The sequence below is a fragment of the Lepisosteus platostomus genome, chromosome 3 (assembly GCF_059453375.1).
Source record: "Lepisosteus platostomus isolate fLepPlt1 chromosome 3, fLepPlt1.hap1, whole genome shotgun sequence".
Taxonomy (NCBI): domain Eukaryota; kingdom Metazoa; phylum Chordata; class Actinopteri; order Semionotiformes; family Lepisosteidae; genus Lepisosteus; species Lepisosteus platostomus.
Genome location: NC_142613.1, coordinates 15,976,963 through 16,265,320, shown reverse-complemented (window position 1 = coordinate 16,265,320; position 288,358 = coordinate 15,976,963). Strand labels below are relative to the sequence as shown.

General features: G+C 39.2%; 7 protein-coding genes and 2 long non-coding RNA genes across 19 annotated transcripts; 4 read left to right on the top strand and 5 right to left on the bottom strand.

The window, feature by feature from the left end:
* The first annotated feature begins 53,411 nt into the window (after positions 1 to 53,411).
* tet3 (tet methylcytosine dioxygenase 3) lies at positions 53,412 to 130,465 on the top strand. Of its 6 annotated transcripts, XM_088624728.1 has the most exons (12): positions 53,412 to 53,816; positions 61,225 to 61,353; positions 69,718 to 69,774; positions 101,890 to 105,241; positions 110,010 to 110,100; positions 113,590 to 113,683; positions 117,055 to 117,263; positions 118,591 to 118,741; positions 119,047 to 119,136; positions 119,993 to 120,130; positions 120,574 to 120,919; positions 121,251 to 130,465. In XM_088624728.1, exons 1-12 carry the CDS (start codon positions 53,412 to 53,414, stop codon positions 123,128 to 123,130), a joined length of 6,942 nt encoding a protein of 2,313 aa, XP_088480854.1. In that variant the 3' UTR covers positions 123,131 to 130,465. The 6 variants fall into 6 exon arrangements, with proteins under 6 accessions (XP_088480854.1, XP_088480855.1, XP_088480858.1 ...); XM_088624729.1 differs by lacking the exon at positions 69,718 to 69,774; XM_088624732.1 differs by lacking the exons at positions 53,412 to 53,816; positions 61,225 to 61,353 and adding an exon at positions 68,783 to 69,113.
* Positions 53,662 to 92,290, bottom strand: LOC148674533 (uncharacterized). The gene is made up of 3 exons (XR_015935338.1): positions 92,108 to 92,290; positions 57,028 to 57,188; positions 53,662 to 53,783 (listed from the first exon to the last, which is right to left on the bottom strand). It is a non-coding gene; the product is annotated as an uncharacterized LOC148674533 (long non-coding RNA).
* An 11,537-nt stretch (positions 130,466 to 142,002) lies between the features above and the next one.
* On the bottom strand, positions 142,003 to 153,666 carry polr3d (polymerase (RNA) III (DNA directed) polypeptide D). 2 transcript variants are annotated; one of them, XM_088624727.1, is made up of 9 exons: positions 153,553 to 153,666; positions 152,495 to 152,656; positions 151,373 to 151,416; positions 150,430 to 150,584; positions 146,675 to 146,799; positions 145,636 to 145,819; positions 144,795 to 145,048; positions 143,520 to 143,672; positions 142,003 to 142,981 (listed from the first exon to the last, which is right to left on the bottom strand). In XM_088624727.1, the coding sequence occupies exons 2-9, from the start codon at positions 152,636 to 152,638 to the stop codon at positions 142,862 to 142,864; spliced, it is 1,179 nt and encodes a 392-aa protein (XP_088480853.1). In that variant the 5' UTR covers positions 152,639 to 152,656; positions 153,553 to 153,666; the 3' UTR covers positions 142,003 to 142,861. The 2 variants fall into 2 exon arrangements, with proteins under 2 accessions (XP_088480853.1, XP_088480852.1); XM_088624726.1 differs by lacking the exon at positions 153,553 to 153,666 and adding an exon at positions 153,242 to 153,438.
* A 2,107-nt stretch (positions 153,667 to 155,773) lies between these two features.
* phyhip (phytanoyl-CoA 2-hydroxylase interacting protein) lies at positions 155,774 to 170,597 on the top strand. 3 transcript variants are annotated; one of them, XM_088624725.1, is made up of 5 exons: positions 155,774 to 156,002; positions 165,415 to 165,587; positions 168,611 to 168,788; positions 169,378 to 169,495; positions 169,772 to 170,597. In XM_088624725.1, the coding sequence occupies exons 2-5, from the start codon at positions 165,423 to 165,425 to the stop codon at positions 170,313 to 170,315; spliced, it is 1,005 nt and encodes a 334-aa protein (XP_088480851.1). In that variant the 5' UTR covers positions 155,774 to 156,002; positions 165,415 to 165,422; the 3' UTR covers positions 170,316 to 170,597. The 3 variants fall into 3 exon arrangements, with proteins under 3 accessions (XP_088480851.1, XP_088480849.1, XP_088480850.1); XM_088624723.1 differs by lacking the exon at positions 155,774 to 156,002 and adding an exon at positions 157,068 to 157,386; XM_088624724.1 differs by lacking the exon at positions 155,774 to 156,002 and adding an exon at positions 157,068 to 157,386 and having other exon boundaries at positions 165,390 to 165,587.
* A 6,222-nt stretch (positions 170,598 to 176,819) lies between these two features.
* Positions 176,820 to 181,161, bottom strand: ppp1r3c2b (protein phosphatase 1 regulatory subunit 3C2, duplicate b). The gene is made up of 3 exons (XM_088624722.1): positions 180,917 to 181,161; positions 180,425 to 180,531; positions 176,820 to 179,254 (listed from the first exon to the last, which is right to left on the bottom strand). The coding sequence occupies exons 2-3, from the start codon at positions 180,436 to 180,438 to the stop codon at positions 178,234 to 178,236; spliced, it is 1,035 nt and encodes a 344-aa protein (XP_088480848.1). The 5' UTR covers positions 180,439 to 180,531; positions 180,917 to 181,161; the 3' UTR covers positions 176,820 to 178,233.
* A 10,221-nt stretch (positions 181,162 to 191,382) lies between these two features.
* On the top strand, positions 191,383 to 191,882 carry LOC148674528 (uncharacterized). The gene is made up of 2 exons (XR_015935337.1): positions 191,383 to 191,514; positions 191,667 to 191,882. It is a non-coding gene; the product is annotated as an uncharacterized LOC148674528 (long non-coding RNA).
* A 9-nt stretch (positions 191,883 to 191,891) lies between these two features.
* Positions 191,892 to 206,351, bottom strand: gins4 (GINS complex subunit 4 (Sld5 homolog)). The gene is made up of 8 exons (XM_088624720.1): positions 205,630 to 206,351; positions 204,321 to 204,407; positions 202,144 to 202,257; positions 199,726 to 199,823; positions 198,926 to 199,014; positions 198,291 to 198,381; positions 194,461 to 194,565; positions 191,892 to 193,301 (listed from the first exon to the last, which is right to left on the bottom strand). The coding sequence occupies exons 1-7, from the start codon at positions 205,720 to 205,722 to the stop codon at positions 194,469 to 194,471; spliced, it is 669 nt and encodes a 222-aa protein (XP_088480846.1). The 5' UTR covers positions 205,723 to 206,351; the 3' UTR covers positions 191,892 to 193,301; positions 194,461 to 194,468.
* A 6,677-nt stretch (positions 206,352 to 213,028) lies between these two features.
* gatd3l (glutamine amidotransferase class 1 domain containing 3, like) lies at positions 213,029 to 219,169 on the top strand. Its single transcript, XM_088624719.1, has 7 exons — positions 213,029 to 213,260; positions 214,956 to 215,008; positions 215,789 to 215,902; positions 216,721 to 216,852; positions 217,317 to 217,409; positions 217,776 to 217,941; positions 218,920 to 219,169. Exons 1-7 carry the CDS (start codon positions 213,144 to 213,146, stop codon positions 219,052 to 219,054), a joined length of 810 nt encoding a protein of 269 aa, XP_088480845.1. The 5' UTR covers positions 213,029 to 213,143; the 3' UTR covers positions 219,055 to 219,169.
* Positions 219,170 to 221,174: 2,005 nt separating this feature from the next.
* On the bottom strand, positions 221,175 to 284,227 carry igsf9b (immunoglobulin superfamily, member 9b). 3 transcript variants are annotated; one of them, XM_088624716.1, is made up of 22 exons: positions 282,891 to 284,227; positions 268,630 to 268,751; positions 267,214 to 267,423; positions 253,351 to 253,497; positions 251,371 to 251,522; positions 247,954 to 248,071; positions 246,447 to 246,588; positions 244,990 to 245,135; positions 244,529 to 244,671; positions 243,984 to 244,124; positions 242,080 to 242,196; positions 241,121 to 241,271; positions 239,296 to 239,407; positions 238,786 to 238,961; positions 238,014 to 238,252; positions 237,281 to 237,365; positions 235,355 to 235,525; positions 234,270 to 234,306; positions 228,905 to 232,627; positions 228,071 to 228,246; positions 227,739 to 227,922; positions 221,175 to 227,372 (listed from the first exon to the last, which is right to left on the bottom strand). In XM_088624716.1, exons 2-21 carry the CDS (start codon positions 268,688 to 268,690, stop codon positions 227,753 to 227,755), a joined length of 6,417 nt encoding a protein of 2,138 aa, XP_088480842.1. In that variant the 5' UTR covers positions 268,691 to 268,751; positions 282,891 to 284,227; the 3' UTR covers positions 221,175 to 227,372; positions 227,739 to 227,752. The 3 variants fall into 3 exon arrangements, with proteins under 3 accessions (XP_088480842.1, XP_088480844.1, XP_088480843.1); XM_088624718.1 differs by having other exon boundaries at positions 228,905 to 232,561; XM_088624717.1 differs by having other exon boundaries at positions 267,214 to 267,420.
* Positions 284,228 to 288,358: the final 4,131 nt, after the last annotated feature.

The following is a 288,358-nucleotide window of genomic DNA, read 5'->3' as shown; positions in this document are numbered from 1 at the left end:
CCTTTGAGTAAGGTGGATGTGCTCTGGCTCTCTGGAAGGTCCTTCCTTTCCAATTTTTGCTCATGCTATTGATGAGCTAGACTGATGATCTGTATTTTATTGGTAAAATATTCTGTGAATGGGCATTTGGGCAACATAATAAATAAATCAGTGACAATCCAAGTATGCAGTCCTACCAGAAAAAGGTAGCTGCATACAGTATGTGTTTGATTCGTGATGGCTGGGGGCTATGTTTTATGATTGTGTTTTACACGGAGCCTGGAATAATGTTCTGTTTTTATTCTAGAAACTTGCATTGAGTATTTTATCTAAATCTGGCCATAATCCAGACTGTGTTTGATGTTTTTTAATTATGTTTATCTGAATCTTGATTACTCGTTGTACATAATTGTTGTGTTTTACACTTACTATGGCAACCATGTTGAGATGATGTTCATCATGGAAATAAGCCACAGAAAATAGATAATTATTTCAGTTCAATCAACATGTCATGGAAAGGGTCATTGTACAGTATTCATTCTCATTTAGCTCTCACCCTGCATTTGGCAGTTACAAACTTACAGCTAGCGCAATTCTGATAAAAAGTGTAAGACAGCATGAGTTTGCAATGCATAGTTTCAGCTTTATTTAAAATACTCAATTTTATATCTCAATATTGACATTCCAGGTTAGTTATGGTGTTGCAGTTACTTAGTTACCTGTTACTATAAAACATATTCCTGAACTGGAATACATAAGTAGAATCATGGGCATCTGAAAGGCAGTAAAAATAATTGTGTCTTACAGTCATACAGAGAGCAGATGCAGAGTTCACAGTTTGGGTCTAGTTTTTGGGTATAGGTAGTTTGGGTCTAGGTAGGTTAGACTGTAAGCTTTGCTATATTAAAATAAGTACCTCCCTTAAAAGGTAATAAATGACGTATAATGCTAATAGTATGCCAGCTCAGAATTTATCACAATGGATGCTGAAATTCTGATAAACATGGCTTCAGTCTGCAGAATATATTTAGAACATGAGCAATATACTGTGTCTGCAAAAAATGACTCTGTACAATGGGCTCTTTAAAATGTCTCTGTACTCTGCTATGAATTTCAAACATATTGGAAAAGCAGCTATAGAGATATTCCTCCAGGAGATGAATAGGTAAAACTGTTTTACAGTATATTTATTGAGCAATCCAATTCCAATCTAAGAACAATAAATCAAAATGTGTGCCATTTCTTAATAACAAACTAAGAAAGGGGATATGAGCTGAATGGCATTAAATCTTTCTTTGATGTCTATGGGAATTCAAACCAGAGACAGTATAATCCATCACTACAGTCTGTTTCAACCAAATTCTGGACCTCTGAAACTATTAGCATTGATCCAACAATCACTTCTGGCCTCAATTAAAAAATTTGAATACCCTAAAAGTTTAAATTGGCATTTCTGTTGATGTAAAAATAAATCAAATACAGAGAGAAAGAAAGAAATCTGTTCCGAACTGATAGGTGAACAGCCAGTTGCAGATAAAAGGCTTAACTTTTTGTGTTTATTTGGCCATTGCACACTTCAATACAACCCCTCAATTTTAATGAAAGATAAGCCAGATAGCTGCTAGGGTGAAGATGGGGTGGAGGGAGGAATGTACAAATGAAATGTGCAAACAAGTAAGAGAAAGTGTGATATTTATACACAGGTAGGCGTAAATTGGTGAGATAGGGTTTGATCTTTCAGACATTTGTTTCAACCCCATGTGTTTTTCTTGCTGACATGTATAGAATGAAAAGCAAAATACTTCAATAAAATACTTTTGACTGTCAAAAGATGCTAAAATGGAAGTCTTGCCAGTTCAAGCCTGGGTCTTGTCAATAGACAACAGCATGCAGGATTCACAGAGAAACAGGGCACAGATGACATGGAAACTGGCAGGTTAGGGTTGAGGTTAGCTGATCAGGGCTGTCTCAGCTTTCTGGCATACAGAGACTTATAACTTGTCAGGCAACAACAGGCTTGCTGTAAGGCTCACCGCTCCATCAGCTGGTACTAATTCTCCTGTCAGATGTGGAAGAACTTCCAGCATGTCACAGGAGAATATCTGCTTGTCTCATTCCCTTCCAAGCAATACAGGATTTGTTGCCGAAGAGTTGAATCAACACAACTGATGATTCCAAACTGAGTTGGTGTATAATAAAAATATTGTTCATTCAAAAATGATAAAAGTGCAATGTGAAATAGGATTTAATTATGCAAATTGAATTGTAAGGGAACAAAATATCCACTAAGACAGGTACACTTTTTATTATTTAAACACGTTTTATGATGATTTCATTCTTTTTTGTGTCTGTTACCAAGAAAGTTTTGCTTTAACATTAAGCTTTTCTATCCTTACACTCCTCTCCTGCCTATTCTTGCTTAGTAGAAGTAACATTATTATAAATGCTGTTGTTGTTGTGGTTGTTGTTGTTGTTAGTACTTCTGTTACTGCTGTTAATCAATTTTTCATAGAAAATGAATTATGTGCATTGCTGTGAGCATGTTGTAATTTCCTATCCTAAATGCATACTTAAATTTGCGAAAACCTTTGTAACACTGCTTGGTAAGAATTAATTTCACTATGAGATGACCTGATGAGGATACTGCCCTGAAAACCAGAAAGCTGCACATAAATAATTCATCAAATGTGAACAAATTACAAATTGGGTTACAAATAAGAAAATGTTGTTTGAATCATCTTTCTCACTTAACATATTAATAGTAATAGTTTCTCATAGTAACATATTAATTCAGGAATATCTTTAAGTTGTTTTTAGAGGTTACTACATATTCAGCTTCTATAGTGCTGCTGGGAAGGTTTGTTCCTGAGACTCCTTCACTCCCTGTAAAGAGGTTTCCTATTTTCTATCCTGAATGCTCCTGTACATAATCCAGTGTATATATATAATGTCAGTGTATCATCATATCATTAATGATTTTGAACATTTCCCCTATACTGACTTTATATCTACCTTTAAGGATTTTAAATCCTTAAATAGAAGATTTCTGTAAGAATTTCCCAGACATTTTTCTGTTGCCCATCTCTGAATGCAGCATTCACTCAAGTGCAGCAGGTAGTATGGTTATGTCATCTAGGGCAGTAGTATTTATCTGGTAGTGTGGTCCTCTGTGACCCTTATACCTTATACAGTAGCTCAATTCTTAATAGTTTAATTAACTGATTATTTTAATTGAACTGTCTGCTTGATTGAGACCCTTACTTTTTCTGCTCTCAGTCCTGGATTTCTCAAATACAATAGGTGTAGGTGTATTATTTTCAAGACATGCAGAAACCAAAACTCTAAGACGTGTAGCACTCTTTCAGTCTTTTTCTCAATGTGTTTAAGTGTTAAAGTCTTTGCTGCTTTACTTCTGTTTAAACAGCTAAACATATATGTTAAACACAGACTGGTAGTGTCACGAACAGTTCTTTCCGGACCCTATGCGGACAACACAATCCGAAGAAGTGAGGAAACACTGGGGAAAAGTCATGCAGGAATACGGAGATGAAAACAGGGGGGCATGTCCAAAGTGCACTGGTGCATGGGGGAGGTGTGGCCGAGGCAAACAATCCAAAGGTAATCAGTCCATAGGCGAATTCCAAAAACACAAGCAAAAGTCCATGGCCAGGTGATCCATCCAAAACTAAAGATTAAAATCAGGAACCGGGTCGGAACCGGCAAGGGGAGCAGGAACAGGCAAAGAAACTTAAAAACATAAAGGACCCAGGCACAACCAGGTCCCAGGCTCGCACGATATGGAAATCAGATGCAGAGCCCAGATTAACGTCAGCGCCTGGCTTTTAAGGGAAGCTGGAAGGAGACTAGAACAAGGAACAGGTGCGGGGAATGAGGCAAACAAGGAAGAGCCGCGGTGCCCTTAAGGAGGAGGGACTACAATCGTAACAGGTAGGAATGTCCCTGCTTCAAATCCTCCCACAATAAGCATTATTAGCTGTTCAGAAGACTACTTGCCTATGATATAGGTACACAGATGAATTTTGATCTTCATTTTGTAGTCAGAAGGTCCTATACCATGTGAAGTCCTGAAAGACTGAATTTTCAATGCCAGACAGGAACAAAAGGTTGTTTTTTCTTATTTGCTAAAATGTGTAGGACATTTTCTTTTATTTAAGAAATAAGATCAGAATATGGACAGTACCACATTTAACTTACATCTTTCAGTCTTAAAACCTATACAGTAAATCTGCTGCTGATTTGTAATTGTTTGAGTGGAAAAAATAATGAAACATTTTAAAGTAATATTAATAGATACATCTATGTATTTTCTAGCCATTTTATCCAACTCGTTGTCACTCGGGGATGCTGGAGCCTTCCCCAGCAAGTGATGGGCAAAAGGCTGAATACACGCAGAACAGGATGCCAGTCCATTGCAAGGCAAACACAGACATGCACATACTTCGGTCATGCTTTCCCAGAAACCAATTAACCTTCCAGTCTTTTTTTGGACTTTGGGAGGAAACTGGAGTACCCAGAGAAAACATACAAACTCCACACAGATAGCACTCCTGGTTCACAATTGAACCATTGCATCATTGTGCCGCCCTTGAAGTCATAATTTAATATAAAAACCTAGATGCCCACACAGTGCAATTTTGACATTGTGGCTGATGTCTGGCCCCACATTGTGAAAGAATGGTGCATACCACAATAAAGTAGAGAATATGAACTTTTAAATAAATTATGTTACTGATTTGTACAGTTGCCACATTAAGTAAACCCTGAGAACGAATCACCAATGGTAAAGTGTTCAAAGAAGCACAAAAATATATTCTAGAAATATGATTAATGCTTTATACAGTACAGGGTGAAAAGTGAAAAGCAAAACATTGTTTTCATTTACCTTGAAAGCTCACTGAAGAATGGTATATAAAGATTTCACAGGAGGGAAAGAACAAAAACTCATTGTGTTACAAATTCAAAGATTTAATAAACTGTAGATGTTGATATGGCACATAGGAAAAGTAGACCACAACATAATTCTCAACACCTCTTTTATACTCCATACAAAAGAATAATTTTCCTAGCAAATTGCAGGGCCTTCACCATCATTTGTTTCAGACAGCAACACTGCAAACAACTTTCTGTCACTCATGTTGCAACTAGTACAAGCCAGTAGCAATGTAATTGATTGCTACTTTCTGTTAAGTGATATTGAGTTTTACTTAACTCTGTGTATTGATTTTTTTAATTTATACTTCTGAAATCTGCAGATAAAAACATAGATTATATAAGAACACTTGCTGAAGAGCATACATGACACCTCTTTTTCTAACAGATTGACTGTTTTTGATCAGCTGAGAGGGTTTAATACTGTTGTTGGTTTTAATGTTTTTCCAAATTCTAGAACAGTTAACTTGAAGCTGTTGACTCGGTTATACTGAGATACATTTCTACTGCTTTGAGAATGAGTTCTTACTATACTGTAGTTATAGCTCAAATTAGTTGTTTTGCTGATTCCGCTAATGGATATGCACAGGATTCAACTGCAGAACCTTTATTCCAATCAGTGAACACTCTTGTTACTAATAAACTGTGTCATGTTTTGTACCTTGCAGATACAGACACAAATAAAACAAGATTCTTCTCATGTAGAACAGTGGTATATACAGATTTCATTCTGTACACATGGATGTGGATATAAAGATGAAACTACATCATTATTTCCTCAGCTCGATCTTTCCTCTTTTTTGAGAGAAACCGGAGACAACTGCATCTGTGTAACCTCAGACCTCAGGATGACTTCTGAACCTCTCATGGTCAAAAAGCCTTCAATGTTCCCTCTTTCTCAGCATTAACAACATATTATGTATCACTGATCTGTGGACTTTTGGAATCCTCTCTTGACAAACATGGTCTGACAATCATCACAAGATTTGAAGGATTTAACCTACTTGTCCTGCTTGAAAGTTTCAATTATGTTTCTGATTACAGGTTGAACAAGGTCTGAATACTAATTGAACTACTCCTGTAGAATAGGTGTTAGATACATGACCCTCTCAACAGGTTCCCAGAAGAGTTAAATTAAAGTCTTTTTGTGTTGGTCAGAAACACAGGAACGTGGTCTTTTGTGCTTTTCTCTTTCTGTATTGCACGGTGGGATTACCTTTTCATTCAGAGGCAGAAGATTAGCTCAGAGTGAGCAGAAATGTTAAGTGATGTGGTTTTGTGATTATTATTTATAAATTCACCCGATGCTCCAAAGTGAATAGTTATGCAGTATTTGTACTCACTTTTTACTGCTGGGAATATTACTAAAGCAGCCTGGGATTTGAGCCCACAGCTTTCCTATTAGGAATTCAAAGCCCTAACAACTACTCTACTGTTTCCACTCTATAACTCTTTAACTCCTCTGAATTTCTGCATCTCTGCTGAGAATCTCATTATCTCCTAAAAACAAACTGTACTACTGAAAGTAAAAACAGAAACAAGGATAAAACTACATAGGTGTTAGGCTGCATCCGTTCCCAATCAATGTGTATACAGTACCAAATACTAGTAAAGAAATAAAAAGGCATTCTTTTCATCCTAAAGGATCCCAGAGAGCTTTGCATATACTGTGAACGTAACGAATGCTGTCTCCATGAGGTAGAGGAAGGACAAAGTGCGTTGTTCTGAGAGTTTCAGGAGATCGTTGATTACTTTTCCAAATCGCTGGGCTGCAGTCGGAGTCAAGGGACGAAGGTAGGATGTCGAAGACCAGGGTTTCAGTCAGAGGGGATTGAAGGCTAGATATCCAAATCACAGGGCTGAAGTCGGAGTCAAGGGACGAAGGAAAAATATTCAAAGACCTGAGTATCAATCCGAAAGAGAATGTCTCGATAGCAATGGCGAGGTAGGAGCTCCAAAACTAGAGGCTAATACCGAGCGCAGACCTGAGGCTAATGAGGATTTAAATATCCCGGGAAGAGGAGGGTTTGGTAATTAGTGTGGTGTCATGATTGGATAATTCATCAGTGCGCTGGCACTTGCTGGAATTACCCATAGCTGTGGTCAGTTTAGCGATGTCAGGGAAACATCAGGTAGTTTTCCGAGGATCCTGTGCATAGCTGTGAATTCTGTGGGATGCAGAGGCAAACAATCCAAAATTGTAATCCAGAAGCAAGGTCGATAGGAGAACCTAGAAAGAGCCAAGACAAACCGAGAAGACAATCCAAAAGGCGAAATCCAAGAGACAAGATCGAAAAGGGAAAAGTTAAGTCCAAAAACTGGGAAATCCAACGAGACAAAAACGCTCACTAGAGAACTCTTAAGGACGCTTCTCAATAGCTTGGGTTGGTGCATGAGGGAACTTTAAATACTGAAGGTAGAGGGACATGGTTGGATAATTGGTCTAGGAGTGAAAATCTGTGGAATCTGGTGCCTGTGAGAATGTGATGGATTCAGTTAGGAATGAGATCGTGAAACAGTGGGTTTGGGAATGTAATGGTGTTTGCGAGGGAGAGTGCAGGGCATGACAAGCGAAAGGTCGTTTACGGTTGCTAGTGGACGTGACAGTAAAAGAGGATCCATTTCATCCACTGCTGTAGAGCTGCACCCGTCTAGGTGATGCACGGCAACCATTATGAGAGCCCTACTATGCAAAAGATCAGGAGAACTGAGAAAGGTTTATCAATTGAATTAAGTGGGAGCAAGTTCAGAGTGGAATGTAGCCAAAAGCCGATATCCTTCCACTTTCATAAAGTTCCTTCCACTTTCAAAAATATTTGATGATCAAGTAATCAGGACCTTGGTTTAGCACCTTTCTCATTTGAACAACGGGAACTTCAACAGCACAGTGTTCCTGGTCACCATACAAAGGACATGGGTCTGGCAAATCTAGTCCAAAGCAAGACGTGTCACCTACTGGCCCACCAACAGAACTTGCAGCACTGCCTTTTTTCCTTAGAGTTCTACCAGTTACAGCTTTTCTTAATATGTGAGATCTAATCAGACCTGATGGATGCAAAGTGGGAACACATTAGCTTTTACTACTACTGCTACTACTAGTTTTCATGTTCTTTTATTTTTGATTCCATGAGCAGAATTTAACTTCTTGTTAAGAACAAAAGTAAAACGACCTCATTAGGCAACTGTCCCCAATTGAGCAAGATATGAATTATCATGTCTCTAAAGTGTCTTTCACAACATTTTTGTTAAGAATAACTGAGCTGAATTTATAATAAGAAGAGAAGTGTTTTTCCTATATACTTTCCTTCTTCTCTCTGGCTTTAGCGGTTGCTAATGTACTTTATGATATTATTTTAATCAAATAATTTTAACACTTAAAAAAATATTCAATCACTTAAATTAAATAAATTGTCAAAGTAAAAGTCCTAAAGTACTGTAACTCATTCTTTTATGATGTCTGTTTGTTCAACCCAAGTCCACCAGGTGATGTTTTTCACTTCACTGCTTGCATGATTGCTAGTGTGAATAATGGCAGGTGTTGCTCAAAGCATTTAATTAAGGATTATGGTCAGACAAGGGTTCTGAGAGATGTTGCTTTAACTTTTGATTAATTCACTGCTCCTTACACTGAAAGCTGAGACCAAAATACAATGTGCTTTGACATAGCATTTTTGATGCAATAGCATGTAGTGTGTAGTCCATTTAAAGGAGGAATCTAAGATGTAATATCCCTTTTTCAAAAATAAATAACAGGGTTTAACAGTTTTCCATTCAGAGCATTCCAGACTTCTCATTAGGACTCTGATCTCACTGAATGATGGCTGGACCAAATTAAAATAATACAGTACAAACAATTTTTTCCCCTAAGAATGAACTTCTTAATGGAACTGTCAGTGTCAGTGCATCAAATGAATAAAAGATACAGTTACTTTGTGAATTGTATGTAAATAACTCTGACAAATATCTGCTTTTTGTCTATATCTCTTTTGCCACAAAGTACTGCAAGAACAAAATTTCTTCCACTTCTGTTTTGAACAAAGACCTTGCCTATGCCATAGTTTCTTGTGTGTGCTATTTCTGATCTACTGTGAATACAACCTTTTAAATTAAGGTAATAGTAGAGCAGCAGCAAGGCATATTACACTAAGAATGAAGTGTTAAGGAAAGATTTCTAATAATCTTTCTGTGGCCTTGAATGAACAATAACTCTGGCACAGCATGTCTCTGCTGATTCCAGCCCTTAGGAACATGTCTGAAATGCAGTCCCTTCTGATATGCATTATGTCCTGAGTCTATAACGCAAACCAGGACATTGTAAAATGGGTCCATTTTGATGCTTTTAGTAATAATTTCCCAGCCTCAGCAGCTCTTTGTCAGCGTACCAAGACCAGCTCATATGGATGGTGACACTAGCTGCAGATAATGAGTCAGCCTTCCAAAAGATGACCAACCAGCAAGGAACCTGCTGGGTGGAGAACGACATTATCTCTGTTGATGTCACACCTAACCACCAGCCATGATTACTGGAATTTCTTAGGTATTCTAACACTATAAACTTTGCTGCCTTTCTCCGCTCAGCTCTCTCAATCAAAACCAGACAAAAGAATCAACCATATGACTGTAGCTGCCATTGTTCAAGTCAGGAAACTGAACTTTGTTTGAAGACACCATACCAAAGAGACGTAATAGGAATTCTTCCCAATGGACCTGTTTTAGATAACCTGAATAACTTGAACTTGAACTTGAACTTGAACTTGAACTTTATTGCCATATGTAACCGGTACTGGTACAATGGAATTCTTACTTACAGAAAGTCTCTCGATTGTAAAACAAGTGTAAAAAACAAGACAAAGTGCAAACAGTGCATCAAGACAATGTACAAACAAACAATAGACAATGTGCAAGTAAACATGTAGACAGTTTGAATGTAAACAATACAGATGTGTAAACAATGACTGGAGATGTGCAATAGATAAGAAATCATAAAGAGGTAGATGGTGATGGTGTAGGTGTGGTCCGAGGGGGATGGCTAAATGTGTTCGCCAGTCTCACTGCTTGTGGATAGAAGCTATTGAAGAATCTAGTGGTAAGTGTCCGTATGCTCTTATATCTCTTGCCTGAGGGCAGTGGGGTGAAGAGCTCATGCCCGGGGTGGTGACTGTCCTCTGTGATGGCCAGAATTCTACCATGGCAGCGGTCCTCATAGAGCTGTTTAATCTCGGTGAGACCGCAGCCGATGATCTTCTGGGCCATATTGACCATTCTCTGCAGTGCCTTTATTTCTCGCGAAGAGGTGTTGCCATACCACATGGTGATCCCGTTGGTGAGGACGCTCTCGATGGTGCAGCGGTAGAAGTTCACCAACACATGTATTGGCATCCCCCATCGCTTGAGGCACCTCAAGAAATAAAGGCGCTGCTGAGCCTTCTTCATGATAGAGTCAGTGTTCACAGTCCAGGTAAGATCTTTAGAGATGTGAATTCCCAAAAACCTAAAGCTGGTGACTGTTTCCACTTCCGTTCCATCAATACTGAGTGGGCTGTGAGTGTATGGCCTGTGTCTCCGAAAGTCCACTATTATCTCTTTCGTTTTCTTTATGTTCAAGTCCAGGTTATTGCTATGACACCACCTAAGCAGCTGTACAACTTCATCCATGTAAGTGGACTCGTCATCATCACTGATCAGTCCTATTATAGTGGTGTCATCGGCAAACTTAATGATGTGGTTGTTGCTGTGTCTTGCTGTGCAGTCGTGAGTAAATAGGGGGTACAACCTTGGACTCAGACAGCAGCCTTGTGGGGTTCCAGTGCTCAGGGTGAGTGGTGTTGATGTTTTATTGCCTATCCGCACCACCTGTGGTCTCTCGATAAGAAAGTCCAGCAGCCAGTTGCAGACAGAGTTGCACAGACCTAATCCCCTGAGCTTTGTCACCAGTTGACTGGGTATGATGGAATTGAATGCTGAACTGTAGTCCACAAACAGCATTCTCACATACAAGTTCTTAGTGTCCAGGTGTTCCAAGGCTGTATGCAGAGCCAGGGAGACAGCATCATCCACTGATCTGTTGTTCTGGTAGGCGAACTGCAAAGGGTCCAGGGACTCTGTGATGGAGGAGTTGATGTGTGACAACACCAGCTTCTCCAGGCATTTCATCACCACAGATGTTAATGCTACTGGGCGGTAATCATTCAGGCATGTCACTTTTGTCTTTTTGGGGGTTGGAACAGTAGTGGTTTTTTTAAAGCAGGTGGGGACCATGGACTGTGACAGGGAGGAGTTAAAGATGTCCGTAAATACTGTGGTCAGCTGGGCTGCACATGTCCTTAGGACCTTACGGATTTTCACCCTGCTCAGAGTCTTCTGCACGTCCTGCTCTGAAAGTTTCAGAACAAACTCGCCCTGCACACTTGGGGTCTTCTCAGCATTGCTCGTGTTCAGAGCATCAAAGCGGGCATAGAAGTGGTTCAGCTCGTCAGGCAGGGATGCGTTGTTCGTGTCAATCTCCTGGCTGCAGCCCTTGTAGCCTGTGATTGACTGTAATCCCTTCCACAGCCTCCGGGTGTCAGCGCACTGCGTTTCAAGCCGCACTCTGTAGCTCTGTAGCTGAATAGCAGAATATATTCAGTAACAGAGCTATCACATTTCTCTAAACGTATCTAAATTGACTGGACCTATCCAGTCTGACTCTCCATCTGTATGGAGCCATCTTTAGTACCAAGCAAAGAAGCACTCTCTATTCTTGTGCCTTTGAACATCCTGTCACAGAGCCAGCTGTGAGAGACTGTACACAGCAGCAATTAATCCAGTGGGAGTTTCAAACTTTTCATTGAATGCATGGCCAATGTGGTCAGTTGGGTAAAAAATTAATTTTCACTTTAAACTTCCTGTGAATTAAATTATATTTTTCAGAAAACATATTCGATAAAGTTTAGTTAATGACAGAAACTCATTATTTACTTGTGTTTCAGAATATGAATTTGAATAATTATATGAGAGATGCTGTAGATGATGTATTATTACATTCTAAGATTTATTTATCTCCAAGATGGACAACATTTGACAGATTCTCTCCACTATGCATATCATTTCCATACCTCCTCCCTCCTTATCCAACTTTTCTGGTTCCCTTCTCTCCAACATCTCTCTTCTTGACTCAGCATCTCTCAATAAACTAGTTACACACATGAAACCCACCACGTCTATTTTAGGTCCCATTCCCACCACTTCATTTCAGTCCTGTTTCTCTTCTATCTGTCCCATTGTCCTCAATATTATAAACTAATCCTTGAGCACTAGTGTTGTACCAACGGTCCTCAAAACTGCTGCCATTACCCCTGTGCCAAAAGAGCATAACATGGCTCTCGACAATCTAAACAATTTTCGCCCCACTTAACCTTTCTTGCAAAAATTCTAGAACATGCTGTCACATTTCAGTTACATAACTATATCATGTCAAATAATCTTTTCTAACCCCTCCAATCTGGCTTCCGTCAACTTCACGGCACAGAAACTGCCCTGATCAAAGTCACTAACGATCTTCTAATAGCTACTGATTCTGGTTCCCTTTCTATACTCATCCTTCTTGATCTCAGTGCTGCTTTTGAGACTGTTGACCATGACATCTTACTTTCTCGTCTTGAGACTGTGTTTGGAGTTTCTGCTACTGCTCTCAAATGGTTCAAGTCTTACCTCACTGATCGCTGTCACTTTGTCTCTCTTAATGGGCATAGGTCTGAAATTGGTCTTGTTAAGTCTGGTGTTCCACAGGACTCAATACTATGTCCCTTGCTCTTCAGCATTTACATGTTTCCACTTGGTCAGCTTTTAAGATCACATGGCCTTAGCTATCATTTCTATTCTGATGATACTCAAATATACATCCTTACCACACCTGACACTAATGTGACTGTCTCTATTCTATCTAATTGAATCTCTGACATAAAAACTTGGATGACTCAAAATGTCCTTCATCTTAACTGTGACAAGACTGATGTCGTGCTAATTGGCACCTCCCATCAACTTTATAAAGACAATCCTGTAACGCTATCTGTAGATGGTTCTGTACTTGAGCTTCAGTTCAAGTTGAAAAACCTTGGGGTGATATTTGATTCTGAGTTAACTTTCATCCCACATGTGCTTAATATTGTCATCTTTTTTTCACCCCTGAAATATTGCTAGACTACTCCCTTTGTTATCACTAACTGTGGCTGAAAAGCTGATCAACACTTTTGTGTTCTCCCAAATTGACTACTGTAATGCTCTACTCACTGGGGTATCTAAATCTACATTGAACAAATTGCAGTATGTCCACAATTCAGCGGCCAGAATCCTGACCAGGTCTAGTGCAAGTGATCACATTACTCCTATCATGGGGCCCTTCCTCCAAAAGGAAAATTCCTTCAAAAAACACTCTCACAATTTACTGTTCCAATTTTTGATTTTTCTAATAAATCCACCCTTTGAACACTCCTTTCACACACACACACACACACACACACACACACACACACACAAAAGAGAGTCAATACATTGCTCATTTTTCAGAATATTCTAAACCTCTCATTTCAGTAAATTCCTTTAAAATGTAATTACAGTTGCTATGTTCTTAGCAATTGCCAGAACCATTTATCATGGTTGATATGTTTTTAGCAATGGTAATGGAAATTGTAAGAGACCTCAGCCACGCTAATCCATTCAACATTTTCTCAACTTTTGTGGAGCATGTCATACTTTGTATGAAATGTGATGGCAAGGAAATATATTTTTTTAGTTCTTTTCCTTTCTGTCATTACACATCTATATTTAACAGTGCCCACTCTGTGGTAATAACAATTGAATGTAGATATGACAGAGAGGCATTATACACTCCTGAGTGCAGATTTAACAAAGGTCAAGTCTTTAGAGAAACTTGTTGAAGCAATGTGCCTCTTGCTGAGCTCTGTCCTTTCCATCAAACAAGTTAGATGATGTCACGCTTTAGTGACCTCTTTTTAGCAATCCTCCCATTCTATATACAGTACTTCATAAAATAAAAAGTAGCCAAATATTTTGTATGAACAGTGTCTTTCAAACAATGTTTTTTTCAAATTATGATTCTTTCTGATTTTCAATAAACCTTTTTTAAATTAAAAAATCGAAATCCCATTTTTCTTCCCTCCTGGACATGACATTCACATGTTCTTGCAGGGATATACTGCTTAACCCCACTCCTAGATCTACATTAAAAAGGTTTTGAGTGTGGCAAGAGATGTGTTTGGTTCACCTTCTCTGGGAGTTGCAGTACAGGTCTCAGTGAGACTATTTAACTTTTTTTGGTTAAATTAGAGCATTTGTGTATCCTCAAGCTCAGAAATATTAATGGGACTTTCTTTTCCAGAGCTGGCATGGTGGCCCTGTAGTTAGCATTGCTGTCTTGCACTGCTGGGACCCTGGGTTAAAGTCTGGACCTTGGATGCTATCTGTGTGGAGTTTAGATCTTTTCCCTATTAGTTTCCTCTAGTTGCACTGGTTTCTTTCCACAGTTCAAAGACGTAGGTTAAATGGCTACTAGGAAAATTAGCCCTGATGTGTGTGTGTCGGTATTTGTGTTTGTGTGTGCCATGTGATGGACTGGCATCCTTGTTGGGATAGGCTCCCACTAGCCTTCAACTCTGAATTATATAAAGCAGTTAGAAAATAGATGGATGGTCTTTCTTTTCCCAATGGCAGAGATTGCTGCTGTAAGACATAAAATGAAACAAAACATCATACTGTACATACTGTAGCAACACAGGGTGTGAGCTAAATATGCTTTATTTTTAGCATCAAATTAAAGTAGAAATGTTGATTTCATAAGGAATTACATTAGGGTACCATTCAGCTGAAGAGGTATCTCTTAAATTCACATTTCTGCTTGTTTATAGAAATATATACAAACAATTCAATTAATAATACTATGTGATCTTGTTGTTGCTGTAAGGAAGCAAACTGTGATTATTTTTCACTGTGCTATGGGTTTAAGTAACTAAAGCTCACATTGTTTGCAATGAATGTTAAGATGTTACTTTCTCCATACAGTTAACCTTTGATTGTGTTCCTGGGAAATTACCTTAACAGAGTGGGAATAGTGCAAGTCCTTACGGGCTACAAATGAACTGTTTGTAATGAATGGTACCTAGGACCCACTGAGACCAACATACAGATTTATCATCCATTCAGGTTTCAAATTCTATATTTAGATATTTACACTGGTCAAACAGACAGAAGACTCACTAGAGATCTGGGAAGATTGGTAAGCTACTGTACCTCTGGAGCAAAACGCTTTGATAATCACTAATAGCCAGACCCACAAAAATTTGCTAGGGATATAAATTTGAGATACTTGAGCATGCCTCACTTCATGTCAGTTCATTCTACTTTATGTGCATTAGGACATTTCCAATTGTAAGCTAAATATAATCAATAAAATATCCAAGCTTGGAAAGGCACAGATCCTTCCAATCAGCATTATTTTGACACTAAGAGACACAGAATTTCATTTTCTTAATCACACACCAGGCATTTCTGACATATAAGGGAACCTAAGAGGTGAGAATTGTTTTATTTTGATTTTGTATCATCAGCAATCAGTGCTAAGTAGTTAGAATTCCTATTTGAAATAAATAATAACATGTTAAGACCCTCTTCGGGGCTTTGCATTACTATCTGAGGGCTTCTCAGGATAGATGATAGCCGCTTTAACCTTCAATAGATCAAATTGATATGCAGTTCTCAGATAAAGGTGTTTTTTTTTTAAATAAAGGTCACAACAAAAGCACAGGATGCTGCCCACAGGCTATTAAAGCAGAAGGAAGAAATTAATGTCTAATCTCCTGGTGTTTGCACAAGGGATTCAAACTAAGGCATTGCAGATAAGCATGGTAATGCTATACAAAACATTTCAATCCGCATTTAAGACAGTTGTTCATGCTGCCTGATAAAAAAGAGTGTCACAGGCAGCTGGATGCAGCAGCAAGACCTATTATTACACTTAGAATTAAGTGTAATTAAAGATTTCTAATAATCGTTTTGTTGCCTTTTTGTAAGTGCAGAAGAATGTGACTGACAGGGCCCTATAAGAAGAGATATCGTAAAGTTGTATGCATCAAATTATATAAAGTGCACATGGGATCCATTAAGTTTATAGTCTTTTTCTTCCCAAGACCACGGATCAAAGGTCACTGTTCATCACCCAAAGGAAGATGGATCTGCAGGGTGGGTAGCAGAACTATACCTGATAGCACCTCAACCAATCACTATCTGTGACGTTGTGCCTTAAAAGCTAGCACCACCTTATTTTGGTGGTTAAATCACTGGCTCCTCTTCTCTCTCCAATAAAACTGGCTATCAGACTTTTTAAAAAATGTGACTGCAATCAGTCAGAGTCAGGACTTAAAGATGCCAGGCCAAGAGAGGGAGTCATTAAAGTGCAGAATGCTGCCTGATATTCTTTCTGCAACAGAAGAAATCTTGTGTTCTCATTCCCACTGTTATTTTCATCTGATCAACAAAACAAGACAGTTCATCCTGAATATCCAAGAATGTTCAATACCAAGTTATGGCTGGGATGAACCGAGTTCTCCTACCTGTCTAACCTGCGGTCAGATCCAATAAGTCACAATGCTACTTCCTTGCAGGGCTGCTCAGCATTAGGCAAAGCTCTCTCTCCTCTCTGGCACTAGGACACTCCCTGCAAAAGCAAGCAGCTGCCAAGTTGCCTAGGTCTTTCTTCTCAGCGGAAAATTTGAACTCTTCAAAAATGTTTGGCCAATGGATCTTTGAGTATAAAACTTTTTTATTCACATTATAATTCTTTAGAGGTGAACTATTATTCCAAACATGTTTGATGTTTAGTTCACAATAGTAAATGAAAATTTACTTGTATCTAAGAATAAAAATGTGATTTTAATTATATGTTATATAATATAATTACATAATTGTAAATATACAAGACTGAGAACCTATAAAGACCATAACATACATAACAGTCAATGTATTTTAAATCTGAAATTATTAACTCTTCTCCTCAATAAATTGTATATTGTATACTTATAATCAGTATGTAAGACTATCAACTATTCAGTTTGATTATTTCCTAAAAGTTGTCAAGTGCTTTTGGAATTTACCTTTACAATTTCTGAATGTTGCAATAATTTGAAACCCTCACATCATTACAGCAGATCAAACGGATATGCAGTTCTCAGATAAGAAAGAGTGTTGTTTTATTTTTTTAAATAAATGTCACAACAAAAGTACAGTATGTTGTCCACATGCTATTAAAGCAGAAGTAACAAATAAATGTCTGATCTCTTGATGTCTACACTAGAGATTCAAAATCAGGCATTGCAGATAAGCATTGAAATCTTCACAAAACATTCAGACCTGCATCTCAGACAGTTGTTCATGCTTTCTAATTTTATTTTATTATATTCTGAAAACAAATAAAATAAATTCTAACACAAAAAAAAGTTTAAAAAAACTCTGACAAAGACAATGTATACAAGCAAGATCAAACACATTTTTCTAATCTTTTATGTTTGCCTTCTGACCTTTGTATAATGCTGACCTTTTGTGTATATTGGTAACCACTAAGTCAAGTAAGTAAGTCAGGTCTTTCCATACTGTATACACTTCAAGATTTATTTTTTGCTTGGGTACCTTAGATATTGTAGATTGTTTTTGGTCCCTAACACTTTCCACTCAGTAAAAACACACATTAAATCACAGACACAGGACATGGCATAACTATTTTCCATTATCATAATATCTTACAGTTAACTCTCTTTTTTCTTTTTAACAAATGTAATCTTTCCTCATTGTAGGACTTGAAACTGCAGTATGAGATTCCTGGTTCTTCTTTCTTTTAGCCTTTACATTTCTGTTATGCATACCTATAGTGTCTTCAAGAAAGTGAGGTGTTATATACTGTATAGCCAGTGACCTGTTTGATCTCTGGGGCAATAAAGAGGTTTGGCTACCTCTCTTTATATAGTTTAATTACAGGCTTCACACAAACCTATAGCAGGTATTAATATTTAGAACAAGGACTTGAATGTTGCACGTAAATCTATTTATTGTATAATATAAGATTTAGATCTTGGAATGATCCATTTAATGTTTCCTGTTCCTCTTTATCATCTATCCAGTGGGCGATAAGGGTAACATTTTATATGTTTGTGGAATGTCCTGATGTAGTTAAGGTTAAGAATTGTCCTTTCCTTGTTTTTCCTTAAATAGGAATCTTCCTTGTTCCCCCTTGGTAATCTTCATAGATGATGATTAATTTGAGACGGTGATTAAATCTACGTACAATCAGATAGGGGACATAATAAATAAATATAAAGTGCTAGATTACATTGTAAGCCTTCAAGAAGGCTATGACATATTAAATAACATATGAACATTTGTCTACAAAAATATTTACCCCCTTCCAGTGATGTCCCATTAAATTGAATTACGCGTGATCCTGCCTTGCTCTCATTGCTTGCCAGTGTATCCTGCCTTGGGCTAAAGTTTTGCCAAGTTAGGCTCCAGCTTCGCCTGTGAAAGTGGTTAGAAAATAGATAGATGGATGGATTCAACCAAGTAGACCAAGGAGCTCTCAGAACAACTCAGGAACAAAGTTATATAAAGTCAAACCTCAGGAAAAGAGTATAACAAATTTCAGAGGCCTTGAAATTTTCTTGAAATTTCCTTGACCTTTCAGGTGTATTGTACCACCTAGACACTGCCCAGACCAGTCTCTCCAAACTGAGCAGCCTATGAGCCATGAATAGCTGAGATATGAGAAAATGTTCAGTTATTCCACAAAGATGGCTGTTAATGAAGAGTGGCAAAGTATTCACTTTTACAAATGTACCATTTGTAACTCATCAAAATGCAACTTCATTGAAAAGTGATGAGTACTTTCTGAAGGCAGGTTATATCTCCATACTTTATACTCTGTAACTACACAAGCCTGAAATTAGAGCATAGTAAAGGGTCTTTGCCTTTTACATGAAGGGAAATAGGAGCTCATTTATCATCTCTGTGAAAAAAAATACTTTACAAAGACAAACTTGATTCCTCACCACCAGCACTAGTTCAGGTGCAATGTCATCATAAATGTGAAATTTCCACTTTTGCACAGATTAAGCATCTGCCTTTCTCTTCTGGAGATTGCATCTTGGATGTTTAAAGGCTTAAGCACTTTATTTCTATCACACAACTAGTCCAAAAGATTTTTTTGAGAGGCAAAAATAATTTTCATTTTAGCAGGAGGTAAGTGCCAAAGACAAAATGCAATCTGGGAATGATTTGGGAAGATTGCTGCTCAATATGAATGCTTTAGAAATGTCCACTGTATTTTTTTAAATTGTTATCTAATGCAGTGGTTACAAGCTCTTTTGGCTTTCTTTCTGACTTTATGATTTAAATTACTAGTGCTAATAGATGCCTTTAATCTGTTGCTTGTTTACTTGTTTTACCTGTTTCTGCACTCATTCCTGAGATTTAGGCAAAATCAGCTTTAAGCATATTGTTTTCAAGCAGTTTCTCCTTAACTTGCTTACCCTTATTTCTGACTAAACAGTTAATAGGTGATCAATTTATAATTGACAAACATAGGTGGAAATGAAAATGTCTCAGACCTTTTAAAATGTGTGTGTTTTCCTTCTGAAGAGGTCCATTTGGTTACATTTCAGGCAACCTGAATGATGGACGTTATAAAAATTGCACAGTGTTTGTATTATTATAAATCCATCTCAACTTGCCAAGAACTAGAGGCAAATTTAAAAATATGCCCCAATTAGAAAACTGAATTCAATTATTGTGTAAAGCTGAGATTAATTATTATATAATTAACACTTTGGCTGTAGCAAAAATCAAAAGACACAGTGCAACGTATGCGTAGACAGGTTTATAAATCTGTAAATAGGGAATGGTGGTTGTAAAACAGAATCATTTTCAATTTGGGATTAGCATACAAATGTTATATTTTATTCAATTTTGAAACTTTTATAGAAATTATGTTTCATTTTGAGCCATTTCTCCTGCAGAGAAATTTAGAGCTGGCCATTGTTACAGGTCATCTTCCAGTACCTTTGGCTTTATTATGTACAATATTGGACATTTGTGCATCTTTAAACTGAGATAAGTTTCAATTGTAATGCATGCAATATGTTTTGTACTGAAACATTAGATTTGAGCTCAAAAACTGGTCTTTGTGACCCAGTAGTCTATGTAAAAGGAGTGTCACAGGAGCTGGGTCAGACTCCCATGAAGTGTGTAATAAAGGCCCTATGCGTGACAGTATAGTCCGGAAGAGTCTGGAGAAGGACATCAGGGGAAGAAAGAGCAGGGTTAGGATGGGTTGACAAACAGGGGGCAGTGACTGAGGTGATCTGGTGCATGTGTGGAAAATGCCAAGGCAACCAAATCCAAGGAAGTCCAAAAGGGGTAGTCAGGGTGCAGTCCGTTGTCCAAAAGCCAGGAGATCCATCCAAGATGAAGACGATTAAAATCCCCAGGAAGGGGAACCAAGACCAGGAACACAGAGAGATAAAAGCATAATGGGACCAGGCGCTCCGAGCACCCGGCTCAGAGGTCAGGATGTCTGGGATGAATGCCTATGCCCTCAGGCTTCCTCCAAGCCTGGTGGTAGGCGGACCTTCAGACTTCCGTCTTCCAAAGCTGAGCCAGGAACTGCGGAGACGCCAGGCTTTTAAACCAAAATACAAAGGAGACGTACTGGGAAATAATAGAACCTAATCGATAACAGAAAAGGGTAGGAACATGACAAGGAGTTATTATCAGAAAGGTCCTGGTTCAAGTTCCAGCTCTAACAGACTTGATAAGTGTTATTCTAAACAAATAACTGAGACTTCTTTGTTATTTTTTAAGATATTGAACCAGGTAAATCCCTGCTGCTGCAGTTGTTATATGCTTTCCCCATTATTTCTGTATGTTGCTGTAGGGGTTTTGTGAATTTACTGGGACAATTTATTAATTGTAGCAGTAATCACAAGGTGATTCGTTATGGCTATTAGAAAATCAATCGATCAGCGACGCACACACACGGGTTCAATAAATGAGATACATAAATTGTGCATATTAAAAATATAACAGCCTGTCTGAATACAGTGGCAGATTTTACTGTGAGGCTTATCAAAGTGCAAGGTATATAATCATGAAGAGATGCAAAACATTAAGAGATACAAAGAGTATGCTACAGTATACTGTTTAGCTATACTATCATTAATCAGTCTACATTAGCTACTCAAAAGTAAATACATTACTCATATGAATTGAATTGATATCAACCTGTGTTGAGGTAACAATTGAATTCTCAAGATGCTGTGCAGAACATTGGGTTTATTTAGCTACATATGGGTTTGTATTTCCCTGCACAGACACCAAAGACCAGCTAGCGGCTGCGTCCTATCGCTGCGGCGTTCAATAGGCATCGTCCTGGCGTCCTCTGGCTCACAGCCAACCAGTCGGGGTGCAGCTCGGAGTCGGATGAATTAGGAGGAGAGATTTCTGCTGTGGCAACATGCCCGACAGTGTCTCTCTCAGGGACCTACAAGTAATCCAGCTGACTAGTAGACAGTCTTTATGCACAGAGGGTGGCCCCTGGTCTGAGCAAGTCACTTTTAAGGGGGAAGAAACTCTGTTTGCTTCCGGTGAAGCGCTGCTGCTGAATAAAAACTTATTCAGGTTGTCAACAGGAGTCCAAACGTATACTTCATTGATCAAGCGAAACGTCCACGTTAGCGTTGGCTAGCAATTTACGTACGGGCATTCCCCGGGCCGACACTTTGCTTAAACAAGGTCCCAGTCCCTATACAGACAACACTGGCCATCACATGATTGTCCGGAGAAGCAAAGTTTCTGAGCTGTGCAGTGTTTTTTAAACCAGGACCAAGACAGATGGTGATTGGTCGAAAGTTTAGCGGGCATTTCAGACCCAGGTGGGGTTACCATGCCCTACAGGTTCCTGATTGGTTGGTCAAGGTGAGAGATGACTAACAATGACCTCTGACATCTAGGACCGCAGTCCAGATGTTCCCAAGAATCTCACAGACAGATGGGCGCCAGGAATGGCCATTGATCACGATAGCCAGGCATGGCTGGGTGCATCCCCATTTGGGAGCTGCTCCTTATCTGAGAGAAAACACCTTAAATCAGAACTGCATGAATAGCTTCTCTGTGGCTACACCACAGAGATGAGAAAGAGAGATGAGGTCTCATTTAGGAAAGCACAGAAGCACTTAATTCTGACTTATTAATAAGCGTTGCTGCTGTATTGCTTTGGATAAAAGCCTTTACCAAATTATTTCCGTGTCACAGATTTCTTATGAGTCAGAGTCTCTCCTACATTGTTCTGTGAAAGTCATAATTGCCTACTAGTAAATTTAGTGTTTCTGCATCAAAACATTCAATACAAATAGACACCGAACACGCTGGTTCAATTTGATTTTGATACTCAAATCATTCCATACAATACCCACATGTATCCTGCCTATTTTTGTTATCTTTTACAGCAATACATGTAATGTGTAGTCATACTGAAGCCCAAATAAATGCCCCTTTGAAGCCTGTATATACTGTATATATTTTCCAAATATGTCATCTACAGTATGCTGTATTTTGTGATATTGGCAGGTGGGAATTTCTCTGTATTTAAAACGCATCTTTAATTGGAACTTCTTCAGAGTCTGCTTCCTTCTCCTTTTGCGCACAGAAGCTTTTCTGTTTGGTCTTGAAAAGATGAGCAGCATAAGGATGAGAGAGCACTTGGAACCAAGAAATTCATTATTTTTTACAGGCCATTTGAAATGGGGGGCATGGAGTTTCCTGACCAAAGGGATTTTGTACCATATCTATTCTGTCCTTACTCAAATTGACCCCTATGTTACAGTTGGCTTTTCCAGATAACAATGACCTCACACTCCCCAGGCGCTTACCCTGTGGTCTGTGTGGGTCCTAATGCTCCAGTATACTGACAGGGACAGTATACTGTAAAAAGGCACTGTCCTTTGGATGAGACGTAAAAACCTAGATCCTGACTCTCTGTGATCATTAAAAATCCCAGGGTGTTTCTATTTTTCCTATTTCCCCTTACCCTTAAATTTCCTATTGGCCCTTACCTAACATGGCCTCCTAATCCTAATCCCCCTGTATGAATTGGCTTTATTACTCTGTTCTCCTCCCCACTAATAGCTGATGTGTGGTGAGCATTCTGGTGCACTATGGCTGCTGTCGCATCATCCAGGTGGTGCTGCACACTGGTGGTGGAGGGGAGTCCCCATTACCTGTAAAGTGCTTTGAGTGGAGTGTCCAGAAAAGCGCTATATAAGTTTAAGCAATTATAATTAATTATTATTACTCACTATCCTAGTGTCTCTCCTAAACTACAGATGTAACAACCCTACTGTTTTATTCATGATGTCACATTTAAACACTGTGACACCTGTATGTGAATTAAGGATTTGCACTGTGTCACTGCTGGGTCTATTTATAGGTCAATATGCCATGCTAATTGGAAACCTTATAATCACATTTCTAATTTTTGTTTCCCTGTACCAGACAGACATCAATATGAAGTCAATCCACTTGTTATTTGTAATACATAAATTGAGGCTTATGAACTGATGATTAAATAAATGTTCTTTTGTTTTTCTCAAGTTGATGTTTTTATTCTCCACACTCAAGCTCAAGCTGGCCAAGAGAAGGCTTGTCATTTCAGCAGACAATGAAAAAAGAAAAGGTTGTGACAGAGTACTTGCAGACAACACAGGAACACAACAAAGGCAGAAGGTACTTAACCCACCTTGCTGTTGTGAGGGTTTGTTGCTCCTTTATCAGTGGATTTTATCCATATATTTATTGAAAGATCCCAGATAAAGAAGTACTTCCTTTTCTTGGCTCAAAATACAGATAACATTCATATTCGCTTAGCGTACAATATTCACTGATGAATGAAATATAATCATATTTCATTGTTAACTGTGGGGCAAGTTCAACTCAAAAGTAAGCAGCAATACCAGTGAAGACACAAGATGTCAGGGAAACCAAGCTTATTAATCTGCCACCTGGTATTCCCTGCAAGGCTTCCTTTGATAAATTTTCACATCGCCCTAGCTGGTATTACAGTGTTCCTTGAGACAGATGTGCCACGTATCCTCCTACTCAGCTCAAACATCTCAGTGGAGCAATCAGTGCTGTGAGGCAGTGAAGCCATGACAGGGCATCCACATTACTTTTTCATATTCCAGACCTGTAATCCACTGTGAACTGCAGTATCAGAAACCAATGATTCATTGGGCATTAAGTATTTTTTGTATTTCTTGCTTTTCATGTATGTAAGTGGGGCATGATCACCAAAGTGAATTCTCATCCAAGAAGATAGTACATCACAGAAGTTCTATGATGAGGAATTCCTTCTTATCCTCCACAGAATTACATTACCTACACAGTAGCCTGTTGCTTCAGGTAGAACAAGATTCTCAGATTTAGTTATAAGGATTTAAAGGGACAGCTGGAGCTTTCTTGCTTTTCTAGACTGATTTAGCAGTGGAGTTTAAAGGCTGTAGTTTATTTCCTTTTCTTTCAGTCAGTCAGTCAATATGTGGCAGAGCTCTCATTACTCTCAAAGTACTTTCTCTGTCTGAAGTCTGGTTATGAATTTCAGATCCCATAGTGAGCCTTTAAATACCTCTCTGGTGATTAGGAGTGCCTTCTTTGAAATTTTGACATGGAATTACAACTCCAAAATTATTAAGATATTGTGCCTTTCTTCAGAAATTAAAAATTTCACATTTAACTGCCTTATAATTAGAAATGATAGCTTCTTGAGGCTTTAGAAATGTTTGTAATTGTATATGATTATATCTTTGTTAGTAACACATTTTGTAAGCAGCATTTTTTTGACCATGTGATCAATTAACAGATTGTGATGTGTTAAATTAACAAATCTTTTGGTAATACTTTGGTGTAGGATCTGCACAGGTCACGGCCTGCTTAAGTAGGAAGTGAGACCTTGACATAGCTATTGGATTGAACTTTTAATCTCTTATTGAATTAGGTTAAAATTGCTCTTTCACTCTCTGTAGCTAAGATGTAGAAGAGTGCTTGTTTTTTTAAAAATTTCTGTAGCTCGCGGAACAAGTTACTGCTTAGTCTTTGAAGGTTTGCAAAACAAAAATCACTCGCAATAAATCTGAGCCTCTAATTGTTCTATCAATATCTTTTGATTTTTTTCAAGCATTTTAATTCTGTCCCGATTCTTATCCTTTTAAACCAGCTCACCCTGGATCAACGTGTGAATAGAGGTTTTGACTTCAGTCAGTATTAATTTAAAATTCAATTTCTGAAATAATACATCTGGAAGTTGCATTAAACATAATTGATGTCTCATTTCTGAAAAGTTTCATATTTATAGAATTACTCTAAAATTGGTTATTTCCCCAGGTGGGTGCTGCACTTTAATATTGTCATTACCTACCTATAAAGGGCTGTAGGGTCCGTTGGGAAGAAAATGCTATATAAACATAGGGCCATATCATTATAACTTCAAGCACAAAAAAACAGATCTTTGAAGATCTCTATAACCAGAGATCTATTTTTTATTGGAACTACTGATACTTATAACACTTTCTTCCTTTGATGTTCCTATGCCAACATGTATGATGTAATATCATAATAATTGTGGAAATTCCCCTAAAGCATTCCAGTATTTTTACTTCAATCTCTGCCTCCTGGGACCATCTTTACCAACATTATTTACTATCAGACTACCTGTAATTCCTATGTCTTCTAGAACCCCTGTACTAAAATTGCCTCTTTGCCTCCATACCGAATCCTCTAAAGCATATATAACAAAAGGCTAATTCATCCCTTTAAAATCCCCGTGAATGAATAAGAAATAACTTTTTTATTTTGTATTTACTTAGGGGTTAAAGTGTTTATTTCTCCCACCCAGTGGGCAAGGCCTATAAACTATTTTGTTATACAGTATAATATATTGCTGATTATTAGCAATTATATTCTATTCCATGTGGACATCTAATAAGGGATAGGTTGTGTTTCCATATTTCTTACTAGTGCTATTTTAGTTTACTATCTTTTAAATAACAGGTCTTCATTATTAAAAAAAGGAGAGTACACATTCTTAGACATGACCTTTACTTCTTTACAGATTTCCACTAGAATGTCTCCTAGCAACAGCAACTCCAATGCAACTTACATTTAACTACAATCCTTTTTTTAAGGTGTAGTCTATAGAAAGTTTATAATACTGTTTCAAATGTTCACCTTTTGTTGCTTTTTATCTTTTGTAGCCTGGGATGAAAATTATTAAGCATTAAAATATTGTTTTCATCCTACACATCCTACTCCACACGTTTCAAGTGAAAAAATAGTTATCTATTTTTTTAAATGTAATAACAGTGATAAATGCCCATCCCCCTTGTAATACCTATCCTAAATTAGCTCAGGTGAAACCAATCTGCTTTGTAATCACTCACCAAGTTAAGTGGTCTCCACCTGTCTTGTTAATTGCAGAAATTAACATGATTTACATGATTTCAAGAAAATCCCAGTAGTCCCTGCAAGTTCTGTCCTCTGTGTAGTGCATTTCAAAGCAAAGTTTCAGCCATGAGCACCAACAATCTTTCAAAAGCACTTGTGGAAACGAACTGATCAGGGAACGGGTCTAAAAAATTCAATGGCCTTAATAAGATTTAATAAGAAGTTGCAGGTGTATGGCACTACAAAGACCCTGCCTAGATCAGTCCCTCTAAACTGGACACCCAAGCAAGAAGAAGACCGATCACAAATGTTACTAAGAGGCCAATGGCAAATTTTAAGGAGCAACAAGCTTTTATGGCCAAGACTTGTCAAAATATGAATATGAAACTATTCCAAGCACTCCACAAATCTGGCCTGTAAGGCAGCTTAGAAAGAAGGAAGCCATTACTTGAAAAAAACAGCAAAAAGGTATTTATATGATACTGCAAACATGTGGCAAAAACGTTCTGGGGCCTTCCCAAAATAAAATAACACTTTTTTTTTCCTTAATGTAAAGCATTATGTGTGGCACAAACCCAAACCTACTGTAAAGTCTGGTGATGGCAGCATCACATTATGGGGATGTTTCTCACTAATGCAGTTACCAGGATAGCAGGACTGGAGCAAAATACAAAATAGTCCTTGAGGAAAACCTGCTCCCCTGGCAGGAAAGCTGGAACTGGAACGGAAGTTCACCTTTCTGCATGACAACAACCAGAGGAACACAGACAAACAGATTAACTGGAGTTATTAAGGAACAAAAATGTACAGTAAATATCCTTGAGTGGCCCAGTCAGAGCCCTGACCTAATACAATTAATAATTTGTAGCATGCCTTGATGAGAGTAGTCCCTAGACACTTCCAAGGAACTTGACAAAGCTTGAACAGTTTTGTAAAGAACAATGATCAAATATTGCCAATTCTGGATGCACAAAGTTGATAGAAACCTATCCCAACAGTCTCACAGGTGTAACTGCTGCAAAGTTAGTTTCCACCCAGCATTCGCTTAGAGGAGGGGAGGGGGTGGAGATCTACCTAGTTATGATCTTTCAGTTTTGTATTTTAATATATATTTATTTCCTTATAAAAACATTTTCTCCTTAAGTCCTGAGTGTTATATAAATAAATTCCTCGTTTAAATTAATGAAAATTCATGGAACCCTGAGGCACTGACAACAAAATGGGAAAAAAGTTAAAGGCATTTAGACTTTTTATAAAGGGCTGTACATTTCTTTTATGTATATGTACTTGTTTATGATAAGGATCATTTGCTTGTTTTACAAGCATTAAGCATGTTATAGGATTAAATAGTACTCAAGGATCAGTTTAGGTCTGAAACATAAAAAATAGATTTGATTAACTGTGGAAATCTATACAGTAACGTCTTTAGAGCTAAGAGCAATTTTAAAATGGGCTAAAAACTATTTGTTCAAGTTAGAGTTAATAAACTGAGATCAAGATCACAAAATGCAAGAATGCAACACCCTGCCCTTACCCCCCCCCCAAACTGACACATTTAATTACAAACTTTGCTATCTGCTTCTTTCCCTGCTTTGTGATGCTTTTTTGTTGTAGCCGACCGTATTATTTCTATAGCACGTGAGTGTATCGCAGGGATGTATTTTTACAGAAGAGAGGATGGTCTACAATTATCAGATTCACAGCACAGACTATGATCCCAGTGGGTTGAAAGAAGTTGCAGGGAATACACAAACACACCAACTTAGACAAATCGCCTCATACAACATAGATTAGATGGAGGAATCACATGTGTCGTATTGCCCATTTCTCAGACAGATGCAAGGTGGAAGATAATAAGAACAAATTACCACAGGTTGTTCAGTCTGTCTTTTGTTAAAGGGGCTCAAAAGACTGAAGAACATAATAACGAAAAAGCTCAATTCAACCTCACTTTCATGCAATTAAATGCAAATAAACTTATGCTTAAATAGGCTAATTAAAAGGGCCTAAAAACTGAATTAAATGCCCAGTAAGATAAGGGCTTTTCCCTTCTCCCTGTTTTTCTATTAAATGCATTTCTATACACAGTTCATTTTTTCCTGCACCAAATCCTAACAGGTGCAAATTCCAAAGATTGTTTAATTTATTAGTTCATTTTTCTCTGATTCCATTGAACTATTTGATTGTGTCATCATAACAACACTCCCACTCCCTCTACCCCACCCCCAAGAAAAAAAGCCATCTGGCTGCCCATATATTTGGCAATAATGATCTTTAAAAATAAGGAAGACTCGACTGCAGGGTTGTCCAACCCTGACCCTGGAGACCTGCTATATCTGCAAGTTATACAGGCCATTTTAAAGCAACAGCTCTTGAAGACTAGACTCAATTGAAGAGTGGAAGTTGATTAATTGGTCCAATTAAGCCAATAATAGGCTCACATTATTAATAGCCAAATTTAAAGGAAACTTTCAGATGCACTGGCCTTTCAGCACCTGGATTGGACAACCCTGTCTGGCTGTGAATATCTCAAAGTTCAAGCACTAGTCAATGATATAATGATATGTTTGCTGCGATATGTTGCAAATATTTTAGTGGGTTAATTACTTTGCAAGTTCATAAAACAAACAGCACCGCTATTACTACTAAACCACCATTTATTTATATTATTATTATTATTGTTAAACACACTACACAACAGGTGGTAAAACCCCACCTGTCAACCATGAGCTCCTTTTAGAAAACTACTTAGCGATGGAACCCCTGTTATATATAATATATAAAACCCCTGTTATATATAAAAGTTATATATAATACCTGTTCTTTAGGGCCACAGTATAAGAAAAAAGCATGCATCTCTTTAAATTATCTGCAAATGAGGACCTAGAGGTGGTGCAAGAAATGGCTGCATCATATTTGTCTTCTTCACAGGGTACAGTATGGGATTTATTGAGACGCAGGAAACCCGCATCACTGTGGTCCATGATAATTGTAACAGGGGCCCTGGTTTGAATATGGGGAGAATCTGAAAAAGTGACCAAGAGGGGTTCTGGGTAAATAGGGGAGATTTGACATCTTTTATGACACTGCTGACTGTGCTGCCTCTGATTTAGTTTGCTGGGTGCTACAAAGAGCACTATAAAAGATTGAATTCTGTAAGCCCCACAGAGGTCCAAATAGTGTTTATATGTTACCCAAAAATAAATTAAAATTATCCTCACAAAGACTGACTGTACACAGGAAAGCTTGTTCTGTCTATTCCATTTCAAGAATTTTGGCACAACCTGGAGTTCAATTACTTAATTAGCTGATAATTAATTCAAATATAAAGCTAAGGGCCTTATTTTGGCAATGATCTACTTCTAAAAGATTTGGAAGCAATGGATTTGGAAGCTTTGCTTTTTCCACTAATGTACTGTATTACAGAAATGTTTGTTTCCATAGTGACTTGCCTTTAACTTTAAAGCCCTGTAAGGAATGTTTACTTTAATTACGTTAATGAGTGTGTGAGGCGTGTTGATTTACTCCAGTGATAAAAAGAAAGAGATGCAGAAAGACATGAAATATTTGGAGTTGCAGTGGAGCAGCAGTACCTATGACACTGGAAGTTCTCTCTCTCTGTGAAGATTTCATTATTGCTGTAGGCTTTCTTCTGTTACTATAATAAATATTAATTCCCACAATGACTTTAATTTCTGGGAGCTGTTTGAAATACTCTGCACTGACCCTTGAGTGGTTCTTTCTGAAAAAATAATAACTTTTTAAACACAGAAATGAATATAGAAGGAGTAAATACACACCTTAATACTTCCTATTCATTACTGAAATACACCCACACTTATACGAGATTCACTGTTAGGGACATGGGATTCATGTTCAACATGGGACCTTGCTGTCAAATTAAACAGCAAAGAGTTATAAAAAATATAGCTTGTTCACATTTATCCTTCTTCCTATTATTCTTTTTATTTTCTTTCCTGTTTTTTCTTTTCCTTTTGTAGTGGTGGTGATGTGCTCTCATTGTTACTGCCACTCCAGCAACACAAGCATCAGAATTGGGCCCCATCAAAGGCTGCAGGTGGTTATTGCTTTTCATTTCAGCCTGAGGTCTTGGTGGCAGATCTATTCTCTCAATTAGAAATGCTTCAGCCTTTTTGTGAGAGATAGGCAGTGGTAAATGCTTTGAGTCTAGTAAAATCACCCAGCTGATTAAATACTTATAGCTACTAAATTGACAAAAACCAGCCTACAGTCAAAATGAGAGGCTGGTTTGTTGCAGGGAATTAAAATTTGATGTGTGGGTTAAAACAACTACTTTGTTACTATCTCTCTATAACCAATGTGGCCTGAAGTCATCCCAATGGAATACTGGCATGCGGGAAGCAGGAGGGGTGCTTTGTGTCTTTTCCTCTTTGTTTAAGCCTACTTAACTGCTTTCTTGCTTCTTACAAACTGTATAGGTTTTGACCTTGGGAATGATCCCCTTTTAGTGCCTAAATATTTAGAGACATTTGCTGCTTGACTTTAAAGATAGCTCAATGTCATAGGTGTATGAAAAGTAACAGTAATAATGACAACAGTAATATTTAGAAGATGGCATTTTTAAATTTGAGATTAATTTTGTTTTTTGTAATCAGTATGTGAACTCATCTGAATTTGACAATAATCAACAAACATTAAAACAATAGATCAATTAGGCATTTGTAACTTTGGATACTGGAAAGAGGATCCCAAAGAGAAAACTATAGCAGGTGTTGGCTATTCCACTATTGTACCACTTATAATAATAATAATAATAATAATAATAATAATAATAATAATAATAATAATAATAATAATACTAATAATTTCTTACACTTATATAGAGCTTTTCTGGACACTCCACTCAAAGCGCTTTACAGGTAATGGGGACTCCCCTCCACCACCACCAATATGCAGCATCTACCTGGATGATGCGACGGCAGCCATAGTGCGCCAGAACGCTCACATAGTCTTATAGTCTAATAAGCTTATAGTCTAATAAGCCACAAGGAAATGAAGTAAAAAATATGCTTGACTGTTTTGTAATTCTCTAAAACATTAAAACTTTTTGGTGTAGAAAAAATATTCACTTGGTTTATTTAGTGCATTAATTTTAGGCTAGCCTATTGTTTTCACTGACAAGCTCTCAATTCCTGCAGCAGATAACATTTTCCCCAATTACTGTAAAGTAATTGGACAAAATGACAGTTCCTAAGAAAGCAACGTTCAATGTTTGCTGGTTTCAACCCTTTTGGAGAGATGAATATGGATTTCATATTCAGTATAAATATCCAGTTAAGTATAAATCTCGAGGATTGTACTCTGTTGTAAGAGCGTCGTTTTCTCACATGTCAAGTGTCCCACAACATTTTCAGACAAAATACGACAAAGGATGAGGGCGGACAAGGCTGACTGTATTAAACGCACCATAGAGGGATACAGCAAACAAAGCAGATTCTTTACAAATGTATGTGTAAGTAAAGAGCAAGTCACAGGACGTTACAAAAAATCACCCAATGCGTCGCGTTACATGGAAGCCTTAGATCTTCGGAAGTTTTGTCTAATGGTTTGCCCAACAAAGGCACGATCATTTCTACATTTCTAGAATTAAGGACTTAACCTGTGTCTGCTAGAGCGTGGAGAGACACATGGCAAAGTGAAATATAGATAAGACGTTTATTAATCATTTTAAGGAAAGAGGAATTGACATCAAGAAAACATATTCTGTGATAACTGACGGTGCCACTGCTATGGTTGTAAGACAGAAATGATTCGTAACAATCATTGCATATCACGTTGGCAAAACCCCATTGCAAATTTTGTTTGTTAGCTAAGCTGTGGGAAGGTTTTGGCATTCTTTGTGGACTGCCCTGTTGCAATCAAACACTACTCCAAACTGCATGATGAAAAATGTCTCATATGAATGAACTCTACTTCCGCAGGGTGCAGCTCAAACTATTGTAGCGCCCTCGCCTGGTGGTGAGGAGGAAGCACACCTAGGCACTCGGGGGTACCACGAAGCAGGAGGCTTTGGGTAGGTAGGGAGGTGTTCAGAGTGTGGGGTATCAGACCCAAGCTGCGTGTCCCACTCTCTGACATATGCCCTGCAATTTATGGGACAGTTAAAAGTTTTCTAAGATCTCACACAATTGGCCATATTCCCCTCCGAGATGTCAGCGTCCAAAAACTGGAAGACTTCGTTGCACGTCAGAACAATAGGCAGACCCCTGTGGGCATTTTAACATCACCCCAAACAAGGAAGGTGTGGAAACACACATCCTCTAAGTTTCTGTGCAATGTTCACAGAGACTTAGCCTGGAGTGTCATCCACCAGTGCTTACCGGTGCAAACCTTCTTGTACCACAGGGGCCTCACCCCCAGTCCTTGCTGTGCTAGGGTGGGCTGTGGTGAGGAGGAGACTGTGACCCATCTCCTGTGGTCCTGCTTTTTTGCTAAGGCCTTCTGGGCCCAGTTTGAAGACTGGTTGCAAGCCCTCTCACCCCAGTTTTCTCTGACAGCTGCTTTCGTTATATACGGCATCTCTCCTGTCAAACTTTCTTCTGACGTGTTTGACAGGATCTGGGCCATGGTGAACAGTGGAAAAGACACCCTGTGGAGAGTGAGGAACATGGGGGTTTTCAAAGGCATCGAGGTCACAGTCAAGGCAGCAGGTAGCCTAGCCTGTTCATCACCCGAGAGAACTATTACCTCAGAGATCTGTGGAGAGAAGGGAGGGAGGAAGCAGAAAATCTGTGGGAAATAGACACCATAGGACACTATCTCAAGAAGCTGTGAAAAACATTATCATGTTAAAGTAAAGAATGGGATTTGCAACGGAACAAGAGAAATTGTTGCTATGTAACTGTTACCGTGTCAAAACTTAATGAGATGTGATCATATATACTGTTTTAAGTATGTATATTAATGTAAAGCTTTCTATTTTTGATTTCCTGTATTTTTTTGTGAAAAGAAAATAAAGTTCTTAAAAATCAAAATCGATGTCCTATCTCATCTCCACTTGTCCTTTGTCCTGTGTGAACCCGTAAATATTACACTATTATGAATCTTTTTGAAATGTGGAAGGCATGTCTTGCAAAACATGCAAAATGTGTCTTTTTCTCTTGGGACATTGATTGACACATTTCTGCTATTTCCAGTGTCTTAAAGAATTTTCAGAACATTGCACAACCCGTGTTGCTGAGTTTGGAGCGTACATGCGAGAATTGACATCAGCACTTTCTGTTAAATTTCAGGATTCAAAATGTTTTGGCCCGATGTTTTCTTTTCTTTTAAAACCAGACAGCTCAGATACCAGCAACGTAGATTTTTTTTTTACCGTTTCATTAGATGATTGTTGAGAATTTTTAATTGCTGCTATTTGAATTATAGTTCTCAGCCTTATGGAGCTTAAAGTTCAATGATCTGCAAAACACACTTGAGACTGTTGAAAGTGATCACAGCACCTCTGTCATTACCTGTTGGAAGGCCCTGTCAGTGAAATTTTACTGAAAAAAGTGTCATTTTCACTGGTCTCGGCATTGGAATCAACATACGATACGCCACTGTTTTAATAAAATCAGTTTAATGTCCCTCTCATAGCCAATTTACAACTTGCTTGCTGCTTAAAGTGTCAAGCTACGAGCCTGAGATTGAAGAACTCAACGAGGGCAGTAAGGGCAAGGATAACACTAAATGGTAATTGGACCCAGATATTATTATTTTAATATTAAACTTTTATTGATTGATATATAAGTAGGGCTATTATGGACATTAAAAAGTATCAATGGCACACAAAATCGCAAATCAATAAAACCGAGTACACGGACTAACTCTTTGAAAGCCCCTGCTGGGAGGTTGCTGACTCCTGATCTTTACTACTGTCTAACCTAGTAACCTAAAATAGGATATAATCAAGGTGGAGACATTAAAATCAGTAGATTCGGTTAGAGGTATACACAACTGTTAAATGGACCTTGTATCAGTATATTAAGAACATAATGAAGGTTACAAAGGAGAAGAGACCATTCAGTACATCTAGTTAATTTGGTGGTTAACAACTAATTGATCCAAATATCCAATCCAGACATTCCCAGAGAGAAGCCAGGGTTTTGGCTTCAACAACTTGGTTGGATAACCTATTATCTGAGTTTGTTATGGCCTTTGATGCTTTTGAATACTCGAAGCAGATCTTCAGTTCCTTTAGTGTGTCATTGTATGACTTTTTTTTAAGCCCGACAAAGTGTCATATTGCTCTTATCTGGACAGATTCCAGAGAAGCAACATCTTTTTTTATAAAGTGGTGATTCCAAATGAGGTCTACTTGTCACTGTACAATTTTAAAAATAATATCCCCTTGTTTTAAATCTACACTTTAATTATATGTTCTAACATTCTGCTTGGCATGGTGTCTACAGGATAGAGAGCCTGTATAACAATTTTTTTCAAGCTTGGTGTTTTTTTTCCCATGTACAGGCAAATTAGGGAGCAGAGCAATTAGGGAAATGGATGACTGTTGTAGTGCGTTGCGTTAAAAAAACTTTTATTTTGTAGGATTCACTTTATGAGATCCCTCAATCCTGAAAATCAAGAAGGTCAATAGTATACAGAACAGACAAGAAACAAATTATACGTTGTGGTAATCAGAAATAATTAACCCTGAGAAGAAACAAAAAAAGAGCCCAATTAAGCTCTTGTTAGAGGTACTTGACTGAGGGTTAATTTAGCATGTCTGTCACCGTGCACAGAAATGTAATGACACTACCTCTCGCATTCACATAGTCCTCTGTGAGCAGTGTGTTTTTCTCACCACCATGTCATTGGCAGAGCAGTGAACGTTTGAGCATTCCTGTTAATTATTTTCTTGAATTTAGGCTTTCACTTTGGTTTTATTTTTTCAGATTTGGTCACTTGAATATTCTGTCATGAGATTCTAGATTGATTAATTCAGGGTATTAATTTAATTGTTCTTGATTGTGCCTGTCCCAAAGCCTGCCTGCGTGATGAAACCCCCAGGTCTTTGTCACATTTGTAGTGTTGTACAGGTGAGACAAAAAAACTCTAACAAAGGCAGAAAAATAAAATCTTAGTGATCCTGAGGATCTGTGAGTATGCTTTTTTTATTTGCTTAGGGGTGAGTTCCTAAACTGAAGCAAATAAATTATATGATATTTAAACCTGCGTGGTTTTTTATCTTCTTTTTAAGATCAGAAATGTAATCTGTTTTTTTATTAGTATTTATTTTGCTTTACTTTTGGTCAAAGTGTCGAAAGGTGTTTGTAAAAAAGAACAGGAGATAATCAACACCTATTGAGCAATTAAGCAAAAGGCTGTGCTTACCTATTTTTCTCTCAGGTTTTACCCAGGGAAGAGATTATTTTTATATGGTATTTTGTCAGATATATTACTTCTACAGAAGGAGGATGCAGAAATTACTATCTTTACACTTTTATGACAACAACAATAGATTATTTTAAATTCACTACCTTTAGATTTACCTCCTTATTTTCTATTTTTTTCTGTTTCTACATAAAAACACTGATATACAGCAGACTAAATTCAAACAATGAACAGCTAGCTGCAGGTGCTGTATATGTTCATAGAAAGCAGAGAAAATTATGTTTAGAACTGTTAGACTTATTCAGAGCACAACAAAGGTTACTAATATGAGGACGCCATTCTTTCATATTCCTCAATCTGTTGCTTGTACATTTTTGATTCAGTTATCTCATTAAGCTTTTGAAGGACCCCAGGGATCCTGCTTTAACAATATGGTAATGTGGAGGGACAGGAGTCCTGTGATAAGACTGTGAAAAAACATGGACTTACCACTAGAGGCCGCCAAAAAGAACCTCACAGTCTTGCAAGGTACTATTGTTTACTTGGGAATGTTTTTATCAATAGTTGTGTAATGGGTTAATGTATTTATATATTCTCACATGGATTAATTTGGGAATGCACTTTCACATGAGGGATTTTCTAGGCTGTTTTATGTGTTGAGCATAATGTTTTGTCTTGTGAAATTGTTGTTACTTGGGGTTAGGTCATTGAGAAAGCAGTTTGGAGCAGTTGTTATTTAGTCTTAGTGTTACTTCATTTGTTCTTCTGCTGTATTTACGGGTTCATATTGTCTTCCACATGATATTAATGTTTTAACCCTTTTTTTCTGAATGTTTGTTTTCATGCAAAAAGGTAAGGATTGCTGAGATATTGTAGGGCACTATTCTTATTTGGCTCTGTTGGAAAAAGTGCATCCCTGGCCATCAAGTAGTATTAAATGTTAAGTGATAAATGATGTCATGAAACATTTTAAAGAAGAAATCTGGAAATATAAATATCAGTAAATTGCTAACCCAGACTGAAATCCATTCATCCAGTCCTATAGGGACCAAGTATCTTCTGTTTCTGATTAATCTTATTTCAAATTCAAGTTTATTGTCGTTATACTCATACACAGGTATATGGTATAACAAAATGGTATTTAGCTAGCTCTCAGATGGTAAGTAGTATAAAAAACAACAATACAATAGTATAAAAAAAGAAAGACAGAGACAACGGGCAATGTGCAAAAGAACAACAGGTAACAGGTAATGTGCAAAACAACATCAGTTGTGCAAAATCATACCTTCAACAGAATGAAATAAAGGATACAAAATCATGAGGAGTGACCTCCTTGACATTTCAATGTAGATTTCAATGTGTGTTTTACTTACAATGTGTTATTTACTTACATAATATAATTATTTTGATATTTTTAGGTCTTAATAAGCTTAATAAGCTGCTATTTAAAAATAACCTTCAAAACTTGCAAGACTCTGGCTTAAAGGGAAGTGGTAACTAACATCAAAATCCTCAATATGCTCCTGATTTGACTCTTGATTTTCTCCTGACAATGGTCAGAGGTTTAATATGTCTTAATTGCAAATGTTTTGGGAGTTTTGTGTTATACACCTCAAAATTGATTGTTACCGTGGACTGCAAAGCAGGGGTGTTTTTCCATTTCCAACAGTAATAGTAACATCCTCCTAAACTGGCAAGGAGGGATCTATGTGTACTTCTTTGATTTCTGTTAATTGGTGGTCACAGTGTTGGGTCCAAGGACACTCCCATCCTGGAGCCCTGATTCTGGGTGCAGAATGTTGAGTCACATAATCTTTGTCCGCTGATCTAGGTGGGATGATGAATGCTGATAGTCTCAGTGAAGGTTTGTATGTGTTCTGAACAGGGACTCGCTCCTACATTATGTTGTTGTTGAGCAATCAGAGATGAGATTTATTGGACAATCAAAGGGGGGATTTGCTGCTTGAAAATCTAGTTGTCTTTCGTGTTCGACTTCATGTGTACTCAGATGTGCATGTGAGCTTTTGCTTCAGCAAAACTGTGTGACTAACATTAACTGATGTGGGGCTGGACATTCACTTGTGGTCCTCTCACCCCTGTTCTTATAAAACCTCTCCTACTAGGGCACAGGAAGCAGGCTTAATATCCTGCCTGCATTTCAGTCAAAGCTGTACTGACAAGAGGTGGAAATACAAGTTGTTGCTGGCCATGAGGACCTGCATCGTACTGACCTTCCCCAAGGTTCCTGTTTCGGTTTTTCCTTTCATGAGGCAACAGCATGGAGGGTTACGAGCTCCAGAATAATGGAGTTGAAATTCTGCTGCTGTTGTGCCCCTCTGCAATGCTTGAGTATTCAGATTGCTCTAGTATTTCTGCTGCCTGCCTTGTAAATGGCAACTCTCCAGGTTGTCATTGTAGAGGAGAATCTGTTCCCCGCTGCCTAATCTGGTTAAATAAAATATTCCATTATTTAATGGAAGGCTACTGCCTTGTAGCTTAATTGTCTGAGGTCAAGCAATCAGACAGCCACTCAAGAAATGAGAATATTGGAGCCATATGTAAAGCATAGCTTGTGTCCCAGACACATTCAAAACACATTTTCTAGCATGCTTAAACATCCTCTGACCATTGCTTGAGGGTCACAAGTGTTCACTACACCCAGGCCCTGCACTTGTTTCTTGAACATTCCTCCTCCTCCATACTGCTACTGCTACACTGTCTGCTTCAAACACGCAGGTGTTAGATGCGCTCTTTTTGTTCAGTGGTGTTTTAATGCAAGAAAGTACTCTAAGCCCCTTGTTTGAGCTGGTATACTTGTGAGGTAGTAAAGGTTTAGTAGTAATGTTACTATGCAAAACTTTGGGAAAGAAGTACTGAATAATTATCGATAAAGAATGCAGCTGTTAGCAACAGATAGCAGCATTGACACTGGTAAAATTATAAGGGGAAAAATCTGTAAATGTTTGGAATAATAAATTCAAAATATTGCTGTTTTATCCACATGAAGTAACCATCTCTGATGCTAGTGCAATGGCAGAAAATAACACAGGAATTTGTATAAAGAATTCCAGTTCTCTCCTGAGCACACATAATGAGCCCATTTTAAAACACCACTTTAGGTTTGCTGACATGTTTTTTAAACAAAGAAAGAATACACTTTGAATGCTATAAGGAATAATTATACTGGCTAGAGTTTTAAATTCCTGAAAGATTTGTCTAATTTGCTTTGCAACCTTGTTTTCGTTGTTTTCTAAATAGAAAAAAATCAGATGTAGGTTTCAATAAAAGTTGCACGAGACTGCATTTTTAATTTGGTTGACATTTCATTTTGGTTAAAATAATAATTACTTGGCATGGTATTTCTTTTACTCACTGGTAAAACAACAATGCAGAGTTAATATTAGGAAGAGCTGGCTGCTTCTTCCCTATGGTGCTTTCTCAAAATCCCCTTCAGTGCCTCCATACTCCACAGACTCTGTTCGTGCAGTCCCTTAATTAGCTCAGATTGTAGGAGAGAAAGACAATCTTCTTTTAATAATGTGAGGTATCCAATTCTTTTTTATATGTTGATCAACAGGTGGTAATATAAAGTATTACCACAGGTAAAGTATAAAGTCTCCAAGAGTTCAGATACTGTAGAACAAGTGTGTAAAGGCATCTGTGAATCTTCCAATCCCTTTTAGTCCTCTGATGCTTTAATTCACTCTCCATTTACAGCAGGAAGTCTCCCTTGGGAATAGCAGATCTGCGGAGGCCCAGGTGGGCCTCCAGATGTGCCTCAGATACTATAGCTGCTCAACAGTGTGTTCCTGAATAAACAACTAGCACAATTAAACTTCATATCTTCATAGCTTTCAGTCTTTCACGCTGCCTTTGTTCATTCCATATGTCTTTGTGCCTTCTGTAAATGTACCAGTGTCTTTCAGTCCCCCAGTATTTTTACAGTATGTATGGTAACATACTGAACAGAACCATGTAAGTGTGTGCATTATTGAACAATGGAAATCAGATCATTAAAATAACATCAGTTAACAATCAGTAAATACAAACACATGGCTTAAATCATGCTCAGGTTCCTTTCTGCATTGTTGAAGTATTTGTGTCGATTAAAACAAAGGTGTCTGTATTTAAGTTGTCAAGATGGGGTAAAATATTGCAATAGGCTGCAAATTTATTTCCAAATTAAAAAAGAAACATGAAAAGAGCATAATAGTATATGCAGTAGTATTACTGAGACACTACTCTCTTCATTGCTTGAGTACCAGAATAATTCTCATTTAAAAGTACAATAGGATATAGAATTTAATACCTATGCTCAGAATATCTTCCAACCAAAAATATGCAACATTATTTATATATTCAATACAAGCCACTCTGTAATAGCAACAACAATTTTCTTAGAATGTATGCAAGTCAGCAAACAACCTGAAATATTAGGTGGATGCTGCACATTGGTGGTGGTGGAGGGGAGTCCCCATTACTTGTAAAGTGCTTTGAGTTGAGTGTCCAGAAAAGCGCTATATAAGTGTTAGCAATTAAATAATTAATTAAATTACCTGACCATTTCATGCACAGAAAGGACAAATATTTACATTATGAAGCTTCACATTTTCAACTTAAGTTTATAGAGTTTAATATTCATACTTGAATCTATCTTTTTTTCTTTTTTCTCCTGAGTAGTGTGCTGCCTTTATCAGGGAAATGTTAAAGTATAGTGTATAGTGCTAAAGTGTGCAAATGAGGGTTACACATAACCTCAGCCTTTGCTATGGTCTTTCCTCCTAGGCTTTGTTGCATGCCTGCCTAATCACACCTACAACATTTCAGCTGTGAGGCCTTCTTCAGCTGTGAGCTCAGCATGTAATTAACCTCTACTTGTTCCTTTGCAGCTCTCATGCTAGCTGAGCTCCCCACTCAAACCTCTTCTGTTACCATTTGTACATTGTAAAGAACTAAGTGCAACATATTGCTCTTTTTGTTTCTCAACTTAATGTGTGCCCTCCAGTTGTTCCTAAATGTGAAAAACTATGGAAATTTATTTTGAGTGACACAGCTGGTTAACTCTTTAGTAAGGAATTTCCCCCAGAAATTGCATGGAATATTACACAAAGCCTGCCGTATTGAAAATGACATAGAGATAATGCACCAGACAAAAAACAAAGTGTAGACAAATCTGTATGTACAGTATGTGTCATGCATGGTCTAATGAAGAGGGCTGATATTTTGTCCACTGAAGTGCTATAAAGAAACTGACGATTCCACTGTTTTCTGGTGAGGTCATTCTATAATGACAAATCTGAAATCAGCTGATTAGCTTGTTTCCCAACAACACATAAGTCCACATCAATCAGCCACAATCAGGCACCATTGTTCTTGTCTCAGCTTCAGAAACATGTTAACATGGAGAGCGAAACATAGCATCCCAAAGTGCTCTGTGCATATTAAATGGCATTTAGTGTTATTTTACTGATGCATGGGACACATACCAATGAATCGCTCTGATGGGTACTGGTTCCAATAACAACACATGCCTGGCAAAAGGATGATTTCAGCAACCCTGGCCAACATCAGCAAAATCCTACAGGATATTTGTAAATATCATGTATGAATTCTCCCACAATTCCACAAGGAAAATCCTACAGAATTTCTATGGTGAAACAAATAAAGGATTCTCAGATACAGGACACTTGCAGTTAATCAGTCCCTTCCTTATGTAAAATGCTCTGGAATCTGTAGGGCTTAAGAACATTATATAAATATATTTAATACTTACACTTCTTAATTATTCTGTGTATGTGTCCTGTTGGAGTCTCTCCCACAGGACTGTAAGCAGAGGCCAAAAAACAGAATGGAAAACCAATTAAGAATACCTTAAAGCAGTACCACACAGAGTTGTTGCAAAATATAATAAACAAACCATTTTACCCCCTGTCACTATGGGATTCTTTGTCGAATGTTATTGAGGTGGATGAATGATTATATTAACTTCATGCAAAAATAATCTGAGTATCTCTTTTTTAACAGTTAATTGCAAACGTGAATAGAGAAGAATGGAGAAGATGAGAGTCACTAACAATAATCCCATGGTGTGTTTTTAGGCTGACTTCAGCTTATTTAAGAAAAAGATGATGAACACTGCAATTTTCACACAGCCTTGCTGTCTGTGGTGCTAGGATTCTATGCACAAGACAAATGGGATCTACTTAAAAAGATTATTGGAAAGGTTTTAAGTGTGCATGGGGTTGTTGTGTACTAGGGGTTGACGGACTGTCTTTAGGGAAAGCCAATCCACTATCTTTTTGTACAGTATGTCACCTAGAAGTCCTTGTGGAGAAGTGGCAATTTCATTGGCCATTTAAGGGGGTAAAATAAACTGATAGAGAAATTACTCTGGAATGAGAGAATTTACACATTTCAACTTTCTAGGACCAAATCTGGGACTTGCTGCCTTCATTGAATTAGATGTGAACTTATGTTTTTTCCCTGCCTGTATAAACTAATGATAAATACTGTAGGTCTTAACTTTTGGTTTATGATAAGAAAAAGCTTCGAAGTTTTGGATAACTTACAGTAGATGTACAGTACCTGCCATTGTTTTGAGAATTGTTATCAAGCACACTGAAATTATTTTTACCTTATTTTGTCTAATTAGCTCCTTTTTTATGTCTCTAGTAATTCGTCCTTTCACAGACTACAGTATGTGTGTCTGATTAAAGGACATCAGAATAATAAAAACACAGAGGAGGAAACATTTCAGTGAGACTGGGGTCTACAGTACACTTTGATTGTTCTCCTCTTTTAATAAGCATAAGACTTTTACTTGAGTTTTAAACATGCCAGTCTGGAACAAGTAATTGTAGGTTATTAGTGTTTTGAACCATTTTATTTTGACTGCAAAGCCCAGCTGCTTAAATATATAGCAGCATGATTCACACACCTCCACCTTATCTCATTGCCAGTCCAACACACACCAGCTTTGTTTCTGCATCCTGTTCAGTGTGTAGGAGACTGAAAAAAGAAATACTCAAAATGCAACTGCAACAGTCAACACACAAAATTCACTTGAATTTGCTCCCAGGGCTCTTAAAATCATTTGGAACAGCAATCACTTCCCTTTTTTGGTTTCCCAAGATCTTCCATTTCCTTCCTTGGCTAAAGGGAAAATTGAATTAACTTACGCACTCTTATCTGTCAAAGCATTGACCTGCTCCATTCTCTGAATGGCATTTAGTATAGGAGTGAGTGAGTGACAGGCACCACATGCATGACGCACAGTAGTTTGGAGATAAGTAGCAATGTGCCCCAGGTGATCTTGCTAAAGGCAGAGAAGTATTGGCTCCCTTACCCTACCTTTACTCTGCTGCAGCATAGAATTAGCCCTGCTGCTTTCCACTAATTTGCACATGTCAAGACAGCTACTCAACACTTTCAAAAAGTAATTTAATTTTGCCGTTTCCTTCCTCTAACTGTTAAACTGTTAACTGCATCCTATTTAGTTAATAGGATTGTATGACCTTATATGACAGGAATAAAATAAATAACCTCTGATAGTTAGAGGCGCATCCTTACATAGGTGTGTATTTTCTGTTTTGTTTGCAGGTGAACTGTGCTTATTCTGAAATCGACTCAAGACATTAATCTTGAGTTTTGACAGAATTTAATATCAATGTTACTAACATGAATAACTGAATTGATAATGTTATACTGACCTTGTTTGAAGATGATATTTTATGTTTTATATGTACGATGACAGGTTTTATTAATTAAGTTTTTTTTTATTACACCCATTGCAGACATGTCTTGCCACTCCCTATCCAAAAGGATATGTGTGTGTCTTATTTGGAAACATTTGATTTAATAGGTAGGAAGAAATTAAGTTATTTTAAATCCTGATGTAAACACCTAAACCATTTTTGTTCCATCTTTAAGCAGACAACTGTTTACGACATTCAAGAACAAATTCTCAGGTAGTTCATTTGGGTTGTCTGCCCTCATGCGGATGCAATTATGCAACAGTTACAGGGAAACAGTTAGCTAAACGAGTCTCTGCTGCTCTCTAGTGGTTCAAAAAAATTATTACTTCTAAAGCTTTCGAGTTCTCGAGTATCCTTTTACACCTTGCTTTTTCTCAGAATTGCATGCCCGGACTTTTTAAAAATGTATATGTCAGTATTTTAATAAATATAAAATATCTAGGTATGTTTTTAACAACAAAAATGTTTTAGAAACATTCACTTGAGTTTTATGGATACTGTACCAAAACAAGTACACACCTGTGGGTTCAGCAGTTTACCCCCATTTGCAGAAAGCTCCTCAGCCCACCAGGGATACCCCCACAAACATCACCATGGGTGATGTTTAGGTGATACATGGCATGCCCAGCCAACCATGTATATGTAACGAATAAGGCCCTGCGTATAACAGGGATCTCAGCCGCCCGAGCTGGAGGAGGTCTCCTTTAGCTCAGCCGGCAAGTACCCTGTTGCGTGACGCCGGAGACCCAGGTTCGTGCCCAGGCAGTGAGGGATGAACTGGCAGGGCAGAAGCGGCAAAGGCAGAAACCCCAAAAAATGTTACATATAGAAAACACCGTAGCATCCTCATGCCCCAGAATGTTTGCCACTCACATCCCCCATAGTTCTGTTGCTTCCCCATACGAGGTGGCCTCCTCCTTTCTCCAGAAGCCCTGTTTGCAAACTCCTCTGTAGTGCTTGCTGCTAGTCCCCCCACTGCTTTAAAGCTAGAGCCCATGCCACTCTGGCACTGGCCACTGGACCTGTTGGCCACTATAGATGTGGCTCTCTATGCAGCTCCTGCTCCTGTTCCTCCAGTTGGCTTCAGACTTTCCAGCCATTGTGTCTACCGAGGTGCTGGTTCTCCAAATTCACCCCCAGGCCAGGGCCAGTTTTCCTGTTATGCAGTCAACACCAAGCTTCCTCTATCCAGGTTTGGACCCTGATCTCTCACACCGGTGTGAGCAGTCTTAATTCTGCCAGCTACAGTGGTAAAATACTGGAGAAACACTTAAATTGCAATGCAAGGATCAACACACAACTTTACTGGAATTTGCTCTCAAGGCTCTTAAAATCAATTGGAACAGCAATCACTTCCCTTTTTATGTTTCCATTTCATTCCCTGGCTTGAGGAAAAATTGACTTAACTTAAACACACTCTTATCAGTCAAAGAAGCATTCCACCAATCTGGTTTTGTCAATCCATTCTGACACATACCTGCCCCTCTGCCTGCTCCTGTCCCTGCTCTGTTTTCTGCTGCCACCAAGCTGTCAAGTTACTCGCACACCACACTCCCTGGGTGACCACTTCGCTGCCTGTCTGCCTCTGCTGCAGCTTAGTGCCCCTTGATGGTTTCTGATGCCCCTCTGCTTCGCCACTCTCCAGCTGGTGTCTCCCCATCCCAAAGACTACAAAAACCTACCAACATGTACACACACCTGAGTTCAACAGTTTTACTGTATAAATCGATAAACGGTCAGAAGATCCCTGCACTGCCCAAGGGCATGTAACCCACCCCAACATACCCCTTCTATCAAACGCAATAGCACCAGGGCTAGAGTGAAGACACAGAAATTGGTGCGGTGGCCCTGTGGCTAAGGTTCTGCACCTGCGGCTGGAAGGTTGCTGGTTTGTATCCCGCGGCTGGCAGAGCAAAGCCCTTAACCACAACTGCTCTAGGGGTGCCATATAAATGGCTGACCTTGTGCTCTGACCCCTGGCTTCCCCAAGGGAGCAAGTTGGGTTATGTGAAAAGACAAATTCCTAATACAATAAATTGTATATGGCCAATAAAGTGATCTTATCTTAATAGGGGAATAGCAATATGACCACTAAAAGTCTAAATAAGGCCCTGCAGAGCTTTGCAAAAGTACTCAGCCCATTCTAGTGATGTCCCATTTTGTTGAATTACAAATTGAATGAAAAATTGTAATCAGAACTTGAGTGTTCAAAATCACATTTATGGGTGAAAGAAAGTCTGATTAAAACTGCAAAAAAAATCAAAACTGAAGTATGTAGTTGGCTTACATCCCTTTGCTATGGCAAACCTTACTTAATAAGCTCAAGTGCACAAAATAATTTCAAGTCCCACAATTAATTAATGACTTCTGTCTGTGTGTAAGCCACTGTATTTATAAAGTTAAGTCTTCGACTCTTGTAACTGTTAGAAATATCAATATAAAAGGAAATAATGTTACAAACCTAAAAGGATGAATAGCCGGAAAAAAAAATAAAACAGATGAAAAGCAGTTACAATAGTTAGCAGATTATCACTTTTGGAAATAAAACACACTCATTTCAAATACAGAAAATAAAACACAAGATTTGGAGCAGTTAATGAAAGTAACCTCTTGAGTCAGGCATCTTGTACAACCCTCTTGTCAATCCTGATTTATTAAAGGATCTTGGGATTTAACTACAAGGCTGGGCCATTTGTTTCAGTCTCCGCCAAGTCCCAGTGTAAAAAACAATACTTCCTAATTACAATTAAAAACACACTTTCTCTTAATGCCCACCTGTTTTTTGGGGTCCTAGCTTCAGCATTGATCTTAAAGCTGTTTTTCAGGTTAGCTTTGTCAATATGTTTACAGATTTTAAAGACTTCTATCAAGTAACCCCATGGTCTGGGGATGCTCTTCTCTTGACTAATTACTGTATGTAGCAGCAAAACCTTTCCTTTAACAATAGTGTACTAATATTCTAAATCAAGTGTTACAAGAGCATTGTACAACATATCCTCTTTTGATTTGAATTCTGCACTACAGAAGGTTTTTAGCCTTTTCATTGTTTCCTCATTTTATCTGTATAGAAGAAGGAAATGCTGTCAACATAACTACCTAAGCCTTTTTCCACAAATAACAACACCCAAAAAATAAATGCATTGAAACTGTTTATTAGGTGCTTAGCTATAGTGATATTTAGTTTTGACCCACTTGACTGACAGCCAGCCCTCATGTGGCACAAGGACCACCATGCAGAGTGAGACATTAACCAAGGGGTGGCTGCAAAAATGGAGATAAGGTGGAGAAGGGATTTGAAAGACTAATGCAAAGGAAGAAAGGCTTATGTGTGGTATTTATTTTGGCAATGATGTCAGGAATGATTACTGGTTAGGACAGAGGATGTGAGGGTGCACTTGGCTGCTCTTATCTTTCCCAAGCCTTCATTGTAAACTCTCTTAATAAGTAGTTTCTTAACTAACTTAACGCTTCCTATTTTTGTAGTTTGTGTTTTGTTATCTACATGTTTGTTATCTACTCTGTATTCAGTATTAAAATGTCAGTTACCTGGTATGGTGCTAAGCGAATTTATCATTGAGTTTTGAAATCTGAAGGCTCACCTCTACAAAGATTGAACGGGAAGAAATCTTCAAGATTTTTATCAAGACTTGATAAATGCCATAGCCTATCTTTTAGAATTTTGTCTTGGTGGCAGATTAGTGGGCAAATACATAGTGGACAGATGGGCAAAGATCACTGATATCAACGGAGACTATGGAAAATGGTATTATGTCTAGAACCACATAAAGCACTTAATTTTCCTGCTATTCCTACTGTTGTGTTGATCAGATTAATCTTTGACTCAGTACTGAGCACCACAATGTACCAATTTGCTTTGTCCAGTTTTTGCTGGAATGTCTTTGTGCCCAGGCATGGCATGTTGCCCTATGCCAATTATTTAGTGTATAGTGGTTTCTAATGCCTTAATTCAGAATCCTCCATCATACTTGATAGGAATTGTTCTGGCAGTGCTCAGGTGTTTCTACAGTGGTTTGGGATGTAGGATAATGCATTGAGATGCATCATTCAGATATATCCATCCTGGCAACTGTTGATTGTTTATTGGAGCACATCAAAGGATCTGGACATTGACATGCCTTTTCTCATGATCTCAATGGTTGTTTTCATTTGTATCTTGTGGATACCCACATTTGTAGGCTCTAGAGTATAGTAACACATTAATATTGCCAGTATCACATCTATATTTGCATGTTTGCTAGCCATTCTACCAAATATACATCCACAAGTAACCAAGAAGAATATTTTATCCATCCATCTGTCCATTTTCTGACCACTACTTCTATCTCAGGATCTCGGGGAAACTGGAGCCCATCCCGGTAAGCAATGAGTATAAGGCGATGTACACCCTGGATGAAACACCAGTCCATCTCAGGGCAAACACACAGACACACACACAAGCCTGGGGGTCAATTTTCCCAGATGCCAATTAACTTATAATTATAATTATAATATATTTAGCCTAATCCATAGTCATATCATATATTGTGGCTGCAAAAGTGTTAGATCTTGAACACCTCCAGTTTGTCTACCATCCTGGACAAACACATGGGCCCATTGTGGACGAATTCATCAGCTGGTGTGATATTTCCTACCTTGAGATAACGTTGTCAAAAACAAAAGAAATGACTGTTGATTTTTTAAAAAAAGCAATATCATTCCCACGACGATCCATGCTGAGCCTATTGGTATAGTTCATAGTTCAAAAACCTGGGCAATGTGTTTGATAATAAGCTTAAGATCACAGAGAACACTAATGTTATTGTGAAGAAATCCCAGCAGCACTTACATGGTTTGAGTACCTGTGGAATCAAAAAAATAATTCTCTCCACATTTTATAGCTCTTGTACTGAACATATTTTCTTTTATCTATTGGTTCACATCACTCAGCCAAAAAGATAAAAAACTGCCTTCGAAATGTTGTGAACCTCAATTCTAAAATCACTGGTGAACTTTTGAGACCCCTGGCACAGCTGTATCCCCAGTATATGCTGAGGAAGGCCTGTGCCATCATTAAACATCTCATATTCTTCATCAGTCTTTTGAAGACTTTTATCTTTATGAAGATGTTTTCACTGTCCACAGTGCAAGACAAATAGAAAAAAACATTAAGCCTCCAGAAGCAATCATCTATTGGATAGAGCCCCCTATGCAAATATATATGTTCTTTAATACTTTTTAAAAATCTAATGAGCTAATTATTCTATTTTGTAGTGTGGACAGAGTCCTTACAATACACATGCACTTTGTGACTTTCATTATAATTTTTGGGATGTTCTGCTGTTTTCGTTTTTGTTTATTTTAAGTTTTTCTTCAGAAATGTTGTGTTGCCATGTTTTTTACCAGATTTATTTGGAATGTGTTGGTTGTTGCACGACTTGCTTCTTACATTGCCCCCTTGGGCAGGGATAAAGTATTTTGAATTGCAAGATTTTTGGGAGTGTGCAGGGAAAACGGAGAACCCGGAGAAAACCTCTGGGAACACAGGGAGAACACACAAACAGCTCGCAGATAGTACCACAGGCCAGAATTGAACTGAGGGTCCTAGCACTGCAAGGCAGCAATGCTGACCACTGAAGACTGTTTCATGTTTGATTTATTGGTTGTTCAAAAACTAAGCGAATGAAAATGATTTATCTTGACGCCTTGCGACTAGATATTTCTAGGCAAATACTGGAACCAAAATCACTTGTTACATTTTCAATGCCTCTCAGTATATTTTGATGCACCTTTGTAATTGATAGTTGCATCAGGCAGTGATGAGGACACACCCCCAGGACTAAGGAATGATGTTGTCAGCCTTAGCAGGGAAACTACAGGGGGTGCCAGAGGGCCTTTTGTGTGCCATGAACTGAGGTGCTGTGTAAATGGATGTTATCTTACTGTATCGATAAGAGTAGTTCAGGGAACAGCACCATAAAGGCTTAGCCTGCACACTGCAAAGTTAGGAAGAGGTCACCCGTGCTGAGCTCTACCTCTTTGTTCACTTGGCAATATCTATTCTTAGGTCTATACCTGCAAGGCAAATGGGGAACCTGTCTTGATTAAGAGCTGAGGAGACTGGACACACTAATAAAGTGGCATTTCTAACAAACATTTAAGTGGTTTGTGAATTAGTTCTGGTGCTTTTTTAATGCCAAAAAACAAACATTGTTTGGCTGTGGAAGATTTTTCCAGTCTAAAAGAGTAAGTAATGGTCTGTGGGGTTAAAAAAAATCCAGATCAGTTTTATTTTAATTTAATTCTATACAGTGTTATTTAATGTATTGTACTTAAAATAACCTATCCTGCACGTTATAACGAAGTATTGAAGTAATCAATTTATATAAATGTATATATAAAAGCATATATAGACAGAATTTACGTTATTTTTTATTCAATTTTTTTATGAGGTTAACTCACTCTTAACTTATTGGTTAATGCTCTGCTGGACAGATTGATTCTTATTTCGCTTAGTTCATGGAGCAAAAAAAAAACCACCACCTAAGTAAGATTGATGACGCAATGTTCTAGTAAAATTAACCCCCTCACTGCAGAGACTCGAGCCGAACTCCACTCCAGTTTTTACTGATCTCTTATCCTCTTTTCAGCAACGTTTTCTTTTCTTCTTTTTTCACTCAAAGAAGACCTCCAGACCTCAGGCGAGACAAGTAGCTGAACAAAAAGTGTGCTACTCCACGTATTTCATTTTCTAGTTTCGCACGTTTTCTTCTTCTGAAGAACTGCGCATAGCTAACAGTAAGTGTAAAATACCATTTTCAATTATCTTCTTCTCTACGTTTTATTTTCAGATATTTTACAATCTTAATAAGTTTTACATTTCTTTTTCTTTTTGGGATATTTAAAAGTGAAAAGGAGGTAAACTTGGTTTTGATTATTTTTTTATTTCGAAGAAACGCGTTTTTAGGACGTTGAACTTGGTACGTATGAAAACATGTGCAATTTAACTTGTTTCATTTTCTTTTTATCTGTCACACTCTGCCGAGTGGCACGTACACCACATCAGCGCTGAGTTGTGTATTGCCTTGTGAGGCTGCATAATGTTACGAGCTATTGCAATTAGCCCAATACACAACTCATAGCTTTGCAATACAAAGCAAGAGAGCCTTACAATAGGATAGCTGAGCAAGAAATGTATAGAACGTATTTGTACAAAGTTTTTTTTATTCGGTAATGTGTGACTTGATGTATTTCGTTGCTTGTATGCTATCTTAACTTTAAAGTGCATTACCGATTATTATGTAGAATATAGAGTGTTGTTTATTTCTCCCCGTGGTGGTGATCCTGCAGGGGGCTAAAGGGGGTCTTGTTGATGGTGTCGACGTGTTATTCTCGTTAAGAAGGTGTTGGGAATAAACATCTGAATTTCTAGCAGTTGGTCTCTCTGTCGCTGCTGAATAAACCACGTGCAGCGCAGTGGCTCAGTGACAGACTCCATCCAGCTCAACAGTGACTTTGTGTGCATCGTAAAAACTTAGCTACATCGGTCACATGCGTTAAAAAGCATTACTTTACGTATGTTAAGAGTGAAAAAATACAGCACGAACTCCGAATCATTTGTAAAACTAATATCGATATTTATTAGTGTTAGTAGCATTTTAAATAGGCTGAGTCATGTGGTAATCGTTACGTTAGAGGACGTAAACGCCCTTTTTCGTGTTTTAAGTCACTATTTTACGGTTTTCTAATGTACCTTGCGGTGTTTCCCGTAATTAGGGAATCCTGTATTATTTTGTAAAAAAAAGGGCAGTCGTAATTTTCATGTTGAGGTTTCCTTTAATCGCAACGGTTCGATTGCAATGACTGCTTATTTCCGACGCCGTGGGTGTTCTGTATTTTCCCTTTAAATGTTTTCTGAATTGGCAACTGTTAAATGAAAGATAATTTGGCGTGAGTTTTCGGTTCTTGTTACCGTACTGATATCAACATGTGGCAGCTTGCCGTGTTTGACCGTTCTCAGCTAGTAACCACTAAAAGTAGTTTCATTACTACAAAACGTGGTGTCATTTAAGATGTTTAACATACCTGTGTTTCGATTTAAAAAGCTATTTTTCGTTCTAATGCATGATAAACAAACTCCAAGTAACATGTAAATTAAAGGAGTGGTATTTTCTGTGTCGACTGCTGATTTACAACGTGGAAACAGTGGTTATTGAATATTTATTGGCGGCGTTAAAAATCTCCCAGTTCAACGACGGTTGACTGCAGACAGCCTCGGGCCACAGAACAAAGGGCGCAGTGGCAGGCAGTCCGCTCTGATAGACGCTCTTTTCTAATGCTAACAAGGTACAGCAAAGAAAGGACGAAGGGGGGGAAAACTCGATTATCGCCTAACACACTTTCTCACACTTAGCTTGCATTAATCTAAGGTGTTGCTATATAATTATATTTAAGTGTATGTAAACGAACTGACTATTGGGCTGGTGCTTACGTTGTCTCAATAATGTGCATTGATAATATACGTACATTCATTCATCCTTCCACTCCTAATTGGTCCGGTTTTCTTGCGGTCGCGGAACATGTATATTGTGAATGTTATAATTTTATGACGTTTTGGACTCCACCCTTTGCGAAATGCCAGGTGTGGTGTGCTGTTTTTCTACTGTTTTAACAGACGACTCTTGACAGCAGGTTAAAGTGAAATAAACAGGTAATAAACGAGGAAAGAAAACAGCCTGTACCTACTGCCATATATTTATCCCCCAACACCACCGCTTTACAGACACAGGTGGAAGCAATGTTTTAACTATTTTTATAGAAAAGTTTTTTGTAGCATCGTTGGGTGAGTTATGGTTAAGTATAGGTTAAAAATTATGAGAGAACCTCAGCTGTAATTCATATGTAAGTATAAAGAGATATCAGCAGAGGACGTAACGGCACATCCTTGGTAATTTGATCATAATGATCATATTACAAGGCATCATACCACAGTTTGACAGTTCAGTAGTAGTATACTCAGTATGGAATTCTAACGAATGTCATGGGGAAATCTTGGTATACCACTGACAGTGACTGTGCATTGTGTGTGTCTGTGGTCATCTGCAGTATTCAGAGGCCAGCTGTAGATGACAATTCAAACAGTTGTCAAGTGATTTTTTTATGTTGCTCCCACCTTTGTTCTTCCTTGGTATTCCATAGCCTAGGTAGTAAAATAAGACACTCAATACTTAGTAGTTCCATTCATGACAGATGTTACAAGGTACAAGAATTTCCACACATTTATGCAGAATAAGTCTGCTTTTCTCTGCCTATAATGTTCTTTCAACACATATAAAGGCTCTGATTTCTCTTTTCCGATTTCAGGCACGTCCTGATGGTGCTGTCCTGGTGCCCCAGCGGCCATGACACCCTCACCTATCTGCCACCAGTGCTGGGCTGCACTGCTGAGCCACGCTGCTCGTCTCAGGCCTGGTGTTCTTTGAGGTTGGAGGCTGTACCAGATCATGTGCCACAGTGTTCTTAGTGGCGCTGAGCCCCATCATACTGCCGCAGGGTCCAGCCCAGCACGAGCAGCACCCACTGACAGCAGGGTTCCCACAGGGCATGCATCATCAGGTGAAAAGGAGAGGTATGGTGTGGAGAGTACCAGCTTCTTGCTAAAGGTCATCAGAACACACAAGTAGCACTCAGGGTTTCCTGTCAGGAGAGCGGAGAAGACTCTCATAATCGGACAGCTTTTTCCACTGGACTTTATTTACCTTGTTTATCAGAGACAATAGACTGATACAACTACTCAGACGTTCGTCCATCATTGTTTGCTTCTTCTCCAAGGTGAAGAAAGTGGTCATGAGGAAATCAAAGGGAAACATCCCGGAGGAGGGACCCCCACACTCACAGGACATTTACGACTTCTCCCTGGAGGGAGACGAGCCCAAAATTTTCTTGCGGGGAGGCGGTGGGACGGTCTCTCCCCTGGTGGAGTACATCCGAGCTGAACACCAGCACTATGCTGCCTTCCCTGCCCTCACAGCTGGGCTGGGGCTGTTCGCCGGTACCCCCGAGTCCCCTGGGACGGCCGACTCCTCTTCACAGAAGAAGAAGCGCAAAAGGTGTGGGGTGTGCATCCCGTGCCTCCGCCGAGAAAACTGTGGTAGCTGTACCAACTGCTTCAATCGCAAGACCGGCCACCAGATCTGCAAGCTGCGCAAGTGCATCGAGCTGAAGAAGAAGAAAGGCAATTGGTCATCATTGGTGAGTGTACGAACATTGTCAATCTTGTTTCTCCTGCTGGTACATTTTCTTTATCGGCAAGGGGATGCCTTCAAGAGCCCTTATTCTGTCTGGATGTACTTGGGAATTGATTTAATTTCTTTGCCTTTGGTCATTCTTTGCACTTAACACTGCCACATTTTCAGTTGTACTTATTGCGTATGTTTGTGCTTTTGTTGCTCCTGACTCTACTTCCATGATGGACTATATTTACACTCTGTTGATTTCTACTCGTTGCCACTATGACTGTTCTAGGTTTTCTGTACTTTACTTTCTTCTCTACTCTTACCCTGCCCCACTCCCCCACTCCTGGGTGACTCCTTTTTCTAGCTGGGGGAAGTGGCCTCTCAATATTTATAGCTGGGTCCTCTGCAGCTTCCTGAGGCTGTTAATGAAGTGTGTTGGGCAACAGAAGATCTATGTTCAGGAGAGAACAGCCCAAGCCATTTTGAATACCCCGAGCTATTTGGGGTCTAAAAAGTCAAAGGTCATGCGTGCCAAAAACCTGTTCAGATTATCTGATTTTCCTGGGTAGACAAATGGCTCAATGCTAGGAGTACATGCACTTTGTCATAAGGTGTAGATACATGCTAGAAATGCACAATGCTAATGTATTTCTGGTAATAATTTAGAAGGATTGGCCAAAGAATATGTGTGTATACTTTCCTCTTTTTTAGTGATCTGGGATTTCCAATTTACAACAATCTAGGTTATCTAGGTTATTTAAGATTTCCACATGATTAAAGAAAAACTTGAAACTTGGTACTCTCCCTGGTTCTGGTCTGGATCTTTGCACTAACACAAGTTGGATGTTTGTCCCTGACAGCTCCCCATTCCTACAGCTGAAAGCTGAAAATGGGTGTAATGGTGAGAACCACATATGTTTGTCTTTACCTTCCTTTTGTTTTTCCAAGGGGGAAGGGTAGTAGGTCAGCCAGTCTAAAAACATCACAAATCGTACTGCCTGTTTCTTTCTCCTGTCAGTCATGGCTAGGTGAACCAATGGATAATTTGCCTTGCCATTGATGGAACTCCTACACAATTTGGTCCCTCCCTTCCCCCCATAAATGCTTCTACTTGTTGGAAGACAGAGTTATGGAGTGACCAGCACATGGCGTAGGGGGTGGGAAACCTTTGCAGTTGAGGGCACTTAAGCTCACAGAGAGGTTGTGAAGGGAATCCTGTTGGGATTTGTCAGATGTAGTTTCCAGGATGCAAGGAAATGAATCTCTAAAGTGCAGGAATTTGTAATGGGGTCAGGAAAGAGAAGGAGCAATGGCAACAGAATAAAGAGAAATGCCTGCCAGAAATAACCAGACCAAAGAATGAGAAAGATGACACAATAGAGAGAACGTAACAATCAAGAGAGCAGCATGAAAAGTCGATGAACTAACATCTTGACAAAGTATCCTACTTCATAATAAAGTTATAATAGTTGTGTAGGCAGTTTCCTTCTTGATCACAAAGTTGATATTTCATAACCATGTGCATTACCGCAACAAGACTTTTTTACTCAGCCTTTAATGTAGTTACTAGATAGCACTTGTATGCTTCTCTACATTTTTGTAGCTGATCTGATGTCTGTGTGACCCAAACCTTTCAAGAATATAGAACACCTGCTTCTTAAGTTCATCAGACAAACAGACACAGTAAAGCGGTTGCTTCACCCTGGAAAAGTTTAAAAGAATTCTATAAAACATCAATGAGAAGGACACAAGGAGGCACAACAGACTGATAAACAATCATTAATCAAGCACATTTATTTATAGGGTCTTATACAGACTAAAGGTAAGACCCAAGCAATAACATCAAGTGTTTAATGAAGCTGTAGTATACACTTGAAACTGAAAGAATTAAAAAAATAAAACTGAAAGATTAAAGCATTTTTATTGTGCTTTAATGCACACACAAACATCATCATCTCTTCCAAGACAAATATTGAAAGTAATTCAATATTGCTTATGATTGCTTATGAGAAAAGCTTTGTCCTATATTCTAAATTAGACAACATTTTGAGAATGTATCAGAAGTTTTTTATCCTTATTATCTCTGATAAGCCATAATGAAGAGGTGATGCAGAAAGCTTGTCTCGTTACCGTGATCAAACCAAAACCACCAGACAATGGGAATTTTAAAGTGTAACAAATTCCTGAAAACATTTCCGTTTTGATAATAAAGTTTGTTTATACACAGTACCTCTCAAGTTTTCTCAGTACTTAAAAGCTGAATGTGTTCTGTCTTGTGTATCTGCCTGTCTCTATAGTGAAGATCTTGCCATCCATTTGCAGTTTGTGCCTTTAATAGGACATGGTTTCTCTTATAGTATTAGAGTTTCTAGTATCGTTATGAAATTAATAACTAACCAATTATATTCTGTTATGGAATGAAATAGTTGGTTACATCAGAATTCCTCAATGGGATAAACTGGAATACAATGTTTGTATTGAGTTAATCTATTTATCTCTTATTATTTTACCAAGCTAGATACTGTGCAGCTCATTGACAGTCATGCTTCATTGTGTGTGTTTATCATTCTTCAGAGATGGATTTGAAATGAAGGCTGATTGTCAGTAATGAAGGAAACAGAAAAACAATATTTAAAGCAGATGGTTAGTGAAAGGGTTAAGGCAGCGAGCAATGTGCGGCTTGTTTAAAACGTGTATTACGTGCTTTCAAAACCCACCCAGTGAGGAAGATGTCTCGTGTCTGTATGTGTCTGGAGGCTGGTTTTTTACTGACCTAGCTTTGGCCTTCTCTTCATGGCACCAAAATTGCCAATTAATAATGTATGAGGAGCAAGATAATGGAAAAGAGAAGGCAGATGGAATGAGGGGGAAAGAGAAATTCTGGTGGCATTAGAACCTCTTCCCCCTGGGAGCTTTAGAACCCTCGATCCCAGGAGCAGGACACTATGCAGAGGGATGGGTGCCGTGGAACCATTTATCTCCTGGGAGTTTCCATTAAAAAAAATCAAGATTAAAATGTGGTTGTGCAATTATACCATATTCCAAAACATCCGCATATTTTCAGTACTAACTTCAGTACTATCTGCTAATTTACTAGAATTCAGACAATAAAAAAGGATCCAGGTTGCCCTACCAGCTTAGGGGGATAGACAAGATTGGAAAGGATTGTTTTTGAAAATCAGTGGACAAGCATAACCTTCATGCAATATTTAAATAAACTGAATAACCTGAGCACAACATGCGTCGTGAGTTAAGCATTTCTTTTTTGCAATTTTGTGTTCAGTTTTGTTGGACAGTTTTCAGGCAGTTCATCCTGTCTGTGTTCCCTGAGTCCCAGGGGAGTGGGTCTCAGCTGCTGTCTTGGAGACCCCAGACAGCGGCACTGGACCTATTGTAGGAAACACAGTGAAAGAGAAAGAGAGAGAGAGGGAATGCCTGAGACAAAGACAGAGAGAGAAGGCAGCCAGAGCTCTTCTGTCTGTCTGTGAGAGCCTGTTCAATATTCAGCAATCATCAACCACGCTGGACTGGCAGCCGGCACTCCCTGTACTAGGGGAAATCCACGTGAGAACCAGCTGGGAGACAGTCGCCAGGCAACAGCCTCTCTAGCCCAAAGACAGGGACTTGCTCCCTGTGCCACAACGCAGATAAAATTATCTCAGTGGACCACTCAGGACCAATTCCCCTTTGCTGCTGGCAGAGTGAGTCTATGACCCTCACCCACATTTCACCCACCTCACAGACATACTCCTGTCATTTTGGTTCATCTGCTTTGAACCTCTCATACACAAGTGCCTTCATTAATTGATTCCTGGTACAGAATTTCTCCTTTAGGTGTCCATCATTATACTAATTTGACTGATCAGTAAAAGTTCCTTACATTTTTTTTGTCATTTATTATTTATAAGAAGCGTATCAACAATAGTTTGGATCACTGGTCTTTCTATAATGCAAAGTAATGGCACTAACACTGTTTTTAAAGTGATTAATTATTATTAAGTAATTATGATTCATAAATCTTAATAATGTTTTATGTAAGGCTAGAAAGAAACTATTAACTAGAATGTGATCTTTATGAAAATAATATTCTAAGGGACAGAAAAGATCTGTTACTTTGAACAGGCAACAAAAGCAATGGATACAAATAGAGAATAAGATATGGTATATTTAGATTTTCATAAGGATTTTGATGATATTCCTCATGATTAATGAATCAATGTCCTTAGACTAGGAATTGGTTAATAGAAAACAGAGGGTACAGGTGATGGGTAGGGTCTCAATTTGTTTTGATGTAGTTAGTGGAGTACCCCAGGGATCTGTATTAGGATCACTGCTCTTCCTAACTTATATAAAAAGCCTTGATTCTGGTATAGTTAGAAAACTAGTTATGTTTGCAGATGATACCAAATTATGAAGATTAGCAAATGCTTTAGAACCTAATGAAATCAGGTATATAAAATAAAATCATATATAGACAAATTCAGGATTAGGAAACCACCCTGCAAACAACATTCAGGGTAGACAAGTTTAGGGCATTGCATACAGGTAGCAACAATATAAACTACAAATAGAAAATGCTTGAAGAGGCTACTAATGAGAAGGATGTAGTTGTTTATGTAAACACATCATATTCATCTTGCAGACAATGTGGAGTAGCAATAAAAACTGTGAACAGAATTTTAGAATATACTATTAAGTTGAAATTGTGGAATTCAAAATAAGGGATGCTATGTAAACATTTTACAATGCACTAGTAAGACCTCATTTAGAATATTGTATGTAATTTGGTCACCATATTATAAGCAACAGTTCTTGTCTTCTTAATAGACTTTACCTTCATCAGATATGTACCTGCCTGAGCAGTCATTTTGCTTCCAATTTACATTGGTGTGCATGTAATCGTTGGATACTACTAATACTGTAAATCCATCATGTAGAAATAAAAAAGTTATGTTTTTCACTGTAGTTTTCTGTGAAACTACTTAATTTGTCTGCCACAAAACTCTCCAGCACTCTCTTGTCACTGTTACACATACAGGTATAGCTTCTCCAGCTCACACCCCAAAGATTAGTGTAAGTGTAATTCACTCTGAGACCACATTATCTCTATCTCTAGTATTTCTGATCACCAATGGGGCAAGAAATGATCAGACGTTTCTAAAAATTAGAAATTAAAATTAAAGAGATCAACAGGGGGGATTCTAGGGGGTCTGGATAATGCTGGAAAACCTGTAGTGAATGGATGGGCTGTCCATAATTGTGTTTTTAAATTTAAATTTCAGTAATTTTATTTCAACTGTGTTCTCTTTATACAACCGTTGCTTTAATTGTTTCTGCACCATCCCAGTACAGTATAATGATGATGTCAGTGCGGACCAATATTCCAAGTGTGTATTATGTAATTGAATGTAGCTGATGAGCTTTTGAGAAAATCACACCCTGTTTATGAAACTATGCTTGAGTTTACCAGGTTAGAACAGCACAACATTGTTATATCTGGCTATATAACCAGTGAAGCTTATATGTCATAAACCATGAGAAACCAGGGGACACAGATTAAAAATGCAGTATAAGAAAAATAGAATGTAATGAGCAAACAGATTTAGGGGATCTTGGTATCTTATTCTACTTTTACATTGATAAGACCCATGTACCCTTCCCCCCAGCCAGGCATTACACACATTGTTGTGATAAAACTAATGGCAAGAATAGTGTTATAAAATTATTAAATTAGTATCATTACTATTTTTCTCTCCCTTTGGCATGCTGTGTAAAAAAGCAGACCTTATTTTGTTAGGAATTAAAACACAATCTTCAGGACAGAGCACCCAGGTGTGCCCCATGTAAATCTCTAAAGCTGAGGCTATGGTTTGTGTTTTTTTAAGTGAGTGTGTGTGACAGAGGTGTTAGGGGGGGTGGAGCATTATAATTAAGGCCATTAATTCTGCTGTAATTACAACCACGCTTCCCTTTCACTCCTCCATTCACACAAGTGCAAATTTTTACAACTCATTATCAATGCAGCTTTAATGACCCCCTACTCTTTCTTTTTTACACTTGAGGGAAAGGGGAGCAGAGAGGGGAGCGCTGAGGTTAGTGTTGCGAGCAGGGGTTGGGGGTTGGCAAGAGCCAGGTTTTGGGGGAGGGGGGCTTGTGTGTACACACTAATCTGTGTCTGTGTGAGTGTGAATAGGGACCAGAGAACTGAATTACTCTGTAGGGTTTAAGGGTTTGAGATTTTTTTTAAAATAGACAATCCCTTTGTGATGCCCCAGTTTGGCAGGCATGCTGGTTGCAGTGTTTGTTAACCCTTTTCAGTAAGACGCTATGGTACACACGTGCTTACAGACGTTCACGCTATTCTGAGACTGTTAGAAATGGGGTGTAGCTCTGTTTAACTCACGAGCGAGGCACTTGACATGGTTTTTGTGTCAAAAAGCAATTGCTTCATAAATTGTTGGTATTTTACTGTACACATTTTTGTAGGTGATGTTTGTGTGATGTTTGTAACCCATCCGCTAGTACATGGATTCCATATCATTGCAGATGTAGCATCATTGTATGCATATGTATATACTTGTGCTCATCCCATTTTGCAGATGAATCCTACTGGGGGATCCTTGAAACTAAGATTCATTACTGTAACAAGTCTGTATGAGTCTTAGTACACATGTTTCATGCTCATTAACAAACTTGTGTAGCGTAGCATGTTATTAACTATGCCAAATAACAATGATGTATAAATCTAATTTAAGAGGTTAGATTGAAACAGATAGAGAGAAAGGTGCCATTTAAACTGATTACCTGATTCTAATGTTTATGCTAGTTTGGAAGTGTTAGCTTGGTGGTGGAAGTTTTAGCATTGCTGGCTCACAGTGCTGGGGCCCTGGGTTCAATTCTTCGGGTGCTATCGATGTATGAGCTGGTATGTTATCCTCATATACACGTTCCTCCAGATATTCTGATTTCCTTCCACAGTTCAAACACATACTGTATGGGTATTTGAATTGGCTTCTGGGAAAAACTGGCCTTAGTGTGAGTGTGTGCATGTTTGAATCTGTGTGCATCCTAAGATGGTCTGGCATCCTGTCCAGGGTGTGTCCTGCCTTGCTAACCTGGATAGGCTCTGGCTCCCCCCACAACTCTGTATTCGATAAAGTGGTTAGAAAATGGATGAATGGGTATTAGTTTGAAAGTTTCTTTTTTAACCCAGTGTCTTTTCTGTTCTTTCATTTGTGAATGTGGCATAAGAGAATAGCACCTTATAGTGCAGTAAAGAACATCCTCACAGAGCACAGGAGAATCCAAAATACCTTCATTGAAAGAGACTGCAGACAGCCTGATAGGATAAAAAGAAGTTCTTCTGTTGTCTAAAAGAAGATTAGCTCTAACGAATGGATTTTTTTTTCTTCTCTCTGTTTCAGTCTACATTAGAGGAGGAATCTCAACAGAAATTGGAACAAACAAGACCAAAGCAGCAAATTCATGAGAGCAAACAGAGAGACCTGCAGCTGGACTGTGATTCCAACACCAATGAACTACAGCAGCTCCAGGTAATACAAACTGTACAGTGTGTGTGCTGTGGCCTATACTATTGATATTAACAATGTATTACTTTGAATGCACATTGCTAAATAGGCTGACGCTTAGGCTTAGTGGTAATACAATACATTTGCCTTATAAGGTCAGCCATTGGTCATCCAAGCACCTCCATTTTCCAAATGTAAACTTTCCAAAAATAAAGAGGCATCTCTTGGCCCACAAACATTCAGACCTCCATTTCAATGAATAAGAACATTTTATATGTTCCTTCAGTAGTTTTTACTAAGGAATGTTTGTCCTCTGGTGTATATATATGTGTCTCTGATAATTCTGCCAAGATTAATGCCTTTGAAGATTTAGAATACTTTGATGGGGTCCCCTTATATTTTTTGCTGTTCAAGACTAAAAATGATCAGGTAACAAAAATGAGAGTTTCCAATGATGTTTCGAAATAAGATCGTGGAACAAAAACTTTTCTTATTGATCCTAAATTTCTGCCATCTGACATCCAGTAATGAGCATTTTTCACAAAATTGCTGGTAAAACACACCAACTAAATGTTCTTTTGATCATAATCTCATTTTATCTGGGAGCCTCTGCCTTTAGTTAATGTTAAAACTGTATACAAGTACTGTTTCTGCTGCTCCTATGACCAAAATGCTGCAGTTGCCAGACCATCCAAAAACATAGTTACTGATACTTACAATGATATTACACATATACATAAATTATTTTGCAAGTATATGTAACTACAAACTTTGAAATAACCATGATGATTGTGTAGTTGTAGTAAAAGAAATTATATTTTAAGTTAATTTAAACTATGTACAGAACATTTTTATTATGTGTAAGTACACATGTAATTACTATGCATCTGTATAAAATGTAAATGTATAGTTAGTGTTACCACAGACTTGTTTTAGGTTTAAGGCATGCTACTAAGAACCAACAGAACAATTCCTAACTAGAGCATCCAAGCATGTAAATAAAGGTGGTTTTCTGACATTAAGTAATGAAGTAAAGTAATAACAGAGTTGCAGTTTCCATCTTTATATTTCCACATTTACATTTTTAAAAACCATTCAGGCAAAATGTAGGTTTGCTTTTTGTTTCAGTCACCAAGATTGAATGTGCAAATTTGGTTTAAATCACAGATTTGAATGGGGGAGTGACAAGAATACTTTCCTAAATCTGAGTCAGCCCCGGGATGGTTTGATAACTGTCTGATGCTTGTGAGAGCTGTGCAGAATCACAGCTCAGCTCAGCTCAGAGTTGTCTAAGAGATGAAATTTGAATTTTGATACAAACGCACATTCTACATTAGAATGAGTATACTAGAGGGAAGCTGGTGGCACATGTTAACATAAGATAAACTATGACAAAATAAATAGTCATATTGTATGGCATAGCAATGGGAAAGTTGTAAAACTATTGTGCAGTTTTACAATGGCAAACTGTATGACAGTGAAGCAGACCAGAGATTCTTCTAAAATCTAAAATCAGACTCAAAAAGCGTCTCCCATCAGCCTGAATGTAAGGGAACAGAAAACTCTCATTTCACTGGATTACAGGCTTACTGGGAGCTGTTGGGGTCTAAATGTAGAGTTAAAAGTTCCTCTTCTTACCCTGTGCTCTTCTCTCTTTAGCTTCTCCTTTACCCTTCCCCCACATCTCTGCTCCTTCTGTGTTCTCCTCTCACTAAATCTGGCCTGCTATCACTGTTTTTTTTCTTTACCAAGATTCCATCTCCTCTTGCTACACCCTCTCTGTTTCCTCTCATTGCATCCTCATGTAACAGAATGTTCTGTTTCCTCCTCTTCATCCTCCTTGGTATCTGCGTATTAATCAGCCTCTTCTTTAGGGCAGGAACACTGCTAAAACAGGCCCTTGGCAGAGCAGTAGAACATCTGACTCATCTTATAACCTGCTCTTCCTGTACAAAGTGACTGGTTAAGTTCTACATGTGGGTACCTTCTTTGAGAGCGTGATCTGGCATTCGGTTCAGAGGATTTCCTTGCTGTTCAAACCATCATTGTGAAGAGAGTCTCCAGTAAACCCATCATAACTGCTGTGTTATAAAGAGTTGGACAGGAGATTTGTAGGGATTTGTTAAAGAAAAGTTGGCTAAATGTCTTATGAATAGCTGCAGATATTGTTGATAACAATAATTACTTACAAAATATTTGTTCTGTGTCATCTTTTAGATATAAATTATTGCAGAATGAATTTCAAGGGCATTTGTGTCAATCTGCATAAAAGTTTCTGACTATATATTGACAAAGACTAAAAACCTATCCAAAAGGATTCTGTTTAAATCAGCAATGAACAAAACACTTCTTGCTTTATCAGATTATTTATGCTCTATTCACATTTTGCAGGTAATTCCAGTCTGATTTGACCTCACTGACATTTTAAACACAAGGTCATTTACATTTAAGAGTGCTGCCTTTCACGTTTCTCAGAGTTTCAGAGAATATTGTTGAGGTACTTTCTGATAGATCGATAAGAACAGGTTTGGCAGCAGAGTCCAGTTTTGTTTGTGGGCTCTTTTTTAGAGCCATTACATGCCCAATGCCCGGTTTAACTATTGCAACTAAACCTTACCCAGCCTCTAGCCCTCATTCGTATCCTAAATTGTACAATCTAAAGCCATAGAGGTTTGGAGGTGGAACCACAGTTCAGCTCTTCACTACCTAACTAATTATTTCCATAACTGGGACAAGTAACTCTTTTCCAAGATCCTAGACAAAGTGGGTAAGTAAAAGGTCCTGTGATCAGATCAGGGTCAAGCCATGACAGTCTTTGATTCACTCTGTGTTAGCTTGGGGCAAATTTAAGTCTAGCTTTAAAAGTAACAGCATCTATCATCAGGACTAGCCCTAAGCAGTGGTTCCTGTGCTGACAAGAATATGGTGAGTCCTAGTGTTTATTGGGTGGATCTGGAGATGGACAGAACACAGGCAGAGTGTATTTGCACAGACAAATTAATCTGCTGTGAGCTGTGAGCACAGGCGGAGTCTAACTGTTAGGTTGACATTCTTAGAGGAGTCTTAAGCTTGCACATTCTTCCTCACACATGGAAAAGCTAGACCGAGAATATAAGTCAATTGAGGACACACTCTCAGACAAACACACAGGCTTTGGCTTGTTGAGTTAAGATAGAAGCTTTGCAAGTGCTTTTTTCACCATTATCTTCCTTCTTGGCTAATTGAATGTGTATATAACGTAAATATAATTCATGTTGATCAGAAAACAGTGGAAAAAGGCAACCTGATAAGATAACTAAAGGGGGAAAAATGCAAAATCTTTTTAGATATGATTCTTTAATTTATTTCGAGCTGTGCATGTTTGATGGTACATTTGATCTGTAAAGGGTACATTATTACTATTCATGTTTAACTGTCCAGTGGCATTCCACTCAAATGTAAATGTGTGTGTTTGTACATCTGTCTGTTTGCCAATTTTATGTTATGTATATAAGTGTAAGCTGTGTGTATGTGCTGTTTTGCCTTGCCATGTGCCAAGATCTGTGTGATTGTTTCTAAGAACACTATAGCAGCTCTTTCCCAGATACCTCTTGCTCACAGTTGCTAAGCAGTTAGGCTTCCTTAACAACCGCCGGGTTTCACAAACAGAGCAGCCACTTTGCAGCCACACGCACTCACGTGTCGCCGTGGGATACCGCGGCGCAGACCCTTAACCCTGTCAGAGCCTCACTAATCGAGGCTGTAGGCAGCAGGCCTGCGACAATTCTACAGATAACATGCAGAAATCAACCAGGCTGTTCTAACTAATTTATAATTTTAGGGCATGTCTGAATGCAACTGTCCATACATTTAGTTACAGTTTACAGTTGAATAGTAGGCTGCCTATATGGAAATTAACTTCAATAAATACACTGCTTTTTCTGTGGATTTCCTGTACTGTTACTGCAGATTTTTGTACGCAGTAATCACAGTTCCTTTAACAACTTACATTGTTTACTACCTTTTTACTGAGAATGAATAAGCTTCGTCAAAGTTTTGCTGTGATTTACTGCATTAAACTATGATAATACTATGAATTCTGTTAATCGGCTTTTTAAAAGTAAGCTTGTAAACCTTCTGTCGCTTCCATATTGCAAAAGCATTCTAGTGTAGCTCATTTTTATTGCCTTTGAGTAGTTCACTCCTAGGTATTTCTACACATATGTAAATGAGAACCAGTACAGTAGGAGGTCAGGTGGGTAGAGGAAAGTTTGAAAGTACCCAGACACAGCTTCATTAAACATGGAGAAGCAGAACACCCACAAATTCACTGTTCAGGTCTGTGATCCAATGCTCTGCAAGAGTTCTTCTTAACCACACTGTAGAAGAAAGTGTTTGGAACAGTAAGCTCAGATATTTTCTGACCTTCCACTGACTTCTAAACCACAAATGGAATTTGTTATTTGTGTGGCTTTTCTAGAGGTTGTTTTTGGCTGTTTGTTCACAGCGATTGTGTGAGGTTTTTGGAATGCAGCTGCTTACTGTATCCAGTGTAAGTAAGGGAACTGGCCATGCCCTTTTTAGCCTCTATTGTGTACTCATCAGTCACAGACTAAATAATATTTAGCCTCTCCTCCATACCAAAGTAAAACATTTCTTTCTTTAATTCTGGCATAATTACTTTTGCCAATATCCCCACTTTATAAGTGTTTAGTGATAAATATGGTGGCTGTGTTTTGTTGCTGTCTTTTACAGCTTAGCAGTAAGATTAAGAACTCAGAAGTAAACAATTTCCATGAAAAGTGGGATAGCAGGGAGGTCACAAATGCTAAGGAAAAATCATACCCTTATTATCGGAGTATTAAAATGTCTGCTTTGTTAGCATTGCAGTTCTGCTTTGAAGAGAATCACAAAATGGTTATTGTATAGATGTGTTAGATCTCATCTCTAAGCCTGCAGAGTAGTGTTGAAGGAAGGGATTTTGAGCTCTTTTCTAAAATGCCACACGGGGGGACTGTCGGCCACTGTATCCTTGAAGCTTAGGTGAATTCTCCATTCCCACTTAATGGATAGTTAAATAATTGTAAAGCAGTGTAGTATCTTATGTTCCCTGGGTGTCAGGTGTACATTTCAGAAGCTGCTCTCTGAGTCATTCTTCCCCAGCAGGAAACATCGACAACATTTTGATTTTCATTGTGGACTAAAGACAAAGACCAGAAGTTTTGATCCTAGTTTAACAAGACAACTTCCAATGCTTTTAGCTCCAGCACAAAAACCATTCTCATGTTTTGTGTTAGTTTCTTTTAGACAGTGGACAAACGTTGATGTTGAGTAAAAGAGCTGTGAAAATTCTGTTATCCCTTTAGTTTTTCTATGGCATTCTTCTTGGTGTATTGGCTGTGAACTATATCCTACAAGTTCAAAATAAATTCTGTTTCGTGTTTTATTTTCTGACAGAGTTATATCATTTTATGACATTGAATTATGAATGTCCTGCTCTCTTTCACTTGTCAAATTCACATAGTCTCCTACAGATTGTTTTGATTTGAGTATTTGAATGTACAGATACAAGTACATTTCTGTAAGTCTCATGTCTGGCAGTTTTCAGGGAGGAGGATGAACACAAACATCTTTTTTTTTCTGCTGTCCATGCTTTAGAACAAAGTTTATATCTTCCGCCCTATTCATGAAATTTTAATTGCCGGTCTACAAATTCAATTGTAATAATGGCCGTTTTAAAGCTTATTTTCACAATTTCAAAATAAACTTTGGACAGGGTTTGAGCAGCTTTATTTGGCAATGTAAAAGAACACATCTATTCATCTTGCCCCACAGGTGTAAGAATGAGTCTTGCCATGTAATATAAAGCATTATCATGTTGTAAGGCTAGGAAATGCTGGTGTTGCGATAAAACTGCGGGAATAATGTCAAGTTTCAGATTGGTGTTAGCTGTGCGGTGAGAATTCCATTGACAGCAAGAAGCCAAGGGGGACATTAAAGCTGTCATCAATGTCCCCCTACTGCCCACCCCCACGTAGACCCAGAGTGCACCCAGTGAGACACAGGACCCATAACCTTCAGAAAATGCCACCTTCACTTAATCTATGAATAGCTGCTGTCTGTGTTCATACACAAATTACAGGTATCTAGTAACACTTGAGCCATGATATTACTATTTTAGGGGCACCTGATGAATTTAATTGGTTTTAGGGGTCTTCTGTGGCACAGTAGACAATTATGATAGCAACATTTGTCATTCCTAAGTAAAAGCAGTCCTTTTGATGATGCATCTAAATTTGATGTTTGGACCTGTGCACCACTGCATACAGTTGTGTCTGGGTTGGTCATAACTCTTTCATGTTAGTTGCAGTGCTTTTACAGTCTAATGACAGATTTGGAAGGAGCATTAATGATTTCATTAATGCCAGTTTCATTAACTGATTTCATTAATTGAATGCCAGTAATATTCTCAGAACTCATTCCTTCTTTTTCACTGACCCATGGAAGCACTGCAGTTAATTTACCACATATCACCTTTGCCCTTGAATAGCCCAAAAGCTCATGTAACAATATGGTCTCAGTACAGTCTTTTGTGTTGGTACTTATTACAACACTTTTTTGGATCTGTCTTTTTCACTATTTCATTATAGACTTAAATAAGGAATACAAACCACAGTTCAATGGGATCTCTTGATATCTATTAGCTTTAGTTAAACAGCAAGCCCTTTACTATATGCTCCAGTGTGGAGACAAATTCTAATATTGCCTTAACAAGACAACTTCCAATGCTTTTAGCTCCAGCACAAAAACCATTCTCATCTTTTGTGTTACAGTTTCTTTTAGACAGTGGACAAAGGTTGATGTTGACCTTATGAATGCTGTAGTTCATGAAAAATTAACAATGCTGTGCTATTCCCTGCATTAAATATGTAGGGATTTGGTTGCAAAATGTATCCGAAAAAATATTTAAATTTTGTCTGTGTTTACCCTGCGTAAAATGTAACTTGAATTGAGAAACATCCTTAATATTGAAAGTGAATTGGTAGTTTCCACATACATAGAAGGTAATGGTGTACATGTGTTTGTGTAATTCCAGTCCATGTTTTTCAGCCAGCCCTCTCACAGATGGCTCTTAGTGATACCACATACCAGAGATATTGTTTAGGGAAGCTAGGCTACGGAAGATAATTGTCAGGCAGAGGGAGAAAAACCCTTCCCCCTCCTCTCCCTCTCCTCTCTTTTACTCTGCCTCTCCCTCCTCTGTCTGCCTCTCTCCCTCTCTTACAGACGTACATGCACACTTGCACCCCCCCCCCCCTGCCCCCCCCCGCCATCTCCACCCCCCACTCTCAGAGTTCCTCTCCCTCTCTTTAATTTGCCTTAGCAGCAAGATGCAGCCTGACTGTCGATTGGTGGTTCAGGCCCTTTGTGCACTATCTGTAGCGTGACGCTGTAGCAAAGGCAGTTGGGGCCGTATTCACATCACGTATCCAGTTTGCTTTGCTTATAGGAAGAAAGGGGGGAGGGGTGGAGAGAAAGAAAAAGAGAGAGAGAAGTGGGAGGGCGTTCTGTAGTATGATAGCAATAGGAGAGTCTGGCATTTAAAAAAAAAAAACTGTAGTAGTCTATTAGTGTAGGAGCGAGCCCTAGTGTACTGCGAATGTAACATGGATTAAAAGACAGGCAAGATGGCTTCCTGAATGGGAAAACAGAGGCAGAGGGAGAGACGAGAGAAAGGCTCAGAGCTTGGCTTCTGATGGGGATAACAGAGCCTGACGAAGTACAGAAGAAGGAAGCTTGGCTTAGTAGGTAAATATAGATAAATGCACAGGGTTTCGGGAAAGACTTAGGCTGGCAGTGCTTTTTTAACAACAGGAGGGGGCTGGAACAAAACACACCCAGCGAACAGAACTGGGATACAGGGATATAGTTTTAAGGGCAACCCCTATAGATGACGGTGATGATGATGATGATTTCTGTTACTACCTTTAGATAAATGAACATAGTTTAGTTTCTTTGTAGATGAACAAGCACATGTGAAAATCAGCCATTTAAAAATATTCAGAGCAAGGATATAGAACACCAAATAATATTCTTTGCAAAAATATGTAATAAAACACACATAAAACACATTGAAGCAAATGGTGTACCTTGGGTACGATGCTGGTTCTGGTGACTGATGCTTAACAGAAAGACAAAAGAGAAAATCATGCAAACAGAGCAGGTTAAAAGGAACCAGACAGCTGATTTCTCTAGTGTTCCCTTCCTAGGTAATGTGAATGGATGTACTGTGCCTTCTTGAGAGGGGCTTGTCGCATTCTTCTATTGATTGTTATTCTCTCCCTCCCCCACTCTCTGTCTCTCTCTGTCTTTTTTCTTTTCCCCCTCGCTAATACACTGGCCGTGAAGGTGGGATTTAAGGACAATAATAAAGCCCAGACCAGGACCCCAGCACTGGCGGCAGAGGTAAGAGACCCCATCTGGGGTTGAAAAAGTCAGGTTGAGAGGACATAGGGGGAGAAGGGGAAAGGAAAGGGGAGGGCAGATGTGTCTTTGGTTTGGTCTGGTGGGAAATGTACTTGAGAGGAAGATCATCCCTATTCCTCTTGGTTCCCAAGTCTATATAGTAAATAACATACAGGGCAGCAGCAAAATATTGAATTTTTTTCAATTTGAATTGTTGTTTGCATAATGGAACCATTTTGTAAATACTGGCCAGAAGCGACATATATTTGTTTTTTGTGTTTGCATAGCTATGTGTTCATGTCCGAGGCTTTCTGTATGCCTTTGTTTGTATATGGTCACGTGTGGAGGTGTACAATTCACTCTCAGGTGCCATGAAGAGTGTTGATGCCTAGATACATTTTCTTACCTGGCAGTATGTATTTTAAAGCCTTTGAATCTAAAAACATGGCAGAGATAGCTTTCCTCTTCCAGAGTGGAATAAACTGAGATTTTGCGTGAACCAGTTTGGGTATATTTAGGCATGCTGTGTGCTGTGGACTCAAAAGCACTTTGCTCTACGTCTCCTTGCTATAATCCTACTGTATGTAAAACCTTAGTGATCTTTTCAGTCTAGGCAGTCGCAATGTTTTGATTTCGAGCTCTTGACCGCGGCCGCCATAGCTTTTCAACGCCAGTTTCCCAGTCTATCTGCTTTCTTTTCATGATTTTTGGGTGTACTTTTACTGTCAGCATTTTTAAACTTGCCGGGTCCGCTGTCGCACTAGCGGGTGGAGCTGCCTGGCACGTGCTTTTGGTTGAGGAGGTTTGATGAAGTTTTGATGTCACTTGAGGTAAAGAGGACAAAGTTAGTCGGCCACACGCGCATGCGTATGTCGACACGTGTGTATGTGCGCGCGCTTTTCAAGAGTTGAGGAGTGGGCGTCAAGCCTTTACTTATACAGCTGTTTTGCTGGCGTTATGGTGACACAGCACCTTCACCCATTGGATTATGTAACAAAAAATTTAGCATTTATTTTTTCATTACTGATATCTCTGGTACTGAAATGGTGAAGGTCAGGGAGATGTAGCTGTGGATTACTGTGCTATGCAGTGCAGGGCAGATAGCTCGTTGCATTTGGGCCCATTGTGAAAACCAGAATTTGAAAAAATAATTTCTTCATTCAAGGAGGACTTGTTTGGCTCAGATATTTTGTTTTAACAAGCAACGGTATTATAATCTTATGTATTTTTCTATTTTTGTGAGCTCCCGAGGTGAACCCAAGGAGAGTCCTTTGTGTAAGATCATAATGAAGGTATTTATCAAATGGTTAGTACAATGGGTGCAGTCACAGTAGATCCGAGTACCCGTTTATTATTGTGTTCATTATTTTGTTTTGTTATTTTACAGGTTACTTCTTTAATGTATTTTATTTTTTAGTTATTTGTCATTGTAGACTCTTCTAAAATGGTGATAAGACAACACCTGTCTAAATGACTTGGAAGATCCTGTTGGTGACACTATGAGATCTGTGTGCATTTTAATTTGAACTCTTGGTTAACACTTGTATAATGGAGCTACTACTTCCTTTGTACATCTGTTTGAGCCATTCTGTGATTTATTAGTGTCACGTAGTGTGTAGAACCCAGCGATAGGATAAATATTTCAGAGATGGAGTTAAAATAACATGAAAGATAATTAGCAATTTGTAAGACCACTGTATGATCAAGAAGCTTCAAAATCATGTAATGGAACTAACTACCTCTGTGCAAAGAGAGTGTGATTTCTATCCCTTAAAGGTGCTCAAAGTTTAATCTGCTTGTACTCTGCATCCAGTGGTATTATTTGCTTATGCAGTATTTTCTATCCTAAATAGACAAGCATTCCATATCAGTGCTGATATACAATTTAGCCTCCAGAAAAAAAAAATTAAACAAGGTACAAGAACAGTTTAATTTCATCTAAAGAATGCTAGACATGGAAGTAATGACTGTACAATTCGTTGGCAGGTCTTTTTAATTTTTTACAATAAATTATTCCATTTTATCAATCAACAAAGATAAAGAGAAATCATACATTTAATTTCACTCCACAGATTTTTCCTTTATCTTGCCTAATTGCAAGAAAAATAGCATAGAAGAGAGAAGCAGAGAACACAATGTGTACAGAAAAAGTACATTGCTCTTGTTGCACTATATGAGTTGAAATCACAAAGGATTTCAAAGCTCTTTAAACATAGATGACGACCCACTTCATCCACCTCTGGAATGCAGTACCCACCTTGGTGACACACAATGGCTATTATGCACCAGCAGTCCCAGCTCACAGCAGTTTAGACAGAGAAATTGGAATTGCTTCATCAGTTAAAATAAAGGAAAATGTTAGGAAAGCTAGATTGCACAAATGCAGAGTGGACTTTAGACCGAATACTAGAGTTAATATGTTTTTGAAAAAGTACTATGGATTCTCATCCAAAGGATACCACATACTACAGAATAGTATCTCCTGTCACCATGCTGGATCCTGGATTTCTTTGGAGGTTACCCATCTCAGTAAGGCCTGACCAGGCTCAAACTTCCATAGCTTCTGAGCTTTTAGGGAGTTTCTGGCTGGTAAGATGATATTCTAACCCTAAAAATAGAGAAGTTAGATAATGTTATGACTACCTTTGATATCTGTTTTCCATGGTAGAGTTGCATAGTTACTTTGGACTTTTGTAATGGTTCCATTAAGATTTCACAATGTTCCTAATATACAGTAATGCACTATATATAATACTGTCATTTAACTATAAACCTTTATAAGAATATACAGTGAGAAAAATAGATGGATGTGTTCAATTTTCTAATCATTTTGATTACACAACCTGGTCATTCACTGTGTCAACCGTACAGAGAAGAAGGGATTAAATATGACCTACTTTCCATGGGAACAGTGAGTGACAGATGACATCATTGTTGTAATCATGGCTCAGTCACACTCCTACAACAACTGAGCAGTGTACCCCTGTGACTCACTGAAAGAGTGAGGAGAGAGGGGTCAGAGGTCAGGGCATGCATGTGCGGAAGCCCAGAATGGGGGTGGGTAAACACAATTTCACACCATGTGCCCCAACAAGTATTGGGACTCCTCAACACGTGCCCAGTGAAAGAGAGCCACAGGATTCACAAACGAACTTTGAAAAATGTAAAGTAGAAGAGAATACCAGACATCTTTTGCATTGCTACTTAAAATTTTTATGTAAAAAAAAACTACGGTGAAAATGTAAAATTCCTAAGAGATTTCCTACAACTTCATTATTTAAAAATTAATTTACAATAACAATACAATATTTTACATAGTGTCCATCATCTTTTGTTACTAAGCAGTCTAGGACATCAGTATGTGTGTCATGTAGCTGCTCAGGAACAACCCAGCCTGAAATTATGGGCCACCTTCAGAGAAAAAGAAAGAGTAAAAGAGATAAAAATAAATCAATACAGAAGCAGTAGCTTGTTGTAATTGGGCTGTATGACACTGTTACTAAGAGGTAGACAGGGAGAAAGGCTATTTCAGGTGCCCACGAGCATAAACAGTTTAGCACTCTACAGTACAACAACAGTGATGACCACAGAGGAATGACGCAGCAATTGACTCATGAATTACATAGGCACTTGTCCAACAGTGTCTGACTCATCTCCTGTATTGAGCCTTAATTTAAACCTATTCAGGAATGCTAAGACAGTTCAGAACTTTTCATTTTCCCAAATTCTTAATTCATTCTTCCATTTTACAGTTTCTTTTAGTTTAGCTTCTTAAGTGTTTTTTGTTAATTTTACCATTACAAATTTGAGATCATTGGTTATTAATTTCACCCGAATTTACACTGGACATGAATGAAAAAGTAACATGACAACAGATCCCCTGCTGGTCTTTTGACTTGACCAGATCATCTTTCTCACTCTGACAAAATACAGATACAAAAGAGCGGAAATACCTGTTTCAAAGAAGTGAACAGAGGAGTGTTATCAAAAACAAACTGCCACCTTTTTAGCAAAATTTGACTTTGGATGAAGCAGGTGACAGTTTCCACCATCTGGACTTGGTCATCAACAGGTCAGTGTTACTCCATTAAGCACATCCAGCTGTCAGTACAAAGAACCCCGGTGTAGTGCATTGTGACCAAACTGAGAAGATGAAGCCCCACCTAGATTAGTCTGCTAATTGAGGTGCGGTCAATTAGAACCCAACCATTTTAAAGCACCATTTGTTCTGAGAAGGTTAATTGTAAAGAACAAAAAAAGTACTTGTAGGGCCTACAGCAAATAACATTGTGAAATAAGTGATGGATATCACTGAAATTTGTAGCGTTTACTAGAATGTTTCAAAGGTGTCTGCTAATGAATTATTGATAGTGGTTATGATAGCTATGAAACTAGTGTATGCACTTTGGTGAAAATCACCATGTTTATACTTCGCTTTGGTAGAATCGGAGTTGTATGTGGAAGATGAAAGGCACAGAGCACAAGTAGGGATGACAGTTACCAATTAATTAGTTATATAGTGCTTTTCAGACCTAAGGATCCCGACATTCTTTTTATGCAGGAGGGAACACACTTCACCTATCAATGAAGTGCAACACCCACCTGTATGGGGTTCCTTTAAAGAAGGTAGTGGAGATGAAAAAATAAAACAAAAGAAGCAGCAGTTCTGATTAAAAATTAATGGCTTTTCCTTTAAATAAAACAAGAGCTGTTCTTAGAATGGAAAGTTTAGAGTAGGGAAATACAGGCTGCCATTCAGATGGCTGTTAATTATGGAGTAGAGCACACAAACAAACCCCCTATTTTGTAATGAAATAGTACTGTCCTAGGTCCTTCCTCTTAAGCTATTGGTATCACATGATTACTAATACTTAACATCTTAAGGGACCGGAATCTGGTTTGATAACTCTGTCGATGCTTTACCTCATAGGCCTGATCAAGTTTGAGTTTGTAAGATAAGGCTCTGATACCACCATGTTTTGCATAGTATAAAAAAGAATGAACACATCTGTAGAAGCAATCATAGAATTTTCACCTTACCTTGGACAACATGCCTTAAATTATGACTAGAATAAGAATATTTCTCATGGTCTCTAATGGTTAGTATCAAGTTTCAATATTCCCATCCTTTGCTTTATCATGATTTCATAATTCATTCAGAGTGATGAATTAAATGTTGTTTGATATCTGCTTCCGTTACCTTGGATTCACTATGATATACATTACAGTGCTACAGTTTAATACCGCTTTCATGAATGTTACAATATAAAAAGGAGAAGAAAATTATATTTCTTCAATTCCAGACCTTGTTGCAGTTTGGGCAGAATTGCATCTAGGCAGCAACTGTTGGAGGAAGAGTGTGGTAGAGATTAGTGCTGTGAGCTAGGCTGCACCATGTAGCTGTAATGAAGTGTGCTGGCCCTTTAAGGCTGGCCCTTCCTTTCTGTAACATATGGGGAGCTAATCTTAGCCCAGCTCCCGGGAGAGCCCAGTGTGTCAGGGAGAGAGGAGACTGGCACGCAGCCAGCCGGCAGGGGCGGTGAGATGGAGAGCCGCACTATTCTCTCCCCTGCAATTCACTGCACATCGCCTGCAATGATCACAAAAAAATACACCGTAGAGCCCAGGGGTGGGTCAGTTCCTGTTTTCTATTCCAATGTAGTCTCTTAAGTTCCATTTTTAAAACAATTGCCACTTCCTAAAACCAGTTCAAACAACCCAAGCATTAATTCCAATTCTCTTCCAGCGTGTGCCCTTGACAAGTTGTAAATTTGTATAACAAGTGGTAAATGTGCTGTTGACAAGTTGTACATATGTTTGAAAAATGTCATGCTCTCTTAATTAATCCTGTGTTGTAAAAGGAATTGAATTTGGGATTAAAAGATGGGGTAAATAAGGCGTAGCCACAGGAGAACATGGTATATGCATGGTAAATAAGTGCTCCTTGTGTAGGAAAGCCAAAGGCAAAATACAAAATCACCCTTCAGATCAATCATAAGCTACATTTGTTTGGTCTGATCTTGTTTTCACTTACATGACATGGGGTTTAGTGTGACAAATTGAATACAATATAACTGTGTATAAGTACACTTTAATCATTGTGCTGTGTGCTGTATTGTTGTACTGTTGTACTGTTTTGTGATTGTGCTTTATTATACTGTGGTGTATCACACAGTCACTGTACTGTACTCTGATGTTACTGTACCGTCCAGTTAATGTGCCATACCACAGTCCTTGTGCTGTATCCAGAATTCACTTTACTCGTATTATTGTGGTGTATCAAATTTTCAATAATATTCGCTGCATGTAGTTGAATTAAATTGTCAGTGTGTTGTGTCTTGTCACTGAATTATACTACATGGTGACTGCACTTTAACACATTTACTGGTCTCTACCCTGACCTTATTTTCAATATTATAACCTGCTTTGATTGAGACCCCCAGCTTCTACTACCCCTAGCCTTGTGCTGTAACTCTCTCCTCTTTCATCTGACCATGTCTGCTCATTGTATTATTTCCCTCTCTCGCCCTCCCCCTTCCGTTTTCCATCTTTTCCACCACACTACAGCTGTCGCTCCTACTCCTTCACACTGCTCCCATTTCCCTCTTCACTTTTTCTTACACGCTTTTCTCATTTCAGCTTCCTAACGTTGTATTTTTTCTGTTTTCTAAGTTTCCAGCAGACGTTTTAGTAGTCTTTTCTTTTTTTTTCCTTTTTCCTCAAATACCTTCCACTCCCGGCAGCTCGGCCCAGTCGCCCCCCTCCCAACCCCCTTTTCTTTCTCTTCTTTGTGTTGAGGGGGCCTCCCACTCCCTCTCTCTCTCCTCAGCTGTGTGCTGCGTGCTGTCTTGCACGTGTCCTGTGTCAAGGAGGGCAGAGCCAGGAGTTATTAGACACTGGATACCCTACACCACAGTGCACCTAGTCTGCACTGAGTAAGAAAGAGAGGGAGGGAGCACAGGAGGCAAAGTATTCAAAATGAAGTCTGAGGGAGGACAAAGAAATTCAATGCTGTGGGATTGTGCAACATTTTAATTGTTAGGGCTGAAACCATTATCATTTAAGTATTGTTATGACTGTCCCCTGAAGGATTTGCTTTTCTACAACTTTTTTGTAATCCCCTCCCCCCATGGGTTGATGTTGTTTTCTCAAAGCTGAAGTTTAAAGACTTTGGTCTTCCAGTGTAAATGCAGTTTGGAGGCATCACCGTGTGTATCCCTACTCTAACTTCACTGTTAAAAGAAAATATTAATAATTAACTGTTGTCTTTTAAAAACTTTAGTTGTAATTTCACATATAGTATAAATGAGTACCTGCCTTAACTTAGTCCATGTTGTTATGTTATTCCTATGTTTATACTTCGCTTTTACAATATTTAATTCACTTTGCTACAACAGCACTGGTTAGATGAGATTAAAGTAGAAAAAAGCACTCAACGTGAATGGTAGAAGTGCTTTACACATAGGAGGTGACCCACTTTGTTCATCACTGAATGGCAGCGTCTACATGGGTGACACATAGCAGGCATTCTGTACCAGCAGCCCCACTACCAAGATCAGGTACAGAAGTGAGAAATTGCTTCCCTAATTGAACTAAGGGGAACTTAAGATAATCCAGAATTCAGTCCATATGGGAAGAGCACCACCTACAGGTCTACCAATGTCATTTAACTTCAGCAGCCATATCACCATGCAACTCACAACTGGCAACCCACTGAAGCTAAGCAGGTGTGACCCTGGTCAGTACCTGGATGGGAGACCTCCTGGGAAAAACTAAGGTTGCTGCTGGAAGAGGTGTTAGTGGGGCCAGCAGGGGGCGCTCACCCTCTGGTTCATGTGGGTCCTAATGCCCCAGTATAGTGACGGGGACACTATACTGTAAAAATAGGCGCCGTCCTTCGGATGAGATGTAAAACCGAGGTCCTGACTCTCTGTGGTCATTAAAAATCCCAGGACGCTTCTCGAAAAGAGTAGGGGTGTAACCCCGGTGTTCTGGCCAAATTTCCCATTGGCCCTTACCAATCATGGCCTCCTAATAATCCCCCTCTATGAATTGGCTTCATTACTCTGCTCTCCTCCCCACTGATAGCTGATGTGTGGTGAGCGTTCTGGCGCACTATGGCTGCCATCGCATCATCCAGGTGGATGCTAAACATTGGTGGTGGTGGAGGGGAGTCCCCATTACCTGTAAAGCGCTTTGAGTGGAGTGTCCAGAAAAAGCGCTATATAAGTGTAAGCAATTATTATTATTATGTACAAAATCAGCTTCCTTAGAGGTTTTCCTTGGACATCTTCCATCCCAGTACTGGCCAGTCCCAGCTTTGCTTAGCTTCTGATCTGATGAAATCAGGTAGCAAGGTGGTAACAATGTTGTCAACACACGTACTATGAAACTTCAATAGACCAATGTACAAAAATAAATTATATTTATAAAAAATATAAAACACTATTGTAACACACCCCCAGTGATTCTGCACATCAAAGTGAAGCAATAAAAGCAAAATACAAAAGAAGTGAGGTAAAATGGGAGTATGACTAAAAAGAAATCTATTAAAATAACTGTTGTAAAACTAGTAATAAAGAAGGCAACAGAACTGAGGTTTTGAGAAAGGCATCAGATTTTGTGATTGTGTGTATGTGACAAAGCGCACATATGACAGATAACAGGAGGGCAAGTCTTTGATCACATCAACCCAGACATGGAGAACAGGGGGGTGGGCGAGTGTGTGACTAGAAACACAGAAGAGGAAAGCGATGATCTGATTGAAGGGGTCTGCAGGGTAACCAAGGTGTCTCAAAAAAAAAGATCTTTACATGTGGCAGGAAGCTGTAATGGCAAATTTAGCAAACTGTTCTCAATTTGCAGTTTCCTGATGTTTGTTGGGTTTTTTTAGCTTCTGTTTTTAAGTGTTGGTTTATGATACACAGTGTTGGTAGTTTTGTTTTACAGAATTCAATAAATTAAATTAATGTGTACTTCAGGGAGATGCCAGGTGTTCAAGGAGACTTTTAACAATGCAATAATAGGTATGGAATCGTAGTACAGTAATACAGAAAGCACTGTCAAAATCAATGCAACAAAAGATTAGGCTTTGGGTGGAGACAGTAACATGGTGTCTTTTGAAGCGGTGGGTGTCGGTAGTGTTTCGCAAAAGCAATTTGCATGAAGCAAACTCCAGATACAGGAATCAGTTCGGAGTACTATACCATACACTTCTGTCACTAACAACGACTTTTGTGGCACTTACAAGAAACCGAATCGTGACTAAGATCACTACCCAAACAAAAGAGGCTGATATACAAGCATAGATCAAATCCAGTACGTGTGAACGTACCTGACTGTTTGTTCAGCCAAAATGACAGTTTAATTCAAGTCTCTCTAGTATTGATGCTTGGGACCCTAGTGACCTCTGGTTTTCATAGTAGGTCACAGTGACCTTAATGAATATTTTAATCTATTGATCACAGCATTTTAATAGTACTGTAGAGCTGAGCTGAAGGGAGGCATGGTGGTAGAGTGTTTAGTATTGCTGCCTCACAGCGCTGAGGCTGTACGTTCAATTCCTGGGGTGTTTTCTGTATGTTCTCCCTGTGTTGATGTGGGTTTCCTCCAGGTATTCCAGTTTCCTCCACGGCCCACAGATATACTTGTAGGTTTATTGCCCTTTGGGGAAAATTGGTCCTGATATGAGTATGTGTGTGTTTATTTCTGTGTGTGCCCTCAGATATTCTGGCATCCTATCCAGGGTGTATCCTGCCTTGTGCCAGTTGCTTGCTGGGATAGGCTTTGGCTCCTCCATGCCAAATAATTGGATAAAGGGGTTAGAAAATAAAGAGATGAAATGTATTAAACTGGTTTGATTGTTTAAATGAACATCTTAAAATTAAGGGTTAATTAAAATTTGTGAGAACTCAACTGGAATGAAAACAAGAGTAGGTGGACAATTTAAGAAAAAAAATATAATTGTCTGTTTTTCAAGCATTCTTCTTTTGAAAACCAAGGTTGAAAAAAGCTACAGAGAAATGATAATCTGCATAAAGTGGACACATCAAGGATTAGAACGATCTAATGGCACATTAATGGAAATGTGTTTTTTTGTCTAGTGAGAGACTGCATGAAGAGAGTGGTTCTGAGCTATTTTTCACCATTCACATTAGTGAATAGTGCCCTCCAAAAGTATTGGTACAGCAAAGTCATAATATTTGTGCCTTGCAGTCAAGCAGTTTTTATATTTTTTATCATTTTATAGGTCTTTCTTAACCATCAGTTTTTAGTGCAGGTTTTGGATCAATTTAGAAAGGAATCTTGTTCAATTGAATGGGAGTAGATCACATGAGGTTTTAAGCTAAGCTATATAATCTTCTTCAAGACCATGACTGACCTCCCCTTTTTCTATGCTTTGGCTAAGGATGAAATTCACCAAGTTGTTTATTTTAGACACACCACAACTGACTGGTAGGAGTCGCCCAGCACAATGACATGAGGTGACATGAGTTCAATAACCTGATATTAAACAGGTCCTCCAAACTGTATATGAGGAAGGTGAAGAACTGGTAATTGTGACAGTCCATATAGAGTTGTTTCAAAAAAACAGTGACCAGAGCATTTAGAACAAGCTCACAGGACCAAGTGCACAGCAGATTTAGGGTGTGAGTAATCATTGTTTTAAACTGCAACATTTTCCAAGAGATAGTCATGCCTCACCACTAAGAACCACTTATCGTTTTCCTGTAAACAGCACTAGGGGAGTCCCCCCTCTCTCTTCATTTCTACAACTCTCCTCCTTCCTCTCACTCTCTCTCCTTTTCTGTCTCCTTCTCTTCAGTTTAGTGGTACTGTAGTAGTATGAGTGAAAACAGAGTTGTTCCCAAAGCAAATGCGACGGTTAACACAAGACATATAATAACAAAATTGTATTGTGATTTCAAAGGGCTAGATGTACTGAGAGATATTCCCATTAACTAAAGGTAAATTCTTTGTTGTATTGAGAAAATAAATGCGAGAAGGATACAACCCATTGAGTTCACCAAACAGTGTCAAAATGTAATAAATTGACATGACAAGTCTTTGCAGCAGTCACAGTTCTGGCCTGTTCTTTGGGTGTTCTGACTTCAGTTTTCCTCCAGCTTGTAAAAGGCAATCTCTCTTGAATTTAAATCTGGAGATCAACTTGGGCAGTCTAAGATTTTCCATTTTTTTCTCCCGATGAACTCCTTGTTTGCATTGGCTGTATGTTTTTGGTCATTTATGTGCTATGTGGTGAAACACTAACAAAAAGTATTGAAGCATATTCTCCTAAGTGAGGAGGTAAAACATTTCTGTAAACCTCAGAAATCATTCTGTCATCTTTTTTCATGCTGTCATCTTAAGTCACTCCATAAGTGACTTAAACATAAGTGAGCCGGGTTCACAGGCGGACCAAGTCATGACATTACCTCCACCATGTTTCACAGATGAGGTTGTGACCTTTTGAGCACAACCTTTGCATATATTTTTTTCTCAACATTTTAACATTTCTGGCTCTTCAGTAAAGCTTTATCTTGAGCTCATAAAACTGTCCATAAAACTTTATTCTACATCTCTCCACATCATTGTAGTTGTGAGCAAAATATATTTTTTCTCCCTGTCTTGGTACTAATGAGAGTTGAACATCTTGCAGTGTAGCCCTTGTAGTTCTGTTTTCTCAGTCTTCTGTGAACTGAGGATTTTGAAACTCTCACCTCTTACTCTGGAGGTAGTTGGCAATTTTATCGAAAATTGTTTTCCTGGCCAGCTCTGACATTTGTTTATGTCTTCAACTACAGATGTTTTTCTTGTTCAAACAAGTTTTGGCTGATTGGTAGATTATACCAATCTTTATTCTTCTCTTTATTTAAACAAATTGCTGATTTTGGTATGCCCAATTTTTGTGCTTTCATTCTGATTTGATTTTTTCTCTCAGCTTTAAAACTGCCTGCTTTTCCTTAATAAAATGTTACTTAATTTTCATTTTGACTTTCTACTGCAGACGCCAAACACTGAAATCAAAGTGACACAGATTGATAGGAACTTTGCTGCAATGAGTCTTTTAATGAATCTAATTACCCAACAACAAACACATGGCCAGCAAGAAAGATCTGTCAGCCAATTGACCCTATACTTTTGCTCCTTCAAGATGCGGAGCTTCAACACTATCAGTTTGTTTAATTGACCCAAAAGGGCGGAACTGAATTCTCTTTGTGTAAGTTTTGTCATTAAATATCATATTGGAATACTAAACTGGATTTTTTATATCTAAAATCTTTGTTGTGTTAAGAGGCATGACAATTGGGCAGTAAAATCAGTGTGAAAAAGCCTGCAGGTTAACATTAAGTTAAAGGGTAAAGGGTAAGTGCATACAAGAAGGTTTCATCATCTGTTTTGAGCTTCACAAAACGTGGGGTTGTGGCCTCACCTTGCCATCTGATAGTTAGGCTGGCATGCGAGTAGGAGACTCTCAGATTGACAAGTAAGGTCTTTGCAGGTCAGGTGATGGTATGTTACACACTCCTTGATTAACAAGTACTTTAACAAAATACTTCCTTTCAGAAGCATGTTCTGTCCTGATCTTAAGTGTATAGGTCCTTCTGTTTCAAAATCCAGAAGGTCCTGTAATTGATAGGAGAGTTTTTAGACAGTACACATATTATAATGTGTGTTAATAATAATATGCGCACATTTGCTTTGCATGCTTTGTTCACTCTGCTTTGTGGGTGTGATGAGTCACCGATATCAAGAGCTGAGCACATGGTTGGGACTGTGTTAGTATCGGTCATCACTTCTCTGGTGGAGCCCCTTGTTGCCACCCCCCAACTTATGAGCAAGTGTGTGTGTGTCTGTAAGATGTGTGTGAGTTTGTTTTACTGTAATGAGTATACGGTTGCGTTTTTTCAATCTCTGTTTCTCTGTCGGCGATGAGAGAACGCTGCCTCAGTTAATGATGAAGTAAAGGACCTGGGAACAGAGGACAAGAGAGCTGTTCAATTGTACTCACTTTTATCCAGTCGCTTTCTGCTCCTGGGCTCATGTTATGGAATGGACAGAATTACTGTGAGATTCTGGACTCATGGTGCCTTGTTTCACATGTGGAGTGTCTAAGGAAGAGGGATTGTAGTTGTTCCTGGAATTGAGTGATCTCATCATTTATGCAGACTGTGAAGAGTTTGTTTTATGAGTTTTCTGTGCCAGAAACGCACTGAGCTTTTGAAGTTATCAATACAAGCATTTAATGACAGGACTCTGAGTGATTCGGAGTGATTTGAGGATGCTATCTTTTCTATGGGTAAGCTGTTAGAATTTGTTCCCTTTAATTCTTTTCACTAACTTTTCCTTCTAATAATTTCAGTTCTTTTTATACCTACAGTATATTGATTAATATTTTTAGATATCTGCCTATTTAATATATTTAATGATTTCTGTTCAGCATTTGTATTTCCTTTGGTCTCTGATGAAAGTAGTTATTTTTAGATCCTCTTACATTTTCACAACACAGATCACAAGTTGCTTGAAAATACACAAAAAGCTGTAAAGCTTTCAAAGAGTGAAAATACAGTACCTTTAGTGTGTGTTCCTGTTAGATTCATATTCTGTTTTTTAAGGCAATTGAATTTTATATGTACAGTATATGTGCATGTGTGCTGCCCTCCCAAGACAGGGCTCTTTAAGGTCAATGTTCAGCAATTTTCTATCTTCTGACTCATTTTAAAGCTCAAATTTAAAAGACCCATGGGTTACATTTGTATATCTTTATATTATATTTCATAAATGTGGATTTATAAAGGCAATATATTTGTGAGTTTTGGTAGAATCAAAACTGTAATATTGTGAATTAATCACATGTGTTTTAAAACAGTGATTTAAATGTTTGCATAGAAGACCATTGTGTCTTGCATTGCTATTGTTGAAGTACCAGGTATAGTAACGTGTATGTTTTTCAGTAATAGTGCTGTGATAAAGTTGTAAAATTATACAATAGAAGCAAGACTTGAAAGAGACTCAGAAAACACAGTCATATCAGTATTTGAATACTGTTTATGTTCTTCTGGTATGGTCTTTAATTTCTCACACTGTTTCAGCCCTCTGCCTGAAAAGTGTAGTGTATTATCTGTAAAGTTGTTTAGTTCACCATGATCTCCAGTTACTGATGACAGTTACAGCCAGGGTTAAATGTTGTAATACATTAGCTTGTCAATATGCCTTGAATGACTGAGACCTTGTTTAAAAGCCTTGTAAATTAATAAAATACTAGTTTATTTCAACCTTTATAACACTGACACACACAGAAATTCCCTTATAATCTCCACAGACTTGAAGGTTGGGGAGACTTGTGACAGAAAGGAAAATTAAGCAAACACGGATGGAATGAAGTGGTTAAGTTGCAATGGTGTTTCCGAGTGAGTGGTTGTGTTTGTGTGTTTCTTGTCCTTTCATGGTGGGATTTCTCGCTCACTTTGGGTGTGGGTGTGTTCACTCTCACACCATGTGTCTCCAGGGGTTCACCAGGCATTCTGTCACAGACCACTCGTCGGGCTGCTTTTCATCAGAGGAAAAAAAAACACCAGCTGGCTCTGAGACCAGCCGATGGAGATGTAGTCAGAACTGGAACGCCAAGCTATAAGCCACCTCTCTATCCAGCCGCTGTACCTCTGACTCAGAGCAAGCTTGCGAGAGTGGGTCTGTGCAAGTGTGAGTGTCAGTCTGTTGGTGTTTGTGTTTTCGGCCACTGAAAGTGGTTTTGGTGGGGTGAGAATATGAGTTAGTTTTAAAATAATGTTATGAATTCAAAAGAAGGCACCAGGTCACTATTTCATTGCCAGCCTGTAGAATAAACCTATCTTGTAAATATTGTATTTACATGATTGTAAATATCACACATCTGCCATGAGCTTTCCATTCCTCCTCCTTCCTGTTAGTATTGTCAGGATTATTAAAATGATGCTATCTTACTATTATTTATCATCCATCCATCCATTTTCTGTCAGCTTTATTCAATTCAGGGTCACAGAGGAGATGAAGCCTATCTCGGCAAGAAAGGGGTGCAAGGTGGTATACACAATTTAAGAAATTGAGATGTTTATCTGGTCATTATAATAGTAAAATACTGGGTACCATCAGAGGTGCAAAGTTGACCTGATGCAGACTGTGGGTGATGGGTTGACATACTGTTTCACCTTTCTCATATTGGACTTCACCATCACGTCTCCCTGTGTTGTGTCAGCCCTCTTGTTTCTCATTGTTTGGAAAGAATGGAGCTTCTAGCAACAGTTTACAATGCCAGCCAGGCGGGAGGGCTTTTGCACAACACCACTGTGATTCAATGTTGTGGTTAAATTTCCACAAGGATGGGCATGTAATGTGTCCACCCCAATTCTATCTTAATTATTACGTAAGATTGGATAATGAATCAGACTGGACATAAAGCTGTCTGTGTCAAGAGTTGACTATCTGACACATCTGGTGATGTCACTGTAAGCAATGACCTATCTTTTGTGTGCCATTGAAAGCAATGAGGTCAGGTACCTTACTACATTTTGAAATAGAAAATCATCAAGCTTGATGATGTGATCTCACAAAACATCTTAAAGAGATGATCTGGATAACCAGCTACTCCAAAGGAGGGTTTAAAGATGGTTTTGAATCGTTTGAAAACGGAGTGAATGTATGAAGAACAGACCTCAGTAGGGGCCAGGGCACTGTGGTGTGTATAGGACCCCAGTCTCTTTTGTTGACCTTAATCTGATCTAATCTTAATCTCACCACTGTGTCAATACTGTTGTGAGAGTTTCACCTGGCAAGTGGATAAATTGGCACCTGATGTCTTCTCCATTACTGGGCAGTGTGGGGTGGTCTCACACTTGATGTACTGTAAACGGGAGTGCAGTATAGAGTGGCCTGGTGCATTGAGTTTGACAAAGTCTTCCTCTGTGTATATCTTATGAAAAGAACCTACCTGTGTTGCAGCTGTGGACAAACATTTGCACACCCCCTAGTGGAATGCAGAATTGATTGCACATTTCTTGCAACTACTGATAACAACAGTTAGCTGATTTTACAGAATCTTTCACTGCTTTAGAGATGTCCTTCTGGTATTTATTCCCTGTGAAGATGTTTTTCCACTTTAATCAATAAATGAATGCAGAAATTAAGGTGATTCCACTCACAGTGCTAGGTTGAGTGTTTGAGTAGAGGGAAATTCAGATTGGCCACTGTTCTGCCTACTGCACTCTTTTGTTTTTGCAGATGAGGGTGTGGGTTTTGAGGATCTCAGTATTAAATCATTACTGTGTGATTGATGTTGTTGGTAAATGTGTCCTTGGAGTGGTTTAATAAAGCAGAGCAGCATGTTCAAAGGTCTGGGCATGTGGGAGTGTTTACTGTCTAAGTGCTTTATCTCATCTCTGCCTTTTAAAAACCAGTCCTTCTTGTATTGAGCCGGCCTGTGAGGGTAAAGGTGTGGTGTTGACACTACCTCCTACACCATGAAAAAAACCTGTTAAGTAAGTCTGTTTATGACTGCACTGTCATTTCTAGGTGAGTCTCCAACAGTTTGTGGGTTTACATGTGTATGTGTGTGTCTGCTGTGTGACATTCAGATTAATGATGATACAAACACCACTCCCACAGTTCACCGTGTTTTCATCAGGAATGTTTGAAAGGCTTTTACTGGTTTCTGAATTTAGGTAGATCCTTAGCTTATCTGCCTGCCATTACTGAGTAATAAAATACAGAGAAAAAAACAGAATAAAATTGCCCATTAAAAATAGAAGTGTATGAACATTTCCTTCTGATGCTCCTTCTAATTTCCTTCTAATGTGAGTCCATTTACAAGCATAAAAGAAAAGTAAAGAGAACAAAGCCAAACAAGGACACTGTCTTATAAATGTGTATGGAATCCAGGACAATCCCCTGCTACTGTCTGCTGTATGAGAAGGTATAAGAAGGAATAATTATAATAGAATTAATTATCCTTGGCTCATGTGTTTTGTCTTTAATTTTTCCATACACTAACTGTGTTTGTTTTAACATATACTTCTTCAACATTCCTCCCTGTACCATGCTGACTTGTGCTTCACACAGCACTTTTCTGTGCTTTGCCAAGTAGTTTGTGTGTCCTGTGTCTGTACCAGGGGCATACTGTGCCTGGCTGTGTCTGGTACGACATCTTTGTATACTTTTGTTTTTCCATTTACTGTTCCCTAGCTGGGAAGTTGTTCTTCCTGTGTAGCGTGGTGCGCTGGCTGTGTTAGCTTACTTACTCAGCCTGTCTACTGTGGGAAGTGCAGTATTCGGCAGGAGAGAACATCAGACAGGCGGTGTAGAGACACAAGCTTCCGGAACTCCAGGGTCTCCCATCTCATCTTCACAGAGCTCCGAATCGTGGTCTGGTTGCTAAAGACCTTAAGGGTGTGACGCACTACACTGTAGCACCATGAGTGCTACAGTGCTGTGTGCATATCTGCGGTACAGCAAGCCTCGTGCCTCCCCGTTTGTAAAGAGAAACAGACTGCATGTCCAGGAGTGACTACACAACACACAACTGGCATAGTGTGACACAGATTCGCCAGCTACCAGCTCTGCCGTCTTTCATTTTTTTTTAAAATGGATTTCGTTTTCCACATGTTCTGATGGACTCCCATTCCCGTGAGCGGTTGTATAGCAGGGGATTCTGTCGGTGAACAAGAGGTTAAGTTAAAATGCAAGCCGAAATGCTGTGTCACGAAAAGAAGGCCTTGCGTGTGTTGGGGGGAGGTGGGCACCTACGCACAGTGTCATGTGATACAGCCCACAAAAAGAGGTATGTGTATGGGTGGGTGATGAAGTAGAATGGAGTGGTGTGGTAACTGTGTTGCGTCTCTCTCTTTCTCTCGGCTTGAGCTACATCGTCCGAGTGACGCAAGAGCTCGTGCTCATTCCCTCCCTGGTTGGCGCTGTGCTGGGTTTGTGTTTTGGCTGCACGGTACTGTGTCTGTGATTAAGCCCTGAGCCCTGGCTGTCTCATTGGCAGGGCTGGGGGGGCTCGGCCCAGAGGAGCTATGCAGAGTAGATTCCCTGGCAAGCCCGTGACTATGACAGCGTGCAAAATTACATCACTGCAACCAAAGAGAGAGAGGGAGAGGGGAAGCAATAGAGAGACTTTTAAATCCGCTTCCTCCAGTCAACAAAACCACTGAAGGCAGAGTAAAAGAAAAAATTATATATAACAATAATGATCCGAAGAACAAGGCGATAAAGACCAGCTTTGCTGAGCATATTTTTTTTACAAAAAATCCTCACCAATGTTAATAATGCTTAAAAAATGAAAACAAGATCGAGAGACTCGAGCGGCGGATGGAGAACAAGAACCGGGGAAAGGGAGAAGGAGACCGGCGGGGAGAAACAGAATGAGAGGGGGTGTTAAAATTGGAAAGAGAAAGGACATTAGATGAGAGCCATAAGGCGGTTGAAGACCGATGAGGGGAGCATTTTTCTCAGAGATGTGGGGATACGGTGAGCGAAGGAGGGGAGAAAAAGAGAGGTGGGTAAGAGATGAGAAGGGAAAAAGGATTTGTTTATTTCATCTGGGCCGTTTCACAAAAACAAGACCATCCTGTAAATCTTGGTCGTGCTGTGTGGGTTTATAGTGTTCTTGTACAACTGAACAATTTCTGTTCAAACAAAACCTCAGGCATCCTCTGAAAACCTGTAGGTCCGTGGTGTTTCCCCCTTTTCCGTATCCCTCGCTTTCATCCATTCTCACTATTTCCTTGGCCCTGCTTTCTTGTCTTCAGTCAGCACATAACAGTCATTTCTCATCGCCGTGGTCTAAGCCTCTTTTCTGTCCTCCACAGTTTGCTCAGAAGCCTCAAGTGTCGCTTGTTCATTCTTTCTTGGTGTATTTTTCTTGCGCTTGGTTCGTGGAGTAAAAACAGAAGCCTGGGAAGTGAAGACCTTTATCCTTCACCATGTTGGTGTTTTCAATCTCAGACACGGTCTCTAGTGCAGGAGTAAGAGATTTGAGCCAGACGGCCGATCAGTGCATTGACTTTTCCCTTTGTATGCCTCATTCTCCAGTACACAGGGGCTCCACTTCTCTGCAGTCATGTGTGTCTGTGTCTTTCTTTCTCTTTTCTTGCGGTAAATTCTGAAATTGTGAAACTCAGCTAAAAGCCGGGTGCACCGTCTGCATTATTCCTCTCTCACACACAAACCTCACATTCTCCTTTCCTTTCTCGAGCATGGAAACATTTAAATTTACACAAAACATAAAAAGGAGGGCATTCATAGATATTAATAAGGAGAGAGAATCATACCAACTTAGGCAATCGAGATAAAGGAATGCAAAAATGAAATGAGAAAAAAAATGATAGCGACCACATCTAAGCTTTTTTTTACGTTAATATTGTTGTCTGTTCAGCCTTTAGCAGCTGTAGCAATAACAGTGTGAGCACATTTACCCAGGTGCTGCTGCTTTACTGCCATGATAAAGTATATCAAGGAATCACATTAAATAAAAAAATACCACCATGGTTTGATACTGCCTTTCTTGCTGCAGGTACCAGTGTTGGTACAGCTGCCCTTGTCCTCCATCCCCCAGCCCTCAGCCCTTTAACTCACTGCAATCCGCCATGCACAGTAATGTACGTGCACCGTGGAGCTTAGATAATGGCCTCTCTCTGTCTGCAGCAGCAGCTACCACTACAGAGGAGGAGACAGCGAGGGAGAGAGAGGAAGAGAGAGAGAGGGGGGGGTTATAGGGACAGGGAGACTGGGAGAGTGAAAAGAGAGAGAGGGAAGGGAGGGATAAGAGTAAGAATGAGAGAGGAAGAGGAAGAGAAAAATAACAGAGAGTCTGAGGGGGAAATAGAACGACAACGAGAGACAGAGAGTGGGGGAAGGGAGTCAGCGAGCTGAGCGTGTGTGTGTGTGAGAGAGAGCGCGTGTGTGTATGTCTATGACTGCCGTGCTGACTGAAAGCTAAACCAGATTACTGGCGAGTTTCCTGCTCCGCACAAACCTGTCACTGCTGCTCAGAATCTTGCGCTCCCATTCACCTCTCCCCGGCTGTGTGTGTCTGCATGAGTGTGTGTGTATGTACCCCCCTCCCCCCCACACACACCCCAAGTCCTCGCACCTCTGGCTGTTCTGAGTCGACTTGAGCAACGTAAGTAAAACCTATGGGGATCCTTTGCTTTTTTTCTTTGCTCTCTTTTTCTCTCTTCTGTCAAGGCTTAAAGGTGGGAGAGACTGAGTGTGGGGGAGGGAAAGGGGGCAGTGTGTCTGATTGTGCAGATTTCAGCTGTCTGCTCTCAGGCAATGAGATACCCCCCCTCTCCCCCAGACCCCCATTCCAGCCTCCTTACTCTGTCTCTCTCTTCTGTCTTTATATTTTCAACCTTGAGGGGAATCTTTGTGCTTTATTAAGGTTATGTTCAAGGTAATTGCATTGAAAGCAGTTCCTCTATGAGACCTGGAATGAAAGCCAGACTTCTTGTTTTAGAAAACTGTCTGATCTGCTGTTAACTAGTTAAACAGTCACCTCTAGCTATGCTCTGCTGTGAACAAGTTAAACTGTGACTTCTACTGTGGCTTGTTGGTATTGTTTCCCCAAACTGTTTTTAATATAGTTTGTGTGTTCCTGGACCTGCATTTCTGCAAATTTGTTTTTCTGATTGTTTGTGCACGTGGGTCACTTGTAGTATCCAGGCAGTGTTGGGGGTGTTTGTAAGTAGGTGAGTATATATAAGTGTTTGTGTTTTTGTCTTATCTAAGAATACAGCTTAGGATATTAGTTCTTTCTATCAAGACCTAATTCCATAGAACTATAAATTGGAAACCTAAATTACTATCTGCTAGAATGACTAGTACTTAATAGACTTAAAAGGTGTGTCAATGTCAAATCTAGTTTAACACAGAGTATTATCCTTAATACATAGGTGAATAATCTTAATTTAGGTTACAGTGTGTCAGTACTTGTAACTGCTACTGCATATCTGTTTGCTTTGTTCCTGGTAGTTCATTGAATATGTGATTTGCAATTCTCTTTTTCAGTGTGTGTCTTATCACATGCTCCTGTGAGTATGTTCTGTGTTATTGGCTCTTATTAGGTTTTATGTTTAGAAACAATGCAGGATGGTTTCCTGCAGTGTGAGTTGCTGTATGTGATTATTTGTGCCTGGGGTCTTGGATATGCTTGTGTGTTTTTACTGCATTGGTAAACTACTGCATTGGTAGTGATAATGTGTAAGTGCTTTTCATTCCTGCAATGCTTACCCTGTTGTGGTTTCTATGTCAAAAGCTCCTCTACATGTAATGAGAAAGAGGAACTGAGGCAGCATGACTACATCTTGTGAAATTGTGGCTTGCTGGCTCACTCTTTCAACACTTTTGTGTAGAGGAGTATTTTCTTTTTTTCTGTACTGGCTGTTTAGTTCTCCTTTTCATTACAAATAAAAATGGAAAGCATGCAATCAATATGTAACCAGTGGCAGTACACAGTGGCAAAGGGAAAAGGGTTGTTATTTGTAGGTTTCTGTTTCAAGCCCCTGCTCTGCTCTTGGTTATTGTGTGATATCTTGAGCAATGTCCTTGTGCTTTGTCATTTTATTAGATGTTATTCTGTAGCAGCAAATAACATAGTTTGCCACCTATTTTCTTTGAAAAGAAAAAGCTTCTAAATGATTATCAGTAATGTGATTTTTACAGTGAGACACAGGAAGTAGAATACACAAGAGATGTTGTTTCAGATAAAAATAACTACTGGTCCTTGCCCATCTCTGGCCTACTGCTGGATCGTAAAGGTGTCCCCTGTTCCTTCAGGAGCAACACCAAGGGCTCTTTTGATACCCCAAATGTTCCCTGTAGTGTCCCCACTGTCTGTAGAGATTCCCATAGTTCAGAAACCATGTCTGTTCTCTATAATAACTCTTCGGTAAAACTGAAAAATTATGATGCCGAAGCTCATCTAAAGGAACAAAAGCATTACCAAGAATAGAAAAGTGAAGGCAGGAAACATTTAGTGGCTGCGTATCTAGACTGGAGAAATAGCCCCTGTTTTTCAGGGAGACAAATGGTATCTGTCCTCAGGTGTTGTATCATTTTCCTGGATCCATTTTTGGCTTTACCATGTCTGTATACAGTACATTAATATACACACACTCACATGTAGTCATAAGAAAAAAGAGATATCACATGTGAGCATTTGTGTGTGACCACATTTAAAAACATGTGGGTGTGTAAATCACATGCATAAAAGGCTAAAAAAGTTATCTAACTCCAGACTGGCGCATCTAACTCCCACTCCTGCTAACTATAGCAACGGTCTTTGAATGCTGCCTACCTCAGCTCAGCTGGACACTTCACCTCATGGCTCTCTCTCTCTCCTTTTTGGTGTGAGTCTCTCTCTCCCACTCTCTTCCTCCTTCTCCTTCTTCTTTCTGTACCTGTGTCTCTGGCTTCTCTACCCGGTTTCTCGGGTCCAGTGGCAGGGCTATACCCTGACTTGCTGGGAGGCGTTCTAGTGGTGTGTTGCGCGGCGCACTGTGATGACGCAGTGATGAGAACGGGATGGGGGCGGCGGTGAATATGAGGGCAAGAAAGAGAGCACTGCTGTGCTGTATGTGTGTGCGCACAAGGAGGTTGGCATAGTGAACGGAAACAGAGGCGTGAGAGAACCAGAGAGAGGAGAGAGCTTCGTTCTTCTGTACTTCCTAGGCTCTTCGTCGCATTCTTTCTATCAGTCTTTTTTCTTCTGTATCTCTGCTTTGTTCTCCATGCCTCCTTATCAGTCTTAGATCTCTATGTTTATTGTGTTACAAACTCCCCTTTTTACCCTTCACTGTCTATAAAACCATATTTCCTCCATGTCCTACTCTCTTTCTCTCACCCTGTCTGTATATCTGTGTATATCTGCAACGCCAGTAGATTGGTCTGGATGGCAGTCTTCTCCAACAATTAGCAAAATGGCAGAGCGAGTCCTAAGGTCTCACATTTAGTAAGACAAGCCTTAGGAAACTTGTAGCTTACAGGTTTGTGATTTATATTCATTGCTGTATAATTCTGCAAAGCGTGGAAAAGATTAGACTTTAACTCCAGCCCTGGACTTTAACTCATTCCTGCCCTTACGTGGCAGAAAGCTTAGTAATAATTTTGATTGTAGAGCAGAGTTTTTGTCTGTTTTTTTGTCATGATGTGTGAATCTGGAAAAAAAGCTATCAACGTTTTAATTTCTACAGGAAAAATAAACTGTTTTAAATGGGAAGTTAGAAGCAGTGGATCAAATTTTTGCCCTGGAGTTTTTTTAACTCTGTCCTGTCAGTAAGGTGACACGTTCCCTGCATCTCAGTTTCTCTAGTGTTTGCAAAAAAACAATGCAGATCAATAAGTGTGCTTCCCTTTCAAGTTCCATTAAATATCGCACAGACTTTAATACTGAAATCAGTGCTCAATACCACCCATTTGAAGTTCTGGATTAGGCTATCCCTGGTTCTTGCTGGATGTTTAAAACATGGCAGAGCTGCAGCAGGTGAGGATGCCACCATGCTACAAAATGGAACTAAGGGTTGATGGCATCAAAGCACAGACTGTCATCATAACTAACATAAACTGTAGAAAAAGGTAAAGCAGACAGCTACTCCCAGATTAACAGGATGCTTTGAGACACAGAAGGTTTTCCAAGTGTCCTCTAATCTTAAATAAATGAGTTAGTTGAGCTGAATTTGCTGAATTGCAACAAGGTTCTACTACAGCTGTCTTCAGCCCTAGTTTTGGAGAGTCCCTGTCTAGCAGGTTTTATACGTAACCCTTAATTAATCTATTTGACTATAGTCCTGATTCAATTTAATTATGATCAATTAAAGAGGCGGTAATTACTATGCAGAATTTAGAAATAATTGGGGAAAAAAATCAGAATATTTTTAAGCTCTCAACAACCAGTGTTCCCTTCAGTGAAACATTACTTAACTGATCAAGTGTTTCTATTCTTTGAATAACAGGGAGCATAGGGTGACCTTTAAGAATAACTGGATTGGGAATCTCAAAAACCAGAGCTGGGGATCCTAGTTCTCCTAAAATGTAGACCAAATAACATTAATTATTTGTATTTCTTTAATTTTGCAGGTCCCGTTACAATTTTCTGTTGCCTTGTGTTAATTAGTAAGTCACCCTCATCTTGCAATGTTGTTTCCCAGAAGTAATTTATAGTGTTGATTAGTGAAAGCTTTTGTGCACTGAAAATGACCAATTTAAATTATTTGACTTCTCAATCTATCCGGGGCACGTTGAGACATTACAGGCTTCTCATGTTTCCTCTAAAATGTCCGTTCATCATAATTGAATATTTTGGTTGGTAACCTGCTGGCTAATAAAGATGTAAGTGAAGAGAACTGAATTTACTTGCAGTGCAAATGTCTTTATGTAAGAAGAAATGTCCTTAGGACAAAGACAGGTTAAAAAAGCAACAGCCAAAACAAAACCAGATGAGAGTGTTGGCAGAAGGGGAGGTTCATTGCTCCAGGAGACTGGGTTAAAGTTCAGACCAGGTTAATGTTCTGTAATTCCCAGAAAGCATTGTGTCTGCGCTGAAGACTTTACTCTGATTATGGCTCACTGGTAAAATCTTTTTTAACCTTCCTTGATCTGCCTCTGATGTTTGCTGATCATTTGGTTTAATAACTTACTAGGAGTATCCAGATGTCCTGGATTCTCTTGTCAAGTTTGTTACATTTTTTTAGGTTTTCTAAAACTCGCTATACAGTATAACACAATTCAACATGATATCCATGGGTTATAGTAACTGATGCGCAAGTGGAGCGCAGAGGTGCAGGCCAGGCAGATGCTGCTGGAGGCTTTGCGAGTGGTTGTGTGTGGCTTGTCTTCCCTTTGTGAACCGAACTGTGTGCCTATACTGCAGACACAGGAAACAGGAGGCAGTGCGCACTAGGTCAGTAGGCCATGCTGTCAGCAACAGGCTGGCCCTCTGTCATCCCATCCACAGAATCCAAGAAAAAGAAAATAAGAAACGCCTCATTTTTAATTGGGGAAGACATGATGTAAACAGAGACTGTTGCTCCAGGGTTGTGGAATGATCTCCGAGTCCATATCAGATCTTGTCAGTTAGTGCTTTCAAAGCCTGTTTTAAAACTAACTTACAGGTATATCCTTTAATTCTGTTTAACTTACTGTTTAAATTTGTGTAAGCAATTGATTTGACGAAGTCTGTACTTTGGTAAATTCTATACTGAGTTTTTTTTTTTGATAGTTTTATTGTATAGTTTTTTGAGATGATGTACTGTGATAAGGCACTACATATTAACTAAATAAAAATTATTATTATTATTATTATTATTATTATTATTATTATTAAACTAGAAACAGTAATGCATGAGAAGTGAATAACACAATAAAGAGTATGTTGAATAAAACATTTCTTGTTGTGTTGTTAATCTCCACTGCTTGGTTGTCTGTATTATACTGTCTCAGTATTTCGGTCAGTGCACACTGCAGAGTTCTGCTGGGTTTCTCACTGCATCAGAATGGGGCTTATTGTGGTCGTGCTGAATGTTCCTGATGGTCCTTTTTTTCTGCAGTGCTGCACAGCTCCACCATCTCTTTCCACAGCTCTTCACTACTTTTCCAATAAATGGAAGTACAGCTGTGATCAATATTTGTAGCACAGGGGCTCAGAACACATTGCCTTTACTGCCCTTGGAGTCCTGCCCAGAGTTTTTTTAATAATATGTATTGATCTCAACAAAAGCAGAAAGAAAGAGGGAGAGTAAACCATGAGAATGAATGGTGAACATGTTAGTGACTGGAGAAGGATATGAGATACTAACCTCACATACAGAGCAAAGAAGTTTTGAAATCCATGTACGTGTAGGTGTGTATCTATTGTATATATACACTGTATACTGTACAGTTCCATACCATAATAAAATGAGCAGCTTTGACCAAAAGACTACAATTGCAGCCCAACATCAAGAGAACAGAGCAGTCAAGAACATAGCAGTATTGAGTAGGATTGACTTCATATATCCTGCACAGCTTCAGAATACTGATAAGTATATCACAGGTGCAGTAGATCTTTTGATATATTCTTATATTTTTAATATAAAGTTTTTTCATGTTGTATTTTTATTTTTCATGTTGTATCTACAAACAGTTTACACAGTTTCACAGTGATTAGCCTTTCTGCCTTGCAGTAATGGGGCCCTGGGTTCAATTCCTGGGGAGCCATCTGTGTGGAGTTTGCATGTTCTTGTCATGTTCACATGGGCTTCTTCTAGGTGTTCCTGGTTCCTTCCATAGTCGAAATATATACTGGTAGGTTAATTGGCTTCTGGGAAAACCGTGCCTGGTGTCAGTGTGTGCTTGTTTGTGTCTGTGTGTGCACTTCCATGGGCTGGTGTCCGATCCAGGGTGTATCCTGCCTTGTGCAGTTGTTCACAACTTAGACACTTTTAAGGCCCATCGTGGTTGATTGTTGCTGAGCGGCCATACAGTGCCAGAATTTCATTTATCAGTTTGCTGAATTGTCCCAGCAGTGTCAGATTCAACATCTTGGATTGAAGGCAGCCATAATAGAGGTGCCCACTATTTCCACTCACCTTTTCTTAATTTTCTTTTCAGATTTGCATCAAGGAAAAAGACTTGCTCCTTTACAAGAAAAAAGTTAGACTTTTTAATGATTAAGGGGATTCTTCGTCATGGCCAGCCATTTTATTTGCTTTTAAAATTTTTAAACAATGCCTGTCGGTGAAAGTTAGCCAGGATTTGCATGTTGTGTACAAATGGTGTGGTAGAGATATATTCATACTGTACTTTATTTGTCCAGTGTAATCTATAAAAGCAACCTATCATAATACATAATAATAAACAAGGTTTCGAGAGTAACAGATGGTGGCAAGTCTCATTCAATTGTTAGGACAGCACAGTAGATCTTAGAGAAAACTGTACAGACCTTCTTAATTCTGTGAACAATCTGAGAGTTAAGACTGGGGTTTTCTCAGTGTGCAAGGAGGACAAAAACTAGCAGGGCTGAAAAGTAAAAAGAAGAAATAGCAATATTTCAACTGTATTAAGTTCTTCAAGTGTGTACAAGCTCATACACCTGAAGAAGTCTCCACAGAAGAAACATTTTTTTTCTTTTTTTGACATGTAATTTACATTTGCTTGGTTCATGACAATTATATTGTTTCATACATTTCAGTTTTCTAATCTATTTTGCCATTTCCTATACATCATGGTTCCCTATTTTTTTCATACACTTCTTTTTTACATCCTGGGGTTTGCAGGTTATTGCTTTAGAAACACACTACTGGGTCTTTCTCCAAATATCTTGTATGTCAAGAAATAGTGGTTTGTTACACATCTCTTCCTCTTTGGGTAGCGAGCAGTGAAAGGAGACTGTGTCATTTTCCAAACAGCTTTGTCTTTCAAACCTATATGTTGTTGAGCAGCCATAATTTAACCTTATTATTGAGGGATGTTTTACCTTTAGCCTTTTTTGATGTACTGATAAATTATATACTTACTTACTCAGAGCTTCATGATCAACCTTGTGAGGATTTGGGCAAAATTGAAGTTGGTTAGTAGACTCATTAATTAATACATTTGCATGGACTTGATTGTAATAATAATATCTTTAAAATAGACTTTTTTTAAATATGCGTATTTGCCTCAAATCCATATGGCAACCAGATTAACACACACCTCAAATTCAGCTGTATCAATCTTCAAAGGAACTAGTGCTTTTGTGCTTGAAATATTAACTACAGGATCCTGGTACCATAAAGATCTGGAAGAAAATCACAGTTGCAAGTTGCCAGGCTTGAAAGCTTCTGCTGGTTACCACAGCCTATCCCTGTCTCCACATATCTCTCTGTATCTGTGTGTGCTAATAAGAGGTGATGAATACCCTACTGTCATCCTAGCTCGGCAGCGAGAAGGCAGCATTAGCTAATAGATTCTGAATCCATGTCAGATCCCAAGGGAAACAGAGAGAGTAAAATCGTGGACTGGACTTATCAAACAGGAAAAATGGATACTATCCAGAGAGAGACAATGGTATTGCAGATAGCAACTTATTCTGGAAAAATGTAAATCCTGGACTGTAAACTTACAAGAGAATGGATACCAATCATATGGAGTGGATCAGGAGTCATGTAAAACCCTTTTTTCGATTTCAAGTTGTTAGAAGAAACACTATACAGTACATTTAAGCTGTAGGAAGAATTTAAGTGTGATAAAATTTAGTGGCAGATTTTTAAGATTCCTGTTCAGATTTATTTATGGCTGGATTTATTGATCTTTCCATCAGATGTAATATATGCATTTTTTCCTATAGTGATTTTAAGGGTTGCTGACTTCTCAAAATCACTTCAACCAAGAAAAGCATAGCCTAATTTTTTTAATGCCATGCACATAATACATGCATATTATATCCTTGTCCTTATCAATAATTCTTATCTATTCACACATCTATATATAAGTTAAAGTCAGGACAAGAGACATGCCTACGGTGAAGCTAACAATGATGGACTCCTGTTGTAACCTGCACTATTGCAATGGGATGGATGTTGCAATCATTCTTTATTAACTAAGGTTGAGTAGGGTGTACTGGAAAAGTCTAATGTTTGACTTTGGCAGTTTGTGCTTGTCTGTGTGCATGTGTGTGTTCTTCTTTAATTTTGCATACTCCTGTAAATAAGGGAGAAGGGGCAACTTATTTATCATGATACACATCTCCTACACCCACAAGCTAACCTTGCTTTAATTTTCACCTCCTACGATGTTGAAGTAAACATAAGCTGATCGAAGATAACCCTCATCCGTTCACACTGGAGCCTGTTTAGCCTGTGCAGAGTGCAAAGAATTGAACTGAAGTGGAGCAAAGTGTAATACCTTAGTAGACCAGTAGTCTGCTATTGCATACCAAACTCAAAGGCATATTAGTAGTAGGTACTACTGTTTGTAATATTAATATAACAATATCCAAAGTGACTTACAGAGACTATAACGAGTACAATATCTCAACATGTGCTGCTGGGGAATAAGAAGGTCCTCTGAGTTGCTCAGGGTGACAAACTAGAGAGTCTGAGGCATAGCTAGTTCTTGCAAGGGGCGACTCTTGTTAACAGGTCTTCTGTCTTTGAACCACAACCTTTAAAAAGCTGGTGAGCTGTGAAGGTAAAGTGACAAGGGAAGGAAATTAAAAATGGGATGTAGGGCATTGTTATAACATGTGCAATGAGGTTATGTTATTTTCAAGATCCTCTAGATCTGTGCGCGTTAGTTGTTCTTTTGCTAAGGTCCTTACCATCCATACCAGGCTCACTTCAGTGGGTATATTAGGAAAGACATTAAAAGTGTAAGCAGGCATGGTCCTTAAAGTACAAATGAAAGTTTCGATTAACAGCTTGCCATTTCCCATATATTTTAATTATTTCTCAGAGTAAACCATTCATATTCTAGAAAAGCCTCAGTTCACATTACATTTTACATTATATATTATACATTTACATTATACATTTTGACTGTAATAAACTAGTATACTAGTATAGCCCAAATGTTTTAATTTAGTATTTAGTGTTAGTATTATTTTATTCTGTATTAGTACATTTGTGGATTCATGGTTTGCAATATAAATTGATCATCAAAAAGCCATACAACATAAACTTCAGAAAATTAACAGTTTTTAGCAGGAAAATGGCAGCATGTTGTGCACAGCTGCGAGTGCACTGGCAGTCTGTTTTAACAGACATGATGTAAGTAAGTTCATTATGTCGATTAACATGAAAGTCATTGCTCATCAGGAGGAGTGGGCGTTTCACAGCCCACTCTGATATTTCACCACATTTATGACTCGTTGTTCCCTGCCTACCCAGATTCTTTTCTGCTGTTTTAGCTGACCCTTGGTTGCATTTGTTTTTGTGGCCCCGGAAAGTTCTTTTAACACTGGGAGACTGTACTTCCATCCCTAAGTTAAAAATTTGTCTCCTCCAGAACTGGACCTCAAACTTAGTGTGATACACTAAGCTTCTACAATTACTCTTGGGTTTCCCTGTGGCAGGGCTTCTCTCAGTTTCAGACTCTCTCTCACAGCAGGGTTTCCCCTTTCTCTTACCGCATTGGTTTCTTTAACCCCTCAGAGATCTTCAGTCGGGATCTCAGCCCCTGCCAGGGAACTCATCTCTCTTCTCTGGTTCATCCTGAGACAGAGCTTGCTCTCAGTGGAACACACTGAAGATTTCTCTGCCTTCCGACTCCTGTGCTATGAAGTGTGCTCTTGCTGCCGACCTCTCTTCCACTCAGCAGGGTTCTCTGGCAAAGACTGCTTTTTTGTCCACAAAAAAGCCCTGCCACGGCCCTGACAATCTCCTCCAGTGTCGTAGCTTTAATTTCATACCCTGTCAGAGAAGAGAGCTCTTCCTTTAGTCACCAATTTGTGCTGGAGCTTTGTAGGAGGGAAATACCTGTCTCTCGCTCTCTCCATCCTTTCTGGCTTTACTCTCCATCATGCCATCCCAAGCTTTCAATTCCCAGGTCTCTCTTTCTGTGTTCTTTTCCTCAGCTGTATAGTTGAATGTTCTCCTTGCGTGTGTTCCCTACTCCATGTCTATCGCCTCAGCACAGGTGTCCCTTATTTATGTCTACTCATGAGCAAGGGGAAAGGGTCTCTCTTGTATTGCTGCTTCAGCATCGGGCAGCTCCTCCCTCTCTGTCAGTACTAATACGAGGACCTTCTCTGCATGAGACTGTAAGCAGACTGTGGCTCTCTCTTTGAGTGGCTTCTTTATACTCCTACCAATTGAAAACACTCATGGTTCCATCAGTTCCATCAGAGCATTCACTAATTACTTTTCTTATTTTTTTAGTTATGTGAGCCTCTTCAGTGTAATATGATTGTATTGCCTCCCCATAGGCCCTAGTAGAATATGTTTCCAGTAATAGGAATACTTTTGCAGTACAGGTACATGCTTTGCACCAGGCTGCCGGTGCTGTTTTGAGGGATTCCCATCCCATTCCTCTCATAGAGCCTGGATAAGCATGTGTCTTTTCACTGGTCTCTGAGCCCTAGGTGCCATATATCATCCCAGTTGGTTTCACAAATGTTCAATGGTTCTTAAGTCTGGCAAGTAGGGCAACCACGTATCACTTTCTTATGTCATGAGAAAGTTGTTACTATGCATTCAGGATGTAGATGTGTATGGACTATATACACATCATGCAGTTAGGTTACCAGCAAAAACTGCACATGGAGTTCTGTAGCAGGAAGATACTCTTGATAAGACCATCTGACATGGACTTCCCTATTGAGCATAGTGAGGTGTTGTGACATGTTGTCTACCCAGTCGTGGACTGACAGTTGTTTAGTTGTCTTGCCAGGTTAGATGTTGCTGGTTTTGAACACTGCAGATGACGAGCGACAATGCACTCATTTAATCCAGTCTTAATGTGCCAATGATACAGAGGTCCTGTTTTCTTCATAAGTGAAAGATTTCTTGAATTTCACTAGGCTAGACTTTCCACAGATTAAATAATTTAATTGGTGTTCCTTAGTCAACTTCCATGCTAATGAGGTAATTTAATGCAACATTCAAATAAGCTTCATGTTCAGTCATGTAGCATCAATTAATCAAAATGATACCGAAAACAATTATGATAGTGATATATATATATTTCATTCTCAGTGTAAGAAAATACTTAAAAGGATACCCACACACTGTTCTCTTTAGTTTTTTTTAAGAAAATGAATGACGTACTATTTATCCTTTTATACACTTATGATTAGAGTAATGAATTCATCACAAGGTTGTGTGTCCTGGCTATCACAAGCCCATTCAACTTTGATGGTGTGAAGCCAGTTGTGTGGTGTGTTTTCAGAAATCATTCACAGCTACCTAATGACATAGCTCAGACTCAAATTGCAGATGTCTGATTTATAAGGTTAACTTAAATATAAGACTACAGTCCTAAAAGTTTCCTTACAGGCTGAAAAAAGAGCTTGCATCCTGTGCCTTGTGTCTTTATATACTTCTCAAAGTTCACCTGTCATGAAGGAATGAAGTCAAACTTTGCTTCTTTGATTGTGGGCCTAACTCTTTCTCTTTTTCTCTACAGACAGGTTCCAGGGTGGGTTCAGTGGATGGCCCCAGAAGAGGCCAGATGGAAGTTGGGTCAAGTGACCACGCAGAGGAAAATGGGCTGAACCTGGGCCTCGTAAATGGGGCCAGCAGGCAGCCAAGTGAGGAGGAGGAGGGCAGAGATGGACAGGAGGAGGTGAACAGTACACTTGCATTCACAGAGGGAGCTCAACAGGCCTGGACGGAAGAGGCCAAAAAGATGGTGCCACCACATCTCCTGCGAGAACACCAGCAGAACCCAGCCAATGGATGCTGGGACAATCAGGAGGCTCACCCAGATTTGCCTTGTACCACAGACTCTACTGCCACTACTACAAGCACTTTTGCTGGTGCTACACACAATGATGTGGACATGGAAGATGCCAGGAATTTGGTTGCCTTTTCCACCACTCCAGTGTCCATGCTGCCTCCATATAGCACTGCAGGCATAGGCATGGCAGAGCTACAGACCATGCATCTGTATGAGAAATTCAACCAAGAAATGAACACAGGTGGTGTCAGTAGTGGGAAAACAGAGGCAAAGGGAGGAAGTGTGGGAAATGGAGATGGCTGTACTGAAGACTTGAACACCTTGCAGATGGCTCTGAAACTAGCCAAGCACGGCACAAAGCCACCCAACTGCAACTGTGATGGCCCTGAGTGTCCAGATTACTTGGAGTGGCTTGAGAAAAAAATTAAACTGGCTACAGGGGATGAGCAACAGTGTTCTGCTCCAAATACTAGCCCCCAACCACAGCCTCTTAACAGGGCCTCCCAGTGCCCCTTGCCCCTTTCCGCTTCAACTCCGGTGCCCCCAGACACCGTGAATGCTGAAGACCAGGCTGTCCATCCAGAAGCCCCCCTGCCTTACTCTCCAAGCGTGCTGTCCATTGCTAAGGAGAAGAACATCAGCCTGCAAACAGCCATCGCAATAGAGGCGCTTACCCAGCTCTCCTCAACAGTGCCCCAGACGGTGGTACCACCTGGGGAGTCTTCATCAGCAAACCACCTTTTCTATCAAAATCACCATAATCATTATCATCGTTATCCTAATCATGGTAATGGATTCCAGTCTTCCGGTGGTCCCATCTCTTCCTCACTCACAACTTGTGGTTCTAGAGACCAGTCCTCTACACCAGCCCCTCCCTCTTCTATATCTCCCATGAATGCTGACCTGAGCTCCCAACAGTCCATCCAATATCCAACCTCATCAAACCATGGAAACTCCCACTTGCTTCCCCATCAGGCCCAGTTCTTTACAAGCTCTTCAGCCCTGCAAGGTAACCAATCCCGGGAACACCACAAAATCCAGCCCCAAGACGACTCTCCACTGCACCACCCTGCTAATTCTTCTACTGCTTCTGCTCTGACCAACAGCCAACACAGCCAGCACCACCGTGCATCTCCTCATCCCTCTGTCTCTCCGTTCGCTCACTCAGGCCCCAGCTCCCAGCCCCTGCCAGGAAATACCCAGGTTCAGTGGCAGAGCAGTTGTGAGAAGCCCAAAAAAACAGTCAATAATTGGATGATGCTGAACTCCCAACAGCCCAGCTTCCCTGGCTGTGACCCCATGTCTGAGTTGCAGCAGCTGTTAGGTGACACGAGTGGGAAGTACATCGGTAAGTCTTCTAACAAGATCCCAGAAATGCTACAACAGCAACACCCTCAACTGCATAATGAACAAGTAAGGGACAAAGGCGCATCAGTGGCCAGAATTAAACAGGAGCCCTTCAGTGAGGGAGACTTTCCAGGAAAATTTTATGGGATGGCCAATGGGCAGCAATCAAGACACCCCATGTCTCCAGGCAGTGCTATTCACCACAAGACCCAGGTGGCTCTGCAGCAGCACCTTAACCACAAGAGGAGTCTCTTCCAGGACCAGTCAGACCAGACCTCAGCTCTGCCCTCCAGCTTTCAGGACCTCAGGAAATGGTGGCCCCATCCTGGAGGAGACTTGAGTATAAAGCAAGAGCTCAAGGAAATAAAAAAGAAGAAGACTAGCCAAACGTCTCAATATCTTAAACAGCAGCAGGCCCTTTTGGGCTTGCAGCCACAGATGCCCCAATTAACTAAGCCCAAACAGATTATAATCAAGAAGCCCAAACAGAAAGCTTCCATCCCCCCCTTCCTCCCACAGTTCCAGATAACCGTGCAAAAACCACGAAAGCTGGAAGAGAGCCCCATTACCACACCAGCGGTATCAACAGTGGCCAGGCAGGAAGGGCTCCGACACATTTTGCCTGAGGACCCCTTCCTGGTCAATAGTTACCTAGATCATCATGCAGTGGTGGGTCATTTGGCTGAGAGCAACACTCAGGAATCAATTTTGAATAGTGCTAGTGCTTCTACTACTACTCCTACTTCTACTGCACTGGGCTTGGCTGTCCAAGCCTTTGGTCAGTCTGTATCTTTGCAGAGCGGAAGTGTGAATAATTCCCAGCTATCTTCCTGTATCCCGGAGTCCACCTCTACCCCCCCAGCTCCTACATCCCAGCCTTCTTTGAGCTCTGATGGCCTTTCTCTCAACAGTGAAGGCAGGACAGCTCAGGCCAGTTCCGGGCTGAACATCCCAGAAGAGCCATTGAATAGCACCAGCCTGTCAGCTTCAGGGATTTCCAGCTCTGCTCCTGATGGTCTGAATTCCATAGATGACAAATTTGAGGAGCTGATCAGGCAGTTTGAGGCAGAGCTTGAAGACCGTGTGGCGGTCCCTTCCCAAACCCAGACCCAGATTCAAACTAAAGCCCAAGCCCCAGTCACAATCCGGGCTCCAGTGCAGGAGCCTCAGCCTAACTCTAACTCTAACTCAGGACAAGCCATTGATTCTGAAGACTCTTCAGGTCTGGCTTCTGCTAACGGTGCTTTGCAAATGCCCAATGTCCTTGGTCTGCCAGGAGAAGAAATGTTAGTGAAGATGGAAGTGGATGGAGAGAAGAGCACGACCTTGGGTGTAGTCCCTGCCAATCCTCTAGTACAGGAGGATAGGGGGGAAGTTGGGGCACCACCTCAGGGGATAGGTTGTCCCTCAGTGCCCCAGCCACTCCAAGAGGCCCTTCTACAGCAGCAACAACACAGAGTCTTGGAAGACCCCTTTACCATCCCTTTCTCTAGCCCTCATTCCCCAGTTAAGAAGATAAAAGTTGAATCCTCAGGCGGTATCACTGTGCTGTCCACTACGGCCTGCTTTTCCACTGAAGATGAGACCCCCACAAAGAATGAACCCCCCCTCACACCATCACTCAGTGGGTTTCTGGAGTCACCCCTGCGCTACCTGGACACCCCTACCAAGAGCTTGCTGGATACCCCAGCCAAGGATGCCCAGTCAGAGTTCCCTATGTGTGACTGTGTGGGTAAGTACAGTAGGTCACATTCTCTCCTGCACACATAGAAATACAGTTTCTATTCATCTTCCATATCAACCGCTAGTATGATATCCAGGTTTAACTAATATTTTATGTTTTTAGCAAGTAAAAGGGGAATTTCTGTTGTGATAGACTTGTGCTTGTGGTAGCAGCAAACCTTGCACACTCAGCTCTCCTATCTCTAATGCATATGAAGAACCAAGTGGTTTCTTTGGCTTCACTTGTAAATATCTTATAACCAATTGTACAAAATTACAAACAATAATAGCTTTAGAGAAGGTAGTTACCACTACCCCCCAACTACTCTAACAGTTACTCATGATTATTGCAAACTGCTCCAAACTCCTACCCTCATTCCAACTGACTCTCAACCAGTGTCCTGACTAGTCTCAACTCCTACAATGACACACCCTTATATACACATCACCCCCTGGTAAAATTGTGCATTCCTTAATAATTTAAAATCATTACACCAAGTGAAGTGTTTAAATCAGTTTGGAGGTCATTTTGGCGGCATCTAGTGGCTGGCCCAATCAGACACATTTACTCCTTATATTGTGGCATTCGAATATTTAAAAGAATTCGCATGGCAATCACTTATCACCTTGGCAGGCAGTCGGAGGATTTGGGCTATTTAGTATGTTTACTCACAGTAACCCTACAGAAAAGAAAAACAGATTAAATTGCAGAGTAAGCATTCTTTCCTCTACTTATCTACTGCAAATCCCATTTCAACGGCACTAAAATATTTTACAGTTCATTCTTTTGATATGTGATATGTGAGGAAACCTTTCCAAGAAAGTACACATTTTCTTGCAATTCAGTGGGGGATGTTTTGTGGATATGTAGGACCTCCATCATGTATAACCTTTGTACTGTGGCAGGCTGCATGTGCTTTTCACATTGAAAGGAGAAACGTATTAGCAGCAGGTTGCAAAAATACTTTTTTATTCAGAATTAAGGCTGAGAACTGGAGGCACTTCTTCGCACAAAAAATGCTGGAACTGGGTATCCACACATGTTGTTGAAGGTACATATCCTGGTATCCTTCAATAAATAGATGAGATTATTTGGTGAACAACTCATAGGAAACTAGATAGATGCAGAACCCATTCTTAGCTATGGGAAAGTGTGACTGGTGTTCTTAATTTGTGGTGCCATCCTTCACCTCATGTGTGGCAGCTATAGTTTGCACTACAATTAAATTGCCCTTTTCTACTTTTTTAGGATTTAATTGGGCTATTTAGAGTACTTGTATCTACTCTTGACAGACAGGCAAATAGATGAAGGAGGAGCAAAGTTGTAGACATAAGATAATTCACTGATTTATGAAATATATTGTTTGTTAAAAAGATACACCTCACTGTTTGTCACAAATGCATCCCCTATTTTTATTGGTCCTTCTTTCACCTTAACAATTAAAAGTTTGGGTCTTTGAAATGGACTAATTTAGCACAAAAGTTAACTTAATAACTATCTTTGCAAATGTAAACAGACAGATATGCAGGGAGATGCAGAACCTAAAATGGAACTCTCTACATTGTACCTGCTTACACAACTCTGACCAGACATTCTGCCTGTTCTGTCTGTAGGTATTAGACTAAGCCAGTTCTTTAACAAGCTTATGGTGGAGCATACTGGACAGAGCAGTGGCTAAGGAGAAGCCCCCCTTTTGTGCCAGTAGACTAGGAGCCAGACATGTCTATAGACAAACGTGTTCATCATTGATTAGCTGCCATCAGCCCCACTGCTGCTGGCTGATGAGTCTGCGGCAAGCAGCCCCCGATAGTCATGATACAGTACTCTACAAACAGTCCAGCCAAGCTGAGAGAGAAGGAAAGAAAAACAGGAAGAGGGAAAAAGGGAAGGAAAGAGAAAGCTTAAAAGGCAAGAAAAAATGCCAGTTTCCTAATTCAGTGTAAAAATAAGAACAGGACTTAATATTTTAATTCATACCGTCTGATACTCTGAGAGAGGAAGTGTATAATTAAATTAGGTTCCTGCCTCTCCTGCCTCAAACTGGAGTTGTTTTACAACAAGCCATTGTGTATTACAGGAAAAAAAGGTTTAGTTGAATGCATCAACCACAGCATTCCCTTTAAAAGCCGCGTTCCATTTCATTATGTGTCATTATATTCTGTCTCAATTTTCAAAGCCCAATTAAAATCTCACTAAGCTATTCAAACCTTTCACTCTCACAATATGTTCAATTCTATTCTTTCAACCTGTTCCTTCCTCTCTTTTAACCCACAGACATGAATAAAATTCCCATTATAGTATAAATGTTAGCCCTGTTTCAGGCTATAGAAGCTGCAGGCTTACATTCAGTAATTTTGCTTAGATGTGCAGATAAAATATTTAAAATATATTATAACAGGAAAACTTTGAACCCCAGCACTTTCGTGACTTATTTCTGAAGACTTCCTGAATTATCTGGGTTTTCTCCACTTCTCAGTCCAGCTTTTTTTCATCCCCTCGCTAAATTTCTAAAATACATTTGTCCGGATGATACTTATATCTCTTCATCTCCTTCTCTGCCTAGTAAAAACCCTCCTCCCATCACTAAGGGTGTTTATTTGTTGGGTATTGATCCATGCCTGTGTGGCTTGGATCCATCTAACCCCTACCACACCTCAGCTGGGTTCATGCCAGATGGCACCAACCAAGCCCATGGTGACTTTCTGCCAAGGAAAGTTCTGTTTAGCTCCTGATGCCAGCTGTAAAACTGGTTACCAGTTCTTGGCAGGGCTTTGAAACCAGCTGTAATTAATTGAAGTCAGTCAAGTGGTCTCCAGAAAAACAAACTGTTCTGACCAAGAGTCTCAAAGTGAGACCAAGAAGTGTTTTTATTCTTCTTTTGAAATGCAATATAACCTGTAAAGCTGAATAAACAGGTATTGCTGGAAACTGCTGCATAGAAGCTCAATGCAGTCTCATTATACCATCTAGTTTATGCTTCCTGATCTGGAGGTGTAGGCAAAAACTCTTTTACATTTATAGAAACAGAATAACTATGCTGCATTGCATTCTCAAGAGCCATTGTACATACGGTATGTATACCCATTTTTAAATGTCTTATAAGTCTTATTTCAAAAAGATTTCAGTGTCATAACTCATGATTGCTTGTGTCATTAGTCACGGGCAAAAGTCTAACTTTTGTTTTATGTACTGATTTACCACAGAGCATCCGATCTGCCCAAGTTAGCTTTTTGGTCGGTAAACAACTGGAAAAGAGAAAGATTCATAGTTATTGCTTTAGGGGCTAGGCCCTTTAAACCCTTTAATTTAAGTTTAATCCCTCAGGGCAGTCTTAAAGTAAACCATTTCTGCTGTAGATTGAAATTAAGATGCTATGGCATTCGTAAACCAAACCTGACTGAACTAAACCCAAAGCTGAACTGGATTTTTTTTTTCATTTTCTTTCTCAAACATATTTCCAAGACCGAACTTACTAAATAAGTACTGTAAAACGTATAAGGAAAGGTTAAGTATTGAGCCTTGTGACTTTAATCTGCATGTTGGTGTCAAGGTTTGGATCTGCTTTGAGAACTGAATGTGTTATGAGTGATTGTTACGACCCTAAGTGTCTAGGGGTAAAGGGGTGTAACATTTAGGATAATTCTTTTGGAAGCAGGTGGGTTCTGGTGAGGGACTAGGAAGCGTGATAACAAAGGTGGGTGCAAAAGTGATGATTTTAAGTTGAATAAGTGACTGTTATCGTGGTAAGACAAGATAACACACGGGTAAGGAACTAGAGTGGTGCCAAAGAAAAGAAGATAACAAACAAAATGGAGCTGGCTAGGAAAGTGAGGGAAAGCTAACCTGACTACAAAAGAAAACCCAAAACATACAGTCTTCGGCGTCTTCAACACCCTAGCTAACTTCACTGACTACCCAAAACCATACAAGACAAATGGCACCCACCCGTACTAAACTAGTGTGACTAATACAAAGTCACACTAGTTTAACTTAGTTGACAAAGTCAACTAAGTGTGTAGAATGTACCCAACAACCTAAACTAACCTTAGACACAAAAGTTCACACAAAAACACAAGTGAACTAGGAATACAAATAAAGGAAAACAAGAGTAATCAACAGGAACAGGGTACAAATGAACACAAAAGTTGAACATATAATGCGTTAGGGCAAGGTATTGGCAAAACAAGGATAAACACAATCAAACGAAAGTACAAAGAAACTAAAAGAAACCAACAGAACAACAAAGCCGAAGCTATATGAAAATACACACACACAAACCAAAACAACAAACCAACAAAGCTGAAGCAAAAGCCAAACGAAGCGATAACCAAAGCGAAATGAAGCAAAGCAAAACCAAACAGGACCAAAGTCAAGCAAAAGGCCTCCCTTCCTGAAAACCTCCATGTTATATAGTGAATAAGATGCAGTCTGATTGGCTGAGAGGCTGATTGATTATGACGTCATATGGAACAGTGGTGTAATGGTGGGCGGATGGGGAAGGGAGAACAATCAAAGGTCAGCAGTGTGGAACATAACAAAAAAACACACACAGATCACACACTGGGACATAACAGTGATCAAGTGTAAGAATGGTTACAAACTGGTCAAAATTCTTGCTTGGTTGCTAGCAAGACACTGATTCACGACCATCAATAAGATTCGTCCCAAGGAATCGCAGTGAATCCCAGTTTCCATGTCATGGTTTGAAACTTTTCATCCAAATGCCTTCAGCTCTTTACTCTGTGTCTGAAATGGTTTCTCTCTCCCTGTCCTACAGAGCAGATTATAGAGAAGGACGAGGGGCCATACTACACCCACCTGGGATCTGGGCCTAATGTGGCCTCCATTCGTGAGCTGATGGAGAGCAGGTGAGAGAGCAGAAGGATGGTAAAAGAGCTATGAAGGAAATGAGGCCATTCTGCCCATCATATTATAGTAGTAGGTTTATAAAAACAACAATGGACAGTTTATAACAATATATTACAATTTCACAATATTTAAAGAAGTGGCTTATTGTTTTTGCATAAATGACACATAATTATCAGCATATGTCCTTGCAGTATGATGATACATGTGACACTGAGTAAGAATTAATTGTAGTTTGCTATCCTGGGATTTTAACACCTTTGCACAGAAGTCAGGGGGTGGAATAAGAATCACTCATATTAAAAACAATAAGAGTCTATTAGCCCATTTGATCATGGCTAATGGATATGAGGGATTTGGACATAGGAGTTTGTGTAAAGAACCTCTCAGCCATATCCCAAGACCTGTCACTGAGTTCCTGCAGATGTGCTTTTTACATTTGCTGCTCATAATCATGCATTGTTTCCATTTGTAAATTCAAATATGTCACTTCTTTAATCTTGTATGAAAAACACTGTGGCAGTGCTTAAAGAGGCAAATGTGGTTCTTCGGGCTTGTAAACTGAGATAATGCAGACAAAGCAAAGGAGCACACTGTGCTCCAGTCTCCAGGGAATTAATGACCCAGAAGTGCGTTAAGTAAAGAACAACAACATCAGCAAAAATGTCTTCAAAGTGAGAAGGCAGATATCAGCCTCTAAGTAGAGCTACGGCACACCAGTGTGATGGGAGTAGAAGAGAACAACACATTTTAATTTCTGATGCCCTTGGCCCATTTGTGCTTGACTTAAATTGATGGCATTTTTGGTGGAGTTATTGTTTTCATTATGCTTTGTTGACAAACTCAAAATAATTATTGATTTTAAGGCAGTTTCATTATGTCTGAAAGCCAATGCAACTTTTAATAATTAGAAAATGACTGAACGCAATATAGCAACATTTCAGCAGTTAAATATATAGAACTACTGATTGTGCACATATATTTAATGGGATTGTGATTTGCACAACATAAGAATGGGGTAATGTCAACAGGTCATCTTTTTTAACAAGCTGCTAGTGGGAGGGATGATTTTCTGTGAGGGATCTTTTATTCTTTTAATTGTGTAAAAGTGACGTAATGACAAAACCTTTTGCTGGCCTTTGCATGACCTGCAAATAACCTCTAACCTAAAGGGTCAATCTCTGCTGCTAGAGGCTTGGCGCTCTGTCCAGCATGGTCCACTCTCCAATTTAATTGACAGATAAGGACACGGACATTATTGATAAACTGTCAAAAGCTTAATGAACTGTAAAAATACATTTTTGTTTAATCTTATCTCAGTCATGGACTCAACTGCTGTATCCATCATTAAAAGCAATTAGAGATAAGCAAAATGATGCATCTCAAAGCACCATGGCATGCTGTAAAAACGATCACACACAATCATTCTTTCTTACACAGGCAGCGTTTGTTTAAAAATAAATTAGGAGAAAAACAACTGTGCAATCTGAAATGCTTTTTCAACTTTCAACAATACAAAGAGACCGGTAATGCTAGATCAACTTAAGTAGATCTCTTTGTCAGGATTTGCCTACAAATGCTGATAATCTTTCTTTTGCTTTGTATCAATACAGCGGGGAGAATTTTAATGTATAAATTATATACTGTATTTTTGTCATCAGTAAAGGTTAGTGAAAAAAAGGTTTTGGAGGATCTCAGTTATAGAACACGTAAGGTATATAATCCTCCAGAGACACCTCCTAACAACTTGCTATTCCCTTTTAAAAAGGGAATGAAAAGCTTTACTTTTACGAGTATTGCTGATCTTTTCTAAGGAAAAAACAAGCAAAAATCCACCCAAAGATCTCCATCCCATCATATTGAAAAGGTGTTTACGCTATGTCAGGTGGAGAAATACTGCTGGATGAGCTGTTAACTCACAAGTACTCCCCTCCCCCTATCCCACATGCTGCCTGAATTTAAAGTGCCTGTTTGCAGATGGGAGGCAAGATGACTGACAAAAGGCTGCAAGTACCCAGTCACCCACAAATATTGGCAGGGGCATGGGAACAGGCCACTGTCTGCCAGCACTAGGTCAAGAGGGGTGTGTGGGTTTGGGTATGGTAGCAGATTTTTAGGGAGGAGTTGATTAGTGGCTTGTAAATTCCTAACTTATTAGATCTGCATGTTTATATAACTTCACACTGCTAAGTTGAGAGGACCTATCCCAAGTCATCAAGTGAATTCTGTAATCCCTTGATCAACTGCCTCATTTAGCTGTCTGCATTATTACAGGAAGGATAAAAGGGGTCAGTGCTGTTTTCTGACCTGTAGGCCCAAAACTAAAATATTTTATTCAGTAGTTTATTAAACACTAATGTATTTATTCTGGGAACTTTATTCTTGCAAATATCTAATGTTAATGGTACCTACTTCCAATATAATGTTTAAAACTCTCTTCTAGTGCTTTCTTGAAGGATTAATAACATAAAAAAGACTTAACTTTGAAGAGCCTGTTTCTAAAAGAGCAGATTTTTAGGTGTGGTGCAAAAGTGAAATTCCTACACTTACTCAAGTTTACATAGTAATGCAAAGCTATGATAGTCTCTTCAGATATTAGGTAATATAACACCACAAATTGTAAACTGATAACGCTGGCAAGGTTCATAATAAACTATTTTTGAATCTCGTGATATTAAGGTAATATGGAAAAATGTTATTTTTATATTTGGCACTGGTGCTTAGGGGCTTTCTGGTGATTCGTAGTTTAACTTTACCTCAGAAACATATCTCAGTGTTGTAGAAGATAGTTTTTCTCTTTCAGTTTTAATGATCTCAGATGAAAATGTGTCACTTCTACATTTACAGAATAGATCTCTAAGATCTCTAATGATTGTTTTTTATCCAGGATTTAAAAAATACATGCTTAGACTCACACATTTCACTCAGAGTTTGCTGTCTACAAGTATAGCTTAACACCATTGTAATTCCTCCCTGTGATGGTCTGTGTACAGTAGTTGCTTTTTCAGTGAGTCTGTTAGTTGAGTCCTGCACTGATCCTTAGTGGTTACAGGAGTTTAAGCTTCTATTCATTCATTTTGTGACTGCTAGTCTTTTTTGGTTTTAATTGTAAGGGACCCTGGACCCCTTATGCCTTTTTCTTAATGGGAATACTTGTGACACTATTGAAAATCAAATAATAGCAAATATTCCACTTCTAATTTAAGTTGTTCTCATGGTTTCTCAGGGTGTACTCCAGGCCATACCTCTATAAGGTCACTCCCTCCTTGTCATATTTGCAAGAAGTTATTTCTTTACTAGCTGGCATTAAGGTGTTGATTCAAGACTGGCATAATTCCTGATGCTAGATTTCTCAGGGCAACAGAGAACATGACTTCTGGTTTCTGTGCAGCTGTACAAAGTGAATGACAGGATATACTGCTATGATCAAGGGTGTTATTTGTGATGAAAGGCACTGGGGAGAATTAGGTCTTGTGCTGCTGTGTTACCAGGTATGGGGAGAAGGGTGAAGCAATCCGCATTGAGAAGGTGATCTACACGGGCAAGGAAGGCAAAAGCTCTCAGGGATGTCCCATCGCCAAATGGGTAAGTGTCACCTTGTTTGTGGATCTCTTATTCAGATGTCTGCCATACTAGTACTGCACATCCACAGTCCTACTGGTAATAACAAAGTGTAATCGGTACGCTTCGCTAACACAAATTGTCAGATGGCTTGCCTTAAAATTGCAGAACAATAGCGTGCATAGGTCAAAACCTATTAATTATTAAAGACAAACGAAAAACGTAAGCTGCAGAAGCTTAAAACAAAAAAAACGCTGATCATTGTTTATATAATGGAAACCACATTGTGTTTCTGTAGGACAGAACTCAATGTTTCGTTAATCATTGCAGAGAAAATTTAACATACTTTTCAGTGCGTAAGATTTGAGCCTACGTAAGCCGACGTAAGATTTGAGCCTTAGAACTATATCTTATTGTTAATGTTTGGTAAGTTTTATTCTTTCAAGGGTTATTGTTACGACTTGATAGAAGAGTATTAAGTTTGAACTGGATACATACTCATTTCATTGTAAATCTAAACCCCTTCTAGCCAGATTTTCTGCATTATTTTTTTAAATAATAGTGGAAGTCTCTTCTGTTTTTGAAAGAGTGATATTAGTCAACATTACAAAATAATTTAGGAACAGTCTTTATGACACTATGAACATATTTTACTATAAGTAGGTCTGAATTAAAGATGCTCACTTACATAAAAGAGATTTTAAAAATAATTTTGCAGCCTAGTTCTTGTTTTTGACTCTTTTGAAAATCACGTTTTTCATAACTTAACTTTTCAAGTTAAGTTACTGGGTGACATATTTCCAGTTAATGTACACCTTATTACTAAGACTAATTAGTACTAATTAGAAGTATTGAGCTCTACATTATTTTTATCTAAATTAATTACCTTACATTTATCAAGCCAAGAAGCATAGAATGCTTTAGTCTATTACATGTTATTTGTTTTCCAAATGCCAGTTTTGGAAAATGTGGGAGCAGTGGCAGATTAGGGCTATCTGAAATTGCTGGGGTCTCTACTCTCACTGCAAATTATGTTCCACACTTAAACTGGAGCATATTTCATTCATATGTTTTCAGTGAATCACCTGTAAAGCTGCTACAGACTGAGCCCCGCAGTTGGCATTATGTTGCTTAGCAACATCCAAAAGCCATCGCTGCTACTAAATATAAGTTAAAAATAGGATGGATTAACTACAAATAATTCGGGGCGGTGAGGAGGTGGGCAGATGCTAAGACTGAGCCTTACAAACAAAAAGTGGTTTGGACATGTAATGAGTTGTACATGTTGGTTGCCACTATTCCAACAATCTAAGGCTCACTTATTCATGTCTGACGGTTGGAAAACACTGATTTAGTGAGCAAGACTGCTTGCAATATTGAGAATATTTCTGATCTTTCTCCTCCTCTGAATAATGGCCAATGGCCAAGCATGCATAACAGTCTGAAAATATATTTCTTTGTCTCATTACCAATCTGGGCATGAAACTTTGTAACAATTTTGTCAGCTTATAATTGATGAGTGTTGATAAGATAATTGAAAATTATTACAGTAATTTAGAAATTACTGGTAGCCAGTATGGTTAATAATATATCTGCTCTGTAGAAAATTAACTTCCAAACGAAGGCTCGAATGAAGGTATTACATATAAGTATCACACTTCTACGTTACTCACTTCCACATTCTACTCTCCAACCCATCTTCACTGCTGCTGCAGCTTCCTGGCTCATTCCTCTTAAAAGTGGGAGTTCAGATGGCCTCATCCTCGCAGACAGTCATTCTCAGCAAGGCTAATTACATACCATTTCATATCTTACCTTAAATTAGGGATTGTCTGAACCCTGGAGACCTGGTTAGTCATTTATACTAAGTGAGCAAATCAGTGGAGAAACATAAACTATAGACAGTCTCCAACTGCAGACCTTTTCTGCAAAATTTGTATAAGTCGTTACTCTTATATGTTAATATAATCAACATTTAAGGAAAAAGAGAAGAGAAATTTAACAGACAGGTTTAGAGTTTGATGATATGTACAGCCCCATGAAAAATGTCTTGTTACAGTACATTTGGTCCATAAACATTTTAAAATACCTAACATTAAAAAATATAGAAACCCGCTGAAGTGGAATTGTATGTAAAAAAACATGTTACGAAATAAATATTTTAACATTGAACTTCATATACCTCAATTCCTGTTTTGAGCTTGCATACATGAATAGGTGATGGTGCTGGTGAGATGCTGAATTTCTTATTAGATGAGTAAGGGTAGGACGGTACTGGAGAAGGGGCAACACGTATGTAAATTAACAGCAGAGCAATGCACACAATACCATGAGGTGGAAAACACTGACAAGCCCACACTGGAAGACTATAAAACACACGGCACCTCAGCTTTTTTCCTACATGAATAGGTCACACTCGCTCACACTACACAAATTGTGAATTGAGACTTCCGCACTTCAGATAAATTAAATTCATGAGACTTTTTAAATAAGGTCAGATTGACATCAGCCAAGTATACTTAACCCCAGGGACTGTCTGTATACCCAGTTGCAATTCAGAATATATCAGGCCGTGGTATAAAAACCATATGCTCAGAAGGATTTCTATAATGCTTCGGTGCAAATCCCAAAGAAATGCATTGTAGCCTTCTAAGCCACAAAAGATGCATTCCTCAAGTACAAGAAGCTGAGGTGTTTATACTGATACATTTTGATACAGTTTCTGTGGATGGCCTAAAACATCTGTGCAGAAACACTGTAGGCGGCAGGCATCATTGGGTAAAAGCTGTATCATAAATCTACAGGTAACACTATTCCACTGCCATAAACATAATCTCAGATCCTTCGTCGTTGTTTGTTACATCTTGTTTAGCTACCTCTGACTAGGTTTAGGTGCAAATAAGTAATGTATTATAATTGGTAAACATGATATACAAATGAATTGTATTGATATATTTGTGTACAATATAATTGTTGGTGGAGGCTTACCAAACCACCAAGGTGTGTTCTCAGCCATAGTTCATATAGAATGTAAAAACCGGACTTTGTGGTTCTGCAAGACTAGGGCTGCAGAATTATGCTGGAACTGGTAGTCTGAATGACACATGACCAGGTTCTGTAATGACTGAATTGTGCTGGGCCACAATGCCTAACAAAAGCAGGTTACTGATAAACACAGTAATGGTTCTGTGACTGAGGCTGATCAGTAAAACACCTTATGACTGAATTACTTATTGATTTTGCCATAGCTATAGAAGCAGACCTTATGCATCAATGATTACCTGATATACATCTACGGTAATGATGTGGAAAGATCTTAGAATTAAATGACTGTTCTGTGACATCAGTACTTGTGTCAGGTGACAGATTGACAATATTGTGCATGGGGGATTCAGGTGATCCGGCGTGCCAGCGAGGCCGAGAAGCTCCTGTGCTTGGTGCGGAAGCGGGCAGGCCACCATTGTGCCCATGCCGTCGTCATCATCCTCATCCTGGCCTGGGAGGGTGTGCCCCGCGAGCTTGGAGACAAGCTATACCACGAGATCAGCGAGACTCTCACCAAGTACGGCAACCCTACCAGCCGGCGCTGCGGACTCAATGATGAGTGAGTAACAACCTCGCCCCAGAAATCAAAAAAAGATGTGGTAACCTGAAACACAAGTGAAATCACGGCAGAGCACAGCAAGGCACGTGAGCTTGAGAAAGCCATATGAACTATGAAAATAAATGAAGGTAATCTTTCATAAGGACACCCAAAGATTCAATAATCAACTCTTCCTGCATCTGTAAATAAACTGCGAAAGAGATTCATCTACTGTCAGATTTGGACAAAAAGCATACCAGATGGACAATTAAAGGTAATTCACTTTTAATTTAATCCTGTCATCAAATCAGGTAAGGAAGTGACAGACCCAAACCCACAGAAACTCTTAATAGGAGTTGTTGTCACAGCTGGACATCCTCCACATCCTAATCTAAAAGACAAGGATGGACTGAAGAAGGCCAGTAAACAACATTTTTTCGTAAATCTAACAAGATTGATAGTGCTGTGTCCTGTTGAGTGCCTTAACTAGTAAAGGCACTTTCTCAAGCACAGGTTGAGGTCTATGATCATGGGAACAGGCCAGGCTCACAACACCAGCCAGCTGTGACTGGAGTTTACCAAATGGCGGCGTACAATTGGCTGAGGTTCACCAAGGGTAGGATGAGATTAGCTGGCCAAGGATATCCTGGTTATCAGCAACACAACAACCCCTTTGATCTGTGTGTGTACTTGTGGGCATCTGGTAAGGGATGTGGCACTTCTTTGTTTGGCACTGAACCTCTGGTACTGATGTTTAGTGCCTGTGACATGTTCTCTACGATAAGTGACTCAAAGATGGGTGGTACAAAATAGGCTGCCACTCCCTCATTGTCCCTAGTGTGTGATTGTGGGTTTTGTAGCTGCAAGCTGAGATGTGAAAAACCCACACGACTGATGATGACAAAGATGGGTAGAACAAAAAAACAGCTGTAAATTCTCATTTTAAAAATGCTAATGTCGTACAGCCTACTCTTAAAACTATGTTGGTTTGTGTTCAGTTTTTATTTTTTGTATGTTTCAAGCCCATTAACAAGACCACCACACAGAAGTGTTAAAGGAAGGTTCCACCAACCTGGTATCTTAAACAAGGGCACTTTCTAATTTAATTTCTGCAGTGGAGAGTGTATTCTTTAACTTAGCATGTAATGTGTCCTGACTGTATTGCTGTCTGAATGAAAAGGGGCTAATACATCATTAGAAACATCGTAATTTATTAGTTATTTATTAGTTCTGGTGAATACCTGTATGCACACAACCCTCTCTGTAACCAATAACCTAACAATTAAAAGTTTAATCTGAATGCCAAGTGTTTGTCTCTGATCCGCTTTGCCTTCATCTTTCCTTCCAGCCGCACCTGTGCCTGCCAGGGAAAGGATCCGGAGACCTGTGGAGCTTCCTTCTCCTTTGGGTGCTCCTGGAGTATGTACTTCAATGGGTGCAAATATGCACGAAGCAAGACCCCACGCAAATTCAGATTGCAAGGAGACAACCCCAAGGAGGTCAGTCCTGCCAGGGGAGCTATGAGGGTGTAGAATGAGGGATGCATGATGACCTTAAAACAATGCCATTGTTGTTCAGTGCAACCATAATTAGTGCCAGATGTTCCTCTGCTATTGACAATAGCATTGTCTTGATTTCCACCAAAAGCTTCTTATCCAGGATTGTAACATTTGAACAGCACCGACAATAGAACTCAGACTGAGTGAAATGGTTCATGGGCTCTCCTAACATTTAGTTAGAAAAGCCACAACCATGCCCTACCTGATCCTTCTAGAATAACACTGTGTTGTTCATTGTATTTCAGGAGGAGAATCTCAGGGATAATTTCCAGGACTTGGCCACAAAGGTTGCTCCCCTGTACAAAAGGCTCGCCCCCCAGGCTTACAGCAACCAGGTAAAGTAAATCAGCCCTAACACACAACACAGAGCTGTGCAGGAACTCAGGATTGGAAACAACAACTTCTTAACTGAAGTCTCCTGTGTTGTTAAAACAAACATATTTATCTTCTAACTACTGTCATTAGGGAAAGAAAATATCCAGTTAGACACTTTGAAAGGGGTCCTGTTGGTTTGAAAATACCAAATTAAAGATACAGGTACACTGGAAATTGATGTTGTAGCCAATTACTAACCTGCCCTCTGCCCACTAAACTTTGTGCAGATATCTTATGTTGCAAGGGAAAAGCATTGAATGCAAGTGGAATCCCTGTGGTTTAGAGTACAGTGTGGGGCAGTGCTCTTTTAAAGAATGAATAGGGTAATCATGCATGTGTAGGAGAGGCTTTTCTTCAAGATTAGGATAGCCTGGCTGTTTCTGTTAATAATTACCTACACCTCCATGCCTGAGACTGTGAAGAAATTTGCTGTGGGTCACTGTGCTTCTGCAGCAGGTCAGTGGGTGTCTGGTTACCATTCAGTTAAACTTAAGGCCCTGTTTGCTGACTCAGGACTGTTTTGTGTCAAGCTGTGACCAGAATTGCATTGTTCTCAGGAGCACAGCCATAGGATAATTATAAAATTATTGAAGACCTTCTGACTCTTAATTTAGGTTGACCTGGTGACAAAAAGTCATTCCTTGTTAAAAACTTAAATTGATTGATGGAAAAAACATTTTTAATGAGAATATGGTATTTGTATGTTGTATATGGTGGTGGTTTGAAAGGTTTTTGAGAAGGAAACATTGTACCTAATGACTTTTCCAAATTAAAAAAGATGACAAAATAAGTCTTTGTTGGTTTGTTTCTGCCCAGACTGCCACAGAAAAGTCAGCCCCAGATTGCCGGCTGGGTCTGAAGGAAGGCCGCCCATTCTCAGGGGTCACCGCCTGCATGGATTTCTGTGCCCACGCCCACAAGGACCAGCACAACCTATACAATGGCTGCACTGTGGTATGTCCACCTCTTCCCACTCGTTCTTCAGAAACATCCAAGCATTCTGGAATACCCATTCATCTGTAGACTCAACCACAACCTCACTTGACAAACAAATGTTGGGAACATACAGTAGCATAGCCTTTGGGCTGCTAACTTCATGTTGTGGGTTCAGATCCCCTCTGCATCCAGCTAGCAGAGTAATTCCTGGAATAGATTCCATCCTGGGGGGGGGGGGTCATGTGCTTTGTAGTCTGTTTAACGCTACATAAACCTTAGTGAGACCTGACCTAATGAACCACTCAGACTGTGCTATGGACTTTACCTACATTGCATTACGTATCAGTGGCTGAGCATCTTAGGATGTCACTGCCGGTGTCTTAAGTGTTTCAGTATGTTGGTGTCAATGTGTCTCTGTATATCTCTGTATCAGTGCCGGCTGACTCTATCTGTCTATGCAGGTGTGCACTCTGACAAAGGAAGATAACCGCACTGTAGGCCAGATCCCTGAAGACGAGCAGCTCCATGTGCTCCCACTCTATAAGGTCTCCTTGACTGATGAGTTTGGCAGCGAGGAACGCCAGCGCCAGAAGATAGAGTCTGGTGCAATCCAGGTGCTCACCAACTTCCGTCGTGAAGTGCGCAAGTTGCCTGAGCCTGCAAAATCATGCCGACAGCGCAAATTGGAGGCCAAGAAAGCTGCGTCTGAGAAGAAGAAAGGTCAGAAACAGCTGGAAACACCAGAGAAGATCATGAAGACGGAGCTAAGCCACATGGGGCCCCCTACACAGCAGCACTGTAACAAAGGTATGCCCTTCTTTATTCTCCTTCTAATGATAATGATTTCTATTGTTATTACTAATTGGACTTGTAACTTTACACAGGGCAGCTTGAAAGGACTGCAGTAATCAAGAGGAAAAACACAGAAATACGAGTTACATTGTGCAGCAAAAAAGTGTTCTCTTTTCCATAGTTACCTGGAAATGTGAGGCATTTCATTCACATTTCACTTGTTAGTTCATCTAGCGTTTTATAGTCTTTGAACCTTTTAGGCCCCAGGACTATACAGTGGATTTCTGTGTGTGTCTGTGTCAATACTGAGGGCTGTTTCTTTATCCCACTCTCTTCACTTGCACAGGAATCCCAAAACAGGAAGTGAAGCCCACCATCAAGATGGAGCCCAAGGAAAATTTTAAGTCATACAATGGGAACAGCAATGGTGTCCTGGAGAGCTATTCTGTCCTTGGCAACTGCCGCCCCTCTGACCCTTACAGCATGAACAGTGTCTATTCCTACCCCTCATACTATGCAAGGAATGGCCTCCCTGCCACCTCTCCCAATGGCTTCCACCCCAACCTCCCAGTGCCCTACAGCTTATATAACTACCCACCCAACCACATCTTTCCACCACAGTTCCTAAACTATGATGGCCACAGTGGTAGCTGGCCTAAAGCCACCGTTTATGAGAAGAAGCCGGATGTCCAGACACTGCAGGCCAGTCTTGGGAAATCATCATTCCCAGACTACCCAGAGCAATCCCAAGGGGTCACCCCCTCAAAAACCGGTTATCCCCTCCATTCCCTGGTCCCTGCATCTCCAGAGTTTGCCCAGCCCCTGGTCCCACCACACCGAAATCACCAGGCCCCTGAAGGTGCCCGGCGGAGTTTTCCAAGCCCTCTGACCAAAATGATCAAGCAGGAGCCAATCGATAGCCCTCAGTACACAGACTGTGGTGGAGCAGCGGGAGGGGATGCAAATCCTCCTACCAGGGATGACATAACCCATGGATCAATACAGGGTCCCAGCCCAGGCCCACAGCACGAGCAATGGCCTGGATACAAGATGAATGGGAATCTAGGATCAGAGTCCTGGGATAGCAATCGTAAAGTCTCCACTCCACATGATGGTAGGAAATCCTGGGCTTCATCCCCCTCCTCTTTTCCTCCCAGCCCTGCAGAAACTCGGAATGTATTGGAGAAGCCACACCAACACCAACAGCAGCAACAGTGGAGCTCATTTTCGGGTGCAACCACTCCTCTCCCCTCTCCCTCTCCCTCCCCTTCCCCATCCCTCCCTTTGACACCTTCCCCTGCTCCTTCTTGCTCTCCTCATGTCCCTAATACCAGCTGGGGCACCTTTGGCAGACCTGGTGAAGGTTGTTGCCCATCCCCTAACCCACAAGGAAAATCCTGGAACTCAAATGGATACAATGCAAACTTAAAGAGGGCCACACCTGTGGGGGGGTTCCCAGATAAGCTGTGGTGCAAAGATGGAGAGGGCAGAGGATCTACACCTTTGGGGCTACAGGAGAAAGCATGGAAGTCTTGTGGAGGCTCGGCAGCTGCCAGTACCCTTACACCAACCCCTGTGCCCACCCCAGAGGGCAGGCTGTACCCAGATGCTTTCCAAGCATCAGATATTACCAACAATAAAATGTTCTGGGACCCATATGGGCTAGAGGGTGAGGAGAAGATGGAGCAGCAATCGCAGGTGAAGGAAGAAGAGGAGGTATGGTCTGATAGTGAGCACAACTTCCTAGATCCCAACATCGGGGGGGTGGCAGTGGCTCCGGCACACGGGTCAATCCTCATTGAGTGTGCCCGCCGCGAGCTGCATGCTACCACGCCACTCAAGAAACCCAACCGCTGCCACCCGACTCGCATCTCCCTGGTTTTCTACCAGCACAAGAACCTCAACCAGCCCTGCCATGGCCTGGCACTGTGGGAGGCCAAGATGAAGCTGTTGGCAGAGCGGGCACGGCAACGACAAGAGGAGGCAGCCCGGCTAGGGCTACCACAGGAGGACATCAAGGCCTACGGCAAGAAGCGCAAGTGGGGAGCGGCAGGCAGCAACAGCTCGGCAGCTTCAGGAAACAGTGCATCTGGACAGAGCCAGAGCAAGGACAAGAAAGAAGGCATTCATACGCGGCATGCGCCCACACCACACACAAACTCTCTTGTCACTGTTTCACCATACGCACACACCCAGCTCACTGGGCCCTACAGCCGCTGGGTGTGAGAGACTCCCCGTGCAAGGGGATCAAAAGGACGGGAAGTTTTTTTGGTGCTGGGGTGGCCAAGAAGAGAAGGAAAATCTTTCTCTCCTTCCTAGTCGGTTCTGCTTTGGAGTTTTTAAAGTTTTTTTTTTCATTTTTTTACCTCAAATTCAGCAGCAGTGCAGTCACTCCCTGTCACAGGGTGTTCCTGCAAACAGGCTGCTCGTGGTGCTCTCCCTCTCTCTATTGTCAGAGGGATTACATTGTTTCTTTCCCTTCTTACTATAATGATCCCTACTATTATTATTGTTGTTGGTGGTGTTATTATTGGTATTGTTATTATTATGACATTGATGATTTCTATTATTATTATTTGATTATTAATATTATTTTAATGTTATGATTTTTTTTGGGACGGGGGCACAGATGGAATACGACCCCTCTTGCAGTCCTGCTCACTCCTGCCCCCAAATCACAAATAGTGCAGAACAACATTTTTCATTCATTCTTTTTGCGAGAATATGTTTATAAGAAGGTTTGACCTGTAAACAGGGGGCAGGCCAGATTACAGAAGCGACAAAAAGGAAACAGAAAAAGCAAACAAGAACATCAAAGCGGAATGCAACACCTTGGAAGTCTCCTATTTATAACCTTTTGATCCAGGAAAAATACCTGAAGAAGAAGGAAAAAAACAAAATAATTTTTAAAAATAAGTTAAGAAGATAATAACAATGACTTTGTAGCTTCTTCTCATGTGAGAAGTTTCATAAAGTCTATTTTAATAGCTATTTATTTTAATTGTTTTTAAGTTGTTTTTTTATCAATGACAAAATTATATTTAAGTCAATGATAAGCAAACAGAGAGAGCTCTTCTCCTCCCAAGTCATGGTCTTCACTGTTCTTAAAAAGAAGGAGGAGGTGCATTTCTCTGCATCAAAAAGAAAACAATGTCTTGTTCTGTATCTTGGGCTCTCAGACACCACCTGTATCAATGCACAGTGATGCCCCTTTTTAGTGTAATCTCTGACTCTTTAAACAAAAGACCTCTGACAGCTCTCTGTAGACACACTTGAACATTGCTCACACTATCATGATTACTCAGCTGCTTTTTCGTTATTTCATTGGTGCTTCAGACTTACCTAAATAATGGGGTGCCTCATGTTTGCCTTTTACCATTTTCCCTGCATCTTGCTCAGCACGCAGTGCCACATGCAGTAATCTCAATTAGTTCAGGACTTAAAAACCCCTTTACGAGACTGCTGGCTTTCTCCATCTTTTCCAATAGGCCCTTGCTAAAAATTCGGCCATGCATAATGTTAACTGGTGTTTCTTAGCCTTGGTTCAAGAAAATGATGTTATCTATCAGTCCAGGTTGGCTTGATTGCCCTCTAACTCCTTACAGTACTGTTAGATAATGACAGATAGACATTTACTCCACACCCTTGTGAATTGGTGCTGAGAAAAGTCCCATGGTACTGCTCTCTCTCTCTCTCTCTCTCTCTCTCTCTCTCTCTCTCTCTCTCTCTCTCTCTCTCTCTCTCTCTCTCTCTCGGAATATAATTGAGCCTGACTACGAGTGTGACTTTGAGAGTGCCTTGCACTGATATTTTCATTCTCCTGTCAGAGCACAAACACAAGACCACCAAAGAAGTAAAGACCTTATTAGAAATGAGAAACCCATGCCTTACTGTTCTAGCAGTCAGGGGTGGACAGGAGGGAACAATGCCTTCCATTGCTTTCCTGCAAGGAACATTTAGTAAACCGTCTCTTTAGACAACGGCATGAATGCAAACAACTTGTCTGACCTATTAACTGCTTGTATGTGACACGAGTGGTGCTGTATTGTTTTATGCAATGCTACAGGTACAGATCAGCGTGCCTTAAAAGTAGAAGAAACTGCGTGCTGTAGCAGTGAGGGAATTGGTTTGTGTGCTTGGCAGACAGAAACACTTCATTATTTCTTCTCTATTAAAATGCAACAGCCTTCTCTTCACACAGGTGCAAACTAATGGTGCCATTCTGACGTACTGTAGTCAATTAAACAAAAATGGTGCTTTTTCACATTTTACTGTCCATAATACAGGACCAGAGAGAACAGAGGATCACCAAGCTGTGTGTGCACAGAACATATGCAGTACACACACCAACTACCAGCGTTACAGATGAAAAAGTTTGTGTAGCTGCCTCACATAACAGCTGCTGCAGTGAGCATTGATATACCAGGTACTAGGTATATTGATACTTACTGGAGCCATTTAAAATAACACCAAGAGAATAATATGGAAATCAAATCAAATCAATTATTTTATATGCAGTATACATCCAGCAGCTCCAATGAGGATTTGAGACCCTAGTGATCTGAAATACTCTTTGGTGCCACTGTATTAAAAATAATGCTGAATGCTTTGTTTCCATGTGAACCAACCTGCAGAAACAGAACTAACCATAAATTCAACACTAGGGCAAAATGCTTTTCACATTGCAAAAAGACATAAATCACCAGTGTCTCTAATGCTATGGTGCTGTTCCATGGGCTAGTACATTATTGCTGGCTTTCAAGGGTTGATAGAGGCAACACACAGTCACTAAACATTGCATCTGGCTCCCATATAGTTCTGTAGATATATTTTCTGATTTCACACCTGCACAGTGTCCATGCATGCAATTCTCTGTGATGTTACAAAATACCAGGGTCCTGATTTAAGACTTGTCCAGACTCGGACTTAGTACAATTGGTTCCCAATGTCTAATACGGAGACACAGCATTAGAGGGGCAAAAGAAAAATGTTAATATAGTGAAACAACTGTGAGAACTGAGGTCATTCAATTTTATGTCTAAGCTGGAGTGAAAGAAAGGTTGTCAAAATATGTGAATGCTGCAGAGAGTTTTAACTCCAAATATGACCTAAGCAAAAGTTGAAATAATTTAGGTACTGGCACTTAATTAAAGTCCAAATGGATATTCATTGCAGAGGCCTGTTACACCTCTACTTAACCCTTAATTGAGTTTTTATCAACATAACAGCGTATTTGGGTATCTACAATATCTTGGTCAGAATTCAGCTTCACAAGCAGCTGTCTTTACGAAATAGCAACATGTAACACATGCTTCATAGTCTGTCACTTAAATGACCACAGTGTAAAAGGTCAGGATAAAACTCAATGCTACTAGCAGTCTTCTGCAGAATGTTGACTGTGTATTTTCCAATAAAACATCTCCTCTCTTATGTTTCTGTAAACAGACTTTTAAGTGTGCCAGACTCAGCTTTGCTTAGTATCTAAGATTGAGAGAACAAATGCCTTAGGGGGTCAACCCCAATTCTAAGTTTTGACTGAATTCAATTCGATTTCTGAAGATGTGGTTGTGTAGAACACAATCATCCACGTCAACAGTGAACTGCAGCTGCAGGCTGTGCTGTCTCTCTGCTTCTAAACCAGTTTCCTCCAGCTTTGATCAATTGAATGGGTTCTGGTAATATCCATTCTGTACTGTATGTTTATTGTATTTAAGTTAAAAGACTTTGGAAGTGTGTTTTCTTAGACATTCACGACTAAATATCAGTATATACAGCCTTTAAATTACTGTGGTGGGTTTTACATGTTTTCACCACTGAGATACCAACTGAAACAGGGCTGAATGTGTGCAGTCCTGCAAAAAACCTTTACAACCTCTCCAATCCCCTTCACAATTCTAGTTCAATTGGGGTAATTTGGCTTCCTGTCCGGGGCATGGCCAAGCTCCCTACACCCCCTCCCTTCTACCTGAGTTGCCCTCCTCTGTTCCTGAACTGGGAAATGTCCCTAAGGGCAGGTGCTAAAATGGGTTCTTGTTCATCCCTGATGATGCTCCCACTTTCTACTCAACTGAGGCACAGAGGAAATGGGGCAAGGGTTGAAGAGCTGGGTCTTATCTCCCAGGCTGGACAGTTATAATCACATAGCCTTGGCCTTGGTATATCAGTGGCACTGCAGGCTAGGACAGGAAGTGTTGAGGGAGACATGCCTTTTTTTCAAATTAAAGTCACCCAGGAACCAAAGATCCCTTTTGTAAGAAGGGTCTGAGCCTCTGGTCCTAGAGAACCACAGTCCATCAGGTTTAATAGGCAGCTTAAAATGGTCAAAGGATGGAGCTCTTGGAAGCAAGTTAACCTGTTCATTTATGCATTCAGACCTCAGCTGGAAGATACTGTGTCTCTCCCTAGCCACGACCTCAGACCCCTGCATCTAAAAGTTATTTTGTTTTACCCTAGAGAACAGGATGAGTTGTTTGGCTAGATAGATTCTAGTACTCAAGACTAGACTCAAGACTCAAGGGTTCAACATTGTGTTCTCAATTTAAATCAGAGTCCCTTTTTTATCACACAGTTGTCACCTCTCCTCTTAAATGAGGAGCTGAAAATGTGTATCATCAATAAGTCCTATACAGTGATTTATCTAATTGAACAATTCTTTTAAATAATTTCTTTTAAAAAATCCACTGTTTTCAAATTTACTGAAAGAAGTCCTGGTATAGTTTGGAAAGAGAGATACATAAAACATTTCTCCCAAGATTCACCCCTTCCACTGTCACTATTAACACTGCACTCCATTGTGCATTGCATTCCTTCTGGCCTGTTTTGTGTGGACACCGCTGGGGTAGGACTCCTCAGTTTGTAGTGCCCAAAACAGGCTCACTGCCCTAGCCTGAGCCTGCTATGCCACAGTTTGTTTACAGATGTGCAGATACAGCTGTGTTCATCCTTTACAGATACAGCATGGTGCTCTAATCTGATCTAGGTGCTTTCAAGGTGTCAAGCTTACTGTATTTCTTGTTTCTATCTTGTTAACACTGGCACAAAAGAAATGAAAAACAAAACAGGGGCTTTTGGAAAATGAATACCCTGGGGATTTTTTTTACTGTGTTCTGGTCTACATTTTAGTTGTTTTTTATTATTGTTATTATTAATGTTTTGTTTCGGTTTTGTTTTTTAATTGTAAATACTGAAAAAAAAAGATTTTATAAAAGCACTTTTAAACTTGATTAATAAAAAAACAAGAAAACAGGAAATAACACAGGAAATAACAAAAAATGACAAATTAATGACGACTTGAAACTAATTTTTATTTAATGGAATATTATGGGAAGAGAAAAACAACAACTTGTAAATATTAACACAATATTATTTAGGGAAGAGGGTAATGTCTGTTTGTTCATGACTCCGGGAACGTGTATCTGAAATCCTACAGTGATTTTAAAAGAAATGAAGAGTGGTTTACCAATGTGTAAGCATATGTCAGTCTTTTTCTTTGCATTATCAAGACTATTTCAGGAAGAGTTGTTTCTCTTCCCTTTTCTTTTAATATGGCTGATAGCAAAGGACAAAGCCTTCCCTACCCAACCTTTATGTTCCTCTTTATAAGAAACAAACAGGTAAAGCCTGTTGGATTTCTAAAACCTGTCAGATTGTTTTATTTTAGAATGTCTTAGTTAAAGAATTCCCTTGAGGTATTTTCTAACTAAAAATATATAACAGTACATGCAATATTTTTTTTACACATAGCACCTGAGAGAAGCAGTTTAACAGTCTTTAGCTAGTATGCAGAAATACAAAGTATCCTTTTTTAGGTATAAGGTTTTAGGGGGAAACAATACTGATAAAAGCTATCGAATTTTTATATAAATGCTCTAACTTTCTATAAAAGTGTAGGCTGTGCCCTGTAGAAATCTTTGGTTTCTCACAAGATAAAAATATAACAATACACAATAGTATTGTGCAGTAAGGTAAATTTAAATTGCTTTTGGTATTGTCATTTCTGTTGGAATTTTTAACTTTCTCAAGAAAAGGCCAGTACTGTATTTGGAGGTAGTCTGAAAGACTGAAATTAGTGAATACAACTGCAGATTCTTTTGACTCTAAGCTAGCTTAACCTAGTGACAATGCTTCATTGAATTGCTCACTGTTCAACATGAAAGAAAAGCCTCCTGTCCAACAGGGACATGTTAAACTGGGCCTGTAGTTTTTCATATCTGAAACATAATCTGAAACATGACAAAATTGTCCTTAAGTCTTTATTTTCTGTCCTCCAGTGTGAAAATCGCACTAATTAAATGAGACATACAGATAGTAACAATAATAAGCTGAATTGTTTTCAATGTAAAAACTAGGATAGCTTCTTAAATGTTCCTTGGATTCACAGTAACTGGAATAGTCCTGTAACTAAAAGAAATTAAAATAATGCACTTGTACTCTTGGACCGATAACTATTGCCCAGTCAAACATTGCTGTATTTTTCAAAAAACCTGATCCCTTTGCAGTAATCATGTACTGTAGCTTTTTAAGCAGCTCTAAGAGACTGGAATGCATTCCTGAAATAAAAAAAAAACAGTTGAATGTTTCATTTCTCTACTCCGGCTCCTAACTGTTCTTTCAAACCAAAATAATTTGAGCAAAATATCTTTGTTCACTTTTGATATTGCCCTTATTTCTCACAAAGATAAAGTAGCTTTTTTTGTTGTGATCTGGCCACAACTGTAACACAGGCCCTGGTCACACAGTTAAATCGCTCATAATTTTGCTCTTTTTGTAATGTTACTGTGTTGATTTTCTTGTGGTGCAAAACGGAGCCCTTTTCACACTGGCTAGGTTTCTGCAGACACAGAAAAGGTCTATTGCAATACAGTGGCAATACCTATTCGGGTAATTTATTTTTTTTTAGCACTGATCAGTCTTTTGAAGCACTGTCACCCATTCTCAATTTCTACATTTCAGGTGGGGTAAAGTTTAGCTTGTAGATGAGCAAGCAGTGACCTTTGGATTCTGTCTCATGCAAAAACAGGCAGCTACATTCCTTTGTTGAGTTTTAAAGATTGTTCTCAGCTTTTTTTTTTTACTTGGGATTGATGATATGTCAAGATGCAGTATGTAAAAAGTGTTTTTTTTTTCCGTCTCTTCTCACTCTGTAGCTGTATTGTGTATTATGTGAATACATAGTGTATGTGGTACAACCCACATTTTTTAATGTTCTGGGATAAAGAAAGAAAAAAAAACATGGCAAAATGAATATTGTGTTTAAAAAGAAATAAATGTTTTTTTTTTCAAAATAAATAAAGATCTCTGAACCAAATCATATGAATGGATGTAATAGTTGTTCATTTATACAGGTGGAAAAGTGGGGGTTGTACCACTGTGGCTAGACTGTTGTAAGCAGAGGGTAAGAATAAGCTAGGAAATATCTAGGATTTTCTGGCTGGGCAGTAGATCCACTTCAGCATACAGGTGTATTATATCTAATAGAGCCCTGGACTCTGATGTAACTGTTCAATGTATGAATTATCTCCAAATAAAGCTTTTGTAGCATCTACATAAGATAAGGGACAACTATGGTAATTTATCCCATCTCTACCCGAGGAATATACAGTATATCTAGACTTCAAACACAACACAAACTATCAATTTGGATGATTCTTCAGCTGCTGCATTTCATATACCCTGCTCAGTTAACTCTTCTGCGATCTCACCAGTGCCGTTTTCAATCTAGTAAGCGACCTCTGGGCAACTTCTGGTTGCCGGTAATATTCTAGAGTAGGGACTTTTATTTTAGAAAATAAAAAGTCACCTACTGTACATCAGTTGCATGCAGTAAACGAACCTCAGATTCTAAACGACTGTTCTCAGAGTGCACTCCCTAAAATACAATTAAGGAACGTTGTTTTTCAAAATGTGAAACCTACTGGTACACAAAGGAATAATCCAATTGGGAAACACAGAGGAAGAAGTTTTAAATGTGTCCATTCTGAGTGCAGATATCACTGGTTTGAATACGGGCTATGTAATTAGCTGAGTTTGACCAGGTTTCCCCAAGTAGTGTAGCTCTGCACTGCCAGGGAAGGGTGACGTCAAACCAACCAGTGTATACATGACACAGGAGCAGCCCCAGTGGCCTGCCAGGTGCTTGTGAACTCGCAGTATTTTCAATGTGTGCAGCATCTGCTCTGATGCCCCTTTTCTCAGGCTTGCAGAACAGACATGAGTTGTACATGGCCTGACAGTGTCTTTTGTGTGTTGGGGGATGCACTTTGTATACTAAACCTTGGTTCATGCCCGTACCACAATAGAGCAGACTTCAATTATGAGTATGTATATCATTTTTACTTCTATCCAACACAAACAAAAAATACATTTTGAAGAGTTTACAGACATATTTTGCATGTTACAATTTCCTCTATGTCCACAATATACTTGTAATTGCTTTGATACTTTTTATGGAGGTTAGAAACACAAAAGAACAAAGACGAGGAAAGCCAAAAGGAAACAAGAAAGGGGGTTTTAAGAAATTTCAAGGAAGTGGTGCAGCACAGAAGTGATACTAGGGAGGTGTTGGAAACTTCAAGCTCTCAAGCAGTTACTAATATTATTTTATTGAGCAAAACTGGGCAATTAAATGTTGCACCAATCTGTCAGTGGCATAAAAAAGTTTAATTAGCAAAGTGATGCCCCAGCACCTACTGACTAATGTTACGATGCATTTATTTGTGTTAAAATTTCAAAGTTCTTGCATGAAAATATGTAAAGGTTTAACATACCTAGTTATTGTTGAGCAATTTATAAAGAAAAGACGTGGATTCATGGGCACACTACAGGGTAGTATCGTAAATTACAAGCATAAGCCACTTTAAATTGAATGTCAGGTTCATGCTAGAATGTTCTTCTTTCACTATAGACTTTAATACTGGACTCAACCAAAGGTTGGTGTTGAACATTAGGAGTTTATTAGCCAGGTGTCAGTGTGGGATGGTTGTGAAAGTTCTGTCAGTGCATTTCTCACCCATTTCGTAAGGAGAGTATGAGAGGGAAGACATACTGTATGAAAAAGGTCTTAACAGGAAGGGTTAGAAATGAAACAGTCATTCAGCAATCTTGCTTATTTGGTTGCTGTAACTTATTGATACAGCCTATTCAGCAGGCTCCCAGGGAATCAGCTTCAGCCCTATGGCTGGGTGGTATGCTTGAGAAATTCAGAACTCTGTAAAGAAGTGCCTCATATGTTTTGTTCAAAATGCCCTTCCTCTTTTTTCATTGCTGAGCCTGAAGTAATCCACTGGGTTAACTATCAAAACCTTTTGGGATTTTGAAAACATGCATCAAGTGAACAGTTCAGACTAAAGTGTTTTTGGTTACTTTATCCTGTCTATGCGTAGCAGGACCTGAGTCTGCCTCGATGCCACTTCAGCTACCAGCAGACTTTTGTGGGATGTGAGGGTCAAGTAACTGAAGTGGCACTGCAGTACTAAAGTAGGCCAATGTGAAAGTACTACTGTTTCCTTAAAATTTAAAGTTTTGGAACTCAACCCTAACATAATGTTCTTTCTGATCTGTATCCTGACTTTATAAATTACTTCAGAACTACAGAAATAAGCAAAAAAGCAAGCATATACCAGTTTTTGCTTCTACCCCATTTAAGCCTTAAGCAAAATGTGTCCCCCACTCCATCTGGTGTTGCCACTGAGTAGTGTTAAACCCTGTGGACTTTATCTTGCTCTCTCAAAGATGCATTGGAGTTAATTAATGTTCTTCTTATATACAGTATGGTGTAATATCTCCCCCTTGTGTTAGGAAATTCATAAGTGCAGAATGTCCTTATTGTGAGCTAAGTCAGAGTACTGACTGGGATTTAAACTTTTATATCAGGGTTTCTGGTAAAACATCTGATAAAGTTTCTTAGCACATTTCATACCAGGGAGAAGGTGTATTTTGGCAATAGGGAATTTTAAGGTACAGAGATATGTTATATTGGTGCTAAAATAATGCTGTTCTCTGTTCAAGTTAACTATGGTGCTCTGCAGTGAAAGCACACTGGAATTCAGTTAAAGCTCCGCAATCCTCCTGCAAGAGCAAAAAAGAAAAGTAACTGAATGAAACTACTGTGATTTTTTCAAGGATTGATTCCTCTCTTGGAATTTACCCCCCAAGGGTGCTGTGGGAGCAATAGGCTTTATAGTATCTGAATTTGGAGAATGTGAGCTACTGGGACCATCTCAGGACATGTTTCAGTGCTGTAATGGAGCCATATGTACTTAATCTCTGTGCTAATTTTTCATTCAAATATTCATCAGAAAAGACAAATTCCACGTAACCTTGAGTTAAAAGATAACAGGGTCCTGAGAGTCGCTCGTTTATTCTTTTAAGATGTCAGACTAGCTAAATGGATGGTGCAGCTGTTTTCTTTTTAAATTGTGGTTTAAATTAATTCAGTATGCTCAGAAGGTTAGCATTAAACTTTAATCACCATTCTCAGAAGAATAAATGTTCCATAGGCTACATTTGCTGATGAACTGTAGAAAAAGTGTATATAGAAATGCAAGTTTTTCATGCAGAACTGGTACTTTATATACCAGTCCTCCCAACTGTTTCACTGCAGGTTATCCTGCTAACTGGTTACAGTATGTCTGATCAAGAATTAAACAGCTGGAACAGACTGATTCAGCTTTTCTCTGGCCTTCCCCAGTGGGGCTGGCAAAAAAAAGGGTTATTTCTCCTATTTTTTTCTTCCTTCAGTCTTTAACAATCCTGGTTTCAAAATGCAAAGAAGTCAACTAGTGTTTTTGGCCGCATGTTTACAACATACAGTATACTTCCTCTTTACCAATTAGACACAATTAGACATATCTCAAAGCTGCCTCCATCAAATTCTCCAAAATTGTCCATATTGAATCCCTCCCAACATGGTAGCATGACAATGACATGACAAAGCAGCTGTATAGATCCAGTACAGAATACTGGACATCCATTTTCTCAGAGCTGTAATGAGTACTTCTCAAAAGCAGCTATAAAATACTTAAAGCATTTAGATCTTGGTTAACTGCAGACAAGAGCTGCAGAATATTCTTTTAAAAATACAAATGTGGAATGTATAATTTAAGAGTATTCTGTGGTGGTCTTTTTGAATCCCTTCTGTTTCTTTTATTGTCCTATAGGACATTTATTTTTTTATATTTGTTAATTATTTCTTGGTTTAATACTCATGATTGCTGAAACATTATAATATGCAAAGTATATAGACACACACCTGCCTCTCTAAAAGGTGAAATGCTGGTCTTTGGTGGAAGAGGTAGCTTTTTCCAGTCCTGTTTGAGCTGTTTCTTCTTTACTGTGCTACACTAGTTTTATCTTAAGTAGTCACAGTTAATTGTTGCAGGTTAACATAGTGTACTTGGAGTTTAATAGGTGTTTTTTCCTTACATGTTTCTTATTTGGTTTATGTACATTAGCAATGGCTTCATTAAATCTCTTGTAAAGGAAAAATAGATTTGAATGTGATGTTAATGTAGGATCTCATTTATTCCTCATCTGTAAATTTAGCTGTCAGTGCGAGTTAGGAGGTCAGACAGGTTAATGTCAGCTCTCCTGAACAATACATGGCAGTCTTGTATCTAGAGTAATCCCAGGCCCTGTATATTTTAAATGGTATTTACAAAACATCTTTCCATAATCCTATATCCCTTACACCCTCCCCAATCCACTGTCATATATGAACCTCAACATGATTCAGGGAATTATCACTCTTAATGATATTCTGATTTACTGTTAACAGATTATATAAGCTGTTGTTACTTATTGGTATTTGTAAGGTTCTTAAGTTATATTATAGTAACCATTGTACAGTGTGTATCAATATACGGTATAAAATATTAAGAAATAAAATTATGATATTAATAATACAATAAGGGGTTAAAAAGGTTCTTTATGTTCATTTTTCTAGGTGTTCTTTAATAAGAATTTTATTTTAAAAGTACAGATGAAAGTCATAAATCCATATTTTAAGATGGGAGAAACAAATATCCAATGCATTGGAATCTAATAGCATTAGTTGAATCTCTGTTTCATTTATTGGATGGTTATGACTATTATATGTTTTTTTTATTTTTAGTTGAGACAGTTTATTGGGTATTCTTGAACATCTAAGTACTAGCTACTTAAAAATGAAGGGTTTTAATTTATGATTTCATTTTTTGGGACTTTTTTCTCCTGACTTGTTGCTACCAACATGAGCTATAACCTCATTATTGTTCCTTGTCCTAAGGATCTGTTCGTTCTCTCTTAGAGTGCATAAACACAGAAGAGAAGAGAACTGAAATGAAAAACCAACATTATATATGCACATTAAATATAGTTATGAGCTACTTGCATTTAAAAAATGACTACTTGATTGTACTTTCTGTACTTTCTGCATCTGTCTTCTGCTACACATTTACAATAACATTAGGAACCTGACTGCCAAATGTAGTGTAGCCTGGTATTCACCAGCAAAAAGTGCTGTATGTGATTTAATCGACCAGTTAGCTTTAGGTAAATGAATGTGGTCATTCCTGTCCGTGAACAGGCCTTTGTTAAAAACTTTGTGGATGCTGTCATTTGCTGTCCTGTCCTGTTCATGGTGAACCGCACATTGTATACAGCAAAGTGTTTCGGTATTTTGTTGTCTTCATTTGGTCTGAAAAGAGTGTACAGAACCTTGACCCAGATCGTAGTTTAAATAAAACATTCAATCTGAATAACACCAATTGCTAAACTAAAAATACCAGTCGATTCTCAAGTGAAGAGAGCTTGGATGAGTTTATGTTGGTAGAAACGAGTTTTTGAAGGGGAACAGGGATGTTTGTTTTACAGTGGCATATTTCTTAGCTTGATTGGTAAAAGGTAGATTCCAAGAAATAGGATAAATCTGTATTCAAATGTAGATGCTAGAACAGTACATTTAGGCTGGTGAATTTATAATGCATTTTTATTTCCCTGTAATTTTAATGAGTTTGTGTTTTTGCTCAGTACCCTGTGAGAATGATTTTAATGTTAATTTTTATTTTAGGGATTGTCAGAAAAAAAGATTCATGAAGCAATCTTCTTATGTTGTTATTGCTGTTGGTGTTCTTTTTTATTTTTTTATTCATTTGGGGTTGATTTTTTGGGGGGGTAATGTCATTGTATTGTACACAGAATTCTGGTATTATAAGTATTCCTGATACCTTTGAAATATTGTGGGTGTTTTAATAAATTTTATATTTATTTTTTGCACTCAATCACTGGCTTCCTGTCTGTTTTCTTATGCATGGTGCAGACATCTATGAGATTAGGAAGATGATAGCAAGCATTAACAACTTGTATAAATTCACTGTAGTATGGAGAGGAAACTATATATTTCAGACATCTGGTTTTCTGTTGAGGAAATGCATTTTAAGATGGTGGAAACAAATATTCTATGCATATAGACACCCCAAATTGCTAACCTCTTCAACAGGTAACAGGTAATACCAGGTATTAAAACCTAATATGTAGTAAATGTTAATTCTGGGCAGATGTAGATAACACTTGGTAAGCACGAGTCAACAGCAGTTACAAATGGTACAAACAAGTAATAGAAAAGGTAATGTTGCAACACATTGGCACACTGGTTCACATTGCTGCCTTGCAACACTGGGTTTCATTCCAGTTCTTGGGTGAAGTTTGTATGTTCTCCCCAGGCTCATGTGGGTTTCCACATATTACATAGTACTTCCTTCAAAGTCCAACAACACACTGGTATGTTGTACCAGTTGTACCGCTGTACCGCTCGCTGTATCACTTGCAAGTACACAGCCACCACCACACTCATTCAAGGCCCCTCAGGACAATTCCGGATCACCCAGACAGCATCTTGTACCTCCAGCAACCTTATTTACTGTATCTCTTGCAGTAAATGCCCAGCCATCTACATTGGAGGAACAGGAAGGAGACTCGGAGACCGCTTCAGAGAATACGTCAGGGCTGTGAAGATTAAAGATCTCTCCAAGCCCATTGTTTCTCATTTCACCTCTGACGGCCACGACCACTCTAATCTCTCCATCTGTGTTCTCAAAGACGGTTTTCCGAACTCATACATCAGAAAGACCACCGAAACTAAAATTATTCTGCAGCTAGGATCACACATTCTCCCTTCCCTTAACGACAGACTACTGTTCTTTTAAATTTTCTCCATTCATTGGAAGTTTCATTTCACACCTCTTGATTGGCCTCTCTTTCTGTCCCCTGCTCCCGCCTCTCACTCCTCCTCCCTCCCAGCCTTTGTTCTCCCGCTACTTTACCTTTGCCTACTGCCCTGTCTCTCTCACACCTGAAGAAGGCTCCACGGCCGAAACGTTGTGTTCTCTTTCTTCTTTTTTCAGCATGGAATAAACCTATTACTTGTTCCTTTGTAGCCTACGCATGCTGACGCAGCTACCCACCTGAACTAAACTGGTATGTTGATTGGCTTCTGGAAAGACTGGTCCTGCTGTGAGATTGTGTTAATCTGTGTGTTCCCTGTGACTGGTGTCTTGTCTGGGGTCACTCCAGCCGTGCACCAATTGCTTGCTGGAAAACCGAGCCCTTGTGACTCTGTCCTGGATAAAGTGTTTACCAGAATGGGTGATGAAAGGTCTAACTTGTTTCAGAAACATGAAATAATTATAAACATTTAAATTTTAAATCAATGATGTTCAGCACCGTGATGTGGCGGATTAGCACCTGTGTCTCACCTCTTCAGTCAATTCGTGCTCTGGATATATGCCTTTGTGGAGTTGACATGTTCTCTCCAGGCTCTCTCCTAGGTGTTCCAGTTTCCTCTTATCTCCGAGACTACAATTGATTAGCAAGATTTTACGGACAATTCTAACCGGCTGTTTTTCTATAATTTCTGATGGACAGATGTTTTGGAGAAGACCAGTCCCAGTCTCAATTCACAACTTGTGCCTTTAATTCAGGGTACATCTAGTGATGTGGGTTGGTAATCAATGATCTTCCCAGGGCTGTAGTAATACTGAAAACAAACTCACTTACTGAAAAACCAGCACCGGTTTCCACCACAAGGAAACCTGCACTTAAAAATATGTAAAATGTTTAATGTAAAAATGTCCTCAGAGGGCAATGAAAATTTAAGTACGTATAGTAAAAAGGTAACAGATAAGAGGAGGCCATTCATCCCATTTGGCATCTTATTGATCCCGGGATCACATCCAGGCATTTTCTTAAATTAAGCCAAAATAATGTCTTCCCCCACATGACTGGGCAGCTTGTTCCATACTCCCACAACCATCTAGGTAAAGACAGTATGGGACAAGTTTAACAATTCTTGTTCTTGGTTTTAAGTGCACTTCCACTTCTGGTCTGTTTCACTTTGCACTCTGAAGACATCCGCTGTGTTGTACTGAGGATTTTGAATACTTGTATCAGGTCCCCCTTCTCTGTTCAAGATTAAAAAGGTTCAATTCCTTCAAGCTGTCAATACAGGAAATTCCTATGTGCCTCAGCATGCTTACTACTTGACTGATTCCAGAGCAGCAGTATTTTTTGTGAAGTGGGGACCAAAGTTGTACACAACATTCTGTTCTTCTGAAACTAAATATACTGCATTATACCCTTGGAGTGTATACATTACTATCAGAATAAGACTGAAACACTATTTTGATCAATAAACTCAATTGCTTAATGAAAGGAATTTCTGGGGAATTAAATGCTCTCAGTGAACTTCCCCAGTTAAAAACAAAAATAATGAACCTAGAGAAAATATCTGACATATTTTTGATGACTTATATAATTTGTATTTTAAAATTCAAAAATGGCCAAGACAGAACAAGTTAACTGTCCATGACTAACACTTTTAACTTTATGATTGCAGGAACAGAATTAGTCAAGTATCCAAAACCCTGAGGGACCACTGAGCCCGTTAGTTCATTCCACCTGGGCCCTGAATCACTGGCACTAACTGATGCGTGTAATTGATCTGCTTGCTCATTTAGACTTTCTTCTGCACTTACTCCTTGACTTCACGAACACAAAAGTATAAAGTATGTTATTTTAAAAAATTTCAGCACACTGAACATCGAGCAGACTCTCATCAATTCTTAGTGACTGCTCTTGACATAACCCTGAAACTGAATTGATTGTGATGTCCCCTGGTGTTAGTGATGTCACCACTAGGCAACAATGTTCTGTGGACATGGTCTTGCCAGTATTCCATGGTGAAGATGCCAAGTAAATCCAAAAAGCTCTAAGCGTTGAAAATACCATTTTAATTATTTAACCACCGCTTTAAGGTGAAGAGCAGTTAGGCTTTGCTGTTGTTTTTCATTAATTTTTTTTCTTATGGTTATTTTTTACAGTTACATCAGTTTTATCATTTTTAGAAGCAGTTATGATTTGTACGGCAGAGACAAGTGGAGAAGAGCAACCAGAGCAGCTGACCCCAGGACAGTCTGGGACTAAGGCTGTGAAGAAGAAGAAGAAGAAGAAGAAGACGACATAACGTATTTTTTGGTTACCATTTACTACTTACAAAAATGTTACTGCTCCTATTGATTATTTTGCTATACTTTCCAACATAAAAGGCATTTTGCCCTAAATCATACTTAGTCAAACTTATACACTATTGTTTCGGATGTAAAACCGAGGTCCTGACTCTCTGTGGTCATTAAAAATCCCAGGGCGTTTCTCGAAAAGAGTAGGGCTGTAATCTCTCCTCCCCACTAATATAGCTGATGTGTGGTGAGCGTTCTGGCGCACTATGGCTGCCATCGCATGATCCAGGTGGATGCCGCACATTGGTGGTGGTAGAGGGGAGTTCCCATTACCTGTAAAGTTCTTTGAGTGGAGTGTCCAGAAAAGCGCTATATAAGTGTAAGCAATTATTATTATGATTATGATTATGATTATTATTATTATTATTATTATTATTACCACTAAATAGTAATTACCAGTAATACGAAGTCAAATATTTTTATCCTATGCATTCCTATAGTTGTATACATTATGAGAATGTACAGTAATTGAACAAAGTGAAAAACAGAATCTCAATAATTAAAACAGACCTTAATCAGCATTCTAACAATTACATTAAAACCAAATTTTGGTGAAACATTTTCACGTGGGTTTGCAAAACACACCTGTATTTTTTGCTACACATCAGTTTGTTATTTTGAAAATAATTTTGTAGGAGTACAAGAGGTCAAAAGCAAATATGACCAATTATGTAGTCTATAAACTAGACTTAGTGAGAGATATCATGGAGTGTAGCAACAGGAGATTTCAGTCGGCCTCCAGTTTTTATTTAAAAATGCTAGGCTGAAATCTACTGATGACTGCGGTCACGGGGAAGGAAGAACATGGTTTCAAATCCCAGGAGGAACTTTGTTGTACCTTTTAGCAAAGCACTCCATGATGGCTTCAAAACACCCATCTGTATGAATGGCTACAAATGGGGGTCACTTTGGATAAAAACATTAGCCAAACATACAGCAGCACATTGATCCCAGGAGCCCATCAAGAACACAGGACCAGACCTTTCCGTTCCTAGAAAGGAGCCAGTACAACAGCCTCGGGAACAGAGCTAAAAATCTGCTCATAGCAGCGAACAGAGCAACATCTGTACAAAGAAACGGCTTGCCATGTCCTCAATTATAAAAATGTCTTGTGGTTGATAGAAATATTCCCACCTTGTCAATTACATCATACATACTTTTTTTATTAAATACTACCATTACAATTTATCAACACATGTATGCCAGCAGCCATATCACCCTGTTACTCACAACTGGCAACCAACTGAAGTTAAGCAGGTGTGAGCCTGGTCAGTACCAGGAAGTGAGACCTCCTGGAAAAAAGGTTGCTGTTGGAAAAGATGTTAGTGGGGCCAGTATAGGGCACTCACCCTGTGGTCTGTGTGAGTCCTAATGCCCCAGTATAGTGATGGGAACACTATACTGCACAATAGACATTGTCCTTTGAATGAGACGTACTGTAAAATGGAGGTTCTGACTCTCTATGGTCATTAAAAATCACAGGGTGTCTCTCAAAAAGAATAGGGGTGTTATCCTGGTCTTTACCTATCTTGGCCTGCTAGTAATCCCCACCAATGAATTGGCTTCATCACTCCTTCCCCCCACTGATAGCTGGTGTGTGGCGGGTGTCTAGAAAAGCACTATATACTGTAAGTGTAAGGAATTATTATTATTAAGTAGTAGCATTACTACCACAGCAGTCCAAAAATTTGAGAAAGCTCACCATCACTTTTCCTCAGATATGCCAGGCTATAGCTGGCTGGACCACGTGAACAGTATCCTGGCAGACGGGTTGTGTGTTGACTGCGCGTTGGTTAACATCGGCTCCCGCACAGTACTAGCGGCTAAACCAGGGGGCACGCTGGAGCATCCAGGCTTTGCTGGTGGAGGACCGCGACACCCTGCAACCACAGGGCCTCAGCGTGGGCGGGATGCACTGCTCGCTCCTCCGAGACAACCTTCTCAGTCACGGCGATGGCACTGTGGACTTGCGGACCAAGGTGCACCCCAGCCAGGGGGTGGCAGTGTCCCATGCCAGACGCTTCCTGCTTATCCTCGTCAGGCACCCTGGCATCCATGGAGGAGCACTCAACGCCAAGGCCTACCATACCTCCGCTTACATCCAAAAGACAGGCTGCTAACACCCCCAACCTGACTTCCAAACAACAAAGGCGATAGACAGTTCCAAGACACAGTAGGGTTGCACCAGATGTACAGCGTTTGTACACCACTGAGCAGTTGGGGTAGCGCTGGGCCCTTTTACAAACGGATTCTTTGGTTATGATTACACATCCACCATCGAAAGGGCTAAGAACATCAGAAATCAAGGGCCAGAGCGTGTATCTCCTGCAGTTCAGTAACGAGCAGAGTCTACCTACTGATTCTGGATTCCTTTTTATGTGCTCGAGTTTCAAGAGCAATGCGAGTACCATGAAGAAACAAAGCGCTTCAAATGAAATTAACAGCTGTCCATCCAAACTGCTTGACAACATGTAAACGAACTCACATTGTCATAACCCTGCTGTGTCATTATCCGATTAAGAAAGAAATGTAATACAACAAAGAAAAAAAAAGGATTTGCATTGTTTCTTTATTTGGATTGATTGTAACCAACACTATTTTTACCTTCCTGTGCAAACCTTACCTGAGAGTTCTGAAGAAGAATAAGGCAACCATTATACAGTTTCCCTCTCTCATCCTAGTTCCATGTATACAGATATATTTCTGTGGTAATCACCACTAACAGCAGCTTCATCACCCCAAAATTCAAACAAAGATCCAGTCACTCAAACTCAGGCAAGCAAAGTGCCTCACTGTCAAAATGAGGTAGCCAAATTAAAACTGAACAATTTCTAAACAGCTTAAGAAAGAAAAACAATGATGATTCCTTTTAAGTTGTCAGCACAGCACTTCTTCAACCATCAATAGATAATATTTGGTAAGCATCTCCTCTGCCACACAGTCCTTAGGTTCTAACATCAGTAACCATGACTGGATTCTCTCAGATCTTAAAGGGTTAACACTGTACACTACTCAAGTAGTCTGGAAAATGATTATACAGTTTTTAATTTTACCTATCACTTTATAAATTACACAGCAGTTCCAAAGACCACAACAAGCACTTTTTCTTTTTCCCCACTTGTGTTTGGCTAGTGAAAGAATGTTTTGGGAGTTTCAGAAAGATTCATTTTCTTAACCCACCAGATTACAAAACTACACATTAGATAAGTGAGGGCATGACATTCCTGATGAGTGGCTTCTCTTTTCCCATTGTTGGAACACTTCTTAGTCTTCTTGCTGTCCAATCCACCATTAGGAGACCCATTTGACCACACTGTTCAAACTCTCAGGATTCTGCAATCCTGTACATCTGTACGGCCATCTTCGGCCTCAAACTGTGATGGATGTGTTGTCTGTCAGTCCCTTCCCATCATGCTCTGTTCTCCAGTAACGCGTGAAAGTCTGGGGAGCAGACCAGCTTGTGTTTGATGTGTCCCAAAACTGTCAAATCCCCTGTCCTCCCATCCCCTGCTCCTACTGACACCAGCTCCTGGGAAGCAGAGACAGAGGAAGAGTTAACAGGAGACTGGAAGATACACTTAATATTACATGAGGAATAGAATTTGTTCAGACAAGAAAGAGAGTAATCATTTGTTTGTTCAGTCTAAATTCAGAACTTTAGCTTTCATGTACCTTAAGAACCAAGGGAAATATAGGACTGAAAAATAAGACTAATAACACTTTTCCCAAGTTAATTTTAGTTGTTTTTTGCTTTGAATTTTACCTATTTTATCCAATAGTTCTCAGAGTGACTCAAAAGATATTTCAATTAATTCCTATTAATATCTGTTCAACCGAAACACAAAGGACATGGCTTTGAAATAACTACTCAGGGATATTTCTGGAGCCGATTCCATGGGGTCTTTCAAGTATCACCTGCATGATAGCTGTGGAGCAATAAGTTACTAGCAACCAAAAAAGAAAGGCCAAGTGACTTCCTCTGTTTTGAAACCTTATTCTGTCCCTATGTCCTAGTCTGTATCTCTTTAATAACAGACCGTTCAGTGTTATCCTAGCAACAAACCAACCTGCAGGAAGGAGCAAGGTGTTCCCAGGGAGATGTCCAGTGTGTTCTGACCAAGGACGAGCTGCACACGACCCGACTTCCTGACCAACAGTTTCCCCACCTGCCCCTCCGCCAGGTCTGCCAGTGAGCAGGTGTTCTCTGCAAGCTGGATCTCCTGAGCACAGAGCACAGTGCTTTTAGGGACTCTTGCTATAGAATACAACACATGCCAGCCTACCTCCAGCAAACGAAAGGGCTGGAGCCCAGGGCAACATCACTGTCTTGAGGTAAAAGAATTGCATTTGTATTTGTGATGAGTCTCCTTCAAGATTTTGAAAATTGTAAAGTCAGTTGCTTTTCTTCTCTGTCAGATGTTCATTAAAGCTGTATTAATAAATTATGTGCTACAGTGGAAGTCACTTTCTCTAAATCCATAGCTGTTCCCATAAATAATGCTTTCAATAAACCACAAAGCAGGAAATGGCACAGCAGTTCTAGAGATAACGCAGTAGAGGAGTGTGTAGGGTATTGCGTCACTGTTTCCCTTGCCCATTATGATTTCATTATAGCTAGCTACATTTCTTTCAGGGTTTAAAACCGCTATAAATTTCATATTACCTATAATCTACATAGGCACTCTAAAACATCCAATTTATAAGAGATGAATACAACTTTAAAGGATCAAACAAGTTATTTAAAAAACAATTAAAAGTTGAAACCTACGACAGAACCATGTCAGACACGTGATTGATTTTATCACGAGGCAATACTGCAAAAAAAAAAAGTAGTTTTTACCGACGCGACTGTTGATGTAAGAGGACATCAAAGATAAAAGGGTAAGGAAGTTTAGGACAACTAGGCACATTAGGAATAGATTTACAAAAAGGAAACTAAAATTTAAATAGAAGTAGAACAGGAAAGTAACAACTGTTCCATTTTCTTGTGGACAGGCATGGGGACTTGGTCATTACAAGTGGCTGAGTGACAGTGACAATCATCAATTTAAATGATTAAATGAATAGTGATTATGCCAGGACTACTCCAGCACAATCTCTTCTATGCTCTTCTATGGTACTTTCTACATTATGACTAGGAAACCTTGACAATTCCATTAACTGCTGGACTTGATCCAATGAGTACTTAATTCAATGAACAGACCCTTAACTAATTTAGCCTTCTGCTGAAGATTGCTGAGCAGCTGAAGGGAAATCTTGCATCAAAAAGGATTTGAAAATACCAAGGTAAGCATTCCCATGATTTCTCATGATGTCATGGCAGACCGCCACGTACAGTATACCTGGCTCTTCTCCGTCTTTACAAGAACTGATTGTCCATCCTCTGTCTGCACCTCTGTCTTGATTGGCCGCTGCTCCTGAGTGGGCGGCTGGCCTGGAAGAGTGTCTGGCAGCTGCAAGAAAAGAAGCTCCTCCCCCTTGGACTGACTCCAGCCAATCAAAAGCTCCTTCAGGGACTCTTCCTCTGGCATTGATGGAGGCCTGGAGGATGGTTCCACCTTCTTAATCACAGGAACATCCATAGGCTCCTGCTTGACTGAGGAGAAGGCAGTACCATCACACAAAGAAAAAAAACATTTCTCTCAGTTTTTTAATCTGTACTACAGAGCAAACAATTTATGAACATTGTAAAGAGAATAAAGAAAAAGTAGAGACAAAGTTTACAGGACCTTACTTTCTACGCTGTGAATTTCATATGCCAATACTACATTTTAGCATGGTTCTGAGCAAACAGGGACAAACAGAACACACCTTTCATGGTGGCCTGGCAATAAATATCCAACTAGACTCCTTGTTCAACAAACGCTTGATGGGAAAAAATCGTGTATTATGTTTTTAATATTAACCACTGCCTTGCATACTCCAGCTATGAAGGTGTGCATTAAGTTCACTCTGTGTTTTCAGAAGCCTAAGAGTAGCTGTTGCAACACTGCTATTTTGAAAGTATGGCAAACAAATGTATTAAACTAAAAAAAGAAATCACATATTTTGCTTTTGAAATCAACAAATTCATTAACCAGGATTTCATACGCTGAGGAAGTCAAAACCACAGAATAAACTGGCACACATCTTCAAATGACGAGTCAGACTACTGGGTTCCCTACCACCATTTGCCCCAGGTACCTTTCACGGTGGGCACGGTGTCCAGTTCCATGCTCTCCTCTTCTGTCTTCAGCCCCTCTGATTTGATGCTTCCTTTTAGGTTCTCCTCGCTGGACTCCTCCTTGAAGACCCAGCCTGAGATGGCCAGAGGCAGCTGGACTGGACAGCTGCGCAGGTCACTGCACAGCCGAGGGTCGTCCAGAAACTTGGGGAGGGGGGGTAAATATAAGTACAGGACATAAGAAAGAGAGAAGAGGGAAACATGGGGAGGGGGTAAAGGGTGACAAAAAGAGTAGAAAATTGAGAAATTCTCTAAATTCTTAGAGAAAAATGATAAAAAGAACAAGGAAATCAAAAAAACGGTCACTGGCCAACAATGTCCATGCATTATCAAGGCCATGCCAATACATCAGAACTTACTGACACACCAATGACGGACTGACTACCTTTCTGACTATATTTACAAGCAATTTGCATCCAGCAAAATTGTGTTATGGCCCAAACAGTAAAGTCACTCAATCTAGGGTTGGAGATAGTTACCTCAGCTCTGAAACTTGGAAGCATGCAGTGACCTAAATAAGGAGACATACCTCCAATAAGCACTGCACCATTTATATGTTAATGCAGAGCTTGTCACATGCTAACAAGTGAAAGGGTCAATATGCAGGATGGTCACTGGAACCAATCTAAGCTTCCTTGTTCTCCCTGGTAAAATAATTAGATGCACAAACATTTTAAGATTAAGCCTGAATATAATTTTGTATTATATTATAAGTTATCTATGCTCTGTTAGGTTTATCCATTAGATCAGGTCTTCAGGATAGGTCTACCATGACAAGACCCTGGGTGGTTTGTTTTTAAGCTTTACTGGTCACTGGAAAGCCATGTACTAAATACATGAAAACGAAAAGCCTGTTGCCAGTGCACACTTTGCAAAACATTGCATAAAACAAACTAAAAGTAAAAACTATTCAAGAGCAAAGGCAGACGAATTGGGAAAGAGTGTGGACAGGCACACTGGACACATAAACAAGCATCTGAAGAGAGACAGAGAACAGACATTGTCTCGCTCCAGCATGCGCAGTATCTCTTTGGTCTCCTCCTCTGTTTCTCTCTTCTCCTTCTTGATGTTGATGATGGGTGAGGGGCCCACGGTGGGGGTGTCCCTCTCATTCTCCCAACCACCTGAAGGGGGAGAGACAGGATTATTTCAGAGCCAACATCACTCCCCAAAGCCCCCCTTTTCAGAACCCTACACGAACTGTGCACAAACTGTGTTACTGTGCACTACTAGTGCATTAACTACACATCCTAAATTTAAATCATAAATATCTATTAATATAAATAGATATCTATTGACTGTGATACAAATCTGCTCTGAATCATGTATAATTGTATTCTGTACAAGTTTTAAATCATGTTTCTTGAAAAACTTTTGCAATGTTTTCTAGTGTGTAAACCGTGTTTCTACTTTCAGTAATGGGAACACTTAATAATACCTTACATATAGCGTTTTTCTAGACACTCCACTCAAAGCACTTTACAGGTAATGGGGACTCCCCTCCACCAGCACCAATGTGCAGCATCCACCTGGATGATGTGACAGCAGCCATAATGTGCCTGAACGTTCACCACATATCAGCTAACAGTAGGGAGAACAGAGTGATGAAGCCAATTTATAGATGGGGATTATTAGTATGCCACGATTGGTTAAAGCCAACGGGAAATTTGGCAAGGATGCCAGTGTAACACTCCTAGTCTTTTCGAGAAACACCCTGGGATTTTTAACGATCACAGAGAGTCAGGACCTCACTATACTGGGACATTTGGACCCACATAGACTGCCGGGTGAGCACCCCCTGCTGGTCCTACTAATACCTCTTTCAGCAGCAACCTTCGTTTTTCCCCAGGAGGTCTCCCATCCAGGTATTGGTCAGACATGCTTAGCATCAGTGGGTTGCCAGTTGCGAGTTTCAGGGTGATTTGGCTGCCGACTTGTTAGCTGAACAGTTGTCAGTTGCCTTAAATAAATAATGTTGAAGGCTTCCAAGCAAGTCCAAACCTACAAACTGCGGCATTCCGCTTTTTGTACAAGAGCATCTGGTGATGCTGGGTAAAGCAGCCCTCCTGGTGTATGCAGGAACCTAGTTCTGTAACACTGCAAATGTACTATTACTGCCAAGATTATTCATTAGGGTTAGAAGATTTTATTAGGCTGTTTTTGAAGAAAAGCATTGAAGAGTACAAAGGGAGTGTCGCTGAGCAGGTCTTGAATTGTTGTCGGTGTAAAAGGTGTGGTTATAATCTGTAACGCACATCTAAAGCAGGTATTAGTGTGACGAAACCTGAAACTTGAGAGTTTCAATTGAATCACGGCAACGGTTACCGAGACAGCTGTAGGCCACAATTTGAGAATAAAAAGGAGGACACTGACTTAAACAAAAATTTCATTTAATCACTTTAACTGTAGTCTCATATACTGAAACCTACAAAGTTTAGAGTTAAGTGGTCAACCAATCTATGAACTGGAGCAGTTTGCACAACAGGCCAAAACATCCGATGACATGTTGTGAGGCAGAAATCAGAAGCAACTTTAATGGTTAATGAATTTCACCAAGATAAAGTTCAAACAGTGTAAGGATTCCCAAAACAGGCAGCTCAAGTTGCAAGAACAAAATGGAAGTATCCATATAACTATTTTAGCTTATGCAGGAACAACAGAGCATCAGATGTTAATGACTTACTAATTAGAATGAAAAAAATAAATAAAACAAGATAAGCATTATAGGCTGGTGTATCAGAAATGAAGAAAGGGAAACTGCAGTTGGGCGCCTATGTTACTTTACACAGGAACCCAATTTTCACATCTGTTCATAGACAGTATGTTACAACAAAGATTGTTAACCGGCTAGTTTTTACACAGGGGCAGTTTGCATTATGAGTCAATTTAAGCAGTAGCAGGATTTGTTTATAGCCTATTTTGTCTATTTTTTGGGGCGTAGGGGAAAAGGCAATTGCTCTTTTTTGGTTGTTAAATTGAGCCATTTCTCAAAAAAGGAATTCAAATTTTTGTAGGCTTAAAAGTTCTCATAGCAACTCTTCTGATGCAAACCATGAGCTGCACACACTTTTCTACATATCAAATGATTCAATTATATTTACTGTTTGTAAATATAAACTGTTAGTGTTTAAGTACAAAAATAACATATACACTGTATCTTTAGCTAGTGTACAATAATAATAATGATAAGGATGATTTTGAATAACTATTAGGCATTCCAAAAAAGACAACCTATTTACTATCTTGCAAACTACACACTTTATTGCCACTTCAACAACAGCATCATTTAAATGAGCAATTTTAGAAAGGCTATTTTTCCTGTGCATCAGTTCTCAAACTTACTTTGGTAAAGACCATGTGCAGTTATATAAACTAATGTCTTCAGAATGACATACAAACATGCTAGGAACATAATCACATTAGGTAGTAGTTATAAAAAGTCAGAAAATATGTCTAGCAGGAAAACTGTATTTCACATTGTTTTGGAGCCCTTAGTGTAGGAATTCTCATTCACATGTTACTGAATTTAAAATAGTCAGAAAAGTGTTAATTGGATGTAGGGGTCAACAGATGGCACTCTTCCCCTGGAGCAAAATGTCCACACCAATACTACAGTATGGGGACAGGAGATACTGTGGTGAAGGAGACTTTATCTTTCAAATCATACTTTAAATTGAGGTTTTACTACTTATTCTTTATGAAAAATTACTAGAAGTGCCTACTGATGTGCTGAATGTTAACCCCAGTGTCCAAGCTAAATTCCACAATCCAGCCTCCATAATGTTCCCCCTGAATTCAGCCAGTGAAGCAATTTCTCGCTAATCTGCAGAGCAGCCGGACTGCTGGCACTAATGGTTGTCACATGAGATGTCACTCATGTGGGTTTGGCACTTCAGTGGTGGAAGAAGCAGGTCCCATCCTGTCTCAAGCACTTGGGGAATTCTTTGGGATTACATGACATTCTCTTACCTTCCACTAGGTGTCACCATTATAAATCTATTAATTATCCATCCACTTACTGTACTAACTGCATCTTCTGATTCAGGGTCGCGTGGGAGCCGAAGTCTATCACGGCAAGCAATGGGCACAAGACAGGGCACAATCTGGATGAAGCAAGTCCATCACAGAGCAGACATGCAGACACTCACAGCTAGGGCCAATTTTCTGAGAAGCCAATTAATCTACCAGCATGTTATTGGACTGTGAGAGGAAATTGGAGCACCCAGAGGAAACCCACGCAATCACAGGGAGAAACTCCAAACAGACAGCACCCCAGGTCAGAAAAGCCATACTAACCACTGTGCCACCATGCCACCCACTCCATTATTTCAAAATCAAATTAAAAGAAAAAAAACATAAAATGAAAATTTCTGAATTCAAATATTGCTTTTTTGCCCAGTAACAATGCTAAATGCCACAGACTGTATATACATAAACTCATCACTCGTTAAACAAATTTTACTTAAGAGTAATTTCTTTATATGTTCATGAAGGGGCATTTGTTTAAAAAACTTGTGCACTGATTTTTCTAGTTTAGCTTTATCACTACCGCATTTCTAACAGCATTAAAACTATTATTACAGCCAGGTTGTCAAAGGACTCCTCATTAAAAAAAAAGTAAAAAAGAAAGTAGAAGCAGAAAAGTAACTGAATGCTTTCTGAAATCAAACCAGACCACCGGAGAGGTGTGCACTTCATAGCTAAGCTCTCTGGTATTCTTGGGAGTACATTCAAAGAGGAGATGCCTTTCTCACCCCTCTTCTTCATCATCATCTCGGCAGGGCCTTGCTCAAAGATGGAGTGGGACTGAATGATCTCAGGGCGTCCCCGACCCCTTCCTCGCCCATCCCGCTGACGATCCCTCTCTCTCTCCTTCCTCTCCTTCTTCTGGTGGCCCTCCACCTTCTGCCTGTTGGAATGCAGAAATGCAGTGGTGACATCATGTACCCAAACACTTCCCAACACACACTAAAGAAAGGATTTCCCTCCCTTGTTAATAGTACCAATCTCCTCCACTGTCTAGGCCTAGGCAGTCCCTCCAAGCAGCAAGAGAGAAGGGAGATGGATGTGACAGACCCAAGGGGTAAAAGGAACTTGTGGGTTTGTATCTCAGAGGCTCTGCCGTCTGTCCTCCAGACAGCAGATATGACCAACCCTGGAAGCCTTTGCTTCCTGCTTTTTAAACTGTCGTATGACCACCTCTCTTACAACAACTGGTCAGGTGAATGAGGACAGCAGCTCTTTCCCCCCAGTTTATTGGGTCATGTAGTCCAGATAAAGGCTGCCATCTTGTCTGAACTTCCTGCCCTCTCACGCCCTGCATAATTCATAAGTCCAGCCTTGCAAACAATGCTGTTTTGGTACTGGCTCTGTTTTGTGGTTGTCATTGTAAAATCACAGGCTTTTGTGGATAGATAGACAACATGCACATAGACACTGGATTCACTCTAACCAAAAATGTTAAATTATGCTTGCAAATGCAAGTTTGCTACTAGACTTGAGTCTTTCTTCATGTTTTGCTAAGCTTTTTAGATTGAAAAAAAAAAGTGTAATACAGATGAAGTACTTAAAATATACAACAAACCAGTGAAGGCTGATCTCACTAAAATATTTTTTTTTCCATCTAGGTCTAGTTCTCATTATGAACTCTGTGGAAGAAACCTAGTGGTACTTGTCTATCAAAGATAATTTACTTACTCTTCCTTGGCTTTGCGGCTGATGATATTGGGGGTGAAAGTTTTCTGTAAGATACAGAAAAAAAGAGACTGATTGGGCCTGTGACATCTGAGATTTACGCCATCTAAAACTCATCCAACAGCAACCAAATAAAAATGGGACAAATAACAAAAGACAAAAGTCTGAATGCTTGAAAGTTTAGAAATTTCTTTAGCATTCCTGGTTTCCCGGATTCTTAGGCAACAGATAGTACATGTGACACTAAAATTGCCATGCAGCATTTTTATAACGGGAAAAATATATACTATGAATGTTCAGGTATTATGCGAGATCAACATTAAATTACCAGTCACAGTCACATATTAGTAGACTAATAAGTAGACCTAGATCTAGTTGACTTTATGTTCTCAACCTTCTTTACCAGAAGGACATGAAACAGATTTTTAAACTCATCAGAAAAACTGTTTAATAATAATAATAATAATAATAATAATAATAATAATAATAATAATAATGTTTCTTTATGAGCCCTATACAATTTCTTGCATTAGGAATTCGTCTTTTCGCATACCCCAGCTTTTCTCCATGGAGACACAGACACACAGACAGGGAGAGAAGCTTGGGGTCAGAGCGCAGGGTCAGCCATTGTACGGCGCCCCTGGAGCAGTTAGGGTTAAGGGCCTTCCTCAGGGGCCCAACGGAGTAGGATTCCTCTGCCGGCCGCGGGATTTGAACCAGCAACCTTCCAGTCACAGGCGCAGATCCTTAATGTTCCTGCTTTGCCCCCTCACCCCCAGATGCCAAGTGAAGCATAACAGGACACCTCACAATTTTTTTAGCGTAAAAAATATACTGGTCGGAGAAGTGCAAGACACTGCATATGACAGGCTTACCCAAAAGATGCCTTCAGCTATTTATTCAGAAAACTGTTGCAAAGCAACTGGAATGTTTCACTTGCTAAAATGTTGCAAGAAATATTAAAGTTAGTATTTTGATTAGCACAGCTCCACTCAATTCTACTGTACCTACATTAACACATCCAAGAACTTCATCAGTACAGATGGCACTGCACCTCATAAAATCTGTCTCTGACCAATCTGCTATGTAATTGGGGAGCTGCATGCTCTGTCTATTCACTCCTACCTTCTTCACACCCCCCAGGGTGAGGTCGCGAGAACGCATGGAGGGCAGGCGTCCCGTCACAACAGGGGCAGGGAGTCTCCTTCCGGGCAGCGCAGGCCGAGACACCCCTGGGGGCAAGGGATCCCCACCACAAGGGTCTGACATCGCTGCACAATCACACCACTGCAGCAGAGAAAAGATGGAGAATGAGAGCGACTGAGAAACAGGCGTGAGGAACTCCTTACTAACAATTCACTTTGCCACAATGGCACCATTACAAGAAATGACCAGTCGCTGAGAAAAAGGGGGTCATGTGATGCGCATCCTCAAACACACCAGTGTGATCCACGTAGCACAAATTCTAATTAGTACTTAATCTTTAGAAAAATATTTATGATGAAATTTACAGTCAGCCACTAACAGGAGAGGTCTGTAACTCTAGTTCTGAAAAGCAACAAGGATAATCGATTGGGCAACTGTTAAAAATGAGGCGACTGACCGAAGACGTGATCTTATAGCTAAAGTGAAACTTTCACTTTCTCCTGTCCTCGTCCTGTCCAGGACTAGAAAACCTTACAATACCATGCACTCCCTTCACTCCGCTCTCTTCTGCAGAGCTCTTCGGCCATCGAAAGAGTACTACACGAACAGCAAATAACGTTGTGATGAAAATTTTAAAATGAATTCGCTTTTCGCCATCTACTTGAACTCGCTCGATCCTGTTACATATACAACAAGCTGGCTACACATGTAAATCACTTCATTTACCTGAATTCGAAAGAAAACGATTAAGACTTCTCTTCCAAATGTATTTCAGATACAAAACCAGTACAAATGATACTGAAAAAAAATCGTCACCAGCTGAAATGCACTATTTTTGTCGGGTTTTTTTTACAATCTGAGTCACACATACACCTAACTCATGCAAAAACCACCATGACAGACTGATGTTGGACTTTTCCCTTTGAACTTTCACCTTGCTCGCCTGTGCTAGCCACCATGTTTGTAAGGGCAATGTTGTTCCTAGAATTGTTTTGTTCAGATTACGCTACCGTTCCGCTGCTGAGATAAGGTTGTACCTTTTGAAGTTAAAATTCTCAGCAATTTCGTCACTAGATCACACAGGTTGCTCAGGTTGTGCATCTCATCAGAAAAAAATTGAGCAGCCATATCGGCAAACCAAAAGAAGAGTTCTTCTTTCAATGAAGTGGTATGCAAAATTTCCTCACTCTTGTGTGGTGCTGCCACCTAATGTGGGGATGTGTGAATCGCCTTAAGGTCAAGTAAAGTTTCCTATGAAATACGTTTGATACTGTGTAGGAGATCTATATTCCTATGTTTACGATGTGTCCTACTATATTGTTTTGCATTATACAACGACAAATGTACACTTCTACCTTGTAATATTTATGATATTGTAATGTTTATTATATATGCACCTCTTATATATTTGTTGTAACACATATGGCGTGTACCACTTTCTAGATAATTTATATAGCACCTTGCCAGCAATGAAGCCAAATTCTCTTTAAAGTCTATTTAAGGTTTTGTGTAGACCACTCTGATTAATGTCAGCAAGCTGACACACTTATTGTAGTGCACAACAGACCAATCAATGCAGCGGACCAAGAGTGAAGGTCCAGACAGGAGTATCTACAGTAGTCACAGTCATTATTATTATTATTATTATTATTATTATTATTATTATTATTATTACTTCAGAACTCTGTCTGACAGCAATCTAACTGATTAAGTCCTGGGACCCCACTTTCCTACTGCGTTTCCTACAGGTACATCCTGACTTGACAACATTCCAACAGGACAATGTATGTCCTCAAACTACTCATATAACAATGGCTTTCTGGCAAGGTGAAAATGTGACTGTAATGCCTGGGATTCCCACACTAGATGTGAACCTCATTGAACGTTTGTGCCCAGTTGAACAGAGACAGTTATAAACGATTGTTGAACTGGAGTTCAGAGACCAGTGAACAGGCATGTGGCTTAAAGGATCTGCAAGAGGGATTGGCACAGAATCCCACAAGGCCATAACTGCAGCCTTGTGATTTTGCTTTGCTCTGCAAAGCATGCGTCACAGAATGTCAGCTTGTATGGTCTGTGGCCACACACACTACTAGCCTGTGAATTTTGCAGTACAACCCACTCTTGGTAGCAAATGATCATCAGAATAATTAATTTACCTATGTTTCTGGAAACAAAAGTCAGCACATTTAAGAACTTTGCAAATTTGTTGTAGTTATATGTGATAACTTCATTTTGTCTTTATATTTATTTTCAGTGTGAATCTTCCATTAGTGCTCTTTTTTGTCTTTCACTCATTTCCTGATTTTTACCTATTTTTTAAAAAAACAGTCTAAGTGGATTTCCTTCAATTAACAGATTACTGAGTCTTAATTTAATGAAACCTACTATCATTGATAAAATGTAGACAAAGTAATATCAGTAGCAAAATTGTTGATAATAGTATGTAATGAATGCAGATAATGACAGAAGAGGATTAAACTATTATTACATTATAGAGGTTTTATGCTGATTATAGTAATATGTTGACTACTGTCTTTCTTGTGTTATTTACAAAAATAAACTATAAAGAATAAAATATAATGAAAAGTCAGAATTGCAATACCTAAATAATCAGGATTTACACACTTTGGCCCTCAATGATAATCTGCATCAAGGCTACAGTATGTTTTTGCAATCTAACACTCCACATTATCTTGATACCCATATTAAGGTGCCTATACACTCGTTATGTAATTTTCTAGGCATATATTATTATGATGATGATGCAAAACAAAGCCCTGCAGGTTTAAATTCTGACACAGAAAGCTATTCTGTTAATATTCTACTACTGAGACATCATAATTGTATATCATAATTATCTTTCAAATGTTCGTATTTGTTCTTTGCAATGTAGAGCGTATTGTAGCCACCACACATTTAACCACAATAAGACTAACACCGCATTGCTTGCTAAAGACCTGTTCGCCTTACTCAGGAATCCGTAATTTTATAGACGTACTGTACAGTAATTGTAGGCACAAGTATTTGCGAATTTCAACATGTTAGAAACTCAGACGCTACCTTATTTCTATGCCAAGAACAGGGCATTTTGACTGTTTTCCGTGGCTTTATCGTTCAGCTATTCATCGTTTGTCTGTTTAGCCCAACAACAAGCTCCAATGTCTAATTTAGCCACTGGCTTTATAATGTTCTAGGCGGATTAATTTCGGAGCTGCCGCAGTGCTGATAGCTGACGATCCTTGTCGGTCCCAATCTGCACCACGGGTACAGACTGCAGACAAATTCAAACTGACTGAGTCCAAGGATCTCTCGCCCCAGCTTCGCCCTTGCCTTCCTGTCACGGCCGTTCAAAGACGGATGGTTTAATTTGCCTTTGATGAGTTCGGTGTGCCGCGGCCGGCAGGGGAGAGATGAGACATTGCCGAGGCTCAGCGATGTTATCACTTGCGGCTGGATGGTTCTGCTGAACTACGCTGTCAATAACGTGAGCACGATTGCCTATACGCTCCCTTGAGCACATCGCTGATAAACTGTTATCGTACCGAATTTTTAAGGTAAAATTTACACAGTGACTCCAAACTACACCCTTAGATTAATCGCTATTCCCCCTGCATAGACGTGCATATTGCATTACAATCAGAAACAGTCCATGGCCAATAATAATAATAATAATAATAATAATAATAATAATAATAATAATAATAATAATACAAAACAATTCTGATAATACCATTAGAAGAACCATTATTGCTATAAAATGATTTTCTCGGAAAACTGTCTTAAATTCGAAACCATTTTGAGTGGGCTGTCAAATCGCCGTGCGTGGATTTGAAGTTGTAGTATGAGTAGTTCTCCAATCACTTACATTCAGTGTTTCTCAAAGCACTTGTACTTAGTTTTCTTATGACACGTAACCTGTACTCTGTTGGTTGTTTGATCTTTTGCTGTTGGAGATGTAGTAGGGAATGATGTAATCTGAAAGGAGCTGAATTATGGCTTCAGAGCCCCAGTACAAGGGATTTCCCCCAATTTGGATATACTTTGAACAGGGAAAGAAGGCAGAGAAGAGGGACACAGATAGATACTTCATAGAAAAACACCTTACAGCAACACACATATTGTATCCAATGCAATACTGGCCTTAACTGTAGCTGAAACTAAGTTAACTGTATGGATTTTGAGTTTCCTGTAGAGATCTCCATATGGTGTAGCATCTGGTTAGCCTCTCAGGACTCTGGCAGTGGAGCCTCTAGCCTGGACTGAATTCGATTCAGGCTGGGTCCACATTTATGTAAAAAAAAAAAGGGGTACCTGTTATTCCTGCCCACCACTGATATAGATTATCTTTCAAATGCTGATAAGATGGCAGTTTTGGACAATAAGTACAAATTGCATAATAGTGTTTGTTATTTTTAACCTCTGTGTTATAAACTGTTATAAGGTTTATCTGATACTGTAAATATGAGCACAGGAGAGAGCTCATTGGCTCATTGGCCAGGGCACTGTGAGTGGCGGTGGTGGTGGGGGGGGGGGCGTTGGTAGAGGTTAGGGGAGCTGTTCTCTTGATTGTGTGCTTGTATGTGCGTGTGTACATGTTTATAGAAGTGAGATTGGTGCAAATTTGGGCAATGCAGCTATGCAGCACTGAAGCACGCAGTGTTTTGACAGAGCTGCTGGGCAACTGAGAAGGATAGTGAAATAGAGAGAGAGAAAGACAAGGCTCGCTTCACTTTGTAATCAGTGTTCCTGAGGGATCCATCATCCACTACAGAAGACGAAAAGAATTCACTGCGGTCTCTCTCAAATCAGATCTGAAGAGTGGTTTTATTTCAGATCAGGGCTGACCACATAATCTTTGCTGCACGAAGGTAAGGAATTAGCAATCCCCCATCCTTCTGGCACTGATCTCATCCAAGGGTAACTTTCCATTTACAACATCAAGTTTGTGTAAGGTTAATTAGTTGGGCTTGAGTAGCTAATGTGAAAGTTAGTGTGCTTGTTTGAGTAATACAGAGTGTTAGGTAGCAGGATGTTTTGTAGTGGATGTCATACGCAATGTATTTCAGGAGCTAAATGTAAAAAAAAACTGGACTGCAGTATATTCAGTAGCTCTGAGAGCATTCTGTGGTACAGTGAGCTCAGTAGAAATTGTTGAAAGTGTTGGGTTACAGTGTGTTTAGCATCTCCACATTCAAGAATTCTGGTCAGCAGTTTGTTCATTGCCTTGGTCTTGCTGTGCTGAAGTTTGTTGAGTAGATCTGTCCTGGAGTACTGTTGTTCAGAATGTGGTAGAGTGCTGAGCAGCTGTATGTTTAAAATCTTCATGAGCAAGAGCACTGGGCAGCAGTTTGATCTTAGATTATTGTTCTGCAGTGTGTTCCATAGCTCAGTGGTTTTGTTTATTGTACTGCAGTGGGATTGAGCAGTTTGGTGATCATTACATATCATTCAGTAATGCAGATATGTGACTTATCTGTGATGTTATCTGTTTGTGTTCTGAAACCATCCAGCAGGTCCCATTTGTTGTTTACTTCAGATAAGTCAACTCTGCGAATAACGTATTGGATTATTTTATTCAAGATTGAATCGAGAAGCCAGAATATTACATTTCCACCAACACATATTTTTTTATAATTTATATTTCTTTTTTTTTTACATCATGAATGTTTTTATTTTTTCCTTTTTTAAAAAAAGGGAGCAATACGCATTAAATAAAGGAACAAATATGTAATGTGCATGACCTTTTGTAAATGTCTGCTATAGGTGTCATTTAACATCTGGAAACAGCCAAGCTTAGAGGTACAGTACATGGCAAGGCATTTGTACATGAGAACTAATATCCCTGGAGTATTTTGAAAACCACTGGCACTGCTCATCTCATATGCCGAGCTTTTATAATTCTCTAATTCCTTTCACTTCACTTCCCTGCAAAGCCAAGCGATGTGAAGGACATACCTTGCTCTCGCTATAGTATAGTATTGTTAATTCAACTCAAAATTTAGAAGGGTTCTTCTATTTGTATTTTTATAAAACAATGTATCAATCAAGGTATAAAATATACAAATTTGTGAATTTAAGCATTTTTGTTGAGTTCTACTTCATTATCAATTTATGGTGTAGAAGGCATCAGTACTATTTACAGTGACACTATATAAATGTGCTTGTGTATGAGTTTGCAGTATATATTGTAATAGGACATGGGCAAGATGATAGAGGAAGTGTACTCTTAGCCAAGTAACATTACGGGATAAAAGTTTGTACTCTTCCCATGTAACTCGGGACAACATTTCCCAAAAATAAACTTGAAAGAGTCTAATTAGCTGAAACTCTTTGTTATGAGGCATAGCACAGTTATTTTCGACTGAAGCTGTGTCTCAGGGTGTAAAAGTACAAGACAAAAAAACATCTTTCAGTCTTTTGTTGTGAACTGGCTTTGTGCTGGTGTTTTGTATGCCACAGGAATGTTGGGCAGAAACTGGGACTAAAACTTGGGTTTAGGAAATGCTGTTTTGTAGTAATTGGGTGGCTAAACTACTTTCTAATCATTAAACACTTCAGATTGGCTTGAGAACCAAAAATGTAACCAGTGCTCCAAAACAGTGCTGATATACAGTAGTTGTTCCTCACTTCTTTTCAGTCTTGGACTTTGTGAAATGTTTTCACTGAGAGTCTTTCTATAAATAAAGCACCATGTCACTTGTACTTTACAGTTTATGTCTATTCCTCAGATCCTTACATTGGAGGACAAAGCTAACTGAGCTCAGCCACCAGTGACTTGGCACCCCAAACTGTTACCATCTGTATATAAAGAAAATTGATTAATTTAGGTTGACTGTAGAAAGAAAAATCTGAAAAGACGACTCACCTGTTTTGTTGGCCTTGCATATAAAAGCAGCCAATCTATTTAGCATCTACATACTGCTCTTATAAGAGGATAATGAACAATGAAATTGCCTTCTGTGAACTTGATTTTTAATTGTATTGTTCTGTTGACTGTGCCTTCGATGACTGATGTAATTTTAACATAAGTTCCCAGGATACCTTCCATCTCAGCATCAGTCCCATGCTGCAGAAAAGCTGACCATTCCCAACAATCAAGGAAGTGATATTTTTACAACACAGCATTACCATATACAGACATAGAAAAGTTAATATAAATTGATTGAAAGACTGTGAAGACCACTGGACAATGTCCTCCTTTCTGTTAGACACAGCAGTCTAACACAGGATTCTGACACACTTATTATGAAATGTGTCATGTATCTGTTCTACAAACAAACCAAAAACTATTGGATGTTAATTACTCTGTGAACAGGCATTAGAGGAATTCATCAATTCAATCACTCCTCAGACCACAATTAAAGCTTTCTGCTGTCCGGCAAAACCAAGGTTAACTCCAGCAGTGTGAAAATGGAAATATAGGATTTGACACATTTGTTTTCCTTTTTTTTTTAATGAATAGTTGTAGAATATTTCTTAAAACAAAATGCTTTAAAAATGCCTCTTTTAATGTTCATGCCTGTAGGTGTGTGGCATCTTCATGTGCTTTACACTGAGTTGCACTGAGTCTTAACCTTTTATCCTATTTCCAGCTGATTTACATATGAACATACAAATGTGTAATTTCTCTCACACCTGGAACAAAAAGCTTTGAATGGCAACCTTTTAATGTTTTTTACAATGTGCGGCATCACAATATGTTTTGCAAGAAGTATTAGATGAATTCCTGAATCTGAAGGGATTTTGACTTTTTTATTTTGCCTGTGATCTGTTTTATTGCAGGATCAAAAAGGAAAAAAATTCAGGCAATTTTGCTCCACGGAGAAAATGCAGTTCCAAAGGGAATAGGTTTAAATCTAGCAGAGACTGGAGAAAACAAAAACTTATTTCATAGGTTGGTAAAATTAGAATGTGAATGTAGTATTCTGTTCAAGCACCTTCTACCTGTGAAAACAAACATATACATTATTCGGTTTATTCCATGCTAAAATAAGAAGAAAGAAAACACAACATTTCGGCCGTGGAGCCTTCTTCGGGTGTGTGACAATTATTAAATTATTATATAAATTATTCTACGGGAGAAGTGATATAGTGCAGTATCCATTCCATTATTGAATTTGGATTAATTCAATTCCACAATCACCTGTCATGTTGTTATGAATTTCGCAGCATTGAGCCTGACACTAGTTAAACGTACTGTCATGGATCTGAAGCAAGGTGTCTGTTGGAGTGTGACAGTACAGCTTACATAACAGAAGGCTGCTGCAACAGTCATATCACAGTTCCCTTTCACCATAAGTAGAGTGATAGTATGGAGGCTAGCTCTTCTGCCTCACAGCTGCGGGGTCCTGGCTTTGATTCTAGGTTGGGGCTGTGTGGTTTGGATGTTGTTCCTGTGTGTACGTGGTTTTGTTTTCCAGATACCCTGCTTTCCTTTAATCTCTCAAAGGCATGCAGATTAGTCTTTATGAGCTGTTCTATATTGTATCTTTTCAAGAGGATTTCATAGGTGGAGGGGAGGTGTGCTTCTCTACACCTAGTACTGGTATCCATTCATACCAGCAGATGAAGACACATTCTCACAGCTTCTATAAGGTGCAAAGTGTGGCCATGTTTCATTGTCTTGAGTATAGACTCACCTAGTTAGGTTTACACCTTATTCGTACCTTCATGCTTTCCATCAAACAGACAGAGAAGAAACTTTTAGTGTTATAACCCTGACTATGGCAGATTAGTACATAGGGGCTCTGACCTTTTCATCTGTCTGGGAGTTCTGAGCATAGCTTTCATTACCCACAAAACCAGAAGTCATAGATATCATTATTTCCACACATTTCATGCGAAACTGAAGTTGTATGTGCAGTCAATTTTTCAATTGAGTCCCGCACACCTTTTTAATGAATGTATCATAAGCATAGGCTGTTACTGAATGGGTGTGATGGAATGGAGTGAAAGCAGAGTATTCAACCCAAGGGGAAATCTTTGAAATGGGAAACTGAAAATGAACAATTGTATTCTCCAACATTTCTCTTCATGAAATCAGGCAGATATGGTTGATCTTGCTCATTGCGTCCAACAATCTCACATTAACTTTGGTTGTACTGAATGTGTATGTGTCATCTCCATGTGTTGAGCTGATGTTAAATCCTGATAGCTATTGGCCACTGCTAGTTCACCAGTTACTTGTAGCTTTTGCCAAGGGAGACATTTCAACGTATCTAATTATGTTACTGTGGTGGACTGTGGTGTGGTTATTTTATGCTAATGTCCACTCTAACAAAGTGTATTTGGAATTAAAATGCTGGATTTCCCAATGTCTTGATGTATAATATTCAAACACTATGATCCCTGCTATCAATGTTCAACATAAGGTGCACAGTTGGGTACCATCTGGTTTTGTTTTTATGTTAGTCATCAAAGAGCTATAAACCATATAATTACCATATAAACCATATAATTTCCATTCTATTAAAGAAAAAATAATATCTTTGGGAGGGCAATCCCTTCCACTGCCACTCCAGCTTTCACAAACTCCTGCCATGTTTAACATCTATCTATCCAATTTTCTAACCACTTCTTTTAATTCACTGTCGGGGGGAGCTGGAACCTATCCTGGCAAGCTTTAGTCACAAGACAAGGTACACCCTGGATAGGACACCAGTCCATCACAGGGCACACACCCTCACACCTAGAGCCAGTTCTCTCAGTAGTCAATTAACCTATCCGTGTGCTGCCCTCCATGATGAACTCATAATCTTAATATATGTAAAACTTACATTGGGTTACAGTAGAGAATGTATAGGATTTTATATAATTATGCAATATAGACCATATAAATATAGAATTACATAGATCACATTTTCCACTGCATGTAGAGAATCCCATACCGCATTATGCCTGCTTATCTTGAAGACAAGCTGATGTGGATGCAGCATGACGGAAGAATATTGCTTTTTACATGTGGAGAGAAATTAGTATTCATGTACAGTTCGCTGCAATAGCCACTGGTGCAGCAGCTTCTTCACTAGAAAACGCTGAGTTTTAACAGAGAATTCCTTGATTTCTAGCCGTACTGAGTCATGAATGGTCAAGTACCCCTGCTGCAAACGTGTTGAGACTGTCAGCATTAGAGGCACAAGAGGGTTGAATCTGAGGTGTGTTACTGTACATGCAATGGAAGCTCCGTCAACAAAAGCTAGCACTAGACAAGGTACATAGGAAGGTCAATCTCCTGATAATTTCAGATCAATAACTATAATGAGAAAATATTTAAAATGTATATAAGGGCCACAGTTTTACAATCAGTTTCTCCAAATATTTCAATTTATTATTGCATGATTGAGCAAGATTGTAGGATTTTACACAAAAGAGGTGGAAACTTTGCAGTCTTATATAGACATATTTTATAGTATAAAAAAACAGATAGTACCTTTGAGAATTAATGGCATTGTCATGACATGCATTGTGTTCCCAAGTATTCCTTTCAGTGATATACAGTATATATACAGTATGTTTTCTGAGGTCTGAAATCTGTTTATCTATCTGTGGTAATCCTTCTGTTTTACAATTTGAATCCTGAACCCATGTGTTGGATGCAAGAAAATCTTTTCTGCACCGTAGCAGATTGATTCATGGTACTGTACATAATACAGAGAACACCATGGTGTAGTTAGAGAAAAGGAGAAAGAGAGAGGAGGAAAGAGAATGGGAGACAGAGAGAATTTGTGAAAAGGTGAAAGTGACCATAGAAACTGGACACAGGCAGATATCCAGAGAGGACAGGCTAGTTACCACAGCCTGGCCATAGAAATTGGACACAGACAGACTTGGATACCCAGAGAGGACAGGCTCAGTGACCACAGCCTGGCCATAGAAACTGGACACAGGCAGACCTGGATATCCAGAGAGGACAGGCTAGTTACCACAGCCTGGCCATAGAAATTGGACACAGACAGACTTGGATACCCAGAGAGGACAGGCTCAGTGACCACAGCCTGGCCATAGAAACTGGACACACACAGACCTGGATACCCAGAGAGGAAAGGCTCAGTGACAACAGCCTGGCCATAGAAATTGGACACAGACAGACCTGGACACCCAGAGAGGATAGGCTAGTTACCACAGCCTGGCCATAGAAATTGGACACAGACAGACTTTGATACCCAGAAAGGATATGCTCAATGGCCACAGCGGGGCCATAGAAACTGGTTTATCACAGGCAGAACAGGATACATAGAGAGGATAGGCTCAGTGAGCACAGCTCACTGGCAAACTGGACACAGGCAGACCCGGATAGCTAGAGAGGACAAGCTCATTGACCTGAAATTATGTAATAGACAGGCTGGATATTCAGAGTGCAAAGGTTATGCTCCTACTACAAAGTGAAACAGCAACGCACTTTTTGCTACATCGCAGAAAATGCTTTGCTATTAGATAAAGATACCTCCCCAAAATAAATAAAATTCCAGAACCTACCAGAATCAAAACACTTATCAGTTCTAGTGAGGGAGGAGGTATAAAGCCTGAGGGAAAAAACATTTGAACATTTTTTAATAATTGTTATTTTGGCAAACCTGTAATTCATTGGTCATGACAATAAAGCAATTTAGAATATTTAAATTTGGGAAAAAAAAGGCTGGACAGAAGATAAATTAAATAGGGAAAATAAGCAGATAATGAGAGATTAAGAGAACACAGTAAGAAAGGAGAAGATGGTGAGGACAGAAAGAAAGATAAATGGGAGCAGAAGGAGGAGATAAGGAGAGTACAGAAGAAGGAAAAGGACAGTACACATAAATCACAGGCTTCTCTCTCCATCTAGGAGACCATCCCTGTCAGATAAAAGAGGGAGATAATTACCTGACTGAGAGCTGCTGAGCTGTGTCATCGATTGAGGTGGAATGACTAGCCAAACGTGCTGGATTGATAGAAAGCCCATCTCAAGGTTACTAGTGGTGCTCTGGATCAAAGTGTCTTCACACTTTACACACAAATAAGGCAGCTTATTTCACCTTATACAGGACCTAAAAGCTATTAAATTAATTAACAAAATTCTGCGCTGCTGTTACTCCTTTATTTTTGTCCTGTGTGCTGACTCTTACAGAGAACATGAAGACAACAGTTCAGTAATAGTTTCTCTTAAGGTCTGATGTACAGCTGGTTCACACTGAAAGAACAACTTTAAGACCGGCTAAAACACAAATTATTCTGAAACATTAAAGCAATTTAATTTTTTCAGTGAATCTGAGTAAATTACTTGTGGGAAGAGAATGCTGTTGTGCTGAAAAGCCTTCATTGATGGTTTCAGAGTTCTTGGTAGCACCTTTTCAGCCTCATTACATTTCACTGTAGCCCTTCAGCAAAGATGAATGTGCATTGAGCGAAGGCCGAAGAGATGCATCATAACTCACTTTCACTCTATATTGGTCTGTATTTTAAATAGAAATATGTTCTTACTGACCTGACAGGTTAAATAAATTAATCCAAATGAGCTAGATGGGGATCTCTGATGGTAGCCATTCTTGTGTTGTATTTCAGGAGGAACTTTTGGACCAAGAATGATGTACATGCTTGAAAACTACGCTTTAAAATACTGACAGAGAGCACCAGCACAGAGACTGAGATAAAAGGAATATAAAAAATAATATTTAATGCTATTCAATCTTTTGAAGATAGTCGTTCTAATTAATTCTGAATGAGTAAGGTTATACAACAATATACAGTGTGTTCTGAACACAACTGAACTCATTATATGAACTGCTATTCTTTCTGTCAGTGCAATGGGAGATGCAGCTACAGCTGCTCTTTTCACAGCTTTTCATTCAATGTTAAAACAGTTTATTCTCAACACTCACTAATTGTCTTGTTTTAGTCCGTTCATTGGTTTCGTTATGCAGTGATCAGAATGGAGCTGCTCTCCACACCCCATAATATCCAGATCACCGAGGTGACATGTGACTCCTTCAAGATTGCCTGGGAGATGCACCCCAAGGATGCTGGGAAAGTGACACACTACTTCATTGACCTCAGCCGTAAAGAGGCCAAGGATCCCAATCGCTTCAAACATAGGGTAAATCTATTTGTCCCTTTCACTCTCTCTGAAGATAGGCCACTTAAAATGGTTAACTGTAATGTGACACTCCAGTGATGACTAAGGAAAACCAGGCCGTGAGAAAATAAATGCAGGTGATGCCACACAGAATAGTTTGGACAGCCAATATAGTCCACAGCACATGAGTAGGCAAGGTAGGCAAGTGTTGATTGATCACATTTACTAATCAAATCTAATTGACTCATTGTCAGGTATTCTCCATCTTTAACATAATGTATTCTTCTCTTCACATTCAGAAAGTAAAAGGTTTTAGGAAACTAAAATACAGACAGATCTGTTCTTTTTATTCTACAAAATATAAATCTATTGGGATTAAAACAGTTTTTGCAGAATTAAGGACATATTAAGGGAACAATAACACATAAATCAATTGCACTATTTTTATTTTTGTTAAGGGTGTAATTATGTTTGACTACTGTTTTCTGAAAATACAGCAGTTGCTTCAGTATTGTAATATAAAGCTACTCTGCTTCCACTGAGCAGCACTTCCTGCCATTGTGTATGCTCTCGACTATTGTATTTGAGTGAACACCAGGAGTTGGGAATTGCTCTTTTGTTGTGTTATTTTGACTACTTTTCATAGCTATTACTTTAAAGTCTTTATTTTTAGTGGTAATAACCTTTCTGTTTCATTTGTGCAGCTTGTGTAAGAGCCAGAAACCTGATGAAACTACTGTCCAAATGGAAGGAGATAGAAGTCTTTTGTGGCAATAATTTCACATGGTTACATTTTGGAAAAATAGAAGATCACCCAAGTTGAAATGCCCCCTTTTGTTTACTTTATATGACTTGGTTGTGTGGCTCTAAACCTTGTAGCTTTAATCTGCTGATGTAATAGTGAATAAGCAGTCAGTCTGAGTCTGTGCATTTGACAGGGCCATAACTTACAGATATAAGGATCTAGATTCATTCTTCTTTTTCTTAATAAAACAACAGTCAAAGCAGGTCAAAACTGCTATTTCTTTTTATTTTAATTTTTCAATCCAGGAACATAGGCATTTTTTGGGGGTGTGTGTTTTAAAGGAAGAATGATAACAAAGCTAGACTAGGGTTATATTGAGTGCTTATGCAGTTTCCGCTATAGTTACATGCTCAAACTGTGGTAGTACAGTGGTAGTGTAGTGTACAGTGGTACATGTGATTAGTTAGCAATTAGCAGTTGGCCTTTTTGTTGCTTTTCCATAAAGATGTTGCATGAAAAACAGAACCCTTTCAAGGCAGCAAAAGAGAAAAAAATGGTGATAAGTTAGCATGAGAAAGCAGGAGGGAGGCAAGGAAAGTAAGTACGAAAGAAGAGGACAGAAATTAAAAGCAAAATGCAGACAAAGAGGAAGGCAGAATCCGAGAAAAGGTAAAAGAAAGAGAGATTGAGACAAAAAGAGAGGAGTTCAGGAGGAAAGAAAGGACAGAGAGAGACTGTTAGTTAACAGGAAATGAGTTTTTATTTCTCTCAGTGCTATTTACAATTTCTTTGAAGGGAGTGCTTTTTTAAACACCTCACTGACAGAATCCATCATATCAAAGTACTTAACAGATGAAAGCTCAATAAATAATTTGATGGGCCCTAGTTCCCTGCCCTATATTTTTCACTTAGCAGAAAGGCAGGAAAGCATGAGAGAAATGGACAAGCTGAAAAATAAGTAAAGCACATATACTACATACATATTGAGCAACATAGAGTGAAGCCTCTCTATATCTCTGCATTCTCAGCCATCAGGGCAGAATATTCTACTCTGCAATTGTCATTTGTGCCCCTCCTGTTTCACTCATAACTTTAATAAACATTCCCTGATATATCATAACCATTAAACCATTTTGCTTTAAAGCTCATGTAGTCCAAAGAGAAGAGATTAAATGTGATGGAACTACCTCTGAGGTTGCTATGGATACATGGCCCTCAGACAGTTTTACAATTAACCCAATTACTGAGCTGCTGTTCCACAACAAGAGGCTAATTTATTTTGAGAGAACTCTTGGGTTCTTGCCTTCTTATCACGCTCTTACATCACTCACATTTTATTATACATTAGAATAAGAAAAGGGTTAATTATAAGTAGAAATAATGTTGCTATTAACTTAGTGACAAGGCAATCCAGAGACAAGGAGTTATTCCTGGTTACTAAATTCAGATAAAAAACAAAATTACTGAGTTAAATTGTCCTCCAGTAGTAACTACAGTACATGCTCAATAATCACATGCTCATGAGGCTAGTCAACATATTTTAAATTTCAGCAAATCTGTCATTTAAAAAAAACATGCAATGTCAAAGCAATGGTATTTCAAATGCAGGTCACACAAGCCCATACCTTATCATTTTGCATCATTATTTTGCGTAATGATTCTGCATAACCTTTAATGAAAAAATCCCATTAGGACTTTAAAAAAGCAGAAAAAATCCAGAGGTGTTTTTTAATTCTGCAACATTATACTAAAGTGGGCATAAATCACTTGTAAAACATGGCAGGTAATAGCACAGACTGATACACTAGGTTATTTTCTTGTTAGAAATTATTGCCATTTGTGTGTGGCTGTCCTAGGGGATAACAGAGAGGCCATTCATTGGAGTCTGTTAAAGTAAAAACAGCTTTGGCTCTTGCAACCTAATAATGTAAAAGAAGAACTGGTTTAATGACCAAAACAGTGTTTGCTCAGTAAATCAATAGATACGCAAATTGGGAATATGGTAATGCAGAATACTTCATGCTGCATTACTTTCTGTATATTCTATATTCTATTCTGCATTACTTTCATTGTATACACTTCATATTAATATACGAATTCTGAATCTTGAGTATTCTTAACTACATTAAAATATTAGCATCCATTTAAAATGTCAAATTTTGAATTGATCCAGAGCATACTAAAAGCACTGCTCCTTAAAATTACAGTTTAATACATAAAATGGAAATAGTTGTAACTTACCTGTTTTACTGCTTCTTGTCTGTTTCCTATCATACCTCTGTGATGTAATCATGTTCAGGATGTCCCGACGAAGCTGGTGGCAAAAGCAGTGTCCCTCCCCCTGACAGTGCGTGGTCACTGGTTCCTGAGCCCGCGGACAGAGTACTGTGTGGCGGTGCAGACAGCGGTCCGCCAGTCCGACAGCGGGGACTACATGGTGTCAGAGTGGAGTGAGGTGGTGGAATTCTGCACTGGCGGTGAGTCAGCCAGTACTTCCTCCATTCACCCACCTTCCCCATTAGTATCTCTTAATAATATTAATACTGAACCTCAGCCCTGCTCCTGACCTTCTAGCCAGGATTTCCAATGGGACAGCACACCATTAGGCAAAATGTGCTGGACAAATAAGAACATATAAACAAAAGAAACCTGTCTTGCTCACTTGGTAAGCAAGAGCTATTTTGTCTGAAGATTCAACTCAGCCATTTTAAAAGACACATTGGAATCAGCTTGAGCAACTTGAGTGGGCAAGTTGTGTCCGATTGGGTGGGATTGAAGTAATCCTGGCTTTCCATACAATCTTGCCCCCTGTGGCTGTCCAGGTCACCTTTTTGCTTGTATCAAACCCAACCCTTAGACCCGTTGCTTGTACTATGAGCTTTGGTGTAAAAAAAGCAGGTGGCCAGAGAGATTATGATCACTTAGAAGATGTGTAAACGCTGGTGTTGTCTCTCCTGTGCCCACAACACCAAATCTGTGAAGCATGAAAAGAAAACTGACTGGCAATAGTAAGTATAAACAAAGCAGAACATTGCCTGCATTCTAGCGTTTTCTGTGTATCTCTAGATTACGCTATAGATCACCTGCAACAGCTCCTGGAGAAAGCAAAGTGTGTGTCTGGACGCATGCTGAGGTTCTCCATGTTCTACAGAAACCAGCACACCGACTACTTCCACTACGTCAGGTACAGATTATTCTTAAGTCTGTCTGTCAATACACTGTGCTTCTTAAAAAAATAAACAACAATTCAGTTACCAATATTGCTACCATTACTATTACTATTTTTATGTTTTATATCACTTTCTCTATTTCTTCATGATCATGCTCTTCATGATTCTTCATTTTGAGGTACAATTAGTTTTTTCAGAGCTATCATGCATTATCTTATTGAGATATTGGAGAAATTTGTAGCCTCGGAGCTCTGAGAAGAAAACGATGCTCCATGTGTTTGTTCCAACAGGCTACAGTGTGGTGGCGCTATCCTGCCCACTCTGAAGGACAGTAGTGGCAGTCATGGCTCTCCCATCAACGGCACACTGAGGGGGGTGTTTTTCAGCTGTAACACAGAGTTCGACACTGGGCTGCCCCCCAGCGACTCGCCCTATGGCCCTCTGCGCTTCCAGGTCCCAGCAGGACAGCTTCTCCACCCTAGCACCCGCCTCTACTTTGCTGACTTCTACTGTATGTACACCCCCTACCACTATGTAGTGCTTGTGATGGCCCCTAGTGGTTCTGAGGGTGACAGCTTTTGCAGAGGTCGCCTGCCCGAGCTGGACACTGCCAGTAACCCCTTCCTGACCATTCAATCCCCACAGCAGGAAGGGGGGGAGCCCACCTTTTGGCATGCCCATGATGTTATCCTGGAAGTCCTGTATACCGAACCCGTACCCCTGGAACAGGGCATCTTGGATGAGATAAGTGGGCACCAGCTAATGAGTCTGTCCACTGCCAATGCCAAGAAAGACCCCAGCTGCAAGGTGTGCAATATTAGTGTGGGCCGCTGAAGCAGGCAAGGAATAATGGCTGGAATGGGCTTCAATTGTCAGCTTCTTGTGAGTTTTCTTTTTTGTTACTTTTTAAGAATTTCTCATATAATACATGCCCTGCAGGGATCAACCAAAGCTCTCATCTTTCTCTCTAATCGTCTCTGAACTCCGTTCTTCTACAAACGTCTATCTTTGGATCTCTGCATCCAACTTGCTCACACAAATTTCTGGATTTTTCAATGCTGTCTTGCAGGGCATATTCTTCTTGATCCATTTCAGTAAAGGTCCAGTTCTTCTCCAGTTCTTGGTGTTGTTCTTTTTATTTTTATAGCATATTGTTTGCTTCCTTATTTATATCTAGAAATATGGAAGAGAAGTAATTTTCAGAAATAATGGTAATTCCTTGCATTTATCTCAAAAGATCTCAAAATGCTTAACTATAGTAAAGAACTCATTTAAGCCAAGCGTTATGTGCTAGCACCCCCCCACTCCGCAGCAGAAAAAGTAAAGAAGCAAGTCATTACTTCATTAATTGGTCCAGAAAGAAGAGCGCCACCCACTGGTTCACCAACAGCAGTGGCAGAAGCAGCTGCTTTTCTTTGGAGGCCTCCCATGTCAATACTGACCAGGCCCAGCAAGGAATGATGCACAAAAAGAAATTGAGGTCTAAGGGATATAACTTAATCATTTTAGAACAGATGTGAAACAATATACAGATCAATATGAAACAGAAAACTGCCATTTTAAAAACAAAGTTAGTTAGTATTGGATATGATCTCCCTAAACATTACCATAATGCTCTGGACAGACTGCTAAGGGATGTTCTGCCACTCTTCCTGTGCAGATACACATAGCTGGATATGATTCACCCCTTATTTTCTCTTGTTCAAGGCACTGATGAGTCGGTGGCACAGTGTCACTAAGGTCAAAAGCAGAAGGAATTGTTTTTCTTTAGGTCATACAACTCAATTTTTGCACTTTGTGGTCTCCCATTGTCTTGTTTCAAAACTGACACTTCTGCTCCGGTTTCCTGCAGCAGAAAAAGTGTTGGCTCAATGATTCATCAAGATATTACTGAGCTTTATTTGTTTGAACTCATAGTGCACCAAAAGGAATCTTTCATTAAAGGAGATTCTTTCTCAAATTGTAACACTTCCACTACCTTACTGGTTGGCTTGGCCAATGCAGCAATTGTCAGATCACTTTCCCCATGAAGTTACATGTGATGGACATGGACATGATGGTTTTGGGCTGGAGTGATGATTTCCACGTTGTGGCCTGATCCTCATAGAGTTGGTTTCATGGTCTTCTCGGGAGTAACACGCTGAGTGTTGAAGTAGAACATCTCATTCTTTGGGTATATTTTCTCAGAAACAGGATAGCCTCCAATCATGTTGACTGCAACCAGGAAATCTTTTTTACTTAAGTAGGACATGGTTAGATAGATAGATAAGACTTTATTGATCCCGAAGGGAAATTGATTAAATATATTGTTAATTCTTGCATTGATGAAAATAATGTCTGTATATACTGTATGTACACATTGAAATCAATGCATTTCGCCAAATTTAATTCTTGTCAGTCACCAAACACTAGTTGTTTTTACGAACTCACTTGATTTGAGCTCAATGTTTTAGTTATTCCAAAGAACAATGCTCTCAGTTTTCTTTTTAAACTATTTAAACAAACTTTATGTACGTTCCCAGTGTTATGTAGATGTAACATGTACATATTGCATTTTCACTGTGCTTCAGTATGTATAGCAATGCAATGCTTGAAATATGCAGTTGTTCTCTGTTGTAGTACCTGTCAAAGCACAGTAAGACGTTTTCAAAGTTAAGGTTTGTTTCTTCATTAAGCTTTAACTAACTATTCATAAACTATTCGATTAACTGTAAAAACATTCAAACTTAAGAAATCTGCTTTTTTTAATTCAACAAAATGATACTGCAATACTGTCACCAAAACTCAAACAGATAGTATAACATCAAATGTCAACTATCCATTTTTTCTTACAACTCTGTACTCTTGATTCAAATAGAAAGGCCACAAAAAGTCTGCCATTCATTGTATTCCTTTTCCTTGTAACTTTTCACACTGCTAGTAAATTCTACCATACAGGACTGGCATGGTATAAAAAGATATAAAGTAGTTACAGCGTGACTGAACATTTGTATTAAACAAACGAAATATTCATCAGAGATGTCAAGACAGTTATCTCTTCATTGTGATAGGCATCAACAAAAATTCCCCTTTCCCTGAAAAGTTGATCAAATTTCCTTTGAAATCATGATCAAACATTTTTCTCTCACAGATTTGGATAGTGTGATCACAAACATTCATGACCACTCTACAAATTCACAATACATAACACAGAAAGTGTGATATACTTCAAAAATTACATTTATGTGTCTGTTTAGTATCAAAGTCCTGACAATTAATCTTCCTGTATTTCAGTGCTGTATTGTAAAAAACAATCCTTTGTGCTGTCACTAGATGGTACTAATGGATTTGCTGAAATTAGACAGGATGAATTGGAAAGCCACAGTATTATTGCACCTATTTAAATATGATAGTATATGAAAATTGGTATACATTTTCAGAATTAGGCATTATTTTTACTGTAAAGAAAGTCTTACTCCAAATATTACACAGATACAAATCCTGTTCTTCATTTTTTACTTCAGAACTTAAAATTGTTGTCATTGTCAATTTATTGGGTCAGTGCTTTTACCGAAAGCAAATTACACCAGTACCCATAAAAACAGCTGTGTTTTTTGCTGATTTAAAAACTTGCTTGATGGTATAACTGCAGTGCTCAATTTGGGATTTGAACCTGAAATTTCCCTCTTTATTAGCCTGCTACTTAAAGACTGGAGGTTATCTTGTATTAGTAAGCAAAGGCTCACTATTTAAATAAACTCAACAAAATCCCTGTCTCTTTGTATAAGTAATTAATATTAGATTACAAATCCCTTGCTATATATACCACTGAGGAGGGTCTGAGAGATTGTCTCATATGCTAATTGATTGAGTGGCTGCCTGTCAAGAGGATGAATAGAGGCAGCATCAGTGTCCCCATCCACCCAGAAAGCAGGAGACACAGAGGTTAATCTGGTTGCGCTGTAATCAGATTGACAGAAACACCTTTATACTAATACAGATTAGACCCTCTTTGCTCTGTCTGTGTGCTGCAGAGTTCATTGAGGTTGAGGGCATGGATCACACCTTTTTAATTGAGAGAAAATGTGCCTTCTTTCACTCCTGCATACACAAAACACCCCTAAAGTCACTCCCAATCCCTCTCTTCTCCAAACCAAGGCATGTCTGCTATCTACAGACCTCCAGTGAATACTGATATCAGAGATCTTCACATTTGTTCCTTAAGAGTTAAAGTCCACTCCAGGTCCTGAGGGTTCACAGACAGTTCAGGATGTTGATTTAAACACTGGCATTTAAGATGTAGTGACATACAAAAAAATCTATATTTTACCCTGAACCAAACTAACAAGACAATCAACAATTTTAAGATATGAAAGCTATATTTTATGTGAACATTTTTTTTTCACTTTTATACTCCTTTAAAATTAGGATTTGCCAAATGTTCCTTTATTTTTCAGCTCACAGTACCGGCTCCTGTACTATAGTGGGATAATGGCAAACGTGTTCTCCTCAGCATACTTGTCCTCATTCTCCATGGTCCCTTACAAGAGAGCCCAATAGAGGAGCAGCACTTGTGATGAGGCAGGAATTTTATTTTACCCTGAGAGAGCCCTGGAAAAATAATCTCAAAATCACTCCCAGTGATGCTCTGTCCACCAAACACTGCCACTCGAGAAACCCAGGTAACAGTTGGCTATTAGCAATGTCTGCATCATCAACCTACTCTTGGATCAAGCACCATATTTTAGAGTCTTCAAGTGGAAACCACTCTAGATTTAAAATGAAAAACCTACTTAGTAGAAAAAATGGACTGTGTGTGGCCATGACAAAATGGAACTGTACTGATATATTGATCACTTTTTTGTTTTAAAAGTGCCTTACTTGGGTGAATACCTAATTAGCTGATTTAACTAGGAGCTTGGGTAAAATGAAAATTGAGAACATTCTTTAGCCATTTGATTTCAATTGCACGTGCCACATGTAAACAGGAGAGAGTAGTTCACACCATGTTCGATCAGCTAATGGGAAAATGGATATACTTGAGGCACACAGTCAAGCCAAACCTAATCTACCTGTTTTGGGGAGGAAGCACCCAGAGCTTGTGTAGTCATTAGGAGGACATGCAGACTTAGAGAAGATACTTCAGTCCTGAACTGGGCCAAGCATACAGCATACAAACGTACCGGAGCTGTAAGGCAGCAGCACTAACTGCCATGCCAAAGAATCACTTTTCTAGCCAAAGATCAGGACCTTTCATATGAACAGATTAAACTTGCACATTTTCATTATAACTAAATTATCTGAAAATCTTCACTCAGTGTTATCCTTTACAAGCTGGCACTTCCTAGGCCAGTCTTATAACTGGAGCGAAAAAGTCTTAAAAAAGTACAGAGACCCTGTTTTGTTGTGTACATACTATTATATATAGATAACATAAGTAGATGATACATCATGCAGCAAAATGCTCAGCATTGTACAGCCAGCTGTACAATGAATTGTACGGCTGATATTGGAGATAATTACTGTTGTAAAAACATTCTGAATTTAGTGATTACAGGGAATAAGCCATAGTGCTGTCCTCTTCCAGAGCCCAGAGCTACTTTAAGCTTTTGAATGGTGCAATATAAATACACCCTGATCTAATTTAAATTTTAGACTGGAAACCGGGCACATCAAATGTCATTTTATTTCCAAAAATGATACACAATTTGTTGAATGATTTGTCTTGGCTTTGTTTCATACAGTACATATATATACAGTATTTACCATAGTCAAAAATAACAATGTTGAAGATTAACCTTTAAGTGATTTTGCATTAGAATTATGTTGATAAGTTAATTTGAACTGTACGTAACCTTGCTTGAACTGTGTGGTTTTCTGTGTGAAGCCACAGATTGTAAAAGCTTGTAAAGATTCTCCTTTGGTGAATCATGCCCCCAAAAAACAGTTTAGTCTCATGCAATTTAAACTGAAGCCCCTCCTACTCTCGATACTCCTACAGTGGTAAATTTTTGGAGGTGTTGAAATTGAGTGTTGCAATATGCCCCAAATCATTCCAAATGAAGGAGACTTTGGGCACAAATGGGTATCACCAAACATGACCAACACCCTAAAAGTAGCCACCCCCTGATTTTCTCTCACCCTCTCACTGCCTTGGGATTTCAGATGCACTAATACACCAGGTATTCCATGACGTAAGCAACTAATCAGTGTCTGACCTCTATCACTGCAGCATTGCTTGGCTTAAGAAAAGAGAGAGCAGTCCTAGAAGCTGTTAACTATTACTGAAATTTCATGCAGGCAACCTAATCCCAAAACACACAAACCAAAAACCAGGACAATGTTTGCGACTTGCAAAATTCTGGAGTCATCGTGTATTTAATCACAGAGAAACCATGCAAAGGGCAAGAGAGTTTATATGGAGATTTAAAGCTGTTAGACCAGTTACTTTCTGCATTCCTCATAACGTCTCAGGGGATACCAAAATCTTGGCTCATTAAGATAAAAACCAATATTGTTTTCATAGGTGATTTTGAATATTAACTATGCCAAGGCCTGATATATGGATACTGTTAAAGTGAAACTCGAGCGGCTGCAGTATTTTATGTAATCTGCCTTGAGGGGGAAAAGTAACTACACTATTAAACCCCAACCCTGTCAGATGACTAATATGAAGAAAACTAAACTGGGTGGTTTACAAACAAAAAGGTACACTCACACATTCCTCTTGTACCTATAACTCCCTTAAAGTTATAAAATTTGCCAACTAGTGCTCATTCTGAACCATTTGTTTGAGACTTGTGACACCAGTGAACTGCACATTGCTTTGATGCAGTACAGAGCCTAAAACCACCCAAATGTGCACTGAAAAGAAGACCATTTTTGCCAAAGAGACACCAACCACCTCTACACGATGTAGGACTTAAGTGAAAACATGCTGTGGATAGAGGATATTGCCAAAACCCCAAGCTAAAAAAAAAATAAAAAAAATCTACAGTACTTGCAAATAATTAAAAAAAAAAAATACCAGTTACAATCAATAGGCAATATTTTGAATTTGCAGTCCCAATGAGCTGATCCTAATATCTCATCCTGCCACTTCAGGCAGGGTTATGGTTACAGTTTGACTGTAGGGTGGAGCCCCTGCATTTATAATTAGGATAAACAGAAAAAAAATAATTTCGTGCATCCAGATTACACCAGTGTAAATGTTTGTGGATCATTTCAATTTTCCTAATGGATTTGAAGTTAATGAAAATCCAGGATCAAAAACAAATTTAAAACCAAAGCGTCTATGCGTTACCCAATGTTGTCTACCATTTAAGAATGGGGTGCTTGAAATAACTTCAAAGACCAATGCATTTTTAAACCACTTTATTTACAAAAGGCAGCAAATTATCATCATCCAACTCCTGATATGCCCATCATTCAATCACACACACAGTCTGCATAGCAGGTATAAGCCTTTCACTACATCCCCTATGAGGGGGAAAGAAAGAGCATCAAACTAAGTCTTGTGACACCAGATGTGTCCACAACACCTTAAAAAAAAAAAAAAGCATGTGAAAACAGTGTGACAAACCTAAAAGACAATTCTAATCGTATTCATGAAGTGATCACAGGCAGTGAACAGGTTGCACTCTTAAACATTAAGTAATGATGGAAGCAGTTAGTGCTAAAATTAAAGGCTGTGTCCATCTGAAATGAGTGCCTTATGGATACAGCGGACAAACACCACAGTATTTTGAATTAAGTGGGGACACATTTTCTGATCGCCTGCCATTGGAAACTGTCAAAAATAAGCTTTTGAGCTACACCTTTTCCACATCATTATATAACTTTTTTTTTTTTTAACATACACCCATAATTAGTGAAAAGTGAGTCATGAACACTGCAATAGACTTTGGCTGATAACCGTCAGGGACTTATACAGTATGTAAAAAGAGAACATGTCATTCAAGTTAAAATGTTACATAAGGACTCTACACCAGTCACACCAATGTTCATCACAAAATAGCCTCTTGGAAAGGGGGGGGGGGCTCATCGTGTTGCAGAGGTAGGTATAAGTTAGGTAGCTGTTTTTAGAAAGGGAGATACATTTTAGGATGTGCACTTAACTTGAAGAGGTTTACCTAGGACTCCTGAATCCTGTCACTGGAGCACCCACTTCACAATCAAACTAGTATATATTAATATAAAATTAGAACTATGTAGTACAGGTTTTCCATTTCTACAAAAAACAGTCTGGAAGACAACCGATAGATCCTTGAAGCACTGGACAATAAAGCTTTTTTTTTTATTGTAATGCATAAATGTACTGAATACCACTGCAAAATTCCAGTCGACTAATTTCATAGGAAGCAAGGAGCATGTTTGTCCTCCAGTTCGAATCAGAAGAGTTTTCAGTAAAGCAAGGATGCATAGTAATCATGTTCCTTCAGTTTTCAAAAGAGCTCGCATCAGGACGGGACACAGAATTCCAACTTCCAAGACATTCCTCCACACTCCATTTAAACCTGGATAAGAAGGTGGCTCTTGTCACAGTCCATCCATGTAGTACACAAAGAGTCAAGTTGTAAGGTAAATCTGCTGGTATTCAGAGGTAAGAACGTACTGAAACAATGGCAAATCAAGAAGGCAAGGAGTCCCTTCACTCCTCCCTTTCATAAGGAAGGACTCAAGTCAGTCTGCCGTGAGTAACGCAGTCTGTAGTCCTTTATTTTTTTTTAAGCCATTTGGATAATAAGATGGGGGAAACAGTTTCACCACTTGCTCACCAGTAGCAGGATGTGCTCTCTAATCTCCCCCAGCCCTGAAACTGCGAGAATAAGAAATCCGTAGTGGCTGCACGGGGGCTGCCCAGGGGCTCAAGCTTGGACAGCTTGCCCTCAGGATTGAGCCACAGGCTACGGCGCTGGGGAGGAGGGGTAAAGGAACGCCTGTGCTGTCTGGGGAGGGAGACTGGCTCAGGATTGGTGAAGATGAGGATCCTGAAGTTGCGGCCATGGTTGTTGTCCCAGAGGGTGGTCCTGGAGCCCCCAGGAGTATAGGAGACACAGAACTCCAGACGTTCACGGGGATCTAGGTCGTCAGGAAGCATGATCTCAAAAGCAAAGGTGTCCGTGTCGGTGCCACCATAATGCTGCTGCAGGTAGGAGCAGGGCACATCACAGAAGCTGCGCCAGGAGTCAAAGGTGATGCGAATGTTTACAGCCTTCTCAAAGCTGATGTTACGTACCTTGACCGTGCCACTGAGCAGTCGCTCATTGACCGAGCAGTTCTCCAAGCGCACCAGGTTCTGCTGCAGCTGGGCCTTGAAATCCAGGTAGTCTGCAGAGGGCTGGGAGAAGGCAAGCTTCAGCCGCCACCTCTTGCCACTGGCTCCTTCCCCTTTAGCTACACTCACAGGCTTCCCCAGCCCTCGCAGCTGCACCAGAGGCAGCTCGGAGAAGGCCATGTCCTCATCTTTCTCGGAGAAGAAACGGACGGCAGTCAGCGACAGACCCTTGGAGTCGGCAAACACCACGCGCTTCTTTTTGGTGGTGGTGCCGTCACCGCTGATACCACTGCTCTGCGTGGCGGGTCGCTCGGAGGGGGACAGGCTAGCGGGCCGACACAAATGCTGGTCCCGTTGCTGAGAGGTGCGGGGGTTGAGGCAGGGCCGCAGGGGTTTAAGAGAGGTCACCCCAAGCAGGTGGCACAGTGGTTGGGACTGACTTAGACACAGACGCATGGCCAGATCCACAGGCATCACTGGTTGGGGAACGGAATGGCCACTAAAGACGTGTAGGACTCTAGAAAGAGAGAGACGGATCTCAGGCAACACCTCAACACTGTATACGTGTTTGACAAATATTCACAGAATTGCATATTTAACAGCGTTTGGACTATTAACCACTTTGTTGCAGTTGGCTTTTCACTCCACACTATCTGCTGTCAAAGTTTTGGCAAACCCTCTGGCAATCTAATGCCAAAGCTGCTTTTTTAAATATGCATTCAGACACAAAACTGAACATTCCTGACTGCAAATACTCCCCTCTATCCTTTAGTGGACATAGTGCCCACCTTTACCTTCATTCAGTGAAAAGTCATAAAAGTATACACAAGGGGGGTGGAGCAGAGATTATGGATCTGAAAAAAAGTGAAACTCCCCCAAATTATTTTTCTTACAGAAATAGAAAGTCATGACTCGATACCAGCTTGTCATTCATTGACTAAAGACTGTGGAGTTTATTATGTGCAGAACTATATTAAAGAAAGATAGAGGAGGGTGTGTCTAATCACTGAAATGAAGAGAAGTACTAATGCAGTGATAAATTATTCACAGATCTCATTGCTCTGCATTAACACGGTTTCACAGATAAAACACAAAAGCCATTTATACACAGGGTGGCAAGGAAGACCAGACAGGGAGTCCAGCAGGATTTTGGAACCTGGCAATTAAGAAGCCCAGCCACAGCCCACCCCTGTCTCCCAGGCAATTTATAGATCAAGGAAAAGCAATTCACACACAGTCAAACAATACAAACAGCAAGAGATGTGGAAAAGTTACCTCTTTTCGAAAAGACAGGAACTGACTTAATATTTATTTTACAGAAACAATCTCCCCTTAGAATAAGCTTCGATACTTTTAAAGTACAAATTCAGGTTCTTGTCCGGCCCTGAAAAGCGAACAATTAAATTAATGTTTGTTTTCTGGTATTTAAACTAGTAGGGGGGCGGCAATGTTCCTACATTCAACCTAGAATCAAGCGAAAGCAAAGAGGACGTGTGGCGAAGGCGATAGCGTGGAATATAGACGCCAGTTTTCAACTAAAGTTAAATTTGACAGAAAGTTCGTTTTTAATCGTCAACTATCTCTCATTAAAAAGTTACATTTAAGGTTTTAAGAGAAAGGACAGGAAACCAGAGTATACGCCACAGTTTACTATATACATACAGTATTAAAAAGAACTCCTCCTTACTTCGTGCAGTTCATAACTGTGCAAGTGATGGTGAGCGGGATTGAAAACAAGGAGACAATCGCCCTTGGACTGGATAAACTAGAGCATGCTGGAGTCAAAAGGCACCCCTGCAAGAAAAAAAAAGTAAGGTTACGGCATGTTCATAGTAAAAGTTTGCCAGGCTACACGACAAATGTATACTAAGGTTTCTCCAGATTAAAGGCAGGCATCAATATAAATGTACTGTTTTATTCTGTGTGCGGTAAAATAATGCACAGACATTACAAAAACGTATAACTAATATTCCGGCTAACCCCCCCCAAAAAAATCATAATTATTCAATTGTAAACTCTAAGAAGAACAATTTGCTCCTAACTTTACAAGAATTTATGCTTCAATTTAACTATCAGAAGTACACACCATTGTAGCAAGTAAATTCCTGAATAGTAACTAACTGCTACTGCATATTAACAGAATGAGATTAAATCAAAGTAAGGAAAAAGTGTTACTTACACTATGGTATTCCGAAGGATGTTATCTGCATAAATTACTCAGAGAAAAAAAGGCCCCCTTTGATTTATTCCTTACGAAAGGTTACTTTTCTGAAACAGTATGAGGTCACGGCGACGATAAAGAAATCCAAAAGTACCCCCCAGTAATATTCCCCACAGTAAACCCTACTTCACTACCCCCCCCACCCAACCAGCAGCAGATCCAGGAGTTGAATTGAGCTTTCTGCTCTTGCTCTGCAGGTATTTAATCTGAATTTCGGAATTCGCAGCCTCTGTGCTGTTCAATGTCTTCACGTGAAAGTGCGTCACAGCCAATCCCCTGCGTCGCCTTGTTGCGCCCTTAGCCAATGGGTGCGGCTGGGACGGTTTGTTGAGGTGACGATCACAGCGTGTGTGGAATCCGTATTGGACTTCTCGACCTGAAGAAGTGGTGAAAGACGAATGACATGCCCTTCTGGTAGTGTTCTGAGCGACATGAACCGATCAGTCGTAGTTTTGTTCGTCAATCAGCCACTTTTCCACATGTATTCAAATAGAAATGTTAGATAAGTTAATTATGACAAATATGCTTCTTTGTGATGGTGTACTTTTGGATCATTTTCAAGTGTATGATTTAAATGTTCTTAGTGTATTTTGTCTATTATTTTAGAGAAGGCATTAAAGATATGTGATGCTTCCAAAACCAATCTATGAATCTTCCAAACAAGCTCCAAATTATTTTAAATGAGGTTTAGCCAATCGTATACTAACAGGCATTAAACCAGCAACAAATCCTATTGTTTCCAATGTTCATTTGTTGCATTCATCATACCGCTTGCTATATTTATCTTGAAGTGTAAGATTAATGTTGTTATAAGGACTCTACCTCTTTGTCATCAATCCAGACTGAGTTTATAAAATTCTAGCTTGTTGTGCAGACCAGAGCAAAAAGAGGAAACAGTGAAGCCTGTTTTGGAACAACCTATGGGGTCTGTACCTTAAACAGTGTCACACCCAGTGATGTATTCAAGAACACAGCAAGAAGCCCTCACAAATGCAAATTGTATTTCCATTTATTTTCAGAGATGGTTATCATATTGAATGAAGGCTTATACTGTAAACTCCAGGGCTGGTTAAATCTCCCATGCCTAGCTTTAAGATTGCAAGTCCTGACCATTTCATAAAAATCATGTTAAGCTGTTGTCAATATTGGGATGTTGGTTGTTCTCCCAGGTCTTTTTAAGTAAATAGTTCAATAATAAGTTTTAGGGGTTAAATCGCCCCAAAACCAGTTGTTTACAAAATTGGAAGAGTGTCTGCTGTCTTCTCGCTGGCAAACACTCCACCAATATGTAAGCCTTCCTATGCATTCAATACTTCATGTTATTATTAATACATTTTGCTGCACTGATAGAGAACTGAAAATGTCAGTCCCTTCCGATCACTGCAGTTAAAAGCAAAATATTTGGATGGAGAAATTTTGGGCTGGTTACTTATTTATCGTTCTAATTAAATAAAGTATGACCCCTACTGCTTCTTCTCCTTATCCAAATCAATCATCTCAAAAATAATAATGCTGGTGAGATAAACTGTTGTCACAGTCTTGTACAAAGCAACACTGTTACCCTCATCCCATCATAATAAAGTAAATGTGCAGGCACACTAATCTCTGTATTGGAAAACAGTACTCATGGGACCAGCCAAAATTTGGAGAGGGGAAGGCCTGACAGTCTTTAACAGTCTAGAATAAAACAATGTAGCCGTGAGTTGGAGGCTAGGGTGGGGAGCTGTGTTGAGTTTGGGACTCTAAAGCAGCTTGTGGCTCCCAGGTAAAGAGTTTACCTTGTTCCCAAAGATCAGTGCCAATTACTACAGCTCTGGCTTTAGCTTTCTGTAGGATCAAATCATTTAATAGTGGATTGCTTTGTACAGGTTAATCTCCATGGCATCTACAGGAATAGCAGGTCCTAATGGCATTGCCAAAGACAACAGCCTCCTTAGTAAAAGTGTGCCATAAAAATTATAGTAATTGGCTTTATCATGCTGGAAGACAGCAGTGAAGAGAGAAAGCATACTAATGCACAATGCATTTACTGTAAAATGGTGGACAAGCAAAAGCAACAAAATTACCTTGCCAATTTTACTAGTTTAAAGAACTAGTATGAAGATGCTCTGAGGATGAACACAAGAGAACATAGTTTCAAAACATGTTTACCATTACAAGTTTATATCCCTTCAGAAACAACGTGGCATGACAAAATCAAACCTCAAATTGTAGAAGGCTTACAAAATGCCTTTCTGTTGTACCCCAACACGCAGGAGGGCCAATGTCCTTTTGGTGATCCAAAGAAAAGGCAAGAAAAAACATGGATTTCCTCATTTATACAGTAGCTCCAGAAAAATTCCAAAACATTTCAAATGGAATGGAAAAGAAAGTATTCAAAGAAACTCTGCAAGTGAGATTCAAAGGGGGTGAATCCAAAATTAGAACAAAATGACACAACAAATTTTTAGTTTCAGCCACTTAAACCCCAGATGAACACGATGAGCTGAATGCCCTTATTTCTTTTATGGTCTTTATTAACTTAGGCACTCCTAAGACTGCATTTAGAATATTGTTCACTATTTTCCTCTTAAATGCAAATTAGCCACAAAGCAAGTAAGACTGACTACAAAAGCAGCCCATAGAGGAGTAAACAGATATATTCCCAGATTGAAGGACTGTATTACTCTGATAATATAAAATAACTCAATCATTTCAGTCTCACACAGAGAGGACTATGAGGATTTGAGCATTTAAATTTTCTTGGATACTGACAGTCTTCGGACTTCTACAGAATCATCAGTGAAACCCATGACGAATCAAATAGAAACGAAGTTCAATCAAGAAAAAGAGGCTCTTTTTACACAAAGAGAACTGTGGATACATTACCGGGCCATGTTATCAAAATTGATACCAATGCTGCTTTCAAGAAGCAAATCTCCTCAAATCTCTGTGCTACAAAAAAAAAATCAAGAGTGCTTGATGGGCCAAATGATCTTATTCCATTTTCACACTTTATTATGTGCTGTTATGTTTTGAATAAAAAGACAGTGAAATTGTTATTTTATCACTTCCCTACAACAGATGTATAGTGTATGTATACTGAAGTAGTTATGTATACTAAGTTTGTATACTGAAGTAGAAGTAGGTAGCTGCATCAGCATGCATAAGCTGCAAAAGAACAGGTAGTGGGCTTATTCCACGCTGAAAAGAAAAGAAAGGAAACACAACGTTTCGACTGTGGAGTCTTCTTCAGGTGTGTGTACAGTATGTATACTGTATAATGATTACCAGTTAACAATCATTTTGCAATTTTATTCTGGATTTACTATTCGATTCTCTCAGCGACAGGCTTCTTTTAAGGAATAATGCTAAATGACAATCCCTAATTCTTCCCCAGAATTCCAGGGTTTACTAACCCTTCAAGACAAGTCCTGGCTTTCCCAGAAGGACCAGGGTCTGTGCAGATCAGTGCTGTTTCACTTTCCTTCAGAGGGGATATCGGATTAAAGCCTTCCTGTATTGGGAGGTGAAATCCCCATTAGCAGCCTACACAGGGACACCAATCCCATTTGCTTCATCCTGTGGAGTCCACGTGCCAAGATCTGCTTAGGCAGGGGGTTGATTTCCCATGTTAAGATCTAGTTATACAATGTCATCACGCAAGGCCCTTGTGCACCCTCTAATACAGACAGACAATGTTGATGCAGTAACAGTGAAGAGAGTGGTATTCTGAGCTAGATGGCAAACCCTGATCAATGACACTCTAGGCAAACGTGTTATGGACAACATTAGTACCTTGTGTGTTTTGCGGATACTGTCTTCATAAAGTGAGGGCAATTCCAAACCATACATTGGCTAGAGGCACAGACACCTGGTTTGAAGAACAGTTCAGACATGTATTGTATATAACAAACCTTTAAGCACAAAATAGAGCTAAATAATTAGCAACATAATTAAAACTCTGCAAGGAAACCACACAGCTGATTGAAGTGTACAGCTTTCATGCATTAGTATGTATCACACTACTGACACCTGTGTGTTGGAAAGGAGGGGTTTTACAATAAAGAACAATGTGGCATTTTAACCAGTGAGAAAACATAGATTGAAAATGTCCCATCTTAAAGTTTGCCATTCTATACTATTCAAACCATATATCAGTAATTAATCTCCGTTGGGTTGGATTTATTGATCAAGAACAGCACACCATGATTCTCTACTCTACTGTTATTACAGCATTAGTGACATGGCGCCTATTTGTGCAATTTTAGTGGATGTTACATTGTCTAAATTAGACATCTTTAGTGGCTAATTTTTATGTACTATAGTCATGAGTTTTTAATAACAGATTATGTACATTCATCTTAATTGTTCTTGGAGTATTTCATCCATCAAGTCTCAAAGTGGAACATAATATTGTTGTGGTCTTCTCTTTCTAACAGCAGCCCCCTTGGATCTGCCCCTGAGACAGAAATTTAAAACCGACTGCCAATGATATAAAGTATATTAAATAGGGAGTGTATTGCAGTAGTAGGTATAAAGAATGTTGAGGTTAAGATGTCATTGGTCCACCTGGTTTGGCAGTTCCTCACATGATTGCACAATGTCTCTTGCAATATTTTATTCAAGTATCTCCCTGAGAAAATATTAAGAAGTAAAACAACCTGGAGGGCATTTTTATAAGACATTTTATTTGTGGAATCCGACCAACCATCACTATAGTACAAGTGTACAATTCCATTAACCTTAATCTGGCATTCATGTGTCTGTTGCAGCCGCTGGGTGTTAAAAAAAACACCTCCTTACAGCCTCTATACCTTAAGCCGCTTGGTTTTCCATCTTATGGTTATCATTGGTGTCTTCAGTTCAATTAGTCCCTCCACAGCATTAAAGTGTTAAGGCACCTAACTACGCACAGGCTTCTTCACACTGCTGAAATGGGCTTTACTTGTCACAAAGGGAGCTGGCCCAGAAGACAAATTCCTAATGCTATAGAAATTCTTAATTGGTTTAAAAAAGCTTGTTCCTCTCACGTTATTGTGCCATAAGATGAATACCAAATTCAAGCCCACGGAGGATGAATGACTTTGTAGTAAATGTACTGTGATGAAATCAGTCAAATCTTATATTTTGTGTGGGGAGGGATACTTATTTGAGTACACAGGGTACTGCATGTCACAACAAGGGGGGCAAAGAAGGGGCGAAAGAAGTAATAGTGTTCAGGGGGAGAGAACATATATATGTAATCAAAATGCAGGTGGTGCAACAGTGACCTGAACAGACACACTTTTTAATGCTTGCATTCCGTGAGAGAGTCGGGATTAGACAGAGTGAAGAGAGGACTCCAGGTGTGCCTGTGTCAGGGTAACAAAAGGCTATTACAACCAGATGTTTAAAATGCAAGCAAAGGGTTGCATCCCTGTAACCTGCTACAGCTGGTTAAGCAACATACGATATCCACTTCCAAATTTAACATACTGACTTACTTTTCAAAAACAAATTCCACTGTGTGTTTCTAATGCAGTTTTCAGTGCACCTCTGTTGTGTCCTTTGAACCCTTCCAGTTAGTATTTTATACCCAATCTCAGTCCTCCATTGTAAAAATAATTGCCTATAATAGTAAAAGACATAATCACACATTGAAATGGCCTACCCAAAATCTAGACCGTTTGAAGAACAGAACTTCTGTTTTTTGTTACAATCATGTATTCTTAATTCAAATAATTATTTAATTGGTCACATTCACCATTCCTTGTGAAAGATGTATAATCCTATACACACAATTATTTTTCCCAGAATGTTACTACTTAAAATAGCCAATATTTAGATCAAAAGATGAGGGGCTTCTAAACTACTCCTCCAGGAAAGTGAAGACTGAGGCCTGTAGTTCAAAGGTTTGAACTTCGGCTATGTCTTTGTCGACAGATTGGAATTCTCCAGTCATTCTTAATGCAGGACACACCAGTGGTGAGAAGGGGTGACTCAACCAGATTATCCTGTCTTGTGCCCTCACCAGCTAATTTCTTTGTTGCTTGTCTTTACCTTGTTATTATCTGAACAGTCTTCTGCAGTTAAAAAAGCAGAGGACAGGCAATTGTTCACAATGAGTTCAAAGATGGCTGTGAAGAAGTGTGATGGACCCTCTATTCAGGGCACTGTGCCTCTTCAGCAACCACAATGACATTAATCAATGACATTTTGAAATTTAATTATACTGTATATACACTCTAATTCTTTGTAAAATTTGCTGAATTTTATATTAAAAAAGTAAAGAATAATATGTGGAATCAGTTTTAATCCTATTCATATTTTGGCTCCAAAATGTCTGAAGGACATCAAATCCATACACCTAGTTTTATACTTGCTGACACCTGACATGATGCTTCATAGGGAAAAAATGTAGAATGCCTAGATACTACTTGTGTCTGTTTCTCTTTTTGTCAGTAAAATGGTTTCACATGTGTTGAGGCACAGAACTGTTAGTCAAGAACTAGAAAGTACAAGCAAGACAAGCTATAGTTTTAATCTCTAGAAACCTTTACCTCAGCTGAGCATTAACAAGTAGTCTAATAAAGCCAATTCCCTGGCCTATTTCTGCAAGCAGAAAATCTCATTGACACAGCAGCCAAGTTTCCATGATTTTCTTAAAGGTTGGATTCTTCTCTTTTTTTTTTGACAGTTCTTTCTTTAAAACCCCTTCCGAGTCACTGTCAGTTCCTTAATAAGCTCAACAAAAAGCTGATAAATGTCTAAAAAATTATAGGTTAAATCACCCTGTCTTAAGCTTTTCAGTTCTTAGGATACATACCGGTTAGGGCTTTTCAAAGCAATACAGTACCTCCCTTATTTAACAAGTGTATTATTTATAATACTTTAGCAACCTGTATTTTCTACCTCTTCACCGGCTGATATTACAAAAAAAAGGAAAATATTTTTTTTTAAATAAAAAGTATTTTGGGGGAAAATAACCACAATTGTGTGAAGAGAATTATGATGTCAAACAGAATAGAGAAATTCAGATTTGAATACCTGACTGGTTTTCCTGAACAATTTTATATACGTAGCTGTTTTTCTTTTTGGCAAACAAGGAATGAGTGCAATCTAAATAGTGCAAAGTAGTCCGAATAAAAAAATGTGTTGAACTTGGTTTGATAACATTACTGGACGTTCGCTATGGTGTGTGTAGGCATGTAGCTACTGTACTTGGGTTTCATCATCCACTTTAGCCAATGCCCTCCAGATAACCCTGACACAAGCATTGTCCTCTGCCTGTCTCAAGTCTTTTTTTTTCCAAGCTTCTTAAAAAAATGAGTGTGTATATGGGGGCAAACCTTTCTGTACTGGAATTCTATTTTACTGTACATGAATGTTAATGTACATGTATTTGGAACTCAATACAAAGCAATCAATGGGCATATACAAATGGGATGTTGTCTGGACAAAACCAAAAGACCATATTGGAGGACTGGAAATGGGATAAAACCTGCAGATTCAGTCTGCATAGCTGGCATGTGGGATAACTACAGTTCATACAACAATGCACAGCTGCTGCCCAGGTTGCAGTCTGTCATTTTGAGAAGATGATGCAAGATTATATTTTCTGGGTAACGTCTCTCAGCTCATTGCCAATAAGGCAAACCCACATCCTGGCCCCGTGATTTACTATCAGTAAATCAACAGTGACCTTGAATGGCAAATTAGCTAATCAACAGAATTTGCAACTGTCACAATTACAGTGCAGATTATCACTGCCAATCCTCTTTTAGTTTGGCCTGTTTGTTTTGGAGGGTGGGGTAAGAAAACTCTTCAGTCATTTTAATGTTAATCAAGCATATACTGTATCATTTCAAACAACAAAGAAGCATCAAGATTTGCTGGAAAAAAAGGAGAACTGGAAACCATCATGGATTCATGGTGAAGGGCAGGGTGTAATGTGGAGGTGGCATATGTCACTGTACAATTCTAACCTTTCTCACACCAGTCCCCTCTCCTGTATTCAGAGTATCCGCTTGAATTAACCACCGATTAAAAATTGTTTCATTTTACAAAAATCTCCTATACAGGTCCATGACCCAAAGGTCTTTACTGTAGTCTCTTTTATTTCACAAGCTCAGTCTTGCAGTTCATGTTGTGCTGTGCATAAAACGAGTCAATTTAAGAAACTAAAAGGTCTATGTGTCACAAAACTGCCAATTAATGTCGATTTTGTCCCTTGTTTTTTTGTGGGTTTGTAACTACTCCTACCTATCATAAATTTCAAGAAATATGTGCAATTCATTTTAGAATATTTTAGCAACCCACACAGGATTTCTGTCCTTCTTCCTCTGCAACATTTCTCAAAAGTATCACATTCTCCAAAGAGAGGATGTTGATGATGCTTATAGTAGCAGAAATATGGTCCCTCCCTTAAAACTCTATGAATCAGCATATCTCCACATACCCATATTTGGATAGAGCCCGACATGTTTATAAATATTGAGCGGAAACCTGTGAACTTGTCAACTTCATTCCATAACCAAAAGTGCATTTATTTTGTGGTGTGCAAGCTCCACTTGTGGTCTATGTTGACATATTTCCTTTCACATTCCTGTAAGCCGCTTCTATGTAATTCAGACATTACGCATCACAACACTATGAGTTGCACTGCAGCCATAGAGCTAAAGGCTGTGCTACAGAAAGAGCAAAAAAAAAGCACCTAATTTATAAAACTGATGTACAGTAAAAGACCCCTACAGAAAAAAACCCCAAACACATTATATTGAATAACTCTTGCAAAATCACAGTTTTGTTTCTAAGACACAGGTTTTAATTAAAGCTCAGCTTTAAAACTGGTTCATTTTAAGCAGTGGAACTTAGTAGTTAACAAATGTGCCCAGTTATTCATGAATTGGCAATTAAAAAGACTTATTAAAATGCTGAAATGTGCAAAGAAGGGATGTAAATACTTCGATAAATAAAACAAAGCATATGTAAAAAAACAGAAAATACTTATACATTTTAGGCATGTATAATTTAATTTATATTCTCAAAGTGGATTTGCTTTCACTAAAGTCAGGTCAGTCTAATGACCTCCTACGTTTCAATTTCACTCTCATTGTCAGCAGAGAAACCAACAGTACACACCAAGATTCAATATGATATGTTTGAAATGTTCAAATGATCCTCTCGAATAGCCAAACCACACTTATACAGTATAAACTTACACTTATGTTTGTATTATGTGCTTTTCTTTAATCTTGGTCTTTAAATTGTAAGAAATTGGTATTTAATCAGATTTGAGATTCTCCAGCTGCAACACCTGGTCATTTTATGTCCGAGATGAGCGCACTTCAAATCTCTCTACTGAGCAGAGTACATCAAGCCAAAGCACCAGTAGTAATTTCTGCAGTGAAGCAACTAAATGGAACAGGACAGGTGACTGTGGGGCTGGGGACCTGCCCATTCTAGACACACTCTCTAGTTTTGTTTCATCATTTGCAGAGGGCCCAACCCTTCGAGTTCCAAAACTCAAACCCCAGCAACCAGAGATGATAAAACAAATAAAAACAGTCTTAAAAAGCTTCAGGTAAGGTGAGCCCCCTTTCAACAAGAACTGGTAAAACTGCTGGGCACTCCAACCAATAAAGAACAGGTCATGGAATTAAATGAGATGCATGTCTTGCTCACTGCAGGTAACCAGGCCTCCTCCTTGCAGTTCTAGAAAGTAACAGGAGCATTAAACACAAGAGAGAGGAGGCCACCCGGCCCATCTTACTCACGTACTGTAGTACAGTTCTGTACAAGATGTGACATTAAAATCATTACGCACATACTTTACATTCTATTCTAGCAAGTACAGTCTGTCTGTATCATCTCTCAACACGCCCTATGCATGCCCCAGCAGGATTCTGTTTTGACATGAATGTGTCCTGTAAAAAAATTACTGATCCCAGGGCTTACCTGGCACACCTCACATTCCCAGACAAAGTGCCTCATGGGAGTCACCTGTTAATTCACGATTCTCTTAAGTTACTTGGCCAGAGTTCAATCTACGATACCCACCAGGGACCATTTATAAGAATGTCACAGGGCTGAGACTGCCATTATTTTTTATATATATCCATTTTTAAATATGCAACTAATGTAATCAGCGCATTCGTCCACAATTCAAGATGGATGTTCATTTAAAAAACAATTCAAATCAGAACCTACAAACAGTACAGTTCTGACATTATTTTTATTAGAATACTTCAGATTGATCACTCTCAGCCTGCAATTAAAAATCTCACCATCAGAGAGCAAAAATAATTCCTTTCAGATTATTGGCAATTTCTCAACACCAAATGGTCTTAACCAGAGAAAGACAAATGATCAGTGAAAAACAACTATTCATAAATTAAGCATTTTCATGGTTTTCTACTAATTATTTAGCAGGCACATACATGCAAATTTGATTTACAGAGACGTAGTGGGGAACTATGGTTCATTTACCTGCTACTGTGGCAAAGACAATTATAACAAGAAACTTTAGAATTAGGTGAAGAGTACAGAGGCTCAGCACCTTGCTCGGGGGGGGGGGGGGGGGGGGGGCAAACCTAGTCTTTTTATCAATCTACAATGAACTACCTTCTAACAAGTCCTTTACCTTAACCACTGATAACCTTAGAATATCCTATTACATTACAAGCACACATTAATAGACTTTAAGTGCAGTACAGACAGTACAAACACAACATAAAAAAACCTTAAGGCTCGTCGTTGCTGATTCCCTTTGATCCAAAACGTTTGTCAACATTATTTCACAACGTATTAAAATATGTACAATTACTATTGCCAAGTTCTGGTTTTAGTCCATAATATTTCTTAGCAACAGTCAAAATCCTGAGCTGGTACAGTACATGCAAACCTTTTCAAAGTCAGCCAACACGCACTTTGATTGTTGCTCCAGGGGCTAAAGTGACAAAAACTGACAGAGAAAGGTAAACAATTTTAATTACTGTAGAAAGTTCTCCAGGGGGAATGGGAAAATTCAGCATGCAACATGACAGTCACAGAAACAGTAACCACACAATTAAACAAGAAATGAGCATGAGAATGTCTTTATGCCAGTGAAACATAAAGCAGTTGCTCTTTGGCAGCAGTACAGAGTTATATAAGATCTGGCACTGCATTGGGTTATCACAGGCCAGGGTCTCTCCTTGTCATGGTACCATATGGTAAGGACGACGACATGTGACTACTACAGATTCTGATCCTGAAACACTGTGATCATGCAGCTCGAACAGCCAAGACTGCAAAGGGCTTAATTAAAGCAATGCTATTTTTAGGTTAACACGTTTTGATTTCAGTCTTCTTTACAAATGTTGGATAGACAGCTAGATGTTATAAGAAACTTTACAGAAATATACTTATCAATGAACACCACTGTAGATATTAGCATTGGCATCATGTAACAATGTAATTTGGAAATTTAGTGCAATAAGCACTGTTCTTCAGAGTGTTGTGATATGTTAATAATACCTCTTCTAAGTATATAAAAAGCTCTTTCTACCAAGCTACTAGTAATTAAGGTGTTCTTGGGAATTATCTAATTGAAAATACTGGGACTGATGCTTAACTGCCATAACTGTTAAAGGTACTGTTCAAAGTGTGTAAGACGATGTGGAAAATCGTTTTACACAAATATCCATTCGACTGCAGCTCAACCCCCGCATGGAATGTAACACACTGCATTCATTAATCCAGACAGGAGAACTTAAAACTTTTAAAGTCTTTTAAATCTTCTTTCCATTGATATGAATGTTGTGTTGTCCCTTTGTCTCTTCAGATCATTTTGAAAGTAAATACAGAAAAGAATTGTATTTGGAACAGACAACTCGTGTCCGTTAGTGCTGTTAACTTTCAGAGACTTGACGGTAATGATTGAAGTGCAAACCTCCAAACCCCTGGTCTAAAATCCACATGATGTAAAACAGGGAGAAAAACTGAACATGACGAGCAAGGCAGTGCTGCAGGACTGAATGGAACAAGGTGCCGAGTTTCTGTAGAATGAGACTGAGCAGAGGGAGGGCTACAGAGAATATCTAGGAAGCTACATGTCAGGTTTCAGACAATAACAGCTCATTTCAATTAACGTAATCCTTGTTTTGATGATAAATGTATGTCTTTAGAAGAAAAATCTTCTACAACCACTCCCTACGTTTTAGATCCTGTCATTACAGACGTGTGTAAACTAATGCCATTTAACAGACCAACTCAGACCGCCTTCTTTCTTTTTAAAATTCTGTAGAATTTGTCCACTTCGTTCTCATCTTTTTTAACCAGGCTTGAGTAACCAAGCTGGAAAAAGCAAAGACTCAGCCAAGGGATGATGGACGCTCTGCTGCTGTAAGAGACATAGAGGGGAAAAAAGAGTGAGGAAGAGTTATGGGAGGAGACAAAAGACAGCAAAACAAAAATAAGCATAGTGAAATGACAATACACATCATTTAGGCAATTCTTATGCAGAAATATACAACAATCCTGCACTAAGATATTCCACTAAAAAGGTGGATTAGTGCATTTATTTAACAGGGGTAAATCTAGCAAACTATATCATTGGTCTCCATCTTCAGAAACAATATTATTCACTAATTCAATTACAGTAGTTCAGTACTGCTTATTAATGTGTATTTATCAAAGACAAAAAAGTCTACTGAACAGTGACACAGCCAAGAAAGCAGTAGCAAACGACCCAAGTGAATTAACTCATTTCAGATAGTATGGTGTCTAATCATGTCTGAAACTGCCAGTGTTACCTGATATAAACTGCAAGAACAGCCAAATCACAATGCCAAGATAGGAGCCTTACACAAACCCAAGAACTGCTGACCCCAGCCTCCCTATCAGTATGGCCACTGTCTGCATGGGCCTGCCCAAGTGAAGGACACGTGCTGTCACTGGCACCCACAGCAGGGACCACGTGGTGCAGAACAGATAACCTGCAGACTGAATTTTGCAATGGAATGTTGATTCACTGCAAGAGATATCACCTTTCTATAAAACAAATTCAACAGATAAAATGGATAGATTACACTGTTTGCCTAGTCCCTTTGAGCCTGTTAACGGGACAATTTGTAGTTCAATACAAATCAGAGAGGCTAAAATCTTAAGACTGGGGTGGGGAAAAGATGAAAAAAGAAGCACCTCACACCTGGAAAGGATGCCAGTTAGCTGACTGATTTTAACATTTATCTTTGTAGCTCCATACAGAGTGACAGAAATCTTTACTGAGACCAAGTGCTGAAATGTAGTCCCACAGGCAGAGTCAACACTAAAACATTCTCGAAAGCTTGCCTGATGATAGTGTACACAAACCCATCACCCATATGCAATAACTTCCCAGGTCTTGTCATCACCTGCTCATAACCAAGTCATACCGTCGTTTTCTTCACAGTTTTAATTATATACAGCAGGTGGCTGGAATAGACTTTCACTGTCACTATTAATACAATCATACCTAGCCCAGGAGAGCACAGACCAGCTGAAATGAATAGTGTGAATACCTGCACTCCTAGATGAGCTGCACTGCCCCATTGGACACCAGGGGCGCTATAGTGCGGTAACGCATCAGGTGCTGTGAGCCCACCTCCAGGTCAACGGCATATTCACTGTAGTGAAAGAGTGAAGTACAAGGAGTGAGTTCTCTGGTAGAACAGGCTTCTTCACAAATTCATTTTGTAGTAAAATAGACTCAACTCCTACCACAGATTCCTCTGTGAAACAAATACAAGTACAAAATTGCTGTTTTATAATTACTATTTAAAAAGTATATGTCATAACAACTGATGTAAAACTGCAATAGCATTTATTTAATCATGCGGCCTGAACTAAGTGAATTCTCAAGATCTGAAAGTGTCAGCTGGCTGGCTTTCTCACAGATATGCTACATATCAGTTTCTGACAAATCAAAGGCTTGAAGACTAGTTGTTATACTGGGTCAATTTTTAAAATGAAATGCTCTTTGCACTAACATTTTTTATTCTTGTGTCCAGCTCACGCTTTAAGTTACATTTAAATTCTCTGGAAATCAAATATTTATATTATAAAATAGAATGCTCAACTCCTTACATACTATAAGTGATGTCTAAGGTACATACTGTCCAATAATAGTGTACATATAACTAAAGTTCATGCAGTAACAACTGTTTACTGACATACTGGTCCAGACTGAATCACATGCGTTCTTATGCAGTGATACCTTTGACATACTGCATATGATATTAAATATGTTTCTGTTGCTGTGTCAAACATCTGTGTAAATATTTAAACTCTATATACACACATCACAAATAGTCCAAGTAAATTACTTTTTCAATAATTATGAAAAGTTAATATAATAAAATGTTAATCTACTCAATGCACAATATAATTTAAATGCTGCGTTCCCGTAATGGTTACCATAATTATTAACAAGAATAATCAACACTATATGCATTAGAAATTTAAGATTTTAAATCTATGAATGTTATACTGATAATCTCTGTGTTTTTCTGAGTTACAGTGTGGAGAAACAGAAGACACACATAGAGAATTCCTGGCTTTCTACACTGCTAGGTATGGTTTTTAGGAAACGTTTAATTCCAAATCAATGTGCTCCTTAAGTTTAAGGGGCAAGAAAGATGTTTTTTTCAACAGACATGTCAGACAATAGCACATATTCAAACACCAGTGAATTAAGTTATGTTCATATATTAACATTTAGCCCATTAGACATTTACTGATCCAAGGATGTCATCCAACTATTTGTTGAAATTAAATATTAGAAAAGTGAAATCCAATATAAACTATACATAATACATTCCGTACCATCAAATCAATTCTTGAAAAAATCACTTATATAAAGCTACTGTATAGTTTCCAATCAGAAAACAACAGAGAAATGATGTTTCCAAAGTCTGTATTGCCACAATACCAACCCACAAAATAAGTAACATATAAAATAAAATGTAGTCTCCAATGTACACATACAACACCTACAGTATTTAGACATGGCTCAAATGTGAGAATCCAACAAGGCTGAGGAACAAAAAGGATCGCCTATGTCAGACTGTAATAAAAAATGTCAATTTTAAAACATTATTCTCTAGGGTGATTATTAATTTGTATTTGTATATTAGGATTTCATGTTTTCAACTTGTAAACACTGAAAATATATTTTAGTCAACACAAAAAAAGTAAAGTAAATTACTAGGTCTAGTGTCTTTACTTTTAAAAATAAACAAAGTACAGTAAATTTTTAAAAATGTATTTATAAAATCAGTGTTATTTTATTTTCATTCCAAAACCCATACAGAGACAATTAATGTTATGCATGCATATAAAACAGTTGTTTCTGTATCTTTCAAACATTCATGTCACAACAGAATTATGTTTGAAGCACTTCAAAATTAAGGTACCGTAATTCTGCTGATTTGACATCAACTTAAGGAAATTGGCTTGCAAAGATTGGGGATTTTAGTTTTGGTTAATTCTTTCTTGGATTATGTAACAAGGCAGGAAAGATGTGCAAATTCTTAACTAATGACCTGATGTTGCCTCATATGGATAAACAGTAATCAGGTCATTTGTTTAAAGTAAATAAAAAGTTTTGCCTATTATTTACTTTATCTGATTTAGACATCTGTTTTCCAGTTAAACTGATAGAGCATGAACAGAAAAGGTGCTGGACTTTAAATGCTAAGGAATAGGAAATGAGAACTACTGTACTTGACTTCCACAAAATTAATATGAATATTGATATAGAATTATAGTTGTTTCTAGTTACAAATAAAAGGTATTTATACACCATTATATCTGAAATTGAAAAGGTTACAAATTAAAATTAGAAGCGATCACAACAGGAATTATTGATGTTGTTTGTTACTGTTAATAATACCATCACTTTCTTAAAGCATCCAGAAATCAGATAACAGTGTCATATAAAATTAAACAGTATGTCACAATTCAGAAATATAAACAAATGCTGATCAGTTATACAGGTATGAAAATGTGCCCCAACTACTAAGGAAATTAATACACAGTGAATAAATAATAATCTGAAATATTCTGCGTTTATTTTTAACATTGGATGCACCCAGCTATTGCCTTGTCTCAAACTTCTAGTAGTACCTATTCCTCAGTGCTTGTACCTTTTCCATCACTCTGCAGTTTATATTGTCAAGGTGGACGCTGTTGCCACCTGGTGGCACTTCAGAGTGTGACATCCCATCTCCCCCTTGGATCAAAACAACATTGTATCGGAAGCATACAGGCGCTGCTTTCTCTTTAAAATTCACCTATTCTCCAAACACATCTTCAATCATTCATAATAAGAAGAAATTTGATATAATTGTTTTTCTCTTTTGTACATCATCACTGGAAAACACTAACAATAGCTACAGATGAAACAAAAGCAAAACAATTTTAATGGACTACAATTAGTATCTCTGTTGTAGGTTTAAAGAAGCTTTTAAAATATAAGAAACAAGAACAAATACTATGAAATCAGTTAACTTTGAAGGTTTTTCATAGCAGCTTCTTTTAAAAGAAATTCTACAGCGTCTAAAGAGTTAAGCCTTGATAGTGAAGTCTAAACTGTGATTATCATTAATGCAAAAAATCAGAAGAAAATCTAAATTATGATTAACAGATACATTTTTTATTTCATTTTGAAGGACAAATGTATAAGGACAACGGGATGACAGGTGTTTCTTGTTAGTCAGGTGCTAGCTGCTGGGTAATTAAGACTCATGAAATGCTGTAAACATCCCATCAGCCTGCCTCATTTTGAATTCAGTATTTGAAGTCAGCAGTCAAAGTTAAAATGAAAACGAAATAACCTGCTGTTAAAAATGCAGCAAAAGGAAATCACCAACTGCCTCTAGAGAACAGGGTTCACTAGGTATCAAAATCCACAGCCTGCAAAAGAAATGGCTGCAGTGCAAGATGTAAACCTCTCGTCAGCAGCAAGAACAGAACCGCCAGGTTAGAATTTACCTGCACTAAATAAATACAAAGACAAACCAGGAGAGGAGAGAGATAATGAGACATCCTTTATCAAAATGATGGCAAATTAATAAAAAAGCAGATGCTCCACAGACCACCACCTCATCTCTGAACACATTTGAATTCTGCGTTTCAGAGCTTTGGAGGACATACAGGAGACATTGCATCCTGGTGTTTTTTTGGCAGGAAAATTTAACAGTATCTGAGAATAGAAAAAAATGAGATCACAATCATTTGTTCTAATTTACATAAGAAGAAAAAACAAATGGTTATGTGAGCTGCCCTTTTCATTAGTTTTTCTAGGTTTTCATTTACAATTCTACAGTTCATTTGATCCTTCAGTCTTTACCTCTGGTCATCTGTCTCTGGTTCCACCAAGATATTCTCCTGCTGTACTTTCACTCGCAGGAACACAAATGAGTCCAAGCTGGGCTCCGGAACTGATGTGCGGCAGACAAAACATAAGATAAGTTAATACTTGGAACTGGAGTGTCAGTAAAAAAGAAGGATGACCTTCAGAGCCCTCAACTTCAATGGCAAACTGAAAATGTTAAGAAAACTGTTTATAAATTCCAGCCCATCTTGCTCATTTGATCTATATTATCTAATCAAGGGTCGAATCTCATCCAGGAACCCAAAATGCAAACTCCATTCTTTATTATACAGTACCCTCAAGTACACCTGAACCTATCTGGCAAAAGTACCGTATGTTTTAAAATAAAAAAAAATCTGTTTTCTCTTGTTCTCTTTTAAACATTTTATGTTCACTGCAGCACCAGTTATGCACAAAGGAAAAGTCATACTATAGTGGAAAATGTTACAGGCATGTCATACAGCTCTCAAAGTACACAAGAAAATGATAACGGTCTGACAAAGATACACTTTCTGCTCCATTTCTTGCAATGAAATTGAATTTCTGTGGTATGCTGTTTATATTGAACACATAGCTGTGTTGTGCTGGAAAGAATATTTCAATCCCCTTACCAGATTTGGCAAAATCCACTGTCTGCAGGTTAGGGGGCATGTGTCTTAGAGCCACATTCTTCAGGTAAGTCTCTGTGTTGGCCATGTATCTGGACCAGAGAACACATGTGTGTCAGTATATGCATACAGATCAAGTATTCTGCCTGGGAAACATGACAAAACTACAGTAGGTTACATATAGTGGAATTACCCTGTTTTTCTACAACACTTTTACAGAACTAGTAGAAACCCACATCGTACAAGATTAAGATACACCAGATGCTGCTTCATCTGCCATTTATCTTTTCAAATGTCACAGGAAACATAACTCCATGCCAGAGGTTCAGTGCCAATCGGAGGAGAGGCTCGTCATTCACCACAAGTGCACAGGGGTCAGCAGGGGTGCTAACTCATGCCCTCTTACTTACCCTCAGTAATGCTCAGCCAATTCAAAACCTCATTTTAATGTTACAGAAATCTGTATATAATTACATACATGTACAGTATACACTGAAAGAAAACTAATGTGTAACTATGCAGTCTGGGCTTGTTCTTTAACATTTTAGAGGTTAACATTCTCTCCCTTATTATTCAAATACAGTATGTATGCACTAACTGGATTCACATTTTTCCATTACAAAACAGCTGAGAGATGCTCTATTATAAGTATTAAAGTATTACCAAGTATTTATTTAATACAATATTGCTTAATCTGTGACATTTTGCATACATTTATACAGTTCTGATGGCTAGACAAGCAGTTACTTAGACAAACTTATCAACTAGAGGAGATACTGTTGTGGCCTTCAATTAGGACTCACTCTTTAGCAAAGGCAAATTCCTCTGGGGATAAATAGGATGGGTCACCATCTGCCCGAGACTTCTCCTTCTTCAAGACATGTGGAAAATACTTCTCAATCTGGAACAGCAACAGGAAACCAAAACTCAGCTGTGTGACGAGTTTGCCTCAAGTAACAAACCACAGCTCACTTTATCATCTTTATCACAAATAAGATGTTGTTATAGTGGGAATACAAACAAATGAGATCAATCTGAGAATAAAATTGTATTCTCATAGACTTCTGGACCCGACAAAGATTCCACTACAGAATTCTGAACCTCCAAATGCCGGTTTATTTACCATACCACTCAATTTATAATTGGTTTACTTTACACCGGACATATTTCTTGTTTGGCTGTTAGAAGATCAGTTTCAACTATGTGGCTGTACAGGTTGTCCCCAAAATCTGTGACTCTTTGCTGAAAAAAGTTACTCTAATTTTAATTACTTAAAGCAACTTCTATTAGTTTTTTAACATAGATTCAGTGGAGCAGACCCTGGCTATTTGCTGGTTTCTCCTTCGATGATTCTCTTAATCGCAGTGTTTTGAGTCCACACCAGTGCAGTGGTCAGAGTGGTTGCATAACGTGGAATGATGTAATTAACATTTAGCACCAATATACAGTGCAGTCCGTAAGTATTTGGGAAGTGACACAATTTTTGTTGTTTTGGCTCTGTACTCCAGCACATTGGATTTGAAATGAAACAATGACTATGAGGTTAAAGTGCAGAATGTCAGCTTTAATTCGAGGGTATTTACGTCTATATTGGGTGAACCATATAGGTATCACAGACCTTTTTATACATAGTCCCCCCATTTTAGAGGGCCAAAAGTAATTGGACACATTAACGTAATCTTAATAAAACTGTCATATTTAGTACTTGGATGCAAATCCTTTGCAATTGATGACTCCCTGAAGTCTGCGACCCATAGACATCAACAAATGCTGAGTATCTTCCCTGGTGATGCTCTGCCAGGCCTGTAATGCAGCCATTTTCCACTTTTTACACTTACAGACTGTACTGTACACATGCTTAATTTCTGCACATATGCACTCAGATTTTTCAGCACTGTTCTCAAATTGGATCCTTCTTATAGTATTGTATATTTATTTTTTGTGTTTTTATTTACAACATGGTATGCATCAATGCCATCTAAACAAATTGCAATTACTAGTGAGCCTGGTTAATAAGAGGCAAAGAAAAGTAATGTCTCTTACAGACATGGAATTATTAGATAGGTCACCAAGAGGGGAGTTTTGCTTTTGTTATATGCCAGTAAAGAACAAACATACAGTACCAACAATAAGGGACATTAAAAGAGAGAAGACATAAAAAGCACAAGAATTTCTACAACACAAACCATCAATACATTAACAGTATATCATTTTAGATTTTTTGCTTTATTATCTTGTTCTCTATTACTTGATCTTAAATTTTGAATAAATGGAATAATTACTGTATATATAAATGACAAAGAGGGGTGGCCAATTAGCACTAACTTTGCATTTCTTGGATTTCCTTTAAACAGGAATTTTCAAGAACATAACCCCCATGAACAGCAAGTGGTTTAGTGTTTAAGTTACTCTTCTGACTTACTGTACTTAAAAAAATGCTTAATTTTTTGTGTTACTGTCACCTTTGAAATTTAGGCATATCTCACTAAAGATGAAGTGGTGATAAAGTAAAAATTTGAGGCAGCGATAAATAATTACATATAAAACCATTTTAATGAGTTTTATATTCAGGATGGTATTAATTTGATCTTGCATGAGCAATTTGTAAGGCCACGTTCGGTAAGTAAACCATGTGAACCGATCTAGCACATTCTACTGTACATGTGTAATCAAAGCACTTTCAAATAAAAAGAAAGGAAGTGAAAAGACAGGTAGGAGTAGGTCATTATCTTCAGTTTGGATTTTTTGTTAAATTCCAGACATATGTAAAGACCAGACATTTCCTATAGTCTGTGACACCGCAGATATTCGTGCAAACCAGACAGACAAGTCAAAAAGCTGTGTTCTCACAAAGGAAGATATGTGAAGATGTCCTACATTGAGTTTGAATGCTAAAGAAAAAAAAACTAAAGAAAGAAACAAGAAGAAAAGCAAGAGAGAATGAAAACAACATTTTTTTTATAATACTCTAAGAACAGCAACACATCTAAGTTCAGTGTCAAACCTGCTCTCCATATTCTGCACATCACTGGAACGGTATAAGTCTAGTATCTTCTCTTGCTACTTTTGCAGAAAGTTTTTTTTTTTACACCAAACTTTTCAGAAAATAAGATGGACATACAATGGAGCTCTGGAAAGACAACTACTACTACTAATCCTGATGATGATCATTTGTAGTACTACAGCTAATTACATTACTGATCTACAGCAGTCACCCTGACCTTCTGAAGACGTGAGCGAAGGTAGCTGCTCAGGACGTAGCGGATCCTGTCGATTTCCATGCGGTGTATGCTGGCCTTTAGATCACCCTTCTTCACGCGCTGCAAGTTCTCCTCCTGAGCCACAGAAATGGACCGGAAACATGTAACACTGAGACTACAACACAGAGCACAGCAACATAATACACCACACAATGAACTGCACAGCATGTACACAATACACATCATAGACCCTGAGAGGGATAATACTACATGAAAGCAGCATGCAGCACCCTCTCCTTAACATACGCTACATAACACAAGACACCGTTAACCATGACATCTTACTTTCTCGGCTTGAGACTGTGTTTGGAGTTTCTGACACTGCTCTCAAATGGTTTAAGTCTTACCTCACTGATCACTCTCTTGGTGGATTAAGGTCTGAAATTTGGTCTCGTTAAGTCTGGTGTTCCACAGGGTTCGATACTGGGTCCCCTACTTTTCAGCATTTACATGTTCCCACTTGGTCAGCTTTAAAGATCACATGGCCTCAACTATCATTTCAATGCTGATGATACTGAAATATACATCCATACCAAACCTGACACTGATGTGGCTGTCTCTATTCTAATTGCATCTCAGACATAAAAACTTGGATGACTCAAAATGTTAATTCATCTTAACTGTGACAAGACTGAAGTCATGCTTATTGGCATCCCCATCAACTTTATAAAGCCAATCCTGTAACCCTATCTGTGGATGGTACTGTACTTGAGCTTCAGTCTAAATTGAAAAGCCTTAGGGTGATATTTGATTCAGGCTTAACAGCATATTGTTAAAACATCTTTCTTTCACCTCAGAAACATCACTAGACTACGCCCTATGTTTTCACTAACTGTGGTTGAAAAGCTGATCAACACATTTGTCTTCTCCCGAATTGACTCCTGTGATGCTCTACTCGCTGGGGTATCTAAATTCACATTGAAAAAACTCCAGTATGTCCAACATTCGATAGCCAGAAACCTGACCAGGCCTAGTGCAAGTGATCACATTATTCCTATCCTGGAGTCTTTGCACTGGACTCCTGTCAAATTCCGTGTGGACTTTAAAATCCTCATGCTCACCAATAAGGCTCTGCATGGCTTTGCACCTCAGTACCTCCCATCTCACAACCTTCGCTCCTCTAATTCAGGTCTCCTAACTGTCCCCAAGCCTGTCTACACTCTATGGGTGACAGGGCCTTCTCTTGTTATGCCCCTAAGCTCAGGAACTCTCTCCCCAAGGATATCAGAGACTCACCTTCTCTAAACTCCTTTAAATCCAGGCTCAAAACCTTCTTTAGAAGAGCCTTTACTTAACTGGTTCCATTCTTTACCCCTCTGCCCCTATAGTATCTAGTATCACCATCTTCTGTCTCCTACTGATTATTTTTAATTGTTGTTGTTGCTGTTGTCATTCTGTAAAGCGCTTTGAGAAGCCACCTTTAAAGGCGCTATATAAAATAAAAAAAAGTTTAATAATAATAATACTCATCACTCATTCAGGAAGAAACCAGACCTGCGTAAAGAAGATGGATCACTCTTAAACAAAGGGGTATGAATATATCAGAGAAGCATATCAGTGGAGTAACTGAGGACTATTTACACTAGGGAGGTGGGTCAGAGGAATTAAAATCAGGCCAGCTCTGGTATTTTTCTCGTACGATCAGAAAAGCCCTAAGCAACACTAACAACGAACTCCACATCTGTCTTCAACTGCATTTTTACATGCTTATACCTCAGTGCTATGGCATAAAGAACAACGTGCAAGAACCCAAGGCCGCTGTATTGATGGGAAACTTATGACATTATAGGAATAACTGAAACATACTGAGAGGATGACAGAGATGAATATAATGGATACACATAGCTTCAAGAAAACAGGCAGGTTAAAAAGGTGTGGTGAGGTACTGCATACAGAAAAAACCTGCAAGCTAAAGAGCACAAACAAGAGGACACAGATAGTTTTAGACTGTGTGAGATGTAAAACTGACATTCTGAAACAAAAAAAGAACTCTGAAAGTAAGAGTTTGGAGGTTTTCATGAAGAAAAACATCACTGACATGGACGACATTATACAGTACAATGATCTCCAGTTTCACTGGGAGACTGTAGTGGAATCCCATGGGGGTAGAAAACAGAATGCAAAGCACACAGCCTCACCATGTGAGTGAGTTGCTCCATTACGCACTCTACAATCTCAGACTTGTTCTCCAGGAGCTCAGGGGAGAACTTCTCATTCAGCCAGGCCTGCATAAGAACAGCACACAAGAAGGTCTGAAGTTACCGTTGAGAAAACAACAGAATACTTTACCACTTCTCCTTCTTATTCTCTTTATGAATTGGGCTATTTAAGTAAATTAAAGGCACCCTTTAACCATGCCACGTACCGAAACCAAAACAAGCACAAAGTTTACACTTGATCAAATATCAACACAAATATCGTGGACACCTTTAATACTGTTCTATTAATGAAGGACTGGATTCAGTTCAGATGAACAGAAAAAAAGCAGTTAGCACTCCCACTGTACAGTAATTTGGGATCATTTTGGAATCGTTTTGGGTTATACAGGTATAAGCTGCAGGCCTTTATATAAAATCACATCCTTCAACGTTACTTACGTTTTCAGGCATATATGTAAATATAAATTGTAATATGCAACAATGAATTTGTGATTTTCTTCTCAAGTAAAATATGGACAACAGTCTTCAGCTAGTTCAAATGGATGAGAGTCAAACTGCTGCGGCTTATGAGTATGTTCCTTTCTATAGCAGAAGCCAGCGGTAAAGGTGGTGTGAGGCAAAGCTACACATTTTCTTTACACTTCCCTGGAGAATTAATTCTTTACTACAAAGGAGATGGAACGATCACTCACTACAGTACCTCAAGCACCTATAATATAAAACTGAATGCTGTGTAGAGAAAAATGAGAACAATGGATTATTTAAATTTAAACTCAATTTGTTTTTATATTTCTCAGATGGAAAGTCAAAGGTTGTTATTTATCTACAGTACGTGTAGCAGATGCTTTTATGAATAAAGAAATTTTCAAGCACTTTTCAAGAGAGAGGTCACTTACTACAACAAACTGATGTAAAGGAGTGAGCACTTATAGAAAAATACTGTAGTAATGACAGCTCCTAAACAAAATTAAAACATGCACACCAGATACATAATCAAACTAAATTTCCTCGTTAAATTATGGAATTACTTGCGATAACGATCTTGAAAAAATGTTTTTTTTTTGTTTAGCCGAAGCTTCTACGAATATAATGATCGTTATTTTCTTTTGGCTATTGTGAAAAAAATCAAAAATCAAAATTACCTTTCTGCATACACAAAAATGTCATTAGACTCGAAAATGGACTTTTGTTACTGCATTTAAATAGCTTTTGTGTTTCGGACACTATGCTTCTACAGGTGAGAGAGAGGTACTAAAATAAATAAAAAAAAATATATATACATAATGACCTCTTCCAGCTTCTCGATTAGCTCTGCTGGGGTCATCAGCTCCTGGCTGTCATCTCCGCTCCCTTCGCTGGCTTCGGACAGCACGTCGGACATCACAGACACAGTGCGATCAGACAGCGGTGAATATCAAATAGTATGCTTCAGCTCTCGGATCTCGCCCTTATGACCGGCACAAGTCCGATACTAGACATCAACAATTCTGAATAAACACTTGTAAATTTAGAAGAGATTAACGTTTATAACAATAAAAAGGAAACAGCTAGAGTACTGTATTTATAAATACATCTTTGCGAAGCCTCCGAAGAACAATAAAACCATTCAAGTTACACTTATTTAATAAACAAAATGTTCCACTAATAATTAGTTTGAAAACTTCAAAATAATTCTCGATTTTTTCTGCCTTTAAAAACAAGATGCATCTGATACATTTGTATACGCTACTCTGCTGGTCCTAAATTTCGCGCCACCTCGACAAAACGTCACTTCACTGCGACACGAAACGAAAGCTAGCCGACATTCCCGCCATCTTTGTTGTGGAAAAAAACAAATGAGACTTTGGTCTTATATTAAATTATGTAATGATTATGAATGCCAGTGAAATGTAATGAAAGTTAAAAACATAATTCGAACTTAATTATCAAAGATATTTAGATAGTGTAGCGCCCTCGCCTGGCTTTGGAGCCGAAGAGCGCCCGGTTGGGGTGCACGGCGAGGGGAAGGACGGGAGTAGTAGTGACCAGGGCGGGTATTAGGAGAGCCACTGGCCAGTGCAGCTGACCAATTGTTGAATAGTGTACATAGTCGCGAGATTGCCCGGACTCGTGTAATTTCCCTGGTTTTGCACCCCTTATACACATGTACCCAATCACCACTCCTGTGTAACTGTACCCGAATTGACCCCAGTGTATTGTAGCCTGTTTATGTTTTTTTCTCTCCCTCTGTTGTGGCTGCTGTGCTAGACGCACGTCCGATTAATAAAGCGCTGTGTTCTCTGTTAAGAGCCTATCCCCTGTGTCTATCCTCGCCGATCCCGTCGCGTTACAATAGATAAACTTAAAATTAGAAGTTGTTTACCTGTTTTACTTTAATCTGATATGCAGTCACTTCTTTAGTACACGAGACTATAATGATTACAATTTACTAATAACATGGAAAAGGATACAAAGAAGGGGTTTGCTAGTTTAACAACTCTACCAGAATTCTAAAAGAAAAAAAACATTAATTAGTGTAGCTTCCTTACATACCTAACTATTATTAGTCATGTCATTTCTGAGTTGAAGAGCAGTACACCACATAGCACCATTGTAAAACCAGGAATGCACAGTGAAAGTAAGTAACCTGGTATACAATTTGGGGGAAAAAAACATTGTGAAGGCATCAGGTTTCTGGTAGTGTTTGAGGTACTGGTTAAAATTCATTTTAATTATTAACTGCAGTCCTCATATATTTTAAATGCATGCATACATCCTTTTAAAACGGGTATTAACATTGAAGTCAACGTAAACCGTTTTGTAAAACTACTGTTTTTAATCGATCCTTTTGCATGATACATTAGGGACATAAAGAATCAAAACATACAAATGGTGATGAAGATAATGAGGAATATTACAAATGACAAATTTAAAATGAGCAAATGAATGTGGATACTGTACAGCACTCTTGTACGACCTCTGAAACATTGTGTTCAATTACACCACTCACAACACACAGGTGCCACTGATACCTTGGGAAGAGTTCAAGAAGTTCGGAAGAGTAACCAGAATGTTCATTTGTCTCAATTAAAGTCTTATACAGACAAGGTTAAAGGAACTGAATGTCTTTCTGAATAAAGGAGAATTTTACAGGATTTAATTCAAGGATTCGCAATCCTTGAAGGCCTTGACAAAATCAATTTAAGGGATTACCTCAAGTTGAAGTATGTAAAATGGACACCAGCTCATGAGAGGAAATTAAGAGTAGATCTGTTTAGGACTGAAACAGGCTGCAATACCAAAATTACTCAGCCAACATTTTGAAGCTGAGCATTTAAGATCATCAAGAAAGATGAGTTTCTTATGAGGATTAGGAACACACTAAACAATTTCTAAGTAGTTAGAAAAGTCAAATTGCCTACTATTGTTTGTTTCCTTTCTTATGTTTTAATGAGATTCCAGAAGCCATGGATGAATTATCCAATTTAGAGAGTTTTGTAGAGGATGAACTGGCTATGAAGTCTGCCTGAATTAAATCGTATACTGATCCTTAAGAAGTCCCTATTCATTATAAGCTCAGTTCTACTTTGGAATAAAACAGACAATCCAAAACCATCCCCAGCTTCCAAATTCTAACATAAATCATTGATATCCAGCTTAATGGACTAAAACAGCAGGCTTCAGCTCTTCTTATACTTATCTCCTCTCCCCTCAGCAATTGAGAGCTATATGATTCAGATCTTCCTTTAAAAGGATAATGCTCATCCTTCACGCCCTCATTCCATTAATGGAGGTTTCATCTAAAGGTTGAGGCAGTTGATATCCATGTAGGTAACACAGCCAAGATCGATCTCTGTGAGCAGCTTAGTCCCTCTGAGCACAGGGACGGCAGGGTTGAGGTTAAGCACCTATTACTCCCACTCATTCTTTTATGGCAGTAGAAGCTCAGCAATCTGCTTTCTCAGTCTAAGACGTGCCGAGGATAACTTTGCACTGGTACGTGGGTAATGTGTATTTGTACATGAAGAACTAAGTTTTTTTTTAGCAGCTGGAATATAGAATTATTTGCAAAGCAGATATATTTAACAAGAGGATAGAAATCCCAGAAAAGGAAGCTCACCTTCTGTATTTGTCCCTCTGTATCTTGGACAGGGATCTCAAGGGGAAGTCTGTTACTTTGCCTTAAAAAGTATAAAGCTTCTTAAATACACAATTATGCATTCCTAAGTACAATACCCCAGTAATATTTTATTTTGAATATTCTGTAGAAATGTGGCCACCATTTTGTAAAAAAGGCACTGCTGCTCTAGAAACAGTCAAGAGAAAAGCCAGAAGACACAGAGAGATAAATCTGATTGGAGTGCCACCCTGTGTCTTCTGGTGTTTCGTCCAATGAGGCCTTTAATCACTAATTCTTGCCCGTTATTCATCTGCTTACTAGTTTGGCCTTTTTTCTAAACTCAGTCCTTGGTATGAATAAAAATAAAGTTAAAGTATATTTGCAACATAACAGAACAACAACAACAGAACTTCATCCCCACTCCTAACATGATGATTAAAAATTTGCTGTGTTATTTTTGAATATATATTTCTTAATAGGTGATCAGTTACAAAAAAGAACAGCATGGACACTGCTGGACCAGATCTGAGAACTGCTGTATTATCTGACGGGACTCAAGGCTGAAGCCCAGGAAACCTTTTTCTGTCTGCCTCTCAGTTGAAGTGAATCCACAGCACAGGGGAAAAGATTTGTTTTGGAGATGATGAGTAAGAATGTGTCTATTTACTTAACATACAATATTATTGTATTTAGTTCTTCTTGATGCAATTGGCAGACAGTTTTTCCTTTCATGCTTCTAATGGTAACTAATGATTCCACTAGTGCTCCAGGTCTAAGTGATGAGAGATCTTTCATGCCCTCTTTAACCAGGTGACATCAAGCTCATGACTCGGCTTGGGTTCTGCTTCATCCTTAGAAAAAATAGGAGGGTTTAGATATGGGCAGGTTACCCATCCCTGTAAAAAATGACAAATTTAAGAAACAGAAAACTCAATATTACCAATATACAAAACCAAACACTATTTATAGCTGCTTCAACATTTAGAATCTCTATGCAATGCACAGGTTTTATTAAGTCACAGATAATGTATGATAAAACTATTAGAGTCAAATTACCAAAACAGTAACCATGTAATAAATCACATAGTGAAAAAAAAATCAACAAAGCAGATTTTGGTTCTTCAGAAGACAGCAAGAATATAGTTTTAAAAGTGAAAGACAGAATTTAGGAGAGTAAACTCAAGAATACTAAAATTAATTTCTAAAAAAAGCAAGTGAACTCCAAGAAATACCTAGGATTTTTGCATGAAGAATGATTCTTCATTCACTTCTGATTGAAGAATGTTTATAATATTGACAATACATGATTAAACTGGCCCTAACAGTACTTTAGTACCCCGGTGTCCTGGCCAAATTTCCAATTGCCCCTTACCAATCATGGCTTCCTAATAATCCCCCTCTATGAATTGGCTACATTACTCTGCTCTCCTCCCCACTGATAGCTGATGTGTGGTGAGCGTTCTGGCGCACTATGGCTGCCGTCGCATCATCCAGGTGGATGCTGCACATTGGTGGTGGTGGAGGGGAGTCCCCATTACCTGTAAAGCGCTTTGAGTGGAGTGTCCAGAAAAGCGCTATATAAGTGTAAGCAATTATTATTATTATTATTATTATTTATTCCTGTGGCATTTGGTCAGCAAGCAATTGGACAAACTCATCTTTATTTTAGTTTTTCCCCCACATGAAAAATTAGCTCCATTATAGTACATCTAATATTCTAAAACATGAAATGTCATAAATGGCTGTTATCCATAATATCTATACAGTTTTTACAAGTCATTGAATCCGGTGACTTGTTTCTAGAAAACAAATGCCTCTTAGAAATAATGACACAACCAAGATCACTAGTTCTAAGGGTATTGATCTTGTCTACTGTAGATGATCAGTATTGGATGCCTGTTCATACAGTATGTACACACAATTGTTACTTGTGGTTACTGTAGACTTTTACACTACCTAAGTTATTGAGCTCTTGGTGGACTAGCACTTTCAAAAAATGAGTCAAGCATCAAATACCTTTAAAAATCTCTGTATTTGAAGAGGTTTCTGCCCTTGGCTGTGAGGAGACAATCTCAGAGACAGAGATTCTAATTGCAAAGCTCTTACTCCATCTAAGAGCATTATGAGGTAATAGGCTTAGAAGGACACATTTACTCAATCAGCCACAGACACTGCAGAGAAGTACACATCAAAGATTTTCCCTTCTTGGCCCTTTTACCATACTACTACAGTATGTACTACTACATGTTTCACTATTAATCAACTTACTATTACAATATCCTGAAAACTATGGTACATTCTATGTTTATTATTAATTTAAGCTTTTTATTTATCTTATTTACTTGACGTAATTGGATGTGTGTATTTTACAAGCTATGAAAAAAGTATTCCTATTTCCTGAAATGATTGAGATGCTACACTTATATATCACCCTTCCATATAGGTGGAAATTAAGGAAGAAATTGTATTTGTAAAGCATCAAGCTTTAGCTTACAGCTTACAACAATACAGAGTCACATGGGCAAGGCAAGATAGATCCTGAATGGGATGCCAGTCCATCACATTCACAGACACCAATATACACACAATTACACCAGGGCCAGTACGTCTTTGGACTTTTTGAGGAAATCCACACAAACAAGGGGAGAACATAATCACACAGCTAGCACCCAGCTAGAATCCACAATTCAACTCAAGGCCCCAGGGCTGCAAGGCTTCCACTGCGCCACACTTAGATTTGATTTATTCTTTCTGTTTCATCTTTACAATTTTGAGTTGAATTTGCAGCTTCCAAAGACTGAAAAGGATCTAAGTGTTGCACAATGGGAATCTTAAGTAAAATGTATATGTCATTGCAGCATGTTACTTTTCAAAATTGTGGCATTATTAACAGCAGCTTGGGAATGGTGTCAGCACACAACAGAGTGATTCACTGTTAAGGTGGAAAGAGTTTGTTTGGGTTTTCTCCAGGTGTTTTGGTTTTCTCCTACCCTCCTAAGAAATACCAAGTGAATTGTCATCTGTTATTTGTCCCAATTGTGTGTATGTTTTCACATACTTGTGTGTGAATCTTGAAATGAACTGGAATCTTGTTCAGAGTGTATCCTACCCATTTTCTGCTGGATGAGACCCCCAGCTCACTGCAACCTTGTGAGCTGCAAAGCAGAAACTGTAATAATGGATGAATGGCATGTGTACTTAAACTAAAATTGGCTTAAAGCAGCAGAAATAAGAATTACTCTTCAATTAATATTAATCAGTTCATTACTGGGTGCATTTTCTTGACATTTGTGGGCTGTGCAATTTTACTGGTGACCCTTGACCAAGGTTTGAAGACATCTGAACTAATAACTTTTGAGAGAATCTTAGGATACTTTAAAGAAAATAAGTGTATCACTTCAAAAATATTCCTTTTTGTAGCTGTCTCACAACCAGTGATGTTCTTAAGTGAAATTCCACTTTAACAACCACTTCCTTTGTTTTTGCTACCTTGGAACTGCTGTTTCAGACTATTTCTCTTTCTTTTCATATGTGAAGTATCATTCATTTATTAGTGTTTAGGAATTATACTGACATTAAGAATAAAATAAGTTTTATATTGCACAGCTTTTGGGTCATGGGTTTGATACTAGCTTGATATGGCTTGTGTGTGGAATTTTTATGTTCTCCTAATGGCAAGGGAGCTGTTTCTGGTTTCCACCCACAGTCCACAGACATTTTCAGCTAATTGGCGTCTCAAAATCGTGAGATGTCTAACAAAAGTATGTGAATGCACGTGTGTGTGTCCTACGATGGAATGCTGTCACATCCAGCTTTGATCCTGTCTTGAGGCCTACCTGCCTCATCCGATACTTTGGCAACTTAGTGTAACTAAAAGTTCATTCAGCCATTTCTCTAAAAGTGCCCAGAGCTTGAACCTCAAGCACCTGTCCAAGAAGCCTGTTTCAAACACCTGCAACTCTGTGTGTAATTAAATACTTCCTATTGTCTATCCTAAACGAGTTTCCAACTTTGATTCTTATTTCTCTGCTGAATGTGAAATAGTCCCTTGGCTTAACACTATTTTTGATCCTTAAGATCTTACATGTGTGAATCAAAGCTCTTAATCTCGTTTTTCTAAACCAAAGATATTTAGGTCCCTGTCTGTCTGGGTACAAAAATGCCCTGAGATCAGAAATGATCTTTGATTTACACCATTCTAAGGCTTTTGAAAATGAAATCATAATATTAAAATAGTATAGCAATAGGTTCACCTTCCTTGACAAATGACTCTTCAAATTTACAGCCTGAGGGTCTAGGGATAACTAAAGGTGGTTCTTAGAGTGAAGGAGACTGCTGGGTCTTTGACTCTACAGGTACTGAAACCGGAAACAAAAACCGCCGGGTTACAGCGGGTTTAATCGGGTGTAAAGGGGAGCTAGAAGATTATCAAGCAACCTTAATGAGATTCATGTCGTCGAGGTATAATTAGAATAGTGACTGGAAAAGGAAAAGGTTGATTCAGAGCAAGAAGTTTAAATGATCTCCTCAGGAAATAAGCTTAGAAGTTACGTCAGACGATGCAAGGTGAATATAAGCTGTCTTCCATGGCAGCTCCACGCCCCGCTGACGGACGGACGGTTCGGTACGGTTCGACTAGGCTCCTTGGTCTGAATTCGTTTTTTCTCCAGGTCTTTAAACACAGGCTGTGAAGGAAGAACACCATGTTGGCATCAAGAGCTCTGCTGGCGAAACAGGTAGCGGCTGTCCTCACCCGCCAGCCGGCGTGCCTGGCTCACCAAGGAGACTGGGGTAACTGGGGCAACACCAACGTCGCAGTGGTAAGTTGTAGGGGCATTGAGTGGTAAAGTGTTCTGAATGTGTGGAACCGCAAGACATTTATTTATAGTCCCCTTGGTTATAATACCAAAGTTACCTGGTGAAACCAGCAAAAGTTTCCTACCGATAAAATGTTAAAATAAAAGCAATTGTTAGGTTTTTGGGAAAATGTAATGAAGCACAAAATGTATAGACGGAATCTGTGTTTGCAGAGTTGCAGTTAATTGAATACAACTTCGCTCCCCAAAGAGTAAACCAACCAGTGCAAACCAAGGGGAAAAAAGGCATTTGTTTCTGTTAGAAATAAATGAAAAGCTTTGTTATTTCCCCTGGATGAGTAGGGATCAATCGATAGTCAAAGCACTGTCAGGTATAAGAAGGAAAAAGTATATTTCAGTACATAAAGAAAAGATTTTACTCTGATCGTTGATTGAGTTTCAAACGCGTTTGAAGAATCCTTCGACAGAATGTAGGCTCATGAAGATTTGAAGACGCTGATATGTAGCATGGCCGTGTGAGATAACTGCCCTTTCAATTTAAGACAGGGCTATTGGTATTCAGCTCCCATAAGAACTAGCTCCAGATTAATTTGATTTTTAAATCAGAATACATTTATTTTAAAAATATTTGGAAATTTGAGTTTGTGTCTTTCTTTGGCATCTAAAAAGTTCAGAAAATTCAGTACCCACTTTGGAATTTTGGTATAGTTCTCACTTTGAACGAATTGTGGCCTACAAATTTTACACTCCTCTATGTAGAATCTGAATCTGGAAATAAGAACAGGATAAACTACGGCACATAAAATTATTATATCTAGTACTGAGTTTTAAAAAACGAATTTAGAGATTAGCATTTACTTGGGTAATTGATAAAAAAGATTGTAAAGTCCTCTTTTTATGTGCAATTAAAGCTCTTGACGCGATTTTACTATTTTATTACTTTGTGTAAAGACATGCTGTAATTGTGTTAAATGTGGCCGCTTTACTGCGGGAAGATAGGAATAGGTTATTCCGCGGACCCCCGGGGAGACCCGTCTCCCTGTTCGCTAATCCTGTCATTACCTTTTAAATCGCGTTTAAATCGCCTCCAAAATACATCGCTCATCGGATTATTTTGTGGGTTGCTAGAAAGTGTCTGCCTGCAACGTACACGTCTTGTATACTGTAGATAAACTAATCCGTTAGTAAACACTTATTACATGTTGTTCTTCATTCTTGCAATTTAGGTGACTACGTTTTTACACCTATTTTTAAACCAGAATACATCAATGCAGCAAAATAATCCGTCTACTATATTTTGATCTATCCCTATCCTATACTATCTCGATGCTATTTTTATGTGTTGCAAATAATAGCTATTGCAACTGTGTTAATAATTTATTAATTTTTATTCTATATTGATGCAGTCCGGTCCTTGAAACCGGAGATAATTTTGAAATCTTTGGTTTGGATTCACGCAACATTTAAATCGATATTTCTGTGAAATTTTAGTCCAGTTTCATCCAGAGGACCTTAACTTGATTGGATCAGTAAAAATAAAGAATACAATGAGAATTTAGAGCACAGGAACACATTATATACTGAATCCATACAGTATGTATATCCAAAGTTCCCCTATCACAATGCGTTGTAGTCGTCCCTCTGTACCTGTGTGTAGGTGGCAGCAAGTCTCTCTGACCCAGTTCTCTGTCCTCACAGGTGTTCTCTGGCTGTGGATGGTGGGATGGCACAGACGTTCATGAGGCAGCATAGTGAGTATATGAATACAAATAAGGTGTTAGGAAACTAAGAGGCAACAGCAAGTGCTTTCATTGATCGGATAATTGCACACATAACACTTTCCTGAACCGCTCAATATATTCATCTTAGGTTTATACCAGAAACAATATTTTGTAATTGCTATATTCTTCAGATGGCTAGACCTAGTGCATTCTGCAGCTGTGCTTAATGGGATCAGTATTAGAAATGCTGAAATTGTGGACCTCAAGTTTCTAAATCACAAGTGAATTAATGTTTTGTGTGAAATAAGTGGCTTGTGCCTTTCTCATCAGCATTGTTATGCTTAATTGATGTGTTCTAATTCTTTGCAGTACAGCCTTTTGTGCATGAAGAGAAATAGATTAAATCAAATTTGTATTTGTATTTGTATCAGGACTGTGAGGATAGGTACTTACTCCAGATTTGCACCATAGTTTAATAAAAATAAGGAAGGAAGAGCCCCACAGTTTTACTTCCGAAAACATTTGTCAGATGTCAGATGTCTGTGGAGCAGGAAACACGCACAAACAAAATGATTTTTTCTGAAGTTCCAGTTGCCATAGAAGCAACAAACTCAACCTTGCCTTTGTATTTTTGGGCTGATTGCCTATAGAACAGCAAAAACACAAAGAAGGAACACAAAACCAAGGCCAAATGTGAAAGGATGGGAGGCAGAATGCAGGATATTATTAACCATCGGCAGTAGCAATTCTGGAGTAATTCATTCAATGAAGTACTTAGCATCTATTAAACTTTCTCTCGTGGCCTTGTAGCACGATGTACCATCTGAGTCGGAATGGGGCTCGGTTCCAGATGTTCGCCCCCAACCAGCAGCAGATGCACGTCATGGATCACATGAGGATGCAGCCCATGTCAGGAGAGAACAGGTACAGATATGCCAGTACTCTGCAGTTACCTTTTCAGATTTTAACACATATTTCTGTCCAGTCTAACAGATTTTAATTAGATCTGTTAATCAATTTACCTCTCTCTGGAAAAAAATAAATGAAACTGGCTTTTAGCATATTTCCAGTTCTATATTTGTCAAAGAATCCTGATCTCTTTATTCCTATTTTCAAGTAATCACTTGCTACATTTTTTTTTTCATTAGGATAAAGATGTATGTTTTTCTGTGGCAATTTGTGCTCAATTGCTTTATACCTTATGTGGTAAAGGCTGTATTTTTCTTCACGATGGATATTTTAACCATGTTCTGCACATCCAGAACACCGTATGGGCACTCCACATACTGTATAGGTTCAAAAAATTTAAACATTTTATCGATCCACTAAAATGTCTCAAACATTCAAGGCTTAGTTTTTTATTGTTGAGAACCAGGATCAAGGATTAATGATATATTAGTGTAGTGCTCTCGTGATCAGTCCTCACCTAGTATACTGGAATGTGTGTGTGGTTTCTACCACAAACACTGACTTCCAGGAGGAGCAGGCTATTCTTTTTAAAGCAGCCAGTACTCCTGAATTGTAGCCTAAAGGGGCTGAAGAAGCCATTTGTGCTGTAAAGATTTTGTGGTCTAAGCACCAAAGACAAACACTAGTGCCCATACAAAGAGGAAACTCCTGTATGCTGGATCTGTAGTCTGCACCTTTTTGCATATCCCTATTAGCCAGTTAGCAGATGCAGTTGCAGATGCGGTTACGCTGCGATTGTGTTTGTTTTAATGTGTATGTGTGTATCTTCACAGGAACATGATGATGGAAGCGGCTCGCTTTACTCATGGGAATGGAAAGATGCAGATGCATGATCTCTCCAAGCTGGATGTCAACAGCTTTGATGCCATCATCTTCCCAGGAGGCTATGGGATTACCAAGAATCTGTGAGTGTTCCAGAGATTAGGGGTGGGCATAGAGACAGGGGGAATAAAGAAGAGGAGAAGCCTGAGAAAAAGATAGTAGAAGACAGGTAGAAAGATTGTCACAGGGTATTTCTGTTTCCCCTAAGTCTTCTCTCTATGCAGAAAATAACAGTTGTTTCTTGGCGCTTCAGAAAAAAAGTGTTTTTTTCAAGGGCCAGATCATCAGTTCTGCGATTATATTATTTATACCCCTTTATTTTTCAGACTAAAACAAATACAAATATATAAGTAAAATATTGTTAGCGGCAGTGTAAAACAGGTCCCAACGAAATTCATGCAGACAAATCTAAAAACAAGAAGGGTAATATTTATCACATCTCAGCTGAGTCATCTTTCTCATTGGAACAGTTGATTCATGCAATGATTTTAATTTATTTAGAGAACAGGATGTGAAATCAGTTCCATCTTACTTATGTGTGCTGCAGGTCCACCTTCAGCAACGACGGAAAGGACTGCAAGATTAACAACGATGTGGAGAGGGTCCTCAAGGAGTTCCACCGATCTCGCAAGCCTATTGGGTATGTACTCATATTGTAAAAAAATACAGTAGTATGATAAGGGTAGTATCGCTCTTATTGCGCTAGTATGTTGTAGCATTACATGATGTTTTATTACACTGTATTACATTACACAGCAGTATACTGCTTTGTTAGCTCTCCCAGGAGGTCTCCCATCTAGGTACTGGCCAGGCTCACACCTGCTGAGCTTCAGTGGGTTGCCAGATGTGAGTTGCAGGGTGATAGCTGCTGGCTGTCATGTTTTATTAATAGAAAACACTCTGCTCTATACTGTATGGTGCTGTATGATCTAGAATTGCAGTGCACAGTGGTCTCTGACCCTCTACTGTTTTATGCTTGTCTCTATGACCCTGTGCTGTGTTGCAGCCTGTCATGCATGGCCCCTTTGCTTGCCTGCCGCGTACTGCCAAGCCTGGAGGTCACCATGGGTCACGAGAGAGACGAGAGCAGCCGCTGGGGCCGCTGGCCTCAGACCAGCATGGTGCAGGCCGTCAAGAACATGGGTGCCCGTCACAACATCCGTGAGCCTTACATATCCTTTCAGTTTCACGCAGTTCTTTCAAATCCCAGTCTCACCTGCTTGGGGCACAGAGCAGCTGGACAAAGAAACTCGATGATTAAAACACAAAACCCTTGAGAGACACTGGGACAGAATGCCATTTAAATGCCTCTGGCATGCAGCTTGTGCTGTATTCGGAAGCATACTTTTGCAAGGATTTTCATATGCGTTTCTCTTTGAATGACCCTATGACCCTTGCAGCATGTTGGAATAGGGAGAGCAAGCACCATCCCAATTACAGAGAAGGTAGAAGTGCCACTGTTCTCTCTCCGTAAAGAAACTGAAGGAGTTTCTTTTAAGATTCATTTTTTCCCAGTTGTGAATCATTTGAAAGTACACTTTAGAATATAAAGCATGCAAGCAGAAGGGGATAGAGTATGTAAGGAAAAAGGAAAAAGACATAAGTGAGGATATTTACAGTGCTTTAAGGGAGGGCACTCACAAAACATTAAGATTATATGCATAAAATACTCATGCACCACATTTAGATTTTAGTTGAAATTTTAATTGAGCAGAAACATTCTGAACAGTTCAAATGTCTGAAATCTGTGATTTCAGGTAGACAAGCCTATGGAGAATATTTGGTAGAAAGGACTACATATTTTTTCTACAGACTTCACTTTTCTGGAAAACAGATTAAGCTGAGTTTGTGCAGCTAATGTGTGAACAGGCATATGCTGACAGGGCTGTGCCGGAACTTCTTCTGACTCCACTCTTTTTTCACCAAGAAAAGCTCTCAATTTCACATCTGGGCTGTTGTAGCACCGCTATCCACCCTGTCAACCCATTACCCCCCGTTTTAATTTTTAAATGTACTTCCATGTAGTTTCCACTTGTGCCTTCTGGTTCACGTTTCACTGCTGATTCTGAAGAATCATATCAGTAGGGTCACTTTGTCGGAATGCAATAGGTACCAATGCCTACCATGATCCTTAACCCTGGCTGCTTCACGAGGCCTATGTGGATGAGAAGAACAAGGTGATCAGCACCCCGACTTTCATGTGGGAGACCGACTACCACTACCACTACATCTTCGATGGCATCGGCAACATGGTCAAGCACGTGCTGCGCATGTGCGCAAAGTAACACGTGTGCACGGAAAGAACAAAGAAGTGAGATAGAGGGTAAAGGAAAGAGAATCATGCCTGCAGGGGAATGTTTTGACTCTTGGCTTCTGTTTTGCACACAATAACAGCAATAACAGTGCGTTGGTCATCCTCCACGGCTGCATATCAGTCAAGTGTCAAAACCTTTTCTGTCAGATGATTTACTTTTCTTTTAGATTACTGTGATGTGCCCTGATTTTAGAAATGACCTAATGTGCAGTGTTAATAAACCGTGAAGGGGAAGGCAGACTCTCTTGTGGGTGTAATTATTTCTCGTGTTTTTAAATGCATTCGCCATGCACAGCACAATTTGAATGGAACTGGATAATATAACATTACCACTGAATTATTTACAGCTGTGGTTGAATGTTTCACACCTCCTTAACGTAATCTACACAGTTTTAGCTGCGTTATCCACAATGTTAATGTGATACTAAATGATCTGACTACAGCTGTCAACTTATACAAGCAAGCCCTTTCTCTCCAGGGTGATAGGCATTCAAAATCCAGGCAAGGTCATTTATATGTCATCATTTTCTTAATGGGGAACCCTTCAGAGTCATATTTTAGGTTGTGGGCAGCAAGTGTTTTTTTTTAAATACAAACATTTTGAAAAACCTGTTGACAATGAATTCTAAAACTGAATAAGAAAACATAATAAAAAGGAAAAAGTCACAAGAAGCAGCCAGTTGCTACCATGTTAATGACTCTACTACTTATGTTCCTATAGATCCCAGCTGTTGAAGAAAGTATACATTACTGACTCGACACACGGCTTTTGTGTAAGAGATAGAAACCACTAGGTGGTAGAAGTGTGCTGCACATAAGGTATATAAAGGGACAGAAAAATAGACCAGACCCAGTGCTCAGGAATCAGTTTTAAGCCGATTATAAATAAAGCAAATGAAGAGAATTCTAACTGGCCAGTGCAATACCAAGTATGAAAAGGCTTTACCATTTCTTGCAGAGGTTGTTCAGTTTGTAGACCCTATTATTACATCAAAAAAATCCTTTCATATGAATATCTACATAAAAATAAAAGTTGTATTAGAGGAACCAGAACTCAAAAAGCATTTTTGAGAGTTACATAAGCCTTTAAGGATCTGAGAAAATATTTCCCAAATGACTTAATCCTTGTTCTTTCAGATTAATTGAGACACGCCATTTCACAAAGTAGGCCAGAATAATATATTGGAAATGGTATACTGCATCCTGGATGCAGTCAGCTCTTATGATTCCTCTCAAAACCTTCAGGTGTGTTTCAGACTAGAGGATGCGGGAATGGATATCAGTGTTGATAATGAACACTTGTCTGTTCTATTGGGGTCTGCACTGAGCCCAGCTAGTGCCGTCCTCCATTTCTTTTTACTGTAGTCACATCCACTTCATTCTTTGAAAAAAACTTTCCTGTATTTTGGGAACTAAAGCCTTAGTTTGATTAAGCCTTTTTATTAATTATAGTTACCGTACCTATGGCATTACCATAAGTTTTAATGCAAAACACTGAGGTAGTAGAATCCAGTTACAGAAATGGTAATAGTAGTGACAACCGTGCATAATACTACTTATTCAAAATTAAATTGCTTGTAAATTTAATTTAAATTGATTGAGAAGCACATTCTGTCCAAACAGTGTGAACTTTCACGATTTCTTAATAAAAGCACAAGAGAAAAAAAGAGATTGCTTGCTGCTGTTGTATTGTTCCCCCCAATAAACAACATGTATGAACTTTTGAAAAAGTCCATTATTAGCAGAATAGTACAGGGGTTACTGTGAATGAGTTAAAAGTCAAGACAAGCAGAAAACTTTCTGTCCAGAAAACACAGTGATATACCTTTTCTGGCAACCGGTAAAGACCTGTTTAATAACTTATACCAATTACAGTGGTTGCTATGCAGGAGTTTCTGAAATGCCAGAGCAGCAAGAGTGGCACATTTGAGAAATTATGAAGCAGAAGTGGTTGCTAGGTAACACTTAGGTGCTATTTCACAGCATTAGTTAATCAACAAGTCAATAGCAGCACAATCAACTGCAGCACAAGTCTCACTTTTCAATTTGTTATGCAGACAGATTCAGACTTTTAAAATAAAACTACTAAAATCAGCTGATCCACTTTATTTTATTTCCAACAAACAGACATATAAAAAACAAAGATCAAACATTTAGAAATCAACAATTTCCCCCACTTTGTACAAAATTTGAAAAAATTACTTCACAAAAAAAATCTGAATTATTAAACATATTAAAACACCAGAAAAGTTTTAAAATTAAAATTTATTTTTAAAATTCCTGGACAAAAAGTTATGAAAATAACCTAAAGGTTGCTATAGAGAACTGGGGAATTTCTACAAAAAGCCATAGGTCATCCGTAGGTTATTTTCATAATGGAACCATAACTGGTCGAATTTTAATTCCGACAATCTACCAGTTATCCTTACAAAACCAGAAATGTTTTTTTCTGTCTTTAAAAACCACATAAACAAAAATGTAAAAAAAACAAGTTTGAAGAAATTTTAACATGCGAAGGAAATGGCTGTAATCCATCCAACACAGAATAAACTACAACAGAATGACACTGAAACAGCACAGTCCCGTTCACACTTATAGACAGGGGGAACAGGGATGGGCATGTCTGAGAGCCAGCTATAGCAGTTCCCATATAGGACTTTCTCCCTTTAACTGCTGGTACTGTTTATTAACTAAAAAAAAGCTTAGAGCACTTAACTTTCCAGCCTGCATACTGCATACTGGTGTGTTTTGAACTGTGCAAATGGACTCAAATGCACATGAGTACATATAGGCATGTTAGCCCATTCTAGCTTCACAGAGTTTAAAAAGCAACATTGCTAGACTTGTAAACTTAAATTAACATTAACTAGTCCAAGACTAACTTTGAAACCACTGGGTAGTGGCTTTAGTGTCTCCTGCTTCTTGTTTGTGAAAAATACATGTTTCTGTGAATTCCATTAAAAGACAAAAGCCCATTAAAATACAGAGTCAATAGGGGCATTTACACTAGGAAAGGACAAGAAAAGGAGTTCTGGAACATTATGCTAAATACTAACAAATACATCCCAGAATGCATCCTCTTTGTCTCAAAATTGAGGTGATATTCCAGACCACAAAGATGTCTTATGGTGTACTTTGCTGGTGTAAATGCTGACTACGGTAATTTAATCTCATCATACATTGTTGTTGTTTTTTTTCTGTTAAATTTAACTTCAAAGCAGCAGTTAAAGTGGAGATTTGGACAACCCAAAAAATATTTAGGGATTTTTAGCAACAGCTAGGTCTCTAGTACATCTCTGGAAGGAAGTCCCAGAAAACTACAGGCCTAAAATGATTTAGCTTTAGCTAATAAATATGGTCACCTCCATCAAGAAAAGCTGGCAGTGTGTACAAAGCTTGTATTTAGTAGTTGTTATACACCAAAGGTGTTTATAACTGCAATATAAGGTTGGCAGGGACCCAAATTGACTTTTTGATTTTGATTAGTATTACATCAATGACTGTCTGGTTCATGTTTTCTTTTTATAGGCAGCAGGATTTGCTGTAAAATTGAGAGGTCTTCACACGGTGAACTCATCCCCCTCACATATACCAAATGGAATAGTCCTGGGTTTTGCGCAGGTCACCGCCAGCTTACCCAGTGAGAGGAGCACACAGAATCTGGGCTCTCAAAACAAGTAGAACAAAGAACCTTTGTCTTCTGCTATTGTTACTTTAAAACTGAAAGCATTGAGGCTGCACCACATCAAGAAGCACAGCCATCAGTGCAACACAGAACCATCAATCCACAGGACATGTGCAAAGGAGCGAAAGGCAATGAACACGGTTTTTAAAACTGAAATGGGCAACTCAAAGGAAAAAGTTTCAATACTTCTATACAAATGAATACCTGGGGTTTTATATCCCATGAGACACTTGCAAGATACTGTGTTCTCAGTCAGAGATCTGAATGATGTCTAAATATGAAAAATGTTTCTAGAGACCTTCAACCATTCTCTCAAAGAGACATCAGCACAACACTTTGCATTGCTTCTGTTTTAGCAAGCAGTGAGGGCCATTCCAGAAGTTTCTCAAGGGCACTCGGTCACTGACAAAGCAGGCCAAAGTGCAAGCAATTCTTTCAGAGTTTACTGATGTCCTGATTGCAGTCCTTGAGATAGCCATAGTTGAAATAAATGAGAACACCATGTATTAAGCTGACAGGTTCAGGTCAAAGACCAATGCAGTTTTTGTCAAAACTAAATAAAAAGTTTGCTTTACTGACTGCTTATTTTATAGAAAAGCCATGTGGTTTACTTCGTATCAGGGTTTAAGTAGGTCAGACATGAAACTGTTGCCCCTGTCTCAGATCTAAAGAATGCTTTCAAGGATTTCTGATAGTTTCTTTTAAAAAATAATTTTGTTTAGACCACTGATAACCTGACCAACACCAATAACATCCCTTAAAGCTTTGTGAACAGAATCAAACATTAGCGAGTCCTTATAAAAGTTTCCTGTGGTACAGTATATTATGATAGAGTACATTAAAGTTTAGTGAAATATGGTGAAAGAACAAAAAACACAATATAATGGAAAGCCATGCATAAAATAAGCATGGGTAAAAAACAAGATACAATAGTAAAATTTCAGTGCAATTGTACTGTAGTAAACTTTTATAAGAAGTGTACATTGTTTCATCTGGAAGCTTGTGCAGGTCAGGTGCACAGTTTTCCAGTTAGTCTGCAGAAGTCAGGCAAGAGCAGAGAAACAACACAAATTATCATTAGACAATGCTGCAGATGCTACAGACTGTAGCACAGGAAGAATCTGGAGAACAAACTGAGCTGTACTCTGCCTCCTGTGTCCTGCATACTCTAACAGGCTTTCATTTCTTTCCAAGAATTTTAAAGGTTTTGGTTCTCAATAACATATAAAACACTCCTGGAGACGTTTGATGCCAAACTTATGTAGAGACAGCAGGATTCCTTTGTCAGAGAAAAAGAAACAAAGGAATCCTGAAGGAGACCTACAGAATATTCAACAGATAATGTAGGGATTTTGGCCCATCTAGACTCTCAAAAGTTTTTTTCTGTGAGGTTTCCCAATTTTATCCACAACCGAAAACTAAAATTAAACGATTTTTCAGGCTTCCCTTCCCAAACTTGAGGGAATTCTGCCTATCCTTCTAGAATAACTTGTTAGACATGATGTCAGAAGTGCTTTCAAACAGAGCTCATAGGTAACCAGAGGTAGGCACCAGAACCAGCTACAGATTCTCTCACTATTAAATATCTTCTGAAAAATCCCAATAGAAATATCATCATGAGAAGAGTTTATTTTTTAATAAATTAAGTTTCTCTCTTACATATACTGCAGTAGTATTTCAATAACAGAAGCATACTAACCATAGAAAAATATAGCAAACACAATCATCTGCATTAGAGTGATTTTTCTTTCTTTTGAGACAATCTTTTAAAGATATATACATGTATATATCTGTAGAGTTATATTGAGGTTCAAATCAGTACCTTATTTTCTTTATAGAAGAACCAGTCCATAAAACATACCCATGATATCTTTTAAAAATATATAGGGGATCATATATAAGTTCTATAGGATTTTTCAACCACACTTCTTTAACCTTATGTATCACATTTTTAAATTCTTAAAATAGTATACCATATTATGTAACAGTAATCTGAACTTCACTCATAAATTCTAAGTTGTAAAAAGGTGATTAAAAGATTAAGGCTCTCTAATGTCTTAGAAGGATACCACTTACAGAAAAATATTCTCTTAATGCTGCCTATGCACTGAACTTCAAGGCAACAGATGCTTCAGAATTCATTTTCTCATTTACGTTTGGTAACTGCTTTAATACATTGACTACATGTTTTGGTTTTTGAATGTTTTCAGTTTTTTTTACATTAGGAAATTTGATTCCCTTGGCTTTTTGGTCTATTCCAATTTTGCCAGCAAGTTTCTTTAAAAAAAAACAAACACCCGCAGACAAAATAAAAGTCAGCATTTTCAATATGTGAGTGTTATATCTGCTTATGCAAATCTACACTAGACTAGATAGTAACTGGAGTATCTAGCAGCTGGTTTTGACATAAACACAAGAGCCTGCATCTGAAACAAAACTGGAATGGCTCAGACTGCCAAGGGAAGAAAGTCCAATTTCCATCCATGCACTTTTGAATTTTTGCTTTTAAACTTTGCTTTTTAACTCAGGAATTTCATTAATTTAATTTTCCTATAGCTCATCTGTATCTCAGTAAACACCACTCCATTACGATTATAGAAACCAAAGAGCATGCATCAATTTGCTTAGAAAATATAAAAATGATCATTGGATTATTCAATTTTCTTAAACGTTATATATAAAATTTATGAGTAAATTTCAGTCTTCAAAAACATCCACAGTATCAACAATGACATAACAATAGGTTAACAAATTTGTCTATATACCATCTAGAAAAAATAACAGCACAAGGAAATGGAGATGATATCCAGTAACAAAACAGATTACTGGTCATAGACAGCGATATGGCTTTTGACCTCATTAAAGCTCTTCTACATACAATGGCAAAGATCAAGACCATTTCAGTCTTAGTTTTTCTCTGTTGTTTAAGGTGCTTCTACACCACCGATTGATCAAGATACATCTGTAGTATAGACATTAATTGATTTATAGAGCTACATTTGAAACAAAGAGCTACCGGATACATACTGTATAGCACAGTAGCCAGTATATCAGTCTTCACGTTGTGCTGGAAGACAAATGGCAAAATATTTTGGCTCCAGATGCATCTCTTTTCTTAGTGTCTAGTGTTCAGGGAGCAGCAAGAACGATCAGGTAAGACACAACTGGGTGTGAAATCCCATGAGAGGGGTGCCTGATTTCACCCAGATTTACTGGTTTCACCTCCTTATTGAACACTGCAGCCTCTGAGAACTGGTCCCAGATTATATTTACTTTTTAACGCACAACTGGAAGAGAACATGGTCAGTCAAACAGGACACAGGACACTTAGTGTTCATCAGTAGTGCTGCACATCATCTCAATGTTGTGAAGCACATTGAGACCCACAGGAAAGCTGAATTAAAGACAAAAAGCACTACAGATTATGTACCAGCTGGGTACAAACACAAAGATCATTTTCTGAAATGTCTTCTCCAGGGCTTTGAAGGAGCATTAGTGGTATTATATTCTCTTACTTCTGAAAATCACACATGCAGAGGGTGTGTGTGTGTGAATAAGAACACTGTTTTATAATAACAGACAATGTTTCCTTGAGTGGGTGGTAGTGCAAACTTATATTACGTACAGTATAACACGATTGCAGAAACTCTTCATAATGCAGAAGTAGAAGACTGCTGCCTTTCAGCTAGATGAAATTAGGTATGGATCCCCGATCTAAGTGCAAGTCTTCTTGGTCCATCCATGCTGATACAGAATGATCTTGGTCAGGTAGGTTACAGTTCAGTCAGTCTGGATATTACCAGCTATTAAGTTCTCATCAATGAACTGCAGTAGTTGGGGACAAACCATCCATAAAAAAAACAATGAATCTGTAAAAATATGCCAAAGGAAACACACAGGATAGCAGTTCTACTGTCATGTAGGGATACCCAAGTGCTCTAATAGCATATACACTGTGCCTCTTAATTTTTTGTGGAGGCTGTCTGTGCTGTGTGGTTTGGTAAATCACAGAAATAAACTTCTACTTTTAATATGATTTGTTTCTCTACTTTGGACACTACTCTATGCCAAGCTTGCTGTTCTTTCCTGTGGTTTTACATTGCAATCCTGGTGTTTTGTTACACTAATTATATGTTTATGACTAAAAACTAAATAATATCTTTATGATCCCACCTTAATGAATATTTACTGTGAAAAATCATGGGATTATCACAGTCTATTATGGTAAACATTAATGATTAAAATCTTGGATAGCACAGTAAAATAGTAGGAAAATACAGTATATGGCAGGGAAGTTAAATCAGCATAAACCATAGAGAAGGGTCACAGTAAACACCCATGGCAAACTTTGACAAGGGAATTGGCTAGGACATGGATAAAAAATAGATATGAAGTGCAAGAAGCCCAAGAATGCAAAGCCGAAGCTCTGCCTTCAAACGTTTCTTGCTATTTGGTCCACAATGTAGCCCGCTTCTGCCCCACATAGTGAGAGCTGTCCATTTGGTACTTCTGATGTTGAATAATGTCCAGCCACATACAAGTCTGCAGTCATGTGACCAATTAGCAGAGGGGTCACGAATTGGCTGGTCTCCATGTTGCAGGCTCTTTAACAAAAGCAGACAGAGTTTTAATGTTGTATCCACAAAATGTGTACTCTTGATAACTGTTATGCCATTCTAATTAATTAAAATATTTATATCATATTGGACTATACAGTGGTAGACTTTAATATATAGGAGGTACATTTCAAGAAAATGAACAGCTGTTAAAAGAAACCATGAAAGCTATTGTTTAGTCTGAAACTGATAAAGAGACATATCTGCAAGGTCAGACTATAGGAGGTTGTAGCGTGAAAAACAGCCACACAGACAGCTAAGCAGCCAGTAAGAAGCTAGGTGAGTGCAGGTTGCCTGTGTTTAAGACATTTAGACAGTCCAAAGAGAGACCAACAACCAGACAGTCACACTGACCGTGTGAGGGGCACTCAGAGAAGGGCAGTGTCTGTGTCAGGAGGGGCAGGGTCATGCTGGGCAGCCTCTTGTGCCTGACGGAACTCTTGGAACTCTCTGCGCAAGGCATTGAAGCGCTCCTCACTGAGAGAGCCACATGGCATCCGAGACTGGGAGTCACTGGGGGACACAGAGGACAGAAGGCCTGGAAGAGAGAGACAGGGGTGAAAAGGTTGGAGATTGTGGAGGTGAAAGTAGAGAATGAAAAGGAATAACCAATATTTAGGACGAAAAACTAAAATCATCTGTGGGTGGACAATCAAATACGCTCTGACAAAGAAAGCTGGTCTTACCCTTGTTCTGCAGTTCTCTCAGGGCAATGGTTGAGCGGGGTCGCTCTCTCCTCCTATCCCTCTCTCGCGATCCACCCTCCACTGTGTTGTACAACCTCAGGGCCTCCAAAATCTCAGACTCTATGCAGAAATCGCCTGTGTCCCACTCATAACTCTCATCTACTGAGGTGTTCCTCCTGGTGATGGATAAACAGAACAAACCTGGGTCAAAATGTGAAAAGTTCGGACTGCACCCAGGTACTGTGGAGCTGCTACTAGGGATATAGCTGCCGGAATTGTAAAAATAAACCCACTTTTTAAAATTTGTTCATCATCATGAGACAAAATGGCATGCAAACTATGTCTGAGTAGCTTGCTACAAATAATACAATATCTTTGATCAGATGTTTTAATTTAAATGCCTCTACACTGGAATGCTTGATACTCACCTTTCTTTTTTCCTCACATTTTTATAAAACAGGTCAAGGAGCTCAAATAGCAAAGGACTTCAAGGGTTAAGGTAAAAGGATCACCAGCTATAGGTATTCATTTCAGATCACTGTCTCATTCTATGTTAACCACAGATTAACATAGATTAATAGATATGAGATTGTGTTGTATCTGATTTAAATAAAATAATAACACATCTAGCACTTCAGTTATTTGTTCTTAAACTGGAGGGCTGTATTCTTAGGCTGCTGTAGTTTTACATTTCAAATATTTATTTCAACAGAACAAATACAAGGCACAGAAACAAAAGTCTTGAAGAAACACAACAGATGTACATTGTGCATATATTTTCTTAACAGGACCCGTGGATTTAAAAAAAGTTAGGAAAAGTTAGCTCTCCCTCACCTTTTTGTAGGTCTCTTTTCCTGTAGCTCTAGCATAGTTCTTTCTAGTTCAGCCCCCTGCCGTTCACTTTCTTCAGTGGTTTCAGGAGAACCAGGGAGAGAGGGGGTGAGGGACAGAGACTGACGGAGTAGTGAGGAGGGGCCAACACTTCCTCTCCCACTGCTCTGGCTAGCATAGCTAGCCCTGGCTTCCTTCACATCCCGGAAATCCTTCATCTCCGCGTCTGTTTCCCCCTCTCCCTCATGTTCTCCGGCTGTCTTTCCTTTTGGCTCAATGGAAACATGGTAAGGTGAAGGCCAACTATAACCCCTCGGTAAGAAGGCCCTTGCAGATCCTCGTCTGGAGTCTAGAGGCTGTAGGAAATCTCCTCTCCCCATTCCAGGTCCGGATGGAATTACCTGTGCTGCACGGAATGATTCAGGAAGGGATGATTTTGGTTGCACAGGGCCTGGACCATGTTGGTAGTCACTAGGCCACCTGGACATTTCAGGAAAAGTTACAGCCTGCCTTTGTAGTTCTGAAGATTGTCGTTCTGAAGATTGCTTATGCCTTTGCAAATCCATCCCTGGAGGTAAATACCTAGGTCTGTGAGGTAAAGCGGTCTCTGTGGTTCTAAGAGTCTCCCAGCTGGCCTTGTTTTGAGGTCTGAATGCAGGTGGTCCTTTTAGGAAAACTCCCCGTCTTGAGGAAAAAGGAGCAGGAGCACGGCCTAGACTATAGGACTTAATTTGGATATCTGGGGCTGGTAATTCATCTCGCAGACACCTTTCAGACACATAATTTCTTGGGCATGGGCTCTCATAACTTTCCCATTTTTGTGACCCTAAACTGACAGACTTCTTCAGAAATGGACTGGATTTTTCGGCCTGAGGTACAGTCCTATTTAGACCACTACTCATGGACTTTTTCAGAAAGGGTGTAGGGGTTTGACAGATTCGGGAAACAATGTTGTTAGTCCTACTGCCCTGGGTTTCTTGGGTGAAATCAGGCCTTTGTTGTTCCAAAACATGCTCCTGTTGTTCTGCTATAACATTTGCTTGCATGTTTGACTTTGTAGCAGTTGAGTCCTTTTTGGTTAGTGACTCATGGGTTGCATTGGGGCTCAGAATTCGTCCAGCCTCTAAATCAAAATCCGTCTTCTCATTCAGTGAATACTCAACATTTTGATCACAGTGAGGTCTTGCATTTTTATGATGAGTCTGTTTAACTTCATATTCAGACCTGGGAGAGTGTTCAAAAGTGTCCTTAAGACTTCTCTCTGAAGCTGTCCAATATTCACCTGAAGTTGCTGCCTTTGAAGTGGACTTCCTGGTCTCCAGCTCAGTGGAAAAACATTCAGTCTTCTGGGTCTCACAAGGATCCAAATTCCCATGAGAACTATGGTTATCAACAAATGTATCTTCCAAAATACCTGTACATTTCTGACTAGTGTCTGTCTCTGTGGTTTTTTGCACATGAGGTTCAGAGTCCTTTGGAACTAAATTGGGTTCAGCCTTAAGGAAGTCACCATGCTTCCAATCAGCACTAGTCTCCAATAAATCTGTGATTTCTGTTACTTCTCCGGGTTCATCTACACTCATTTCAATAAACCCTGGGAGGCTCAAATACTCTAGAATTGCACTTGTCTGAAGTGGGGATGCTCTAGACTTTTGTGAGTTACACAAAACAGTTGGGGAAGAGGGTGGCTTTAATGTAGGTTTCAGGAAACCAGACATTTTGCTAACAGATAGATCAGAATGATCACTGTTGGTGTCATTTTCTATAAGAGGTATAGCAGATGCATTACTGGGACTGTCACTGAAAAGGTATTTATCACTCTTTCTGGAACGTGCCCTAATCCCCTCCTTCTCAAAGTCTGGAGATAACAGAGTAGTATTATTAGGAGGCTCATCACTAGTCTCTTTAGTCTCCCTTTTGTCATTTGTGTTCTCTCTTGCCATATCCCTCTTCCTGCCTTGCTCATATGGGAGGGTGCAACCAGTGAACAGACTCTCAGGCTTTCCATCATCCTCTTCAGATTCCCCTTTTTCTGAAGGACAGCGGAGCGTAGCTTCAGGAGAGCGTGTGAAAGCATCTGGATACGTTTCCCTCTCCGTTTCAGTCTCCAAATCAATCCCAAGGACGCAGCTGTACTGTTCAATCTGCTCTTCCCTCTCTGCCTTGGATATCAGGGTGGGACTTGAAGTAAAGGTCAACCCCTCTAAATCTCTTGTAGTCTCCCTTGCACCCTTTGCAAGAATTGTCTCTTCAGCCAGAGCATCCTGTTGCTGATGCTTCCAGTCCTCCTCAAGCAAAGACTGACTTTGACACCTCTTCACCTCTGCCTCTTTGTCTCCCCTTTCCAATCTCTCGGGGTACCTTGATTTAGCCTCTCTGACATCCATGGAAATGTGAGGGAAAGTGTCAGATGTTGGGGAGAGGAGGGAGAGAGAGGTGCACTCGGTGACAGGAGACCCCGTGCACTCAAAGCCTGCTGAGGCACCAGAGTCACGGACAGCTGTCCTGTTCATAGGAGTCATGGGGGTGGTATTCTCTGCTGGGCTCTGAGCTGGAACCAGGCTGGTGACAGAAGTGACAGGACTGATGTCCCAGTGGATAAAGGAGGATGAAGAGGAAATCTGACCTAATGGGCTACTTGTATTGCCAAAATAACAACCTCTTCGGAAGCCAGAATCCTTGTGGGACTGCCCCATTGCCAGCTTGCTTTTTGGCCTAAATGTGACCTCTTGTGGTTTCCATACTGGCTCGGTCTCCCCATCTTTTGTCTCCCACTCTGTGTCTCTCCCTCCTGCTCTCAAGCTGCTCTGATTCACAGCCCTGCTATCACTTCTTCCTTCTCTCTCCTGCACCCGTTGGCTCACTGTATACTGTTTTAGCTCTCTCTCAATCTCTTCCCTCTCTTTTGCTAGTTTTAGACACTTGCTCAGACTATCAATCCCTTTCTCATGTTCCATTTGAGACACTTGTCTTTCCCTGTCTATGGGGAGATAGCTAGAAAGCTTGTACCTTTCCTTCTCTGCCTTTTTATCTTTTTTTACTGTGTCCAAGTTTAGGATTTCTTCTCTTGACTGAGATTGGGCAGTACGAATACACATCCTGTACTTTTTTAAAGAATCCCTGCTCCGTTTTTCCAAATTGTCTGAATAAAAGCTACTGTGTTCTCCCTGCATCTCCCCATCCACCTCGCTACACAGCTCCTCCCCGTCCTCATCAGTATAGAAACAGCCACTTTTAGAAAAGTTTTTGGCCATCAATTTCACTCTTCCAGGAGAGCTGTTGGGGCTACGGGAACGTGGGAGGTTCACAGTGAGAGTCAGCTCCTTCTTCTCATCCATCTCTGAGCAAAGTGAGTTGGATTTTGGGGAGCCACCAGGTCCGGGGACCCCAATGCATCGTGGGAAGTCCTTCCTCAGGCTCTTCTTGACTTGAGAAGTGGCACTGGTCTCCTCGTAGGGCTGCACAATGAACCGCCCATCAGGACCACGTGAGATCGACTCCAGGGCAGCAGTAGGGGAAGACAACCCCCCTAGGTGGCTCTCAAACAGTGTGTAGCGGGGGGGTGGAGCTGCATGGGATAGCAGCTGCGTCCGCTGGTCCTGGTATTCACTCCGACTGGCCTTCTCAAAGGAGGAGTGGTCAGAGGAGGAAGAGGAGTGGCTGAAGAGAAGGGGACACAGTTTCAGCTTCAAGACGCTGTCGGGGCTGTCAGCAAGCGAGCCAGCTCTGAAAAGAGAAAGGTAGAGGGGGAAAGAAGAAGAGAGAGAGACAAGGAATGTCAGAATTGAGTGATTTGGGGGTAGACAGAGGAATGACAAGGCGTGCAGAGAAATGGTAATGAGAATTAAAGAAGCAGAAGTATGGGTGATGGAGAGAATGGGAAGGAAGACGGTCAGAGAGACAGGAAATCAGGTGACACTGGATATTAAATTAATGTCTAAAATATCTTTGGGAAACATATTACCTAAGAGCTGTAAAACAGTATAACAGAATGACAAAAGCTTGCATGATACAAAAAGATATTTTAGTTGACTGGTCATCATCTCATCCAAACATTCAAAAAAAAAGTCAGAGGTGTTTTGGCCTCATCAGTACTTATTTATAGTCACTGCAACTTACCTACAAATATAAATTCTAAACCTTTTAAGTCTACAAGTAAAATCTTGTTGACATTTCAACTTGCAAAAACACCTAATAGGCTTGATGGAAACACCCTCACCTTCTGAAACGTTTTATTCCCTTTACTTATGTCCCTACGTCTTATAAACAAGGAAGTGAGTGTAGGTGGATTCTTATGCATCATGTCTGCTCTAACACTACTGCCCAGAGGTGATGTATAATAAGCCAAGTTCTCTCCCAACCACCATCTGACACACTGGAACCCATTTACAGCCCCAAACATTACTAATTGCATCCTATATGAAAATGTTGTCTTAACCACCACCAATAATCTCAATCTTTTATTAATTATCACCTGGTTGTGTTTGTTTACAAACCACAGAGGCTTCAGTGGCAGGCTGACTGTAGTCTCTAGTCTCCTCAAAGACCAGCCTGCCTCAAGGACTTTTAGAAACTCACTGGTATATTTCTAAATCACTAGAAATGTTCGAGGACGTGAAAGAGTAAATAAAAGAGCTGTATAATGATTAGTAAGGAGGTAGCCAAAAGACTTAAAGGAAATTTGCTATGCTATACAATTTTTGAGAAAGTTTACTATGGAATTACGAACATCATTTACATATGTGATACACAATGTATACTTAATGGAAATGGTATTTATAAGAGCATTTAGTGAGGAATAACAAAAGAAAAAGCTCCTTTTAAACAGCCCCTTTTCCTTGTCCAGTACTTGATCATACAGTCTGCCCACCACAACACTTTCTAACAATTTCCAGTGATGGCATATCTTTTTTTTTAGCTCAGTCTTTTAAAATAACATGGATGTCTTATGAACTGTAAAGAAATGTAATGTTCAATGCTTCTCCCACACTGGGAGCACATGATTTGTAAAGTTTTATAAGATATTAATTACTAGATGGATCTTTAAGAATTGGCCCATTGGAGATTTCATAATGTTCGACACACAACACAGAATGTACTAGCCTCCAGACATATTCGTGTTTGCTCACGGGTCTGAAGGAAACACAGAAGGTTGTTCTTATCAGACAGTTAATCCAACAAACTGCACCAGACTGCACAAGGTGAACCAGGTTTTATTGCTATAGGTGAAAAGACTGGTTTGTAATAGATCATATTATTTTATCCTTGGGTTCTGGCCCTGGATACTGGGGCAGTTTATAGCTCAAGAGAAAACAAAACAATTACAAAAGTGACATGGAATGAGAGATGAAGGAGGGAGGGCACTTACTGTGGAGACGGGCCCTTCTGGAAGGCGATTGGGATATCTGAAAAGGTCATGAGGGGGCAGAGGTCACACCATGGTCAAATAAAAAAATGAGATGTACAAACACACTGAAAACAAGCAAGCAAGAGAAGCTGTCATGTCCATAGAGTTCACAAAAATAACTCCAGACTGACACATACACCAAGAATTGGAGCAAGACAAGAAGGTAAATCCTTGTATGTAAAGGAACAACTAATGGTTTATTCCATGCAGAAAAGAGAAGAAAATAAAACATTTTGGCTGTGGAGCCTTCTTCGGATGTATGACATTTCAAACTCAGATTGTAGAATCCATTTATAAAAGCACAACAGTGGAGAGGCTGCTATAATTTTGTACAAATCAATTATTAGTTACAACTCAAGCTTAACCTTTGCAGGACAAGACCAAAATGGGTCTTCAGCTGCCAAGCGAAAATAACAAATCTTTATGAATGTATTCTTAAAGAACTACCTTCTACAAAATCATTTCTTCTCTTTTCAGCATGGAATAAACCTTTTCTTGTTCCTTTGCAGCCTACACATGCTGACATAGTTACCTACTTGAATCCTTGTATGCAACAGCATTCTATCTCTTAGCAGACTCTAAGGTTGAAACACTTTTGGTGAAAAAAAACAAGTCTAGTTGTGCCTGTCAAAAAATGCCCAAGGAAATGTTGACTACTGCAACCAATCCAATCCGCATCTTCTGGTGAAGGATTCTGAGCAACTCCAGTAAGTAAAATACACAAAATAATGTTATTACACACACTCCCTCCTCTCCCAAATATTTTATTATTATTAAAAGCAATATTTTGGAGAAGAGCAATGATGAAGTCTGAGAAGGCTGTGGATTGAAGGTGTAGGGAAGAAATAATATATTAATGTCTGTTTTAGCTTATTCACTGTGATTTATCTGAACCTCTCTACATCAACAAGCAATGTGAGCAATTAGCTGCAATGTGCCACACCTTGTCCTATCAACTCCAACAGCTGTAACATTAATTTCTTAATCCACACCAGATGTACCCTTGTCCAGTGGTGAACATTCAAAAGGAACACTTGTGTTTTTACCTTCCCTTCTTTTCCTGCGGCGTCTCTCTCGCCGCCGGTTCATGGCACACGCTGTCACCAAAGATAGGATGATAGCAACGCACAGGAAGCACACCCCTCCTATCACACCAGCCACTAGCGGCTCAGGAAGGAGCTCCGAAAGGCGAGTCCTGGCAGGGTACATGTCCATTCCTGAAATGATATTACTGTGTGGTACAAACAATGCACAACTGCTGCTGTTTTTGTCAGAAGAGCAATATAGAACATTCTAGAACTATGGCCTCCCATTCTGCTCAGAACACTGGAACACTGTACTTCATGCACTGTATGCTGCTTAGGTCTGTCCCTGCAAGATGCACAAGACCATCTACTTGATACTTGATTTTTTCCATGTATTTGTTCCATTTTGTACTTGTCAATATTCCTGTTTAACGGTACATACAGTATAGCAGTTGTGCCATATCTGATCCTACAGTTACCATCAACCCCTATAAGTCTAACAGAAAAAGTATTTAAAATTTTTTTGGAAATTGTCAAACAATGTGTACCTTACCAATATGTGGCAGAACAAGATGAAGATTTGTGCTTTAGCCACATTCCAGAGAAGGATGTGAAGAATGACCTGCAGCCCTTTTTTACGTGATATGGCATTACGCGGGGCGTGTTCAATGTGGAAATGGAGCCCTGGATGAAGGGTGACGCGTTGCCTTTGTAGCCACAGCTGTAATGGCTGATTAAGGACGAGCTGTGAGGGCTCTTTAAAAACACACTTAACACCCCCCTGAAGAGATGAGCAAGGTGAACCCCGGAAGAGGAGGAACTTCCACCGGCGGTCCCAGAGGGGATTATGCCTGAGCTAAGGCTGCCGTTGTTTCTGCATTTTTATTTTCTTTTTCTTTTTTCGCCTGTCCCATCATGCATCTCTACCGGGGCAGGCTGACCCTTTTCACATGTTGAGTCTTTATTTAGTTTTGGCCTTGTGTTCCCTGCTCTTCCATACTGGACCCTATTAAATTGGGTAAGTCTAGTCTGGTCACCACTGTGCTAAGCGGTTCTTTTTCCAGAATGGTCTTACCCTATATAATGGTGTCCAGCCTGGATGCCGTGGCACACAGCAGCGCTTTTTCATTTTTCCCTTTTGTTCTTGTTTTTCCCCTTTTTTAGTGTTATTTTCATTTTTCGCTAACCTCACGCTAGCCTCCGTCCCTGGGTGTCGACCCTTTTACCGATGCTCGCTGCGACTTCTCCCACTCCCACATTCTTACACTCACCAGCCAGAGGAAGCCAGAGGAAGATAACTGGTCAAGTGACGTTTTAAAAACCCGAGAAGCAAAAACCTCATCTGCTGTCAAACAGAGGGCAGATCCACTGGAGTGGAGTAGGAGAAGGAGCCAAAGGACTAAGAGAGAGAATATGCGAGAGCTGGAGGATTGAGAGTGGGACTGTGATTTGGAAAAGGAGAAGAGTGCTAATACTGGTAAGCAGCACAGCCGCCTGACTTTGGTTATTAAGGCACTCATATGGTGCTCTGAATGGAGCTTGGGTTTTTGTTGCATTTTCCATTACATTTTAACAATTATTTTCTCTGTAACTAAACTCACCCCTTTTAGCACATCATTATGAAAGAAGCTTCATGGACACCAGAGGACAGAGCCCAGATTTGAGGCCAAAAGCCAAATGTCATCAGTAGTTATGGATCTCAGCTGTTGTTCTCTTTTCTTTTTAGGATGAAGATATTTCAGAACAGGTCCCCACAGTTCTGTAGTTATATTTCCAATGCATTTATACCACTTGATTTCTAGGGGTCCATGGTAACGTTCCCTGTTTATATCAACATTTCCATACACATTAAGCCCTCTAATGCACAGTATTGTGAAAATGTATGGATGAAAATTAAGACTGACTTTAATAAATGAAAATCACTTTAGCCCACTGAAGGACACCAACCTGCAGTAGAGATGTTGACTGATTCGCTGGGCTCACTGATCAGCTGACCATCCCGAGACAGCATTCTCAGCTCATAGTTGCAATCCTGAATTGGGAAGACAAACGTGGTCATTTGTCAACTGGGTCCCCACTTAGGTATATACTAGTTCACCGTGCCGATGGGACACACTGAATGTGGTGTGCTGCTTTGCTCACTGAAGATATCTCATTTTGTTGGTGCCTTACACCTGTGTAGAACAGGGATGTGGCAGAGATAAACAGAAGGAGTGGTATCTGCCCCGTCTCATTCTGATTCAAGTAACGATACATCTTCCTACCACTTCCTGGAAATGCTGGAAATTCACAAAAGTAAACTCCCCCACATACAAATTGTTGTAAATGTAGTATGTTTTCCCTAGCAGACTAAAAGAATCTTTATTCATGAAAAGGAAACAGGAAAAAATCCTGTGACAGCAGCACCCACCGATACAACCTACAAGCACATATGCTGTAGGACTTATAGAGTTTTTTCAATGTAGATGCATCCGAAGGCAGTGAAATAAGGTGTTTTGTGCTCAGAACATCTACAATACTTTCATTCTTTTGATTCTTTCCTTTTTGGAAAAGAATAATCTACTGTATGTTTGAATACAATTATTGCTCACTCCTCAGCTATTGTATAGCGCTGTATCCCAAATTCATGGTGAAAACATTTTACACTTACATATCGAAGCAATTCGAAAATGATTTTTACCTTAAGTAATCCCTGCACCAGTATCTCACTCTGATTGGCTTCAATGAAGCCCTCCAGTACCACCCACTCCCCTTTCTCACGTCGGGACTGCAGTATGAAGCCAGTGACGGTTGTTGACTCTGCGAGAGGTGGCAACCACTGCAAGACCACACCCTTTGAGCTCTGATTGGCTGACAGAGACCTGGGTGGGGTCAGGAGGGGTGGCGATTTCACAGTTGGGGGTGGTTTTGTTTTAGGAACTGAGACGAAGTGGCAAAGATGCACAGAGGGAAAGGAAATATAAGAAACAAAGACAAAGAAGAGAGAGGGAAAGAAATGTTTAAAAAATTAAAACAGAGATATACCCTGCTATTTTATAATCATCCAATATCATGACAATGTATCAGCCTTTTTATCATTTTACACGTCATTCTCATCCATCATGCCAACCAGCACCTTGGACATATTATGCCAAAATGAACTGTCTCCTTTGCAGAAAACTAGTCTTCATCCGGGAAAGAAGAGCAACTTCAAACTTCAAGAGTTATTGCTAGACAACCAATGGGTCATCCTTAAGCACAAATAAAGTCAGACAATTTGTCACCAAAACATCTACGCTTTAGTAAAATAACTTTTTTTTCTTATTTGTGAATGTCTCTGCCACTAAAGGGAATGTCTGGGAAAAAACTCTATGTGAAATAATTTAACTTGGGAGTATTAATACAAAAAGGTACTCATGCAATTAATTAGGAATTCTAAAAACTAATTGCCCTGGGTATGCTGTGGTACTGACCCAGTGTGGAAGCTGTGATAATCTCACTGAAGGGGCCTGAGCCCAGCTTGTTCTGGGGCAGGATGCTGAACTGGTACCCAGTCCCTGGGAGTAGCCCTGTCACCAATAGGTAAGACTGGGATGGGGGAACCGGAAGAGATGTCCATTCATGTTTTCCCCTGGACACCTGCTTCACCCTGTAGGAGAGGGAATTTCCCAAGATTGAGGTGGTTGGAAAACGGGAGATGGGGACAAAGACAAAATGAGAGAAAAAAGGATAGACAGAGTTTAATGTTTAACAATTTCAAACTGCAGCCTTGTAACTACACAGGCAAAGAAACAGGTGGGAAAAAGAGGCAGAGAGGTATACTAACAAGGAGCAAAACACCCAAGACAAAATGAACAGAAATCTGAGACAGGTAAACTAACAACAAGATATACAAGACATAAATTGAGCATATAGGTGAGACAGCCAGTCAGAGCAACCAGAGAGATTTACAGATACACTGATAGTTGGGTGTTCAGACTGACCAGACAGTGAATTTCTGTGAGTATCCCCCATCAAACCCAGGTTCCCAGGACACATTCATTTTGTTGGTTCCTGGAACCAGAGTCACTGCAGAAACTGCATGAGGACTTGTGCCTGAGAAAGAAAGACGGAAACAAACAGTGTGAGAGACGAAGAGTGAGAAATGCAAAGGGGGAGGGGCTGCTCTTATTTCTGTGTTAAAATAATACATAAGATCTTGAAGTAAATAAATGGGTGGATGAAACACCTGGGCTGGTAGCCAATGGCTCCATGACAGGTTTGGGTCTGAAAAGCACTGACTTCTGGCCTTTTCACACTGTCATACCCAAACCCAGCTGAGCCTTCATGTAACAGCTGAACCAAGCCAGAACCATGAGGCACCAGTTTCACAAGCTGTCTGTTTGGCTCAGAGCTGGGAGCAAGACTAGCATGTCAATCTGTCATGGAATCCTACAGTTGAAGAAAAGAGCCATTTGACTCTCTTTTTGACTTAATAATAAAGTATGGAAATGTCTAAAAAGAGACATTTCAAGGATAAGGGATTTGCAGCAACAGAAAAGCAAACACAATAGTTCAAAATGACATCAAGTAATTTTTCATAGTGTTCTATGTTACTTTTTAAATAAAATATATTTGCTTTTATTTAGGAGTTCAAAGATCAAGGTATATTTTACCAGAGTAATAGATGATGCTGATTATTTACTCTGGATCCACTAACACCTGATCTTTTCACCTGATATAGTTTTGGTAATAAAATCTAAACATGGTGGCATTAAAATGTAAAAATAAAAGTTTAATTTTATCGGTCAAACACAATTATTGTCTAATAATTTAGGTTTATGGATGAATTGCCACAGTGATAAGAAGGGGACTTCAGCTTGAAGACTATGTATTTTCCTTAATACTTTAACAGTGCACAAAGTGATTGCTCATTAATGAGAGTTGCCCTTGGTGCTTCATGTTAAATACTAATTAAAGGTATCACACTACATATAAACTGTTCATTCTTCTGGTTATATACTTCACATTCCATGTGACAATATTGTGTGAATACAGTGTAGTAATATACATAGAGCAATAGAGTATTACAATTAAGTTAAAACAGTTTTTAGAACAAGAGTCTATGTGACGAATGCGGCCCTCTGACTATGACTCCACTGCCAGCAGCTGTATCACCCTTCAGTTTACAACTGGCAACTGAAACTTAGGAGGTGTGAGCCTGGTCAGTACCTGGATGGGAGACCTCCTGGGAAAAACTAAGGTAGCTGCTGGAAGAGGTGTTAGTGGGGCCAGCAGGGTGCACTCACCCTGCGGTGTGTGTGGGTCCTGATGCCCCAGTATAGTGACAGGGACACTATACTGTAAAAAAGTTGATGTCATTTGGATGAGATGTAAAACAGAGGTCCTGACTCTCTGTGGTCATTAAAAATCTCAGGGTGTTTCTTGAAAATGACTAGGGGTGTCACCCCGGCATCCTGGCTAAATTTTCCATTGCCATCAATCATGGCCTCCTATTAATCCCAGTGTATGAACTGGCTTCATCACTCTGTTCTCCCTCCAACTGATAGTTGGTGTGTGGTGAGAGAACTGGCGCACTATGGCCATCACATCATCCAGGTGGGGTCTGCACATTGGTGGTGGTGGAGTGGAGCTCCCATTACCTGTAACATGCTTTGGGAGGAGTGTCCAGAAAAGCACCATATAACTGTAAGCTATTATTATAAAAAGCAACATATTTTCGAAGCACTATAATAGAGGAATTAAACCTAGTTTTTGCTGGAATGGGTGTGCCTGAAGAGCGTGTCTGCGCTTTAACGTGTCACGCACCCAGCACGGAGACAGCGGTGCGTGTGGAGACCGCGGCCACACGATTGCGGGCACTGCACTCCCATGTCCCCTGGTGGTCCTTACTGAGTGGGCGCATGATCAGGGAGCCATTCTGGGCCGTGCGGAAGGGAGAGCGAGGGGCAGAGCCCACCTGGTGAGAGACAGGGAGAGGAGAAGGCGAGAGCAATGATGAGGGGAAAGGTGGGAAGTGGGAAGAGAAGCACATGCACAGGGATGGAGTGGGTGAGGTTTACAGTGAGATGCATAGTTCTCTCTTTTGTATGAAATAAAATGATATTGAATAAAGCAATTATCTCTTTCATATTAAAATGCCCAATGTTTTAGATTGTGTTCAGAGAGAACTGAACTCCACACTCATGGAAAGAAGCTCTACCTACTGTGAGCCAGCTCACAGGTACACTGGTACACCAGAGGTCCCTGGAGAACTCTGTGGACCAGCTGGAGTAAACTGCCCATAACCTCCAAGAGTTAAAACAGGCTGCATGTGGGAAGTGACCCGAACAAAGGGTGAAAACCTACAGCCACCCTGCCCTCCACAAAACATATCTAAATATCATAAATGTCAACTTATGTAACGAAAGGCTACTTAATGGAAAATCCAAGATTGCTGAGGTTGTTGGTGTTTTGAATCTCCTGACTGATCTGGAGAGAATATCTTGCCTATTTTATTTTAGAAGTTAAAAACCTCTCTCGCCAAACAATAAAGAAACAGACTACTGTTTTGAAACAACACCCGAGTGGTCCTTATTGCTATGTACAGCACTTGCCAACCCACTCAATCTCAAAACAGCTCACTGGAGGGATAAAAGAAATTGCATTAGTAGGGAAGTTGATTCGATCTCAATTTATTCTATCCACACCAGGGGAGAATCTGCTATAAGAAAGTACCATATCTCCTGCCTGTCCCTAACAGTGTGGTAGTGATTGACAGCTCTCACCTTGCTCCAGGTGATGTTAGGGGATGGGTCACCATGGGCTTCACAGGGAATAACGAGGTCTCGGCCCACCTCTTGAAGGTACTCCGCCCGGGGGGTCACCCGGAATGAGGGAGGGTCCTGAAATGAGGATCAGAAAAGGATGGGCGTGTAGCATTCTTGCACATGTGCACTATAGTGCAGCTATGCTAAAGAATCTACTAAAGCTTTTTCAGAGAATGCTTGAGCTGTTTCTTTTGCATTTATAAAGACTTGGACACCTATGGAATTTAATAAGATACAGTAATCCCTCATTATAGTGCTTCACCTGTTGCTTGAAAACTTCTCATAAGGTGAAAACTTGTACAACAGAAATTACACTTCTATTACTTCTCATGTTATAATTTCAGATTGATTCCAGAATTCAAAAATATACCCTCAAAAACCCAAACTTCACCTTATTATAGCACAGAATGGTACCTAAGAAAGAAAAACAATAACATTCCCGGTTAATTATTTGACTAACGTGCTTCATTAACTGATGCATAAACGATAGATAGGAAAACAATCACACTCCTGCTTATTAATGGTACAGTACAGTAGCTACATCATTACAGTTGTTAGCAAATTAATAAACATTAGGGACTATCCTGTACTACACGCACTTATACTCAAACCTTTATTACTTCATTAACTTTTTTGTAAGAAGTAATAACGTAATAAGTAAATTCCTCATCTGTGAAGATGAGAGAAAAGGAGGTTATGCTTAATAAGCTCATTAAAAGAAAAAAACAGGCAGAAATTGCTACAACTTGTATAATGAAAACTCATAAAGCAGTTGCTCATATAGCAAGGGAGGACAGTACACAGTATAAACTGATATCACAAACAAATGATTCTATTTGTGATTCTGTTTCTTCTGGCGGCAAAAGGAAACAAAAAAGCAGTCAAAACATTCAGTGACAACAGATGGTTTCACTCTGATTGGGGCCCATCAGTGCAGAGCAGCCAAGTCTGGACTATGTTCATGTTGTGGTTTTGTCTTTCATTCCAGCTGGCTGTTCCAGTCATTTTGGAGGACACAGGACTAAAGATTGTACTTTGGCCTAACAGCAGGGCACACGCTTAGAAACAGTCACAGGTGTAAATATAAATGTTTTGTACTCTTTTAAAAAGCAAGTTCTTAAGAGTGCATTTGTCAAAGGAAGTGTGTTTCCATCTTGTCAGTGCTGGGATCCAGACCTTTTGATGAGGCAGCAAGTTTGCTTAAAAAACAGCCAGTGTTTGAATCTCTACTGGGACCTGTCTTTGTTCCAGAGCAATTCCTTATCATTGTCAGGGATGTAAGGAGTCACAGTGCAGTCCAGTGAATGTTTGAGATTAATTTGTGACAAAAATGTCAATTTTCAGAGAACACTTGAAAAAGACACACCACAAGGTGCATCTCCCACAATGTCCCAAATTACAACAGTATTACAGCAAGGTCAAAGTCCAGTTATGGTCACCCTATGTTATTACCATGAATGGGGGTTCATATCTGACCATTCCACTAATGGCCTATAGGATGCTGATAACATTATTTCTTCCTTTAAGGTATTTCTGAAATGTCACGCACAAATGCAGGTGTCTGTTTAAAATTCACTCAAGCCACGTCAGGAGTTATGAACTCAGGCCACAGTCAGATTTCTACATCATTATTAGTTATTATTATTACTATTACTTTGATTATTTTCACTGTTCTCATTATTGGAATTATTGCATATCATCGCCATTGTTAGCATCTTCATTCTGATTATTCAGGTGCAGCTGTACCTGTGTATGCAGGCTGGAGGAGTGACAGCAAGACTGGGATTCAGAATAGTAACTCTGAGCCAGGAACACAGTGCCAGCCTTGTGTACTGCAGTCGGGCCAGAGTTCTGTGTCATACCTGTAGGACCACCTTGGTGGGGGAAGACTGGCCCATGGTGCCGTAGCTGTTGTAGGCTGTACATGTGTACATCCCCACTGCATCATCGTTGGCTGCTGTGATGAAGACCGAGCCCTCCGAATTCACCATCCACCCTGGAAACTGTGAGGATGGGAAAGGGGAGGAGTTGGAGAGAGAGTATGTGGGGAGTAGATGGTGATAGAAAAGAAGAATGCAAGAGGAGAGGTGAAGGAGAGAAGATTATGAGAGAAAGGAAAATGGAGAGACGGGGATATTATGAAAAAAGGAGGGGGTGGTAGTGCTGTAAGTGACGTTATAAAGTAAACTGGGAGTCCAAAGTGGTAACCTGAAAAGTGTCATTTCAGTCTGAGATATTTGCATCTGTCCAAAACTATGAAATAAAAGAAAATCATTATTATTGATGAAGGTATTATGAAAATACTACAAAATCTGTAAACAACTGAAGAAGGGAGAAGTGTGCAATGACTTTTTTTTCTTTCTTTGGGAGATCGTAAGAAAATCTGTGATTTCCTTGTGACACGCACCATGTCCAGGTTGAGGAGGAGGCCATCTTTGGTCCAGTTGACAAAGAGCATGGGTGGCTCAGCCCGGACAGGACAGGTGATCACTCCTTCCATACCCACCGGGAGGTAGGTCTCCTCGGGCATGGGCAGTACCTGTGCTGGGTCTGAGAGGGAGAAAGTGGAGGAAGGCAGGAAGAAGGGAAAGGGAAAAAAGAGGGACCAAGGAGAAGAGAAAAAAGGGGGAAAAAAGTGATAAGAGAAGGTGAAAAGGGTGAGAAGTGCAGCGACAAAGACATACCAAAAGAAAGAGACAAAAATAAACTGAAAAGACACTGTACAAACAGGTACAGGAAGCTTCATACTGCCCAGACACACACACACAAATCCAACGGCCAAACTCAGACACAGTGATGGCGACACATACTGTACAGTACCATAACAGACCGACAGGCATGCCGACAGACAGAAAGCTTGACTCTTACGTTTCACAGTGAGGTAGGCAGAGGCAGTGGGTGGGGTCAGAAGGCCATTGGTTGGCACACAGGTGTAGTTTCCAGCATCATCGGGCGTGACAGACTGGATCAGCAGAGTCCCATCAACCAGCACCTTGACCCTGGTCTTGAGCAAGCTGCAAGAAAACAAGCACGACACATGCTGCATGAGAACACATCAGACACTGTCTTGCTGGGAACGACGCACTGTCGAATACACAGTCTCACATGTTCTATGCCACATAAAGGTTTCTTATTTAACACATTTTACACAATTATATTGCAATCTCGAAAAGTCTAGGACCAATATAATGAATTTACAAAAACAGAAAACAACAGAATATTCATATTTCCTATAAATCAAAAGTCTGCTTGCTCTTTAGCACTTTAACTTGGAATAATCTTTAAGCATATTTCAAGAAGTTGCAAATGAGAAGAAGCTGCTCAGACCATCCAGCTCATTTGCTTACTAATAGCTATTTGACCTGAGGATCTTATCTAGCTGCCTCATTAAATCCATCATGGTGCTGGCCTCAGCAGCTTGGCTTGGGTAGCTTGTTCCATACTCCCAGCACCCTTTGTGTAAAAAAGGTGCTTCCTGTTCTCATTTCTAGAAGCACTTTTCACACTTGTGTCTTCTTGTTTGTGTTTCAGTGTTGGTTTTAAATACTTTAATAAGCTCCTGTGTCAGTCTTCTCTTCTTTCAGCCTTCTTTTAAACCCAAAAATATATCTGGTTGCTCTTCAGGTTTCTTACAGAGTAGCAACATCTTTTGTAGATGCGTAAAATGGGTTAAAATTTTTAGCTATTTATTGTAATGTTAACTTAACACTGCTCTCTAGAGACAAAAATGATATGTTAAGAGCTACCCATTTTCTGACCTGTGAATAGCATTCTGCACTTGTCTACATTAAATACCATACACCAGGTGTTTACCCAGTCTTGAACTGTATCTCTTTAAACACTTTTTAGGTTCTCTTTTAGTATCATCTGCAAACAAGATGACATAATATAGACTGACTGCTTCTGGATCTCAAAATGTGCTTCAATTTAAAACAAAAATAATCCATTGCCTCTCAGACTGGAGAAGAATACTAAAGCATTGATTGATAGTGTTAATTCTACTCACTCGCAGATAGCAAGTTATAGTGTTCCAGTGCTGATTTACTGACATTAAAACTGCTAGCCAAATTTAATTTTGGCCAATACAACATAATATGACTTTGAGCCTGCCATCCTTAGCCTTAAGTTGGTTACAACAGTTGCACAATTAAAATGACTATGATGTACAGCTTATGACAATGGACCAATATTGGACCAGCCATTGAAAGCTAAGATTTGAAGCAGAGTGCTAAAGAAAAAGAGTGTGGAGAGGGAAGATGAAATTATTACAAGGCAAAATGATAATCTCAATAACTGCTAGAGCTGTGTACTCTGTGTCTACTCACTCAATATGGAATACATTTTCTCCCTGCTTCCACCAAAGATATGTAAGATTTGATGGATAGGCTTCAGCTTGGCAGCGCAAGACTGCATCCTGGGACATGTTGAGGGTGGTGTCCTCTGGGGGAATGACAATAACCGGAGGTCCTGTAACACAGAGAGGGAAAGGTGAGAGGTCATCACCATAGCAAATCACAAGAACATAGTCCAGACAGTTAGATTCAAGTCCCAAGTACAAAGAAAGTGTACTTAAACCATGCTTAGAAAATATGAATTCCTTTTATCAGCAGTGCTCAGTGATGTCTCAGCTGGAGCAGTCAGCAGTTGTTTTCTCAATCAAGAAATACAAATCACAACAAATCTATTGCAGAAATATCAACCTACCATCTTATTAAAAGATATCTATGACTAACATTTTGATTTGTGACTTAAATTAACAACTAATTATTACAATTTTAAACTGTTTATCCACATTTGGAAGACTAGTTTGTAAGTCACCTTACACACCTCTCTTAAACCACAGTCTGAAGTATAAAAACTGACATATGGGCCATAAATAAAGCTTATGCTTGTAACAAACGTTGGAATTAGCACAGTAAACAAAAATGAAAAACTGCAGCAAACTGAACTCCACAGTTCCTGGCCTGCTCTGTCACCACTAGAGGGCAGCTTTTACCATGTGATCCACACTAAGAAGCATAACTATTCTCACAATATGCCAATATGAATCTTACAAGAAACAGATACACTACTCTGCCATATTAAAACAAAAATAGTTGTGAGTGGAATTGTCTGGTTTCTTACCGGACAACACTTGCAAGTTTTTAGTTTAAATGTCAATCTTCTGCATGAGCAACTACATCTAGTGTGGCACAATGACAAACTAAACCAATTATTTCAGGTGTGTAGCTGCGTTGGCATGCATAGTCTGCAAAGGAACAAGTAATAGGTTTATTCCATGCAGAAAAGAGAAGAGAGAGGCTTCACAGCCGAAACATTGTGTTTTCTCTTTTCAGCATGGAATAAACCTATTACTTGTTCCTTTGTAAACCAATTCTTGCTGTTTGAACTGCATACACAATAGCTTTATACTGAGTGTGCTCATTTTAATAGGATAGGGTCTGTGTATATTGATATCTGGTTATGTACAATTGTCCTTCAGGTCAAAGTACAATGAGTGGGTCAATGTAGAATTAGTGTTTTTCAAATTTTGTTAAATTGACCATGACTTTCCATGTGGAACTCCCTGGTTAAATCTCTAGAGACTTTTCAGAGTTCTCTTTTTTTCCCATAGTTCTAACAATCATTTGCTTTGCTGTTGTTTGCCCATGTTGCTCTATGCTTTACCATACTTATACACTTTATTGTAGGGTCACCACAGCAGCAAGCAAGATTGGCGAGTTGGTGGCCGACAGTATTAAACTATGTATTTTTACGGCAAAGGTACCAATAGTGCTGAAATGCACACACTACATAATTTATATATAGAACATAATACAGAAGCACGCTGACCTTTGACCAGCAGCTGAGAGGAGTGAGTGAGATTCCCCTCTTCATTGGAAACGTGACATTTATAAATCCCTGCTTTGTCTCTGCTGACTGAGAATAGGGACAGACTTCCATTGGTGACCTGTGGGGAAAAAAAAGATTGAGAAAGTATTTTACTTGAGAAACATAGAGGAAGGTCAGGCAAGAGAAAGAGGAGAAGAGAGAGGGAGATGAATGACCGAGAGAGAAAAGGAGAAGGTAAGGACATGATACTGGGAAAGGGAACAGATAAATCTAAATTTTAGCAGGTAAATCAACTGAGAACAAACTCACATTCACATGGCAACCTAGAGAGTTACCCTATACAGTAGCGAGTTTTATTAGAGAGTGCAATAAGGTGCTGAAGGGTACAACAATAGTAGTGTACACCTAAGGATTTGAACCCACAACCTTCCTGGTTAAAACCAGAGCATCACCTACTTCTCTCACATCATTGAAAATCACCAAAACAATCCCAGACATCTTTTCTCCACCATCAACAGACTGCTCAAGCCAAACTGCCCCACCACATTACCTGCCTCATCACAACTTTGCAACACATTCTTAGATTTCTTTAGTTCTAAGATTGACAACATCCGGCATCACATTCTCTCCACTACGGATATAATTTCCACACCTCCTCCCTCCTCATCCCTAAACAAACTAGTTACGCGCATGAAACCCACCACATCTATTTTAGATCCCATTCCCACCACTTTATTCCAGTCCTGTTTCTCTTCTCTCTGTCCCATTGTCCTCAATATAATACATGAATCCTTGAGAACCGGCATTGTACCAACGGTCCTCAAAACTGCTGCTATTACCCCAGTGCCAAAGAAGCCTAACATGGCTCTCGACAATCTTAACAACTTTCGCCACCCATCTCCAACTTACCCTTTCTCTCTAAAATTCTAGAACGTGCTGTCACACTTCAGTTACATAACCACCTCATGACAAACAACCTTTTCGAACCCCTCCAATCTGGCTTCCGTCAACTTCACAGCACAGAAACCGCCCTAGTCAAAGTCACCAACGATCTCCTAATAGCTTCTGATTCTGGTTCTCTTTCCATACTCATCCTTCTTGATCTCAGTGCTGCCTTTGACACTGTTGACCATAACATCTTGCTTTCTCGTCTCGAGACTGTGTTTGGAGTCTCTGACACTGCCCTCAAATGGTTTAAGTCTTACCTCACTGATCGCTGTCATTTTGTCTCTCTCAATGGGTACAGGTCTGAAATCGGTCTTGTCAAGTCTGGTGTCCCCCAGGGCTCAATACTGGGCCCCTTGCTCTTCAGCATTTACATGTTCCCACTTGGTCAGCTTTTAAGATCACATGGCCTCAGCTTTCATTTTTACGCAGACGATACTCAAATATACATCCATACCAAACCCGACACTGACGTGGCTGTCTCTATTCTATCTAATTGCATCTCTGACATAAAAATTTGGATGACTCAAAACTTCCTTCATCTTAACTGTGACAAGACTGAAGTCATGCTTATTGGTACCCCCCATCAACTTCGTAAAGCCAGTCCTGTAACCCTGTCTGTAGATGGCTCTGTACTTGAGCTTCAATCAAAATTGAAAAACCTTGGGGTTATATTCGATTCTGGCTTAACATTCGACCCACATGTACAGCATACTGTCAAAACATCTTTTTTTCACCTTAGAAATATCGCAAGACTACGCCCTATGCTATCATTAACTGTGGCTGAAAAGCTGATCAACATATTTGTATTCTCTCGAATTGACTACTGCAATGCTCTGCTCCCTGGTGTATCTAAATCTACTCTGAACAAGCTGCAGTATGTCCAAAATTCAGCAGCCAGAATCCTGACCAGGTCTAGTACAAGTGTTCACATTACTCCTATCCTGGAGTCCTTGCACTGGCTTCCGGTCAAATTCCGCGTAGACTTTAAAATCCTCATGCTCACCTACAAGTCTTTACATGGCTTGGCACCTCAATACCTGTCTGAACTTTTATCGCCCTACTCCCCACCTCGCAACCTCCGCTCTTCAAATTCTGCCCTCCTTACTGTCCCCCAAGCCCGTCTACATTGTATGGGCGACAGGGCCTTCTCCTGCTATGCCCCCAAGCTCTGGAACTCTTTGCCCAAGGATATTAGAGAGTCACCTTCTCTAAACTCCTTCAAATCCAGACTCAAAACCTTCTTCTTCAGTAAAGCCTTTACTTAACTGGTTCCATTCTTCACCCCTCTGCTCTTCTTAATACCATCTTCCACGGTCTCCTCTATTGTTATTGTTGTATTGTTGTAATTATAATTGTGTCCTGTCTTGTGAAATTTTCTTATTTATTGTTGTAGTCTTCTTATTTATTGTTATTGTCATCCTGTAAAGCGCTTTGAGAAGCCACCTTTAAAGGCGCTATATAAAATAAAGTTTATTATTATTATTATTATCCATGACTCCACAATGTTGACCAAACTGCAGGAGAGGACAGATGGAGTGAGAATAAATGTGAAATAGACACGGTCCAAGGGAAAGAGAAGGGACATGCATTAATGTTGCCCTGCTCAGTATCTGACGCACAGTCATACACTCTACCAAACCACCATCTGCAGACTCCTGCTTTCATCTGCCTACCCTCTCCTTCTCCTCAAAATCGTTCCGCCTCTAAATATTTCTACTTCCATGAAAACCAACAGAAACACAGAGGAGAGTCTGAAAAAAGCTGGTTTGACAAGACATAAGGTACAGCTCAAGATGATCACAATGCATTGTCCCATTGCCTTTTATTTTAAGTGGTGAGTGTGTAAGAACAAAGAAAGTTATTTACACTGAGCCTGACTGTTCATTGTTCTCTGTAGAAGATTTGATAAAAATCAACTTGTGCAGCACAGCAAGATTGGTATGCTGCTACCTTTTAGAAGGCAGTCAGTGAAAGCACTAAATCTCCCTTAGCCCTCATATTTCACTGCTGTGTTTCTTTAAATAGATCTTGTCATCTATGTCAGAAATGCTTCACCTGTGGACTTTGTAGTTCATTATATTGCAAAACGTGTGGTTTAATAATACACCTTAAGCATTTATGATAGGCCTTTCCTGAATTAGAGTATTGACAGTGCTGAGCTGCTTTGAACAATCTCTGTGAACTACAATAAAATTGATGGGGAAAAATGAAAAGAAATTTAATTCGATTGGCTTTATTCAACAGGACTCATCTCCTAAGGGACTAATCTTATGGATAATACGATTAAAATAATAATTACAGAACTGGTAGAATTTAAGTCTTTTTTAATAAAAATAAAAGAAAGAGTATGTATTGGGTAGCACAGCTCTAACCCTTATTTTGCTTTGTGAGGTCCTGTGGGATTTCAGCACTGTCTGCTTAAATGAAGAGGAGGAGGATCCTGGCTATTCCATAAGGATATTCACTCACCTGCGCATTATCTCCATTTTCAATCAAGGTGTCGTCCTTTCTCCAGGTAATGATTGGTGGAGGGTTGCCATGGGCACCACAGGTCAGGGTCAGTGGCTCTCCTTCCAGGACTTCAAGGATAGGGGATGGAGTCTTAAAAAATACAGGTGGGGCTAAAAGAGAAGAACCGATCAGATGATTAAGGGCAAAGAATCACACACAATACAATTACTCCAGAGATGTTTATTTCCTAATAAATTCCATTTGCTAATAAAGGACACAGAGTCAATGTGTCATTTATTAGTGATGAATCAGCTATGATGGATGGAAGATTAGAATGTTTTTAATTAATTCTGACATTACTGGCCATGTCCTTTGAAAAAAAAATCTTCCAATCTTTTAACTCTGAAAAGAATATTATGAACATTTTTTTTTCCTAAATCCAGAGAGACCCATTTATGAAACAGGTAACACTAACAATGAGGGTTACAATGATGATACAGCTGCAGTCCACGTAAACCCACAGTAACCTGACCCAGGTGTACAGTACCTCACTATTAATCTTGCGGCTGTTGCCTTTTTCATAACCACTTACAAAGAATAGGGGATGAACTATGGCATCAAAAACTGCTGATTCATAACAGGGCACTGGTTTTTACAACAAAGAACCTTGTCTTTTTTGCTTTGATATTTTAAAAAGAAACAAAAGCACCAACTGTAATTGTATTTTGTTTATATCTACACTATTTGGAATGTCCAGCTATGTGTTTTTCACATCTCAACTCACAAATACTAACCCTGCTACCGCACGTTGGACAGAACATGGAATCACAGAGCCCAGTTGGCCATCTCTGACCCATTCGTCTTATAAGACATCACAGGTGTCACAGCCCCGTAGGTTCAGAGCCAATTGTATCACAGGAGGCCACGGGAGTTGCTATGTTTGCCAAGAACTCTGGCCAGCTATTTCTCCTCCCTTTTTGACACTCAGCCAATTGTGAGCCACCACTTGGGGAATCCCAGTCACAGCTGGATAGTGACATGACCCAGGCTTATACCTGCATAGACCTTTCAACCTGAGTTCAGCCTGAGCTCAGTGAGAGAGCCCCCTTTCTGGCTGAGCCTCTCAAGAGGCCCCCCCCAAATTCCATACCTTCAGGTACCCAGCGTACACAATAGGTGGCTCTAGGCCACTTCAAACAGGCAGACTCCGCACAATTACTCACTGGAGATGTTTTATTTTCTTACTCTGCTTGATTGCAAAGAATAAAAGACTGTAACTCGATACCCTCCTATGGTGAGTCCTGCTTGGGTGTGACAGAACTAGAACTTCATATGCACAAGCATGTTTGTGAGGGCTGTGCTTCAACCAAGTGGGATTTGGTTGCAATCAGGGTGAAGCTAATATGCAGGAACAGGACTCTCCAGTGTGTTGTTGCTGGTGAGGGAAGGCTCTGATGTTGCAGGAGAGGATATTTGCCTGGGAACCGATGCATCAAATTAAACAGGCAGGGAGGAAGTCACATGGGGCCATAAACACTGTGCTACTAGCAACAAGATAGCTAGACCAGCTCCAGTCTCCAATCAGCTGTTACTGCTACAGTGTAACTACTAAAAAGCAAGTACCAAGGTCATAAGTCATCCCAAGATTTATCCCACAAAACAACAAACCTGTTATTTATTTTATTTCTATAGTGCACATCCTGATGTTTTCTACAGTAAACTGCTGCAAGCTACATTCTGTGACAGTTTTTATTTAGGCAACATTGTGTAGTTTGACTTTTATTTTCGCTATGACAACATGAGTTGCTAAGGCTGCTTTACCAGTTCAGGGATTCAGGGATTTAGGCATACTAATTATCCAAATTACTTCATTTAATCTACCTGCCCAGGGGGAGAGTGGATGTCAGAGGAAGACCCAAAAGGGGCATACAGTATGTCACACCTACAATCCCAATCCTGGCACACACAGTGTCGATGGGAGTATCCCGGTTACTGCACCTGTGATGGAGAGGAAGGTCCAGGTACCGTTCTGAAACTCATCCGTCTGCCTGTCCAGCAGGAGGATGCGGCACTCAAACCAGCCCTCATCGTCCAGTTGCAACCCGTCGATGCGCAGAGAGGCACCCCGCTCAAGAGAGACCCGCCCTGTGCACACCAGAGCAGACAGAGACCATTAGGATAGACATTGCTGCGACACACAGAAGGTCACCTCTAGCACACATGAATAGGCATGTAGAACACACAACTAAAGGGAAGACTCAGGAAATAAAAACTTGCAAAGCTGACTGTGGCACACAGGCAGATCTGATACACCCTATGAACCACCCACATCAGCTAGAGCTTCTCTACATCCAAGACTCCTCCTTTCCCTCTCACACCTTTGGTCTGAATGCTGGTTAGCTGGCAATCCTAATTCCCACATCAGATAAAGAGACTCAGCCTTCAACTCCCTTCCCTCCTTGGAAACCTGATTCTTTTTAAAAGACAAGCACCTGTCTGTCCAAATCCATCCAGGCTTAAACTCTCTCTTCCTGGGGTCTGTTCCTTAGATACGAGCAAGGTTTTAATTATTTTAATGCTACACAGCTTTTCAGCCTCACGCACTTTATATTGCTCCTGTGTAGTGTTTGTATAGCAGGGGTTTTAAACCAACACAGACTTCAAAAAGCAGGAGGGTGTAATGCCCTAAAATTGCCATTGAATGCGAAACGTATGTTCAATTGCGACAGGAGAGGCAATTTACACAGAACAACTTTGCATCCAGGAATTGTTCTGGTCAATCTTCTTCAGATGCAACATAATCTCTGTTTACCAGGGAACCCTGCAAAGCAGAACTACAACAAAGCTTTATGTGTGTATTTGTTGAAAGCCAGGCCAGGGTGTGCACCACACACCACACATCCAAGAGCCAGAACAACTGCTCTTTTTTTTCTAAACCCAACTGCAACCCCCCTTTTAAGGACTCTTATTTATCTCTTTAAAATGCTCTCTTTTTTCCCCATCAAAACATAAAGAGAATACAGAAATAATAAACAAAAGTACAATAGTTAATAGTAAGTGATTTCTTTCTCTTTTAAATACTTGAATTATAATGAGTATACAAAAAAAGATACACAAAAGGACAATAGCTGGTCATATGAACAATTAAGCGATTTTTCTCTCTCTCTTTTAGGAGACCAAAAATTGTAAGGAGTATACAATTGCTCTTCACTCCATGTCCTGTCAATGCAACAATTTAAGGCACAAGCTTTGTGTGCTAGCAACACCATAAATGCAAGTTTTTCTTTCCTTCTCACAACATAAATATCAAAGAATGTTCTCTTAATTTCATTCTTTCATATACATGACAGCTTTCAAAGGTAAGTTGCATTTCAATGGTACTTAACTAGAAACACATACACTCTCAAACCCCTGCCCCCATCCCCGATTTCCCTCCCTTCATTCATGGAACTTGTGTGGCTTTGAAACTTGATCTCCTGGTTGCCTAGCAACTGCTGCATGGACTCCAGAATACAGCATTACCCTCCCTCTCCAATGAAGTTTTTTTAAAAAATGCCAGGGTTTCAGTAGATAGGGAGACGCATTTTATGAATAATGCTAAAAAGAAAAAACTGTTGCCCAAGGATTAGCTTTGAAGGAGGAGATATTGGTGTGCTACTGCGGCTTCAAGCCACACATTATTTTCACAAACTCCGCAGGGTTAACGAGACTACTTAAGAAGTAACTTTTAGAAGATATTATGAATTTAGTTTTCATGTTTATTTTTGAATACAGTTCTCTTTATTATAAACTGAACTTTTTACACAAAGTTTATTGTAATGTATACTTTAACAATGTAGTGAAACATGCTGTAACTTTTGAAAGGGCTACTTCACTGTTGACCAACATATTAACAAGATACTGTATAACCAGTAACACTTGAAGAGTGTGCTGTTCATTTTTAATGATTAATGGTATTGCACTTGAAGGTGACAAAGCTCTTAAAATCTGGAGTCAGTTTCCAGGGCAAATGATCAGCAAAAAAAAAGAAGACAACTTTTACTGACATCAGGTGTTAAAATTTACAAAGGAACAAAAACAAATGCATACCCTCTTATTTCAAATCTCTGTAACGGAGAACAGCCTGTAACAGCCTTTTGTAGTTGAGGAGAATTACAACGGCTCCAAAGCTACTTTTTTGTGTTCCAGAGTTTTTATGAATAAATTAAAAACAAACAAGCAGAACAGCTCATTAAACACATACAGTATTACACTGGCTGGCTGGTAGTGTTGATTTTTAAAGCCCAGTGAAGCCACTGCCAATTGGCCAGGGACTGTGCTCTCTTTTCATCTCCCCTGATGGATACTTAACCCTTTATTGAACTTTTCTTACTCCAGCCAAAACCCCACTCCCTCCCCAGATGATACCATGGCGATGACATCAGGAATTTCCACCATTGGGCATTTTGAAATTCAAATTTAGTTGCCATAGAGATGCAATAGAACAAGAGGGGGGTGTTGATGTATGTGTGTGAGTTTTGGTTTGAAAAATTAAAAAAAAAAAAGATTTGTTTTGATTTAAATTTGGAGAAGCAGCCTGTGACAGACGGGGAGAGAGAGACGCTTTCATTTGAAATGGTCAAACAATGACCCTGACCTAGAGAGAGGGACATAAATTTGTTTGCATTTAAATTAAGCTCCTGTTTTATCACACACCTCCTTTGGCATATATTTGTGCACAAGAACTAAGCAACAATACATTTGTAGAACAAATGATACTAGCACCTGTTGCAAAAAATATATAATTTTATTTTATTCAGGATATTTGTCCCCGACCTGCAAAATAAATCACACCACAGATTGTTCACTTTTATGGCAGAAAATTCACATTTTATCATAGCAGGCCAACAAATATAAAAAATGATACAAAAGGTGTTTCTTATATAGCATTGGACGGGCAAGTAATTCCTTACATTCATACAGCACTTTTCATCCCAAAAGATCCCACAGCTCTTTACCAATAAGTGGGGACCCATTTTAACACTAAGGTGCAGCACCCACTTAGGTGAATGTGTGCCATTAGCCCCACTACATAAAAGACTAGGATAAGAAGTGAGAAATTGATTCATAAGCTGAAGAAAGCTAGGTTAGATTGTGCACGCACAGAGCAGAATATAGTCAGGATACTGGGGTAATTCTTCAGAACAGTGTCTTGGGATCTTTAAGGACTAAGTAGTCAGGATCTCAGTTTATGCCACCTCCTACAGAACAGTGTACTTTGTAAGTATAATAGGACACAGTTTTGGAAATTCTGCTCTGGTTGTAAGAGTTCCTGGAAACTCATGTGTTTGCAATGCCCGACTTCTGGTTTCTGTTCAGCTCCGATAGTCAGTTGGCCTATTTAATTGGATAAGTTGTCAAATAATTATTTTTTAAAGTCTGATGCTGTTACTACTTAAAGAACAGCTGTGAAATCGGCAGAACCCTTGCCCTCAAGGGCTAGAGATGCACATCTTGGTCTTTGAGTCACTTGCTCATCACTGGTTTAATCATTCAAAATAAATTTCAGCACTGATTGAAGACGTCTAAGACAGGAAGGACAGAGACTCTCCAGGACCTGGATGGAGAACACAAATGACAAGAGAATAGAAGGCATGTGGAGCAGACAGATGCATCTCAGGGATAGGAATCATGCTAATATTATATAATCAGCTCAATACATATGTTCGTCAGCCAGATGGTGATGAATGATTATACTTCACACGTGCAATGATTAGGTCATCAGCACAACTGTGTGCATAGTTTCATTTTGCTTTTCATTGAAGCAATCCATCTTTCATCGTTCTGTTTAGCCAAGAGCTTCTGCTGCTAGTCACAGTAGGCCATGCAGTTATCAAACTCTCCATTGATTAGGCAATTATGGTTTTGAATGACATAGTAGTATGAAACAAGAGGCTATGCACTTGGGACATTTAAAGAGTTTCTATGGGGTTCTTGGATTGTTGAGCTCCTGTAAACAGCATAAATCACGCAGCTTCCTCTCTTCTGAAACCCTTCTTATATTATGATCCAATGCAGAGCTGGCCAAGTTTGGCTGCAGAGATCCAGAATGCCTTCGGGTTTTGATGTCACCCAAGTTCGTTTTTTAATTAAGCGAAGCATTTACTGTGACTAATTGGGGAGAATGACCTCTTGCCCCAGCTAACATAGCCATGACTAATTTGGACAGACTTCTAAATCATGCAGGATTGTATGCTCTCCAGTACCAGGCCACATAGGGGCTCATACATTTGAAGGCTAGGTAGTCCAGAGGATAAGATAAAAGTCTTATTACCAGGAGTTTCCAGGTTCAGGCTCTTTGTCTGACACTGCCATGCTGCACATCTCCATAAGAAAAGGTTACTGAACTTCCTTGTGTTCTGTTCTTTGGATATGGCATGGAACTGAGGTCCCTTTGGCAATGACTACAATAACAGCTGTTAATGCCATAGTTCACCACTTAGTCTCTGCAACTCTCTTTAGGGAAGAAACGGTCTTCAAAAGGATTATGCAGTACTGCCAACTGCTGTGTTGGGGGGGTTTACAGTATGTGAACGTTTTAGGGGCCACACAATATTTCTCATCTTAATGTAGACTATTGTTCCTTAAGAGAATATTTAAAAACATATTAGTTACTTATAAAAATGTCAGGATTTTCCCCCTTCTTTTAAACCATCTTGGGTTATTTATCTTGCAGCAGTGGCGTGTGATCCTCTGGCTGGTGTCTGTGAGTCTCAGCGAGAGTCAGATTGCTCGCAGTGGGTGGCAACCCTGCAGATACAGAGCTAAGTGGTGCTGCTCGCTGCCAGGAGCTGTTGTGGTTTTGGGAAGATGTGTTTAGTCTTTAAACCTGGCCTGCGGCAATCCGGTATGAGGAAGCATTTTCAAATTAATTGCAGTTTTACTTCATTCCAAACTGCAGCACTGCTAGACACTATCAATAGAGATACTCTTGGTGTCTTTAATGTTGCATTGAAATATTACAATAATCATGTTCAATGAGACACACTTTTTTTCTTTCTTTAAGACATCTGCAAGCAGTATAAGACACACTAGAGTTCTACTACAGTAGACAGCTCTAGACTTGCACTAGACCTAAATAGACCGGTGGTATTTTAATATAAAAATGCACAATTCACATTATTTTAAAGATGTCTTTTCTGCTTTCAAATCAAGTTAAGTTGCAATGTTTTTATTAGACAAAGAAAAAAAGTATCTTTTTAAACACTTGAATGCAGTACAAGATTCATAATTAAGCGGAAAACTCGGCCTGGAGTAAATTTAAATTTTAAAGGTAAAAACGAGCCTTGATGATGAGATGGTAGATTAAATTAACACTATATAGATAAATAGTCTGTATGATGGGATGGAAAACCATCATTTCTGGTCTTGGTGTGTTGTAGAGACAAAGCTAGAATGTTAATTTTGCGGTAATCAGCCACAGAGAAGGGGAGAGGTGCACTGTGGGATGTGTTTTGATTTGAATACAATCACAAGTCTGGGAATGTCCCCCACACACCCACCCCCTCCACCCCAATTTCCCTCTCTCCACCCCCTCTCCCTCTCTCCTCCTAATCAGTTTAACCCTCTTATGAATGGGTCTTTGTAAATCTCCAGATTACAGTAAACTCTCTCTCTGCATGTGCGTCTGAAACTCCCATGCATGAAGAAACAAGGAGGCCAGAAATATTCTCAGGGTACCATATACAGGCAAATGTCTTCAAAAAGAATATAATTAAGTAATAGCAAAAAAATGGAAACAAAGCAGTAGCATATGTTAGTGTACACAATTATTTTGCTTATGCAGTCAGAAGATGGCAGTTTCACAATCATATGTTGGCCTTACAATCTTAAGCAGATGAACAGCCCTGAGACATACTGTATGAACTTTGTACTATGTGATTGCATCTCTTGAAAATAATCAGCCCATTGTAAGTCTTTCTCCCCACCGAATAAACAAAACAGACCAATAGCCCTTCTGTCTGCTTACCTGCTCCTACAGTACCTCACATACTTTCTTGTCAAACAGTATGATGTCAGTTGACAAGAAACAAGAGAGAGAAAGAGAGTGAGTAAGAGAGAGGAGACTCTTTTTTTTCTCTTAAAAAGAATCTTCTCCACCTTAATTTTCACTGACACTTCCTCATTCTCTCTTTGTATTGTCCACAGCAGTTCCCATTATCACAGGCAATGGAACCTATACCATATTCTGCATCACAGGCATAACACAATAGCTTAACAATGCATAAATACAATGCCTCTCTCTCAGCCACTGCATGATCACATTACGCAGTCAACACCTATACCACAGTGAAATAAAGCTAAGGACTTTTTATTATAATTGAAGGTTTCGGTTTAAGAACTATAAATGTGGTCTGTAACCTCAGATGACGGTACAGATTCCTCCATGGTTGCATCACCAGCCTTTGCAGAACTTTTATGCAAAGTTTTTCTTATTAACATGAATGTGGTTTGCACAAAAGCAAGAACATTGTGTGTGCTCTCTCCCACTGCAGCCATGTTGAGTGGATACATGCAATAAAATAAACCGAGTCAAAAGCAGAGCTCACGTTCAACTCAATTTTCCAAAAGCCGCTGGTTTGAAATGGAAACAAGGGTTTGAGCTTGGCTTGCCACGCAACTCCACAGAGAGTTGTGTTGGACTTTCGTCCGATGTCTGATCTCTGCTCTTGGTTGTTTGTGATATGCAGCATGAAATAAAGATTTCCCAAAAGTGCAACGTTTGGAGTACACAGTATATGTAGGTTGCTTTAATCTCTCCAATGCTTGTAAAAAGTCTACAAGCTTGACCTGATAAAGAGTTGGTTGGATTTTGGTTTTGAGTAAAGGGAAAGGGGATAAGGAAAAGCATCATATTTGGATACATTTGCATTTAAGAAAAAGAATATAGGCAATTCACTGTCACCCATGCAATCCATGACAAAAAAGGAGACAAGAAATTGAAACACCTCAGCAAATAACTACAAGTACTTTAAAAGCAGGTGTCTTTACACAGGAAAAAAACAAATTACATCCCAGCATGCTTAGGGTCAGGTATAAAATGCTGGACAGGCCTGGTTGCCTATAATTATGGCTTGTAGTACAGGTCCTAGCATTATAAGCATTAGACTGTTGCAACTGTAATTAAAGAATATTGAGAGGAGACAGTGTTTTATTGCCCCTCTTATTTAGTATTACAGTAAATAACATCTTATTTACAGTATAATTAAACACTATGAAGAATTAATTTGAAGAGCAAGGGAAAACAGGCAAGCAACAAGATCAGTGGACTGCAAATTTCAACCTGAATAGCCAGTTCAGTCAAAAATGATACATTATGAACTCAACACAGGTGGATACAATAAATGAACCGCATTACACAAAACAATCATCACACCTAGCAATACTGTGTCCAGTGGTGCAAAGAGCACAGGCAACAGATTACCAAGGAGTGGAGAAATGCAATATTGTCAGAGAAATTGTCTTCAGCATGTTCTTAGCAAACAGACAAATGGAACCAAACTAAAGTTTACAGCCCCACTGCTGGTTCCAACAGTGAAGGGTTCTGATGGTTCTGTAATGTTGTGGGACATGTTTTCCTGGCATGGATTGGGAGCACTCATTCCCTTTGAGGGCAAGATTAATGCAAATCACAAATTAATGGTATTGCTAAACTATATCCACCCATGTTTCTGCTAGCAGGCGTTTCCTCCAAGATGACCATCCCTACCCCATCCAAAGAGAACATGTTTGATGAGCATGACACTGATGTCCTATTTCATTGTCCTCTCTGTTGTCATATCTGACCCCAATTGTGTACTTATAGGATTTTCTGTAACAACACGAGACAGTGGTTTCCGTCTGCATCAACCAAGCGTGAGTTGTTTGACTTTCTCATACAAGAATGGTGCCGTAGTCCTCCTGCAGATTTTCAGAGGCTGGCAGATGCTATGCCACAGTGCATACAAGCTAATGCAATCCATGCACGTGGTGGCCCAGCACCTTATTAAGAGACTATACTGGCGATTCCATTGTTTTGTCCACTACCAGAACATTGTGGGGAATTATGTTGCAATGGCCTTCTTAGTTACTTAACAATTAGCAATTAATGTGCTGGCTATATTAGGTGCTGTAATGAGTTGCATTGTTCATACGCTGCCTTAATGGGGAACCCTGGTCCTTCAGGATGGTCATTGGTGTCCCAATCAAGGTCAGAGGGACACCAAAACAGGATGAGACAACAGCAGTCTTTTTCTGGATAGTTGGGAGAACAATGTGTATCATATTTTCAGCTACAAATTCAGTTGTATTTCTACACTGTTCCCTGCATTATACTGTATAAACTCTTTTGCTGCTCTGTTGAAACTACTGACCTTTGTTACACTTCTATCATTTTAAATTCCTTTCCTCTCATATTTATAGGAATTTCAGTTTGCTTATTGTAACACTTGTAAGATATCCTAGATAAAGGTGTTGGCCAAATTATCATGTTACAGCAGACAGAACGCCAAGAATAAGGAAAAAACAGAGCTGCAAAAGGACATAAAAAGTATAAGAATGCCCTCTTTCCAAAAGGAAGAACAACTTTCTCTACCATTTGAATAAAAAGCAGCTATAAAATGATTAAATTCAAAATGTCTAAACAAAACAAAAAATCATGTTCAAACTAAAGTGTGCCTTCAGAACAGATTGAAAGCATTACAGTGTACTAGCATGGTAGTATTATTCATGACACAGTCATGAGAGGAATGATTGCATAACAGCCCAAAACTCCTGATTGTTGCCCTGGTCAAAACATTGCCCATTTTGTCCACCACTGATGTGCAGGACTCATGTGAATGATGCATGGCAGCCAACTTGTGCTAGTAGTTTAGGTCAGATTATTTAAGACCAAAGTAAAATTTAACCTGGACACTGAAGTAATACTCCCACTCTTCATGGCATGGATCTATGATCCAAGTTTAAATGGCATCTCTTATATCACAGTTTCACTTGTCAGCATACTGGCACTGGAAATTCTCATCCAGAAGGAAGGGCACCACATCAAGTCCATTAACACCAAGGACAGCAACAACCTCCTTTTCCTTAAAGGTCTCTTTCATCATAGTACTAACCAGATGCAGCCCATTTAGGTTCTGAAGAGATCAGGTTATAAGATTTGCTGTTGTGAGGCTTAGACTGTAGCTTGATGAGTCTGGAATTCCCAATATGTTGAAGGTTCAGCACATATTTTATTACACTATCTGTTTAGTGCAGCTTAGGACAGCACTTACCACAAACCCTGCATAACTCCAATGGTGGTACACCAAAAGGTGGACTGCGTCTTTTAATTTATGAATAAGCTACTCTTTCAGACAATAGCATTGATAAGCATAACCTGAAACTACTTCTTTCAACATCTAAATAATTCTGATTAACATTCTAATTCTAAACCACCACAACAGCCTGCAAATAAACTTGCCACCAGTCCTGGTTGGTATAAAGGAATTAACTTACTGGCATGACAAGGCTTTAAAAAGACCCTGAGTTAAACCTTTCTCAGCAGAGTAACTCATGACTGTCCACAAAAATGCACCAGCGTGAGTCTGAAGTTCATTTACTCTAGTAAGAAATAATGAGGCTCAGTAATGACATTATTATATTTTATCATGAATGTTATCTTTTACATGCCTGATAGGTTATCCTGGTAAATGTTTGCTGAATGGAATTTGGTTTAAACACTTGAAATATGCTGCCTAGAAGCAGAGGGCTCCAGTTTCAGATGCTAGTCCAGCTATAGGATCTGTACAGAAAGAAAATCTGTTTAATAAACCAGATATAGCCAACCATGGTTCTGGACCACATTCCTGCAGGGTTTATGGGGCTTTCTGAATTATCATCTTGAAATACTCTCATTTCAAAGGAACTTTCAGTTAATGCCAACCAATATTTAAGTCAGTGAATTTATTAAGGACTGTGATGTTGTACTGTGTCCCAATGGAATCTGTATTTTAAAAGTATTTTGAGATTCTGCTTACCATGAATATGAAATTTATTAAAAGCAGGGGTGAAACACAAACCAGACGATCTGGCAACTCTCTAGGAACATTGATGTTTGATCCAGAAATAAATTAATAAAAAGTGCATTTCCATAAAGACAACTTAAAACCAGCCCAGGTAGTGACAGGAAAAGGAAATAAAATTGTTTTTATTTAGGGGAAATGAAAAAAAAAAAGATTAAAACATAAGCTCTTTTTTAGTGTAAGAAGAGAGAACAAGATACAACGCATGAGGAAACATGCAGTATTTTTTTGGTTTTTCTTTCCAGCTTTGCATTTATATAACAATACCTTAAGATTATTTTATGATTTGTCAGCTGCTCTTGGCAAATACTCACAATGGGAGTTAATGTTTTCTTTTAATCCAGACAACCATACATTGCAGAAAACATCTCTTGTAAATTTCATGTTTTTTCCCCACAAGATTTCCATAGTCTGTCTAAGGGTCCATATGTGGCCAACAGAATTGCTTACTTTGTTACACTGGGTGTAGAACACCTTTGGCTTGATGTAGGACTTGAATTGAACCTGTACTTAAAATTACTTAGCCCCCCCCATCACCTCTATCAATTAGTTGGAATTTTTGCAAATGGAACAGAAATATGCGAGACCTCTAGCACTGGCCAAATGCAGACCCACCCAACCTGAATTTGATACCATATTGCAGGCTGATGCAGCATTATTGCTGACCTGTACAACAGGAGAACAGCCACCTGAGTCTTTTATCTGACACCTGAGAACCCCCTGCCTTACAGGGAGAAGCTAATCTGCTCACAGCTGCTTCCTCCAAACAACAACACTGAGCTCTCTCACTCTCTCGGAGTCTAATCCACAGACACAATTTCTTCTACTGGCTTCAGAGCACAGACCTCAGGATTCTGTATTTTAAGTAGAATTCAGAATAGTTAGTTTATTAATCCATCCATTTTAACTGGTTTATTTAATATAGTGCTACTGTATGGAGCCTATCCCTGACTGGGACACCAGTCCATCGCAGAGAACACACAGAAACAAACACACACAAACATGTCTTTGAACTGTGGGAGGAAACCCACAAAAACACTTGGAGGACATACAAACTCCACACAGATAGCACCCTAGATCCAGAATTGAACCCAGAGACCCAGCACTGCAAGGCAGAAATGCTCAACACTGCATCACCCTGCCACCCCATGTTCATTAATGTAATAGAAGAATAATTTATATATTTAGTTATAAACTAATTATCCCATAATAAGTTTTGTGGAGTTGTCTCCATATGGGTTTGTAACCTGAAAAACACAAAGATGCATCAAATGGGTGTTGGAAACAATAGTACAGGTTGTATTTGTGATGTTTTTCAGTATATTATGCCATCTCTGAAAGAGTTTTAAAGGAGCTTTGCCTTGGCATTAAAATTCCCATCTGCAGATCTATTTTGGCAGAGCTAACCTCTTTCAAAGAGAGAGAAGTCAAATTCATTGAATAAATTCCCCTTTCATATTAAGTATTATACTGATTGATTGGTTTATAAAGAAAAGTAGGCTTTCATGCCTTTACTAGTTCCAGGACAGAAAATGCAAGAGAACAGAGAAATTTAAACAGGGCATGAGCTGGCACATTTCTTTTGCTGCATGGTTAGCATTAGCATTTCAAGTCTACATTCCCCCAATGCATTTTAATTTGGAATAGATCAGGACGAATGATATGGATGATATTGTGCCAGCTGGCTTGGCTGAAACACAGAGGAAATGAAACACAGACACTGAGAACAAGAGAAGGGGAGAAAGAAAAGAAATAGAAATGGATTCTGAGAAAGATTTTCTATCTGTGTGCGAGTACAGTACTGGATGCATACACAGTCTCAACACTGGTGTGAAACCGTGACAGGCCGTCCTTTTGTCTGGAAAAGACAATGTGAGGATTATTCTGTACTGTCTCACTCATTCACAAACAATCGCATTTAGTGGGTCACACCATGGGACACCAGCATGTTTGCTGGCCTCACTCCTTGATTAACCCTCAATCCCAGTTGCCACCACCTCCTCATTTCCATATTAAGACCCAACCCCTCCTCTTCCGTCCCTCTCTCCTCCTCCTCCGAAACTAAAGTATTGTAACATGGCACTTTCTGGTATGCTGTATTATCCTCAAACAGCATAAAGTTATCATACAAATTTACACCCATAAATATTCAATTCAATTAACTTAAATTTCATTGGGAACCTCTGTCTCCTTCTCTCTCCTTTCATTTGCTTCCTTGTCTTTCTCACTTACTCTTCCCATATCTCATAGTCTTGGTCTTCCTCAAACACACTTGGAAATTACAGGGCTTTTTGTTTTGGTGGATTATTGGTTTTGGCAATCTGCTCAGCAACGCTCAGATATAACACTCAGTAATCAACATAAATACTACACCCACCAACAACCTATCACCCTCCCTCTTCATTCATCTCCTGTCATCTATCCCTGCCACCTCCATCCCCTACCCCAACCACAAAGCTACACAGCTAGACTAGCGTCTGTGCAGAGTGCATACCTCCATGACTTAAAAACCGCACACTGAATTTTAGATGTCTCACATGCTTACTGACTCTATAAGGAAAGGTGAAAGCAGTGCATGATAACCAATCAGTCTTCCAATGCACAGCAGCTTGTCCATTTTAAGAATTACCAGTTGCTGGGCTCTGAAACTGAATTTAAACAAAAATTACACATACATCTATACACGTTTGCTCCATTCATAGTATTTTTGACATTTCAGTCCTCAGCCACAGGTTAAAAAGTGCCTGAACTGCTCTGAAATCCACAATGAAATGCTCATTTTGATTTCTGAATCGCTATTTTATTGTGGTTGGGACAATTAAATTTTCACCCCAAAAAATATTTTCTGAAACAAGACAGGGGGCAAGTGAAAATGAAGGGGAGATGTATTAAAACTGAGAATAGGAGTCACTGTTTACACAAACGGTTGTGGGGATATGGAACAAGCTACCCAGCTATTTTCTCAAAGCTGATACTTGGGATATTTTTCAAAAAAACATCTGGATGATTAGCTACAAGCAACCAAACAAACTTGATGGACTGAAATGCCTTTCTCATGCACCCATTATGTTTTTGATTAGGTTTTTTTACTGCAATACCAAGTTGCTTGAGGACACGCCGAGATGATGCAGACCAGAAAGAAAGCCAATTGTTCTTTCAAGTTCTCTGAAAAGTGTTATGCATGATAGCAATTAAGTTAACTCTTCTGCTGGGAGAATTACAAATCCTTCAAAATCTACATTTCGATCATGACGCTTTGCACATACAGAATCAAATGAAATAAAATGTCATGTAATTTTATTAAACCCATGACATGCAGTTTATGATATGCACGTCATGGTATTATTGATACATATTTCAGTGGGAAACTAGAAACACTGAATACAATGACAACCTCCAAATTGTAATATCTTTAAGACCAATTTCCTGACCCACACAACAACCTGAAATCCATTATTTATCTGGATACCCATGAATTATCTTTTTTTTTTCAATATCTGAGGCATTTTTCAGGAAAAAGTGAGACTACCGTAATATGTAGTATGAGCTTGCGCATTACCAAATTATAATTATTTGTCATTAACTATATTTTCTACAATTATGATCACAATACTCTCTATCCTCTTTAAGTATAGTGAACATTTATTATTTTAGCAAAGCTGCTTACCCTACCAGGTACAGATGAAGATGATCTAGATAGTTCTAGATACAGGATGCCAATAATTATGCTTGCAGGTATAACTAGTAGTTATGCAATGTTGCTGCTGTTGTGGGCACTCACCGCGGTAGTTTGGATGAACACGGGGGCTGTAAACCCCAAATTTGATGAGCACAGGCACAGCGTAGCCCAGCCGCACCCACTCCACCACATGCAGGGGGAAGAGGCGTGGAGTGGTGTTGTCTGTCGCAGGGGGGGACAAGCTGCAGCCCAGCACAGCTGAGCCCCCAACTCTAGACCGTACCACTGAGTCTGCTCCCAGGGTGGGGCCTGCTGAAATAAAGAAGGCAAAAGCAACAGAGACCATGTTGAAATATGCAGGTCAATGTGATCGGAATTCAAGGGGAGAGATAAATTGCTTGCTGGAAAGAACCCATGAAGAGGGGCATGCAAACAACCTGTAGATTCAATGCAGCTGTGATTGTGCTCATTGCTCAGCATTAAAGAATGTAGACTACGATGTCCTTCTACACAATACAAAGTGAACAGAACAAAATGTGGATATGATAATGCCTATGAACCCCTGTGTCATGTCAGGTTCCTCTAGTAACTTGAGCCTACGAGGTCATGAGACTAGCATCCTAAAGAAAAATGCCTTAACAATAAAATTAAAAATGCACTTACAATAAAATAATCAATAAGGGACCTGAGGCCAGATATGGATAATCAATTCTTATTCTCATAGTGTGTATGTGTACTTGGTGGGGTGCAAGGACTACTAAGATTTGAAACAGCAGACTCCTGAGGTCCTAAAGACCTTGTCCTGCATTTCCAAAAGATTTCAGTGCAAGAGATTAAGCCCTGATGCGGGGAAATGATTAGGAATCAGGACACATGGTTATTTTGGATAATTCTAGTGGGAGGAGGGGGGGGGGATTACCTCTCCTTGTTCTTTCTGTTCAATTGGATGTGGAGAAATTTATTTTTGAATGTATACATTTCTCAAATTTTTTTTAGAAACAGTCATTTAGTGCTTCTCACACGTACTGTATCTAAGCAATTGTGCTCCAAATAAGCTTTAAAAACATGTGCCTTACCTACTCATGTATCTGTCCAGCATGGGTGGGCAGACTTTGTGGCATCTGTGTACTGGGGGAGGGCAGTGCCCCAAATTAAAGGTTTAACCTCTTGCAGGGGGAAGGACAGAAAATAAAACCAGATAAGGAAGATGGCAGGATGAAATTAAAGAGTGGGCGATAGAGAAACAAACTCCGGTCTAATGTTGGACTCTAATGACAATCATTACTATAGGCAGCCCTAAGACGGACCACGAACAAGCCTCCCTCACATTTCTATGAAAGAGGCTTAATGAGCCAGTACTTAAGCTAAATTGCTAACATGCAGTAACTACTAGAAGGTTGCTGCATCAAAGGTGATGCTGTTATACATATCTGACATACCAAGTAAGGCACGGAGAGAAAAAGAGAGAAGTGGAAAAAGATGGAGAAGGAATTAGAATAGGAAGGTGGTGCTTCTTACACAGGAAACAGAGCGCAGCTGCAGTGATGACCCCTGCGATCCAGAGGTGGGTCCGTCTCATGGCCAGGTCTCCCCGTCACACTCTGAATGTCCAGCACATTCCACACCACACCCCGGAGCTCCTGCAGAAAGCACAGTCAATGTAGCCATCAGTCAGTAACCTGACACAACACTGCAATGACTGTGAATCCATAAAACCTTCCGGCCACAGTCTGGAAGCAGGTCCAAGAAAGTGTGAAGATCTAAAATTTGTCAAACTTGAACAGAGCACAGCTGTAACTCCTCAGGATACAAGCACAAATTCTGCCCCTAAAGCAGAAAAAAAAAATTAATCAGTCAAAAGTATACTATTTATGCCAACATATATCAGTTAGACGTCAGGTTTTAGTTGGGTTTTGGATATCAGAGGTTCTGCTATTGGCTGGAACTCAACAGGCACAAGTGCTGGGCACGAGCCTCACCTTTTTACAGGGCAAAATTCCATCACTATGTGCTTGCCTGCTGAGGACTGCAGCCTAGCGGGTATCTTTAAAGCAGAGACCAGCAGTAAACCTAAGAAAAAAGACCATGTTTTTGATAATTGAAGGATGCTGTGAATTTTATATCTCTATGATGCAATGTGTGGAAACCAGCACTGCCTTCCCAAGTGTCTTTTAGTAATTCTTTAACCACTCATCTCCCACATCCATGAGGTTTCCAGGATTTTGATTTAGCCAGTTATAGAAAGCTAATGAAAAAACTCCTGACAAAACGTCCATCTACACATCAGTCACAGAATTCCAGACCTAGTACCTAAAGAGTTTCCGTTGGGTTGAAGTACCAGGGAATGTTCAAGCATGAAGGTCTCCTATTTTATTGCAAATAGAAGCATAAAATAGCCATGAAACTTTCACCAGTCCTCAACACAGAAATGCAGAACATGTACAAGGTGAAGGCTGCAGCATTGCTTTCATCTGCAGTGTTAAGTATTCACTGGTGTTCCTGCTTTAGAAGAGAAATGACGGCTGTGAAGCCTGTCATTCATGGTCAGAAACTGCCCAAAGTCACTGGGCAGCAGGTTAGGGGTAACAGCTTGTTACAGGACTAAATCAATTGTGATGCTGTTTGCATTAACAAGAGCATTCCTTTGCCTAGCCAGCCTGATGGCAGGAAAAGAGGAAGCTACAATCTATCACAGAGTTTACAACTCGTAATTAGTGGCTGGGACAAAGGTCTGATTTTATTCTGAGTCTCGGAATAACAGCAACAGACAGGAGTCTACATAAAAATATTTTAGGTCTCAAAGTTTCTCAAAGTTTTTGCACCATTGTACAGTTTAAAATGATTTATAAAAAGCAACACTGTTATTTTGTGTCAAATCTATGTAGATTCAACTTAAATAAGGTACAGTACTGACGTCACATACATAGGCCAGCTATGATTACCTACCAGCTGTCAGGTAAAAGTCTGTGACTAGCATTGTCATGGGGAGTGCTACCCTGAGCTGTGATTAGACAACTGTGAGTTTAGTTTTACCCTACAGATGTGCTGTTGCAACAGCCATCCTGTTTAATACAAGAGGAACTGCAGGTTCTGACATTTGGTGTCTGTGCTCGGCTAAGGATCCAATAGTGTGAAGCTGCCAGCTATGGGATTATGACTTGACTTTATTTGTCCAAGACAGAACCCCCCCCACTAAAATGTAGAGAGAATTCCATGATGCTTCCCACTCCTTTCTAAAAATGAACTGTGGTCCACTATGATAAAAGCACTGTAAAGTTTAGTAAAGCACAGATGAATCACAGTACTGAAAAATCGGTGAACTGCATGACAGAGCAAGATACGATATGTGGCAAGGCAGAAAAAAGGAGAAACAAGTATGAGAAAACACCACAAATACCTCAGAAAGTTGTTGTGATACCAGAACCTGGAGATAGAATAGTGTGCTGTTCTGACTTCAGTTAGCTGGATTAGTTTCCCCTCCCCCTCCTGTTTCTCCCATCCACTGACTAGCTACAGAACTAATACCAGCTTATTACTTTAAGTGAATTACAGAAATGGAAATGAAGGGTATTTTTAGAAGAGTAGCGAGCTAACTGCTTGACAAAATCCACTAGACATGTTTTTGTGCATATGCACACAGATGAGACATGCACTAGGCTGCAGTGTGTATTGGACCTGATTCCTGGCAACGTTGCCTTCACGCCATACAAGCAAAGGGGAATCACAGGTCCATTACCTGTTGTTTGCACAACAAGACCATAAAAAGTAGTTTTTATGATTCCATAGGTCACAGATAAGTGAACATAAACAAAGGCAAGAGAAAGCAGGTATTGGAGAGCTGATTTTTTGTATGATGAGCAGTAAGAGAAAATAACAGAACACAACCAAATGAAGGAAAACATACAGTAATACTCCACTCCTCTAAAGTCCATTAAAAATGTTTGCAGGGAGACTACCCACATCTAGTCTTTTTCAATTATAGAACTTCCCTTATACTATCCCCAATAATAGTTTGTCAATGTTTTTTTTTATTTTAATCTATAGCAAAAAAGGATTATCCATACGGCTATAAATGTATGAACATGCACAGTACACCTCAGGACAAAACTCACTTCCATTAGTATTGCAGTTTATACAAATAACTCTGTGAAGAAGGTGCAGACATAAAAATATTCACTGGAAAATTGATTACAAATTCCAGGTATATGGACAGAGGATTGGTTTTAAATTAAGTGAGAGCAAAACTGTTAGGACAGCATCTCTATTAGAGGGAGAGCTTCCCAATTTTCAATACAAGCAAAGAATCTGACAAATCACTGGACCAAGCCTGCTTACTCATCGATATACCTCTGATGTGTTAGGTCCTGTTTTTTAACAACTTGGGATTTTATTTTTCCAGCATATTTTCTCATATGAACCACAACATTGTTATTCCAACTGCAGTGGTGATGATATAATTTAACTCCTAAATAGGAGTGTACTAAATGGTTAAATATTTTAAAGAGAATATGGGATCTACAGAAAATTATTTAACTGTAAAAAAAAAGTTCAAAATTCAAATAGAACTTAAAATCTTAAACATTACATTTAAAATTTCTTGACCTTAGTCATGGGAGAGATGATCTTTATTATAAATGACAGGACAAAAGGACAGGAAAACCCTGTTCTAATGGCACCTGCACTAAAAGAGCTGTGGGGGGCTCCAGGGACTGGGGAGAAGAGAGAGAGATCAGCTTTAGGCTGTGTTTTTTTTGCACACAGAGAAAAACACACATTGACTGGAACTACAGCTGCCTGTTGGGAAAACAAATCACCAGAGTGTCTTAAAAATATAAACTGATAGCCAGGGCAACAGCAGAAGAAGACAAACTGAATTATTTGGACAGACTTCATGATAATTCAAGCTCTTTTTATATAAAATCTCAAATTTTATGTACCCCATTCACAATATACACACAAAGATTGGGGAGAATTTGTAAGCAAGAATACAGAAGGTGGATGTGTGCTTCACAGACGATTTCAAAATGCTCCATGGTAACGCTTTGCATACAGAAAGACTAGATCCTACAGAGGTAAAGAGCTTGTAACCAGGATGTTCCCCCAAGATACTATATTGCCACAGGTTCTGGCTTCAGATGAGAAGCAAAAACTCCCATCCTGCTGTCTGCGATTCTGCGACACTTGACCCCAAAGTATTTGCAAGTTTCTTGCTTAGGTAAATAGCAGTTACTTTACTCGACTTCAGGTACAGTAGGACTTCTCAACTCTGTTAACTTAGGCCCAACTTGCTTTCTATCTATTGTTTAAAGAAACAGAAACAGAGGACTTCAACTTAACCACATAAAGATGAATATGTCAACGGACAGTTAAAAACACAATAAGTTGGTTTAAAGAGGGGTTGACCAACTGTAATAGGAAGGTCACAAGATACACTGGTTTTCATTCCAATTCTGATTTTATTTACTTAATTCAACTAATTATTTAGTGTAGACAAAGTATTTAAATGTTAATCAATAACTCCTTGAAAGGTACCCTTAAACCCCTAGTGACCCCCAGTGGTGCTTGAGAAATGGACCTGCCATCCCCAGAATAAGGATTTAATTGGGTAATCAAGAGTTCAGTCAGGATGAAAACCTGGACCAAACTGGAGTCCTGAGGTCCAGGATTGGGAACCTGCAGCGGGAGACTAGGCAGTGGGAGCTGGTGACACTACACAGCCTCCCCTCAGTCTCTAAGCTGCTTTCCATTAGGTTGATAAATGGCAAATTATCATTATGATTGAAGCTGCATGAAACAATTAAATACAATTATTCAGATTGGGTTAGGACATGGAGTTACAAATGATGCATGAATAAGGTGTAGAGAGTGCATTGGTATTCTTACATGTTGCATTCTAGCAACTAATGATGTCAGAATAACTCAATGATGCAATTAAGCCACAATTATTTGTTCAATAACAACATTTTGGCATTGCTTTGGGTCAATAAATTCTGGAAATACGAGTATGTCTCTTGTTTCTCATACATCCCGCAAGGTGTTGATTACTACACACCAGGGGTGGCCAATCTTTGTCCTGGTGAGACACAGTTAGGTCTAATAGGTCTCCCTTGAATCATCAATGTGTAAAGAATTGATCAACATGCATTGTTCCACATGTGAAACAATCTGTGTTGATCCAATTAAGTTGGGTTTATTAATTCCAGAATTGTGGCCCTTGAGCATTGAAATAGTGGAATTTTTATTCCAAATGATCTAAACTATGTTTCTCAACAAATGACCTGCTTTGGAAAAAAATGATTCTTCAAGAATTTAGGAACTGATTAATTTAGCATGATTTCTAAAATCTGCTGGATAGTGGCTTTAGCAGAACCAAGGTTGGACACCAATTTGTGCACCTGTTCTTCATACCTAACAAGCAACATTCCAGCAATAACCCCCCCGAAAAAAAGTAATAAGTAACCATCATATATGAAATCTGGTTTCAATCTTGATTTTACACAATGCTTTTCATTAAGCCACTGGCTCCCAAGTTAAAAACAAATCTAGAGGCCCCTTTTCTGAATGGACTGAATAGGTGTTTTTTATCACATACTGTAGGTCACATAACAGGTCAGTAGGTTACACAATGAGTTTGCTTGCAAAACACTGAAAGGTGAACTGCAGTATGCTGTGAATGTAGGGTGTGTCCGGGAGCAAAGTGACACAGGGAAGAAATTAGAGAAATGTGAAGGAGGAAAGGACAGCAGCCACATTTCCTCAACGAGATGTGCTCTTCACATGTAGATGAATGCCTAGTCCCATAGCCAATGGGCCACTTTCTGAAGATAAACATTTTAAAGCAGTACTTACACCAAAATACATAAATAAGTGAATTCTTTGTTAAATTAATAGTTGCTCATCTGCAATATTCTACTGCTCACTATTCCTGACACTGATGAGACAAAAGAAAATACCAGTCACTGTTACTGAAATGATCTCAGAATAACTAATTGGGAGAAAACACTGCTGGCTGAAGAAAAAACAGGGGTGACTGCAAAAAACAAATGAGTAATTCAAACTCAAAATAGACTATTTGAAATTAGTTATTTTTTGTATTTTCTAAAATGCCACCATATTGTCAAACTGTAGAAGACATTTAATCAACAATGTTTAACCAAGCATAGGTGTAACTTTATGATCTTGTGTTGTCTTGTCCCTGTCATTATGGATCCAGACAGGTAAGACTAAGCAGCGTACTTGGACAACAATTTGTCATCATAGTAGTGATGTAAATGAGTGCAAAGCCGAGCTCCTACATATGCAACATTTTCTTTGGTCTTCCACCACAGTTGTGCCATCTCTGAGCCATGGCTGTTTACTTTAATAATGTAAAGCAATAGTGTATTGCTGTCAATTATGGTACCAGTGTCAAAATAAGATAGCTTTCATATTGCAAAAGATCTTCCATGCAGCAAGTACTAAATTATTTGGTCATTATACATAAATATATGACATACAGCACTGTGCATGTTTAATTGCCTGAGTGTCAGGCTGTAAACACCACTGATACAGAGAGACTTCTACATTCCTAAGGCTGAACAAAGTACACATACATTGTTTTTTCTCCCCGGTGAAGCTTTGCTGATAGAGAAAGGCTTCCGTCAATAATGTGTCCAACTTGTTCCAGGGATAAATACGAACGTTTTTTTCACAGCCCATCAGGCACTAGGAATGCTGCAGAGCGGGTTTTAGCTAAATGAACATGGTGAACCATAGAAATCAATAGGATTATCCAGTTCGATATACACAGAACTGTAAATTGAGCCCTCCTCACAGCATGAAAGACATCCATTTAAGGTGTTCTCTAGCGCTTCACTGTCAAGGAGTTTTCCCTACCAGTCTGTGTATGTGTTCCATCTAGCACCCGACTGTGTATTTTTAAAAGAAAACGTACACTACCATACACTGGTATACAATACATGCAGATCTTACATTATAAAATATTGAGTGGATTTCCCATTTCTACACTGTGTACAACAGCACACAGAATACATGATCAGGTGCTGAACCTAAAACATGGTCAGGTAATAATATGGGCTGAGGGTAGTCCAAGAATTGGGCTTAAGGAACTGAACCTTTTGTAGTCATAAACAGAGAAGATTATGAGGGGACATGATACAGGTATTCAAAGTCCTCAAAGGCACTAAGAATGTAGACCAAGTGGATTTCTTCACAAATAAACAGTGAACCACAAAACAGAGGAAACAAGGAGAGACTACTGTACACGGACACACATTTAAAACTGAGAATAGCAGGTACTTCTTTACCCAAAGGGCTGTGGGAGTCTGGAACAAGTTATATCTATCAGATGCTCACACGGTAGGTTATAAATGCTGCCCTTGAGCCTGGAGGTGGCCAGTTCTATTCACCACTCACTTATGTTCAGAAACTCTCATTGAGAAAGGGCACAACTGGCACAAAAGTTTGCTGAATTTGGAGAGAGGATTACTAGGGAATGCCCCTTCTGTAGTGATCTGCATTACCATGGCTGTGTACAGCTCTTAGAGATGGTGCTCACTATGAAACAGTATTCTATACAAAGCTGACTTGATTTGAATAAATGACTTAAATAGACAAATACCATAAAGGAAGGGTAAGGATTGTCTTAACCTGACTGGTAACTAACAGTGGTTTTACAAAGTCAAGGTTTGCCAGGAATGAGTTCCCCAGCTGTTATCTTGTTAATACAGACTCCCTAGGGAATGGAGGAAAAAGGTGAGCAGATTACACTGGGATTAAAGTCCTGCTACTAATTAGATAAACAAATGACAAGTAATCACCATACCTTCCTGCTCAATACAGCATATTACCTGAAAGTACAGTACATTCATACTTTTCCATAATTTACACTGTACATTTCAGTTGCCTCACATGACAATGTGCAAAATTACCACAGTAAAATATTTTTGTAGTTCCATCCATGTACTTTCTAACCACTCAGAAATACACTTTTAATTAGCACATACTGTACATTGCTTTGTTCAGTAACATACTTTACTATGTTTTACAGAGCTGTGTAAAACTCACTATGTTTTACAGAGCCATGACTTCCATCATACTTTGCTCTCCTTTACGGACAATTTTGCAAGCATGGGATTTTCTTGAAAACTCTAAATTAATAGAGAAACGCAAGTATAACAGTTTTTTTTCTAAGGCCTCAGAAAAGCTGCACGGGTTCAAACTGATCTAACCCGCTAGACACAGCAGAAGTGTCATTTTTCTCTCGTTCCATTACTAAGACTGCGTGGGCAGGCTGCATTCAGGCCCTATAAGGCATGGCCTTGTGGCAGGACCAAGTAGGTATAAGCAGCAGTATTAGTATCCAGATAAGAAGGGATGATCCTCTAAGAATCAGAAGTGGGAGAGGACAGGCTGCTCCAGAACCAAGGACAGGGGAAGGGCAGCCCACTGCACAACACACCTGGGGTCAACATGCAACAGCTTCGCTTACTACGTAGAATCCCGTCAGGTCAGGGAGACAAGTGATGGTGACATTTCTAATAAGGAGCTGTAATTTATTACTAGTGACAAGTCTGATAACTAACCTTTACTGTAGATGGTAAAACACAATGTTTTGGCTGTGGAGCCTTCTTCAGGTGAAGAAGGCTTCACAGCGGAAATGTTGTGTTTCATTTCTTCTCTTTTCGGCATGGAATAAACCTATTATTTGTTCCTTTGCAGACTACGCATGCTGACGCAGCTATCCACCTGAACTACTTTACTGTAGATTACTTGAAAATCAAATTACAAAACCCTAATCTTAACCTTAGTCTGAACCACACCTCTGATCCTAACACTATGGTTATTTACAGAAAGTACCTTGTTCCATCTACAATACTTTGAACAGCTATCTTCAACAGCTATAACTTGCAATGCTGTAGCTTCTACACTTAAGTGTGACCTTTGTGGGTTCAATTCCTGAGTGGAGAACTGCTGGTGTGTCCTTTGGAAGATACTTAACACTGATGGCTTCAGTAAAATATAAAAAGTAATATATTTCTTTGGATAAAAGCATCAGTCATAATAAATTAATGGTATGCTCAGTCAAAAACTTCACAAAGTGGAATCTCATCTGGATGATCCCACTGAAAGAGCAGCAGATGAGATCTCAGAACTTTCTTAATGCAGCACAACAAAGTCAGATTGTAATCAATCTCTACATGTGGTGTTCTGCAATTAATATATGTTCCTGGCCAGACCATCCACTTGGATTTTCTCATCAACTGGTCTGCTGTACACTACATCTACTGTATTATCCTGTACATCTGCACCACATTCACTGATATATATCGGTGCGTTCCACACAACAGCTTGAATTCATCCCTAAAGAAGACATGACCCCATTGCTGGCGAGTCTGCCTGAGATTCAGGACATACCACCACATTCTGTTGCATTGATAAACATCGGAGAGTATAGACCTCTGTGGTCATCTGACCTACAAATGATAAGAGTTTAGTCATCTCCTCATAACTGAACTGCTGATGGCTTAACTGTTGCAACCTGACCTTTCTAATGAAGTGTAATTGGCAGTGCAAAAGCAGAGAAAAGGACAGAGTAACAAGATGATGTATCAATCTTGGTGAGGCGTCATGACTGTCTATCTACTGTCCTATCACAGACAGGCAACATTCAATTTATGAGTATGAACTCTCCAGTGGCATAGAAGTGTTATTTTATTAGCTGGGCATCTTAGTTCCTTTTCCAGGCTTGGCATTCAACAAATTACATCACCTTATCATCTGTTCCCAATTAACTATTTCACAAAGAATGTGAAATGATTTGGTGCTTATGGAACAAACTCGCTAGAGTGTTTCATAGGCAGTTATAGATAGATACTTTATTAATCCCAGGAGGGAAACTGCAGTGCAACCGCAGCCTAGCACAGTCAACACAGCACAGTGTAACGAAACGATACAATAATACAACAACACAATACAGTAAGCACAGTCAGTGAGAAGTGCAGTAAAAAGGAATAAAATTGAGTATACAGAATTGCACACAGTACAGAAGATACAAAACAAACCAGAATGTACAGTACACAAGAAGATGTACTGCACATTATAGGTATATTGCACAAATCCCCAGCATATACTGTATTGCACATCCGTTGTAAACAGGAAAACCAGCTCTGGAAAACCAGAGAATTCACGTTTAGTCCAAAAACAGGTCAATGTTGCCTCTGCCCAGACACGCAGTGGATGAGTTGTAACGTCTTATGGCAGAAGGCAAGAATGACCTTCTGTAACGCTCCCTATCACACCGTGGTTGGATCAGCCTATTGCCGAACGTGCTCTTCATTCTGACAAACATGACATAGATGGGAGACATTGTCCATGATGGCCATTAATTATCAATTAATCAAAATGTCAAACACATTATCAATATCCAAAATCTATAGACCTTGTTTTCTAAAAACATACATGCATAAACAGAGTGAGAACTTTCATTTGATGGTTAGGGTGATAGATTAAAAGTTGAAAGAATGATCAGACTTCCACTGCACAGCACTGAGAACCATTTCAGTTTTTAATAGCTTGTATGTCTTATACAAATTGTATTTTATTTTAATTGTACTTAAGAAAAAGATAATTTACTGCATTTACTAAATATATATTCACACACATTTATATTATATATAGAGTAGGCTATATTAACTCCATATGTCAATATAGATTCTCTCTAAATTACAGAACTAGCCTGCAGATAGAAAATGATAGAAGGGATTAATGTGCAATGGAATGTGAGTCTTCCATCCCTGTATATTAAGGAAAAACACAATTCAAATTGAAAATAAGTTTATATAAGCCTAGGCCCAGTGCTAGATCAAAAAACCCAAACAGCTCAAGCTGCCGTATGATGGGAAGCGGTTACATTTCTTTCTGTCTTCAAATCTGCCTACTTCAGAATGAGAAGTAATACTGTCCATCTGTGATAAAACACAATATCAAGAACACCAATAATCAGCTTAAAGACTGAGGTCGACCTCTGTCCTTAGTGAGCTCCAAAATAATAATGACAAAATATTATTGTTAATATTAATTTATAGGAAAGACAGTGGCCTTAAACCTGACTGAACTTGTGGCTTGTAACTTTCAGTCTTGTTTTGTGCCCACTGTACTGAACATGCTCACTTGATCAAAAGAACATCATTGCAAACTTCTTCTAGACTTTTTCAATCCTTTCACTGAATTCATGTGCTTTGATTTTGTGTGAAATCCCTTCACAACAAACAAAAAAAGCAAACATAATATCAGAAAACAAATCAATCTTTCTGCAGCAATATAATTAGAATCTAGAATTCAGAATTTCCATCCTGTATGTCCTTTACTTCTTTAAACATTGATAGTACTGTTTTATAAAGGTGTTTAAGCTGAGCAAACAAAACATGAATACCACATAGCAAGTTAGGTGCTTTGCTAAGGAACAGTTGAACAGGGAACCTTTGATCCTAAAAGCCTTTTTGATCAAACATAAACATTCATGCCAAGCTCAAACACCTATGTCAGAGGCAACACAGCCTGGCAAAAACAGAACTGGAATGTGCATATCAAAATGACATTGGTTTATTATTTGGAATGCATTTACCATAAGAAACTAAAACTAAAATGATCGACGAGAAGGACATGAATGTTTTATTTTCCTCTGTGTTAGGCGGCTGGTCACTTATTTAAGTGTCAAACGAAATATGCCATTTGAACTCAAATGTTTTGCATTTGTTTAGGACCAATAATATATTCTAAATGCATGGATATAATGCTAAGCAAGAATTTCCTCTCACTATGTACTATAGGTAAATTGGTTTCCTTCACTTCTTCCCACAAACTGCTGCTTAATCAGAACAGACCTCCTTCAACTGTTCTTCAGTTTTAAATGTTGATTGACTGAGTTAATGCCATTCTAGCCCCACTCCTGAGAGCAGAGTCTAAATTTATGATTTGCAGCTTTACTACAATATGTCACAATACAGATACTCTGCTAAATGGACATCTTGATATAATTCCCAGTACAATTAACATTGTCCTGGAGAGATCATAAACTAACAAAAGAGGATGATCTCAAAGTTATCATGACAGCATTTTAAAACTAAGGCCTATAGTGATAGAATTAGAGCAGATCTTAAAAGGAAATGAGTTCCATAAGTGAAGAAGACCCAATATGAGATTATATTGATTGATCAACATAAGGACTGATAGACTGAAAGGTAGAGGAACAGATAATAAACTCCTTTTAAACTTTAATGAGTCAACAGCAACATCATTTATCATCTCTTGATTTGTCATAATCTATTGTTAATAGAGGTACAGGCTGCATTAAATGTAGGGAAATGGACAGATGGATCCTTGTCTGAACAAGATCATGGAAGAAATTGATACCTCAGATTACACATAGTGACAAAATAATTACACTAGATTAACACAGAGAGCAGGTGATCCTGCCTGGTGGTTAATAACAACAGTAAGTAAAATTAAAAAAAGAGAAAGAAAGAAAGAGAGAGAGATCAAGAGGCACATAGAATAACTATAACATCAGATTATACTGAACTGAATACACTGTAAAATGATAAATATTCAGACAGATAGATAGGCAGGTTGTTGGGGGAAAGAGCTAATAGAGCAGAAGGCAAAGAGCTTGGCAGACCAACTGTGGTCTAAATTAATCCCTTTCATCTTCAAATCCCTGGTGGAAGGTACTTCAATTCCAGTATTAAAGACACCTTGGGGTCCGGGAGTTCATGTACTGTATGTGGCTCTTTGTCTGAACTGAATGTTCGTGCTAAAATGTATGTGTTGTGTTAAACTGTATGGTTCTATCTAAATTCTTCTAAGCTGTGCATGGTTACATTTCGCATGCTATTGTTAGCTCTCCGTAAGTGCATTGTGTATGGTATGGCAGTTCACATACTGTAGATCAATGTTGGCGTGTGAGGAGCTTTTTGCTTGCATGCATGCTAGTGAACATTTGTGCTACAGTTCACATCAGTGTTTATTAGCTCTATTGTGAGAGTAAGTGTAATGGAGAGAAAAGAATGTCGGGGGAAGGGTTTATGACCATATGCTTCAGTGATTGATTTGCAGGCAGAAGGCAGGAAAGTGATCAATGACTGTAAAGAATAAAAGGAGAAAAACAGAAAAGGAAACAAGACTTCCTTGAATGCAAAAAACAAAAGAGATGTTGGTTCACATTGAAGGCACTGTACAACATATTCCTCAGACACCCCGATGTATAAAAGCATTTTGAGCAATAGGTTGAAACTATGGTAATCAGATTTATCAAAGTCACCACAACAGACATCCCTCTGTGAAATTTATTATTTCAAATGTCACTTTAAGGACTTTTCACTTATTGTCTGTAATCATTGCATCCACATAGCCATCCAAACAGATGGTGCCCACAGTTTCAGGATAAAAGATACCTCTCATCATGTGCAAAGAATACAGCATACTAAGGTTAGCATACACACAATACAACAAGTAACCCTGGCACCTCAATGTCATTAAGCATTATTGTGAACTGATATTGTATTTGTAATGCACAATTACACAGTGATACTGTATAGAAGAACAGGGAAGTACTACAAGACTGTGGTAATATATTTTTTTGCTACTAAACAATTTTCTTAAGGGCACCTGTATTACAAAAATACTATTTCTTAATATTTTCTAGAAAAATGTTCTAGACAATTACCAGTTTTCCATAAATACTGCTAGGTTCTTGAAGGAAATGTGTATATTTGTACAGACAGCTGTAAACAAATATCCTATGGGATATCAATAGGTTATTTTCTAGATGTACACTAAAGTCCCACGCAACCTGTCGTGAGCTAAAAACAAACCAAGAACAAAGGGTATCAGATGATGAAAAGACGGGTATATTGCTGAATAGGCAAACAACAACAGTCTTTCACTGCAAGAAAAGTCTTTGTTCTTCAGTAAAAGGATTGGGTACAATTGCCGCAAATATACGTATCAATCGCCAGTCACTCATTTTGCGTGTTTAATACTCAGATGCGCTATTCCATTGCTCTTTGATTTACGGAGCTCAATCTAAAAGTCTATTGTTCCCTTTTCCCGATGCAGGCTAGTTTTACTGTACTGCTGCCATACACCAACTAAATGGTATCATATTCATCGCTATCCTTTGGCTTTGTTTGAACAATGTCACACCATATGAAAAGCGATACAGTGAAACCTTACCGATAGCTTCTAAGAGCAGCGGTTGTCTAAGCGAAGGGAGAGCTACACATTTTTTTAAAGAAACAATCAAAATTTAAGTTTAAAATACATATGCCAAGATACTACAATCCGTACATATGTACAGCTACAGTATGTAGCTGTGTTACACTTCTAAAAGTTAATGGAGTATATGTAAGAAAATAAAGTTGGGGGGAGGAGCAGGAACAGAATTACTGTTTAAATATAATCAACACAAAGCCTCGAAACTGTCAAATCTACAACATTGTTCCCACAAGATAAAAATGTAGAGTTTCAAATACAGAAAAAATAATGTGCAAAATAATTAAATAATTCGCTATAGAACAGAGATCGGGAAAGACTGGTTTTCTAGTAAATTATCCTTGAAACGACAAGTGTTGCTATACAGTATGCACGCACAGTTAACTATGCTGGTACCAGTCTGTTCGGTACAGATCAATATCGACAGGGCAGCTGCAAGATTGCTTACACCCGTTTTGTCTGTTTTTAAACAAAATCTAGGTCGTCAGTCTATATGCACACCTTACCTTGTATTACTTCAGGTAGTTTTCCAGTCCACTCTCAAAGAAGGTTTGTAAGTCCATCGAAAATCAAATCTTATATCTTCTTTTCTCCTTAACAATTCATAAACAACAGCCAAGCTTCATTCTTAGATCCATGTTTTGGAAAATAAGTATCGTATCCAACAAAAGACAAACAGTATCCGGCTGTTTGTGGATCAGCAAAACCAAAATACAAATAAAACCTAAGGGAATCTTCCACTAATGACAATCCTTTAGCAAACAGGTCAACCCAGTTTAAATCGCTTTTAATTAACTTAAAATAAGTTAAAGGTATAAGACAGACATGAACAGACCAGCGACATAGAGCGCAAGTTCATACATAAGGGGTTTTCGAGAATAATTTTCCACTAATTGTCTTTCATCTAGTGTCGTTTTGCAAGACGATCTGTTTCTTCCTGTTTATCATTCAAGCCAGAATTTACTTAACTTCAGCACAACCACAATTTTAAGCTCATAGGCTTTGAAATCATACTGAACTGTAAAGATTGTCGTATATTCTTCCTAAATTATTGCTGCTGTATATTCTTGCATATGCTTTGTAAAATAATAGTATTTAATCACACAACTTTTGCCTACTTTGTTGTACAAGGTCACCAAATACACGCGTGAAAATGTGGCGATTTTTTTCACCCAGAGGAGGTAGTTTAAGACTGTCATTAGCCATGTTCTTTAAATTTCTTTTTGATGTTAACAAGAGACAGCGTTATCTCGCAATGAACTGGCAGGTTCCCACCAAGCCCTGAAGTTATTATAACGTATCTTCTTCTAGTAGGGAGTCTGGCAAGGTAGTGCGTAACGAGTCTGATCGAACACGCTTCGCAATAATTTTGACAACATTAATTTAGCTCGTAGCAATAATGAAAATAGCCTGTAGCTGCACTGTTAAAAAATAACGTGAACGAGGTAAGCGTTCACACTCGTAGTAGTTGTTTATGAACTACACAGATCAATAATAAAAGAAAGTAATAAGACACATAAGATGTTCTGCTCGTGGAGGCTCAAGAATCGCTTTTCAAATATGAAGTGCATCCCAGCGTGTTTCCGACGGCCGTTGTGAACCCGGGTCCTCAGTCATTCCACAAGTTTATTCAGGCGCTGTTGCAGAAATGGATGCACGGTGATGAAACCATAGCGAGAAACATTGTTTAATGTTTTGAGAGGTGAAGTCATTCAAAGTCCCAAATCAACTACTGCTCCCTATTTATATCCCAATACAGAAGCAGCGTGTTGCAGTTCTGATACAACACCTCCCCTCCTTTCCTCTTTCTACCTCTCGCTCCCTTTCCCTCCCTCTCACGGTCTCTCCTGGACCGACCAACCGCATTCGACCAGCGAGAGAGACAATAAACACACACCTCCCCCTTCTCTCTCTTGTCTCTAATTCAGACACTTTAAATTTTTAATCTCTAAGATCTTGTTGAATACTTCCCTCACTTTAGATACTTGACACATTGGTTTTTAAAAAGTCAGTTATTTAAGAACGTGAATCAACTATACACGTTTTGCCTTGTTTGGGGAGGGGGGGGGGTTCCTTTTCTTTACCCTTTTTATTCTTCTGACCCAAGAAATGTGTCCTTAAGTTCTTGTTACAACATATTTTAACTTTTGATGGTAACTGGAGGAAACGTATCTCGCATTTGTCAGGTTCCCATCAGGTCTTATTATAGCGTATCTTCTTCTAGTGGGAAGTCTGGTAAGGTAGTGCGTATATATTTTATCTCCACATCAATATATTTCTTTACAAACGGGCATTGTGGATAACATCAAGCAGTACAAGTGTAATTAACTTTGAATGTAGAGTAAACCAAATAAATAAATTCATACAGTCAGCCCGCATTTAGTGCTTTTTAAAATGTATTTAAAGAAGGAAAGGCAATTGATAACCTGTACTGTAAGTACAAATTACAAAGGATATAGGAAAGACCAAGAGAGACAAGTATATTGTAATGTAGGCTAAAATAAATATTCAAAAAATATTTCAGTATTACAATAGCAAAAAAAAGTTTGAAAGAAGTAAAATGACTCAAATCAAAAAGGAAAATGTTTAGATGAATATAAGGAATTGACTGAAGTAGCAAATTAATATTTAACAGAGAGCATGTCTCATTATTTAGAAAACACAAAGTCCTATATTAAATTATATTCTCATAAAGAGGCAGAAATGTATGTTTAACTTAAGAACATTATTTCGTGGTCTCTATGGTATTCTACAATTGTGCATAAGGATGTTTTTCACAGGCTATTCACCATTCTATAAGCAGTCTCTTCAGATAAACTCATTATAAACCTGCTAACAGAGCCTCCATCCATAAAAAACAAACAAACAAACAAACAAACAAACAAACAAACAAACAAACAAACAAACCAAGTATAGACCAATGTCTTCTATTACATACAAGATCATGAAAAAATACTTAGAGCTCAATTCTGTATGGCGATAGTAAAGGGAGAGTAAATATGGATTTAGAAGAAGCAGGTATTTGTTCCACTTGATAGAGTGTTTCTTAACAGAGCATATGCAAGATGAATTCTCAAATTATAGGAAATTGATTTTCAATGTAATGCATGTACTTAAATTCACCATGTCTTAATTCAGAATTAACCAGAATACCAAAAACAGAGGGTACATGTAAAATACTAAATGCTCAGATTGGGGGAGATGTGATTAGTGAACAACTGTGTTTGTACCACTGCTATTCTTAACGTATATTAATGATCTAGATTCTGGTATAGCAAGCAAACTAGTAAAGTGCACAGATGATGTCAAGCTAGAAAGAACAGCAAACATTGTATAAGCTAAAAAAGAAAATTAAAAAGAAAAAGTCTGGGCAATAAAAAAAAACTACAAATAAATTATAAACTACAAATATAAAATGAAATGAAAGACCTAGCCTAAAAAGGCTACCTATGAGAAAGACGTAGATGTGCATGTAGACAAAATTTTCATCTTCTAGACACTATAGGAAAGCAAATCAAAATGGGCAAAGGATATATCGTTAAAAGTACATAATCAAATCAAGGGATGGTATGTTGAAACGGAGCAGCAATACTTCATTTAGAATACTGTGTAAAATACCGATCACCAAGATACACAGACATTTTGATGCTCTATAATCAGCTGAGAAAAGAACACCACACACTGACAAGCTAAAAAAAATGAACCTCTTTAGTTGTGAACAGAGAAGACTGAACGGACATGATTCAAGCATTTTAAATCCTTAAGGGCCCTGACTGTCAATCCTCAGTGACACATGAACCAGAGAACACAAGGAGAATAAGATAACACAAGATCACTTTATTGACCATATACAATTTCTTGTAGTAGGAACTTGTATTTTCACATACCCCAACTTGCTCTCCATGAGAAACACAGACAGGGAGAGAAGCTTAGGGTCAGCCATTTATAAGGCACCCCTGGAGCAGTTGGGGTTTAGGGCCTTGTTCAGGGGCCAAAGGGAGTAGGATTCCTCTGGTGACTGCAGGATTTGAACCAGCAACCTTCCAGCCACAAGTGCAGATCCTTAGCCACAGAGCTGCAGCACCCCAAAGGTTATGAAAGGAAGTGCAGTTAGATCAAGATAAACCAAATGGATTTCTCTTATTTATTATAATTCTGAAGCTTTTCTTTATTTTAGTAAATGTACACGATGTACACAAGGGTAATTTAAAGCACATGGCTGAACATTATATTTGTCACTGATGGCAAAAATAACAGATATTATATCAAAATCAGATTTCTCTTACATTTTGCATGTGTGTACGCTTGTGAAGTATTTCATTTTTAATTTATTTTATCTTCATATCTTATATACAAAAGCACTTTTGTATTTTTTCAGTTTAGCTTTTCTGGCACGTCTTCACTAAAAATGTAGCCATGAACATGGTTTTATTCCTTTCATTGGATTAAAGCAAATATTTGAAGAAGTGATTTAATACTTTAATAATCAGATACTTAAATAATCCAATTTACTGTATTTAATAATAAATATGCACAAAAAGGAAATACCAACAAATGTTGCAAATTTGCTTCAGTTTTGTCTGATGCCACATCTGAGATTAATCGACTCCCTTCTTGGCCAGAAGAGGGCATGATTTCATTATGCTTACATTACACTAAACCTCGACAAAAACGACTTGTGGTTACTACACAACACCAGTCCTGTCATAGATGTAGTGTATCTAGAGATTATACAAATTTTTTATTTCAACCAAACCTACTAATTTACTAAAACTGTATTGGGATCTCAAAAGAGATAACTAAACCCCCTCAATTTCATTTCCCTCACGAATTAACACATAATGCAGACTGTCTTCTTAAAACCCATACAATTCGGAAATTCCATATGTCCTGCCAGAATTTCATAGACAGGCAAATATGCATCACCATAAATGTTAATTGTGGAATATCAAAGTAAAAACACAGTTTTGACTAAGTTTACAGTAAAGAATAGTAAGATTTTAGGAAGAAAGCAATATTCATATTTTTTAAACATCTGTCACACCCACACTGAAATCAGACTGGCAAAGACTAATATTCTTCCTAAACAGCATGCTAGCACTAGCAAAGTGCTTAAAAGTTCTTTAAATATGGGACGTTTTGTTCTATGATTGAATGTTATGAATGCTGGTAATTAACAAGACCGCCACATGTCAAACCTAAGACATTTATAAACATTCACTGGCAAATGAGCATGTTTCAACATCACACAAGACAAGCATCTGAAACTTCTGTACAAATTCTAGTCTTGATTACTGAATAAGGAAGAATTTGCTTTTTTATGTTGAAAGAACATTCATTTTAACTTCACAAGAAATTTGTTAAACAAAGCATTACCACTCAAAACACAATATTCAGTGTAGACCACATATTGGCTAACATTCATTCTGGAAGCAAATGTGTCATCATCAGATATCAAAGTCCGGAAACTGCAATATACTGTATGGACAGGTTACTTGTAAGAAAGGAAATGTGTCTTCAATATCTTCTGAGTTTTCTACAGCATTACCAACTTGCAGCCTGGTCTCAACAGATCTCAGAAGATAAGCCAGTAAAAAGATCATTCGGGACTTGGAAGGAAAGCCCTTTTGGTAGACCAGGGGGTGGCACTCTTCTCTCTGGCCCAGAATTTAGACCCATGCTCGAGAATGATGACAAATAAGGGTGCCATCCCTTGAATGTTCTCATTAATTGGTCATTAAAGATCACAGATGTTCATAATGTGCCCCAGCAGGCTTGACCTGCAACACCTGGGCGCGAACCCGGGTCTCTATGCATAACGCAACAGGGAACCAGCCGAATGAGCTAAAGGAGACCTCCCCTAACCCAGTTGGCTGAGGTCCCTGCTACGCGCAGGGAGGGCGATGACGTCACCGTGCCCAACCTAGCTCCGCTACAATAAGAATAGGGGTGTTATCCCTAGCTAAATAGCAAT

Excerpts from the sequence above, each read along its gene's own strand:
- tet3 (XM_088624728.1), top strand. The coding sequence starts at position 53,412 with ATGAGGAAATCAAAGGGAAACATCCCGGAGGAGGGACCCCCACACTCA. Across the intron at positions 53,817-61,224 it reads AAGGCAATTGGTCATCATTG|TCTACATTAGAGGAGGAATC; the intron begins GTGAGTGTACGA and ends TCTCTGTTTCAG. Across the intron at positions 69,775-101,889 it reads CCCCAGCACTGGCGGCAGAG|ACAGGTTCCAGGGTGGGTTC; the intron begins GTAAGAGACCCC and ends TTTTCTCTACAG.
- polr3d (XM_088624727.1), bottom strand. The coding sequence starts at position 152,638 with ATGTCAGACCCTTGTGGTGGGGATCCCTTGCCCCCAGGGGTGTCTCGG. Across the intron at positions 145,820-146,674 it reads GCATGCTGGAGCGAGACAAT|TTTCTGGACGACCCTCGGCT; the intron begins GTCTGTTCTCTG and ends CCCCTCCCCAAG. Across the intron at positions 142,982-143,519 it reads CACCTTGCTCCTTCCTGCAG|GAGCTGGTGTCAGTAGGAGC; the intron begins GTTGGTTTGTTG and ends TCTGCTTCCCAG.
- phyhip (XM_088624725.1), top strand. The coding sequence starts at position 165,423 with ATGGAGCTGCTCTCCACACCCCATAATATCCAGATCACCGAGGTGACA. Across the intron at positions 168,789-169,377 it reads GGTGGAATTCTGCACTGGCG|ATTACGCTATAGATCACCTG; the intron begins GTGAGTCAGCCA and ends GTGTATCTCTAG. Across the intron at positions 169,496-169,771 it reads GACTACTTCCACTACGTCAG|GCTACAGTGTGGTGGCGCTA; the intron begins GTACAGATTATT and ends TTGTTCCAACAG.
- gins4 (XM_088624720.1), bottom strand. The coding sequence starts at position 205,722 with ATGTCCGACGTGCTGTCCGAAGCCAGCGAAGGGAGCGGAGATGACAGC. Across the intron at positions 198,382-198,925 it reads AGTGGATTTTGCCAAATCTG|TTCCGGAGCCCAGCTTGGAC; the intron begins GTAAGGGGATTG and ends GCCGCACATCAG. Across the intron at positions 194,566-198,290 it reads CCAGAGACAGATGACCAGAG|TGAATATGCCGTTGACCTGG; the intron begins GTAAAGACTGAA and ends CTTTCACTACAG.
- gatd3l (XM_088624719.1), top strand. The coding sequence starts at position 213,144 with ATGTTGGCATCAAGAGCTCTGCTGGCGAAACAGGTAGCGGCTGTCCTC. Across the intron at positions 215,009-215,788 it reads GACGTTCATGAGGCAGCATA|CACGATGTACCATCTGAGTC; the intron begins GTGAGTATATGA and ends GTGGCCTTGTAG. Across the intron at positions 216,853-217,316 it reads TATGGGATTACCAAGAATCT|GTCCACCTTCAGCAACGACG; the intron begins GTGAGTGTTCCA and ends TGTGTGCTGCAG.
- igsf9b (XM_088624716.1), bottom strand. The coding sequence starts at position 268,690 with ATGAGACGGACCCACCTCTGGATCGCAGGGGTCATCACTGCAGCTGCG. Across the intron at positions 244,672-244,989 it reads TGCCTACCTCACTGTGAAAC|ACCCAGCACAGGTACTGCCC; the intron begins GTAAGAGTCAAG and ends TCTCCCTCTCAG. Across the intron at positions 238,962-239,295 it reads TCACAGAAATTCACTGTCTG|GGTGAAGCAGGTGTCCAGGG; the intron begins GTCAGTCTGAAC and ends CCTCTCCTACAG.